Here is a 275,883-nt window from a genome sequence, read left to right on the forward strand (position 1 = left end):
GCTCCCACACCAGTGAAGGGGGAGCTGGAGCCGGGCACAGCAGCCGTTTTGGTGACGTTGGTATCTGTTTTCTGCAGGTCAGGCCAAACCCAAAGCTGTTTGGCACAGGAGGAGCAGTGCCTGGGGAGCAACCCCCACCAGTGCCCACACACCAGAGCTGAAGCCAAGGTGCCTAAGGTGGATCTGATTCAACCAGAGAATCTGGATCATGAAGAAGTGTGAGTAGAGGGCTGGGGTGAGTGTGTGCTGTCCAGCTCAGCACACATCTGCTCATGGTGACCAGCTGGTGACATCCAGTCCAAAGGATCTTTCCCTCCCAGCCTGCTCCCACTCAGCCATCACTGCCTATAGCCCTGTTTCTCCCAAACACTCTTCTACTTTGCAACAGTTTGCAGCTTAGACTGCAAAATGGTTGGTGCATTTTTCATCCCAGAACTTGTCCAGTTCCTCTTTGTTAACCACAACATCCTGAAGCCATGACTTCTGCAGCTCAGCTACAGGCTGCAGTGAGAACCATGCCCCCTGTCTTCATCCCGAACCTGGGCTTCCTAAGACCCACAATGGTGCTTACTCCAAAACAGGGTCTAGAAACTGTCTCTTCTTCCTTATACAGACTGATGTCCTCAGTCTGGCAGTAGTGCCCTTCAAACAGTCCCTCTGGCAATGGTTTCATAAACCTCCTGCTCCTCAGGACCCCAGCACAGATCCAGGCACTGCTGTGAGCAACAGAGAGGGGTTTACAGGCACCTTTCACCAGAGAACCACGGATTCATTGGTTCTTGGCACTATCTTGAACCTACCCCCAAAGCCTGGGAGGTCATCTCTAGTCTCTGGGGTGCAGGAACAGGAAGTGTCACCCTGACAAGCAAGGCTGAGGAGCAGCAGGCTGAGGAGGAGGAGGTGAAAAAGCCAAATTCCCAGCAGATACTCCTCAACATGTTCTCCAAGAAATCTTAACACAGCTCCACAGCAAGAAAAAAGGTCCAGTCCCCATAGATAGAGTTGCTTGAAATTGTAAATGGCAAAAGATATACCAATAGCCTTCAGCACAGCCACCTGCCTTCTCAAATGGAAACCCAAGCATGTCTCCTGTGAGGAACTGCTGAGGGATCTGGGCCTGTTTACCTTGGAGAAAAGAAGGCTCACGGGAGACCTTCTCACTCTCTACAACTACCTGAAAGGAAGCTGTAGCAAGGTGGGGGTTGGTCTCTTCCCCCTAGTGACAAGCAGTAGAACAAGAGGAAATGGATTAAAGTTGCACCAGGGGAGGTTCAGGCTGGATCTGAGGAGGAATTTCTTTCCTGAAAGGGTTGTCAGGTATTGGAAGGGTTCAGCACAGGGCCACAAAGATGATGGAGTGGAGCATCTCCCTTATAATGAAAGGCTGAAGGAGTTGGGGCTCTTGAGCTTGGAGGAGGCTGAGGGGTGACCTCATTCATGGTTCCAAATTTACAGGCTCTTCTCAATGATGGCCAATGACAGGACAAGGCACAATGGGTATGAACTGGAACAGAAGAGGTTCCAAAGAAACACAAGGAAGAATTTCTTCCCTGTTGAGGTGAGGGAGCACTGGCAGGGGCTGCCCAGATGGGCTGTGGAGTCTCCTTCTCTAGAGACATTCCAACCCAGCTGGATGAGTCCCTGTGTGCCCTGCTCTAGGTGGTGCTGCTCTGGCAGGGGGGTTGTACTGGGTGAGCTTTTGAGATCTTTTCCAGCCCTTGAGATTCTGTGATGTAATTCTCCAGCCAACTTCTACACAAAAACTTTTCTTGCTCCACAAAAGCTTTAAAAGCTGAGATCAAGTCCCCCTGCATCTTACAGACACAGCAACCTCACAACTCGAGCATGAAGTGACAAATGTTTTATTACACAGTTAGTAAAAGGCACTTTGTTTTTCCTCTTAAAATATTTGCAGGGCCACAGTTCCCTGCTGTAGGTTCACCTGCTTTTAAAGTGCTCCATGAGAGTTGTGAAAAGCCTGGCCCTTTGCAGCAGAAGTGCTGCCAAACGGCTCGTTCCACAAAAGGCATGGCCAAAAAGCAGTGGGAAAACACACAAAGAGTTGTGCAGGTGAGTAAAGCAGAGGAGAAGAGGGCCTTGGTACAGATGCTGCTGGTTTAGGATCACACAGGTGCCCTCCGAATCGTGCAGAAAGCACATGGAGAAGGCAAAGGCCCTTCTCTTCAACACATTTTGGGATGGATCCTGCAGCGTGGCTCACGTGCTCTGCTTCATGAGTACCAGTAAGTATTTCTTTATTCCTCATTATTTTGGTGTGGTATTCAGTAGGAAACAGGAGCCTTTTAACAAGGCAAAAGGATTTGGGGAGATTTCCTTGCCCACCACCAATAAAGAGCAATTGTCAGGGCTGAAAGCTGCAGCTTCCTCGAGGAGGTGACAGGTCTCTACAAAGGCCTCACTGACAAAACGCCAGCTGAGGAAAAGAAACGAGCTCACAGGGGTCTGCTGATGGGAGAGGTTTTGGATAAGTCACTTTGGTACCTTTAAACAGGGAAAACAGCCCCAAGTACCTTCTCCCAGAAGAGGAGGTTGAGTGCTTTTGAAGTACTATCCCTTCCTCCAACAAAGCACCAGGCCCCAGTGAACATCTCAAGTTCAGTACCTTCCTGGTGCTTTTTTTATTGTCTTTATTGTTTCAAGGAGGCACTTCTTTCATGTTTTTGGGCCAAGGAAAAGAGTCAGAAGCAGCAGTTCATCCCTGTTGTGGGACTGACAGACTCTTGAGCTTTCTCCTCAAAGTCCTGAAAAACTCTTCCCTCCTGCCACAGATCCCCTGATGCCCCCCAGCAAACAAATCCCAGGAGGGTGGGAGCACCCAAAAATCTGCACTGGCATCTTTAGAGCTTTTTTTAAAAAAAACATTAAAATCCTCTAGCTACAACTCTCTAACTACAAAAAAAGTAGTTGTGTGATTTTTGGGAGGGAGTAGATGAGATGGTGAACAACCTGCAGCCACAGAAGCAGCAGGCAGCACAGCTGGTGATCACCAAACTCTGCCTAGAGCTAGAGACATGTGCCAGCAGTGACTGATGGGGCTCCTCCTGTCCCCAAAAGCTGCCCGAAGCCAGGTAAAACTGAGGATATTTATTTGGGTATGAGGATATTATCTTTGAAAACCTTACAGCCCCATCCCCTGACATTCCAGGCTGATCCCTGGGCTTAGCAGGGAAATTGTGGGCTGCAGTTTTAAATGGGACCTTCAAGGTACTGGGTATGAACTCCCTGCAGTGTGCAGAATTGAGCTTATTTGTGTCTCAGCCTCTGTTCACCATATTCCTATTCCCAGGTACTGGGAAAGGTGAGGACTACATCCACCTTCCTAGCTATGCTCTAAAAATAGAGCCTAAAGATCAAAGACATCCAACAATCCCGTGAGGGACTGAGTCTACTCAATGCTGGCTCTGCGTGAAATGTTCCTCTTAAAGCATAATCCCACTTTCTCTGGCTGAAGGAGGGGGGGAAATGAGGTTGATCCTCGTGAAAGCTGGTTAGATGAGGCTCTTTCCTGACCCTCAGCTTCATCCCCAGGGTGTCAGTGCCACACGGGGCCACCTCTTGCCACTCATGAGCACAAGGCAGAGTGACCTGATGCACCTGAGCATCCAGCACCAGGGAAAAGGAGCAGCAGAGATGACCCAAGGTCCCAACAGCAGAACCAGAGACACCAAGTAAGGCACATTGAATCCAAGGTGCCTGGGGAAGGTTGCTGTGCAGGCCTCGGGCATCTTTTCAAGCTGAGATGAGGAGAGCCAACTAAATCAGCTCCACTTTTACGGGACATCTGGAAAACCTCACTGTGCTGCACAGAGGGTTGTCCATCAGGACACATTTCATAGAATCATTTTGGTTGTAAAAGCCCTATAAGCTCCTGGAGTCCAAACCCTCCCAAGCCCATGCACCTCAGCTATGCCTCTTCTGAATATCTCCAGGGATGGAGACTCCACCACCTCCCTGGGCAGCCTAGGACACTGCTTAATAACCCTCATGGTGAAAAAAGTTCTTCCTAAAGAACCATGATTCTATGAATTTCTCTGGGACTAAACTAGGAAGACGTGGAGAATCCCCTTTTTTTGACTGAAAGGATCATTCCCTGAGCCTGGCCTCTCTGTGGCCGTAAGAGCAGAAGGCTACAGGCAAGAAGATGGCTGGGAAATAGGGAGGGGAACAGATCCAAACCCAACAGCATCATACAACCAAGGCCTCTTCCAGCAAAACCTTCTGGAAAGAGCTTTAACAATGCCCTTACCATCCCCCCACCACTGCTCTGCAGCCTTCAATCACCTTGGCCAAATTCCTGCTAGGAAGAGAAATCAGCCAGGCCAAGGGATGCTCGTGGCACCCCATCCTCTCCAGCACTACTTCTGCAGTCGGGCATACACCAGAAAGGCTACAGCAGAAATCACAGCAATGCCCACAGCTGGGATGATGTATGGCAGGGATGGTCCCTTGCTGTCCCCTGAGGGGACTTTGGCCTTAGAAGAGCTGGTGGCAGTGCCACCTTCAAAAACTGGGGGGGTTCCCAGGGGACCATCTCCATCTTGGAGGTCACTGCCTGCCTCGAGCTGAGTGCTGGGGTAATGGGCCACATAGACCTCATGGGTGCCCAGGGAGGTGCTTTCTCCAGCTGCCTCCTCTTCCCCAGAGTCTGTGTGAGCTGCTGGAGCCAGAAACCCTGAAGAGACCCTGGGGAGCGCTCCTCCTGAGCATGAGCTGTCTGTGCTCACCAGGAGTGGGTCGCTGCAGAAGGTGAAGCTGTCAGACAGCCCAAACGAAGGGCCATTGGGCCCCTGAGAGCTCAGGCATCTGCTGGCTGCCTCTGGGCTCTCCACAGCCGTGGGGATGAGGACAGCTGCCTTGCTGAGCTCCACATCCTTCTCCTCGTTACTCCCCGATGCCCAGACGCTCGTGGCAGAGCTCACCCGCGATGCCATCCTCGTGGAGGTGCCTTCAGAGCTTCCTGCAACCCTCGGGAGAGGCTCTGCCGAGGCCGGGACAACCTTTGGGAGACAATGTGGGGAGCACCCCTGCAGCACACTTCAGAGCTCAACCATCACAGCTCTAGCCACTATGCAAGGCTGGGTCACAGGTAACTCCCAGGGCTGAGGGAGTGAGCGGGGCAGAGAGCTCTTGGGGCTCCAGGGAGACTTTGGGATTTGGGAGAGATACAGGGAGACAAACAGCAAGGAGAAGGGTGGGAAGAGGCATTGGGAAGCCAGGAGTCTAACTAGCAAGTCAAGGGGGGCAAATAAGGAGTCAAAGCCTGACAAACCTTGGCTTCTTTCTCCCCCAATCCAAAATACTGCATGATATAAACACAGTGGGGAAAAGAAAAGCCCTCAATAAAACGTCACCAGCTCAAAATCTTACACTGCAGCAGAAAATCTCCCAACCAGGGCAAATTCACCAGGACCTGAGTGAAATGCAAGTGGCAAGAGGAAAGGTCACCTACCTTCTCCTTCATCAGCACAGAGGGGATGCTGCTGGCTGTCTTCCCCACAGGCAGTTTACTTTCTTGTTTAGGAGGCTTCAAGGTGTCACAGGACAGGGAAGCATCTCTGGCCACAAGGGTACTGACTGAGCTGCTTGTTTCCAGACAAGGGTCTGTCAGGGAGAAAACAAAACATATTGTGTTCATCAGGAAACCTAAAAGGAGAGGTTTGCCCTTCCTGAAGGATGCTGCAATGGGATACTCCCAGTGGCACTGGGAGCTGCCCATGGGGGCCCTGGCTCTGCCATGGCAGCAGAGCTCTCCTGGTGAGTGCAGGTAAACCAGAGGGGCACCAGCCAAACCAATGCCCCTGATCTGTTCCTCTGAGAGCAGGGTGGCCCCAGGCTGCTGAAGTGGGGGTGCAGAGACATTCAACCACAGCACTTTACATGGGAAATTCTCCATCCTCCCCCTTCAACCCTCCTCCCCATCAGCATGGAACTGCTAGGAAGGAAACTCACCTCCATCTCTGTGCTCTGGCAGCATCCCCACCTGCTTCTGCTCCACATCAAACTGCTGCTGGATGAGGAGGGGGCTGCGCACATCCACGAAGCTCCCCGTGGGCTCACGGGCAGGCACAGACGGGTTTTGTGGCAGTGAGGCTGGGGGCTGCGGCCCCCTGCTGCAAACAGTCTCCTCCAGCCTCGGGGGTGCCTCAGTGGAGAGGTAGAAGTTCTCCTCAGGCTGGTTCCTGGGCTGCTCAGGGCGACAAGCAGCACCCACAGCCCTGGGTTGAAGGCAGCCGCCCAGGCCCAAGCCCGGCGCGCCGCGGTGCAGGTGGTTGCGGTTCCCGAAGCACCCGTTGTCCACGCACACCGGGTGCTGCTGGCGGCTCAGCCAGGCCGGGCCCTGCTCGGGGGGAGTGGCCGGTGGCACCACCACGCTGCCAGCCCCAGGAGCCCTCATGGTGGGGTGAGAGAGATGCCCCTCTCCGCTGTGCCTGTCACTCACTTCAGCGCGAACCATGCTCCCAGGCAGAGGTGACTGGAGACTCTCTTGCTCCGGGAAGCTTTTGGGGAGCTGGAAAGAAGGGACCTGTGTCAAATCGCCAGGGTGAGGGGTTCTGGAACCTCCAGGGTGCCCCAAACCCTGACTCAGTGACCTCCTGGCAATGAGGTCTCTCCTCAGCACCCACCTCACAGGGCATCTGCCCGGGATCAGAGAGCTCAGGGCAGACCCTGCACTCCCATCTCGAGGGGAAGCAGGAGCCTGCTTGGGATGTCCTTGCAAGAGCCCAGCCCCACCACACGCCCCCCACAGGCCCTTCGTGTCCCTGCTCACCGATTCCTGCACCGGGGCCCGAGCATCCAGCTGTGTGCTGGGCGGGAGAGACGGCGGGTGGGCGGGCACGGCACAGCGCGGCTGCTCAGGCACCGCAGCACTCGCAGGAGCGGGGCTCAGTCCCGGGCACGGCGGCTGGGCGCCCACGGACACGGCGGGACGGGTACTGCTGGCTGCTGGAGAGAGGGAGGCAGGGGCACCTGGAAGAGCCAAAGCAGTTTGGCAGGGGGCACATCGGGGGGAAAGATGAGGAGGAAGGATATGAGTCTGAGGCCCTGGCAACCTCTTGCATGTCCCTGCTCTGTCTCCATCTTGGCCAAGCCAGCAGCACTGTAACTCACCTGTCACCCCTCCAGGTGAGTTAGAGTGCTGCTGGCTTGGCCAAGATCACCTTCAAACCAAGACCCTGCCATCCTCAGGCTCATCAGGTGCTGGAGCATGTCTGGCAATAGGCACCAGAGCTAGGGAAGGGTCTGGAGCACAAGTGTGATGAGGAGAGACTAAGAGCCCTGGGGGAATTCAGCCTCTGGAAACACAGGCTGAGGGGAGACATGAGCACTCTGTAACTCCCTGACAGGAGGCTGCAGTGAAATGGGGGTTGGTCTCTTCTCCCCAGTGACAGGACAAAAGGAAAAAGGTTCAAGTTACACCAGGGATGGTTCAGATTGCAGCTCAGGAAAAACTTTTTTCCTGAGAGAGTTGTCAGTCCCTGTACCAGGCTGCCCAGGGAGGTGGGGAGAGTCCCCAGCCCCGGAGCTGAGGTGGTGGTTGTGGAGACTCCTTGGAGGTCTTCAAGACCCGCCTGGACACATTCCTGTACAACCCGCTCTAGGTGAGCCTGCTTCTGCAGAGAGGGTGGACTAGATGATCTCTAAAGGTCCCTTCCAACCCCTACCATTCTGGGATTCTGTGAGGGCCACGGGTTAGTGGTGGGCTTGGCAGTGTGAGGGAAAGACTTGCATTCCAGGGGCTTAAAGCTCTTTTCCAACTGAAATGGTTCTATGACTATGATCACCAAGGTAAGGGACATCCCTGCAGACAGTCAGACAACCCCAGGTCCCTGGGAAGCTGGGGCAGGGAGAGAGGTGGACACAAGAGACATGGTTTGCATCCCTATCTCCATCAGAGACCCCCCGAGCAGCACCCAGGGATGCCAAGGCTACGTACGGATTTGCCAGGAGTCATACACGTGCTGCAGCTCCTCAGCCAGTTGTCCTGCATTGTTCTGCTGCAGCGCCTTGATGAGATCCAGCACCCAGCCGTCCCGGCACCTCAGGTGCTGGTAAAACCTATAGATGGTGGCCTGGCTGCCCCGCATTTCCTCCCGGGCATGAAGCTCGTCCTAAACAAAACAGATAGATCTATGCGAGGGTCTGGCTTAGAGGTAAGGCAGCTATACATTGCTTCAGCTCCCTGGTGAGGACAGAAGCTGGCAGGGCTGAGGAAAGGACGTTACCCTGTCGGCATCGGTCAGGCAGCTCAGGGAATCAGCCAATGATGCCACACGGATGTTGCTGAAAGTCCTCAGGTTTTTCAGAATGTAGTCGTACACTTTGTCTTCGGCAAAGCCCATCCTGGCTCAGCGCCTGCTGAGAGAGAGGTGTAAGGCGAGCAGAGGGCTGCCATAACGTTCCAGTTCCCTATAAGAGCTTGGGAGCTCCAACGGAACCAAGCACAGACCCGATGGCCACAGTCATGGGCACAAGGGGAAATCCCGGGTGGAAATCGTGCACCATAAAACCACTGCGGTTAAAGTTCAGCTCTCAGCTCCGCTTTCATAAACCCAACTCCCTCCGGCCATCGCCCAGCCGGGATCTGTTCCCCAGGCGGCGATGGTTTGTGCAGGCCTCGCCAGGCGAAGGGGGCTATAGCTGGATGCTGCTTGAGGCCTCGGGCGACGCGGCTGCTCGCCGATGGAAAAGGATGTCGGAGGACAACTCTGAAAGCCACTTCTCCCGGAGAAACCGGGCGAGCGGCGGCAAAGACCCTGCCCGCTCCGCCTCGGCCCGGCCCGGCCCGCCCCACAGCTCGGCCTTCCTGCTCCCGGGGGAGCGGCAGGAGGCTTGCCGATAAACCCGAGAGCCACTCGCGCCCAGCCGCGACGGGCCGGTCGGGGCCGGGAACGTGACGCGGGCCCCAGGCGGGTCGGGGTGGGGGCCGAGGCCGGTGCCGGTGCCGCTGCGCGTACCTGAGCCGCCGCCGCCGCGCGCGCTGATGCACGCTCCGAGCCCGCCCTCCCCGCGTGTCGCCGCCGCTGATTGGCTGCCGCTCGCTGCTCTGCGCGCTCCGAGCCCGCCCACCGCGCACGTCGCCGCCGCTGATTGGGCCCGTGGCGGTGACTGACAGGCGCCGTGAGGCGAAGGACGGCGGGCACGGCCGGGGAGGGAGGGAAGTTCCCGCCTCCTCCTCGGCGGGACCGGATCCCGGCGGCGGGGCGGGGCCGAGCGCGGCCGCCCCTCCCACCCTCCGCCATGGCGGCGGAACGGCACGGCCGCTCCCCCCACTCCCCCCACTCCCCAGCCCCGCGCCGGCAGGGGGCAGCACCGCACCGGGAACCTTCCCCCCGGCACCTGGCGGCGGGATCCCGCGGAGCCCCCGCCCCTCGGAGCGAGGCCCCGCCCCCGGCCCCGCCTCGGCCCTGTCAGCGGCGCGCGCCCTGCATGGAGCCGCACCATGGCGGCGGCGGGAGCGGGAGCGGGCGGGCGGCTGCGCGGGCGCCGCTGAGGGCCGGCAGCCCCGCGGCGGGGTGCTGAGGGGCGGCGGTGCCTTCCCCACCCCCCTCTCCTTCCCCTCCCCTCCCCTGACCCCCCGTCCCCGACCCCTCGTCCCCCCCTTCCCCGCCCCTCCGCCCCGCGCCTTCCTCCGGCGCGGCGTCCATGGTCGCGGCCGGCCGCCGCGGCCTCGCACCGGAGCCGTTGGGCGGCGGCGAGCGCCGGCGAGGGAGCGGGAAGAGGAGCGGGCCCGGCCCGGCGCCGCCCGCTGCGCCGCAGGTGAGGGCCGCCCCGCGGGGGGGGTTGTTATGGAGACCGGGGAGCGGGGGGAGGCCGGGCGGGGCCTCTGCGGGCGGCTCCCACGCGTGTCCGCGGCCTCGGTGTGGGGCCCGGCTCGGGCCGCCGTGCGGTCGCGCCTCCCCGCGCCCCGCCGTGAGTTTCATTATGCTTCTCTAAAAAACGATAATAATAGAGTGAGTCGTGGATCGGGCACGTGAACTTCAACACGTGGGGCTGGGTTGGCCCACGGCCTCCTCCCTCCCGGCACGGCGGAGGGGAGCTTCGTGCTGGGGACCCACGCTCCGCGGACAGACCCCGGGATCGCCAGCCACCCCCATCACCCCCCCTTCGCCGCGGCTCGCCTCTCCCTGCCGCGGGACCGCCCCACCGTGAGTGAGCAGCGCACCGGCCGCGCTCGGCCTGACCCACGGCCGCCTCGGCCTGCGCCGGGGACGGACGGCTTCTTGTTGGGAAAGCCCTGGAGGCTTGTGGCCTGGCTCCCGCCCTGTGCGGTCCCACGGGGAGATGCTCCAAGCTGGAGCCTTGGAGGGAAAGTCTGTCCTCGCCGCGAGGTCCGAGGGATGTGCCCCTTCCTCGCCCGTGTCCCTCTGCATCCCAAATGGGAACGCTCAGGGTTCTGCCACGCTCGAGTAGACGCGTCCTTCCTCCTCGGCCAGTGCTTTACTTATTTCTGATCTTGGATGTCATCAGGGGTGGAAAATGTGACAGGAAGGAAGGGAGGCTTTTTTTCCCTCCTGCTAAATATGGGCTGACATTAAAATCCAAATAGTGTCGTGAAAGGAATCCCAACCCCTGTTTGTTGGAGGAGGGAAAAACGAGGTTTTCTGGCTTTTCTGCTGTGAGGTTCCAGCTGGGAAGTTTCGCAAGGAGTGGCGGGGTCCTTGCCGGAGAGCCTCAGGAATTTACTTTGCTCCTTTGCAGGACTCTCTCCGCAGCCTGTTACGCTAAAAATATTAGTCATCCCTTTTCTCTGCCCACCCGGGGCTGGGGGGGAGCTTGCTGTCAGCACCACGCAGGATGCTTTGGAAACGTTTAGGGATATTTCCTCCCCTCTGCAAAGACTTCTAGAAGCAAAAAGGGTGTGGGTAAATAAAAGTGCAGCTCCAGGAGGAGTTTTTCGTCTTTATTTGAATTGCTGTTGCTGCAGCAGTCGGTGGCAGGAGAGGAGGTGGCCGCAGCCGATGCAGGGAGCTGCCGGCTTTGCGGGGAGGGTTTGTGTCCCTGTCAGGAATCAGATGCAAACTCATGCTGTTATTCCCGCTGTGAGGTTGGGAAACCGGCTGGATGAGGAGGAACCGGGACCCCAGGGATGGTCCCGGTTCTGCCAGCTCCCGCCATGGCTTCAGCTGTGACTGAGATCAGGATGCTTTGTGTGGACCACGGTTTTGCTGGCACTTGAGGTGCTGTGTGAGAGAGACTTGGCGTCTGTTCTGGGCAGAAAATGGGCACTGCCACCTTCCCCCCTCCACCTTCCCCTTCCATCCCTATTGGAGAGCTTTTTGAGGAGTTGTCTGTGAGAAGCTCCAGGACAAAAGCCTGATTTTTACAAAAACAGTTTGTTGAAGCAGTGAGGGGATACTGGGAGGTGCTAAAAATAGCTGTTGCCCGTTTCCAGGGGCACTGCTGTCCTGGCGTTGGTGTGGCTGCATTGTTTCCCAGCTAATAGGATCCACAGCTCTGCTCTTCAGAAATGTCACTCTCAAATAACTGATGCTTTTGTGCAAATCCATGCTATTGGTCCCAGTCCAACATCAACATCCTTGTGGAAGAGCAGTTTGAATTCCCCTCTCTCCCCGTCTCCTCCCGCTGCCGACCTACATCTGTTCTCCTCCGGCTCAGGGTGTTTGTGGCGGATCCTGATCCAGCGGGAAGGGCACAGGCTGTGTCACCTCAGTCTGCCCTGAGAGCTGTGGGTAAGGCCATGCTGAGCCACGCTCAGGGGCTGTGGGATGCCTCCAAACCCTGGGGGAGTGTGGGGTGGGTTATTTTGGGTAGAACAGAGCGCCCATAGGGTGAGGAGCAGACGCAGGAGGTGCCGACTGGTCCTTTGGTCTCGGTGTTCTGTGAGGAGGAGCTGAGAGCCCTCACTGCTGCTTTCTGCTCTCATTCACAAATTGTGTTTTCCTCTTGAAATAAACCAAATCCCTGGGTTTTCCTGTTGGAGTGGAAGTGGTTTGAATGCAAGCAGGTCTATGAGCATCTCCAAAGCCTGCAGACAGGAAGAAACGCTAGAGTGAAGAGGTAGGAAATGTCCCCGGTTATAGCAGCGGGCTGGCTGATTCATCTCCTTGCTCTTAACTCTTTCCCTCCGGCTTTTAGGGGGAGCCTGGTGGGTTGCTTCCAGGCTCCAAGGCCGAGGAGAACATTGCCAGCTCTCTCCTAGCTGGATCACAAAGCTCTGCTGGGTTGTTTTTGTGGTTTGGGGTGGAAAAGGAATGGGCTGCTGGGGGTGTGCGGTTATCCGAACAGGATAACCAGAACGTTGGCAGCCACACGGGGAAGGATTAATATTTAATATATAGGGTCTGAACCATTGTGCTTAATCATTATCTGAAAGGCTTAGGAAGAGATTTACCAATAAGCAAGTGATTCCCCAACTGGCCAGAGTGATTTCTTACATCTGCCTGGTCCTGGCCATCACTAGAGGCTGGCCTGATCCCGTTTTCCTGACATCTTTTGGGAGCAGATAGAGTGGCTTTCACCACAAGTCCTTTATTCTCACCAAACTCCCCAAATACACTGAAAACCCTTTTTCCCTGATACAACTGATGTGACTGTACTGTAAGCCTGGCAGTGCTGGAAACACGTGTGTAGCCAATGCTCGTGGGAAACGTGTCTTAGGCTCAGTGGAGGCCATCAGTGTCACCCAGCTTCCCAGCCACGAGGCCAGAGCTGGCTCAGTCATACTTTTCTCTACCTGATTTCTTCAAGAGACCTTGAAATTCACCCGTGGGGCTCTGGAAACCCTTGTGAGAGTGACGCTCCTTCCCATGTTGACCCCCAGGGTTGTGGCTTTTTGCAGTGTGTTTTGTTGTACCATTGCTCTGAGGCTGGGATGCAGCGCAGGGGAGGTGCAGGTGTCACTGTGACTCTGCTGGGATTACCAGGGTTTGACTAAATTTCAGGGTTGTGTCTCCATTGTGGGAAATCCTGCTTTAGGCTGTTGTGGGATGTGTGACTGTGTCCCCTTCCTCTGCCTGCTCTGAGTCTAAGCCTGTGTAACTGAAAGCATCAGCCATGGCTATCAAGTCAGCTCTCACTGTGGTTATACGTGTGGTACCTTGGCGTTTATGATGTCTTCAGTTTTGATGGTGGAAGTCCAAACAACTGGGAGTTGGGTTTTGGCATGTTGGTCATGGAGGAAATCTTGGTGGCTCTTGTAACACACATGGAGATTAGAAACCTTTTAAAGAATGGAGTGAGGACTGGGTTTTTTTCCCAACACACACGTGGGAGAACACCCTTTTCATTCCATGTGCAAACAGATCGCTTGCTGAGGCAGCAGCAAGTCCTCTTTATCCCAGAGTAATTTGTTGTCCTAATTCCTTTCTGTTAAAGCAACTCCATTTTGCATGGGATAATTAGTACTAATTTAGACCTGGGATGGAAAACAAGAGTTCTCTGACTTCAGAAGAGTAGACAAGAGCATAACCTCTGCTTCTCCTTGTGAGTCAGGCCGTGCTGTGCTGTCCCTCCTCCAAAGCAAAATTAAAACCTGTACCTGAGACCAGACATCCCAGGTTGGCAGGAGGGAGCAAGACAGTAGATGTCACCAATTTTAAGCCTTCTGCTATTGCAGGGAGCCCAAGACATCTGTGGTGAGGGGGAACAGACCACCACCTCCTTCCTTCTTGGCTAACGCTGAGGAACAAGTAAACAAAAATGTTCCCACCGTGCTGATGTGAAAAGCTGCTTCTGAGCCAATCAGGCACGTTGGTGTATTCCTGCTGCCCCAGCCAAGTACTTGAGACCTTTTTATTGCTGTAACAAGGACTTCCACATCCTGCTCCACAGCCTAACTTGAGCTGTTGCTATTTTCTGGTCCTTCCGGGAAGACATCCCTGTTCTCCCTTCCCTTGCATAGCAAAGGGAAGCCAGCCAAATTCCTTCCCTCCTCCAAATCCCTGCCTGTTTGAAGAAGGGGAGGTGTAGCCATCCTCTCTGACTTCCCCAGCATTTACCTGAGAAGCATGAGATGAATTCTGGGAGGAAGGTGCCACAGGCAGGATCACCCCTTGCCCATCTCACAGCCTGTCCCAGTGCTGCCAGGTTCATCCTTCCTACTGGCCTTGTCTTTGTTTCCCAGAGTGCTGCATGAATGTCTGTGCAGGATGAGCCCTGGAGGCAGTGGAAATGGGAGATGTCTAGCCTGGAAACCCCAGCTGACTCTGTGAGGTGGACTCCCAGGTGTCTGGATACCTGACCACTGGAAGCTTCAGCTGATGCCTGCAGGGTTAGATGGGGTTAAGACCTGTATTCCCAACTTGGGGGTCCATAAGGCCATTTGACCCTCCAAGCCAGATGAATGTAAGAGGCTCATCACAGAGGTGCTGCAGCAGCAGCATACCAGGCTTAAAACCAGAGTTTGGCGTGTTGGAGCTTGTAGGTTTTGTGTATCTGAGTTAAGTAATAGGTGACAGGAAACCTTGGTTCAGGTATGAGCAGTGAATCAATCAGCAGTGGATTGCTCTGGGATTGAACCAGGCCTGTCTGCCTTCCCTTATCATGCCTCATGTTGTGAAACAACCCCTCTGAGTGAGGATTGTTCTGATAAGCTAAAACCCAGAGATTTAGTGTAGCTCACTTTGGTCTCCATTCCACCAGCAGTGACCTTGCTGCGGGGCTGCAGAGAGCAGCAGACATTTCTGGTTTAACAGCTGAAGAAGATTGGATGTTTCCCTGGCTCTGTGCTCAGATGCTCTCCTCCAAAGAGCTGAATCTTCTGACCAGAGGGCAACTTGTGGAGGGTTTCCTCAAAAGGTACCCAACCTTCCTCACTTGTCTTCTGTGCATCTAGTGTGTCACCATCTGTGTCTGTTGGTTTTAGTGTAGGTCTGGTGTGCTCTTTAACTTTGGTTCATCAGGTGATGGGAAGAGCAGGGATCAGAGATGATGTGAATCATCTGGGCCCCTCACTGCCAGAGGGACACTGAGGGGCTGCAGCGTGGCCAGAGCCAGGCACAGAGCTGGGGAAGGGGCTGGAGCACAAGGGGCTGGGGAGGGGCTGAGGGAATGGGGGTGTTGAGCCTGGAGAAGAGGAGGCTGAGGGGACACAGGAGCACTCTCTGACACTCCCTGACAGGAGGCTGCAGGGAGGTGGGGATCGGTCTCTGCTCCCAAGTAACAAGTGACAAGAAACAAGAAAATGGTCTCAAGTTGCCCCAGGGGAGGTTGAGGTTGGAGCTGGGGCAGAACTGTTTCCCTGAGAGGGGTGTCAGCCCCTGTGCCAGGCTGCCCAGGGAGCTGGGGGAGTGCCCAGCCCTGAAGGCATCCCAAAGCTGTGGAGCTGAGGTGCTGAGGACCCTGGGTTAGTGCTGGGCTGGGCAGGGTGAGAAGAGGGCTTGGACTAAATGATCTTAAAGGTCTTTTTCAACTGTAATGACTCTGTGATTCTGTGAATGGAATGGACTAGGCAGCTCTGGGGCTTTTCTGGAGTGTTGATGCTCGTGTGAATGCTGATAATAACTACAACAAAGCAGTTGAACCATAGAGGTGAACTTGCAAAGCAAGAAGCAAACCCTCCTTTAATCCCCGGGGTCGTGTGGGGTCCATTCTTGCTTGCAACCCTGTGTTTTCAGAATTGGTGTCTTAGTTCATGCTCCAAGGATTTCAAACGTTTCATTCACAATCTGCAGCTGGCTTAGGGCTGGCATTACTGATTTCTGTTAGTAAATTACGTCATGGTAGGAGTCAGAGAGTGTTCTGCAGCCAGGAAATCTGCTCCTGGATTCAATGTGCATTCCAACCAGCTCGACATCCTGCGTGCTCTCAGTTGGACATCTCTTCCTTCGCCCTTTGAAGTAGCTGTCTTGACCTTGGGAGCTTTCAGATGAGCACTGAAAGGATAGTCTGATCTCAGGAGTGGTCTTGATAAATCTGAGGAAGGTTTTCTGTTTCCTTTTTCTTTAATATAAAGGGAGCAGCTGCCTTGGCCTGGAGGTCAGTCACAGTGGAGGAAAAGATTGGCCATAGCTGTGCTTGCTCCATCCACAGAGGACTCCGCTATGCCCTGTCCTGGAGAAATGAGGAGAAACAGAGATGGAAGAAGGGACCTTCCTAGGCAGCAAAATTGGTGGAAGAAAAGCCAGGAAGGCAACTTGGCTCTGACTGCTGGTAGCAAGGTGGCCTGAGAGACACAACTAAGCCCGAGGGCAGAAGGGACGTGTAGTGCAGTCATGGTGCCGTCAGAGATCTCTAGACGGCAGAAACCTTCAAGTAAATAAATCTCAGTGAGTAAGAGGAGAAATATGAAGAACAGAATTTTCTCCTTTTTTTTTGCTTAAAGAAAAAGGAGGCATTTTAGTGGTTTATGAAGCTTCCAGCAGCACTTGGGGAAAGGGCAGGCTCTGCTCCCAGGCGCCGTGTGTACAGAACAGGGATATCCTGGCTCTCGACCTGAAGGTTTGGAGGTACCATAAATTTTTCTGATGGCAGTGTGTGTGGCAGGGCAGCATGCAAAACTTTCCTGCTGCTTTACAACTGGAATCCTACTTTTTTATCATGCCAGCAGATAATTATCTCAGAAGTGAAACTCATATGGGTATGTTTGAGAGAGCTTGAGCTATTCACGTGTGTTTTCCGGCGTTGCTTAACACGTGGTGTATCTCAGAGCCTCTGGATTTCACTTTCACTGGCTGCTCTTGTGTATGAAAGCTCAGCAGTAGAACTGTAGGCCTGTTCTCAACTCTGTATGCACATATTTAGTTGGTCTGGAGGTATGGACTAACTCTTCCTTTGTTTCTCTGCATCCCTGGTTCAGAAGGGCAGAGCCCGATGCCATCCACACCAGGCCTGAGTGATGAATTAGAGATGAACAGAGATGAGTTAGAAATGAATAATAAATTGGAAAGCATGGATAATCCTCCTGGTTTTCTCTCAAGGAGATGTTAAACCTATTTGGCTCCAGACAGAGAGATGTTTGTAATCCCAGTCGCCGTGTAGCATTTGCATTCTCATTCCGGTGGCAGGGTGGGAATGCCAGGTGGGGTCTTCAGTCAGCTCAATCCCAGCAGCTTGATTTGAGATAATCAGCTAGCAGGGAGACTGTGACTGGGATTAGAAAGGTTAAATCATTTTCTCTCTCTGTCTAGTACATGACAAAGAGATGGGAAGAGCATTTTCACAGCCAGCGTGGGTTTTACTTTGCGGTTCTGCGAGTGAGGCTTTACCACTTTTTGGTTCTGCTTTACTCAGCCTTTCAAAATCTTTCTACAGGGTGGTGGCCTCCAACAGCTTAGTTTGTGGATCCCTACTTTTAACCCTTTGAGAAATGAGTGTCTGGATCTTGCTGCAGAATGGGTGGATTTGCATTTCAGCCCTCTGCCGGGCTTGGACAATCTGCACGGGTTGGCAAGCTCATGTGGAGCAGGCTGCAGACATTGCCCCTGGGGCTATGGGAGGATCCCTTAAACAGAAAAAATATTCAGCCAACTCATCTCTCCTCTTTTCTGTACCTGGCTTGATCTGCAGTGATTGTGTATGAGTTATTTTTTTACTCCAGTAGGTAGCTGGAGGTGAAATCTGGGGTGCAGCAGTGCCTGGTCTGGGGCTGCCCTTCAGCTTCACTGTGCTGAGCAGGCAGGTCTGGCTTCCCAACATCCAAACAAATAAGATGCACAAAAGAAGTACTGTTATGAAGGGAAACTGAGGTGTGGGATAGCTGATGTAGAAAGGCAGCTTTGGAAGGGTTAAGATGAATCAGTGCTGTCTTGGGAGATGAGTGACTTAAATGTACAATCATCCTATCTCATATTTTAACATGGTTGAAGGAGACATGGGATGAACAGCTTGCAGGCTTGTCTGTCTTATCTAAGAACATCATCTCCTCCTGATTCTGTCCTCTGACATGTAGAGGAAAAGCAGCCCTCCCACTTCCTCCTCACCTGAGGCTCCAAAGAGGCTTGACAAACCCACTGGCTGTTGGAACATTTTCCCCTTGGGTCCACCAGCATGTTAAAATGGCTGGAGGGTCACTGAAGTGTCTCCATCCCTCAATTGGTATCAAGAGGATCCCTCTCACATCCCACAGTCAGGGCTACAGGGGAAATCATGATGACAGAGGTGTAAAAACAGTGCTGCATTTTGTTCAGTGTGTACCTGTTCACAAAGGTGATGGATCTCTTGATCCCCTCAAGAGAGACAAGTAGAGCTGTGAGTATCTTATCCCTCACATGACAGAGGGTTTACTCTTTGCCTTCCATGAAATCTGTTGAGCTGAGTTCAATGCCTGTGCAGAAGTAGTTGTCTCTTTTTTTTCCCTGGGATGCAGCACATTCTGGAGGGGGGTGTTTGGGTTTATGTAACTTCCCATATGTTGCCCTCTTTGTGTAAAAAATGGAAGATAAATTGTGAAATGCAAGGAGCTGCTTTAAAAGGATGTACCCTCAGCTGGATCTCAGCCTGTTTGTGGCAAGAAAAAAGGAAGCCAAAGAGCCCTCTGTCCTCCTTTTCTCTCTAATTCAGCTGAGTGAGCAGCGTGGGATGGAGGGTCTGATGCTGCCCCATTGCCCAGCCCTGTGATGCTCCTCTAGGAAGAAGGCATGGTGAGCTGTCAGCAGGCTCGAGGTCAGGCACGTGCTGGTAGGAAGGATGTTGGTTTCTCCATGGAGAGAGCAGCCCTAGCATCATTCCCTGCAAGCCTTCCTCCCCTTTCCCAATGCTGCTTCATTCCCTATGGTGCACCTCTGCCTGGCAGAGAGGTTGGTGGCTTTGGTGGAACCTTAAGTCATTGTTAGTTCAACCAGTTGGCTGGACCTGATCTTGCAAGGTGGTGCTTGGTCTCTGTTCCCATGTAGATCAAAGGGGTTTGAGGACACTCAGTGTCTTACAGGAGAGGGTCCTTTGGTTCCTATGGGGCACAAGCCTGGCAGCTAGGAGGAGATTCATAGCTCTTGTTCAGAGCAAACTTAAGGAAGCTGTTGACCCATCCACCGGGCTGCTTTCTGCTCAGCGTGCTTGAAAATGTCAGTCACAAGTGTAAGAGCAATCACAGGCAGCTGTGATGCAGCTAGAGTTTGCAGCCTGCCTCTGCTGAATGATCTGAAAACATCCACTTCCATTCCCTCTCCAGCCCTCCTAGGGCAGAGCAAGGAACCTCAGCCCTCACCAACCCTCCTTTTGACCTTTAAGATTGAGAAACTGAATTTTTACTCTGAAAACTGTGATGACATGAGTGGTGAATGGGGGAAGTCTGTGCACAAGTGCATGGGGGAGGTGGAAAGTCCTGAGGTGGGGGGGAAAGTGCTTCAGAGCTGAGCCATGCAGGGCTGATGATGGTTAGGTGGAAACTTCAGCCAAGGTTCCTGGGCAGCAAAGCAGCCTCAGTGGTGACGGGAAAGCTGAGCTCCTCTGCATCGCAGCCCAGGAACTGACCTATTCAGTGAGGTTTTCTGAAGTTACTGCAAGATCATGACTGTTTTTAGGGAGCCAAGAGCTTTGCAATTGCACAATACTTGCTCAGCTGCTTTTGTATGGATTATTTGGAATGATTTTCTTTTTGCAGGCTGGATTTAGAGTTGCTGACATGGGATCTTTGTAGATTTGTGTGTTTAGCTGCTGTGGAAAGATGTGGTGTGGCAAGAAGCAGTGCAAACCTCTCCTGCAAGGGGAGAGGACTGGCTGCTGAGGTCCCAGTGAGGTGGAGCCTTTCTTGGTGATCCTGGCTTCACTGAAGGTGACCAATCCCTGGACATGGTATCAGCCTTTAGACTAAAAACCCAACCCTGTAGTTTAATCTGTTTAAGCTGGCATTGCTCCCCAGAAAGAGTTCCTGCCTGTTCCTGCCCTGATCCAAGCCACCTGGTACAGAGTCACAGAATCTTAAGGGCTGGAAGGTACCTCAAAAGCTCACCCAGTGCAACCCCCCTGCCAGAGCAGCACCACCTAGAGCAGGGCACACAGGGACTCATCCAGCTGGGCTGGAATGTCTCCAGAGAAGGAGACTCCACAGCCCATCTGGGCAGCCCCTGCCAGTGCTCCCTCACCTCAACAGTTTGGCTCAGTTTGGGGCAGATCTTTAAAATGAGGTACTGTGGTGTTTAAGAAATCCTCCTCTCATGGGACTGTGGGTGCAGCTCCTCGTGCAGCTATCAGCACAGGGTGCTGTGGTGTGCACATGGGGATTTCAGGTAGGGCTGCTCACTGCCCCACTGGCCACGAAACACAATGCAGATGGAAGGGAATTGGGGTTCCTGGAGCCCTGCCTGCTGAAATGCCACCTGCTTGGTGTCAGAGGAGGTATTGCTGGCCAGTTGAGATGGTCTCTTTGTACTTGGTGTTGGATTTTTCTCCCTCTGATGCTTCATTAAGGTGATGAGTGATTAAGTGCTGAAGGCCACGGGCAGCAGGCAGCTTGCAGGGAGACCTGGGCCTCGGAAAGGTTGCCTCAGGATTGCTCTGTGTAGTGGGTTTGTGTGGGCAGGTTCTGGTAGTGGGAGGCTACAGGGGTGGCTTCTTTAAACAAAGAGCCGCTGGAAGCTTCCCCTGTAGATGGACCCACCACTGACCAAGGCCTGGCCAATTAGTGATGGAGGGAACGCCTCTGGGATTGACAGATTGGAGAAGGAGTTGCTGGGCAGATGCTGAACTGCAGCAACAACAGGGAGTGAGAATGTGAGAACATCTCTGCAGACAGTGGAGAAGGAGGGGGAGGAGATGCCTGAGCACCAGAGGAGAGATTCCCCTGTGACCTGTGTTGCAGCCCATGGTGAGGCAGCTGTGCTCCTGCAGCCCAGGGAGGCCCCAGGGAGCAGAGACCCACTCACAGCCCATGCAGGAGCCCACGCTGGAGCGGGTGATGCCTGAAGGAGGCTGTGACTCTGTGGGAAGCTCATCCTGGAGCAAGCTCTGGCAGGGCCTGAGAACCTGTGGGGAGAGAGGAGCCCAGGCCAGAGCAGGTTTGCTGTCAGGACTTGTGACCCCATGGGCGACCCACACTGGAGCAGTTAATTCCTGAAGGACTGTTTCCCCCATGGATAAGACCCACATCGGGGCAGTTTGTGAAGAACTGGAGTCTGTGGGAAGGACCCACACTAGAGCAGTTTGTGGAGGACTGTCTCCCCTGGGAGGGACCCCACGCTGTAGCAATGGGAAGTGTGAGGAACCAGCAGCAGAGCCCATCTGTGATGGACTGACCATAACCTCCAATCCCCGTCCCCCTGTGCCACTGTGGTGGAGGAGGTAGAAACTTGGGAAGAAGGGAGGAATGGGGGAGAATGTTTTAAGATTCAGTTTTTATTTCTGATTTCCTTACTCTGTTTTGGTTTATTATTAATAAATCAAACCCTTTTCTCCCCAAGTTGAGTCTGTTTTGCCGGTGACACCATTTGCTGAGTGACCTCCCTGTCCTGATCTCCACTCACAAACCTCTTGTTACATTTCTCTCTCCCCTGTCCAGTTTAGGAGGGAGAGTAACAGAACGACTTGGTGGGCACCTGGCACCCAGCCAGGGCTAAACCACCACACACACTCTGCCACACTCATTGTAGCTGGGAACAGTCCTGTCCTACAGTCCTGTGTCACCCAGACAGCTGTGGCACCATGTGCAGTGTCCCCTCTCTGTCACCAGCATACAGGCAGGATCCTGACCCTGCCTGCAACAGATCCTGAGCCCAGGGGTAGGAAGAGGACCTGTCACTTCCACCTTTTGCCTCTTACAGTAATCATTACAGATCCTTTAAAGCATTGCTTGAGCTTTGTCTCAGTGACAGGACTGGTCTGGTGGTGCAGGGCCTTTGCAGGAGGATTAGTTTGCTGTTTAGGTGACAGATTGCAGCTCAGCTACTTTGGGATGCTTTGGCTTGACTCTGGGTGAAGTTGACCTCCTGACATTCAGAGCTCAGTCCTTTGTGTATGGTTTGAGACCAGAGTTGTGCAGCAGAAAAAGTTAAAGCATCCTTTCAATTCTGACCCCTCTGCAGCCTCAGACCTTCCTGCCTCTCTCTCCCTGCATCTGCAGCATGGCAAAGCCTCTGGGACAGAGGAGATGGGCTTCAGACTGTGGCAGTGAGAGAGACTGTCTCTCCTGTCCCTTGTTCCAGAGGACTTGCTGCAATTTGCCTCTGGGTTCCAAATTGTACCAGCCTGGTGGGACAGTTTTGTGTGAGGAGAAGGATGTGTTTCTCCCAAAATCTTCTGAGAGGTGCCACTGGCAACCCCTTCCCAGCAGCAGATGGGAACAGACGCTGAGCTGTGCTCCTGGGTTTGCTTTCACCTGTGATCTTTCATCATGCCTTTCTGTGTGGCATGATGGAGAAATGGAGAAGAATTGTTTTTTTAAAGACAGAAGTGCCAAACTTGGGTGTAGGGCTAAAGGCTTGTGCCAAGGGCTGAGCAGATGCACCATGAGCAGCAGGGTCATAGGCTTCCCTGCTACTGCCCTCCAGAGGTGCTGCAGCCTCTGATCTGGGGAGAATCAAAGTTCAGCCACTGGGTTCATTCAGTTTGGGTGGGTTTTTCAGAGGCTTTTGGAGAGCTAAAACTGCATCAAGGTTTGGGAGGCAGCGTGGCCTCTGGCATCTGCTGTAGCATGAACCCAGTGTTCGCACCTGGGCTGTCAACTTCCATCTTTGATGGGCCAGCCCTTGGAGGACAGTGGCTTTTGTCAAAGGCTTGGAGCTATTTTATGGCCCTCTTGAATGGAGCTCCTCCAGTGACTCTGTTGTAGCCCTTCAATGTGCTTCAGCCAGTTGTCAAGCATCTGTGACTACCTCAGTTTATCTATGGTCACTTGATGTGCAGTAACAAATGACCTCATCAAACTATAGCATTGGGTGTTACACTGCAATCATTGGTTTCTGTTGCTGATGGGTTTATATCATGTATTTGTGGAAGCTGGGACTTAATTTTACTTTGAAGTAGCAAAAACGTGGAATAAAATGCTCCAAAGCTTTCAGAGCATTTGAACTGCATTCTCCCTTCAGTCTTCAGTCCCATCCTGGATCCAGCCCGGAATACCAGCCCTGAGCAGTGCCTGGGGAAGCAATGGCCTGGGGGAAAGAAGCTGAATACAAATGCAGTGCTTCAATCTTACTAATAAGAGCCACTTGAATTGACTTCTGAGTGCAAGTGTGGTCCATTCTGCTCTGGAGCTAAATTCATGGCTTGTTTCTTGGATGGGCTTCTCCTTCCCTCCTGTCCTCTGGCTGCCAGACCCTCCCTTCCCCACCGTGCCCTGGCACACAGCATCACAGCTTCTTGAGCTCCAGGGCTGCAGATGTGCCAGCTGGACACACTTGAGCTTGTACAGGTATAAATTTTGGAAGCAACAACAAAATGATGACTTCAGAAAAGCCTTGTTGCTGTTGAATGTTCTCTTTGCTCGGAGCCCAACGCTGCTCAACAGGCACCTCAGGAGCTTGGCTCGTTTCAGCCCTGGTGTAGTGTTTGGCTTTGTGCAGGAGGTCTCTCAGGTTTTGCTGCAGTTCTTCCCACAGCCCTCCTTGCTCCTCTGATGGGCTCAGTCTGGAGCAGTCCCTCTGGGTGGGTTCACACCAAAATCTTACTGCAGATCCCTCCTGCAGCACAGGAGTGAGACACCGAGAAGCCCTTTTTGTCCGTTTTCATCTCCCTGCTGTGAGCTGTTCTTGGATCCTTCCTTTCCATCTCCATGGCCAAGAGTCAAAAGATGATCTTGGAATAAGGTGCTTGCAGACAGAAAGTTTGGCAGTGCCTTTTTTTCCCCCATCCTCCTTTGCTTTTAGAAACCTCTTCCATAAATTGTCTCCGTTGACAAAATCACGCTTATATCAAGCACTTGCCCACTTAACTCTTCCACTTGGAGCTTTTCTTTCCTCTGGGCAGTGTTGTTTCATAGCAGCTTCCAGCTCAAAGATGCCTATTTGTTAAGTCTTTCCTGGCTTCAGATTGAACCTCTTTAATATTCCTGTCTTCTGTGAGCTCTCTGCCATGAACTCGCCTTCACTCACCATCCTGCTCCCATTTATCTATGCCTCTCTCGCTCAGATGTTTTGTACCCTGGGGTATTCCTGTTGTGTCCCACCGGGCTGCCTGCTGTCCCCAGGGAAAAGGGGACAGGTGGGAAATGAAGGGAGGAGTTGGTGCTTGTTCCATGCTTGTTGAGAAGTGCCAGCTTTTGAAGTACCCTCAGCCCTGAAGTCTCTGCATGGAGAATAGATATGATGTATCTAATGATGCTGACTGCTTCCCACTCCAGATCCCAGCTGCCTGGTCCAAAAGGGATGTATTCCCTCCTCAGTGGGGCTCATTCAGCTCACTTTAGGTACTGGGCAGCTGAAAAAGCAACACTTTTGCTTTTACCTAGCAGAAAACATCTTACAGAGGATTCATTATTAATAACAAGCTGCTAAACCTTGTCATCTTTGATAGCCAGGCGTGTGCTATTAGCCAAACTCAGGGGTCCTATAACCTCCCTTTAACCTCCTAGTTCACAATTCATATTTGCACCTAAGATTCCCACTTGCAGCTTAATAACTGGGGGTCAAGCCCTTTTCATCAATTAGGTGTTTGCTGGGGCTCAGGCACAGCAGCATTGGCTCATTAGTCAGTGCTGGATTGAGCAGGGAGGGCTGTGGCCCCGGCCTCAGAAAGGAGTTAAGGTGTGAAGAGCTGATGGGTTGTTATATGGCAGAGGTGAGCTGATGGGTTGTTATATGGCAGAGGTGAGCTGATGGAAGATGGAGGTAGTGTTGCTTTGGAGAGTTTCTTTTTCTGTTCCCTCCTTTCTGCATGTTTTGCACCACATCTGATGGTTGGCGCAGGGAGCTCAGCTTGCTTACCTTGGTGTAAAACCACTCTCCCCAGCATGGCACCCTGTCCTAGCTGAGGTTTTGGGAATGCCTGGTGGGGGGTGTGGAGGAGAAGGGATCTCCTGCCTGGTTCCCAGCTAGGAGGACCCTGAGTAACTCACTGCAGAACTTCTCCTGTCTCCAGGCAGTGCCTCGACCGCCTGAAATGAAAATGTGGAAAGCAGATGTGACCTGATGATACTATCTTGTTTAACTATCTATATCCAGATGTTTCTAGCTTGTAGTGCTAATTTCCACTTGCAGTTATCCAAGAGCTAAAGCCAAGATGCTCACTGCCCTTGTGTCTGGGAAGAGGAGTCAGACCAACCTTAGCACAAGTCCTGTGCTGCATTACTTTGCTCAATCCTACATCTCTTGCATCCAGGTAGAGCAAGGCTGTCCATACCCAGCCTGCACCTAAAAACCTCCTTCCTGTAGTGAAGATTCTTCTTCATTACCTGAATGAGAAGATAGAAAAGCAAGAGGAATAAGCTTATTTTGAAGGTAATGCTTGTTTCAGGGTGTCTTTTTTTTTGAAGGCAGCATGAATGGCTTTCTCTAAAAGACTGCACATGCCTGCCTTGAATTTCATTGGCACGTGACCACTGAGAGCACTGAAGGACTTATCTGAATTTTTCTAACTCCTTTTGAAAAGCAAGCTGTTCTTTCAGCCCCTCTGCAGAATCTGTGTGACAGGAGATGCTGTACTCAGGCTGCAGCCATAATTGCTTTTGTAATGTGAAAGGCAGAACAGAGTCTCAAATTCTCCTCCTTGACTGGCTCTGTGGGGACTTAAGGTAGTTAAAAAAAACCTCCAAAACCAACAAACTCAACCATTGCTTTTGACATTTGAAATTGGTCTGGGCAAAACATTAGGAAACAACATACTCTAGGGGACAGGATGATCTAATACATCTGACTTTAAAGGAACATGCTCCCGTGGAAACTTGTTTCTGTGCCTATTCCAAAGCACTGGCTCCAGCTCTGAGATCCCTGTACCCCCTGAACCCTCTCAGCATAGTCAGCAAGTTCCAGTTGAACTTCTGCCCTTTATTTTGTGCATGTTCACTCCCTTCTAAGTAACTGGTTCCTTGTCAAAAGAAAGGCTTCCAGGATGCTACTGGGAACATGTTGTCTGTTCCTGGAGAAAAACTGCTTATTTTTAAGTATTTTGCCTGAGAACTTGACTATTCTAATGCAGCTGAGGCTTCCTGTGTTGGTTGACCTTGTTGGGATGAAGTTCCAGCCACCCACTGGAACGCATTTAGCAGCACTGGCTGCATTTAGCTTTGAGAGAAACCTGGAGAACCCACCTGGGCCATAGGATTTCTCTATCACTGCTTTGTTGTTCCTTTGACAGCTGCCATGTGTGACAGTCCTCAATGCAGCAACCCTGATTTACAGACAGAAGCTCTCCTCTCTTTGATGCTGTTGAACTTTGAGGGGTATGGAGTGGAGATGGGAGCTGGGCCAGAGTGAACCACAGCACTTGAGTGTCCCCAGTGCTGTGGCAGGTCACGGCTGGAGCTCAGTGGCTTGGGCTGGAGGTGCTTCTGAGATGGTAAATCCTCCCCAGCCCTTCCTCTAGCAAACTGCAGGTCATATTGTGGAATGGTTTGGGCTGGAAAGGACCTTAAAGCTCATCTGGTTCCAACCCCCTGCCATGGGCAGGGACACCTTCCACCAGCCCAGGTTGCCCCAAGCCCCATCCAACCTGCCCTTGGACGCTTCCAGGGATGGGGCAGCCACAGCCTCTCTGGGGAACCTGTGCCAGGGCCTCACCACCCTCACAGGGAAGAACTTCCTGACATCTCATCTCAGTCTCCGCTCTGTCAGTCTGGAGCCATCACCCTGTGTCCTGTCACTCCAGGCCCTTGGACAAAGTCCCTCTCCAGCTTTCTTGTCAGCCCCCATAGGGACTGGAGGCTGCTCTAAGGTCTCCCCGGAGCCTTCTCCAGGCTGAACAACTGCAGATCAGACCTTTATGAAACCAGCTCATTAGTGTGAGGACAGTGAAAGGGCCTTGGCATCCCAGTTACTCAAGGTTTTCCTTTGGTAAAGGTCTGGTGTTCCTTGTTTGGCTGCCTGGAATGCCAGGCTCGTTTCTTTCTTGGATGTAATCAGAGGTGTGACATGGGCTTTCCCAATAGGATGTTGCTTATTCAATCCTTTTCCTCTTGCTGCATAAAAAATATAATAGACTCTCTTTTCAGGGTTTGATTCTCGCTGGTTTGTGCAGGAGCACAAACAGCCACTCTGAGCAAGAGGAAACACAGGAGATGCTTGTCTGGCCTGGCCTCGATGGAGCATTGGTGCAGTTAAAGCACCAGCACTACAGGCACTGCGGAGGCCCTGGCATGACTGTAGGAACAGCTCTCGCCTCCATCCTGCTGCCTGTTACAAAGTGCCTGTTTCCAGTGTGCTGAACTGCAGAGAAGAGGAAAAAGCCCTCTGTGAGGTTGCCTTGGTTTGAGAGGGGCAAGTTTCCTACTCCTTGTGCTCTCTGCCAGCTGTCCCCAGCTGCTGAGTCTCAAAACTTGTTGGAGATTTAAAACCTTAGGAGAAATCCTCTTAAAAAGCAGAAATGGGATACAACCAGTTTCTCCCTCTTCCCCTTTCTCCTGGAGGAGCAGGAATGGTACTTTCTTTCAAGACCTGCTACTTTTCAGAACTCAAAAGCGTTTTTCATGGCACACTGTCTGAAATCCCTCCATTCTGCTGGCTGCACCTCCTACTGACCTCTTCTCCAGCTCATTTTAAGTTGCAGAGGTAATTTTGTCAGGGTGCCACAGATCCTTGACGTGCTTCTGCATCTCCCACGTCCTGTCCTTGGCTCTGCTGCTGACTCACGGAGCGATGGAGATGCTCCCCTCACTTTTGTTACTTGCCTTTTCCTGCCTTTGAAGCTTTTAGGGCCAGGGTGTGTGTTTGCAAGAGTGTCTGGATATTTCCCACTGTTAGGACTCTATGTGTGTTCTCTGCTTATTGTTTCCAGAAGGAGGACCAGAAACATGCAGAGATCAAGACTTTGTCTGAACCTGAGCTTTTAGTATCATTACCTACTGACCTTAGGGAGCTATACCTTGTCACTCCACAAATAAATCAGCATTCACCCTGTACAACTTCCTGCAAGTTGATTGCAAAGTCTCTTTGAGTGCAACAGAATAAAAGGTGTTTGTTGTTACGTGGTTAAGGCTCGTAACAGGTAGGTAAGTACCTATCTGAAGGCCATGGGGCACTGCTGACTATGAAATTACAGCAAACTCACACCAAACTCTTGTGTTTAGCCCTTGGGATATAGCCCTGGTGTCTCAGGACCCTCCTTTGCATACTGGGCACTCGTGTTTTCCATTGTTTGTCCCTTCCTCCTAAGAGAAGGACACAGGGATGCATGATAGCGCCGTAGGAGAGTGTGTGTGCCCGGGTGCTGAGGCACATCTTTGGCTTGTCAGCACGTGGGAATATCTGTATGGAAACTGGCATTTATGGAGATGGGAACCATCCTGACTGAAGGCAAAGCAGATGGGATGCACAGACTGAACCAGCCCGTCGAGTTTATGCTTTATTAATTAGACGTGTTATCGGAGTCATCTGTATTTTCTTTCCTTTTCTCTTTCCAAACCAGTTCTTCTGCTTCTTTGGCCACAGAGGTACTAATGAGGAGTGCAGTTTGAATCTTGAAGGCTTGTGTGGCAATGCTTGTTTGTCATGGTCTCTATTTAAGCTATAAAAACTTTGGGGTGAGAACTCAGCAGAGCTTTGTGAGCTGTGGGTATCACAGTTTTGAGTCAGTGGTACTCTCCTGGTAGCACTTCCTCCCTCTGTTTGTAAAGATTGCCACCCCAGGTGTTAAGCTATGCTGCTGTAGGATGCTTAAAAACATACATGGATCAAAAAGGTGACAGGATAAAGTCATGGAAGGAAAAGGCAAAGATCCCTGGGCAGAACCAGTCCACTCTGGAGACTGGGAAGCATTTTGGGGAGAAAATGGTACATGCTGGTGGGGGTCTGACCTTGCTTCCTAGACCTGCTGCTCATTGCTGTGGAGGCATCAAATTAAAGGCAGCCTAGATGAGGACTGTGGTGCTCATTTGGACAGCCTCAGCCTGTAACTGGGCACACTCATTCCACATTTTACTGAAGGAGTACAAAACCTTTTGCAGATTAAAGAACTCAGGTGGGAGCAGGGAACAGATTTCTCTTTGGATCTCTGTCTCTCAGCAGGTTGGTATCTCCACCCTCAATGGTAGTGCCCTTGAAGTGGGTTATAAAACCTTTCAAGTGTGGTGTGCCCACATGGGATGTGGGGGAGGAGGAACCCTGTAAAGCCCACCTGTGCCTGGGTGTGCAGACACATGGGGCTGTTCTACAGATGCTGTTTGGGGAGGTAAAGAGGAGGTCTGTGTATTTGCTTTATGTCTAATGCCCTTCCAGGGAAAATACTCATCAGTGGAATGAGCCACAGGATCGGCCCTGCAAATGGCTGTTAGCCATTGGCTTGTCAGCTGCCTTGGATATTGCCCAGATCCCTTCCCTTACAGCAGGGCAAGATGATGACCATGTCCAGGCTCTTCCTTTGCACATACACACATCATATGTTATCCTCAAAGACCTTTTCCCAGGCGTGGCATGCCTTTGTGCATGCACAGCATCTGCCCTCTTATTAGGATGCTGGTGTCTTAAATCAGCAAGTTAATTGGGTCCCTCAGTGCAGGGATATTTCCTCCTTCTGCATCTTTCTAAAGCTCCGTGTCCACCTCGGGTACTTCACTGCTGAAGAAGATAGGTGATGCTCAGCTGTCTGCCCTGCCTGAAGCCTGCAGAGGTTAAATCACAGATAAGCCTTTGGGATTGCTTTCAGACTTGGGGAAGGGGGGGATTTCCACACTTGAGGGGTCATTTTAATTGTGGCATGTTTGTTGTGCTTAGTGTAAGCCCAGCAGGAGATTGCTGCTGGAGCCTGATTGCTGTGCATCTCATCCATCCATCCTGGAGCTGTGGGGCTGGCAGAGCTCTCGGCTGCTTCATTTCCAGTTGAGGATGAAACCTCTGTGAGTCTTGTGCTTCCTCCTCAGCTTGTGTCAAACTTGAATGATTTTGTAACACAGTTTTGTAGGCTGATTCCTCCTCCTGAAAGCAAGCAGCCCTGTTGCTAGGGGAGGAGGGAAAAAAAAACCCAGCCCACCTCAGGAATACTAATCTGCAGCCATCCAACACTGTAGATAACATTGAGTCACTGCTGAAAGCCTCAAAGCAAAACAGATGTTCAGTTTCTAGTGACTAAGTATTAAAGGTACCAGATGAGCAAAGTTGGAGCTAAAGCATTTAATTTGTGGTTGGCAACTGAGACAAAGCATGAGCAAACAAGGTGCAAGGCCAAAACAAGCCTCTTGTCTGTCTTAGAATCTCCTGCATGTTTTCATTGAAACTCTTTTTCTCTGGCTTTTTTACCGTCTTTTGCCAGTAGGTCTTTCTATCTTGACTCATTCTCACTCTAATTGTCACCTGTAGTTCTGGGTGGGAAGGCAGTTATTTGGCAAGGCATGAAACCAGTGAGTAGGCTTTTGTTGCTGCCTCTGTCATGTCACTGTGTCACAAGTCACTTCTCTGGGAGCATCTTGTGTCTGTGCAGTTGGAGATAATTATGCTTGTTCTCAAAAGGAAGGAAGGTGGACTTAGTGGTGCATCTGCTTAGCCTTACTTTAGAGTTCATGAATGAGTAGAAAGCTTTGAATCTGAGTGTGACTGTCATACAGCTTTTGGGTCAGGGATGAGTTTTGAAGACCAATGTTCTTAAATAAGATATAAATAACTAAAATGGGCTCAGAAGTGTGATCCCAGCAAGCTGGGCTCTCTGAGCAGCCAACACTGGAAGCTCCTTGAGATGCTTCTGGTCTAAGTGTTAGGTTGCCATGCAATGTTAGATTGCCTAATGTTAGATTGTTGGCAAGAAACCTGCAGAGCACTGTCTGGCTCTTAACAAAGTGCTGTGTGGCCCTCCTTGTCACTCAAACCTGAGACCCCATGCAGAGGAGCTTATGATTTATCAGTGAAGCTTCAAAGGGAAGGAATTGTGTCCTGGTCCTCCTTCTCAGCAGCACGTGCAGTGTGTGTGGTTCCTCCAGTCCAACAGCTGTCTGATGTAAAACACGTTAAAACTCCTCAGGAAGAGGACCATGGGCAGCACTTCCCTCCCAGATAAGTCCATTGATCACTACACTATGTGCTTTCTGGTGTAGTGACTTGCATATTTGGCATCATAGAGTCATCAGGGAAGGATGGAAGAGGCCATGTGCTGACAAGGCTACTCTCTGTGGTACCTGGGAAGTGGATTTGTGCTGCTGAGCCCCAGTGGGAGCTGAAGCCAGGGCTCATTCCCGTTAGTCTTACAGGATTTAGCTTTTCCTAGTGGCAAGTTCTAGATGGTTTCTCTGAAGAAAAAGGCTTTTCATATCTCTCCTGGAGTTCCTTCCCTTTGTAGGCTTTCTCAGGAGCCGCAATGCCAAGCACTTAACCTTCCATCCCACTTCAGGGAAGAGGGGCAGACATCAAATCCTGTTGGCGCCTTATTTCACTTAATTCTCACATTTAGTTCTTCTTGATTGGGCTTTTAGAGGGCCTCTGCCAAAATCAAAATAATGACTGTGATGATGGAAGCAATCAGAGAGACCATCAGATTCCCAGTCTGTGAGCAGCAGAGGAAAGGAGTGGGCTGGGTTTGATCTGATCTCCTGGGACACACTGTGCTCCAAGTGTTAATTTTGTCCTCAGCTTCTCTGCCCACGAGTAATCCACTTGTGCTGGAGGTAAATGGCAGCTTCTTGCAGTGAGGGCAGGCATCACTACTGCAGAAAATGATGTGTATTTATCATCTATCTAGATGATGCTCTCTGTGCCTTATTTGTTGTTCACCTAAACTAAATTCTTTGGGGATGGTATTGCCTGTATGATACCAGGTTTCTTGGTCATCTACAAGTATTTTCTTCCTTGCATGTGCTGTTTCCCCGTGATTTCCAACACTGCAATAATCAAGCAGTATGCCAGACTGAGTAGATAAATGTGAGTTTCTCCAGCTTCTCTGAGCCAAAACTATAAGTACAGGTGGGAGATGTAGCAGCTCATTCTGGAGTCCATTTCTAGGCTCTGTTGGATGAGAAAATGATCAGCAGTGATCAGCATGGGATCACCAAGGGCAGGTCCTGCTTGGCCAGCTTGAGGAACTTCTGTGATGAAGTGACTGGTGTGGTAGATGAAGGGAGAGCAGTAGGCATTGTCTACTGGACTTTGGAAAGGCCTTAGACCTTAGCTCCCATAAGATCCTTGTAGAGGAGCTGTTGATGTATGGACTGGATGAGCAGACAGAGACGAGTTGAAAACTGGCTGGAGGTCTGAAGGTCTGCTGGGAGCCCAGTGACTAGCAGTGTACCTCAGGGGTCAACACTGGCTCCAGTCCTGTTTAACGTCTTCACTAACCATCTGGGAGATGGGGGTGAGTGAACTTGCAGCAAGTTTGCTGGTGACACCAAACTGGGAGGAGTGGTTGATATGCCAGGGGTCGTGCTGCCATCCAGAGGGACCTCACCAGGCTGCAGAAATGGGCCAACAGCAACCTCATGAAGTTCAACACAGGGAAGTGCATCTGGAGCTCTGGGTCTGGTGCTGGACCCTCAGTACACAGCAGAGACACAGGCAGACTGGAGAGAGCCCAGTGATGGGATTGGAGCACCTCAGCTATGGGGAAAGGCTGAGATAAGAGCTGGGGCTGCTCAGCCTGGGGAAGAGAAGGCTCAGGGGGTGTCATCAGTGTCTAGAAATACCTGAGGGGAGGATGCCAAGAGGACAGAGCCAGACTGGAGCCAGGCTCCTTCCAGTGATTCCAATGACAGGACAAAGAGCAATGGGCACAGACTGAGACACATGAACATCAGGAACAGGAACATCCTCTGAATGTCAGGAAACACCTTTTGAATGTGAGGGTGATGGAACACTGACATAGGTGGCCCAGGGAGGCTGTGGAGTCTCCATCTTTGGGGATCTTCAAAAGCCATCTGGACATTGTCCAGGACAACCAGCTCTAGGCGGCCCTTCCTCAGCAGGGGATGGACCAGATGATGTCCTCCAGAGGTGTCTTCTAACCCCAACTGCTGTGTGATTCTGCAATGAGGAGGTTGAAGTCCTCAGGAGATAAGAGACTGGGCTGAGCTAAAATTTGGAGTGGCCTAGCTCTTGAGTCCTATAGCACTATACAGTCCCATCCTGTGTGCTGGACACAGTTCTGTGTACATGTGAAATCCCTCAATGACTCTTCCCTTGCTCTTTTGCATTAATTTGGATCTTTATGCTGTGTATTTTCTTTTGCTGGCTTCCTCCTTTCACCTCTCCAGATGTCTCCTCAGAGCAAACTTCCGTGAGTCTCATTGTTCTGCTTGTTTTCATTCTCTTTCTTGGGTAAATGGCTTATTTTTTTCTAAGGGTGGTTTCCTAGAGCTCTGTGAAATGCTCTTTCCCTGCTGTGGTATTAATTGCAAAAGAAAAGAGAGGGAGTCCTAATTCAGGTGCATTTCTTCCTTTATCTCTTTATCTTCTAAAAAGTGACTAAAGCCACAAACAAACACTGCTAATTTCTTGCTACCATCTGTGAATGCAGGACCAAGCTGTTTCACAGTTGCATTTTTAGTGCTTACTTGATGCATTGAGAAGAAAGAAAAACCTCTTTGCATTAGCAGCAATAACCTATCTCCCACAAATTGTAGTCTGTGCTCACATCTACCACTAAAACCCAAAACAAACAAAGATTCGTGCAAAGACAGGATGTGTTTTGGGTGTAATTGCCGGGAGGTCTTTGCTTTCACGAGTTTTGGGTTCACCCAGCCAGGCAGGCGAGCGGTGCTGCGGTTCGCTTGGGTGGATTTATTACGAGCCTCTCGCTGGGCTCTAATTTGATGTTTCTTGGCAGCTCTGTGAGTTTTAAAACATCCTCTGCAAGAGTCTCCTGGCCACACTGCATAAAAACATCCCACACGGGGAGAGGGAAGGGGCTGGTGTGCAGCAGCACGAGTGTGCTCGCCCTGGTGACAGCCCTGCCTCCAGACTCCTTTAGTTTGGCCTTGAGCCTCCCTTCTCCTAATCCTGCCCTGATCCCTTACCTTCTGCGTGGATCCAAGTTGGAAGACCCTCTCCATTGACCAAATCAAACTGGGAAGCAAGTCTCTCCCATCATCTGAGCCAAGAGATGTTGGTATTGGTGGAGTCAGTTGGCCTTGGCTATATCAAAACACCTCACCAGTACCAGGGCCCGATTTTGGGTCTACCTTGGAGGCTGAACCTTGAATACAGTCCAAGTCTGGTTCCAGAAACCTGTGTGTTGAATAAATACCTGGATGGTGCCACAGTACAACCCCATGTTTGAATTCAAGTCTCCCTGTGAGGTCCTCACATCTTTTTCTGGTGTGTTTATCTCTCGTTGGTGTGAGTTTACAAAACCATAATTGGGCTGTGATTTAGCATCAGGTCTTTAGGGAAGCTTGTTACAGTGATGGATAATTGCGTAATAAAAATGTAACTGCTTAGCTTTAATGTGTCAAAACGGCTCATTTACAACAGCATATCAGAGAGACGAGGGTCCAGAAGATAAGTAAGGCTTGCATGGGGAGGGAATATTGAGTAATGCACCCAGAGGTGTAATTGGAGGGGAGAAGTCTCTTCCATTTCAGATCAGAGGAAGTGGTTTATCTGTCTGGAAACTTGTTTTTCTCCCTCGTGTCAGTTGGTCTGGCAGAAGGCAGCACTTGCCTGGGGAGATGCATGTGAAAAAATCAGCTCCTTCTGCAGGTTGTGTGATATATAAACTGCTGAAGTATTGACTCTCTTTCCATATTTCATTAAAAATAAAGCTTCTCTCCGAGAAGCCTGAGCATTTCTGGTCTCCTAGAACACTTCATGAAGCATGTGGGCATTTTTCCCCTGTACCCTAGTTTGTTAGTAAATGATACTTCTCTCAACTCCTGCATATTCTCTGCTGCCTATGTGTAATATTCCTATTAGAAATAACTGCTTTGTCGAATCCTAGAGGCACCTGCATTATCTATATCACATGGAAGCTGAGGTCTGACAGGTTGTTGCATAGTTCTGCCCTTCTGGGAGCATGGAATTGTAATGGGAAAACATATATGTCCCTATACCTACCCCTCTTTGCCTATAGATAACCCCCTATAGCAAACCTCCCTGTCTCGCCTGGGTACAGAGCAGCCATGTACATCTCCTCTCATCCCACAGGAGGTCAGGGAAGTGGCAGACAGACATACAAAGGATTATTACATTTGATCAGGCTCTGAAACGGGCTGTAGATAAAGCCTTTGGTGTTTACCAGGCCATTAAACATTTATTAGCCTCTATCTCAGTGTTGGTAGTACTGTAAGTCACATCTGTGATTGAGGTGGAGTGGGGTCAGCCTCTTGCACCCATGTTTGTCAATGGAGAAGCCAGGTTGGGGGAAGCATCTGCCCACATGCCTTGGAGAGAAGGGGCGGATGAGCCAGCAGCCCAGAGCTGATCTTCATCACAAGGAAATCTTAGGAAGTGGGAGAATTTAAACAACAATGAAAAGAGATTAGGGCCAGAGCGAGGAGTTGATTTATCCCTGCCCTTCCTAACAAAAATACTTAATGCCCTCGGATCAGAATGGCTTTTGGATCAGGGTTTCATTAGGTTGCAGGAGGGTTCATGCCTCTCCCACTGCCCCAGATACCCCCACAGCCACACATGCCACACATTTTCACTTGTTGTCATCTCCATCCTCAGACTTTTCTTTCCCTTTCACCCCCTTCCTGAGCATTAGTAGGGAGAGAAGTGTAGCCTCAGGGCTGAGCCTTGGCTGGGAGGGTCTTCGCTGCAGCACCTGCTCCAGTGATAGGGTTTTTGAAAGCAGGGATGAGAAAGGATTACTCTGTACTGCTGGAAGGCCACAGCCCGGCGCTTCAGACCAGAGGCGATCCCTCTGAAGTCAATGAGATTGTGAAGCGTGTAAATTAGTATGGAATTTGGCTTTTTCCTGGCAAAGTGGGGGATATTTGTTATACTTGCATATAAATTACTTCTAATAAGACTCTATCGACATGACTGATCCTTCTGATCGTGCCATCACTCCTTGCAGTCCCACAGCTGCTCTTGCCATCCTCTCATTTTAAATATCAAAGGAAAACAAAACCCTAAAGCACTTGCTGGGAGATATCTGTGGTTGGTGCCAGGCTGCGAAGCGTTGCTGAGGGTGGCTGAGGCTGGAGCGTGTCCTCGTGCACTCGGGACCCGCCGTGTGAACAGGGAAAGGGGACGGTCTGGTTTCACACTCCCTCATTTGGAGTCTCTGCTGTGTTCCTGATGCTCCATGTAGATGTTGTCAGGCAGAGGGATAATTAGAGGAAGCCTGTTTGGCTACAAAGCTGGACTGGGAATCCACGTGGCTGTGAGCAAGGCTGGGTTATTTGTTTGGGAATGCAAAGAGGTGGAGTGGGCATCCAGGGAGCACTGTGCAGAGGGAGAAGATGCCCTGCTACAGCCTCGTCCCTGTGTCCACAGAATAGATTTCCTTTCTACAACAATGAAATAAATTAATCATCCCATTTATCAAAGGCAAACGTAAAAGCTGTCATTGCAACATTTTGAGTTGGAGCGGGGATATTGGTGCTCTGCAGCCCGGCAGTCTCCTTCAGCCACACCAGGATGCTTCAGGGCAAACCTGGGAGCTGCTGTGGGAGCTCTTGGGTATAGGTTCTGCTGCTGGCTGTGCTGCCTGGATGCTGAGGGTGGTTTGGGTGCTGTGCACAACAGCTTAGTCTGTAGCTGAGAGGGCTTTAATGCTCTAATGAATCCAGTTCTGGACTCCCCAGCTCAAGAAGGACAGGGACCTGCTGGAGACAGGCCAGTGCAGGGCTAACAAGATGGTGAGGGGACTGGAGCATCTGTGTGAGGAGGAAAGGCTGTGGGACCTGGGGCTATTCAGCCTGGAGAAGGCTGAGGGGGAGCCTCAGCAATACTTATAAATCCCTAACGGTGGGGTGTCAAGAAGATGGGGCCAGTGTTTTTCTGTGGTGGCCAGTGCCAGGACAAGGGGTAACGGGCACAAGCTGGAACACAGGCAGTGCCCCTGGCACAGGAGGAGCAAGTCCTTTGGTGCTGAGGGGAGGGAGCCCTGGCCCAGGCTGCCCAGGGAGGGTGTGGAGGCTCCTTCTCAGGAGGTTTCCAAACCCTCCTGGACACGTTCCTGTGCCCCCTGAGCCAGGGGAACCTGCTTTAGCAGGGGCTGGGGCTGGGGCTGGATCAGCTCTGCAGAGCCCTTCCAACTTCCACCATTCTGGGACTCTGTGATTAGAATATAGAGCATCAGCCTTCCACTTGCTACAGTTGAGGAGGCTGTTGAATGTTGCCAAGATGTTCCATCAGCACAGGTGGTTTGAGATGTGCCTTACCTGATGGAAACCCCTCTTGCCTGCTTATGCATTGTGCAGCATGTGGAAAGTGGGATTTACCTTGGTTGAAAAGCATAGATTGTATTTGGACTGGAAGGAATCCTACAGGAAGTAACTGAGAAACTGTCCATATAGAACTGAATAGCTGAGAAAATAACCATGTCCCATTTAAGCTCCTTGCCAAGGGAACATTTCACTTGTCTCTCCCCCAACTTGATGAAATAGTTGTTGTTTTCCTCCCCTCCTCATGAACATACCCACAGCTCCAGAAGAGCCACCTATTCACTCATGTAGATGGTGTAACTGATACATGCCTAATTCCACCTTGGAGCCATTGTCATCAGTGGAGCATAGCTTTGAAGACACCTTCCCCTGTGTCAGGCCTCCAGGAGGGTTTGTGCAGTGGGAAGGTCTGTTTTCTTTTGCCACTGATGCTGGCTCACCTAACAAGTGCTCTGCTCTTGCCCATGAAGCTTGCCCTCTCTAGACAAGAGAAAATAAAGTTGTTTTTAAGGCAACAGTCTAGATTTGGACATAAAATCTGACACAAATTAAGATCTTCTCAGCTTCAGGCCAAGTGAGGTATATTCTTTATTGACCTCTCTGCAAAACAGAATCATTTAAGACTAATTGTTTTGTAGTTCAAAAAACTATACTAACTGTATTAGCAGCCTATGTAGTCTTGGGTTACTCCTTAAATGGCCTGAGCTGTGGTCTGCAGTCTTCCTCTTGACTGTCTCCATGCCTTCTTCAGACTGCTATGCTTGTACTGCTTTGATAAACTCACTTCATATGGAGACTCCAGTAGTGGCTGGGATCATCTTAGTGCTGTGGAACAATCTCAAAGTCATCCACTCCAAAACTGAAGCAGCTGGGGCAATCCCAAGGGCTGTTTGCTCAATATGGCTGCTCCATGTGAAACGACGCGCTCGCTTTGGCACAAGCCTTGAACTGGGTGTTTCTGGTTTTTACAGGGAGCATCAAGGATAATTGTCAGCCTTACTAAGGATTGATTCTGTCCTGCCCGTCGTCGTCTGCTTGGATAGGAAAGAAAAAGTGGTGTTGGGGAGGTGAAACGTTGAAGGAACGTCCCTTTTCAAGGTACAGTAAAAACATTCATGAGATGTTTTGGAGGTGAAGCTAATGCTGCTGTAGCCTGAGCAAGAAAACAGCAGCCTTGGGAAGTGCTGAGTGTGCAGCTTTCTCATGGATTCACATCTTTCACTCTTACAACATCCACATGGTGAAACCTGTGCTCCAACATTCCCCTGTTTGATCATCTTCAGCGTGGTGGTCTCAGACTGAGAGATTGCCTTTGTTTCAATGCAAACTGTCACAAATCCAGTGTTTGCTTTCCATTTACTCTTATTTATTCTCTTTTTTTACTTGAATCTTTCCTTTCTGGAAGTTTTCATTTGTGCTGTGAGGCATACAGAGTTTGGGTACCAATATTTGTGCTGTTTTGAAGGGGCCTTTTCTTAAGGCTTTTTCCTCTTGCTTATACAAAGCAGTATTAGACTGAAATACTGCCCTCTGCTAGTACCTTGGCACAGAAGGGCACATAATCCTGGTATGGGTGGTTTATTAAGGAGGAGGAAAGGAAGGTCATGGAGTAAGAAGGAAGATTGTGGAGTAAAAAGGAAATGTTACTGAGGATGTTGGTGGATTAAAAACCCAACACCCACCTGGGAGTTCGTGGGCAGTTGCTCTGGTCGAAGTTCTTCCCATGGTCTGACTTGAGGAAAGGATTGAGGAATGCTTTTAGGAAACAAAACACCACATTAAGATCTTCCTGTAAGATTTCTTGTTGAGTATTTCAAAGGGCTCATTCCAACTCCCATGGATTTGAGGCTGGGGTGGTGTTGCTAGAGTAGCAAATTGAGATGCGCTTGTGAAACCTGGCGGGTTTTATAAACGAGCTCTTCTGTTAAAGCATTGCACAGATTCACCCTGTCTGAAGATGAGAAGTTTGTGGATGTGGTTTGATATTTCCTTAGAGCTTGCACGTAGGGTCCTGCTGACACTGTGTGCTTCACAAACTTGACCGATTTATGGTTTCACATAAAAATTCTTTGAACGTGGTGCGATGCTCCTGTGCCAAACAGAACTTTGATGGGTGACTAAATGCTTCTCTTTGAATCTGTGTGAGATTTAGCAACGAGTTTCACATCTGGTAGTGTGTGTGTACTTAACTGAATGTCATGTTGTGTTTTGCTACATGTATTTTTTTTTTAGTCAGCTTGGCTCACTTTTTGATTTGGGGAGAACTCCCTATTCAGGTCAACAGCTGAAGTAATCCTTCGAATTTACTTGAGAAGTGGCTAACTGTCCTCAAAGCAGCAGCTTTGTCTTTGGTGCATGCTTTCTTTATAGCTCATCCAAGAAAAGGATTAAGTTCAATGACAGTAGTCAGAGATACAGAAGAAATTTACTTATAATGCACACTGTAAAAGTTAATAGCCTAAACTGCATTTATTATTCCATTTTTGCCTGTATAAGAAAAACCTTTTTATTAGAGAGACTGAATAGATTCAAGTATCTGCCAAAATAACACAGGTCCTACTGTAACCCAGTGAATATTTAGGACAAAGATACTACCTGCACTTAGGGGGTACAGTCCTCAAAAAAAGTGCTGGCTGATTTGACTGGCCAGCATCTACAGTCTGAACAGAACTGCTTGTGTGAGAGTAGTTTGTGTTGTATGATGAAGCCAGATCTGGATGTGACTCTGTTGGCTGGAGTGAAATAGAATCACATAAGCACAGAATGGTGGTTGGAAGGGACCTTTAGAGATCATCCAGTCCAACCCCCCTGCCAAAGCCGGTCCCACTTGGATCAAGAATGCAATAGTCTAACAGCACTTCACTTCCACATCAAAATCCTTTTGGAATAAAGCAGCAAGGTCCACAGCTAAAGTCATGGGACTTCTTCTGCTGTTTCAGGCAGCGTGGGCTACCTGATGCAGAGGGGTGCACTGACATGCTGGAGATGTCCAACCTACTGTGAGCCTCTTCACTCTTGTGGGCTACTGGAAGGGTGTTTTGGACTGAGTGTTTTTTTCTGTCTAAAGCTGAGGTTATGTAGTAGCCAATGTGAACTGGAAGGGCTGGAACACCCTTTTCTGAGTTCCTTTTTAAAATGTTTCATTATACATCACTTAATTCATGTCACAGCTCCAAAGCATTCAGATTTGTGGGAAGGAACTTGATTCATGTCACAGCTCCAAAGCATTCAGTTTTGTGGGAGCATTCAGCATTCAAGTTATGTGGGAGGGAACTAAGGCATGAAGTCTGTCTTTCACTGGTCACATTCACCTATCACCACTTACTGTCCTCTTTTTTAAATCAGCCATTTCAGCAACATCACACATTGATTTGAGCTCAGACTTAGCATGGGGTATAATGCTGTCAGACCAGGGGGCTGGAGTTTGCAGAATTTGAGTAAGAAGGCTTCAAAGTTTAGATGAGAAACCTTGATTACCTCCTAAAAGGTTCTGCATGGATAATTGGAAACCTTGGGATTGCAGACATTGTAATGCTCCCAAGTCTGGTAGCACCTCTGAGTTAGGGGTTACACTGATCTCAAATCAAAACTGGCTGAACTGAAAACACTACTTTCCTAGGGGAGGGAAAGGAAGGTGTAAGGTAGAAACAGACTCACTAGCAAACACTTGCCACCTCTCCTGGAGAACACGAGTGGGAATCGTAGCATCACAGAGGATTTGGGTTGGAAGGGACCTTCAAAAGTCATGTAGTCCACCCCCTTGCAGTGAGCAGGGACATCTTCAACTAGAACAGGTTGTTCAGAGCCCTGTCCAACCTGACCTAGAATCCTCCCTTTCATAGCCAGGGATGATTGCACTGGCTCATTACTCCCTGTTCTCCCAGGGCTTTGGTGTCTGTCCCAGCTTACCCTACTGGATTGGACACTTTCACTGAGCCACGGTTGGCTCAGCCCAGGCTTTTCCACCATAATTATTTTCATCATCCCAACAGGTTTACAGATGGGTAGGGGGGAAATGTCTCAGATGACATACAAAGCTTACAGTGAGAACAAGGGCAGGCTCATCTCCCTGAGCCTTAGGCTACCAGACTTGCCTCAGGCAAGCCTTAGGCTTGCGTAAACAGTTGTGTTTAGAGAAATGGGGGCATGGTTTGAAAAGGCCATGCTGTTTCAGTGCTCTGCTGGCAGGAAAGGATGTGGCATGGGGGTGGGCTTTCAAGGTCAGCAGAGGAGCTTCCACATGCAGCAGCCCTGCTCCCAGCAGCAGGTCAGAGCTGAGCCGTTGGGGTGGCTGCCAAGAGACGTTTCTTGGAAACTCTTCCTCGTGGGGTGCGAACGGCAGGACAGGAGGTCTTGAACTGAACTCAAGATGATAGATTTTGGCCAGGCTGCACGTTTGGATGCCTTGTTCTTGGCCTTTCTCTCTTGGGTGTATAGGTGAAACCCTGCCTTGGCTGCCTCAGAAACTTCCATCTGACTTTGCAGCAAGTTGAATTTTCCACTGCATAGGAAAGGTTTTTGGGAATGAAACAACTCTGGTTTTTTGGCTGGAATTCTCCAGCTCATTGACTACACTTGGTTTATTTTTCTCAATCAAACTAGTGCTGAATCTACCCTATAGGGTCATTAAAATTTCTTCCCTGTTGAGGTGAGGGAGCACTGGAAAGGGCTGCCCAGATGGGCTGTGGAGTCTCCTCTGGAGACATTCCAACCCACCTGTTTGTTCCTGTGTGACCTACTCTAGGTAGTCTTGCTCTGGCAGGGGGATTGCACTGGATGAGCTTTCCAGGTCCCTCCCAACCCTGGAGATTCTGTAATATGTAACCTCTGACTAGATCCAGCACTGAAGTAGGAATCCATAAGCACTGCTGCAGTGTGACACTGATCATTATTATTCACCTTTAACTTCCACCAAAGTACTCAGTTCCCTGACACGTAGAGATTTAGAGGCTCTCCATGACAAGACATGGGGAGAGGAGGGGGAGCTCACTCGCTGGATTGTTGGTGGCAGTGCTGGGATAAAGGCTGGGCTCAATCGTCTTAAAGGTCTTTCCAAACCTCACCAATTCTGTGACACTGTGATTTCATCCCTGGAAGGCAAGTTATGTGCTCACATCTTGGGGCATATGATCACACAGACAGAGCAACGTTTGGATATTTGGTTTCTGCCGAGGAACTTGAGAAGAATAAATGGAAAGTGGAGGGAGCTGTGGATGCAGCCTGGAGTGTCAATTAAGTCTTTAGCCTGGGTCAGACTTTCCTCAGTCTTTTTTCTGTATAGGTTGCCCATCACTTTCTCTTAATCCTTCTGTTTTGCAGGAAACTTTACAATTCATGAGGAGAAGAGACAAAAAAAATTCTCTTCCTTACTGCAAGGGCCAGGTCAGCATCTGGTTTTTTTTTTACATCCCTGTGAGAGCAATTTGTCAGAAAACATTGGGAGAAGCAGAGAGCTGAACCTAGCAGAGAGCTGGACCTTGCAGAGAGCTGGACCTAGCAAAGCCAAGCTGAGCTCGAGTGTTTCCTTGGCTTGAGCTCATCCATATCTGCAAAGTATGTTGGGAGCAGAAATCTTTTTATGCCTATACAGGATAAGAAGGAGAATTTTCTAAAAAGTTAGGCTTCCTCTCTAAGTTTTGTTCCTGAGAAAAGCAGATACACTGGTTAGTTGGTAACTCCAGGCAAGTGTGTGCACGCAGCAGTGTGCAGACCCGCCTGAGCGTACACAGAGTGCTTTCCCAAATAGCCCAGAACCTGAGAAAATGGAGATAAAATCAAAAGACAATTGAAGTTAATTATGCTTTGAAGGCAACTGGAGATTGGTCCAAATCTTGTGAGGTTCCTGAGGCCTCCCTGTGTGATTTGGGGCTGAGTGTGGGAGGCAGGTTTGGTTGCTGTGGTCATTCTTCTCAGTTGTGACTGTCACCTACTGCTGGTGTCCGATGATGGCCACCTTTGTGGTGTGGATGACACACAGGTCAACACCGAGTCTTCTCACTGCAGATTCTTCTCTCTGTCACTTGGCTGTGTGCTGTGTATCCTTTCATGGTGAACGAAGCCTACCCTTGCTCTTCAAACTGCAGAGCACAAATTTGGATTCAATGTAAGTTTTGGCTTAGATTAAAACCCAACAAAATAAGCGTTTCAACATGTGACTGAACTTTGTTGTTCTTCTGCCACCCACTTACATTCCCTTTTCATTTCATCTTCACCAAAACCTGGCTTGTATTTTGGGATTTGTGCAATGGAGAGGTTGCTAGACTGACTTTGAACTTAATGAACTTCTCCAAAGAGTCATACAAAAAGCACTACATTCCAAGAGGTTTTGGATGTCTCTGATTTACAAAGGAATTGGGATGTGACCAACTTTTAGAAATGCCAGGCATGGACACTCAGGTATTTAGAGGTGACCTAGTGTGGAGTAACTGAATTAGAACTCCATCTTGATGGTTGAATGTCTTACTTCCTATGATGTGAGCTTGAGAAACAAAATCCTGCACTTAGGCCACAACAACCCCATGCAGTGCCACAGGCTTAGGGATGTGTGGCTGGAAAGCTGTCCAGTGGAAAAGGACCTGGAGTGATAATCAACAGCAGCCGAACAGGAGCCAGCAGCGTGCCGAAGGGGGCAAGAAGGCCAAGGGCAGCCTGGCTGGGCTCAGCAGTGGGGTGGCAGCAGGAGCAGGGCAGGGATTGTCCCCTGTGCTGGGCCCTGGGGAGGCTGCAGCTCCAGGGCTGTGTCAGTGCTGGGCCCCTCACTCACTGCCACAGGGACACTGAGGGGCTGCAGCGTGGCCAGAGCCGGGCACAGAGCTGGGGAAGGGGCTGGAGCACAAGGGGCTGGGGAGGGGCTGAGGGAATGGGGGTGTTGAGCCTGGAGAAGATGCAGCTTAGGGCAGACAGGAGCACTCTCTGACACTCCCTGACAGGAGGCTGCAGGGAGCTGGGGTCAGTCTCTCCAGCAGGACAGAATAAGTGACAGGACAAGAGCAAAGGGGCTGAAGTTGCCCCAGGGGAGGTTGAGATTGGAGCTGAGGCAGAACTGTTTCCCTGAGAGAGTTGTCACCCCTGTTCCAGGCTGCCCAGGGAGGTGGAAGAGTGCCCAGCCCTGGAGGGATCCCAAAGCCATGGTGCTGAGGTGCTGAGAGCCATGGGGCAGTATTGGGCTTGGGCAGGGTGAGGGCAGGGCTGAGACTCCAGGACCTTTAAAGGCCTTTTCCAACTAAAATGATTCCAGGATTCAAAGAGCCTTTCTTTCACTCCAGAAGAACCAAAGTCTTTAGGGCTCTAGCAGTGGAAGACCACAAAATATACAAAGGTGTATGAGACAAAGTTTCTTGACATGGCTTTCTGTGCTTGTGTGTCCAGTAACTTCAGAAGTTTGCCTGACCTAACCTTTGGGTTTATAAACACGGTATAACCAATACCATCAAACCCCTTACTACATGATATTGTGCTGCACAGATTTTGGTATGTTCATGGGATTATTTGTTCAGAATTGTGTCTCACCAAGAGAAGCACGTGATGTTATTAAAAAGATAACACATACTTGGTTTTATCCCCTTAATATGGAAGATCTTTCTTCAAAGAATCCCAAATAAAACAAGACTGTGCCTCATGGCGAGTATTAAGGGAAAAATAGTAATTAAAAAGAAAGTGTGTGGAATGGTCTTTCCCTCTGGCATCTTCACTCAGGTTCTGCAGTCAGTAATTCAAAGGAGGTTTTGTGGAAAGAAAGCAGCGAGATGCAGGAGTAGATATGACTTCCCCAAGGGTGAGAACTTCTAGAACTGGGACCGAAACATTAATCTCTTTAATTCCAGCTCAACACTTCACTGTGAAATCATTATTCTGTTTGATTAATCTGCACAAGGCCTCTAAAGCCATAATGCTACATATGCATTGAAGAATCTTGCTGCAGGTCCTCATTTGAGTATCTGGGAGCCTTTTGCTTGAACTTTGTATGTAAGGAAGTGTGCCTTAGCCTTGATTGGTCTTATACTCTGGATCTGATTTATTACTGGTGCTCATTTTCAATAGGGATAAAGAGTTCTTAGTGCAAAAATCAGCTGAAATGCCGATATTTGATAGGTATGGGTATAACAAAAGCCATGACAGTGTCGTTCATAGGTTTCATATAATGAGGAGTAAAGCATTGTGTTCTTAAGAGAGAGCAGCAACAGGACACAGCCTGCATTTATCAGCCTCTCCAGCCCAAATAACCTTTTGAACCACAGAGCGATTTCAGCCACATTTGAGAAACCTGAAATCTAGCAAGTCCTGTGAAAACTGAGCAGTGGGGAGATGGAGTGCAGAGATCATAATGCTTACCAGGCTTGTTGGGAAGTGTGAATTTGCTTCTTTGGTAATCCGTATGTGATTTGTAGGATGACGGCAGCTCCTTGGCTGAGGTCGTGGTATTACCAAAGCCCCACGTGTGCCATTGGGCAGTCATTTCTCTCCTCTGCTGCGTTAACCCCGACTGTAGGTATGGATGACTTCATCTCTCTTCACTCAGAGGCACGTGCTGCCTCTTTTGCAGGCATTCCCAGATTTACCAGCAGCACCTCACACATCTACACCTTAGTGTAACACCCCCCAAATGCCCAGAGACCCGCAAGCATCTCATGCATCACATTACAAACTGTGAAATTGAGGATTCAGCCTCACTTTGATGTTTTGATGCTGTAAGCAGTAGAACTAATGTAGCTCAGCATGCTAATGAGGGAGGTATTTATTGTTAAGTGCTGAGCCTTTAGAGAATGGCTGATGTTCAGCTTCAGCCTTGAAACCTTTCTGGGAGGGTGGGTTTTCCTCTCCGGCTGAGCCTTTCGAGGCCTTCAGCAAACAACCAGCTAAAGCACAACTAGCAGTCACAGGAGACAAAGCCCAACTTGATGACTTTTAGGGAAATGACTCAGAAAATGAAATCCCCTGTATAATTTATAAAAGACCTTGAGTAAGGAAGGAGGAGGGATTGATGTGGAAATGATCTTTCTAGGGAGCAAGTGAAAATGAAACCAAGAAGAGACCTAAGCCAGCAGGTTACCACAGGGGTAAAAGTGAGATGCTGACAGCTTATGGTGTTGGCTGGGGGCGTCCAAAATGTTGGTATTTTCCATTTTGGAGAACCCATTTCTTCAGCACTGTCTGTTTGGAGCAGTGTCATCTTTTAATTTCAATTTGAAAATATTGGTATAAGGGAAAGCATCACTTTTTACCTTCTCCATTCTCAGTAGAAAAGCATTTAGAGCTAAAACCTGGTATTGGTGTTCCCTGGAAACACTGAATGGAGAAAGCTGCCTTGAGATGAAAGACTACTTTATAAAGACAGCACTGCAAAGGCCAGTGGGTTTATCAGGTACATCACTGGGAGGTATCATTTAGACCCCTCAGATTTGTAATGTGGGCAGTTTTAAGTTCTCTATCTAGAAAGGGAATCTGGAGAGAATTTGTTTGCAAAGATGGAAGGAGGGGAAGAGGAAGGAGGGGAAGATGCCTTGGACAGAGGACTCTCCAAGAGAGTGTGGTGGTTGCTGTGAATTTGAGTCATTTTACACCAGCCCATGGAGACTGTCCATGTTGAAAGTGGCAAAGCTCTGAATTATGTGTGATGCAATAGCTCAATTAATGAAAACTGAAATGCCCTTCTCAACATCCATCCCCTCGACTTGGATGGAGGGCCTCCAAGAGTGGAGATGGTTTTAGTTTAGACACCCTTACCTGTGAAACATACATCAACAATCCCAAACACACCAATTCTGCTCTAATTGCTTGACATCTCCACATCTAGCTTTCATATCTCTGGGATGATCTTCATTTGTTTCCACTGAGAACATGAAATTCCTGCTGAACCGCACGGTGCAGAACTCGGAGCAGCACCTTGATGGCATTGATTGGGAACCCTGAGAGTTTTAAGATCCTGATGGGAAATTACAGCAAACAAGGGCTGTTGGCAACCAACTTCCAAATCTAAATCCTCCATGGGCACAATACACTACAGTTACAGCAGCTTTCCCAGGTCAGGAAACAAATGCTGTGAGTGCTGTATTCCTGTGTGTGATATTTATGACACACAATGTTATCTTTGTGATTGTTACGTATGCTTTTATGTACTGCAGTTAGGGTGGGGCTGAGGTTAATGGTAAAGTTAATCCTTTTCGTGTTCTTAATTTAGCCTCTGAATGCTGTCGTTCAGGAGGGAGTGAGGAACAGAAATTATTCATGCTATTGTACTGCTGTCACATCTGTCCTGTAGGGAGATGGCTACAGCACAGCCTAAACCATCCCAGATCACCCAAGTCTTGGATTTACCTGCTGGAAGGCCTATTCACTTAAGCTTTGGTCTTTTCCTCTGCTCAGCCACATGGGAAAGTTCTGAGTGTTGAGTCTCCTTCTCTGGGGACATTCTAAACCCATCTGGACAAGTTTCTGTGTGACCTACTCTAGGTGGTCCTGCTCTGGCAGAGGGGTTGCACTTGATGAGCTTTCAAGGTCCCTTCCAGCCCTCGAGATTCTGTGGTTCTGTGAGGGTCTTAATGGATGGACTTGCTCTGAAATCAAACCTTGTGCTTGGAGCTGTCTGCATAGACTTCAGCTGAGGGAGAGACACGAGTTAAGATATACTTGTTCAGACAAGCTCACCTCGGACACAGTGGCTTTAATTCACTTTAAATATGTTTTCAGAGTTGTATTCTGGAAATGCAGTGGAAACTAGTGTGGGTGTGTGGTTGCAGGGCTTTTTTCTTCCCCACTAACTGCCATGGGTTGGGATGTGTCTTGGCTTTCACAGATGTTGTACAAATGACCAAACTCAAAACATCAAAACATAACCAAAAGCATTAAAAAGCACCACAACACCCAACTCCATTCTGAGTAATGCTTGAGGGGTACAGCTCAATGAAAACTGACAAAAAACAATAGAGGAGACTGGCTTTATTTAATTCTGCAGTGTCTAGTGAGAGTAGCAGAAGGTGGGGAGAGTTACTGCTGTCTCCGGGCTCAGGTCCAGCTGCTGGGGGTGGATCTCATGGGACCACTCTACTACTGCAGCCTCTGTTGGAGAGGTTAAAATGCTGAGGTCCTTCGCTTCCTAATGGGTTGAAATGAGTCTTTTCTTGCACCAATTTAAAGTTTAAAATCTATTAAGTTCCAGTTTCTCTTCTTAAAACCCAAAATGTTGCAGCTGCCTGTGGGCAGTTACAGAAGGAACACACACACAACTGTTCTGCTGAGGGGCAAACTCCTTTTTGGTTTTATTGTAATGATGTGCTCAGTTCACAAATAAAAAGTTCTTTGCTAAAGACCATTTGGTTTTGCTGCAGCCAGACCGAAGAGGCTGCACTCAGGAAGCATCAGAGGGCTGGCTTAATTTTATAAGGGGGGAAAAAAAAACCTCTCAGCCTTCTGTGAGTGCTCTTCGTGTTGCATTTCCTCAACTCAGGACTCCAAGTCTTTCACAAAACTGAGACTCATCCCATGGGGCCACAGCCATCCTGGGGTGGTGGATTGAATGACTTAAGTATCTTTTTTTGGGACTGATTTGTGACTAGCTTTAATTTATTGCCTCCTCTGTAAGCCACAGATATGTTTGTTATTTGCAATTACATGGTAAGGGGAAAAAAAAGAAAGAAAGGAGCTTTGTTTGGATTTTTAAGTCATTCTTTCTCTTTGCCTTGGTGTTTGAGCAATAAAATCCTTTCCACAGAATCACAGGATCCCAGACTGGTGGGGGTTGGGAGGGCTCTGCAGAGCTGCTCCAGCCCCAGCCCCTGCTAAAGCAGCTTCCCCTGGCTCAGGGGGCACAGGAACGTGTCCAGGTGGGGTTGGAAACCTCCTGAGAAGGAGCCTCCACACCCTCCCTGGGCAGCCTGGGCCAGGGCTCCCTCCCCTCAGCACCAAAGGACTTTCTCCTCCTGTGCCAGGGGCGCTGCCTCTGTTCCAGCTTTTGCCCATTACCCCTTGTCCTGGCACTGAACACAACAGAAAATTTGTCTCCCCATCCTAGAATCACAGAATCAAAGAATGTTGGGGTTGGAAGAGACCTTTAGAGCTCATCCAGTCCAACCCCCCTGCAGAAGCAGAGCCACCTAGATCAGGTCACACAGGAACGTGTCCAGGTGGGTCTTGAAGAGCTCCAAGGAAGGAGCCTCCACACCCTCCCTGGGCAGCCTGTGCCAGGGCTCCCTCACCTCACAGTAAAATAGTTCTTTCTTATGTTTAAGTGGAACTTTTTGTGTTCCAGCTTCATCCCATCACCCCTTGTCCTGTTGCTGGCTACTATAGAAAAAAGGGATGTCCCAACCTCCTGACACCCACCCTTTAGATATTTATAAATGTTAATAAGATCCCCCCTCAGTCTCCTCCAGACTGAACAGCCCCAGGTCCCGCAGCCTTTCCTCGTATGAAAGATGTTCCAGTCCCCTCAGCATCTTGTTGGCCCTGTTCTGGACTCTCTCCAGCACTTCCCAAATTTGTCCTTTTTTAAATACTTGTAAGTGTTGATGAGATCCCCCCCCAACCTTCTCTTTTAGGAAGCTTGTGGAGAGAGCTGGGTTTAAACAGCTTCTCAACAGGACGCATGATGGGCAGCTGTGGTACAAGCCCAAGAAAAGATAAGAACAAAGGGTTTATGCCTTCATTGAGACAGGTTAGTGCAACATTCACCCCAGTGCATTTTGTACCTTGGCTATTTTAAAACTGTAGCCTTCGTGGTTTTTAACCCTAGAAACCCTTCTATCTTAAACTACCTGCAGGAGATGAACTTCAGTTTCTCTTTCAAAAAAGGTCTCTCCATGGTGGGCATCCCATGGTCTAATGATGGTCAGATACCTCCACTCAGCTTTTTCTACCACAACTTTACACTGTTTGCTCTGTCATTTTCCTGCATGTTTAACAGTTTCTCTCTTTTACTTAATTGAATCTGACAGCTTAATTTTATGTTTTCACAGTGAGGAGGAAACTTGTGGTCCAAATCCAGAGATTAGTGATAAAACAGCTTCAACAAATATATATAGCAAGTGATCTTTTGTTTGGTTTCTAATCTGTCAATCTCAGAAAAGCAGAAAGCTGTGTATTACCTGTGTGGTTTGCCTGAATGGATGAAATGTTTATGAAAGGTTGTTCAATGTCCAAAGAAGGTGCAGCCCAAAAGCTCTGTTCTCTACTGTCCAGAGAAGGCCATGAAGATGATCAGAAGGCTGGATCTCTGCCCTGAGGAAAGGCTGAGAGTTGGATTTGTTCAGCCTGGAGAAGACTCCAGGTAGACATTATTGATGCCTTTCAATACTTAAAGGAGGTTTATAATAAAGGTGAGAACAGAGTTTTGAGTAGTACTTGCAGTGGTAAGACAAGAGGCATTGGTTTTAAACTAACAGAGAGGAGATTCAGGCTAGATAAAAGGATGAGAATGGTGAGGCACTGACACAGGTTGCCCAGAGAGGTGATGGATGCCTCTGGAAGCATTCAAGGTCAGGTCGGACAAGGCTCTGAACAACCTGATCTAGTTGAAGATATCTCTGCTCACTGCAGGGGATTGGACTAAATGAGCTTTGAAGGTCCCTTCCAACCCAAACCATCCTGTAATCCTGTGATTGTGATGGAATTCTGTTCTGAAGATCCCAGCTATGAAGCACAGCTTCCAGGCAGTGCTGATTTCAGGAAGGTCTGCTGTCTGGATTTCAGACTGTGGCAGAGAAGGCGCCTAATCCAATGGTGTAGTGGAGTCATCAGCTCAGTGCATGTGGCAACTAGACTTGAAAAAAATGTGGAAAAAAATGGGATTGTTCATTAATATTTTAATACTTTTTGAAAATGTAGCCCAGTGATTGCTTTCCTATAATTACTTTGTGCCTGTCTGAAAATAACATATGCCAACGTGAACCCCAGTGGCGATGGGGAAGGATTGAGTGGGAGAAAATGAAGCTTTCTCTTGATCACTATTGCATCAACTCAATAATAATATTTTGATTAGGAGAAGTGTCTCACTGTGCCCTCAAAGAGGCACAAGCTTCCTTGTGTTTTCTCTGTCGTCTAGAGTTGTTTGAGGAAGGCTGAATACCGTGTGGCTTAAAAAGACCAAACTACTTCATGAGAAATGGAACATCTTTTAAAAGCTATGTCATCTAATTTAAATCCTATTTATTTCTCCAGCCTGAGTGTCTGGAAGGCAGCAGGGAGCTCTTCACTATGAAGTGATACTGCTGCCTGTAGGCTTTTCTGGCGACCTGTCATATAGGAGAGGACAACTTGTGAGCAGAGTCAAATGTTCTCTTAAGTCCCTTGAGTCAAAGGGTTATCAACACTGAAGGTCAAGATGGTCTTGGGGCTGCAGCCACAGCTGCTGCTGCTTCTGTTTCCATTTCTCCTGGGCATGGAGATGATGTGACTCCTGTCACAGAATCACAGTGTAGTTTGTGTGGGAAAGGACCTTCAGAGATATCTAGTCATCTGCCATGGGCAGCAACACATTCCACCAGCCTATATTGCTCCAAGCCCCATCCAGCCTGCCCTTGGACACTTCCAGGGATGGGGCAGCCACAGCCTCTCTGGGCAACCTGTGCCAGGGCCTCACCACCCTCACAGGGAAGAACTTCTTCCTGACATCTCATCTCAGTCTCCCCTCTCAGTCTGGAGCCATCACCCGTTGTCCTGTCTCTCCAGGCTCTTGTACAAAGTCCCTCTCCAGCTTTTTTGTCAGCCCCTTTAGGGACTGGAGGCTGCTCTAAGGTCTCCCCAGAGCCTTCTCCAGTAAGGAAAGTAAAGGAAAGCAGTTTTTTTCCCTGAGTTTTCCCCCCTGGGATGTGAGTTGTGCAGAAGTATTCAAGGGCAGCCTGTTCAGGGCTCTGCCAACCATCTCAGTGCCCTGCTGCTACAGTCCGTGCCTTCAGGGCTGTGTCTCGCCTGTGCTCTCGTACCAGTGAGTGCCTCAGCACCCAGCCCTTCAGACAGCATGAGGCCCCATGGAATTAATTTCCTCTTTTTTTAAGGAGGAGACTAGTCATTTTTTTAAAAATGCCATTGTTTTGACGTCTAGGCACAATTCTTGGCCTTGGGGACAGACTTGAGTTATTAAACTGGGCCCAGGCTGCCTTCCCCCACACCACTCCTCAGTGAGGCCTAAACCCACCACAGTAATGGAGGTGCAATAGGTGCGAGCTGCAGGGTGCAGGTCCTTTGTACCTCTCAGCCCTTCCCTGACCACACTTCCCCACACTCCCTGCCTGCTGCAGAGCTGCCTTCTGCTGCTGAATGCCTTTCCCTTCATCCTTCCATCCCACAGCTGAGAGAGCAATGGTACCTAACGGGTACAGCACAGCAGGTTGTGGCACCGTGCCACCAGCCCTGCCAGTGACCTCAGGGAAGTTCCTCTCCCTGCTGCTGCCATTTAAACTTGAGAGTAAAAGACTGTATCTTAAAAAAAGAAAGTTCTGAAGGTGCTGCTTGCCTGTAGCAGTCTTTGTCCTAGGTGGTGATCTGACATCTATCTGTACTCTTCATGCCCTTCTCATCCTCTGAAATCTGAAGGCTTTAGTGCAGAGGACTGCAACACGTGGGGCTTTCCAGTTGTTATGCAGTTAATCGTCAGACTATGGCTAAAGCAAAAGAGCAACCCTTTGCTTAGAAAATGGGTGGAAAAGAGATCAACTTTTGCATAAATCAAGAGATTTATGCAGCAGCATGGTGGTGTTGTCACTGGAAAAAGGGGACCTCAAAAATAATGGAATGGGAACAAGAGTTGTAAGCAGCATAGGGCTGTGGTTTTTAAAACAAAACCAGCCTTTGCTGGGGTTTTTTTTGATGTTAGAGAAAATTGTGGGGGCAGAAGTAGTGCACCTCTACCAGGAAAGCTTCTAATAGGTTTCACCAAGTATTTTCATGATGAACTGAGATTGGTAGGGGGAGATGAAATGATCCAGCTCTCAGAATGGCCAGAGGTTTCGTTGTGAAAGATGGTAAACTGGATTTCTGGGCTTTGAGGGAGCAGCTCAGGGGAAGTTATCAGGAAACCAATGTGATAAGTCCAGGATTTACTTCTAGGATGTTTGCTGAGGGTAAACAGACCCGAAAAGCTGTGAGTGCTGATGCTAGATGAGGTGCAAACATCCACCAACTGGTTACAAAAAAACCCATCCAAACCCTCAGCACTTAAACTAGTTCTGCAGGCAGAAGAGCTGAGGATGCCAAAACTAGGAGGAGCTTTTATACCTGGGTGATGAAAAGCTGTTTCCTGAGTCAGAGGCTGGAAGGATGGATCTGTAGGTTAGAGTAACACGGGCACTCTGGCTTCTTCCCCATTGCTGACCCCCTTCCCTTTTCACTGGGCAATATTTATTATTTCACTTGGGTTATAACTTCCTCGTCAGCTCACGGGGGTGTGGGGAGGGGAAGGAAATGCCACTTGCTTTGCAGGCCTTTTCAAAGGTCTGCTGATGAAAGCTTGGCTGTGAGAGTTAGGTGTTACCAGAGACAGTAGAAATAACGAGCTTCAGAGAAAGCTGGTGCAGGTACGGCAGGTGAAGTAACCTGAAACCTGGCAGTGGGGTGCGGCAGAGGAAGATTGCAACCCAGCCAGTTTTGCTTTGTAACACACACACACCGTGGAAAAGGGCCTGTTGCTTTTCAGTAACTTTTTTCGTTTCATTTTGTTTGGGTTTATGTGTAAAGTCGGTGGCTTTCAGGCGCTCCCAAGCTCTTGCTCCTGCCTGTGGGGAGTTAAAGGTAGCTGTGCTTTGTTTAAACCCTGTTTCCCTTCACACAGTTGCAATCAGGCAGGAAACGTGTTTCTTGTCTGCTGAGCCAGCCTGGTTCTCTCGACAGCAACAGCTCCCTCTTTGCTTTCTCCCCTGGTCCTGCTGGGAAGGTCTCCAGCTCTGCTTCACCCCCTTGTTTCTCTATTAAATCCCTCTGGAGCAATATTGAGCCAAAGCTTTCAACCACTTGTCCTCACCTGGTTTTGCACGATGCTTCTTGTACTTTTTCTGCCTCAGAAAGCAATCAAGCACCCTTGCCTGCTTCTTTTCATGTCGTTGTACAAAATGTGGCTGTCACACCCACCGGCTTCCTTTTAGGTTTTGCCCAGCTCTGGGCTCCGGGCACCTTGAATAAAACATTTCTGCTGGGCTGTGGCAGCAGCAGGCTTTCCTATTGGCATGACCAGACTCTCAATGTGACATTCAGAGCTGTAAAACACTCCCTGACAATAGCTGGTGTTGTTCAAAGAGTGGCATAAATAATCAAGGGGATGGGTTTTTCCTTCTTTTTCTTTGCAAGAAGAATAACATCTTGCCAGGCTGGCTGAGGAGGCAACAGGCTGTTTGCTTGCACAGCTCCAGGGGGGAAGCATGGAGGGGAATCTCAGGAACGGGGTGCCATCAAAAGGAAGGACTTGAGGTTGTTCTCTGGAAAGTTATCATCACTGAGGCACTGGGATGGCTCTTAGAATCACAGAATCATTTTGGATGGAAAAGGCCTTGAAGCTCCTGGAGTCCAAGGCCTCCCCTCACACTGCCAAGCTCAGCACTAACCCATGGTCCTCAGCTATGTGTCTTTTAAATATCTCCAGGGATGATGCCTCCACCACCTCCCTGGGCAGCCTGTGCCAGTGCCTAATAACCATCTCAGTGAAAAAGTTCTTCCTAATGTCCAATCTAAACCTCCCCTTTAAGTGTTGGGACCTCAGTTCCCCTGTCTACTCATTTTACAGAGAATAAAGGGATTCCCTCAGCCAGATTTGTGTGTGCTGGTAGCACGACACGCTGACTTTATGGCAGAAGCTTTCATTGCTGATGGGAGAGCAGACTCATAGAGTGGTTCAAGTGGTTAGATGAGGCCTTGGGAAGCCTCCAGTCCAACCTCCTGCTCCGAGCAGGGTCAGCTGTGAGGCTGGAACAGGCCTCTCAGGGCTTTATCCTGTTGGGTCTTGAAAACCTCCGGGGATGGAGATTGCCAAACCTCTCTGGGCAACCTGCTTGACTGGCCTCATGGTGGAAAAACTTCTCCCTACATCTCTTGTTTCATCATCTGCCTACTGTCTCATGTCCTACCATGTGGTCCTGTGAAGAGCCTGGCTCTCTCTTCTCCCCAGCCTCCTTGGAGATGCTGGAAAGCTGCTAAGCCTCCTTTCTCACCTACTGCTGAGTGTTCCAGAGAGAAAAAGAGACAAGTATGAGTGTATTTATGCAGCTACCACATACCTCAAGTTTTGCCTTGTCCTTCCACGTGCACCTGGATCCATCCACCTCCACTATGTTCAAAGATCAAAAGCGGGGAGGGAGAGCTTTTCTGTCTTCATTTAATCTTTGACTTTCTCAACTTATTCTAAATTAGAATTAAAAACTGTTGAAGAAACCACCAAAAATCTGGATCAGCAATTCAGTGAAATCTGGTCCCAGGTCACGAGCCCACATGTCTGGTGACTCGTCTCTTCTGAAACTTCAGCAGAAAATATGTTGGGGTGGGTTTTTTTTGCTTCCAAACTTAACATTCCTTGCTGTCAATACACTTAATAGATGATGGCATGCTGGCATTGTTTTGTTGATTAGGCAGATTTTCAGTGCTGTCACCTGTATATGAGGCAGAGCAACTTCTGATCTCATCCTCTTCAACAGGAGTTTTCCATTCATTCTCATCATTCCTTCAACATTCAAGAGTGCTGGCCCTCGAGTAGCTGCTTTCTTGGTAATTTCTCTGACATTATGGAAAGAAAGCACTGCAATAAATGTATTTTGGACAGTGAATATGCAGAAGAAAAAGCTTTGGTGCATCCTTTAGACTGAAGCTGACTCCAACCTCATCCATCAAAACTGTGTCTTTGTAAGAACTGATTTAAATGGGGCTGTTTTTTAAAAATATGGTCTAAAACTCTGCTTAAACTACAGGGGGATGTGTAAAGAGAAGTGGTAGTTGTGGCTGTGCTCAGAGTCTGCTTTGCACGTGCCGTGGGTAGGAATGAGCCCTGGCAGTTTTGTCTCCGGGCTGGATTAGGCACAGTTGCCACTGGTAACCGCAGGGCCCGACTCAGTGAGGATCCACCGTCCTCGGGGCCACTTTCCTCACCAAAAGCACTGCAGAGGCTTGGGGATGGCCAGGACATGCCCTGGGGTCAGGCTACAGTTGGCATCTTCCCAATTGACCCATACAGTATCCCTTAATGTCCCTGAGTGGATTTTCAGATGCTTAATGCTCCCTTCACCTCCAGTGGCACTGAGGAGGCTTTTCCTTCTGAGATTTGCTTTCGGTTGAAATGTTCAGACCTTTGTTTGTTTGTTTGTTTTTTAAAGGCCTCTTTTTTAGACCTCTTTTTTAGCAAAGCTGTGGTTTGGTTTTTGCTGCTTACACAGGCAGTTGTCAGTCCTGCAGCAAGTGATGGTGGGGTTGTTTTGAAATGTAAAACAAAAGGGGCTCGTGGTTGGTGTGTGCTGCTTTCTGCTGTCACAGGGGAGGGGAGCAGCAGCCTTGTTCTCAACCCATTCCTGCTTTTGCCTTCCCATGAGTCCATTGAACTGCCTCCTGTCAATTAACAATGCTTTTAAAACAAACACACAGGACAAAGCTGTAAAATCCATCCTGTGTCAGCTCTGGAGCGGTGACTGCACAGCTCAGGTGGGTGATGTATGGCCAGACCCATGTGCAGACAGTTTTACACGTTCTCCCCCTCTGCTCTGTCCTGCTGAGGCCTCATCTGGAGTCCCGTGTCCAGTTCTGGGCTCCCCAGTTCAAAAGAGACAGGCAACTGCTGGAGAGAGGCCAGTGCAGGGACAGCAAGATGCTGAGGGGACTGGAAAATCTCTGTGAGGAGGAAAGGCTGCAGGATCTGAAGCCTGGAGGAGAGAAGGCTGAGAGGGGACCTCACCAATGCTGACAAGTACCTAACTGGTGGGTGTCACAAGGTTGGAGCAGCACTTGTTTTCTGTTGTATCCAGTGACAGGACAAGGGGTGATGGGAAAAAGCTGGAACACAAGAATTTCCACTTAAACATAAGGAAAAACTCTTTCAGTGTGAGGTGAGGGAGCCCTGGCCCAGGCTGCCCAGGGAGGGTGTGAAGGCTTCTCAGGAGGTTTCCAAACCCACCTGGACACGTTCCTATGCCCCCTGAGCCAGGGGAACCTGCTGTAGCACAGGGTTGATCTGAATGATCTCTGGAGGACTCTTCCAACCCCCACCGCTCTGGGATTCTATGATTTTTGCTTGGGTGAGATGTGACAGTAGATGTAGCAAAATGAAAATGCTGGTGTCAGAGCGGGTGGTTGAGGCAGAGGCAGCAAAGGGCAGGATGGCTTCAAGTGCCCTGTGTCCCTGCTCTCTGATCTGTAGCAGAGCTCAGGTTATTGTCCTGATGAAAATAATCCAAATGTGGGAGCTCCTGAATCCCATACATGCTTTCTAGACTAAATCTGATAAAACCAGCTTTAAACTGCAGCCTTACTTAGTGGAGAAGGGACATGGTGGTGTGTAAGTCCCCTCAGAAGCAGTAACCAGGAGCTCTTGGTGTACAGTTTGTTTCAGTGTTAACCTGGTTGCACAGCTGAAGCACAGAGGATGCCTTTCGCTGCAAGGGAAGATCTCCCTTCCTGGGGCTGACCTGTCTGTTGCAGACTAAGCAAAATGCACTCAGGTTTTATTTCACCCTGGCAGCATGTTTAAAAATAAGGCTGGCAAAAGCAGTGGGCTTGAGAAAAGAAAAAGGAGCAGTGGCAATTATTGGAAGTGTCAGAGCAGCACGGGGGAAATGCAAGGACATGGAAATATGAAGAGCTTGGTTTTGGGCAGCAACACATTTCAGAGAAGGCTCAGTGAACTGAAAACATCTGTATGAAAATGAGCCATTTGGCATCAGCCCTCGAAGGTGAGCTCAGCTCCTCAGAAGGGGCCACTTGGACACGAAACGCATGGCCAAGCTCCCGTCTGCATGTTGACTCCCCAGATAAGGCTGACCTCAGAGCCTGAAAGTACTGCCTGGAAGGGAAGAGTGAAGCACTCAACAAATGAATCCTTTGATTGGTTGTATGCACCACCAAACTGCTTGGTTTTAGTGTTTTGCTTAGATATTTGCTCCTGTTTCTTTGTCATCGAGTGCCATGTTTGAGTGGAACCACCTTGCATTGCATCAGGCAGTTCTGCCAGGCACCAGGCTTGTCTTCTCTGTTGCCAGTGAAATCCTCAGCCCTTCCAGAGCTCTGACCTTTGGTTTATGCCTCTGTATACCTGGAATTACTCCTCAAGCCGTGTTGTGCAACAGGGAGCATGATTCCACGTGTGTTTTGTAAAAGCAGGAGAGGATTTCAGGTGCTATGTTGGAAAATCAAAGCCCAGGTTGGGGGAACTTGTGGTCTGACAAGCCAGTTGGACCAGCTCAGCTTTCCCTGCAATTTAAATATACTCTCCCAGAATGTGAATCCTGCCAGTCTCCAGAACTACATTTTAACTCTTTAGGGGTGTGCAGGGTTTCCAAGCCACCATCACTCTCCTGTTTGAATCATACAACCTTAGAGGGAAAAAACCAGCTTGGAACGTGTGTGTGTGCCTCACCTTCTCATTCCTCTAGAAAGGTTTGTCCCAAACCAGCTCAAGATCCTTTCTTCCCCACTTGGCTTCTCAGAGCTTCCCCATCCTGTGTGGAAGTGGGGATCTCCCTCTGAGCACAGTTTTTACCTTGCTTCAGCTCCTCTGCATCTTTGAGGTTGGCTGTATGATATCTGTAACATCTTGGCGCTTGAATCCTGTTTTCTTGTTCTCAGTTTTTGCTGGCACTCGTGTGCTTGAAAGTGCAGCAGTTTCCTAAGTAAATTCAACCAAAACAAACAGCATGTGTAGAGGGAGCTTCCAGTTTATTGCATGTATCAATGACATTGGAGAAACAGTTATTCACATCAGGGAAAAGGTCCTTGAAAATCATTATCTTGTTTATTAGAAGGAAACCATGAGAAACCATCTGCTAATGCTTCAAGTATTGGAGAAGGAGAAAGGATTGTCTCAGTTCTGTTTTGTTATGGTATTGTGGGAACACAAACGTGTTTAGTCCCAGCTGGTGCTGCTGCAGAACCTGTAGCCTGGAAGTGCTGGAAGCTTTGCTGTTGATTTACACGGATGTAGACTCAAACCCTGTGTGTGCACTCACTCCTAGATGATTGTTTCTGCAGGAAAAGCCTCCTTTGAATAGACAAGGTTTGAGATGGTGAGGAAAACAGGGATGGATTAAAGTAAAACACTTTGGGTTTGTTAATGCTGCAGGGCAGTAGTGGAATAGAAAAAGCAAATGAATCTTCTTTTTCCCAGGAGACTGTTTGACCTGGAGCACATTCCTCCCTGGGAGGTGGTGGATGGATTTCTGGGTTTTTCCTTAGCCCAGGATTTTTGGAGGAGCAGCTGTGTATCTCAAGAGTTAGATTTGGATATCTCATTGTAGCCTGTCTTGTTAATGGCTGTTGCAGCTGATGCTCCTGATAGACTGGACCCATCAACACAAAGAGTCTTCTGGCAACTTGTAAATTTGCCTGCACTGGGGTTTCAGAGGTTAAAACTTAAAACACAGTTTAAACTTAAAACACAGTGGTCAGAGAGGACTTCCAGAGAACAAAATGATTTATTTTACTGCTAGAGCAGGGTCTCCACAAAAGAAACAAACCAGAGACCTCTGAAGAAAACCGAGCCCTCTTGCATTCAGTCGTCTGAAGACTGCAGGAGATCACTGTGATGGATTAAAGTGAAGCCCCACAGCTGCACACAACATCTGGCTCCACAGCTCCGTCAAAGATTTGCTGCCCATGACTTTTGGCTCCACTTTCCATCTCCAATATATCCAAAGGTTAGAAAATTCCCATGGTGAGACTCCTCTTGCAGTGTTGCAGGGATCCTGCTACTGGCGTGGAATCATAGAATCAATTTAGTTGGAAAAGCCCTTGAAGCTCCTGCAGTCCCAGCCCTGCCCTCACCCTGCCCAGCCCAGCACTACCCCAGGGCCCTCAGCACCATGGCTTTGGGATCCCTCCAGGGCTGGGACTCCCGCAGCTCCCTGGGCAGCCTGGCACAGGGGCTGACACCCCTCTCAGGGAAACAGTTCTGCCCCAGCTCCAATCTAAACCTCCCCTGGGGCAACTTGAGCACATTTCCTCTTCTCTTGTCGTTCATTACTTCAGAGAAGAGATTAATCCCCAGCTCACTGCAGCCTCCTGTGAGGGAGTGTCAGAGAGGGCTCCTGTCTCCCCTCAGGCTCCTCTTCTCCAGGCTGAACACCCCCATTCCCTCAGCCCCTCCCCAGCACCCTTGTGCTCCAGCCCCTTCCCCAGCTCCACTGCCACACAATGAGGAGTCTCACAGGCTTTGTCCTGCCATCCACTGGATCCCTCCAACAAGAACATCAAAAACTCTTGCAGAAAAAAAAAGAATAGGTCCTGAATCTTCGACTGTTTGAGAGAATTTGAGAGGTACAGACCAGGAGATGGCTTCTTCAGGTCTGTATCTCCAGAAATTTGCCTCTTTCTGTAATAATACCCTTAATGAGATGCTTAATGCTTCCCAAGCTGGTGCACAGCAAGATTTCTGCTGTAATTCTGATCCTTAGGTCCTCTGAGCCCCATGGACTTCAGTGGTGGTTGGGAGCTGTGTGCATGTCAAAGCTCTGAATCTCACCTAACCTAAGAGCTACAACAGAGCCAACATTTTTCTTTGATGCAATATGCTGAGCAATCCACAAGAAAGAAGAGCCTGGTTTTGCAGCCTGCAGAGGGTTGGGCCCTTGTCTTTATGGAGCTACTGCTGAGACAACCCCATCTCATATCTCTGTGTGTGTGTGTGTGTGTTGTTTCAAGCCATTTCTAAGTAACTATAAGCAAAAAAACCCCAATGCTGATGGTTGCTTGTTCTATATCAAATTGAGTGGATTTATTCCCAAACTTTGTTTTGACAATGAATCTAAAACTCTGAGCCTGACAGTCAAGCCTGGAGCTGAAACACTTCCCTGAATGTCCTGAAGTGATGCAGTGCCTCTGCCAGAAGTGAAAACCCATATTCCTTTGGTCCCTGTTGCTGTGGCTTAATGTTTTTTTCCTCCCATGTTCAGCTTTCACTGTTGTTAAAAGCTTTATTCTGCACTGCTGTTGCCTGCTGAGGGTTTGATGTTCAACTGGACCAGGACCAGGTCAGGGTGCTGCAGAGGGGTGTAATAGGGTGTCCTCATCAGCACTGATAAAACACCTTTCAATGCAAACAACTGGCCCTTGGAACAGGGCCAAGGCTGTTGCATTAGACCTGAGCCCAACAAAAAAAGGTGCTGGGGAATCCAGGTGTTGATGACAGCCATAAAGGAGCACTTGCTTTTTGAGCAGCATGACTTGCTGTAGCTCTGAACTTGTGACCTGGAGAAGAGCCCAATATCCCAACTACAACAATGTTGTATCTACATCTGAAGCTCTGCAATCCACCTGTGTGGAGAAGAGCACATCCCATCACTGTCTGATCCCATAGCTGTTCTTAGAAAGCTGCTTGGAGCTTGTTTCTTGGGCTTCTTCCTGAAGAATTGCTCCGTGTCCCTGTCCTGGCTCCACCACCTTTGTCCATGGAAATCACAGCTGAAACCACAGCCAGACTCCATCACACAAGGTGCATCTGCATGGATCTGCCTTACAAACAGCTTCTGGTTGCCTTCAAACACATAAAGCTCTGCCTGGTGACTCAGTAGTCTTTGGGCTGGAGTTTGGTGAGAAGATGGGTAGAAAAACCTAACGTGTGGGTTATGAATCTGAAACCTCTCATGGCAGGAACAAGGAGGTTTGTTCTCAGTAGTAGTGTTCATGGTTCTGCCACACCATCTGCCCATGACAACTCCTGTCCCCACTGAGCTCCTTGCCTTTCCTGAGCTGCACCTAACAAATCTGGGCTGTGCAGAGGATGATGGAGTCGCCCCCTTCCCCCTTCAGAAATACTTTTCTTCATTAAGGAAGTCAAAAGAGGAAGAGGAATAAAAAAGTTGCAAATGTTTGGCTGGGTTAGAAATGAGCCGTCAGCCACTGGGCTGTGGGTTGCCCTGCACACGATGTGTTCAGCAGCTCTAAGACTGACCTGCCCTCCCCAGATGTGTTCAGGTAGGCTCACTGCTTGTTTACCTGTCTATTTAGATCCATATCGACCCATATGCCAATATTTGACTATCAAATCTTGGCTGGTGAACGCCTCTCACAGACAGCCGTGCATCCATCCTGGGCTCTGTGGCCACCTCTACGTGCCTGGCTTTCTGTGTTTCCCCATGTACATCACTGCAGCTTGGAAAAAAATCATCCACTATTCTTCAGGAATAGTGAGACCTCAATTTTCTAAGCACTAGGAGAAGATTGCTGGGTGCTCCTGGCCACGTGCTAGGGCTCGGGCATCAGCCCTGCAGCCCACCCATGGGAGCAGAGCCAGAAGGTGGGCTGGAGAATGCAAGGCAATGATTTCTACACACAGATACCAAGATGCTGAAGTGACTGGAGCATGTAATGAGAAAAGGCTGTGAGCCACGGGGCTGTTCAGCCTGGAGGACACTGAGAGAGGCCCTTATCAATGCTGGTAACTCCCTGCTGGGTGTTGAAAGGACAGGACCAGTATCTGTTGTGTGGTGGCCAGTGACAGGGCAAGGGGTAACGGGCACACAAAATGTTCCACTAGCACAGGAGGAGAAAGTCCTTTGGTGCTGAGGGGAGGGAGCCCTGGCCCAGGCTGCCCAGGGAGGGTGTGGAGGCTCCTTCTCAGGAGGTTTCCAACCCCACCTGGACACGTTCCTGTGCCCCCTGAGCCAGGGGAAGCTGCTGTAGCTGGAGCAGCTCTGCGGGGCCCTTCCAACCCCCACCATGACATGGTGAGGAAAGAAAGGCAGAAAGACTTACCAAGGGAAATGGTCTTGTCACACAGAGTGTGTTTTTCTGTATTTGTTTCCCTGAGCTCATTCAGGGTGCCTCAGTGGGTTTTGAAGATTGGAACCCCTGTGTTTTACCTCTGGGTGTGTCGTTGCTGTGTGTGGACACTCTTATCAGGTATGTCCTGCTGAGCCAAACCATTCAAACATACCCCTTCCACACGAGTTTGTGGATTAATCACACAATTAGTGTGACTACAGGAAAACAGGCTAGCTTTTTAATCTTTGCTGAATTGTTTTGAGGGCTGGAAATCCCAGGATGGTTGAGTGCAGATGAGTGGGGGTTGGAAGCATTAGTCAATGGATCAATGGAAGCACCAAAATTCAGGTGACTGCGTATGTGACTCACATTTCAGTTGGAAAAGACCTTTAAGATTATTGAGTCCAACTGTAAAATGAGTTGCCTTAGAAGCACAGGGAAGTTTTACCTTGTGAAAGCTGCTGGTTTGTTCAGTTGCCAGGGAAGCAGGCGGATGCTTTCTTCGCTCACCGTTGCTCCTTTAGCTGTGACATGCTTTTTGCTGGGATGAAAGGAGAAGCATCGGCAGGCAGAACAGCAGGAACCACCAGCCTTGGTTGCTGCCGTGCCTGCCTGCTTGGGACTGCCAGCACAGGAAACAGGCAGGGAGAGTAAATAGGCTGGATTGCTAGAATTCTTCTTTGACAAGAAGGGAGATAACAATTGGATGCTGTCCCGTTTTCAGGAGAGGAATTGTTTGTCCGAGAGAGGCCAAGCAGCACCTCGTGCTACGAGCTCAGCTTTGCACCTCCTGGCCCCTCCTTGTGCTCCCATCAGAAGCAATTCAACTGCCACTGAAGGAAACAAAACCAAGATGGGTTTATGCTTTAAGAGGAAACTAACCAGTGAAGAATAACTATTGAACTTGCTTTTGTGAATGTTGCTCTGTTCCTGTCATACAGCAGAAACTGTTCCAACCAATGGTATAGCCGCCTTATATTTTGGCTTAGTTGCCATCCAAAACTGATCTTCTGGTAACAGACTTAAACTAATACTCACCAAAGCTGCTGCTGTGCTTTGCAAGGTATTGGATGTTCAGAGGGGGTTGGGAATTACCAGGCACTAAGGTGCTGCTGCTGGCTTGTGCCAGGATCCGTATTGCTTCCTAGGGAGAGAGAGATGAGTTTGCTTTCACTGCTCCATTACTATGTGGAGGTTCTGTTTAAAGAAAGGGGGGGGGAAACCACCACCCAGCCACTTGTGCTCGAGGGTAGATGAAGAAGGAAGCAGCTGGGAGGGTTTTTTGCTTTATGCCTTGCTAGTTCCTTTGGCCTTGCAGCTGGAGCAGCTCAGTTTTGCTCCCCGTTCTTGCTGTGCGTGGAGCATTCCCCACTTCCCATGTGTCCCTGCCCTTTTTTCACCCTTTCACCCTCATTTTCCCTTTCCTGCAATAACTCATTTTTATCCCTGCTTCCTTTGCCTTGGGTTGAGCTTGAGGTGCTCTCTGTGCCTGATTGTAAACAGGGTTTGTGCCTTTGATCCTTGATCCTCCGGGTACCTCCGCAGGAGTCTGTAATATTAGCCCAGGAGGCCTGTGGGGCATGGCTTGTCCCCATGCTGCAGCCTGGCAGCTTCTGGGTGCTGCTGGAGAAACCATCTCTTGATATTTATAAGGTCAAAGCAGACATGTGGGAACACTGAGGTCGAAGGCATTCAAAACCTTTCACCTGGACATCAGTTCCTGGGCTGGTTTGATATTTAAGCATCATTATTCCCTGAAAGTGGATGATTTTTACTTGGTGCCATACAGAGTGTGTTGTGTTTGCTCTCACCTGTGGTGTAGTGAGTGTTCCCATCTGGTTTGCCCAAAGTTTATTTTTTTTAATGCTTTTAGCAGTGAGTTAGCACTTGGTGTGCTTCTGCTGTGTGTTTTGTAGCCAGGCAAAGTGCCAGCACGTCTGTTGGAGGAAAGAATCTTGGCTGGATCCTGGAGAATAAACTGAGCTCGAGTTCCCACTGAAGGGAAAGAGCTCAAGTCCCACAGGTAGGATTTTTCATTGTAATGATCCTGTTTGGCAGCTAAATTAGTGACTAGTTTTGGTAGGAAAATTGAATGGCTTCAGGAGCATCCCCTGGTACCCATAAGGTGGAGGGAGGTGTGGTGCCACACCAGACCCACCACAACTCCTGATGCTGGAGCTGAGCATCGTCGGCAGCACCACGACACCGTCACCGACCACAGCCCCACAGAGCCTGTCCAGGCCTCAGGCTGCAGGATAACTGTACAGTACCTAAAAAACCTCCTTGTGTATGTACAAGACCCTGAAGGTCAGCCACATGGATGTGTGAAGGTAGGACCTACTCGTGTGTGACTGCTTAGCCAAGTCTCAAAAAGGAGAAGCTGCCCCTTTGCAGTTTATTTGTTCCTTTGTTATCCCTGAATTGGTAACATATAGGCTTGTTTTGTTTCTTTTAAGGCAAGGATCCTCAGGGATACTGGATGGTACATCCCCAATCCTGACAAGCATCCCAACCCCTCCTGCACTTCAGGTTGGCATCACAGAATCAGAGTCCCAGGGTGATGCAGGTTGTAAGGGCCCTCTGGAGATCCCAACCCCCTGCTAAAGCAGGTTCCCCTCAATCAGGGGACACAGGAACATGTCCAGGAGGGTTTGCAAACCTACCAAGAAGGAACCTCCACACCCTCCCTGGGCATCCTGGGCCAAGGCTCCCTCACTAGAAGGAGTAAAGTACAGTGGCTCTGTTTTTTTGCAGGGACAACTTGTTTCTTCACATTAGGTTTGATAACAAAAGGTGCAGCAGATCTGAGTCACCTGCTTTTTATTTGTCTTACATACATCTGGGTGTTTGCACTGGAGTGGTTTATTTTTCAAGCAGCCCCTCTCTGCTCCCATCTATAAATCATACATCATGGTGGAGGTTAGGATGCAGTGTTTAGGAAGGAGCATTATTTAGCTTGGTATAGAGGAAGCTGAGAGGAAACGTGATCCCTCTCTACAACTACCTGACAGATTCTAGTGAGGTGGGGATTGGTCTCCTCTCCCCACTTAGGACAAGAGGAAATGGACTCAAGTTGCACCGGGAGGAGGAACTGAGGCAGAACTTTTTCCCTGAGAGGGGTGTCAGCCCCTGTGCCAGGCTGCCCAGGGAGGTGAGGGAGTCCCCATCCCTGGAGGGATCCCAAAGCCATGGAGCTGAGGTGCTGAGGGCCATGGGGTAGTGCTGGGCTGGGCAGGGTGAGGGAAGAACTGGGACTCCAGGAGCTTAAAGACCTTTCTTAACTAAAATGATTCTGTGACTGTATGGTTTTTTGGGAGTGGGATTATAGCTTAGAAAAGGGACCATCATTTCCCAGCAGGTCTCCTCACCCCTTCTCCTCCATTATTTAGGCTTGTTTTGGGGTGGTGGGTGGCCATTCCTGCCACAGTGCAATGCTGCCACGGCACCGGCCTCCTCAGCTGCAGCAACTCACTCCCAGTGCTGTCCCAGAGGATTGTGGCAGATTGCAAACACACTCAGCACAATCATACCATCCCAATTAGCATAATGATGCTGCCTAATTTATGTGCAAATTGCCCTCATTTCTGTGTGTTGATACATATGATTACATCAAGCACAGGTAGAACGGGGTTTGGTCTCAACCTGAAACCACAGAGCTGCGTCCCCCCCAAATCGTGTGAAAGGTCCACTATTTGTTCTCTGGGTCATTAAAAAACAGAGCTCTATGACTTCAATAAGGAGCATTGTGTAGTTTTGCCCCCACAGCTCTGGCAACATGAAGGGGTGAGGGGCAGGAACAATCTCACAGCAGGAGGCAAGGGAATAAAAGATTCCTTTACTGAGATTTGCATGGATTAAAGGCAGCTTTAATTTGCCTTGATAGTCTTGGCTTTCAGGTGGATTACATGGGTGGCAGGATTTGGGGCTGTCTAGCCAGCTAATACCTGCCTTACTCTTAATTATTTGCATGTGAGACGGATGGAGAGCCATCATCTATAAGAGATGGATATGTCTTACAGGGCATATAAGTGATGTAACTACAGGCCACCTTCACCAACCCCACATCTTGACCATTTCTATGTGTGGCATTCCAATTCTACACCATTAACATTCTCAATTGACAACTTTTCTCAGTGATGGCCAATGATAGGACAAGGGGCAACGAGGACAAGCTGGAACACAAGAGGTTCCAAAGAAACACAAGGCCAAACTTGTTCCCTGTAGAGGTGAGGGAGCACTGGCAGGGGCTGCCCAGATGGGCTGTGGAGGCTCCTTCCCTGGAGACATTCCAACCCAGCTGGATGAGTCCCTGTGTGCCCTGCTCTAGGTGGTGCTGCTCTGGCAGGGGGGTTGCACTGGATGAGCTTTCCAGGTCCCTTCCAGCCCCTGAGCTTCTGTGATGCTGTGACAAACCCACTGATGATGTCTGAAGTCCCACCTAGTGCAGCCTTTCCCAAAGCACTCTCAGCAGGGTTCTTCCCAAACAGACATCTTAGCTTGTGAGCTTGTATTCCTTGGCTTTATAAAAGATAATGGTGTTGGGCCATAAAATTGGTCCATAGAGAGCAGGATGATCCAGCACAGAAATGTGCAGCTTGAGGGACGTTTTGGATATCACTTTGCCCACCAAAATACTGATTCCCATGACTTTGGTTTGCCCATTTGCTGCAGACAGTGGCACAACTTCTCTGTAGAGGTTTAGCAGCTTAATGCAATGGGTTTTAATGCAAGGCACCAGGCTGCAAATTGGGTTTGGGCTCTCCTGCCAGCATGGTCACTGAACTTCTGCTTGAGATTTTCTGGGAGAGGAGAAACACCAAGAAATTGCACCTTTCTTATGGTCCCCTCCAGCTTTTTGCAAGTGCTGTTTGCAGATGTAATTGCATTTTCAAGGAGGGAACATCCTCAGGCCTGTATAACTCGTGATAGGGCTCTGACCACAGTGGAGGTGTCAGGACACTGCTAAAGTAGTAGAAGCTATTCACTCCCAAGCATGTAACTCACTATTTTCCTGTCAGTTGGTGGGAAGCCAGCAGGAGAGCTGTGGTTTTGAGGTTCCTAAGCTCTGTGAGATAAGGTGCCTCTGTTATTTGCTGAGCATGGTTGAACTCTCTGCTGCCATTAACTTGTGCTCTGCCATCCCTTGGACCTGTCCATCTCCTGGGGATGAAGCCTGTGGGTGAGCTTGCAAGGACACAGCTCTTAATCTTCCACTTGTTGCTTTGAAAGCCAGACAAACACAACCCATTCACTTGACATCTTACCAATAAGCACAAGACAGACCTCCTTCTGCAACTTGCCTGCAAGGTTTGCCAAGGAGTCTTTCAGCACAGCTCCATAAGACACCTGGCTGCTGAGTCCAAGGATCTCTTTTATAACTAAAGCTCTTTTTAAATCATCTTTATGTGACAGCATTAGAAACACCTAAATCGTGTCACTGTTGGCCTGGACACCTTCCTATGTGTCCTGCTCTAGGTGACCCTGCTTCTGCAGAGGGGTTGGACTAGATGATCTCTAAAGGTCCCTTCCAACCCCTACCATTCTGTGATTCCCAAAGCTGCTGGACTTGGAAAACTGTTTTGGCTGTGTAGAACAGAAGCTCCTTCCTAGAGGCAGCACATCTTTCCTTACTGTTGGTTTCATCCAAACATCTCAACTAAGACATACAAATAAAGATTACAGGTCGCAATCCTGCTGTTCCTGAGGCCAATTGGTTGCAGCCACAGCTTTCTGCAGTCACCTGGCTGCACTGCATCCTCAGGACACCACATTTTTGGAGGGTTACCTGGCAAGGGGATGATATTGCTGACATTGAGTCACAGTGGGATCAGGGCACAGTAGATGGGTAGAAAGGTTTGTGTGTAGTCAGGGCTGAATAAGCCAAATGTGGGACATGCCACCTCCTTCCAGTTCTGCCGTACGTTTCCTCTTTGGCAATCATGTTTCCTCTACTCCCAGGCCGTGTGGCTGGTTTCTAAGAACAGATGTGGATGTAAGATATTCTCATCAGTATGTGTAACATGTTTCTACTCTTACATACTCGAGCGACTCCAGTACATGTCTGCACCACACTCCTTGCCTGTCAAACGAACGAGCCTTGTGAGTCACTGCAAGTCATGCATCAAGAATTACTCTTCTTCTGTTACTGATCTGTTTTTACAGCCACCTGAAGACACAGCCTGCTCGAAAACCCATTCAAACATGTTGCATTGCCTTTATAAGCTCCTTTGTTTTCATTCTGCCTTCGTATTACCTTGTTTTCATTACCTCCCAGTGCATGCTCTTCCTTCAGCAAGATGTTGTCCTTGTCTTGCAAGGAGCCGTGAGCATACGCTGCGTGTGTCTTGCTACATGCTTTGTGAAAACTCAGCTGCATTGCTGATTCCCTTTTAACTCTCAGATGTTGCAAATAATGGCAGGCAAGGGAAGGCCTTTGTTCCATCAAGGCCTTCTGAAGCTGGAGGTGAATGCAAAGTCTTCCAACCTTTCTTGCCCTTAGCACTGTCCAAGGCTGCATTTTGAATGTGACAGCTTTGTGCATGAAGGAATGAAATGACCATGAAAATACTGACAACACAACACAACAACTCCCTGATCTGGTCCTAGAAAACCTTGGCTTGTACCAGCACTGGGGAGGCTGCAGCTCCAGGGCTGTGTCAGTGCTGGGCCCCTCACTCACTGCCACAGGGACACTGAGGGGCTGCAGCGTGGCCAGAGCCGGGCACAGAGCTGGGGAAGGGGCTGGAGCACAAGGGGCTGGGGAGGGGCTGAGGGAATGGGGGTGTTGAGCCTGGAGAAGAGGAGCCTGAGGGGACACAGCAGCACTCTCTGACACTCCCTCACAGGAGGCTGCAGGGAGCTGGGGGTCAGTCTCTGCTCCCAAGTAACAGGACATGAGGAAACAGCCTCAAGTTGCCTCAGGGGAGGTTGAGATTGTAGCTGAGGCAGAACTGTTTCCCTGAGAGGGGTGTCACCCCTGTGCCAGGCTGCCCAGGGAGCTGGGGGAGTGCCCAGCTCTGGAGGGATCCCAAAGCCATGGAGCTGAGGTGCTGAGGGCTGTGGGTTAGTGCTGGCCCTGGCAGTGTGAGGGGAGGGTTTAGACTCAGGAGCTTAACGGACTTTTCCGACCAAAATGACTCTATGAAAATTGACCCCCATGTTTAAACAGTAGCTCACTGAAGGATGGAAGTACCTCATCCCCATTGCACAGGGAGGAGAGGAGAGGTTGAAGGCTGCACTGAGTTCCTGCAGCCCCCAGACCCCTCTGCCCTGGGACCGGTGCTGGGAGCAGTGGATCATAAGAAAATGGAAATGGTGTGGGGGGACCAGTGAGTTGGGCACATCCGTGTGGTGCTCACTTAGAGCCAGAGACAAGAGAAAGCAGATGCCTCAGCCATTCTCCAGTTGCCTTTAAAGAGAAATAATGGTAAGGTAACCTCTTCCTCCTCCCTGCCAGACCCAATGTCTTTTTAATCTGCTCTCTCTCAACTTCTTTCAAAATGGAAGTTGCTGGTTGCTGGTGGTCTGCTCGGGTTAAGCAGCCACTCTGGCAGACTTCAGAGCAGATCTCCAAGTCTCAATGCTTTGAAGCTCTTGGTTCTATCACACTTGACTAAATCAGACTTTGTCTTCTCTGTGGATGTTAAAAACCAGCCTTGTGAGCCCATCTGATTGAAGTGCTGAGGCTTGTCTAATTGAACATGTGCTCGAGTCAACACTCGAGTAGGATGAAAAGCAGCGAGGAGATCACCCAGGGCTTATGTCTGAGCTCTGCAGCTACTTGGCACCAACAGAGCAGATGGCTGGGTCACATCCTGCCCAAGGCTGGGGAGAAAAGATGGAGATAGGAAAAAAAAATATTCATTTGGTTAAATATATTCAACCCTAAATCTAGAAGTGCCTCAGGTCTCCAATTTCATACTTTCTAGCATCAGCCCAGAAAATGGGATTAGAGAGAGGAGGAGTTGGCTCTGCAAATGTCTGCAAGGAGCCTGCTGCTGCCTCAGAGCTGATATAGGTAAAGAGTATTTTAGGCAAGAGGATGGAGATGGAGAAGGTGGGAGTGAGTCTTCATGAGTAAACACTGAGGCCCTGCAGTGTGGCTTTGTGATGGAGTGAGGAACTCACGTCCCAGAGCTGGTGAGGAGGGAGACTGATTTGTGCAGGCAGCTGAAAACATGACTGCAGGTCACCTGAACCACAGGGCCAAGCATCAGCTCCTTCCCTTTTGGACTGAAATTGATCCTACAACCAGAGGCTGTATCCAGAGAGGTGTGGGCTTGGGGAAATCTGCTGGTGGCTGCCTCCCTGGTACCCGGCCATCAGAAGTCCCCGTGACCACCATGGGGCTTTCTGGCTCCTTCTCTTGGGCTGGGAATAAATGAACATACACAGAACTGCTTTTTCAAATGCCCCAACTGCACGTGTCTGGGTGAATACACACTCATAGGAGCCCAAGGTGAACATTGTGCCTTCAGGACAGTAACAATTATCTACTAATTCTGGCCGTGGACCCTCCTAAATTTTACCTTACCCAAAACATTGGAGTCTCCTCATGTGTAACTGCTGCTACTGACCTGTCTGCCCAAAAGCACTTGTAAGCCTGGAAAGTCTCATTATTTTGCCTTCTGTATTTGCAAGTTGTTTTCCTTTTTCATGCTTGAGCAAAAATGCCAAAGCTGCCCTTTGCATGTAGGTGAACTGAAGCAGAATCACCCTGCTGGCAGGAGGAAGGATGCTCCTTTCCAAAGATGTTGCTAAGCTTTCTCTCAATCTCCAAAGATGTGGCTGGTTCTAAAAGCATTCTCATTTGTTCATTTGCAGGGGGCACCACTGGAAGAACCTTTATGGGCTCCTAATGACATGCAGGTGGATGATTTGCTTGCGATAATTAAGGTAGGAAGAAGTGTTGTTGTTACTTTCAGCATCTTGGTGTTTGTCCTTGAAATAAACTCGCGCCTCCCCATCCTCGCTCTATTTTAGGCTTCAGGACACAACAGTGACAGTATGGAGAAGCACATAGCCAAGGCACTGACTTGTGCTGAAGTGTTTAAACACACAGAGGAGGCAAATCTTATTTAAGAACTACCTGGGAACATAACTAAGTGGAAAAAAATGTGGCTTCCTCTGCTGAAGGATAATAAGGTGTCTGTTGGTGCCGAGTTGGGAACCAAGGGGCATGACTGAGAGCACTCAGCACAGGGATGTTTTTGTTCTGTTGAAATGGAGTGGTTGAGTTGGAAAAAAAAAAAAGAAAAGAAAAAAGAAGAAACCACCCTAAAAATATACTTATTTGTTTGTTTTCATCATCTTGAGCTTCTGTGGAAAGCTGGTCCCTCTCCAAACACGGCCAGAGAGCACTCGGTTCTGATTAATGAAACGGAGGAAAATCCCTCATGTTCAAAGCAGTGGACTGTTGGGCAAACTTGGCAAGGAAAATACAAATGTGAGCAAAGTTAAATGTATTTACAAGTAGATTTGAGAATACTTTGACATCTGGATTGCTGTCTTGCTGGGTCATTTCTGCCGTGGCTGTTGCGCTTGGAAGCATCACCAGGGTGGTGTGATGGTCACTGCTCTTTGCCTGTTTGTGAAGTAAGAAAGAGGGTGTTCATCTTGGTCACTATATAGACTTGAAAATGTGAGTCAGCCTTTCTCTTTGCAGTCAGAAAACCTCAAAAAGTCATCTTGACTCAGTGAAGAGGAAAACAAATGCATTTCCAGGCTTTGCTCCACACACTCATTCAATTCCATTTAGAAGTAGGCAGCAGAACTGTCCGTGAGTTCCTACCAAAGTATCAAACCTCCTCCATCCACAGCTACCCAAAATACAGCAAAGCTGAACACTCTGCTTTGGAGCCTGCTGAGATGTTTGGTGAGGCCAACATCCTGGCCAGGATTTTGTTCTCTCATTTGTTCAGGCTGTAAGCCTGTAACGTGTTGTGCCTCTCCTGTTTTAACACAAGCTTTGCTTTATGTTGCAGTTGGGGTTTACACTTCTTATTAGCACGGGGGGGGGAATTAGTGGTTTGGTTGCAGTTTGGTGTCTGGTAGTTCACTGAGTGGCTGAGCAGTTGGAGGGAAAGGAGGAAATTCAAGCTGCAACAAGAGCAAATTCTTTTCACACAGGTTTACGGTTCTCAAATGTATTTGTACTTTTGGCTTGCGATAAGATGCACCACTGTGGAATTTGCTTGGAGCGAGGATTTGCATGAATTATTGTTTCTTACAAAATGAACATCTGTGCAAGGCCTCTCCCTCTGCTGCACAGTACCAGAGCACCCACTGGGAGAAGGGTTCATGTGCCTGGACAGAGCAGTTGGCAAAAGCCAAGCACTCAGGGGGAGGAGAGACAGAGGGCTAGAAGTAAAGGCACTGAAATCAAGGGGAAAGCAACTTCTGGGCTGTGTGATGGCATCTGGATGTTGTTTATCTTATGTACTGACTTCTTTCTAGCATCCTCTCATTAAGAAAAACTAAGGACAGTTATACTTGGCCTCTCTGAGAGTTCAGCTTTGTGTTTGGGAGGTATAACATCAATCACAGGAGCTGCTGATGGAAATGAGAGTGAAATAAATCATTACTGATGGCCTCTCGATTCTGCACTTGAAGCGTTTCGTTTGAAGGGTTCCAAGTCATTGTAGAGAGATCTTTCTGTAAATCACTAATTAAGCAAATTAGCTGCAGTGTCATCAGCCTGTCTGCAGAAAGCAAGAAGCCAACATTTAGAAGAAACGTTCAAGCTGCAAACTCCCAATTATCCAGCATCTGGAACATTGTGTCCAGTTCTGGGCGCCTCAGTTGCAGAAGGACAGGGAGCTGCTGGGGAGAGTTCAGTGCAGGGCACAGAGATGCTGGAGTGGAGCATCTGCCTTGTGGTGAAAGGCTGAGGAAGCTGGGGCTCTGGAGCTTGGAGGAGACTGAGGGGTGACCTCATTCATGTTTATAAACACATCAAGGGTGGGTGTGAGGAGGATGGAGCCAGGCTGTGCTCAGGGATGGCCAATGATAGGACAAGGGGCAATGGGGACAAGCTGGAACAGAAGAGGTTCCAGAGCAACATAAGGCAGAATTTGTTCCCTGTTGAGGTGAGGGAGCACTGGCAGGGGCTGCCCAGATGGGCTGTGGAGGCTCCTTCTCTGGAGACATTCCAACCCAGCTGGATGAGTCCCTGTGTGCCCTGCTCTAGGTGGTGCTGCTCTGGCAGGGGGATTGCACTGGATGAGCTTTCCAGGTCCCTTCTAACCCTTGAGACTGTGTGATTCTGTGATTTCAGATTACAATGTCTCACAGGAATAGGTAGAGTGATGAAAGAATCACTTGAAGTTTGGGTGGTTTAAAACCAGGTTTCTTGGAGGAAGCCAAGCTTTTTATTTTACTCAAAATCCTACTCAGATACTAAACCTCTCATCCTCACTTATAACTTGACTAGACCTGCTGGTGTTAAATACTTTGTTTGAATCCTTTTCTTTTCTTTTAGTAGCCACTAGACAAGGTTAAGTGAAATGCTTGGGATGCTCATCTAAAATACTTTGTGTGATGTACTTGTTTTCTCAAAAATGGGCTTTGATAGGAGAAAACAAGGAACCAAATCCCCATGACATAGAGCATCAGGTGCAGGTGTGAGCAGTGAGATGAGTGAGGCACTAGTAGTCCCACAGTTTGTGTGAGTGGTCCTGGGAGGGGAAGAGCACCAGAGAGTCACAGGAGCAAAGTATCTGATGAGATGGAGACATGGCACTGTGTTGAGACATCTGCATCTAAAGGTCCTTGGTTGGGAGGTTGTGGAGGCTCCTTCTCTGGAGGTTTCCAAACCTGCCTGGACATGTTCCTGTACCCCCTGATTGAGAAGAACCTGCTTTAGCAGGGGGTTGGACTAGATGATCTCTAGAGGGCCCTTCCAACCCCCACCATTCTGTGATTCTGTGATTTGAATGTGCAGAACATTACCAGATATGCTGACTAATAACTGCCAGCTGATGCAGATGCTGTTTGGGCTGTGTGTCCAGGCACCAGTGGGGTTTTTGAGTGTGATACGGTTGTGCCTGTGGTTGGAGGTAAGTCCAGGCTTACAGTGAGCTACTCAAAAGGGCAGAAAACCATCCAGGCATGGAGGTGACAGTCATATCATGGAGGTGAACCTGCTTCTGCAGGGGGGTTGGACTAGATGATCTCTAAAGGTCCCTTCCAACCCCCACCATTCTATGATATCAATACCAGTGCAGTGCTGAGCTTCAGAAGGGGAGTCCTAAAGCCACGTGTATTATTTCAACAAAGTCCATCTGAAGCCATTTGCTACCTTGGGACCATCCATATTCTTCCCTGGGCCTTTTCCAGCTGCATTGACCTTTTGGGAGGTGGGAGCCAAGCTGATTCCTGTGCCCTGTGGATTTGCAGAAGAGCCTCACACGTGTGGTTTCCTCCTCTCCTCACGGGTTCCAGCAGCTCGGATCGCTGAGCTGATGTTTTCAGGCTACCCACAATAACTGAAAGATCTTTCCTGCAAGATAAGAGTCAGTAATTGTGGTTGGCTCCTTCCTCTGGTATGTGTTCCCCTAGTAACTTGAAATTGAATTTGTCCTTGGAGTGCTGCTGCTGCTACACTGCTCCATCCCCTCCAGCTGTTCCCTCTCTCTAAGGATTGCTCTTCAAATACATGCAGTGGTGCAGCAGCTTGATCTTCTCACTGAAGATCACTTCTCATGCAGTTGTGAGCGAGAAGTGAAGGAGAAGAGGTGACAGGTCAGGACCCATCCCAGTCCTGCACTGGATCATCCTGGTGGCCTTTGCATTGGGTGGTAAGCAGGCCAAGAAGAGCTTTTTTTCCCCCACTTGGAAGATTTTCTCCTGTAGTTTCAGTCAAAGCCACCAGCTGTACTCCTCAAATCTTTAAAGGTCCCTTTAAAGACAAATGCTGGCATTTGTGCACGTGCAGGCTGACCCTTGGAGTGGTTTTTGGAAACTCTGAGGTTACCCTGAGACCAGAAATCACAAACTACTGGTGCTCCTGAGTCCCAGAGGCACTTCTCTATACCTCTTTCCTATGAAACTTCAAACTCCTCCATGGAATTTCACATCACCAACGTGAGCTGGCCTGGCCTGGCCTGCTGCACCCTAAAAATACCCTGGGATGTGGATGGAGTGTTTCAGCAGCCCTCAGTAGCAAGCACACACCTCCAGCATTGGGCTGTTGAAGCTGGGGGTGTGAGGGAGGTAACTGCTTCCAGAAACCACACCAAGGCAGCATGTCAGGACCTGCAAGCCCTACATGGAGCTGCAGTGTATAAATAAACACATCCACCCTCCACCTTATTGCTGACAACTATCTCCCTGGATAGTAATTTATGGGTTTTGTCAGTAGCTTGTTCTGCAAGCAGGTTTCCTCTTGCAGCTGTTTAGGAAGACTTCATCTTTATGTTGATTAGGTGTAACTATCAGCACCCAGACACCAACTGCTCTGAGGCCTGTGATTTTTATTGAGATTCACTCCTGAAAACCTGATACCAGCAACTGCTGTACCTGAATCAGACAGGAAACTGCACCAAATGGGTGCTGCCCTCAGCCTTTGTTCTGCAGGGTGTAACAACCACAGCTTCAGCTTTCAGGAGGGCTGCAGGCAGCAGCTGCAGCCCAGGTTCAGGTTTTTAATGGTGATTGCTTGCTAAATTGAAGGGCTTCCTCAATACCATGTCTCCATGGAGATCAAGCTGTGGTCATTGCAACTAAACACAGTTACTGGTGATACTGATGGACCTGGATCTATGGAACTGGTTTTTGTTCACGTTGATGGCTTCAAACACATCTTTGCCTGTCTTTGGGCCCAGGAAAGAGTTGTGTTGGTCCACATCTCCTTCAGTGAAACAGATCCTTCAGATAACACATCAGGAGATCTGAATGCCTGTTTTTACAGCTCAAAGTGGATCTTTTCCTGAGCAAGCAGTGCTTACTATCTCCAGACAAACCTGCCCTGGGTGATCAGCATTGTGTAAGAGATGTGAAGATTCAGATCCTCTGAAGGATGGACTGGTGTGAGGTGGCCTTTGTTTTCAATCCCTGCTTTATCAGGGTGTCTTTCCTGCTGATGTTAGATTTCCAGCCTCCTATCCTCACTGTTTTGGGAGTGTGTTAACAAAGAAGATTCCTGCTTTCTGATGAGGGAAAGCAAACAGAAGAGCAGACGAAGGGCTTTCAACAAGCCCAGCTTTGGGTGACAGTGGCCTCCCTGAACAGAGGAAGCTTCCATCAGTTGTGCAGTGTTTAAAACCATGGAGAGACCTGATGGCAGAAATGCCTGGTTAAGACAAGGAGAGGAAATTCATTAGGTGTGCTTTGGGTTTGTTGGTAAAGACATGAGTGCAGCTGCTTTAGTGACGATTTTTTCATGGTGCCAAAGGTAGAGGACATTGAAGCTGGTGGGGACAGAGGAGAACATCTGGTCTCAGCTGACATAAACCTAATCCACACAATTATGGAATTATAACCAATAGTTTCTTGCTCCAAGACCTTGCCTTGTGCTGTAAACCACATCCAGGCTTCAGGAGTACATCCAGTCAGCCACATTGCAGGTCAGCGATGGGATTGGACAGGTCAGTGGTTGCCAACAACATTAGCTTGTCATACCTCCTTTTCCAGAACTCAGTTCTCATGATGTAATTGAAGGATTTTGTGTTCAAATCCTTGAAATTCCCTGCTGAAAGCTAAACCAAATATATCAATGCTATCAGATCTTTCCAAGAGCACAGCATGGAAATCCCCTGTCCTCAGGCTGGCAGCGTCACCTGTATTTTCCTCTCTCCTTCACCAGTGGCTTTAATATTGCTGTTTAATTCTTCTGTGGATCATGCAGTGATTAAAAAGAAAGAGAAAAAATACATATGCATCAGGAATTTAGCAAGTGACACTTGGACCTCTGACAGCTCCAGTGGTTAGATGGATTTATACATGTGGATGATCTCTCTGAGAGGAACTGTTGGTGCTTAGTCAGGGACCTGTTCCCTTTTCACACAGAGTCATTCTAAGGGCATCCAAATATTTGGGTTGGGTTCTTTTTCTTCTTTCAAGTGGATGTACAGGGGAATAATTCATTAATTATTCTCTGGGAGAGCAGACAAGTGCCACGATGCTTTGCCCATGTTGGCCAAAGGTAGGTGCGTTTCATGGGAAGTGATATCTGGCAGCAGGTAAACTGCTGCAGCTGGGGAGAGGCAGAAAAGCTTTTGATGCGTAAATCCTCCAGTTCTGAGAGAAAATGCTTTATCAGTCTCAGCAGCCCAGCCAGTTGCTCTGAGTTTCATCCATATATAACAACCCTTTGAGTGAGAGAGAGGACGGTCAGTACCCGCGGAGCTGAGACGGGAACGCTGGGGAAGGAGGTAACTTATTTCTTGGGGGATGTGAAAGGGTGTTCTGGGGACCAAGGAGGAGGACAGTTTTAGAGGGAAACTAGCTTTTCATAGAATCACAGAATGGTAGGGTTGGAAGGGACCTTTAGAGATCATCCAGTTCAACCCCGTGCAGAAGCAGGGTCACCTAGATCAGGTCACATAGGAACATGCCCAGGCAGGTCTCTAAGACCTCCAAGGAAGGAGCCTCCACACCCTTCCTGGGCAGCCTGAGCCATCACCCTCAGTCTTTGGTTGACCATTGCTCAGTGACAGGGAATTTCATTCCCAAACTTGCTTTTTAAATATGTTTTCTAGATACCCATGAAGGTTGGTGTGTTTTGCTAGATGTATTTTCTTTCTCAGCCATCTTCTGTGGCACCCACAGGGCTTCTGCCCACTGTATAATTGACTCTGGTTTGGTGCAGGAGGAGGGTGGTGTACTGGGTGAAGTGTACAATGCTTAAGGAAATGAATCCTGCAATCAACACAGCTTTGCTGCTGCGTTTTTGGGACAGGGGCCATCTGCAGCTTGGATAGGTTCTGCTTCTGTTTGATGTGGTGCATGTGCCTCAATGAGCGATTCAGCAAGACTGTGAAGCTCTTTGAAGAGCTAGAGGGAGGGAAAAAGCTCTTGAAGGTAAAATGCTCCAAATCTAGGTAGAGTTTATACTGCAATAAAGCTGTGTTTTCCTTCTGCATGGCTCTTTCCTTTCCCCACTGCAAGTTGCCTGAGTGGTACAGCATGCTGGCTTGGCTGCAGATGTTCTGAGCAACCTTAGGTCTTATTCTTACTTACTCTAAGCTTTGAGGAAGCATAAAGTCAAACTGCTGTAAAACTGGAGGAACTGTGTAGGTTATAAATTCAACTAGGTCTTTTTAAAAAAGCACCCTAATTCAAAGATTAAGAACCCCAACATTCATGTGTACAGCTTCCAGTCTCATGCAGGGGATTGGAGAGGTCAACAAGACCACACCACTAAGGAAACCAGGGCCTTAGTTCTTGCAAAAAGCTTTGTGTTTGAGACAAAGTAGCTTTAGGGATTAAGTGTTGCTTTCTCCCCTCAAAATGAGAGCACGTTGTGGCATCTGAACTACCAAGTGAGCTTCTGAGGTGGGGCTGTGACTGAGCAGGAGGGTGTCTGCCAGCTGCATTTGGGATTACTATGTGCAGTGTTCCTCCATGCAGGGAAAAGTCCAGGAGGTGTGAGGGAGGAGGAGAGGGACATGATCCTAGAGATTAGGCAGCAGAAAGATGAGTACCTGTTGATGCTGGGTTGGGCAGGAGACCAGTTGGTCAGAATGCACGTTGTGTTGATAAGTGCCAGAAGAAAGGAGAGATGTGTTCAGAGATGTGTGGGAGAAAGAAGTGATGGGCATGGAGCAGGTGCTTGCCAGAGTACTCAGTGTCTCGCTTCCTTCAGCCCAAAGATGGAAAGACATGGTAAGGCAGATGGTGGGACATCATGAGTAACAAGGATGTGGAGGGAAAGAGTGAAATATGGGCAAAAAGGAAATTATCTGGAAGAGATGGAGCTCAGCCCATCAGTGCTTCCTCAAACCAGGGCAGGAACTCCAGGGATGACCCCTGCACCTGGGGTTCCTCATGAAGGGCCATGTCAGGAGTGGTGGCATTGCCTGGATGGTCTCTTCTGAGTCTGCATCTCCAAATGAACATGCAGCTTGAGCCACCCAGAGAGGACAGGGAGTCTGCTGGTGTGCTTTCCTTCCATTGCTGGAGCAGATGTCCCCTAAAAGACACCAGTTACAGTCAGAAAACCATTCTGAAACTCCAGTTGCAACGGCTCATGGTCTTCAGCTGCAGGGGCACAAACCAGGTGCCTCTGGCTGCCTCGCTGCCTTGTCACCACTGTTTAAATTACTGCTGTTGAAGAAAGGCAGAGCCCTGGTCCTGCAGCACCCTGTGAGTGCTGGGCTGCAAGACAACCTCAACACCCCGCTGCTGCTCTGCCTCTTTCCAGAGCTGTCAGAGGCTCAAGTCTGCTGTCTTGAGAGCTCAGACACAAAATTATGCATAATTAAGGTTTGTTTCCTCAAATGACCGGTCACAGGAAACAAATGTTGAGCTCTTCAGCTGCCAGCCCAGCTCCCACTGTGCCTGGCTTGGCTCAGGTGCCACCAGCAGCATCAAAACCACCCTCAAGTGTTACAGTGGGGATGCTAACAGGTGTCCACGGGCACAAAAGCAAACTGAGAAGCCCCCTGTACCTCTGGTTTGGAAGAAGAGCTTTGCTGGGGGATGCTGCCTCCTCCTTTTGGAGGCTCCTTCCCCAGTTAGGCTGTTTTGCTTTGGAGGCAAATCTGTTATGTCTGTTTACTGAGCCCCAGCCAGAAGCTCAATCCAAACCTATTTAATAGCTGTTTCTTTATTTTGATGTGCTTTGACTAGGGCCTGAAATGTATCATTTGGGAAGATGTGCTAGTGAGATGTTGGATGGCAACACATTTCCTCCTCTGCATTAAGTGCTTTAAAGCATCTGCTCCCTGGTTCAATTTTATCTGCCCTTTAATAAGAAAAGATCTCATCTGCTAGACCCTACTGTTTGCATTCCTCACACAGGTGTTCTAAGGGTTTTCATTGTATTTAATCTGGCTGTTTTCTCTGCTCTTTGAATGGCTGTCAGCTTGCTGAAGGTGATGATTAATCTTTATCAGTTGCTCAGCTGAAAATGCTGATGAAGTGGTAGGATGCAGATCATCAGCAGGGCGCTGAGGATCCCCTTTGGTCCTCATTCTGTGCTGTGAGTGTCCCTGCTTTATAAACATAACCAAAGCAGCCCTGTATATTGAGCATTAGCAGGGGGAGAAGCTCTTGTTCAGTGGTTCACGGTCTTGCTTGTAATGAAATTACTTCATTTTCTTATGCTGTAATCATGATAATTGTAATAAACTTTTGTGAGTCACAGAAGGGATGAAATTACAGAATCACAGGATCACTGAGGTTGAAAAGCCCTTTAAGCTCACCAACTGTTCCCCCAGCTCTGCCAGGGCCACCACTAACCCACGGCCCTCAGCCCCACAGCTACACAATGTTGGAATCCCTCCCAGGAAGGGGACTCACCACGGCCCTGGGCAGCCTGGCACAGGGTTGGGCAGTCCTTTGGGGAAGAAATTGTTCCCAGTCTCCAATCTAAACCTCTCCTGGAGCAACTTGAGGCCGTTTCCTCTTGTCCCGTTGCTTGTAGCTCAGGAGTAGAGGCTGACCACCATCTGACTACAATACCCTGTGAAGGGAGTGTCAGAGAGTGCTCCTGTGTCCCCTCAGCCCCTTCTTCTCCAGGCTGAACACCCCCATTCCCTCAGCCCCTCCCCAGCCCCTTGTGCTCCAGCCCCTTCCCCAGCTCTGTGCCCAGCTCTGGCCACACTGCAGCCCCTCAATATCCTTTTGGAGTGAAAGGGAACTGATTGACTGCTTGTCTTCACCAAGAGCCAGACTTTTCCTTTTAAAACAAAGAGTTCTCTTTAAAACCTGTGCTCTGCCTTTCAGCATCTCCAAGTCAATGACTTCATCCATACACCGATTTTATTAATGGATTAGGAAAGAAAACGAAGCCCTTTCCCTTAGGCATCAAGACTTTCTTTCTGAGCCCCTCCCAAGTGCAAAATATCTCCCTTGGAAGCTAAACAGAAAGCAAAAGTAACCAGGGTGAAAAGCTTTCTGTGGGATAGGAAAACAGACTGGCTTGTGGAAAATGGAAGCCCAGTGTTAGCGCTGTGTTGCAGTGAGAGTGGTGGAGGTGGCTTGGACAGACATCTGCAAACCTGACGTCAGCCTCAGTTCCCCTTTGCTGTGGTTCTGCTTTTCATTGAAAAGCCAGAGTGTTAAAAAGGACTGGGTGAGGAGTTTGGGTAGATCCATGCCCAAATATTGGTGGTTATGGTTTCTTTGTATCAGATTCTGCAATTCAGGTTCTGAATGTGCTTTAAACTGTTCGGTCTTAAACTCACTGGGGTTTTTAACAGTTAGATGTTCTCCTTCCACCCAGCACAACATCATTCATTCTGATGAGAGCACAATAGATCTCCTAGATGGTGAAACCTGACTACTAACACTACTTGTCTGTGTGAGGGTGATGGGGAACCATGGTCACTGGCCACCAGAAACAGAGTCAATGGCTGTGTCTGTCAAACGGGACATGTGTGGGTCAGGACCAGGTGGTAACTGGGAAGTGCAAGGCCCACAGCAACACAACTTTCAGACCCTTCCAGCTGTTGATTTGCCCTGGGCTTTGTTCTTGGAAACAAAAACATGGAGGAATTTTCTGTTACACAATTTTAAAACCGAAAAACCTCGAGGATGGTTTGGTTTTTCCCACTGATGATTGAACATCAGTGTGATAATCAACAGCAGCCGAACAGGAGCCAGCAGCATGCCCAGGGGGGCAAGAAGGCCAAGGGCAGCCTGGCTGGGATCAGCACTGGGGTGGCAGCAGGAGCAGGGCAGGGATTGTCCCCTGTGCTGGGCCCTGGGGAGGCTGCAGCTCCAGGGCTGTGTCAGTGCTGGGCCCCTCACTCACTGCCACAGGGACACTGAGGGGCTGCAGCGTGGCCAGAGCCGGGCACAGAGCTGGGGAAGGGGCTGGAGCACAAGGGGCTGGGGAGGGGCTGAGGGAATGGGGGTGTTGAGCCTGGAGAAGAGGAGCCTGAGGAGACAGGAGCACTCTGTGACAGGAGGCTGCAGTGAGCTGGGGGTCAGTCTCTGCTCCCAAGTAACAGGACATGAGGAAACAGCCTCAAGTTGCCCCAGGGGAGGTTGAGATTGGAGCTGAGGCAGAACTGTTTCCCTGAGAGGGGTGTCAGCCCTGTGCCAGGCTGCCCAGGGAGCTGAGGGAGTGCCCAGCCCTGGAGGGATCCCAAAGCCGTGGAGCTGAGGTGCTGAGGTCCGTGGGGTAGTGCTGGGCTGGGCAGGGTGAGGGCAGGGCTGGGACTGCAGGAGCTTCAAGGGCTTTTTCAACCAAAAGGATTGTATAACTATGAAAATATATCATTTTTAAAGCATTTTTATTGGTGAGTTTTCTGTTACATCTGACACAGTTTTGATGTGACTTGTCCAACTTGTGTTCATGAGAAGGAGCAAAGTCATTTTTCCTCATCAGCCTGCATGGCATTCATCCAACTGCAGCATGTGCTGCAGAAAACAACACTCTGTCTGCCATTTTTTACTCCATATAACTTCAGTAGTTCAAGCTGTTTAAAGAGATTGGCTCAAATCTTCTGCTCAAGGACTGTAAGCTAAATGTTGTTTGTGTTTAAGTTGCTAGTTTGATTTCAGTAGGATAGCATGCACTCTGTTTCTTCCCACTCATCCCCAAGTGCAGTTTGCAGAGGGATATCTGAAGGAAATAACCCACGGAGGGCACCCACAGCAACCCCTGGGAGTGGAACAGGAGCCCACAAGAGCACTGAGCCCACATGTTGTGTAGCAGAGGCTGGGGACCATCAAGAGACTAGGGACTGATTAGATGCTACTTGAAGAAGGTTGTTGGCCAAATAAAGTCTTTGACTGGGCTGTAATCTTCATCTTGTGCAGCGAAACGTTGGGTGCTGCATCTCATGAGCAAAACATACCAGGGATGGTTGGTTTGGGTTTAAATTTGGTGCTCTTGAACCAAAGTGCAGAAGTTTGTAGTGTGGTGAAGAGTGAGGCAATTTCTCCCCTAAAATTAATGTAAGAGGAGAGGGGACTTCTGCAGGGACTGAATTAATACCCATATGGTGCCATTTCCATCACTGTCATCTCCTTCCCTGTGTGGATCAAGATAAGCCAAGAGGGAAGGACAGAAAACTGGAGGAGGGGTTTGGTGACCCTTTCTGAAAGTCACTGTCTCCACTAGCTGAAGATCACAGAATCACTGAATCTCAAGTTCTGGAAGGGACCTGGAAAGCTCATCCAGTGCATCCCCCCTGCCAGAGCAGCACCACCTAGAGCAGGGCACACAGGGACTCATCCAGATGGGTTGGAATGTCTCCAGAGAAGGAGCCTCCACAACCCATCTGGGCAGCCCCTGCCAGTGCTCCCTCACCTCAACAGGGAAGAAATTCTTCCTTGTGTTTCTTTGGAACCTCTTCTGTTCCAGTTTATACCCATTGCCCCTTGTCCTGCCATCATTGAGAAGAGCCTGGTTCCATCCCTGCTCCTCTTGTCTCAGCATCATGCTCACTGACCCTACGAGTATTTCTAGAGGGATTTACAGAGCTGCTGAAGTGATTTAAGTCCTCAGAAGTATTTGAGTAGCCCAGTAAGTATTTATCTGCAATTAAGGTCTTGTAAAAACATTGTGAAACATGAGCCATCATCCGAGTCCTGCTTCCCTTCCTGTCAAACTGACACATCCCAAGCTTTGATCGTCTCTTGTCCCTACAGATTAGACCCATCTCCTTTTCCCTTAGTACAGAGCACCCACAAAGGCATCTGGGACTGTGGACAGGCTGTCACAGCCCCAAACAAGCAGCAGCAAGGCCCATCCCTGCAATTTTCAGGCTCACCAATGCCTTTTGTGAGATACTACCAGCTTTGGTACTTCAAAGAAAGGTGTCAGAAAGCAGAAAAACCGAGCAATTAGGGATGAATGTGCTTGTGGGGATGGGGATGTGCCTCCCCCCTCCTGACTGTGCTGGGAATTAGTGGTTGACTTGAACCCTGCAGTGTAGCTATTTATACCTCCAAGGTTTGAATTATAGCTGTGTAGATTATATCATCCCTTTGTTTAATCCTTTTTCCTTTCTTCTGTCATGCTTTTTGACCTCAGTGATTTTCAAAGCAGTCAGATTCGCTTCCTATGGTCTGCTTGTGATGGTATTTATATCCAGGAAAGGGGAGGAGAAATGAGATGGCTTTTTCTGGACCATTTTCTTTCTCTCCAACACTCCCCCTTACTTATTTCCTCATTGGACAACCCAGTCTTTTTAACCTTTACAGAGGTTTTCATATCATGACCTTCAAAGCCTCCCTTGGGCTTTTCTAGGGGACAGCCTGGGCGAATATTGCACCTTCTGCTTCACTAAAAGCATCGAGGAGAGCTGCTGCCGTTGCACCTGCCTGCTTGTTGGACCTGTGCCTCCCCTTCTTCCCCCCCTCCACCAAGTAATGCGAGGGAGGGTGTTGTTGCTATTGGATTTATTGGCTGTGATTTTGCAAATAAATGCTTTATAATCACTTCCTTGCTGGGCCTTGCAGCCAAGGCTGGGGGACGTGCAGCGAAGGAAGGGCAGGCTGCCTGCTTGTGCTCCGGCTTTCCCTTTGGACATGCATTTCCTCTTTCCAAGAGCTTTCTCGTAGACTTTTACTAAGTGTTTAAGCATTTAGAGTACATATTTATTCTTATAGCTCTCTATAAGTTGTATTTTAAACAGAAAAAAAACCCCACAGTTGGCCCTTGGGGTGGATGTGGATGTGATTTGGATGCTCCTGTACTTCCCGTCCAGGGGAAGCTGTCAAAAAAAGAAAGGGCACAGGAGATGTGGATGTGCTGAGGTCAGCTGAATTGTTTTAAGTATTAGACCATGCTGTACAAAGGGTGGGAAATAAACTTTGCTGCTAATGCAAGCAGATGGTCCTTCTACAGTGTGAGCTTCCCTCCCTTGACTCTCAACAGCCTTCCCAACAGCCTACCTGAACCAGCCTTCCCACCAAATATACTCCCTTTGGCTTTCAGATCCTTGTTGCCCTTGTAGCCAATAAGCCAATGGCATCCTGGGGGCATTGAGGAGAGTGTGGGCAGCAGGGTGAGAGAGGTTGTGCTGCCCCTCTGCTCTGCCAGAGCTGCTGAGGCCTCATCTGGAGTCCTGTGTCCAGTTCTGGGCTCTCCAGCTCCAGAGGGACAGGGAAGTGCTGGAGAGAGGCCAGTGCAGGGACACCAAGATGCTGAGGGGACTTCACAAGCATCTTCCTTGTGAGGAAAGGCTGTGGGAACTGGGGCTGTTAAGTGTGGAGAAGAGAAGACTAAGCAGGGAACCATCAAGACTTGTAAAGGTTGAATGTCAGGAGGATGGGGCCAGTGTTTGTTCTGTGGTTTGTTCTCTTGCCTCCCGTGCCAGGACAAGGGGTAATGGGCACAAACTGGCACACAGACAGTGCCCCTGGCACAGGAGGAGAAACTCCTTTGGTGCTGAGGTGAGGGAGCCCTGGCCCAGGCTGCCCAGGGAGGGTGTGGAGGCTCCTTCTCAGGAGGTTTCCAACCCCAGCTGGACACGTTCCTGTGCCCCTGAGCCAGGGGAAGCTGCTGTAGCAGAGGCTGGGGCTGGGGCTGGAGCAGCTCTGCAGGGCCCTTCCAACCCCAACCAGTCTGGGATTCTGGAATTCTATAGCAAAGTGCTTTTATTTAGTGAAACACTAAAAGGATGTACACACACAGTTAAATGTTTTGAACAAGAAGGAATGAAGACAGCCAGCCAGCAAAACTGCTGAATGTGAGCATAGACCTTTGAAACTTGAAGTTGAGCTGGACATCAGCTACAATGGTATTGGAGGCAGTAGGAACACTTGTGTGATGGGAAGAGCCTTAATTACTTGTAACATTGCCAGGCTGAATGCATAACCTCTAAAAGAGGGACCATTGCTTATTAATATCCAAATGTTAGCATATCAAGTCAAGCCATGCAGCTACACCCAAGAGGACAATTCCAACCATTTGTCATCATCTTTCCCTGTAAGTTCATTTTTTTACATGTTTTCCAGCCTTACCTGGAAATGGATAACTTGTTAAAGTTGATAATGAAGAGAAAGCTGAGAGGTGCAGGCTGAGGAAGTAACAAGCACTAATTGTCATTCACTTTCCTTTCTTGTTTGGATGACTCAGAGGCAGGACCCTGGATCAAAGGGTCATTATTAAAGGATGAGAATTGATGTCATGATAAAGCCCCCATATAACCCTAATCTGAATCAATTAGAATAGCTATTGCCAATAACAGGCCATCAGACAGGTAGCCTGAGTGTACAGTCCTCTACTGAAAGTTGCTGGGGAAGGCACTGGCAGATTGGAGCCAGGTTTTCCAATCAAGGCTTTCTCGGGGACGTTTTCAGTCAAAGCCATCGTGTTTGTGACACCCTTTGCTAGCAGATGCTGCAACCACCAGCCTGATGAATCTCTGGGGGTTCATTTGTCTCTTGCAACTGTTCCAATTTTTGTTACCAAAAAAATAGTTTGGGGTGTTTTTTTGGAGCAGCATTTCAGACCTTGCTCCTTTTTCCAAGCTGCTACCCTCAATTTGCCCAGAAGTCAGCCTTTCTCTTCCTTGGTGTTTCTGTGAAGTGAAAGCTGTTGCCTGCTGCAGAGGAGCCAGTTGTTGGTTAAACCCAGATCCTGCATCTAAAATGGGGTTAGAAATATTCATCAGGCAAAGCTGGTGTTGTAACCTGCATTTTCATACACCTGGGAAGTGTTGCAAGCAATTAGACTGGTCTGATGGGATGGGTCCCTCTCTTCCTTATTCCATCCTTTCTCATTTCTTTCTCTGCCTTCCTTCCCTCCTCCCAAAAAAGAAGGAGAGGAGGCAAGAAAAGCAAAGCAACATGTATGAATAGAGGGGGGGATGTAATTATGAGCAGTGGGACCAATTTAGAAATAGAAGATTTCAGAGACACTCAGGCTTCCTTTGACATGTTGGGCTTTTTTCATAGAGGATAAAAGGAAAATCAACTAATTTATTCCCAAATTGTAATTCCTTTTTGGTATTAATCTGTTTAATTAGTCTAGTTCATAAATGCACATATGCAAGGGAGAGAGGGGAAGTGCAAATTGAAATGAAGACATTTTCAAAAGGAAGGTCTTGATAGAAAAGGCTTCCTGGCAGTGAGATGCTTTAGGCTGCAGGGAGAAATAATATCCCAAGAGATGAGGTGGAAACTCCATCACTTTGCATTTTTGTAAGTGAGAACTGGATGGAGTAATTTGGGAAGTCTCTTGTAGGGAACAGTCTTTGCTGCGTGGTGGGTAGGACAAGATGATCTAATCAATCTCTTCCCCGTCCATATGGCTTTCATTTCCTCCTGCTGAGAGGTGGGGAAGGGGGGTGGACTGGTGAGGAGCCTGGTGGTAGTAGGGATTGGTCATTAGTTAGAAGGTTAATGTTATTCTGGGCTGTGATTCTGCTGCTCCAAAATATTTTACATCCAGAAGGACTTTTTAGCCCCAGTTCTGACTATTTCTAGATGTAGAAGAGTGTGACCATCTTAGTGATTGCTCTGCAGCTTTGAGGCATCTCCCAAAACTCTCCCATGTCAGTAAAGTGTCAGTTCCAGAGCTTAATAACTGAATACTGAGATTGGAATCACTTTTTCTTTGCTTTCACTCCCAAGAAACCCTGTTTCCTATTTACTCCATGGTACAGAGCTCTAAGAATGGGTAAGAATTTGGGGCAGAACATAAGTGGCAAGGAACACTTTATTTCCCCTCTGTTCTGATATTGGTCATCATGTAGGTTGCTGTAGAGAAAACCTTTTGGAGCATGTTAGGATTTGACCTGCTCATAATGCTAAATTCTATGGGCACTGGCTCTTGGCTTGAAGGTCACAACTGGCCTACCACCAGCCACATTTATTTACCAAGGTGATTGCTGTCTCTGTTGATGGGAAGAAAAGCAAAGATATATGGCATAGTGTGAATTTCTGGGGAGGAATGGAGAGGTCTGAGGATGATTTCTTACCTAGGAAGGGTCACTTTGCAGCCAAACTGGAAATGTCATGATGGAGGAGATGGTTATAGGGCCTGGAAGGAGTGAAAGGGTGAGAGAATGCGTTGTCCACAGGCACTCAGAAGACAGATTGAAGTTTGGTGTAGGTTGTTCTCGAGACAGAGGCATTTGGAGCAGGGAAGATGAGGCCTGTAGAGCATTGCATAAAGGAACAATTTTAGCTTGAGTCTGTGGTGTGGTCAAGCAGTAGGAGGCAGGGTTTGGGAATCTCTACAAGGAAACCTTGTAGTTGGTCCCCAGCAGAAGAAAGATGACTCGTTCCATCTCTGAAGAAGATCAGTAGCTCTCTGCAGTTGCTGACTTCACAGTTATATTTGTTCTTGAAAGGTTGGTGCATGTAAACACAGATTACACGTGTCTATTTTTGAGGTCATGTGAATGAAAACATCCATCTTTACTCGATTACAAATATGTAAAGAGTGGGGGTGAGGAGGCTGGAGCCAGGCTGTTCTCAGTGATGGCCAATGATAGGACAAGGGACAATGGGTATAAACTGGAACACAAGAGGTTCCAGAGAAACACAAGGGAAAATTTCTTCCCTGTTGAGGTGAGGGAGCACTGGCAGGGGCTGCCCAGATGGGCTGTGGAGGCTCCTTCTCTGGAGACATTCCAACCCAGCTGGATGAGTCCCTGTGTGCCCTGCTCTAGGTGGTGCTGCTCTGGCAGGGGGGTTGCACTGGATGAGCTTCCCAGGTCCCTTCCAACCCTTAAGATTCTGTAATTCTGTGATTCTGTGCTGCAGGGCTCATATTTCCTCTTCAACTGTGAGAGACTGAACCACAAATGATGGGCATGTCCATCTCTGGTGTCCTCTCCTAAGCAAAAGCCTGCAGAGACCATCCCTGGATCCGTGCTCACGAGCAGGATGTGTTCAGAGCACATCCATCCCCTGACACAAGTGCAAGGTCAGATTTCTGATGGATCTGAGTTTTTTCCTCTCAGAGGAGGAGATGGCTTTTCAGAAGGAAAAGCCCATTCTCCTTGACAGGGATTTTATCCTCCTGACAGCTTTAATTCCTTCTGAATCCTCCCAGTGGTGAGGGACAGCAGAAGCTGGATGCTGCATAAGCTCTGATCCCCTGCCAGTTTTGCATCCCTCATCTCAGCAGTAAGTGTAAATATTCTTCTCCCCTGGTATTTTAAAGGACATTTTCATCTGCCCTGGGAGTAGGAGGAATATTTTTCTGCCACTGTTGTTGATTCAAATTCTGCTCCTTGTTTAAGGTTTATATTGAAAATAACAATAACACCAATAGAAATGCAACTTGGTGTTCTCCTCTTCAATTATCCATTTATTACAATCCAGGAGCTGCAGCTTTGCTACCATTGGAGACCCAAAATGCACATCTAACTGAAGAGCCCATGGAGATCTCATGGGATCTCCCATCTATTTTCTGCGTGAGGAGTGAAGGGTTTTTGCCCACAAAGGGAAAACTATTGGTAAATACCCTGGAGTTTGAAATTTAACAGAAAACAATGCAGCAACTCTCACATTGATGGCTTGAGCAAGCCAGGCAGCTTCGGGTGTGTTTAGCTAGTTCTTAGCAGCAAAGTGGTGATTTCATGACAATTATTTTGGTATCAAAAGTGCAGCACAACAAAGATGAATATTTTTTTCCCCCTGATAACAGTTTTGATCAAGATTTCCTTTTATCTTGTAACTCTGAAATAATTGGCCCTCTCGCTCTTTGCTTTTGTTGTACTCGGGATATTATAAACTTAAACTGCTAATCTTAGACACATCTTGATGCTTATTGTTCCCATTTTTTATTCATACCATGGCCAAGCCTCTGCAGAGAACGGAAATCATCTGTGTCCTGAGACTTTTATGTCTAGACTGGCTGAAGGGCAAGAAAAGGCGGCCGGAGCAATCACCCACCGGCCTCTTCTAAGGTCGTTTTGCCTTCCTCATCCTAAATTCACCACCATAATAGGGAGTGGAAATTGGACAAAAAGCATGAATGTACCTATGTCGAATGAGTGTGAAATCAGAAGCAGCTTTCCAAATCAGTAGGTATATATAATAGCCAATGTGAGCATTTACAGATACAATTGAGTTGCTAAGGCAGGCCTTTCCAATACTGCCTTCTGTAGTCCCATATCGGCTCATTATTCCGCTTCAACGTAACTTAACAATGAGGAGAAGATAAAAGCTTGGCAGCCCCTTTGCTTAGAGGGGTCAATTTATCCCAGCTCTTTGTAGGGCAATGTAATTTTAGGCTTTTACAAGGTGGATAACACCATCCCCACTGCAGGAACACTCAGCACAGCGCTTCCAGAAATAGGTCAGCAGAGGATGGTGTGGCGTGGGGAATGGGGCTGGAAGACAGCCTTGCACCATGGCAATGAGTGTTTATCCCTCAAAGAAAATAACATGGTTCTGGCCTTAAAAAAAAATGTGGGTCAGTTGGACAACTGCTCGTGGCAGCAGCGTGTTTCAGTGAGCTGTGTCTGGGATGGCAGTGATGGAATCACAGAATCTCTACAGTTGGAAAAGATCTTTAAGATCGAGTCCAACCACCAACTTCACACTGCCAGGCACATCACTAAACTAAACCAGGGCCCTCAGCAACTCAGCTCCACAGTTTTGGGATCCCTCCAGGGCTGGACACTCCCCCAGCTCCCTGGGCAGCCTGGCACAGGGCTGACACCCCTCTCAGGGAAACAGTTCTGCCTCAACTCCAACCTCAACCTCCCCTGGGGCAACTTGAGACCATTTCGTTGTTTCTTGTTACTTGGGAGCAGAGACTGACCCCAGCTCACTGCAGCCTCCTGTCAGGGAGTGTCAGAGAGTGCTCCTGGCTCCCCTCAGGCTCCTCTTCTCCAGGCTCAACACCCCCATTCCCTCAGCCCCTCCCCAGCCCCCTTGTGCTCCAGCCCCTTCCCCAGCTCTGTGCCCGGCTCTGGCCACGCTGCAGCCCCTCAGTATCCCTGTGGCAGTGAGTGAGGGGCCCAGCACTGACACAGCCCTGGAGCTGCAGCCTCCCCAGGGGCACAATTCCTGCCCTGCTCCTGCTGCCACCCCAGTGCTGATCCCAGCCAGGCTGCCCGTGGCCTTCTTGCCCCCCTGGGCACGCTGCTGCCTCCTGTTCACCTGCTGGCACCAACCCCCCCAGGCCCTTTCCCTGCAGCAGTTTCCAGCCCCTCTGCCCCAGCCTGGAGCGGGGTCTGGGCTTGGGATGGCCCAAGGGCAGGACCCAGCCCTTGCCCTTGTTCAACCTCATCCCATTGCCCTCAGCCCATGGCTCCAGCCTGGCCAGGGCCCTTCTCAGACCCTTCCTGCCCTCAAGCACATCAACACACCTGCCCAGGTTGATGTCATCAGCGAACTGACAGGGAAGGTTCATGGAGCCTGGGATGAGCACTTTCTTCAGCAGCAGCAAGGAGTGATGTCTGTTTTTCCTCAACAGGAACTTCTTCTGAAATAATATGTAGCAGGTATTTCACCTTCCTGAACATTGTTCTGATAGACTGTGGCCATTTGGCATGGAGTACAAATGAATCATGGTGCTGTTTATTGGCTCCAGCACATCTGGGAGACCTTGGACCTCATCTTTGGAAACACTGTAATCCCCATGACACCAAAAAGAAGGATCTCATTTTTCTTTGATAACTTCTGTATCTTCTGATACTGTGACAAACTACAGCTGTTGGTCTGGTGGAGGACTTGGCTACAATGGTAAAAGACACAGCAATAAAGGGGTGAAGTTCCTCATTCCTCTTCTCCCCACCGACATGCTGCTAATTACTCAGGGAGGAAATAGGAGGACTCTGGAAGGCAGAGCCTTGGCAATCAGATGCCAAGGTAAATATAATCTGGGCCCTGCCTTTAACTGACTCGAGGCCATCATGATTACACGAGGAGTCCTGCTTGGAAGGAGCTGGGATGATACAGCCCCAGGTTAACAGATGCCTTTGAACATCCAGGAGCAAGCGATGCAAAACTCTGGGAGCGTTCTTCTCTCTCTCAGTATACAAGTAAGCAGCAGGCTAGGACCTGTCCTCCCACTGCTGCTAAAGAGCACTTAGGAACAGAGCATTACAAAGTATCTATTAAAAATAAAAAGTCCGCTTCTGTCTGCCTTAGTTTGGATTTTGGTGCAAAACCCACACGGGAGGTGGATGGATGTGTGAGGAGGGCAAGGAGCTGCACTGGGAACCTGTAGTTTTTCTACCACCCAAACCACAGACATTGCTGGTGGCCATGGCATAGCCAAATGCCAGGGATGCTTTTCATTTTGGAGTCTTGCTGGAGAAAAAAAGGCCACTTCTGTTAGTGCTTTTTGCAGGAATGCTGGGGCTCTGCTCAGCAGGAACTTAGCTCCTCGTTGTGGTTGCTTCACTTCCCAAGTAGAGCTGCTTTCATCTAGCACAACCCAAGGACTTCCAGGCTAAGGCTTTAAATCAATTTTTTCCTCTTCCAGTAAAACCTGAGGGTCACTTGAGGATGACCCAGAGCAATGACAGTTGAGCAGAAGCAGAAGGAGAAGCTCACCCTTTTATTTTGTCACCCAACTCTTTCATCAATTCAAATCCTTTTCAGCATCTCCAGTACTGGCACTGAGGTTACACAGCCAGAATCATGGAGTCACAGAATCATCACAGCTGGAAAAGACCTTTAAGACCATTAAGTCTCACTGCTCCCACCCAGGAGTCTCCTTTGATCCCTGCACTGGTTTCCTCAATAAAATGAGTGGAAGGAGACTGAGTAACAACTCCCTTGGGCTGGGAGGGGGAAGGTGAGTACACAGCAAGACACACAAAGAAAGTGATGCTGATGCTGTTGCTCTTGCACGCTGGAAGCAATAGCTGTCTCTGAAACCTAAGCTTCTGCACAGCAAGGAAGGATGTAGGTGATGGTGAAGCCCAAAGGCTGGGACTCCCTCTCTCCTCAGGTTCCCAGCTTGTCACCTGCTTCCAGGCTGGCTTCCTGGCTCCACACCACGGTGACCGAGCAGGTCCTTGAACCATAGGTGTGGTGTGGGTAATACTTTGCTCCAGGGATGCACTCGCTGGGAACAAGAGGCACTGGATTGCCCTCCTCCTGCCTCACTGAGTCCTCTGGCTACTGTAGGGCTTGTGCAATTAAATGCAAGCAGGTTCACTGATGGCATTAAACTGGGAGGACTGGCTGATTCACCAGAGGCTGTGCTGCCAGTTAGTGAGAGCTGGGCAGGCTGAGAGTTGGGCAGAGAGGAACCTCATGAGGTTCAACAAGGACAAATACAGCGTCCAGCACCTGGGGAGGAACAACCCCCTGCACCAGGACAGGCTGGGGGTTGAACTGCTGGAGAGCAGCTCCAGGAGAGAGACCTGGGAGTGCTGGTGGGCAGCAACTAACCATGAGCAGCAACATGCCCTCGTGAGCAAGAAGCCAATGGTAGCCTGGGGGCATCAAGCAGTGTGGGCAGCAGGTGAAGGGTGGTTCTTCTACCCCTCTGCTCTGCCCTACTGAGGCCTCATCTGGAGTCCTGCGTCCAGTTCTGGGCTCCCCAGCTCAAGAGAGACAGAGAACTGCTGGAGAGAGGCCAGTGCAGGGACACCAAGATGATCAGGGGATGGAACATGTGTGTGAGGAGGAAAGGCTGCAGGACCTGGGGCTGTTCAGCCTGAAGAAGAGGGGGCTGAGAAGGACCCATCAAAACTTACAAGTGCCTGAATGGTGAATGTCAGGACGATGAGGCCAGTGTTTGTTGTGTGGTGGCCAGTGCCAAGACAAGGGGTAACGGGCTCAAGCTGGCACACAGGCAGTGCCCCTGGCACAGGAGGAGAAACTCCTTTGGTGCTGAGATGAGGGAGCCCTGGCCCAGGCTGCCCAGGGAGGGTGTGGAGGCTCCTTCTCAGGAGGTTTCCAACCCCATCTGGACACGTTCCTGTGCCCCCTGAGCCAGGGGAACCTGCTTTAGCAGGGGCTGGGGCTGCAGCAGCTCTGCAGGGCCCTTCCAACCCCCACCACTCTGTGATTCTATGAAATGGCCCCATGTGCTCCTGTGTTTGTGTGACTCATCTTGTTACCTGCCAAGCTGTTAACTTCCTGGTTTTGGTGTGCCACATCACAGCTCTTGTAACACCTCAGGTCTTTTGAAATGGAAAAGAAGCAAAAAACATCCTGCATAAAGATGCTGTTGGGCCATTAGGAGCTGGAGGGACCAAGGGACAAGCCAGACATGGTGCTGGGCTGTGAGGAGAGAGCCTTCTCCAGATGGGCTCATCCTGAGCAGTGGGTGCTAGAAAAGCAACATGAAGTTTTTGTGATACAAATTCACAGAATGCCAGAGTGGTTGAGGTGAGAAGAGACATCTGATCCAACCACCCTGCTCAAGCAGAGCCACTCAGAGCCCGTTGCCCAGGTCCAAGGATGGAGACTCATTCCTTGGCTTCTGTCTTTGTGCCCCTCACCACACTGAGACCTAACAGGGAGATGCCAAAGGCACGCTGTGTTTCTGGTCTCTGACTAAATAGGCAAACACTGGCAGCAGAAAGTGTCCAGTTTTATTCCTCTCTGCATTTTGCTGTTGGGGGGGAAGAGAAGGGATCATATGGAGGATGGGCAGGAAGAAATAACTGTGTCTCTGTTTAATAAAACTCCCCTAACTGACAGTTTGTGTTGATTTTTCCCCCTCCAAACACTTAGATGTGATTTGAAAAGCCAGGGCTTAAAAGCACAGCTGTTTAGTCTGACACACAAACACGGCATCTTTCCAGCAAGGGAAAGAGCTTTGTCACTGGTGAGTTCAGAGGAGCCAGTCTGGGATGAGAGGAGATAAAACTGCATCCTTGAAGCTGGGCACCTGAAACTACCCTCCAGGGGAAAAGGTCTTTCCCTTGGTATTAAAGCAGCTTTCAGAGCTTCTTCTGTCCCTCAAAGCATCCTCTGAGGCAGAGGGAAAAGCAGGTGGTGGGGATGTGAACCAGTGAATAGCAGCAGCACCGTGTCTCATCTTGTGAGGTGTCCTTTGTGGGTCTTACCTCCATGCCCAAATAGGTCAGTGTGTTGGATTCATTCTGTCTACACCTAAATCCCATAGGCAGAGGTGTGTTGGGCTGCGGGTCAGAGTGCCAAACCATTTATTTCTAGCTCATTCATTTTAATTTCTAGTGCATGCCAGCAAGGATTACAAGTCACCTCACTGCTCATGCTCCTTGCTTGACTTTTAATAAGTATCTCAGCATCTGCCATTTATAACTGGTTCCTCCAGCTGGTTTAAGAGCATCTCACACCTCAGACACCCTTTTGCTGCAAAAGAAGGCTGCCCCATTTTATCCTGCGCTCTCCCTTTCCAGAGCACATCTTTTCAAACAGTGCAACATCTGCTTCAGAGGCTGAGCTGTGCTCAGTGTCTTCACTGACAGGGTTGGAGCTGGGAGGTGGTCAAAATTGCACTCAGGAGCATGCTGGCAGCTTCTGCAAAGTGGTGGTTGAGATACAGGGGGATTCCTTCAGCAAAGCAACCAGCACAAACTTCAGAGCTAAACCCTTTCTTGTGCTGCTCATGGGATAACTCATTAATTGAGGATGAAGGTGCCACCATGTTTTCCAAAGCCTCCAAATCTGCCTTTCCTCCAGCTCCATGCTCTATGGCAGAGTTGAAGATGGGGAGGACTCAGCTTCCAACTCATAACTGTACAAGCATCTATACATAGTGCCAGGGACATGAAGAGGATAGAAAGGGATCCCATAACATCTGCTTTAAAGCTTTAAAGCTCGTTCAATTCCACCCATAACCCATAGGATGCCTGGAAAGCTGTGAGGAGGAAAGAAGCTGATTTGAGATATTGGAAATGACATCTAGATTACTGACAGTATTTGGAGGTGGTGCTTTTGAGAACAGTGCCTTAACACCAAGCTATCATTAAAGTACAAATGACCAAGAAGGACCCTGTAATCTTGTAACATCCCCCTTGCTTTGTGCATGTATTAGATGTTGCCTCTTCTCCATCTTGAGGACTCTGTTTTCAATCCTTATGGACATCCCAAAATGAAAGCTTCTGCTTTTCTCCCTCATGTTTGGTACATCCCTGTATTTGTTTCTGGCAACGTTGCAGGGGGATCTTCAGCTCAGCACTCCTGCAGCTGTACAAGCACAGGATGGCTTGGAGTGCAGCATCACACACTTAAACCAAACCCATGGATAAATCATCTAGAAATGCTCAGTGTCTGATTTCAGCTCAGAGATGAGTTTGTGTCACTTGAAGGATCAGACTTGATTGAGCTGGATTTGGTTTGGCCTGAGGGGAACAGAGGGGATTTGAACCAGTTTGGCCCCTGGTCTTCAGCAGGCTGTGCTTCATGGAGTCAAAACTGGTGACAGCAAGCTGAGTGGTGCAGGTGATTGACTGGAAAGAAGAGATGTCCTGAAGGACCTTGACAGGCCTGAGAAGTGGGCCCATGTGAATCTCATGCAATTTAACAGGCCAGGTCCTGTACAAGAGTCTGTACAGTCCCTAGTACAAACTGGAGGATGGAGGGATTGAGAGCAGCCCTGCATAGAAGGACTTGGGGGTACTGGTGGATGAAAAATAAGCTGACAATGTGCACTTGCAGCCCAGAAAGCCAATTATACCCTGGGCTGTGTCCCAAGAACAGAAAGTTGAGTGAGGCGAGACCCCCCTGCAGTGCTTCCTCCAGCTCTGGGCACCAACATCAGAGGGACATGGAGCTGTTGGAGTGAGTCCAGAGGGGGCAACAGAGACAATCTGAGGGCTGGAGCCCCTCTGCTGTGGAGACAGGCTGAAAGAGCTGGGGAAGAGCCTGGAGAAGAGAAGGCTCCGGGGAGACCTTAGAGCAGCCTCCAGTCCCTAAAGGGGCCGACAAGAAAGCTGGAGAGGGACTTTGTACATGAGGCTGGAGTGACAGGACAAGGGGTGATGGCTCCAGACTGACAGATGTCAGGAAGAAGTTGTTCCCTGTGAGGGTGCTGAGGCCCTGGCACAGGCTGCCCAGAGAGGCTGTGGCTGCCCCATCCCTGGCAGTGCCCAAGGGCAGGTTAGATGGGGCTTGGAGCAACCTGGGCTGGTGGAAGGTGTCCCTGCCCATGGCAGGGGGTTGGAACCAGATGAGCTTTAAGGTCTGTTCAAACTCAAACAGTGCCTTGATGTTATGAAAATGAGTTTGTTAGGCCAGGCCACCACGCCACCGAATACAGTCCTGGTCTTCAGCAACAGACTTTGTCTTGTCTCTGTGCAGCAACAAGCTGCTACAGAAAGCACTCTGTTGTTGTGTGCAAGCTCCTGTACCATTTAATGCCTGGTTAGAGGAATCTCTTATTTAACAGCGATACTGAAGAGCCTTCTGTGTATTATGCTCCTAGATAGGGTGTGATGGAAATGGGTGTTTATGTAGGAAGCTGCTTTTCAAAGCCTTTTGAAAAGGCTGGGACAGCAAAGACTTTCAAAGATGGGGATGTCTCGGTTGCTATCCATTGCACTGCTGTTGAAATTCAACTGTTTGGCTGGAGTGGAGTGTTCCATCCACCATTCTGCATAGGTTTGAAATGAATTCCATTCATTTTGGTAGCTGTTTGGCCCAAGTGCCTGATACAGGGGACTCTGAGCCTTGTCATAGCCTCTTAATGTTTCTTTGAGTATCACTGAAATCTAAGTGACAGGAGGTGCTATTTAATGCCAGCTCAGGAAGGCCTTGTTTATTGGCAAAAAGAACCCAGAATAGGCCATAAAAACTGAATTCCAGCATTACCTTGACTCAGTTTTCTCTTTCATGCACATCCAGGCTGCTGTCATCAAGGAAACTCTTTGTCCTCTTTGTGTTTGGGGCTTTTTTTTGCACGCAACACAGCCAAGATGCATCTCCCAACCGCTGCTGACGTGCGTGCAAAGCCCTTTCTGGTGCCACTCAAATGAAATCTCTTGAGGGTTTCAGAGAAGTCACTTCCCCCCACAGCTGCCAGCGCTGCAGTGCCCCGTTGTGCCTGTCCACAGCAGCCCCTCCAGGCTTTTGAGTAGTTTTGGGGTTGAGAATTGCTCTGCTGAAGGAGGGGGAAATTATTTGGGACTCTGGTTTGCCATGATGGGAGCTTTACTGCTGTTCTACTGGGGAGAAGAATTCATCTGATCATTTGTTGGCTTTCCAGAAGTTGCCTTTGTAAACTTGTCCTCTTTTCTAGCACCGAGCTGCAGGTCAGGAGGCGATGCTTGGAGATGATGGGATGTGTTTTCCTTTGCTGTGGGGAGGAACTTGAGGCTTCTCCTGGAGCTCCATCTAGAGGGGAGGAAGATGGGTTGGTCATGGAGGCTGTTGGCTTCTGTGTCCCCTTACCCAACCTTCTACCCTGTGGCACCTTGCCAGGGCTGTCAAGCCATAGCTTTTCTTGGCCTCGTGTTCACTCTTGAGCTCAGAGCTGCTTTGCTGCTGGAAACCTCTCTGCAGACACCATGGCCAAACCCAATTCCTTTCCATAGCACCACTGGGGAAGGGCATTTCTCTACTGAAACCCAAAAGCAGATGCTGCTGCCGTGGCTAAGGACACAGAAGCCACATGGTGCTCTGTGGTTGCTTTTGGGGTTGATTTCACAAGAGAAATCGTTGCGGTTTGGGCTGGGGCTTTCCTTCAGAGGAGGTTCCCAACGTCTGTGCCAGCATGGACCTCTTTGCTCTGCCAGAGCTTGCTCCTCCAACTTCATCTTGTCCTGTGTCACATTCCCAGCAGCCATCTGCTGAGCTTGTGAGTGTCTCATCATTGAGACACATCACATCACATCAGTGCTGTCATAACCTCAAGGTATCACCACGGAGGTCCTTGGCCATGCTTCACCTCCTGCAAAGCCCAGGGCTGCAGAGGTTGGGCTTAGGTAGGGGGTTGAACTAGATGATCTTTAAAGGTCCCTTCCAACCCTAAAGACTCTGTGATTCTCTGATTAGGTAGAGCATTTGTCTGCTGCAGACAGCAGCCTGCTCTGGCCACTGGCTCTGTTTTAAAGTCCCCTATGTGATAACTCAGATTTTAAGTGCCATCCTGAAGGGAAAAGCACCACAGGGCTGAGTGTTGGGTTATTTTCCCCTACCCAAGTCCTCGTTCTCCACTCTTTTTTTACAGAGTGGCACCAGGATTCTCAGCTACCCAGCTGCACCCCCCCAAAAAAGCTGATTCAAACCTTAGCAACAGGGTATTTTTGTTTAGACTGTATTTATTCTCCTGTGAGAGTCATTGTTCTCTCCCATGCCTTGACCGTTTCAAAGGCTGATGATAAAAGCCTTTGCTGACAATAATACGGTCGAGTTCAGCCTTTTGTTGGGGAGATTAAAATAGAGAATGAATTGTGAATAACATGGGAGGGCTAAAAGTTAGTCGTCCCAGGCTGTTGTTGAATCACTTAAAGGATAAGAAACTGCATTTTGATTCATTTTCTTTCACAGAACTGCGGAGCGTGAGGTTTTGTGTTGGTATCTGCAGGGGCTTGCACCCACCCTGGTGTTCAAGACTGGGGTTGTTTCAGTTTGCATGATCTTGTGGCAGCAGGGAATAGGTTTGTAGCAGTGATATTGGGTTTAAATTAGGTGTATAACAAAGTATATATAATAGTTGATAGCTTTATGAGATTAGGTTTATAATAAGTTTATATGTGTATATATAATAGGTTTTTAGGATAGGAGAGACATGGCTTCTTGGTGATGGCTCTAAAATCTACAGCAGGGGGTTGGACTAGATGATCTCTAAAGGTCTCTTCTAATTCCTGCCATTCTATGATTCTATGACCTCGATGGACACCCCTCTTGGGTGGGGAAGATGGAAAGGAAGACAGATGGAAGAAGAAAAGCTGGAAATTGGCAATAGAGTCACTGAAGGCAGAGAGTTTGGTCCTTTTTCAGGAGCATAAGCTGATGAGAAGGAGTCTTTGGGACACTCATCTGCTCAAAACGGTGAATGACAAAAAGGATGAGCCCAAAACTGAGGGCCACAAAACCCTTTTCATGCTGAGGGTATTTTGGCTGCTGTGTGGTTACAGGCTCCTTTCTGCCTGGATGTTTCTGTTGCCAGTGAACTTCCCACTCCCATCAGCAGCTGGAAAAGCTTCCCATCTCTCCTCATAGACAGCCTGTCCCCAGCTGCTCTTACCTGCAGTCCCTCTAATTGGCAATAATTTCCCTAATTGCTCACAAAAGCAGATGTTCTTTCTGTGGTCGCGTTGAACCGGCTTATGCTGTACTATATACACGAGCACACAGCATTAAAGGACTAATTCCTGTAAATAAGCCTATTAAAAGGTTAGGAATAATGCCTCCAACTAAACCATCAATGGCAGCTGAATCCCACTGGTTTTATTCAGTTGTTATTTGTAACATGGCAATCCCCATCTGCTCAGGACTGGGACGTCCTCATGCTTGGCCAGTTGCTCTTACGCTGTGGTCAGTGGGGAGGCTGCAGCTCCAGGGCTGTGCTCGGTGCTGGGCCCCTCACTCACTGCCACAGGGACACTGAGGGGCTGCAGCGTGGCCAGAGCCGGGCACAGAGCTGGGGAAGGGGCTGGAGCACAAGGGGCTGGGGAGGGGCTGAGGGAATGGGGGTGTTGAGCCTGGAGAAGAGGAGCCTGAGGGGACACAGCAGCACTCTCTGACACTCCCTCACAGGAGGCTGTGGCTGAGAGCAGGGGAGGGTCAGTCTCTGCTCCTGAGCTACAGAACAAGAGCAGACAGCCTCAAGTTGTGCCAGGAGAGGTTCAGATTGCAGATTGGGAACAATTTATTTCTCCAAAGGGTTGTCCAGCTCTGTGCCAGGCTGCCCAGGGCAGTGGTGGAGCCCCCATCCCGGGAGGGATCCCAAAGCCATTGAGCCGTGGGTTAGTGCTGGCTGTGGCAGTGCTGGTGAGCAGTTGGACTCTGAGCTTCAAGGGCTTTTCCAACCTCAATGATTCTGTGCTTTTGTGATGCCTTAGCATACAAGATCAGTGCTTTACCTTGTTTCCAGCTAATAAATCACTTTTATAGATGCTTAGCACTACACCTAACATGTCCCCAGTATTACTGGTGAATGAGAGAAGTGACCAGTTGATGCAATCATGGGCAAGGAACCTGCACCTTTGAGACTTTGGGTGATGCTGCTAAAGAAAAGAGAAACAACAAATTCCCACTTATTTTCCTGCCTCAAAGCAGGGGGAACAAGTGATTCCCCAATTCTTCAAGGACTTTGCTCTTCACCCTTCATAGGGAAAGGATTATGGACAGCAGTGCAGCACCCATCCTGGGCAGCCTGGGTAAGAGCCTGGGACCAAGTCATCAGCTTAATTGCCAGCGTTAGTGCCTCAAACCAGGAGTTGAAGAAGTGTAATTAGGCAGTGGGAGGGCAATTGCTGGGAGTTCCATCCAGTGGCTGGGGAAGTGTTGCCTTCTGGAAAGCTCCTTGATGCTTTTGGACTGGGCTTTACTGGAAGGTGCTATCAGCTCTTGCTGTGGATGTAAAGTCCCTGTTGCCTGTACCACTGGAAGAGCACAGCCCTGCAGCATTCAGAGCCTTTTCATAAACACAGCTTACTTCTATCCAGTTGTTTCTACTAATTTAAGAAGTAGGGTCTGGGATACTTTCTATAAATTGGGATGGTTGTGTTCTGGTGGGTCACATCAGTCCTGCTTCTAACACCCCCAACAACTGCATCAGAGCTCACAGTGTTGCATTTTAATGCAGATTTTCACCTGCAGCCTGGGTGAGAGCTTCAGTAGCCATTTGCATCGCTTTCTCAATAAGCTGCAGCTTGTTTTCATAATGGCATGTGGCTGGGCAAAAGATACACATCAAACATCCCTGCTACCAGCCAGATGATGGCTGAAGTCTCCAGGTCGCTCTCAGATGTTGCTTCTGTGTTTCCTACTTTGGACTTCTGCATTTTACTTGCCTGGAGCCTCCTTGCTGCTTGCAGGGGAAAGCTCCTCTCCTTCCTTAGATCAAAAGTTTTAACTCAGGCTTCTGAAATCCCAAAAGCTGACACAGAGTATAAAGTCACAACCCAGAAGCTCTGGGTCAGAGCATCACTTCTGGAACCACTTGACTCCTGCCCTTCCCCAGGACAAACCCAAGGCCATGCCTGAGCTCAGGGCTTGGCTTTCACCAGCAATTTGTTTTGCACTGGGGAACTTCAACCTCTGCATCCCCTTCAGAGGTGGTGGCTCCTGGTCCTTGTCAGCAGAGCTGGGTGAAGTCAAGCAGCTGGGCAGTGGCCTGGGATGATGGAGAAATGCAGAGTGTGCCATTGATGTAATGAGTATTGTTAGCTGTTAACACAGTTCTGGTTGCTGGCCCTGCTGCTTTAGCACCGTTTCATCCTCTCAGTCAATTCGCCATCCAGGAGAACGGACAAATGAAGGATGAGCTGACATTTAAAGCAGCATTGCTGTGGGTTTGCAGCTCCAGAAATCCCTGTCAGGCCATATTCCTTTCACTTGGATATACACTCCAGTATCTTATTTGTAGGTTGTGTTGAGTGCTGGTGTCTGGCGGCACAACTGCTCCCAGTCAGACTTTGCAGCTTGAAGCCTTCAGCAGAAGACGTGCCTCAAAATGCTTTTGGCACCCGAACCAAAGTCAGAGAGGAAAACGTTTGCAACTCCAGTTCCCCTTGTTTGCAAACCTCATTTCTAGACCCTTGCAGCCACTCCTAAAACTGGGATTTTGCTTTCTTCCTCTGGCAAACTGTGCACACAAACACAGTCCACGTGAGATTCAGGGGGACGAATCCCTGGCCGGGAGATCGTCATTTGCACGTCGTCCTCGACCCTCTCCTTTCTCCAGTCTAATACATGCAAATATATGTAAAGAGTAAAGACTGCTCCACCGAATCTTGCACATTGCTTTAAAAGAGAAAGAAAACAAGCTTGAATTCACAAGGAATTTGCAAGCTGAATTTTAAGACCCCCCGTACAAAAAGAGCCCGAGAGGAGCTGGCGGCGGTTGCCGCTGCTGACCGAGGCGATGCTTTCTGACGCCTTTCTTTTCCCTGCACTCACAGTCATAATGTCATTAATATGGAGCTTTTTCAGAACTGGAGTGTATCCTAATTAGCAGCCTGATGGAGGGGAGGGGGGGGGATTTTCTAGTTTCATAATCAGTGATCTCGGCTACACCAGAAGTGTTACTGTGGCAACAGGGCTGAACCGAGCAGCGGTGCAGAATTACCGCAGGTAAATTGGTGAGAGGTTTGGGTTTGGGTTTTTTTCTTTTCATGGCTCCACAGCACTTTGTTAGCCCAGGGGCTGCTCCGTGGGACAGGTTGGCTGCTCCCTGCACCCTACAGGTGTCCCAGGCGGATTTCAGGGTAAGCACAACCAGCGATGAAAGCTGCATGAGCGGACGCATGCGTTTGAATTGGAGCTTAGAGTCTGTCATGAGATTTTTCAGGCTGTCATGCGAAATGATCCTTTCCCACACCTTTGTTTTAAGGAGGATACTCTGACCACTCCAGCACTCTAGCTCAGTCTTGACACGGACCTGGGACTTATCTTGGTCCTGAATCAGAAGCTGGGCTGTATTTTTTGTGGGAGTTTGTGGGTTTGGGGTCCTTTTTTTAAACCTTCATTTCTCCTCCCCACTTCCCCGTTCTCTCTCTCTCTCCCTCCAAACAGCATCTTGCTAGGCAGGGGTGTTGTTGTGCTAGATAATTGCCATGCCTCATCCTGACTCCCTGATCAAAAGCAACCAGCCCTTTTCATAGCTGGTATGTGAGCTGGACTCATGTTTTCTTTGCACATGTGGCAAACGATGCTTGGGACAAAGGAGGGGACACTCTAAACTGGAATATTTAAAGAAACAGGTTCTTATATGACTTGACTTTTTAATTACCATTATGAATTCATGATTTTGAATGATGAGTTGAACAGCATCTCTTGTGCTCTGCTTCCCAAAGCCATGTGGTGGCTGCAATGCCCATCCCATGGGGGAAGGCACACAAGGAGACCATGGCTCTGGTCTCACACTAGCCAGGGCGGTTTGTAGGCTCTGGAGTGTCACTTTGGCAGACCTGTTTTAATTACACCAGAAGGAGGTCTCACCTCCCTCTTCCCTTTGCAACACAGCTCCTGCTGCCCCACTGTCCTTTGCCAGCCTGGCCTGCAGCAAAACCCTCCACCCCCAGCGCCTTCCACCTGGTTGAGGCTCAGAGATGGACCTTCATCTTCAACCTCCCTGACCTGGCTTGGCCTTAGCTCACTGCTCTCCTTTTTCTTAGAACTTCATGTTTACATGTCCCACCTTGATGCTCCTTCATGCCATGTCCTTTAGGAAACCCTCTCAAGCTGGTCATCCTTCATTACTACACGTGCAAGAAGTTCTTTGTTCCTTCTCTGTCTCCCTCCACAACTTATCCCCTGTCCTATCCCAGTTTATTCTACAAGAGCAACCTACACGTGCTCCCACGATCAGACACCAGCAGAAAAGGGTGTTTAAGGGCAAATTAAACCCTAATTATAAGAGGTATTGGGGGAATTATTATTAGGAAAACAATTGGGCATATTTGTAGCTCTTCCCCTCCAAGGCACTCAGGCAGCTTCCAGAGGGTGCCTCTGCTCGCTGTGCTGGTGCTGCGGTCAGGAGTGGCTGTCTGTGGCTGTCTGTGCATCCACGATGGTTTCACACATGTTGCTGCTGCCAATGTTGCATGATAGCAGGGAACAGACTAACATCTTCTAAAGATTGCCTCTCTGAGGAAAACTGAGCCTGGTTCAGGCCATCAGTTTTCAGCATCATCCTAACAGTGGTAGCTATTTCTGGATGCCCAGAAAGCCAGGTGGGAGTAGAGTCGGGTTCCCTCCATGCACATATGATGATGTTGCCCTTTGGAAGAGGACTGTGCATTTGTCTGAAGGCCGTGAAAATGGTCAGAGGGATGGAACACCTCTGCTATGGGGAAAGGCTGAGAGAGTTGAGGTTGTCCAGCCTGAGTAGGCTCCAGAAGACTTTAGTCTGGCCTTTTTTACCAGATCTGTAGCAACAGAACAAAGGGCAACTGGTTTGGACTGCAAGAGAGTAGACTGAGGCTGGATGTGAGGAAGAAACAGTTTGCTTTGAGAATGGTGAGGCCCTGGCACAGGTTATCCAGAGAGGCTGTGGCTGCCCCATCCCTGGAAGCATCCAAGGGCAGGTTGGATGAGGCCTGGAGCAACCTGGGCTGGTGGAAGTTGTCCCTGCTCATGGCAGGGGGTTGGATTAAAGGATCTTTGAAGATCCCTTCCAACCCAACCCATGCTATGAGTAAATATGATGGTGCAGTGATGGGTTGAAGGTTGGGCAGGTAGAGAAAGCAGAAGCCCGAGGCCTTCGCTCAGGCTTGGCCTCCTCCTCGTGCGCCGTCCCTCGCCTGGGAGCAGCCTGTTTGTTTAACAGCAAACCCCCAAAAAGAAAGAAAATAGAACTAAGTGGATTTTCAGAAAGAGTGAATGGTTGCTGTGATTCATCTTTTCTGTTGAAGAGTGGAAAAGCAGAGGGTGGGGTGGGGGAATAATGTTCAGTGACACATCAAAGGCCTCGTTTCAGCGTCGGAGACACGTGCAGGGAATTAGTCACTGCATCTTAGTGCAATGTAACTCTTTTCCCTCCTTAAACCCAAGGACTCCTCTCCCTGCCATGGCCAGCTTGCCCAAAGCCATCCCAACGCCGTTCAGAGCCCAAGCAGCTCGTAGCATGGTGTTAACAAAGAGGAGAACCGTGTGTAAGGAGCCCCCTTCGAGATGCTTGGCCCTTGGGTGATCTCTCACAGGGGACCAGGCTTTCCTTTGTAGTGCAGAGCTCCCAGCATCCTGATCCTTGTTTTTACATCCTTTGCATCCCAGCCTAAAGCAAGAGGTTTGGGCTTGGGGGGAAGGGGAACCCGGTGCCAGTGCAATCGTTCTGCCATCGGCCTGAGCCCGCGGGCAGCTCTCCTCTGCTGCGGATCACAGCTCCGGTGAGAGGCTGCAAAGCCACAAATGGGATTGAAAAGCAGCAGGGAGGGGGAGAGGGAACAGCAGGTTTGTTTTGCAGAGTGGCTGAGGCACGCTGATGGCTGGCTGCCACCAAAAAGCAAGCAAAAAAATAGGATCGTTTTCCCCTTTCTTTATGCTCATGCTTGTTCTCATCCTACTGTGAACCGCTTCAAAGACCTAACCCATGCAAACCCCGACCTTGCTCCTTGTTTTGCCTTCTTCCCTGCAACCTCCTCCCCAAAAAAAAAGAAGAAAAGTGAACCATCTTTATTCCTTTTCACTGTGGTCGGGGCCAGCCCGAGGCAATCGGGTGGTCTCGGGTGAGCCACCACATTTTGCCATCCTGCTGCCAGCAGCAGTGGTTTCTGGGGTCCCAGGAAGCTGGGTAGAATTCAGGTCATGTCTCCTGTTGCACACACAAAAAGATTGCCTCATTTTCCAGGAATTAGGAATATGTCAGAGGTGGGGGTAAATCCTGCCTTTGATTGCGGGCGGCTCTATCCGGGTAGGATCTGGGCACTTTCTGCAGCACTAAATACTAATTCTTTGCTTTCTGTGGTCCTGCAGCCAGCCTCTTTCAGCAGAAGCACACACAAGAGCCATTTTTAAGCCACTTATTACTTTATAAAGAGATTATTTCCTCCCTGCCCCCACCATCAATCATGTTGAATAGAACACATCCTACAGCCGAAACCCCGAGCAGGAAGCTCCCGGAGCCGCGTACAGCAGAGTGCAACATACATAACATTGCTGACACCACCTAGCAAGGATTCAGGTTTCCAACCTCGACTTTGGAAGAGGTTTGGAAGGAAGACGTGGTGCTGAGCATCCCAACCCACGGGGCAGCGGTGCCCGAGCAAGCTCCTTTCTCCTCGGCAGAGCCGGCGCCGTGACGTCAGGGTGTTTTTCTGCAGAGCTCGCAGGATGTTGCAGCCGGCCAAGAGCTGTGTTTATGTTGATAACATTACAAGTATTTCCTCTCCGTTTCCGAAACCAGCAGGGAGGGAGCAGAGGGGGAAGGGAGACTCGGGTTTCTCCAGCTTTGGGGTAGTACTCTTGAGGGCTTTTATGTTGAGAAGCGGGTAAGGATGGCCCGCTGGCGTTTGTTTGGACTGCGTTTGGGAACAGGGAGTGTTTAATAGCCAGAGCTGGGAGCTGGGCTGCCACAGCCCTTCTCCTCGCATGGGTAGGGCTCTTTCACTTGCTCCCTGCTCTGGATCTGGTTCTAAGGCGATAAAGCAGCTCTGGCAGCTGATTGCCAGTCAGAGGAGCAGCTCCTGGGATTTTTGTGCCGTGCTCTGTGCAGCGAGCCCTGATGCTCTCCGTTTCTCTCCACATCCACAGTAATAAAGCCATAAAAAACTCAGGACTCACATGGACTGCCTGCATCCAGCTTTCTTCCCAAACACAGGGCAAGGCTTGGGGAAATTAGATATTCTGTCCCCTTGCCAGCCCTTTGCTCCTAATGCAATCTGCTGAAGGATCAATGAACTCACTGAACGTAATATCAAAGGGGTTTTAAAGGCAGGCAGCTGCCTGCCCACTGATGTAATCCCAGGACGCTGGAGCTGCACTGCTGGCTCAGCGAGGGAGGGACTTGCACTGATGGTTGGACTCAATCATCTTCAGAGTCATTTCCCACCTAAATGATTCTGTGGGCAGCCCAAAGGGTTTTTACAGCTGCCCCAGGAATCACCTGTAGCTCTTGTCCATGTATCCACCGTGGGCGTGGAAATTAATCCAAGCTCTTTTATTGCACGTGGGTTACTTCTCTCTAAGGGAGGGCAGGAAGAAGAGGGAATTCACAGCTTTTACTTCTTTCCACCTACCCTGCTTTTGATAAAACATGTTGAGGATGGGGCAGAAGAGCTTCAGAGACCAATGAGACATTGTGGCCTTAGGGAGGGAGCATGGGTCAATTTGGGTGAACCTCTTGGTCCTCTTGAAAAGGCTGCAGGGACCACAGATGGGAGAGGAATGGGATCTCCTGGGGCCCAGTCCCATCTCTGCCGTCTCTTTGCAGAGTGATCACGAATGACTTTGTTCCCCTGCTATTTGAGGTGTGCTGCAAGAGCTGGAGCAGCCTACTCAAAAGATCTTTGAAGCCATGAGGAAAGATTTGGAAGAGGTTCATGTCTATGTGGTTTTCCAGTGATGGGTTAATGATGGGCAGGTGATGAGGAGCCAGTAGGATGTCAGCACGGTGGGGAGACATCCCTGTTAGCACTGGTTTGTCTGGTCCCAGGGCAAACTGCTGCTGCTAGAGCTGGAAGAGCTACATCTTTCCCTTGTTACTGCTTTCTTGTCACGATAGTGATGGGTTCCCAGCAAGGAAAAGGGCTGTAATGGTGAGATCTTGGCACCTTCACCAGCCCCTGACAGCTTTCAGGAGCATTTCAGTGCCACTCTTACCTTTGTTGGAGATTCAAGGTGGGCTCAGGTTCCTTCTGCCTCTGCACACAGGTCCCATGGTGATGAGCACCCTATTCCTGTGGGTTTCTGCAGTGGAGGGGCTCAGGGGATCTGCCTCCTGCTTCCCTTCTCACTGGCAGCACAGTGCTTCCCAGTTGCAGTGTGACATGGAGAGGACATGAGCTCCCTTTCCTACACTGTGGGAGTGGAAAACAACTCTGGCTTAGGACCATCTCAGTCTCAGAGTGCAATTGCTTGTTGAGTGGCCCCAACAAGCAGCAAAAGTTCCTTCCCAACCCTTCCAGTTGTGGGTTTTCTGGACATCTTCCCCTGGCACACAGCCTGGCAGGAGGCATTGCAGGAGCAGCCCCATCTCACCAAGTATAGCAGAAGGACTGAATGAGTTCATATTCATCCAGACAGATATTTGAACCAGTGATGAAACCCTCTAGAAAGTTGGCTGCACTCACCAGCAGGACCCCTTAGAGAAAGCCCTGCCTCGGGGCTGGCCGTGGAGGGAAGCTCTTATCTCTGGAGCTTGGTTTCCTTCTGGTTCAGGGTTTGTCTGACCTTTTGGTCACTGGCTGAGTTTGCTTTTTGCCAGGTTTTCTTTCAGGGGGGGAGGAAAAACATGTAAGTGGGTGGTGCTGGTGGGAGGAACCTCCTGGGGAGGGTGGGGAGGATCTTGTGTTTCTGATACCGTTTCCAGCGTGTTGATGACTTCAGTGTTGTCCTTTTGCCCAGAGTTTGGGATGGGTCTAGATTGAAGCAGATTTAAATAAATACAGCTAGAACAAACAATATGAGATGTATTTAAAAGAGGGAGGCTTAGGCTGCCTATCAGGACTAAAACCCTTTCTTGGCAGCACGGCCAGTTGACTTGGCAGAGAGATCTCACAGCCTTCTCCCAGGAGATGCTAAAGATGCAACAGGACTTGTGACCAAAGCCTTGAGGACAGGAGAGTCATGTAGGGCAGCTGCTGGTGCATGGCACGTAGCAGAGCTGTCTCATAGCCCTTTGTGGGCTCAGAGCAGATGCAAGCTGCTGGCCTGACCTTGGGAGGCCCCAGGGCTGTGTGCTGGCCTGGAGCTTGGCAGCCTTTGGCTCTCTTCTGGCCAGGACGATGACGTCTCCCATCTCGCTGTCGTTTGCCTGAGCCTCTGAATCTGTATCTTTTGGGGAGGAGATAGCAATGCCCATTTCTCAGGAGCTTTTTGAGGTCTGCAGAGGAAAGAACTCACCATAAAAACCTTGTATTTCAAAGGGCTGGAGGAGAAAGCCCTGGGGGAAGCAACTTTACTGATGTCATCGTCCTGTGATTTTGCAGGATATTTAATGGGAAGAGACACACAGTACAAGGAACGTGCAGCCTGTGCTTGCAAATTGTCTTAGATGATTATTTATGGGCATTTGTTTTGTCTGCACGTGCAGGGAATCAGATGGGGTTTGAATCTGATCTGCAGGGGCTTCAGTGAGTGGGAGGGAAGCCGACCTCTCCTTCCCCGCACTGGCTCCAGCTCTGGGGCATTTTGGATGAAGGCCCCTTGCCATGGTCTTCACATGTATTGTGAAAAGTTATTAATTGTTGTGAAAATTATTCACTTCCCTTAATACTAGGTGCTCTTTTTGGTGCTCAGCTTCTCAGCTCGTTCTTCTCTCCCATAGTTCACCCACTCCCTCACCAACCACCTCTGCTGCTCTGCCAGACTGGGCTCTGTGTGTGCTCTCCCTTTGGGGATGTATGAGTGTATCAGTAAATCCTTCCCATCCACATGCAGGGACTCCAGCCACACATTCTCTCCTCCCTTCCAGCTCTTTGAATAATTTGGGGATGATGTTGCACAAGGGTTTAAACAACTGTTCTTTTCTTTCTTCCCCAGGTCAACATGGATTTGTGGTTCTTTGTCCTTTTGCTGGGAAGTGGCCTGATAAGTGTAGGTGCTAACAACGTTACCACAGGTAAACCAGAGCTCCTTGGCTCCTCTCTTTTGTCCCTAAACCATCTTTAGGAGGAAAGGAGGAAGTGCTCACCTGCTTGATGGCTTGCCCCTTCTGCCCTCCACTTCAGGTAGTGTGGGAAAGAGGGTGATGGGCTGTAGGTTATACCTCTAGAAAGATTGGTCACAGAATCACAGGATCTCAGAATGGATCAGGGACCTCTAGAGCTGCCCCAGCCCCTGCTACAGCAGCTTCCCCTGCCTCAGGGGGCACAGGAACGTGTCCAGCTGGGGTTGGAAACCTCCTGAGAAGGAGCCTCCACACCCTCCCTGGGCAGCCTGGGCCAGGGCTCCCTCCCCTCAGCACCAAAGGAGTTTCTCCTCCTGTGCCAGTGGAACTGCCTGTGTTCCAGCTTCTGTCTATCACCCTTTGTCCTATCACTGGGCACCACACAACAAAGACTGGCCCCATCCTCCTGACATTCATCCTTTAGGTATTGGTAAGTGTTGATGAGATTCTCCCTCAATCTCCTCCAGGCTGTACAGCCCCAGATCCTCTTGTACAGGGCTCTCACCTTTGTTCCTCCTCAGTACCATACTAGGTGTGAGTTCCCTGCTTTACAGTTGTTCAGTTTCCCTGCTGCACAGTGCGCTCCCCGTCCTGCACTCACAACTCTTTGGCTGTTCTATCCTTGTAGAGTCACGTGAATCTCCAGCACCTAAACCCTCCAGCATTGCAGAAAGGTATCTCATGGAGTTTCCTCTGTGCTTTCTCCTCTCACAGAGCCACCCACCACAGTGCCCACCTCTCCCAGGAGCTCCACCAAAGCTCCTACAGCACGTCCTGACGACGGGACTACGACCAGCGCAAGCAGCCTCAACATTAGCACTCCAGTGACTGTCACTACCATAGCATCAAACCCCCCCACAACCACAGCCACCAGGACCTCTCCCAACACCACCACCATCACCCTCAATGCCTCCAGCGTGGGCAGCACCGTGCCCCTGGCCCCGGCCACCTCCCTGCTGCCCGGTGTGACGCCGGCTGCCCCTGTCACCGCTCTGCCCCACACAGAAGCCGAGGGCACCGAGAGGAACCTCAGCGCGACAGTCACCACGCAGGAGACCTCTTCTGCTGCCCACAATGGTAGGCATCTCCTTCACTCCTCTTGCCTCTGGCTTTGCTTCTTTTCTTCTTTTGGGTTTGATTTCTCCTAGTGAAGGTTTGAGCTTCGTGACAAGAAGCCAGGACAAGAAGCAGAGTCTTGTTCTGCTTCTGTCACAGATGGATTTCATTGCTTGCTGTGGTTTCCGGACTGTGAAATGGGGCTGGTGCTGCACAGCTCCCAGGTGCTGCCTGATAAGTTGATCCCTAACGGGCCTGTGTAGGCAACAGCAATAAATCACTCTGGGTTGTTGCTCAGCTGCAGAGTTTGGGTCATTCAGAGTGTGCTGCTACATGCTGAAGGATGTTCAGCCTGGAGATGAGGAGGCTGAGGGCAGACAGGAGCACTCTCTGACACTTCCTGACAGGAGGCTGCAGGGAGCTGGGGGTTCATCTCTGCTCCCCTGTAACAACTGTCAGGATAAGAAGAAATGGGCTGAAGTTGTCCCAGGGGAGGCTGAGATTGGAGCTGAGGCAGAACTGTTTCCCTGAGAGGGGTGTCAGCCCCTGTGCCAGGCTGCCCAGGGAGCTGGGGGAGTGCCCAGCCCTGGAGGGATCCCAAAGCCGTGGAGCTGAGGTGCTGAGGGCCGTGGGGTAGTGCTGGGCTGGGCAGGGTGAGGGCAGGGCTGGGACTGCATGATCCTAAAGCCCTTTTCCAGCCCACATGATTCTGTGATTCTATGACTCATTTGCACTTCATAGCCACCATGGGCTCAAAACATGCTTTCTGGCACCGTACAAGCACAAACACAACAAGGCAATCCCTGTCCCAAAGGATGTAGAGCAGAGGTGGCCAACCAGCTCCAGCCCCTGGGAAAGCTGGTAAATTGGCTCATTATCCCCAATTAGCCAAGCTGAAGATAAAGGATGCAGTAGGACACTGCTGGCCCATTGGGTAGGGTGAGCTCTTTACTACACCTGATGGTTGTAAACTGCTTGCAGACACAAGCCACACATGGTTTGATAAACCATCTGAAGGTGCTCCCTCTCCCCTGTGATGAGGGCCAGGAGAAATATGGTGAGACTTTACTGAGCACAGGATTCCATGCACTGGATGTCTCAGCTTTGCATTTGCATCCCATAATGGGGTGGCTGCCCCAGCCCTGGAAGTGTTCAACCTGGGCTAGTGGAAGGTGTCCCTGCTCGTGGCAGAGGGTTGGACTATACATGAGCTTTAACACCCCTTCCAACCCAAACCATTCTGTGATTCTGTGCTTACACTGTCTTCTTTCTTTCCCCATTACTTGGGCCACTTTAGTCTTTGAAAGGTCTAGATTGACAAGGGTTGCCTCTACTGCCATCCTGCTGTCATTCCCCTCTTGGCACATCATAAAAGTGGCCCCTAAGAATGTAGTTTGACTGCTCCATTAGGTTAAGAGCAGCAAAAATCAGGCAAAAAGAGGTTGAGATGACCAGAAATCTTAACTGATGTGTGACTCTTGCCTATTGCTGCATCGTTTGAGACTCAGCTTTGATCCTTCATGCCTTGAGTTCCAGCAGTTCCATAGCAGTGCCTGCTAGAGCTTCTATGAGAGCCTTGGCAGTGCAGGATTTAGTGCAAATCCAGCATGGGTAACTTTCAGAAAAGACTGGAAGGAGGTAATGCTGGAGTTAATGCAGGAAGATGTCAAGTGCACATTCCTTAAGAACAATTTTCTCAAGGGATATTGGGTGTTGGGTATCTAAACCCCTCTTCACATCAGTGAGAGAGAGCTGTGTGCCCCCTTCCTCTGGGCATCTGTGGACAGCACAGCCCAGGAAGCTGTGAGGAAGCAGTGAGGGAGGAAAAGCTCTAACTCATCCTGCACATAAGAAGGGATGTGGCTGAAGGAAGTTTGTGTCCTGCAACCCCTGAACTCATCCAGCTTCCTTCCAAACACAAATCCTCAAGGCACAAATCCAGGCACGGTGCAAGTGTAGAGTATATGTAGCCTTCACATGGGAGTGATGGAGGCAAAAGCCCTAAATACTGCCCAGATCAGGAGTCTGTAGTATCATGTCTGCTAGTGGGGAACTGGATTTAATCATTTTTGTGTCTCTCCTACTGTTTTTCATGAGCTGGGTTCCTGGTTTTGGTGAACTCCCTTGGTGTGTGCTGTGATGTGTTGGCCATTGCACCATCGGGGCCAGATGTGGCTTCTCACTTGCTGTCAGCCCCAAGAACAAATGACCAAACCTGATCTTTTTTTTTTCTCTGCTTCAAGTCATTTGTCAAGGAGCAGAATTAGTTTTAGGGGGCTTGCCTGGGCCATTCATCTTAATGGGAAATTTGAGTATCAGTCGTGGAAGAATTCAGTAGTGCTCAAGAGGGGAGTGAGGGTAGAAGGCAGCACATGAATTCCATGTCAGTTAGTTCATTGCATGAGCTACATGCCATGCCATGGCAGTTCCTGCTTCTCCAAATCTACCAAGATCTTCCTCAAGTCAATGCTGCAGCTCTCCACACAGAGCAGAGGCGTGGGCTGCCCGTGCCAGCAGTGCTGCAGCAGGAGAACTGCTCAGGCCTCTCGTTGGCACCGGTTTCTCCTGGCTTCCTCTAGAGGAGCCATCCAAAACAGTGGGCAGAGGCTTTCCTTGGATGCTCCTCACCCCATCCCTCAGCCCAGCTGCTCCTAATTGAACTCTTGGCTCAGCCACCCTTTTAAAAGGATGCAGGAGTGTTATCTCTTCATGTTTAAGCGTTAATGAATTCCACCACTGCCTTGTGGTTATAGGCTCAAACAGTCTGTGGTATCGATTCAGAGTGGTAGGTTGTGTTTAAACTCAGCTTCAGCTCCCTGCTCTGCTGATAAAAACTTGGGATTTGATCCCCTTTCCATGTTACTAAGCAAAAGCTGAATTCATTTTAGCATCCTGGCTTTGCAGCTGGTGTTTTAAAGGAAAGATTTACAAGAAGCTGATGAGAGTTACTAAATTTGTTGCTGTCTTGGTCTTTGATCCTTCCTGGCTTATTAAAATGTATATTCCTTTGTTGCTAAGAGACTTTTGTTTTCTTTTTCTGCAGGTAACTCTGACAGAAGAGGTAAGAATTTCATATCTCATCTCTCTTTAGTCAAGCCCTCAGCAAAAGCATTTCCAGGGGGGTTCTGCTGTTAGATAACTCTCCTTGTGACACACTTCCCAAACTGCATTTACAAAGCTCTTTACAAGAGCTGCTGACACACTGATACCTTAATTCATGTTAGGCTCTTCTTTCTAAAAAGAAACCAATTTGTCCATGTCCTGTTAAATAGGATGAGTTCCTGCTGAGCTCTCTGCAGCACCATCCCCAGAGCTGGGTGAACAAACTCTTAAGAAGCCATTCAGGAAATTTCCTCCTTTCTTTTTTGGTTATGATTTGTCTTTCTTGGCTGATGACTTACCCTGTTTGATCCAGACTCGTGCTGCAAATGAGGTGAATAATTATGATCCTCCTGAATTGTGCTGGTGAGCAGTAGCACAAATGCATTTCTTCACATAATAGCTCTTAGCTGCAGCTTGCCATCTCTTAGTTCTGAGAAGCAGTGTTGCTACCAGAATATTTGCAATTCCTCATTGCTGAAGCAGTACACAATCCCAACACAGTTTGGGTTGGAAGGGACCTTAAAGCTCATCTCATTTCACCCCCAGCCATAGGGACACCTTGCACCAGCCCAGGTTGCTCCCAGCCCCATCCAGCCTGCCCTTGGACACTTCCAGGGATGGGGCAGCCACAGCCTCTCTGGGCAGCCTGTGCTAGAGCCTCACCACCTTCTTCCTGACATCTCATCTCAGACTCCTCTTTTTCAGTCTGGAGCCATCACCCCTTGTCCTGTCACACCAGGCCCTTGGACAAAGTCCCTCTCCAGCTTTCTGTTGGCCCCTTTAGGGACTGGAGGCTGCTGTAAGGTCTCCCCAGAGCCTTCTCTTCTCCAGGCTGCTTGGTGTGCCAGGCTCACAGCATCCTGCTGATGGTGTAGAGGAAAAGACAGATGCCCTGCAATAGTTCCTATCAGTGCATATTTGCACAGAGGAAGGAAAAGGGACATGAGTCTGAGTGAATTCATTGAAAATAATGATTAAGCCACTGTAGAAATATTCAGGGTAGTTCCTTGGATCTGCCATGGCTCAGGTCTGATTTTACCATCTCTCTGCCATTGTTCATCCCTGCTCCTGGGGGGAATCTGACTTCCTTACGATATTCCTGTTAATATTGCTGACAGTAATGTTAATCCCATACAATAATTAATGTTTTCCAAATCCTGTGACTCAGAGGATTCTTGTAGGGAGAGTGGTCACAATCCTGGCTGCCTGGCACCAGGAAGCAGCACTGGGAGTTAGACTGGGACAGTAAAATGTAGAGGGGCTGCTGTTGCCATTACCTATCGATGCCTGGGTCATGTTGGGGATATGTTGTCTTCCCAATGACTCTAAAGGGACTTATTCTGTCTCTGCAGGTGATTTTCCTCCTGCTTTAATATGGTAGAGTTGCAGTCAGTGCCATCTATTCTGGTGTATTCCAGAAAGCAACCTTTGTGTAAAGAACACAGGAAAGAATTGGTTTGATTTGTTCTTGCACCTCGATGCAGGATGAGTAAGATGTGGCATCAGCTAAGATGGATGATCTTCTGACCTAAGTACATTCTTTCCCAAATTCTACCCTCTAACCACTATAGAATAGATCCCATCACATGTTGAATGTGTCACATCATATATAGAATATATCACATCATGGTGAAAACTGGTGCAGGTTGCAGCAAGAAGCAGCTTCCCACCAAGTTCTGTGGCTTTTCCATTTAAAAGATCTCTGCTGGGTTAAGGGGGCTTTAGACAGCCCTGTGAAACTCCAGCAGATTAAATCCATGTACAAGGACTTCTGCAGGACTAACCAGCACAGAACAAGCTCTGCACCTGGCTCTGATGTATAGGGGACAGCTTTACAGCGTCTCTGCCTACAGCTAGAGACAATCTCAAGCACTAGAAGACAGTTTGCTGGCTCCTCAGAGGTGTTGCAGTCAGAAGTCTCAAGACTTCCAACCCCTACCATTCTATGATTCTGTGACTTAGCTCTTAGGTTTTATTTGCCATATGAGGGCATTGCCTGCAAATCATCACACAAAAATCACCTCTTTTGGTTGGAATAACATTTGTAAACCTCACAACCAGAGGAACAAATGCAGAAGTGTAACCAGAGTGCTCCTTGGAGGCTCAGCAGTCAGAGACACACAGAATAAATCCCACCTAAGAAAATCTGCTGGCTGAAATTGCTGAGACAACGTGGAGCAAGAATGTGCCCTGGCAGGGAAACAAATGGACAGAAGGTGGAAAGGGAGGTCATGCCCTGCAGTCTCAGGAGCTGAGACATGCAGAGCCAGCCCATACAGCTTGAGTGAGCTGATGGAAAATGAAAATACCCCCAGCTGGCATTGCTGGCATCCACATTTAGCTGGAAAAATGCCCTTCAGGGCCATTTTCCTATCTGGTTAGCATTGCTTAGCTTCCAGCCCCATCTAGGTAATTTGTTTGCACCAACCACTGTTTCACTGACCTCTGGGGCAAGTCACAAATAGCTTATTTAAAATGAAATCCATTGTGGGTACCAGAGGATGGGAATGCTTCAGATGTGCCTAAGCTAAGTGTGTTTGCAAGGGCATTGTGAGGTGCCTGCCCTTGAGAAGCCTCTGCGAGGGGATGAACCATGGTGTGAGCCAGGTTAGTCCACATTCGGTGGCTTTGCAGTGCAGAGAGTGCACAATGAGTTATCTTAACATCACCTCCTCTCTGAACTCAGCATTTCCAGGGAGGAAAGAGGTCCCAGCAGGAGCCACCTCATTGCAATGAGCCAGGCAGATGATAAATAGCTCAGTAGCCATGAGCCTCTCCAGCCTGAAGGTGCTCAGAGCCCAGGTGCAGCAGGAGGTGTCACCCTCTTGCCTTGTTTGACAAAGAACTGGAAGCAAAATCATGACAGCTTTGCAGGTGGGATCTCACAAAGGCCACAGTTTTCCTTACCAAACTCACAGACCTGTTTAGAAACTTCTCATCTTGATCTTGACAACTCAGGCAGAAGAGTTTGTGGATGCTCAGGTGACAGAGCAGGAGTGCCTGAGATGTGTGATGCTCACTCAGGTGCTGTGTCTGTCTTCACTGTCAGGCTGGAGAGATATCACCTGACTCAATACCACTACCACTATGATTATTATTCCTTTGCAGGCAGAAATTGTAGAGCTCTTCCCTGCTAAATGATGGTGCTGGATGGTTTTTCCCTGTTGATAACCACACCTTTCTGTTCCTATTGCAGATGAGACTCCAATTATAGCTGTGATGGTGGCCCTGTCTTCCCTTCTAGTCATAGTATTTATTATTATAGTGCTGTACATGTTAAGGTAAGAGATGCTTTAATGCTGACTTTCCTTTCTGACAGAACTTAATGACTGAATGTACAGGAATAAGCCTTTTGTGCTGTCTCCTAAGCTAAAGGCTGACACAGTCCTTTAAAAAGAAACCTGTGTGGATAATGAACATTATGTTTGGTGTTACCTAGTAAATGATGCTTATTCCTTTCTCTGGAAAGCTGATCTTCCTGTGGGTAATGCCTGTGCTGCTACTGACAGAGTCATATTTAGTAGGGCAGATTAAACTGGAGTCCTGTCAGTGCAGTTAAAAAGCAGATAAGGTGTCCTGGCATGGCTGAAGGTGTTGGGCTGAGTAATCCAGGGAAGCTGGACACAGCACTCAAGCCAGAAAGCCCTTTGCTTGTATAACCAGGTGTGTTACTCCTTGATCCCCATCCAGCATCCAGAGCCAAGCTCTGCCTTGGATACCAAACCTGTGTGCCATGCCTGTGCACCTTCCTCTGCGAGGTAGCAAATGGCTGGAGCCCATGAGGAGTGTGTGATGATGCTGGACCTGGAGCTATAACAGCAAAGCCTCCTTAGCTCTGCTTTTCAAAAGCCCAAACAGATGGCCTTCTCAAAATGTAGCATTGCCAGCTCCTGAGTGCATATCTGCTCAGTTAACACAGGGTGTTTATTCACCTGCAGAAAACTCCTTCATTTACTCCCCATCCTGGTGATTAAAGAAGTAAAAAAAAAAAGAGAAAGAAAACCCAATTTCCTTCACAGTGGAAAAATCCCCTTTGTGTCCTGGCTCTGGGCCTGCCCTCACACCACTGAACCTGATGAGTTTTGCCTTGGGAGTTCAGCAGCAGCAGAGTTTTAAGTCCTCCCCACCTGGCTTCCAGCCCTTAAAAAAAGGCTTTTCTGTTTGCCCAGTGATTCAGCAAAACCCTAAACTTCAGGCAGCTGGAGTGCAAGCATCTGCTTCAAGTTAAAAGCACATGGAGGAGGGCTTTGCTGTAGGACACAGCAGCCTGGGGTTTGTGGGCTTTGCTGAATCAGCCTGTGGAGCAGGAACTCCTTGGGGTGTCCTCCATAAAATGCAGCCTTAAAGCTTCTCCTCCTGCCTTTCACCTTGCTCTGATCCCCTGCAGCCTTTGCAGATGTGCTCGGTTAAAGTCAATGCCTGGGGGCAGTAGGATGGCCTCGAGCCTCTTGGAGCCACCAGCTACTTCATCAAGCCATGAGAAAGTGCTGAAGGCCCTTCATGGCTGCATCTCTCATCTAGAAGGTCACCTGGGCTATTTGGTGGCTGCCTCCTGATGTTCTCCACTCCTCTGTCTTCTGCAGGTTCAAGAAATACAAGCAAGCAGGGAGTCACTCCAACTCCTTTCGGTTGTCCAACGGCCGGACGGATGATGCAGGTGAGGGGGCCAAAAATGCATCTCACAGAAGGAAGAAGCTTTGTTCAGATCCAAATGGATCAATGCAAACGTTTAGAGTAACAGAGGGATGTTTTAGGGTGTTTTGTTTCCCAGTGGTTGGAATCAGACAGGGTTAGCTAGTGAAATAACCAGCAATGCACCTCAAAGGTCAATCTACTGACCGTGCAGTGCCTTTCCCCCTCCAACACTGCAATAAAACCTGTGCAGCTTGAGAGCATGTAGCCAACATAATACCCAGTGACATCTTTTAGTGGCCAGCTCAAAAAACACTCACCAAATCCTCATTTGGGGAGGTGATTTGCTGGAAATGTGTGTAAAGGAAAAGGAAGATTGTTTTCTGTTTGAGTATCGTCTTGGAAAGGTGTCTGAGGATGATCCTGACTTGTGGTTGTATTCCTTCTGATGGGAATAATGTAAATATTATACACCAGGATATATATAAACACACCAGAATAATGTCAGTATCTGCACCAGATATAAACCACACAGAGCAGGAGACAGACCTCTGCAGAAGTCCAGGAGAGCCTGTGGATTCAGCACTGTCCCAGCCGAGTCCAATGCAGCAACAGCACTGGGGCACTCTGGGCTTTGGTCTCCAACCTCCTGTTATTGGAGGAATCATAGAATCACAGAATCATTTTGGTTGGAAAATACCTTTAAGAGCATTGAGTCCCAGCCCTGCCCTCACCCTGCCCAGCCCAGCACTACCCCACAGCCCTCAGCACCTCAGCTCCATGGCTTTGGGATCCCGCCAGGGCTGGGACTCCCCCAGCTCCCTGGGACAGTGTCTGACAAACCCTCTCAGGGAAAAAGTGGTTTTTTCACTTACATTTGGATTTGTTTCTTGCTCTGAACTTTCTCTCTTTTCCACCAATCTGGCAAACTTTTACAGAGTGACAATGCATTTCCCAGCTTTCATTCCAGTGACAAGGTGTTTGCCTTCAAGTGGCTCATGTTAAAATGGGTGATCACTCCCAACACCAGACTACTCACAGCTCCTCTTTTGACTTTTCCACTTTCTCTTTGACTCAAATAAGAAGCTTTTTGGAGAAAACACATCTTTGGGAAAGAACTAAATATACTTCTAACCTTTTAAATTAGGATGATGTCTGATTAAAACCCAGATCCAACTGTAGACACCAATCTAACATTTTCAAGAGATAGCAGGGAATACATTGGGGTTTATTTCTGTATAAGAGCTACTGGGATCCCCTTAGAAATGCAGAAATGCCATTTTGAAGTCTGTAATGTCTAAACTCTTCTGTCCCCATGCTTGTCTCATTCTCTGGCTTTGAGCCACAGCTGCCCATTGAGGGTCTGAAGCTGGGCATCTCCATCTATGTAGGCACCAGAGTAAGAGCTTGGGGAGGAACCACCATCTCTTAAACTCAGTTCAGATCCTTCAGATCCTCCTCCCACAGGCACCTTCAGAGCAAGTGTTAACCAAAAATCAGCACTTTTTTTGTTACACTGGCAGCTGAGACCTTCCCTACCCATTTTATGTTGCTGTAAATGAAGGTGTGAACTTTATGAACCATTGGTGCTGTTGGTATAACCCTCGTGTGGCCTTTCTTGGCTTCACAAAGGAACCTCAAGCAACAGCTCCCTTGGCTGTGTGCACTTGGAGTTAGGTCATGGTGACGATGCCAGACTTTCCATGTGAGAGAAGATGAAGTCCAAATTCAGAGGGAGATGGTCTTCATCCCTCAGTATTGATGACTTGGTCCTCATTGCCCTGTCCTGCCTCTACAGTCATGCAATGCTTGATCCCAGGCTGTTGGAAGAGTTTCATGTTACAGAATCACAGAACCACTGAGGTTGGAAAATACCTTTAAGGTTCCAAGTCCAACTGTTCCTCCAGCTCTGCCACAGCTGCCACTAACCCACAGCCACCAGCCCCACAGCTCCATGGCTTTGGGGTCCCTCCAGGGATGGGGACTCCACCACTGCCCTGGACAGTCTGTGCCAAGCCTTCACAGTCCTTTGGGGAAAAGGTTCTTCTCAGTCTCTGATCTCAACCTCCCCTGGTGCAACTTGAAGCTGTTTCCTCTTCTCCTGTTGCTTGTAGCTTGGGAGCAGAGACTGACTTCTCCTGGCCACAATCTCCTGTGTCAGAGTGCTGCTGTGTCCCCTCAGACTCCTCTTCTCCAGGCTGAACACCCCCATTCCCTCAGCCCCTCCCCAGCCCCTTGTGCTCCAGCCCCTTCCCCAGCTCTGTGCCCGGCTCTGGCCACGCTGCAGCCCCTCAGTGTCCCTGTGGCAGTGAGTGAGGGGCCCAGCACTGACACAGCCCTGGAGCTGCAGCCTCCCCAGGGCCCAGCACAGGGGACAATCCCTGCCCTGCTCCTGCTGCCACCCCAGTGCTGATCCCAGCCAGGCTGCCCTTGGCCTTCTTGCCCCCCTGGGCACGCTGCTGGCTCCTGTTCAGCACCAACCCCCCCCAGGCCCTTTCCCTGCAGCAGCTTCCATCCCCTCTGCCCCAGCCTGGAGCTGCCTGGCCTTGGTTCTCCTTGTAGTATCCTGTTGCTATGGCAGTGTGATGCCCAACCACGGGGCAAAGACTTTTACATTATCACATCATCCCCACTGTAGGAAGAGCAAAAGGCCAGAGAGGCTGTGGCTGCCCCATCCCTGGCAGTGCCCAAGGGCAGGTTGGATGGGGCTGGGACCAACCTGTGCTTGGTGGATGGTGTCCCTGCCATGGCAGGGGGTTGGAATGAGACGAGCTTTAAGATCCCTTCCAACTCAACCCATGCCAGGAGTCAGTGCACACACGGGGAGGGCGGGAGGTGGCGTGTGCCCGGGTGGGCTGGGGGCCGTGTGACACGCTGCCGTTGCAGAGCCGCAGAGCATGCCGCTGCTCGCCCGCTCGCCCAGCACCAACAGGAAATACCCACCGCTGCCCGTGGACAAGCTGGAGGAGGAGATCAACCGCCGCATGGCCGACGACAACAAGCTCTTTCGGGAGGAGTTCAACGTGAGTGCCCTCGCTCCTCGCCCTCACGTCCCTCAGCCCCGCTCAGCTTGTGGGAGAGTTCCAAGCTGGCCTGGCTTGGTAGAGCAGGGACAGAAGGGCTGTGAGGTGGGAGGGCATGTTGTGCCCTGAGGCTGCTGTGGGGGTGGGCAAGCCACTACCCCTCACATTCCCTGCAGAGAGCGGAGGGTTTCTAGCACAGTGGCACTACAGGGTTACGTTTCTCTGGGTTCAGGAGGTGTCCTGGATGGCTTGGGGTTTTCCAGAGCTTCTCTGCCTGCTGGTTTCTTCCCAAGCTCTCATTCCCTCCTCCCAATCCTCATGGCTTAAATCCACAAATGGCCAAAACAGGAGCTCTGAGCCCATCCATTCCAATGGGCTGTTAACCCTGAAACAGAGCGATGCCAGTTTACAGGACAGCAGTTGGCCTTCAGCAATGAGTAATCACAGAATCATTTTGGTTGGAAAAGACCTTTAAGATCATCTCACCTCACACTGCCAAGCTCATCACTAACCCACCTCCCTCAGCACCTAATAGTTCAGGTGTTGTGCTCATCCCATGATGCTGAAGCATCTCTTCTGACATGGCTCCAAGCTCTCCTTGACGTCACTGAGCTCTGCAGCTTCTTGTGGTGATAAACCTGTCTCACCCTGGCAATACAAAAATAGGCAGAGCAGTACTCAGGTAGGGAACAAAGTTAAACAACAAGCTGGGATATGTAATGTAGGAGCTGCTGAACTACCCAGACTCTTCACCAGCCTATGTAATGAAAGAAAACCCACTGTTGATCTGGTTGCCTGTGCTGCAAGGGTGTCCTCTGCAAATACACAAAGCCTTGAGTCCAAGGTGTCATGTGGCAATATGAGGATGAAGAGAAGATAAAAAAAACAGCCACTGGACTTTCTCCAACTGTTGCACAACTTGATACCCTTCCTGGCCACGCTCCTGTGATGCTGAATAGCACCATGAATGCCCGGGGAGGGGGATTTCTGGGCTTATAAATACCTCATTGGCATCAAGACTTCCGTTGTTGCCTCTGTCCTGTCAGCTGGAGGAAGGGATGGCAGGTCCCTCTGCTGCATTCTCCTCTGTGCTGTTCAAAGAGGCTGTGAAGTAACAGCTCTGGGGAAGCACCTCCTCTGCCTGAGCATGAGGCAGCATGGCAGTGACCTCAGCACCCCTCACCTGCAGCTCCCTGCTGCTCTTGGATGGGGAATACCTCCCTGCAGCTCCCTGCTGCCCTTGCATGGGGAATACCTCCCTGCATGGGTGCTGCTTCCCATCACTGGGTGACCATCGGCATCCCTGTTAGAGGGAAGCTCAGCAGGAGCAGCAGTGAGCTCCTGGGTGACTGGGCCGGTTGGGTTGGTATCAGAGGCTTTGCTGCCACCTCGTGTCCGTGGGGGCCTGAGATTCCAGACTGCACCTTTCAGAAGGGATCTGCTCTCTGTCATCCAGCCCAGGATACTTCACTGGTCACCTTGAGCTGAGTGGGGACAAGCAGAGTTGGTGGGGTGAAGGTGAGGGGTGTGGGTGGTGGGGACACGTCCAAAGGGGCAGGAGGACGAGGGGTTGCTGCAGGTCACCTCTGGCAAAGGGTGACCTCCCTCTGATGGGATCTGGGATATGCCAGTTCTTGCTGTGCCCTGAGTAAGAACCTGATGGAAACCTCACTGTTCTGCCCTTGCAGGCTCTCCCAGCCTGTCCCATACAGGCCACATGTGAAGCTGCTTCCAAGGAGGAGAACAAGGAGAAGAACAGATACGTGAACATTCTGCCCTGTAGGTACCAGAGCCAGTGGGGATGGGGGGACACAGACAATGCTCCTGCCAGGGCTCCCCAGTTCTGCATCTGGGATGGACAGACACATAGCTGAGGACATTTCACCTGCCAGATGGGGGGCTGCATCTGCTTTAGCTTTAGATATGTATGAGGAGGAGCTCCCTGCAGCCATAGAAAGTGAAACAGATGGGAAATGCCCAAGTGACCAGCTCTGTGCAGTGAGCTGCCTCAGGGGCTTCCTCAAATGTGTGCACTCTGCAGAAGAACTTCCTTGGGTGAGGTCTAACACCAATCTGGGCTTAAGCAAGAAGAACTTGGGGGCATAAAGGTGTTTGTGGGATGGGGGGGAGCCAGCAAGCCTGGGCTCTGCTTTCTCTCTATGCCAGACTTGAGCTCTGTGGAAGGAGTGGTTTTTAATGCAGGGGTTTCATTTTCCTCCAGATGATCATTCCAGGGTTCACCTGACTCCTGTTGAAGGGGTTCCTGACTCCGACTACATCAATGCCTCCTTCATCAATGTGAGTTGGGGGGTTTGAAGGGAAAAGCCCAGGGCCAGCAGTATCCTCATCCCACCAGGAACATGGGGCTTTCTTTGGGGGGTGTTTTGGGCTTGGGAGAGGGTGATTAAGAGACTACCTTCTATGTTGACTTCTCTTCAGCACCTCTAGAGCAACAGATTACACCCATAACCTTGGTGTGGCCATGGCAGAGTTCACTGGGCTTCACTCTGCACCTTGCAAGCGTGGCTGGAGGAAGAGGCTGAGAGCTGGAACTCACATCCTAGCTGGAGCTCTACCCTTGCCAAGCTGCTTTGCCACAGTCCCATCTCTTTCCACCTCTGTTTTCCCCACTTGTAAAATGATGAGAAGCACACTTGCACTCCTTAGAGTGCTGCAAAGCCCAAGCCAGATGGTTTGGAAGGGGTTTGGGAAGTATTCCTGCAGGCATTAGGGATTCTAATGGCTGATGAGTGATGTGGCTGCTTAATCTTGAGTATTTCCCAGGGCTGGATGTGAGAAGGGGATGAAAAAGACACCAAGAAACCCAGCTAAAACAGAAGCAGCGTTGCCCTGCTCTGTTCCTAGGAGAAGAGGGCTCCTGTGTGGTTATCACCATACAGCTCAATTAAGTTGGGAGAGTAATGTGAAGAAGACTGTGAGAGAGATGGAGGCACATGAAGAAAAGCAAGACCCAAAAAGAGCTTTTTTCCTTTCCTCATCAATAAATAAACACCCATTAGGAAATGCCCCAAATCTCCTGAGGATCAGTGCTGCTCTCCACAGGGTGCTCTGGATGCCAGGACTGATCCCAGCAGAGGGGCTGTCAGCTGCCACTTCCTTAGTGCCCTGTGCCAACAAGTGGGGTCATTCCCACATGAGCATGGGAAGTGTTGCTGTGGGGAAAGGACCCTTTGCACAAGGGTTTGCCATTATTTCTGCCCTGCTCTCAGTGCTGTTTCTCCCCTGAGAGGCTGCAGCCACTTGTCTGCACAAGGAGGAGTGAGCAACAGGGTGTGTGATGCCTCTGTTAATGGTGTAAATGCACTTCATGACTCTTGCATTAGACAAATGCTCATCTTTCATTTGTTTTCCTTTTCTCTATAGGGGTACCAAGAGAAAAACAAGTTCATTGCTGCACAAGGTAAGTGCTGGATTCTCCCTGTAGGCCTGTCTGGTGGCAGTTGGGCTGAGGTCCTGCTCTGCCAGGCTGTGCCACTCTCACCACAGCACAGGGTCTTGCAGAGCTCCTCTGGCTGAAAGCAGACTTGACTGGTCCACAGTTTCTTCCCAGAATGTTTTTTTCCCAGTCAAAGACTAGTGCTGGATGTGTATGGGAAGGAGAAGCACCCATGTGTGCAACAGTGATTGCTGGAGGGTGTCAGAGCATTTCTGCCCTGAGCCTTGTCCTTCCTCCCTGGCCCACAGCTGCAGGGGAACGTGACCTCTGGCAATACTGACAAAGAGCTGCTGAAGGAAAGTCCCCAGATCTGTTCCTACACAGAGCACCACACTGATGTGGGTTCATTCCTCCTCCTTATTAAACCTCAGCAGACAAGAACATGGGCTTGTGAATTGAAGAGAAGTGTCCCTGTGGTCTTCCCTAGGCAGGACTCTCAGCTCTTGAGAGCAACAACCATCATGAGCCTTCCCAAGCCCAGCTACCCCCAGATCACCAGCTCACATGCACCATCCAGAGCCCTCCAGCTCTCTTGCTTTCCTTGTACCAGTCCAAACACTTCCCTAAAACCCAGATGCCCACTCACAGGGGGGGTTCCTGTCAGCAAAAGGGGGTTACCTGCCCATGGGAGGTGTTTTGCATCTCCCTCCTTGACTTGCAAGTGGCTTAGGACATCACCTAGGAGTCATCCTGGCTCTTGCTGGAGAAGGAAGGCTGGATCAGGTCCATCAGTGGTTCCAGGCTGGGGTAAAGCTTTGGCTCTCCTGTTCTCTTGGCTCAGCCTCAGGCTTGGCAGAGGAGTTCTTGGTTCAATGAGCTCTGTGTCTGGCAGGCAGCACATAACTTCGCTTGTGCCATGTTGAAATGGGATCCCACAGTTAAAGGCCAAGAGCCTGGGGTGGAACTTCTGCAGGCTGTGTGAGACGGCCACAATTTCCCTGGGTGACCTTGGACAAGTCATTCCCATGCTCTGTTTGTCTGATTTCCCCTTCTAGGGCTAAAAATGGAACTCCTGAGCATAAAACAGATCCAAAAAGCCCAGCTATTGTGTGAGAGGCTTGTTCCTTGGGTCAGACACCACCAAAGCATCTCCTGTGCTGACATCTACTGGCAAAAACTGTGTTGCAGCAGCCGTGGTGCTGGGGTTTGGTCCCAATGCTTGAGGAGTTGATGTGATCAACAGTGTTTCTCTTTACCTTCCCTTTAGGACCAAAGGAAGAAACAGTCAATGATTTTTGGAGGATGATTTGGGAGCAAAACACAGCGACAATTGTCATGGTGACCAACCTGAAAGAGAGGAAGGAGGTGGGTGCCAGAACGCTTCATGGGCTGAACCTGGCACGTCTTGGAGCCAGTGGCAGAGCTCAGCTGTGCTATTTTCTCTCCCCACAGTGTAAGTGTGCTCAGTACTGGCCAGATCAGGGCTGCTGGACCTATGGAAACATCCGAGTGTCCGTGGAGGACGTGACTGTGCTGGTGGATTACACCGTGCGCAAGTTCTGCATCCAGCAGGTGCTCCTGTCTCCCATCCCATCCCATCCTATCGCATCCCATCCCATCCCATCCCATCCCATCTGCTCCCATCCCAACCCATCCAATCCCATCCTCTCCCTTCCCATCCCATCCCACAGAATCACTGAACTGTTGAGGTTGGAAAAGCCCTTGAAGCTCCTGGAGTCCAACCATCCCCCCAGCACTGCCACAGCCACCACTGACCCATGGCCCTCAGCCCCTCAGCTCCACAGCTTTGGGATCCCTCCAGAGCTGGGAACCCCCAGCTCCCTGGGCAGCCTGGCACAGGGGCTGACACCCCTCTCAGGGAAACAGTTCTGCCTCAGCTCCAATCTCAACCTCCCCTGGGGCAACTTGAGCCCATTTCCTCTTGTCTTGTCATTCATTACTTGAGAGATCAACCTTCACCTCACTGCAGCCTCCTGTCAGGGAGTGTCAGAGAGGGCTCCTGTGTCCCCTCAGGCTCCTCTTCTCCAGGCTGAACACCCCCATTCCCTCAGCCCCTCCCCAGCCCCTTGTGCTCCAGCCCCTTCCCCAGCTCTGTGCCCGGCTCTGGCCACGCTGCAGCCCCTCAGTGTCTCTGTGGCAGTGAGTGAGGGGCCCAGCACTGAGCATAGCCCTGGAGCTGCAGCCTCCCCAGGGCCCAGCACAGGGGACAATCCCTGGCTACATCATCCTATCCCTTCCATGTCTGCACTGACCATCCAACAGACCCTGGCATGTTCCTTAGCTCCTCTGAAGTGCCACAAGAGCAAAGTTGGAATGTCACGACCCCAGCATCCATTTTTAGCCAGAGCTATTAAGAATTTACCCACCTCAAACACCTGGGAGCCCATTCCCAGCAGGTACCAGCCTGGCTGTACTGAGAGCAGGGACACTGGTGGATGCCAAGGCTGAAATTCCATCCTGTAATACTCCAGCACTTGCTGTTACCAATATTGGTTCCTGCTGCCAGCCAGAGACAGTTAATGCCTGCAAATAATCCCACGTATCCCTCAAGCCAAGACGAAGTCCAGTGCCATGTGCATTGGGTTGGATTCCTTTCCCATCTGTTGCTCCCTTTTCTCATCCTCTGAGCAGATCCTGGGTGCTTTAGTCACTCCATTTGCTTTCTTGCAGCTCTCTGAAGCAGTTGAGGAAGAGCTGGCAATGCAAAACTTGTCTGGACCCTGAGAGGGGTTTTCTCCCTTTGCTCCAATGATGTGGGTGGTTTCCTCCCCTGCCTTTAGTTAGGTGGCATCTCTCACCCCTCCCATGTGGGATATGATGCTGGGCAGTTGCAGTGTCATGCTTTTAGAGACTAATTTAGCCCCAGAACCTGGGACCATACCCTTTCACCTTCTGGATCTTGGTGCTTCTAGAGCTATCCAGCTCAGTCTTGGGGCTGTAGCTCTTTCTTAGCCATTGCTTTGGGGGATAGAAGGGAAAACTGAGTGTTTGTCATTAACCTGAAGACACATTTGCCCTTTCAGGTCGGTGATGTCACGAACAAGAAGCCTCAGCGCCTGGTGACTCAGTTCCACTTCACCAGCTGGCCCGACTTTGGGGTCCCCTTCACCCCCATTGGGATGCTGAAGTTCCTGAAGAAGGTGAAGACATGTAACCCCCAGTATGCAGGAGCAATAGTAGTGCACTGCAGGTAGGTCCTGCTCACAGCTGCCCTCTGCCTCTCCTGGGTGGCTTGGACAGTGTCTCCTCTTGCTATTAAAAGTAGGGGGGGGGTTCAGTTAGGTCTTTTAAAGATAGTTTTACTTCACTTTCTCGTGTTAAACAAGAATGTTCCACATGGGAACAGTCACAGGGTCATAGAATCATTGAATGGTGGGGGTTGGAAGGGCCCTGCAGAGCTGCTGCAGCCCCAGCCCCTGCTAAAGCAGCTTCCCCTGGCTCAGGGGGCACAGGAACGTGTCCAGGTGGGGTTGGAAACCTCCTGAGAAGGAGCCTCCACACCCTCCCTGGGCAGCCTGGGCCAGGGCTCCCTCCCCTCAGCACCAAAGGAGTTGCTCCTCCTGTGCCAGGGGCACTGCCTGTGTTCCAGCCTGTGCCCATTACCCCTTGTCCTGGCAACTGGCCACCACAGAGCAAAGACTGGCTCCATCCTCTCCACACTCAGCCTTTAGGACTTTGCAATAGCTCCAGGGCTGGGCACTCCCCCAGCTCCCTGGGCAGCCTGGCACAGGGGCTGACAAACCCCTCAGGGAAAGAGTTCTGCCTCAGCTCCAACCTCAGCCTCCCCTGGGGCAGCTTGGGCCCATTTCTTCTTGTCCTATCATGCTTTACTTGGGAGAAGAGACCAACCCCCAGTGATGACATTTGCAACCCTCTGAGTCCACCTTTCCAACGTCTTTCTCAGGAGGCAGCTGACAGAGCTTTGTCTTTCTGTAGCATCTTTCTCCTTAAGAGCTGAGTTACCAGCAGAGAAGCAAGGCTTCCCTGTGGTGGAGGTTGCCTGCAAGGAGCAGCAGGCAGCTGGTAGTCAGAGGCAGCCTGTAAGGACTCTGGCTGTGGTGTCTGGCTCTGGTTTTGCTTTGGCTTCCTGCACTCCAGTCACTGCAGATGCTCTGTGCATCGCACTGCCAAACCCAGGGTGTGCTCAGCGCCAGCCTCAGCACTTCTCTCATCTCCAAACCACCTTTGGCTATTTACCTACTGCTGGCAAGCATCTGGCTCCCTCCTTGCCTCCTTCTGAAGGACCCCAGCAGCAGCAGTGCTCCCCTGACCTCTTGTCCCCCTGTGCCCTTGCAGCGCCGGCGTGGGCAGGACGGGCACGTTCATCGTCATCGATGCCATGCTGGACATGATGCACGCCGAGAGGAAGGTGGATGTCTATGGCTTTGTGAGCAGGATCCGTGCCCAGCGCTGCCAGATGGTACAGACAGATGTGAGTGTGCTCCTGCCCTTCCTCTTGGCCTTTGCTCACTGCAGTTAGTGTTGCCTTGGTGCAGTCAGGCCCCAGCCTGCAGCAACGTCCGTGTGAGGGCTGAGCATCAGCCCTTGTTTCAGAAGGATGTTGCACTGAGTGAGCCTTCTGCTGGGTCCTGCTCCTTTAAATCCCCTTCAGAGAATCACAGAGTCACTGAGGTTGCAAAAGACCTTTAAGCTCATGGAGTCCAACCATTCCCCCAGCACTGCCAGGGTCACCACTAACCCCTGGCCCTCAGCCACAGCTCCATGGCTTTGGGATCCCACCAGGGATGGGGACTCTCCCACCTCCCTGGGCAGCCTGGCACAGGGCTTGACAGCCCTTTGGAGGAAGAAATTCTTCCCCATCTCCAACCTAAACCTCCCCTGGCACAACATGAGACTGTTTCCTCTTGTCCTGTCACTTGCAGTTTGAGAGCAGAGACTGACCACCTCCCTGCTCACAACCTCCTGTCAGGGGGTTGCAGAGTGAGGGCTCCCCTCAGCCTCCTTTTCCCCAGACTTGGGCAATGTTTTATCTCATATCACTTTTGTCTGACATTGTGTCAGCTTTGTCTGGCTTATTTGCTGTAGCAACTAAGGTCCCAGCCCCTGCAGAGCAGGGGAAAGGTTGTTACCCACCTCTCTGGGCTCTCAGAAGGTGTCATGTGCCCAGGGAGCACGAGTGGGCAGTGGGGTTGGGCATGGGATGCCCTCACTGAGCATGAAGCAGAGGCTGATGGCTTCTCCCTGTGACCCTTGCAGATGCAGTATGTGTTTATATACCAAGCACTCCTGGAGCACTATCTCTATGGTGACACAGAGCTGGAGGTGACTTCTTTAGAAATCCACCTGCAAAAGATCTACAACAAAGTGCCAGGGACCAGCAGCAATGGGCTGGAAGAGGAGTTCAAGGTGAGGGTGGTTCTTGTCCTGGTGGGTTGTGCTTGTCTTGTGCTGAGAGACCACCATGCCCTTGGCTGGTGTTGGGCAGCTCTGAGAGCTGTCCCTGCTTTCATTCCTTCCCTTGCAGAAGCTCACTTCAATCAAAATTCAGAATGACAAGATGAGAACAGGCAACTTGCCAGCAAACATGAAGAAGAACAGAGTGCTTCAGATAATTCCATGTAAGCCTTGTTGGTGTGTCTGAGGAAAGCTCATGGGTGGGTGAGGGGACTCTGGAGTGGTTGTGGGGACAGGAGGCAGGCTGGAAAAATGGGCCAACAGCAGCCTCATGAAGTTCAACACAGGGAAGTGCAAAGTGCTGCCCCTGGGGAGGAACAACCTCAGGCACCAGCGTGTGCTGGGGCCACTCAGCTGGAAAGCAGCTTGGCAGGGAAGGACCTGGGGGGCTGGTGGACACTGGGCACCAAGCTGAGCCTGAGGTGGCAGCTGCCAGAGAGGGCCAGTGGTGCCCTGGGCTGCATTAGCCACAGCATGGCCAGCAGGATGAGGGAGGGGATCCTTCCCCTCTGCTCAGCACTGCAGGCTTCACCTGGAGCTCTGGGTCTGGTGCTGGACCCTCAGTACACAGCAGAGACACAGGCAGACTGGAGAGAGCCCAGTGATGGGATTGGAGCACCTCAGCTCTGGGGAAAGGCTGAGATAAGAGCTGGGGCTGCTCAGCCTGGGGAAGAGAAGGCTCAGGGGTGTCATCAGTGTCTAGAAGTACCTGAGGGGAGGATGCCAAGAGGATAGAGCCAGACTGGAGCCAGGCTCCTTCCAGTGATTCCAATGACAGGACAAAGAGCAATGGGCACAGACTGAGACACATGAACATCAGGAACAGGAACATCCTCTGAATGTCAGGAAACACCTTTTGACTGTGAGGGTGATGGAGCTCAGGGAGGTTGTGGAGTCTCCGTCCTTGGAGAGCTTCAAAAGCCATCTGCAGTGCTGTGGGCACAAATGTCTCTGTGTCTTGGGATCCCAGAGGTGGGAAGGAGCCTGTGTGGTTGCTGTGGTGCAGCCCCTCAAGGGAGAAAGGAGCCTCTGTCTTGAGCAGATCCTACTCATGAAGCCCTCAGCATGTCCCTCCCCAAACCAGGGCATGGCACGAAGCAGAACCGAGTCTCCTCATCCCACTCGGGTGCTGTAAGCTGAGGACTCCCCATACCTCTGTCCTCTCACCCAGGCCTTGGGGACTTCTCAGCAGAAGGCCACACATGGTTATCAAGGAGGTGTTCCCCAAAACTCAGGTCATTTCCCTTGTGTTTCAGATGAGTTCAACCGAGTAATCATTCCAGTGAAGAGAGGCGAAGAGAACACGGACTACGTGAACGCCTCCTTCATTGATGTGAGTCTCCTGGCCTCTTCTTGCCATCTCCTCCCAACAGAAACCCAAGGGAGAGCTGCAAACCCAACTCTTCCCTCATCTCACACTGCTTCCTATGGAAAGGGTTTGTCCCAAACCCTCCTCTGGATGGGGCTAGATTCTTTCTCCAAGAAGCCCTTGTGTACATACAGAACCACAGAATGGATGAGGTTGGAAATGAGCTTTAAGGTGCCTGAATCCAGCTCTTCCCCCTGCACTGCCACAGCCACCACTGACCCATGGCCCTCAGCCCCACAGCTACAGGGCTTTGGGATCCCTCCAGGGATGGAGACTCCACCACAGCTCTGGATGGTTTCTTTGTGATGGGAGAGGAGAGCTGGAGCATGAGCACAGCCTGGTCTCCCTTCAGCAATCCCATGATGACTTTGGAGGAGCAGCTGCACTTAGCCATGGAAATGATTGCTGTGCAGCACGGTCCATTTGGTCAGAAAACATCCTCTAGATTAGGTAATGAATGGAGCAAGGTACAGATCCCCAAACCCTTGAGAAAAAAACAGGTCAATCCCATTCCACCTCTCTGGGTGAGGGCAGAGGGGAGGCAGAGAGGTTAAGTGCTGTCCTTGCTCTGAGAGGGAGGGAAGTGATTGCAACTCCTTTGCTCATGAGCAATCCTGTTGACTTAATGAAGTCAACAGCACCTTAACAGAGCTGGGGAAGGGGCTGGAGCACAAGGGTGCTGGGGCGGAGCTGAGGGAATGGGGATGTTGAGCCTGGAGAAGAGGAGGCTGAGGGGACACAGCAGCACTCTCTGACACTCCCTCACAGGAGGCTGCAGTCTGGGGGTCAGTCTCTGCTCCCAAGCAACAGGACAAGAGGAAATGGGCTGAAGTTCACCCTTGGGAAGTTGAGATTGGAGCTGAGGCAGAACTGTTTCCCTGAGAGGGGTGTCAGCCCTGTGCCAGGCTGCCCAGGGAGCTGGGGGAGTGCCCAGCCCTGGAGGGATCCCAAAGCCCTGGAGCTGAGGTGCTGAGGGCCATGGGGTAGTGCTGGGCTGGGCAGGGTGAGGGCAGGGCTGGGACTGCAGCAGCTCCAAGAGCTTTTCCAACCAAAATGATTCAGTGATTCTATGACTTCAGGGGGACATCTCCCATGTCTTTGGGCAGTGGTCCCAGCACTCCCTCAGTGACAGAGCCCTGCTCTCCTCTGTCCCAGCTTCTCTTTTCATCTCCTAATGGCAGGGTTTGTTTATTCCCCTCCCAAGGACAATTACTGCCATAGGTTGAGCCAGTAAACCCACCACATTCCCAGCTACAACATCCCAAATTAACTGTTGCCACAAATCTCCTTTGCTGGCTCTGCTGGGGCTGCTCTGGCTGCAGCAGCATCTGACAGAGCACAGACAGGAGCAGCCTCCTTCTGCTTGGAGATCTGGGAGTTTAAAAGTCACAGAGGCCATTTTTTGTGGAGGATTCAATTTCCTGCCTCTGCTGAACTCTGCTGAAGTGACAAGCTCTGAATGACAAAGCATCTTCAGTCACAGTCTGCAGTGAGGCCACAGGGGAACGTCACAGGGAGTCTGGAAACACTTGAGGGTTGATGGAAGAGCCAGACTCACCCAGACTGGTTTTCATAGATCATGGAATGGTTTGGGTTGGAAGGGATCTTTAAAGATCATCTCATTCCATCTAGTTTTGCTTATTTCTTCCCCAAAAATCATCCTTCCTTCCAGCAAAAATCATAGCTGAGGTACCTGGAGCTTGGGCAGGGCTCTGCTCGTACTTGGAGCTTGGGCAGGGCTCTGCTCCACACTGAGACTTTCCAACGTGGCTGAGGAGAGCAGGAGCCCCAAATCTTTCTTCACCAAGTGGACAAGGCCACCTGTGTGGGTGGGATGTGATCCTCCTCCAGCTGCAGTTCTCCAAAAACAAAGGTCTTGCCACAGTCAAGCACTGGCTGATGGCAGCTCAGCTCCTGCAGCTCCGTGCCTGGGCACAGACCCTCTGTCAGGGCAGGTTTCTCTGCCCAGGCTGTGCTGATTCAGTCTTGGTGCTCCTAAAACTCAAGAGAGCACGGTCACCCATGTCTAGGAGCTTTCCTGCCACTGCTGGCAGCCCCCAGGCTCCCCACTCACCCTCTTCCCACACGCAGGGTTATCGCCAGAAAGACTCCTACATCGCCAGCCAAGGGCCGCTGCAGCACACCATCGAGGACTTCTGGAGGATGATCTGGGAGTGGAAGTCCTGCTCCATAGTGATGCTAACAGAGCTGGAGGAGAGAGGCCAGGTAAGGGCCTGGGGGAAGCTGCCTTTAACCAGCCAGAGAAACCTGTGCCACCCCTTAAAGTCTCGCCAGGGCCCCGGCAGTGTCAGTGCCACACACATCGGGTGGTGTTTCACCCTTTCTCTGGCAGGAGGCAGGTGTCAGCCTCTGGTTCTAATTCTGATGCAAAGAACCCAGTTGTTTGTAGAACCAGGGTGGGGAGATGTTCCATAAATCAGCTCCAGACCCTCAGTTCTCAAAGCACCTTTGGGTGCAGCAGGCAGCTCCTCTCCAAAGCCAGCCCCTGCAATCCCACCTGGGTTTGGGCAGCTGCCAGCCACAGGAGAACAATCCTTCTGTTCAAGCCCATGGGAAGAAATATACAGGCTCCTCACTCTGTCTCATGCTGTGATGCTTTCTCAGGAGAAGTGTGCCCAGTACTGGCCATCTGATGGCTCTGTGTCCTATGGAGACATCACTGTGGAGCTGAAAAAAGAGGAGGAGTGTGAGAGCTATACGGTGCGGGACCTGCTGGTAACCAACACCAGGGTAAGTCTGGCCTTCTCCCTGCCCTGGGCACTCTTGGCTCTGGCTGTCCTCAGCCCTCACTGATGAGTTATGGTGCTTTGCAATTCCCCTCCCAAGTGTTGAACCTTCCCTCTGGCATCTTCAGCTCCATCCTCATCCCAGAGTAACATCCATCTCATTGCTCCCTGCATGCACCTCCCACCCCTGAGGGCTCCTGTCCTGCTGCCATCCAGCAGCCCTCTTCCTCCTTCTTCTGGTCTCTGTGCCCACCATTCCCTCCCACTGCCCATTTCCCAAAGCCCTGAGCTGGTGGGTTTCTGGGTTCATGGGTCTCCCACCAACTCACTGAGCTCCAGCTGTTCTCTTCCACCAGGAAAACAAGAGCCGGCAGATCCGGCAGTTTCATTTCCACGGATGGCCAGAGGTTGGGATCCCTGGGGATGGGAAGGGGATGATCAACATCATTGCAGCTGTGCAGAAGCAGCAGCAGCAGTCTGGCAACCACCCAATCACTGTGCACTGCAGGTAATGTCTGGGGCAGCAGGAGCAGGGCAGGGATTGTCCCCTGTGCTGGGCCCTGGGGAGGCTGCAGCTCCAGGGCTGTGCTCAGTGCTGGGCCCCTCACTCACTGCCACAGGGACACTGAGGGGCTGCAGAGCTGGGGAAGGGGCTGGAGCACAAGGGGCTGGGGAGGGGCTGAGGGAATGGGGGTGTTCAGCCTGGAGGAGGCTGAGGGCAGACAGGAGCACTCTCTGACTCTCCTGACAGGAGGCTGCAGGGAGCTGGGTCAGTCTCTACTCCTAAGTGACGGGACAAGAGAAAATGGGCTGAAGTTGCCCCAGGGGAGGTTGAGATTGGAGCTGAGGCAGAACTGTTTCCCTGAGAGGGGTGTCACCCCTGTGCCAGGCTGCCCAGGGAGCTGGGGGAGTGCCCAGCCCTGGAGGGATCCCAAAACCCTGGAGCTGAGGTGCTGAGGCCATGGGGTAGTGCTGGGCTGGGCAGGAGGAGGGCAGGGGTTGCACTCAAGGATCCCAAAGCCCTTTTCTAACTCAGATGGCTCTGTGATTGCCTCTGGGAGATGGCCAGAGCTCCCTCAGACGTTTTGGGCTCAGCAGGAGCAGCCTGGGCAGATGTGGTACAGCCTTTTCCTCCTTGGCTAAGTCTCCAGTCTCTGCAGAGCGTGTCCTGCCTCAGCTGGGAGTGGGACTGTTGGCTCCTCCAGCTCTCCAGTGATTCCTCTGTGGATTGATTGTCCCTGTCAGGCCAAATGGTTTCCTTTAGCTTCTTGGTTTCTCTTTGGCAGTGCTGGAGCAGGAAGAACAGGCACCTTCTGTGCACTGAGCACTGTCCTGGAGAGGGTGAAGGCTGAAGGGATCCTCGACGTCTTTCAGACAGTGAAGAGTTTAAGACTACAGAGGCCACATATGGTGCAGACACTGGTAAGTGCAGCTCAGCAGGGTCCAGGCTCCTTCTGCCAGCCCAGACCTTGGCCAGAGTGGGCTGGGGACTCAGGGATGAGCAAAAACTCCCTCAGGTGAAGGTTTTCTCTCTCCATGAAAGAGGAAGGGTCAGGAGGTATCTCCCCTTTCTCCTATTAAGGCAGGTGGAGTAGTGGAGCTTGGCTGGCTGAAGGCATCAAGCTCCTTTTGAGCACTGACACGAGTTGTAGGAGCCTCCCTGGAGACATCCTCAGCCACAGGCCACTCATTTATGGGCTTTAGGAGCCTGGAAAGCTTTCCTGAGTGGCTGTGACAGGGGCTTGGGCATGCATTGGGGCAGGGAGGGGAGGAGCAGGCAGCACTAGGAGAGGTCTTGCAAGAGGGTATAGCAAAGATACTGAGGGCCTTTAAAAAGGTCTTTTGGGGTGGAAACAGGAGCTCAGAGAGGATGGGAAAGGGAGGAGGGTGGGCAGCCCAGGTTTTGGGCACCCAAAGTTGGTGAGAGCCCCCTCACAAGTGGGAATCCAGTTCCTGCCCTCACTCAGGAACACCTAACCACTCTCAGCCCCACTTTCTACAGCCAATAAAGCATCAAATCCTACCTGGAGGTGTGAATTTTCTCAGCCTAACCCCGTGCTCTCCCCCCAATCCCCCAGGAACAGTACGAATTCTGCTACAAGGTGGTGCAGGAATACATCGACGCCTTCTCAGACTACGCCAACTTCAAGTGAAGAACACAAACCCCAGCCCCCTTCCCCCCACAAAAGACCACCCACCCCTGAAACAAATGACAGAAGAGTTGCCTTCTTTAATATTTTGTAATATTCTGTTTGTTAATATACCCCCCTTTCCCCCTCCCCCCAAGAAAACAACAACTATGTGTATATATCTTAACTGTTTTAGAGGTTGGTACCATAAGCTTCATATTAGCTGGAGATTTTATATGTAGCAAAGTGTTAGTGCACATACTGTTGGCTCCTTTTTGGTTTTATCTCTTTTATTTTTTCCAATGTTTTATTGGGGAATTAAATAGCTTTGATGTTTGGATGAATACTGTCACACCATCTCTCTCCTGGAGAGCCCATACAGGCTGTTCTTTTGCTTGTAAGTCCTTTTTTGAGAGGAGGGGGGGGGTTGTTTTGTTTTTCCCTTGAGGGAATAAAAGCCTTTTGTAAAAAGAAAAGAAAAAGGACAAAAAAAAACCAAGCCAAACCCAACAACAAAAGGATGAAAAGAAATCCTGGCTGTCACCTGTCAAACCAAACCAAACCCAGCCCCACGAGCACAAGGTTTGGCCTGAACCTGCAGGGAAATGGTTTCACTTGGGTTCTTTTTCCTGCTGGTCAGCTCTTGAAAAGGAACAAAACAAGGTGAAGAAAAAAAAGCAAACCAAAAGCAAGCTGCTCATTGTGTGTGTGTGTGTCCTCACTTCTGTGTCAAAGGCAGTTTCCTCCCACGTGCTGCTGGTTTGGGAGCTCCAAGGGTCTGCTTCATGTGTAACAGCAGCAAAAGAGATGTTTTGGAGCTGTCTCCAACTGATAATGTGCTGCAGGGTTTTGCATCCATCTCTTGGACAAGGAGGCTTCCAGGCCTAGGGGCTGGAGAAGCTGTCACATGGGTTCTTGTGGCATCTTGAGACATTGCAGAACCCCAGAGTGGTTGGGTTGGGAGGGATCTTAAAGCTCATGTGGTTCCAACCCCCTGCCATGGGCAGGGACACCTTGCACCAGCCCAGGTTGCTCCAAGCCCCATCCAACCTGCCCTTGGACACTGCCAGGGATGGGGCAGCCACAGCCTCTCTGGGCAGCCTGTGCCAGGGCCTCACCACCCTCACAGGGAACAACTTCTGACATCTCATCTCAGTCTCCCCTCTGTCAGTCTGGAGCCATCACCCCTTGTCCTGTCACTCCAGGTCCTTGGACAAAGTCCCTCTCTGGCCCCTTTAGGGACTGGAGGCTGCTCTGAGGTCTCCCCAGAGCCTTCTCCAGGCTGAACAACCACAGTATGAATCACAGAATCATGGCATGCTTTGGGTTGGGAGATACCTTCAAAGACCATCTAGTCTACCTTCCAGCAGCCCAGGCTGCTCCCAGCCCCATCCAACCTGCCCTTGGACACTGCCAGGGATGGGGCAGCCACAGCCTCTCTGGGCAGCCTGGGCCAGGGCCTCACCACCCTCATCACAAAGGATTTCTCCCTTATATCCAGTCTCAACCTGCCCTTTTGGAGTCTAAAACCTCAAGAAGGTCTCCAAATGGTCACTGCTAAAACCCCTGTAGCATTCTTAAGCTGAGAGAGACCCTTCTCCAGCCTGAGGGATGCTCTTGCCACCCTCCACACAACTTTAGATGGCTTTTCCCTCTCTTTCTTTCTTCCCACCATGGAGATCCCTTGGGATTTTCAGAGAATGAGGCCATAAAGAGCTACTTTTTATCACTCCCCTCCCAGGAGAAGACAGAATCCAGGGAACCCCTGAAGCTGGAGATGGGCCAGAGCACAAGAGGAGTCCAAAGGGTTGAGGAATGTCCTGAGGACCAGAGGTGCAGCACTTCTGGGTTAAAAACAAACCCAAACAGGTTGATTTGAATCAAGTTTTGCTACAAAGAGGTGTCTGCTGGACACCTCCCTTGTTCCTCCTGCAGGAGGGACCAGGACATGGTTAACTGGTGGCTTCAACTGGGAGAACTGGTTTCATCCCAAGGATTGGGATGGTGGGACTTGGGGACAGTGACATCCCTGCCCAGGCAGGGGAAAATTTGGGGGACATGGGGTTGAGATGCTGGCGATCGTGGGAAGAGCCACCCCATGAGATGGAGAATGGAGGTTTCCAGCAGAGCTTTTCCATCCAGCTGGGATTTCCCAGGGGAGTGATGGCTCAGAGGGGACACACAGGAAAAATAGACACACACCACCCAAAACAGCCCCCCAAAAACAGCCTCACTGCTGCTGCCATCACTGGGGACCCCCTCACGAGCCCCAGTATCATCACTTACAATAAACACCAACTCCTGCATTTGAGGGCTTCAGCCAAAGCTCCAAATCATCCTCAGAAACTAAGTACTGACCCCAAAAGAAACAGGGACCCTCCCGGGGTGGGGGCCACACACCCACCCACCACAGATGCTGCACAAGGAGCCTCCCGAGACCCCAGGGGCAGAGTTTTGGGGTCCAAGGACCTGCCCCGAGCTTTTTGCTGCAGCAGAGCCGAATGCAAATAGAGCCATGAGGAGCTGCCCGAGCTCATTCTGGGCTGGATGCTGCCCAAATCCCACCCCTGAGCCGGGCAGGGGGCAAGGGGAGGGCTTTGGGCTGCGTGCCCCCGTGGGTGCTCATCCCTCACCTCCCATCCCCAAACCACCCCAAAGGGCACCCATAGGTGCTCATCCCACACCTCCCATCCCCAAACCACCCCAAAGAGCGCCCATAGGTGCTCATCCCTCACCTCCCCATCCCCAAACCACCCCAAAGGGCACCCATAGGTGCTCATCCCTCACCTCCCATCCCCAAACCACCCCAAAGAGCGCCCATAGGTGCTCATCCCTCACCTCCCATCCCCAAACCACCCCAAAGAGCCCCTGTGGGTGCTCATCCCTCACCTCCCATCCCAAACCCACCCCAAAGAGCACCCATGGGTGCTCATCCCTCACCTCCCATCCCCAAACCACCCCAAAGAGCCCCTGTGGGTGCTCATCCCTCACCTCCACATCCCCAAACCACCCCAAAGAGCGCCCATAGGTGCTCATCCCTCACCTCCCCGTCCCCAAACCACCCCAAAGAGCACCCATAGGTGCTCATTGCTCACCTCCCATCCCCAAACCACCCCAAAGAGCACCCATAGGTGCTCATCCCTCACCTCCCATCCCCAAACCCACCCCAAAGAGCCCCTGTGGGTGCTCATCCCTCACCTCCCATCCCAAACCCACCCCAAAGAGCACCCATGGGTGCTCATCCCTCACCTCCCATCCCAAACCCCCCCCAAAGAGCCCCTGTGGGTGCTCATCCCTCACCTCCCCGTCCCCAAACCACCCCAAAGGGCACCCATAGGTGCTCATCCCTCACCTCCCATCCCCAAACCACCCCAAAGAGCACCCATAGGTGCTCATCCCTCACCTCCCATCCCCAAACCACCCCAAAGAGCACCCATAGGTGCTCATCCCTCACCTCCCATCCCAAACCCACCCCAAAGAGCACCCATGGGTGCTCATCCCTCACCTCCCATCCCAAACCCCCCCCAAAGAGCCCCTGTGGGTGCTCATCCCTCACCTCCCCGTCCCCAAACCACCCCAAAGAGCACCCATAGGTGCTCATCCCTCACCTCCCATCCCCAAACCACCCCAAAGAGCACCCATAGGTGCTCATCCCTCACCTCCCATCCCCAAACCACCCCAAAGAGCACCCATAGGTGCTCATCCCTCACCTCCCATCCCAAACCCACCCCAAAGAGCCCCTGTGGGTGCTCATCCCTCACCTCCCATCCCCAAACCACCCCAAAGAGCACCCATAGGTGCTCATCCCTCACCTCCCCGTCCCCAAACCACCCCAAAGAGCACCCATAGGTGCTCATCCCTCACCTCCCCGTCCCCAAACCACCCCAAAGAGCACCCATAGGTGCTCATCCCTCACCTCCCCATCCCTTACCCCACAGCCCCCGTGAGTGCCCGCTGGGTTGGGTGCCAGTGGGACAGGTCCCTGTCTCCCCCCACAGCCCTCGCACTCCCCCAGCCAGCCTGCAGGTAGGACCCGCATCCCCACCCCCCATCAGACACTCCCCAGGTCATTATCACCCCCCGGCCATAATCACCCCAAAGGTGATGCCCCCCCTCCCTCCCCAAATTGTACCCCCCGGGTTATCCCTCCCTGAATGATCCCCTTCCCCAGATTATCCCACCCCTCCGCTTATCTCCCTCCTCCAGAAGTGATACAGCCCCCCCAGGTGACTCCCCACAGCACTACACCCCCACTCCCATTTGTGTGTGCCTGTCCCACGGGTGTCAGAGTCCTGGGGGATGTCATGTCCCACGGGATGCTGGATCCCACCCGGGTCCGTGTCCCTCACCATGTGTGCACGTCCCACGCGTGTCCGTGTCCCAGGGACAGTGATCTTCTCTCGGAGAGTGCCTGTATCCCGTGCCGCGTGTCCATGCCCCACGCGTGTCCGTGTCCCGGGGACGGTGCCAGTGCACCACGTGTGTCCATGTCCTGGGGACGGTGCCAGTGCACCACGTGTGTCCATGTCCTGGGGATGGTGCCAGTGTCCCACGCGTGTCCGTGTCCCTGGTACGGTGCCAGTGCCCCACGCGTGTCCCTGTCCCGGCTATGGTGTCCGTGTCCCAGGGATGGTGCCAGTGCCCCACGCGTGTCCATGTCCCGGGGATGGTGTCTGTGTCCCGGGGACTGTGCCAGTGCCCCACGCGTGTCCGTGTCCCGGGGATGGTGTCCGTGTCCCAGGAATGGTCCCAGTGCCCCACGCGTGTCCGTGTCCCTGGTACGGTGCCAGTGCCCCACGCATGTCCATGTCCCGGGGATGGTGTCTGTATCCTGGGGATGGTGCCAGTGTCCCACGCGTGTCCGTGTCCCGGGGATGGTCCCAGTGCCCCACGCGTGTTCGTGTCCCGGGTATGGTGTCCGTGTCCCAGGGATGCTGCCAGTGCCCCACGCGTGTCCGTGTCCCTGGTACGGTGCTAGTGCCCCACGCGTGTCCGTGTCCCGGGGATGGTGTCTGTATCCCGGGGATGGTGACAGTGCCCCACGCGTGTCCGTGTCCCGGGGAGGGTGTCCGTGTCCCGGGGATTGTGCCAAGACCCCACGCGTGTCCGTCTCCCGGGGATGGTGTCCATGTCCCGGGGATGGTGTCCATGTCCCGGGGACTGTGCCAGTGCCCCACGCGTGTCCGTGTCCCGGGGATGGTGTCTGTATCCCGGGGATGGTGACAGTGCCCCACGTGTGTCCGTGTCCCGGGGAGGGTGCCCGTGCCTGTCCCCGCGCCCCGCAGGCTCCGTCCCGCACTACATTTCCCGCCGTGCCGCGCTGCCCCCGCCCCGTTCCGCCCCGTTCCCGTTGCCGCCCCGTTCCCGTTGCCGCCCCGTTGCCGCCCCGTTGCCGCGGGGCCATGTTGCGGGCGCTGAGGCCGGTGCTGGGCCCGGCGCTGGGTTCCGCCGCCGCCCCGGGGCGCGTCGGGCTCGTCCCGGCGCGGGGCCGCAAGACGCGGCACGACCCCCCCGCCAAGTCCAAGGCGGATCGGCTGAAGCTGCCGCCGCCCGTCGACCCCGAGGAGCTGCTGGTGGTGACGGAGCGGTACCGCCTGCACCGCCTCGTGCTGCGCGCCCTGCGGTACCCGCGCGGACGGCGGGGGCGGCTGGGGGCTGCTGCGGGGCTGGGGGCTGCTTGGGGGACAGGGGGCTGCTGCGGGGCTGGGGGCTGCTGCGGGACTAGGGGCTGCTGCGGGACAGGGGGCTGCTGGGGCAGCTGGGGGACAGGGGGCTGCTGCGGGCTGCTGCGGGGCTGGGGGACAGGGGGCTGCTGCGGGACTGGGGGCTGCTGGGGGACTGGGGGCTGCTGCGGGACTGGGGGCTGCTGCGGGACTGGGGGCTGCTGCGGGACAGGGGGCTGCTGCGGGCTGTTGGGGGACTGGGGGCTGCTGGGGGACTGGGGGCTGCTGCGGGACTGGGGGCTGCTGGGGGCTGCTGCGGGACTGGGGGCTGCTGGGGGCTGCTGGGGGACTGGGGGCTGCTGGGGGACTGGGGGCTGCTGGGGGCTGCTGGGGGACTGGGGGCTGCTGGGGGACAGGGGGCTGCTGCGGGACAGGGGACTGGGGGCTGCTGGGGGCTGCTGGGGGCTGCTGCGGGACAGGGGGCTGCTGCGGGGCTGGGGGCTGCTGGGGGTTGCTGCGGGGCTGGGGGCTGCTGCGGGGCTGGGGGCTGCTGGGGGCTGCTGCGGGACAGGGGGCTGCTGCGGGACAGGGGGCTGCTGCGGGGCTGGGGGCTGCTGGGGGTTGCTGCGGGGCTGGAGGCTGCTGGGGGCTGTTGGAGGACAGGGGGCTGCTGCGGGGCTGGCGCTGCTGGGGGCTGCTGTGGGCTGCTGCGGGCCTGGGGGACAGGGGCTGCTGGGGGGCTGGGGGCTGCTGTGGCTGGGGGCTGCTGGGGGACTGGGGCTGCTGGGGGACAGGGGGCTGCTGTGGCTGGGGCAGCGGGCTACTGGGGCTGCTGGGGGACAGAGGGCTGCTGGGGGACTGGGGCTGCTGGGGCAATGGGCTGCTGGGGGACTGGGAGCTACTGGAGCTGGGGCAGTGGGCTGCTGGGGGACTGGGGGCTGCTGGGGGGCAGGGATTGGGGCAATTGACTGCTGGAGGGGCTGGAGCAACAGGTTGCTTTAGGGGCAGGGGCTGGGGGCTGCTGGGGGACGAGGGCTGGGGGCTGCTGGGGGACTGGGGCTACTGGGGACTTGGGGGCTTCTGAGCAGGGACTGAGGCAATGGGGGGCTGGGGCAATGGGCTGCTGGGGGCCTGGGGCAACGAGCTGCTAAGGGCTGGGGCAATGGGGGGCTGGGGCAACGGGCTGCTAAGGGCTGGGGCAATGGGGGGCTGGGGCAGCGAGCTGCTGGGGAGCTGGGGCAACAGGCTGCTAAGAGCTGGGGCAATGGGGGGCTGGGGCAATGGGCTGCTGGGGAGCTGGGGCAACAGGCTGCTAAGAGCTGGGGCAATGGGGGGCTGGGGCAACAGACTGCTAAGGGCTGGGGCAATGGGGGGCTGGGGCAATGGGCTGCTGGGGGGCTGGGGCAACAGGCTGCTGTGGGCTTACTGTGGGACAGGAGAGCATTGGGCTTGTGGCTCTTTGGGGTGGGGGTTGAGGTAGAGGGGCTGGTTGTGGGGCAGGGGAGGGTTGGGTTTGGGACTATGTGGGGCTGCTGCAGTTTGGAGGTGTGTTGCAGGGGGCTGCTTGTGGGGCAGGGGGCTGGTTGTGGGGCAGGCTGTGGCAGGGACTCAGTGCCCCATCCCTGCAGGGCTGACTTCAAGCTGGAGGTGCTGCAGAGGAAGCGAGAGGCGCAGCAGGCCCAGGAGGACTCGGCAGCGCTGAGCCAGGAGCATCAGCTGCTGATGGCCTGGAACGCCCAGGAGAACGCCCGGCAGCGGGCGCGCAGGTCAGCGGCAAGCACGGCTCTGCGGGGCTGGCAGCGGGGAGACAGCCCAGAGCAGGGGCTGAGCAGGCCCACGGGCAGCCTGGGGCAGATCCTGGGGGCAGAGCCAGCAGCGGTGGCGTCTGTGTGAGGAGCAAAGGCTGCGGGACCTGGGGCTGCTCAGCCTGGATGGGAGAAGGCTGAGGGAGACCTCAGCAACACTTAACCCCCAAAGGGTGGGTGTCAGGAGGATGGGGCTGGTGGTTGTTGTGTGGTGGCCAGTGGCAGGACAAGGGGTAACGGGCACAAGCTGCAACACAGGCAGTGCCCCTGGCACAGGAGGAGAAACTCCTTTGGTGCTGAGGGAAGGGAGCCCTGGCCCAGGCTGCCCAGGGAGGGTGTGGAGGCTCCTTCTAGGAGGTTTCCAACCCCACCTGGAGACATCCCTGTGCCCCCTGAGCCAGGGGAACCTGCTTTAGCAGGGGCTGGAGCAGCTCTGCAGGGCTCCCCAAAGCCCTGGGTGTTTCATTTCCCTTCCCATGTGGCAGAGAGGAAAGAATCAGGAAAGAAGAGGAAGAGGAGAAGAGGCGCAAGGAGGAGGCAGCAGCCAGCATGGCGCAGAAGCTAGAGGCATTGCTGAAGGAGAAGGAGAAGGAGGTTCTGCAGCTGCAGGTGAGAGCAGATGGTGCCTGGGAAGTTATTTTCCTGCTGGGAGCTGGAACTGGAGCGTTGGTGCCTCACAGGGTGCTGGTGGGACAGAGCCTGAGTGAAAACAGGCTGAAATCACCCTGAGGGAGCCGCTGGTGTTTGTCCTGAGCTCATGGCAGCACCCGTGGCTCTGGGGGATGCTGAGCCACTGAGCTGTGTTCTGAGGCAGGATTGTCCTTCCTCCCTTCCTTCAGGAGGAAGCCCAGACCTTCATCACCCCCGAGAACCTGGAGGAGAGGATCGAGGAGTGCCTGAACAACCCCCGCAACCACAACTTCGCCATCGACAGGGACGGGCGCGTCGTCAGGCGCACAGTGCTGTCCTAGGGCTCTGCCCACAGCCCTGCCACGGCCCCTTCCTTCCCCTTGGCACCCATAAAGCCCTCCTGGAATCCTTGGAGGAGGCCAAGGGGTCTGGCTCTGTGTGTTCTGAAGGGTTAATGGTGCGGGGAGGAGGCTGAGGGGGAAATGAGGGGGGTTTGCTGCCTCTGCAGGGGCTTTGGAGGCTGGAGGGCTCTGCAGGAGAGGCTGATCCCACCTCTTGCTGGGTTGGGGTAGGGGGCAGCTGTGCCCAGGGGTCCTGCTGTGGGCAGAGGGACCCCTCCAGCCCCATTTATCCCACCTCTGGAGGCTGAAGCAGTGGAGTTTCTCTGTGTCCCCTGCAGGGAAACTGTCAGAGGGAGCTGCCCCGGCACCAGCCCCAGACCCTTCCACCTCCCTCTCCCCAGCCACAGCAATCCAACTTAAACTCACCCTTTTTAGCTGTGTTTCCCTAAAACTGCCATTTTTCATAGAATCACAGAACCATTTGAGTTAGGAAGAGCTTTAGGATCAAGTGCAACCCCTGCCCAGCCCAGCACTACCCCATGGCCCTCAGCACCTCAGCTCCATGGCTTTGGGATCCCTCCAGGACTGGGCACTGCCCCAGCTCCCTGGGCAGCCTGGCACAGGGCTGACACCCCTCTCAGGGAAACAGTTCTGCCTCAGCTCCAATGTAAGCCTCTCCTTGTCCTGTCATTCATTACTGGGAGCAGAGACCAACCCCCAGCTCCCTGCAGCCTCCTGTCACAGAGCGCTCCTGTCTGCCCTCAGCCTCCTCTTCTCCAGGCTCAACACCCCCATTCCCTCAGCCCCTCCCCAGCACCCTTGTGCTCCAGCCCCTTCCCCAGCTTCTTTCTCCCCACTCTGCACCTGCCAGATGCACAGAAATCCACAGACTGCTCCATTCTCTGTACAAGTTTTATTTCTGATGGAGATGGTCTCTTAAGTGTTGAATCACAGAGCTCAGCTGGTCCCTCGTGGGTCTGGCACCAGGCTGGTGCAGCTGCATACATGGGGGTCCCTGTGGGCTCTTCTCTCCCAGCTGCTCTAAGCAAAGGGCATGTCCTGGTCACAGGAGGAGTCGAGCACACAGCCCTCTGTGTGGGAAAGGAGAGGGGAGAGCAGGGGGTGAGATGAACCCCCCCAGCACTGTTTAAGAGATGCATTTGAAATGGTCACAAAGTGGTGGGGGCTGGAAGGGCCCTGCAGAGCTGCTCCAACCCCTGCTAAAGCAGCTTCCCCTGGCTCAGGGGGCACAGGAACGTGTCCAGGTGGGGTTGGAAACCTCCTGAGAAGGAGCCTCCACACCCTCCCTGGGCAGCCTGGGCCAGGGCTCCCTCCCCTCAGCACCAAAGGACTTGCTCCTCCTGTGCCAGGGGCACTGCCTGCGTGCCAGCCTGTGCCTGTTACCCCTTGTCCTGCCACTGGCTACCACACAACAAACACTGGCCACCCACCCTTTAAGGATTGATAAGTGTTGATGAGATGCCCTCTCATCCTTCTCTTCTCCAGGCTGAACAGCCCCAGGTCCTGCAGCCTTTCCTCCTCACACAGATGCTCCATCCCCTCAGCATCTTGGTGTCCCTGCACTGGCCTCTCTCCAGCACTTCCCTGTCCCTCTGGAGCTGGTGTTGGCTCTGCCCCCAAGATCTGCCCCAGGCTCTCTGTGGGTTTGCTCAGCCCCTGAATTTGGGTCCTTTCCCCCTTCCCCAAGCCCCCACAGCCCCTTCCTGCCTTCCCCAGGGTGGGATCCAGGGCAGCCCAGGCTGAGCAGGAGGTGGTGGTTCAGAGAGCTGGGATGCAGCAAGTCCCTTGGGCACCATCCCCTCTCCCTGAGCTCAAACTCCCCGGGGGGAAGGTGTGGAGGGGGGTCCGTGCTGCCCTCACCGGTGCTGCAGCAGATGCCAGGGGCGGCGCAGGAGCCACTGCTGCCACAGGGCCTGTGGGCTGGCTGGCAGGGGGTGGGCAGCAGGTTCTCCTCCTGGCACCGCAGGCTCTCGGCTGTGCCCAGGTAACAGCCCAGCTCTTCTCCACAGCAGATGTTGGGGCCGAAGCAGCGGCCCTTGTTCCTGGGGCCGCAGGGCATGCACTGCTCAGGGGGGAAAAGGGAGGAAGGGGAGTGATTGGGGGAAGGCTGTGGGCAGGCAGAGCCTTTCCCAGCCCCGGGGGAGGTGGGAGGAAGGAGAAGGGAAGGGGGTGAGGAGCTTCTCCTACCTTCCTGATGTCCATGTCCAGCACGGCGCGTTTGCCCCCGATGGGGCAGTTCTGGATGTAGCAGGCGGAGGAGAGGGCCAGCAGCCCCAGGAGGCAGAGAGCCAGAGCTTTGGCAGGCATGGCTACAGGCTCAGGGATCTGCTCACCTCCTTTGCCCACCACTGGCCAGGGCACCTATTTATACAGAGGCAGCTGCTGCTTAGCGATGCCGCTGCCGGCGTCACCCGCCGCCCTTAAGAGCCTCAAGGCATTGCTGCCCACAGCACGGGCCTCTGCTAATCGCCACAGGTCGAGGACGTGAGGTCAAGGCCAAGCTGGTGGTTTTGCTCTTCGGTGATGACTCCACACAGGAGCTGGGGGAAGGTGCAGAGACAGTTGGAGGCTTGGATCCGTTCTCGTGTGGCATGGGCTGGGGAGGGAGGAGGGATGTGTCCTGCTGGGACCGGGGTGAGCAGGGGCTTGGGGTATCCTTTGGCTTTTGGTTCTTTCTAGCTGGGGGAAACCAAACCTGTCTCTTCCTCCAGGAGCATCTGAGGTGGGAAATGGGGAGTTTGGGTCCTTCCCACCCCTCTCTGCTCAGCCCTGGCTGTGTCCTGCTGCGGATGGTGCTGAGGCTGAGCCTGTCTCACTGCCTGGAAACACCAAACCTCATTGGCAACAGCCCAAACCCCCAAATTTCCCCCCAGCTGCAATGCCCTGGGCCATGTCATCAGCAAGTGAAGGTCCCTGTGGAAAAAACAGCGCTGAATCACAGAATCACAGCTTCATTTTGGTTGGAAAAGCCCTTGAAGCTGCTGCAGTCCCAGCCCTGCCCTCACCCTGCCCAGCCCAGCACTACCCCACGGCCCTCAGCACCTCAGCCCCACGGCTTTGGGATCCCTCCAGGGCTGGGCACTGCCCCAGCTCCCTGGGGAGCCTGGCACAGGGGCTGACACCCCTCTCAGTTCTGCCTCAGCTCCAATCTCAATCTCCCCTGGGGCAGCTTCAGCCCATCTCTTCATGTCCTCACTCGTTACTGGGGAGCAGAGCCCGACCCAGCTCACTGCAGCCTCCTGTCAGGGTGTTGCAGGGAGTTCTCAGGAGATGCCCTTGGCCTTCTTGCCACCCTGGGCATGCTGCTGGCTCCTGTTCAGTCGTTGGCACCAACCCCCCCAGGCCCTTTCCCTGCAGCAGTTTCCAGCCCCTCTGCCCCAGCCTGGTGCGGGGTCTGGGCTTGGGGTGTCCCAAGGGCAGCACCCAGCCCTTGCCCTTGTTCAACCTCATCCCATTGCCCTCAGCCCATGGCTCCAGCCTGGCCAGGGCCCTCTGCAGACCCTCCGTGCCCTCAAGCACATCAGTTTCACGTCCTCAGCAAACCGAGAGCTTGCCAGGGCTGCAGCCGCCGGGCCGGGTCCTGCCCCCGCCGCCCCGCGCTTTCCTTACGGCCATTAAGAGCTTCCCCCGTGGCACAAATCCCAGCTCTGCCGACAGCTCTTACGTCCGTGGAGCCGCTGCCCCGCTGTCCCCCACTGCCGCCTCTTTAATTGGGAGCCGTGACCTGTTCCCGTGCGCTCCGTCTCGCTCCGGGGCCGGTCACCGGGGGCAGACGGGTCCCGACCCCGCCGAGCCGCGCTGCCGGGCAACGGCTCCGGGACGGGGCTCAGCGGCATCCCGGGGGAAAGGGCGGGGACAACAGTCACCCCACAGCCCCTCCGGTCGGTTTTGGGGTGCCCGGACCCCAATGGATGTGAAAAACCACCCCAAATATCACGTCCTGGTGCCGAGGCTCCCCGCAGCCCGGGGCGTCCCGCACCATCCTCCCGCGCTGGACACCCACCCCCGCCGCTGTTGCCCCTTTCCCAATGATTTGGGGGTGATTTTAGGTCCCCCTACACCCCCCTCGGGGCCGGGATAAGGTGCTGGTGGCGGGGTCTGGCGCTGGGTCCATCCCACTCCCCGCTTGGTGTGCGGGAGCTGACGTGCGGGAGCTCCACCTCCCCGCAGCCGCCACCTCCCCCGGGGACTTTATAAAGGCCGAGCTGTCCCCCGCCCCGGGGCCACATCCCAGCGCGGAGCAGGGACCTCTGCAGGGTAAGAGAGACGGGAGAGAGTCGGGGTGACAGTGCCCAGAACCTGGGGGTGACGGTGGCAGAAGCGGAGGGGCCGGATCCTGCCCGTCGGTGCGTGGAGGAGACCCGTTGGGTGAGGGACGGCTGTGACCCCGGGGGTGGTGTGAGGTTCTGAACCCAAACCTTTCGCTTTAGGGGGCTGGTTTTGCCTTCCACGTGATGATGTTTCAGCGCCCGGGGCTCGGAGCTGCCTGTCGTGCTGGTTCCTGAAGGCAACGCGGCCCCGAATCTGCCCCACAGAGGGGTCTGGGCCAAGAGGTGACACGGTGGTGGCAGATCCCCGCCGTCCCCGGTCCCCCCGGAGCAGGGACACGGCGCTGGATGAGTCCCCGCACGGCAGCTCTGCAAGGACGGGGCCAAATCCTGCACCCGGCTTAGCAGAAGCGCTGCAATGGGAGCTGGACCACGCGGGGCTGGATGGGGGTTTGGGGAAGGGCAGGATGAGACCCCTCCATCACCGAGCTCCAACGGGTCCCCTGGAACCCCTCACTCCCCATCCCCAGCGCCCAGGATGAAGCCACCAAAGTGCACGAGGACTTTTATTGGGTGTCATATGTACAAAGCCGAGGTGGGGGCTCAGGGTGGGGGTCGGGGGGACGCCCAGCGCCCCGGCTCAGAGCAGGGGGTGCTTGCCCTGCTGCTGCTGTCGGTTGGCCAAGTGCATCAGCTTGAGCAGCAGGTCCCCAGCGGAGCCCTCCAGCACTGTCAGGTTCTTGTCGGCTGCCTCTGGAGCGCCCTCGCTGCCCTCCTCCAGACAGCTCGCGTCCATCGAGCAGGTTTCTCCAACAGAAAGCAAAAAAACCCCGTCGGAATGGGTTATTTAGTTGAGGGAAGGGGTTGGTTTTCATATGGGGAAGGAGCTGGAGGTGCCTGCATAGATCCTGCTCCAGCTTTGTCCCTCCTGTGGGCTGGGGAATGGGGCTGGGCTGGGTGTTACCTCATGAGAGGCTGGGGAAGGAGCTCTGAGCCCAAACCTTGTCATGGGATGCTTTGAGCTGGAAGAAATCTTAAAGCTCACGCTATTCCAACCCCCTGCAACCAGCCCAGGTTGCTCCAAGCCCCATCCAACCTGCCCTTGAACACTGCCAGGGATGAGGCAGCCACAGCCTCTCTGGGCAGCCTGTGCCAGGGCCTCAGCACCCTCACAGGGAACAACTTCTTCCTGACATCTCATCTCAGTCTTCCCTCTCAATCTGGAGCCATCACCCCTTGTCCTGTCTCTCCAGCCTCATGTACAAAGTCCCTCTCCAGCTTTCATTGTCCACCCCTTTAGGGACTGGAGGCTGCTCTAAGGTCTCCCCAGAGCCTTCTCTTCTCCAGGCTCTTCCCCAGCTCTCTCAGCCTGTCTCCACAGCAGAGGGGCTCCAGCCCTCTGATCATCTCTGTTGCCTCCTCTGGGCTTCCTCCAACAGCTCCATGTCCCTGTGCCCAGAGCTGGAGGCAGCACTGCAGGGGGGTCTCACCAGAGCAGAGCAGAGGGTGAGAGTCCCCTCCCTGCACCCGCTGCTCACTGTTCTTTGGGCACAGCCCAGGGGGTAATTGGCTTTCTGGGCAGCATGTACACCCTCACAGTAAAGAAAAAACCTCTTCCTTAGATCGAGTCCGAAACCAGCTATCCCCAAATTATCCCCAAACGAGGCAGTGCCTCAGTTTCCCCTTTAGGAAGACGAGAGCGGCCGCGGTGCCGCCACGGTCCCGAGCCACCCCAAGCCGGGTGACAGCCCCCTCGCTCCCCGCTCATCCCCCGGTGCTCACCGGCGGTGCAGCAGATGCCGGGGGCTGCGCAGCGGGCGCCGGAGCCGCAGGGCTGCCCGCCCGCCTGGCACGGCGAGGGCAGATAATCCTCCTCTGCGCAGCGCCGGGTCTCCGCCGTGCCCAGCAAACAGCCCAGCTCTGCCCCGCAGCAGATGCCGGGCCCGAAGCAGTTGCCTCTGTTCCCGGGGCCGCAGGGCATGCACTGAGGGGGGAAGGAGCCCCTTCAATCCCTCCCCAAAATAAGGGGGGGGGGTACACCCTCCTCGCTCTCCCTTATACCCAAAAGCAACTCGTCCCTTGCCCTTTGCCTCGGAGGTGACCCGTCTCCTCCCCATCACCTCCCACAGCCTCGTGCCGCAGCACTGGCTCCGCTTTGGGGGGATCCCCACTGCCCCCCGTGTTGTCCTTCCTGTCGGTGCCTCTCCCCTCCAGGCTGGGTCCCGTCGCTGAGGTGACAGCAGCATTTCGGGGACCTCATTCCTCTGCCACCTCCCCACTGCCTGCCCTCGGCCATGTGTCCCCCCCCCTCCCCCAAAACCGGGCTGCACCCGCTGCTCGGGGGAGCGCGGCAAGGTCGGGATGCTCACGAGGGACCCTCTCCCCCCTAAAATACCCCCCTCCAGAGCCCCCCGTACCTGCCGGAGGGCCGTGTCGGCCAGAGCCCGCTTCCCACCCCGGGGGCAGTTCTGGATGTAGCAGGCGGAGGAGAGGGCGAGGAGGCAGAGGAAGGAGAGGGGCAGCGAAGGCTCAGCCATGGCGGGGGTGTCTGCAGCCGTCCCACGCGTGTCCCGGGAAGCTCACTGCTCCTCTGTCCCGAGCTGCACCACCCGCTATTTATGCTGCCGTCGCCCCTTCCCCGGGGAAGAGGAGGAGGAGGAGGAGGAGGAGGAAGGGGGCTGGCTTGGGGGTTTTTTTTGCTGTTGTGTTTCTGTGTTGTTTCCTCTCCCTGCCACCCCCCGTCGCTTATTTTTTCCTTCCCAAATCGCAGCCAAGCGAATCTGTAATTGAGGTGATTCAGTGCGGGAGCGGCAGCGGCAGCGCCCGGGGCTGCTCGACCCTCTCCCCGTCCCGAGCCGGGGATGCTCCGAGGGGACGGGCCACGCCAGGGATGGGATGGGTCACCCCAGGGATGGGATGGGTCACCCCAGGAATGATCCGGGCACCGGGATGGGTGCTGGTCACCCCAGAGATGGTGCAGGCACCGGGATGGGTGCTGGTTACCTCAGGGATGGTGCAGGCACTGGGATGGGTGCTGGTCACCCCAGGAATGGTCCTGGCACCAGGATGGGTGCTGGTCACCCCAGGGATGGTGCAGGCACCGGGATGGGTGCTGGTCACCCCAGGGATGGTCCAGGGACCGGGATGGGTGCTGGTTACCTCAGGGATAGTGCAGGCACTGGGATGGGTGCTGGTCACCCCAGGAATGGTCCAGGCACCAGGATGGGTGCTGGTCACCGCAGGGATGGTGCAGTCACTGGGATGGGTGCTGGTCACCTCAGGGATGGTCCAGGCACCAGGATGGGTGCTCATCACCCCAGGGATGGTCCAGGGACCGGGATGGGTGCTGGTTACCTCAGGGATAGTGCAGGCACTGGGATGGGTGCTGGTTACCCCAGGGATGATCCAGGGACCGAGATGGGTGCTGGTCACCCCAGAGATGGTGCAGGCACCGGGATGGGTGCTGGTTACCTCAGGGATGGTGCAGGCACTGGGATGGGTGCTGGTCACCCCAGGAATGGTCCTGGCACCAGGATGGGTTCTGGTCACCCCAGGGATGGTGCAGGCACCGGGATGGGTGCTGGTCACCCCAGGGATGGTGCAGGCACCGGGATGGGTGCTGGTCACCCCAGGGATGATCCAGGGACCGGGATGGGTGCTGGTCACCCCAGAGATGGTGCAGGCACCGGGATGGGTGCTGGTTACCTCAGGGATGGTGCAGGCACTGGGATGGGTGCTGGTCACCCCAGGAATGGTCCTGGCACCAGGATGGGTTCTGGTCACCCCAGGGATGGTGCAGGCACCGGGATGGGTGCTGGTCACCCCAGGGATGGTGCAGGCACCGGGATGGGTTCTGGTCACCCCAGGGATGGTGCAGGCACCGGGATGGGTGCTGGTCACCCCAGGGATGGTGCAGGCACCGGAATGGGTGCTGGTCACCCCAGGGATGATCCAGGGACCGGGATGGGTGCTGGTTACCTCAGGGATAGTGCAGGCACTGGGATGGGTGCTGGTTACCCCAGGGATGATCCAGGGACCGGGATGGGTGCTGGTCACCCCAGGAATGGTCCAGGCACCAGGATGGGTGCTGGTCACCGCAGGGATGGTGCAGTCACTGGAATGGGTGCTGGTCACCCCAGGGATGGTGCAGACACTGGGATGGGTGCTGGTCACCTCAGGGATGGTCCAGGCACCAGGATGGGTGCTCATCACCCCAGGGATGGTCCAGGCACCAGGATGGGTGCTGGTCACCCCAGGGATGGTGCAGGCACCGGGATGGGTGCTGGTCACCCCAGGGATAGCACATCCAGGAGAGAGGGGTACCCTCTCAGAAGGTGCTGGTTCGGAAGGGATGTGTTTGGGAGGGGAATGTGTTTGGAAGGGGTGTGTTTGGGAGGGGTGTGTTTGGGAGGGATGTTTGTTTGGGGAAGGATGCTCACTCAGAAGCTGCTGTTTTGGGGAGGGATGGGGATTGGGGAGTGATGCTCCTTCAGAACATGCTGCTTCAAAGGGAGTGGTTGGATTTAGGGATTCTGTTTTGGGAGGGATGCAGGTTTGGCAAGGGATGCCCCTCCAGAAGGCGCTGGTTTGAGAGGGAGGTGTTTAGGGAGCGATGGGTGTTTGGGGAGGGATCCTCACTCACTCAGAAGCTGCTGTTTTGGAGGAGAGATGCTGGTTTGGGAGGAATGTGGATTTGGGGAGGGATGTTGGTTTGGAGGATGCTGGGCTGGGAGGGATGTGGGTTGGGGGAGGGATGTGGGTTTGGAGAAAGGTGCTGGCTTAGAAGATGATGCTCTGGGAGGGAGGCAAGTTTGAGAAGGATGCAACTTCGGGGAAAGATGCAGGTTTGGGGAGGGATGTGTGTTTAGGGAGGGATGCTCACTCACAAGTTGCTGTTTTGGGAGGGATGCTGGTTTGGGGAGCAGTGCTGGTTTGGGAGGAATGTGGATTTTGGGAGGGATGCTGGTTTGGAGGATGCTGGGCTGAGAGGGATGCAGGTTTGGGGAGGGCTACTCTTTCAGAAGACACTGGTCCATAGGGGATGGATGGTTTGGAGTGATTCTATTTTAGGGAAAAGGGCTGTTTGGGGAGGGGTGTGGTTTTGGGGAAAGGTGCTGATTTAGAAGGTGCTGGTCTGGGAGGGATGCAGGTTTGGGGAGGGATGCAGATCTGGGGAGGGATGCAGATCTGGGGAGGGATGAAGATTTGGGGAGGGATGCAGATTTGGGGAGGGATGCAGATTTGAGGAGGGATGCAGGTTTGGGGAGGGACACAGGTTTAGGGAGGGATGCTGTTTTAGAAGGTGCTGGTCTGGGTGAGATGCAGGTTTGGGGAGGGATGCTCCTTCAGAAGACGCTGGTTTGGGGAGGGCTGTTGCTTTGGAGAATGCTGGTGTGGGAGAGGATGCTGGAGAGGAGCAATGGGGTCAGCGCTGGGGCTGGGAGAACTCCGGCGTGCACAAAGACACCCCTAAACCAAGGGCTGGGCTCCAGGCGGGGTGGAGAACAGGACCCTGCCTCAACTCGGCCACGAGCACCCGCCCCTTCCACCTCCTCCACCAAACAAGGGCCAGAGGAACCGGCGGCAGAGGGAGAGAGGAAAAGGGCAGAAAAAGCTGCCTCTGGGGCTGTCACTGACTTTGGCACTCGGCGGCTCCCACCCGCGCTGAGACCCGACACCCTCGTGTCACCCGTGGGCTGCCAGAGACCTCAGTGTGGGCCAAGCGCTGGCGATTCACCCCCTCCCCCTACACCGGAGTGAAATCCCTCCCCATCAGCTGTGAATGCTCCTGAACAGCCCCAGCTTCCCCTTCCAGCAGCGCCGAGGGCCACGTGAAATGCATCTCAGAGGGGAATCGGGTACCTGAGGAGCCTCCCAAAAGCCCTGGGCATGAGGAGGGACTCAGCTTGGGCTGGGCAAAGGAGTGGGAGCTGCCACTCGTGTCCTGGGCTGGGTTTCTGTCCTTCAAAACCCCCTCGGATCTCATCTTTGTCAAAGAAACCCTACAAGAAATCAGCCTGGGGATCGCTGAGTGCGGGGTTCAGGTTTCACCCACCCTTATAAGCATCTCTCCCTCAGCATCCTTCTCTCTTACCCTCAGCATCCTTCTCTCTTACCCTCAGCATCCTTCTCTCTTACCCTCTTTAGCCTCCCTCCCTCCCTCCCTCCCGTTTTCCTGTGGGTCGGGGTTGGAGGAGGGGGACGGTGGGCTCTCGGGGCTAGGGGAGGAGGTTGCAGCTCTGCTCGAGCATCCCGAGGGAACCACTGCTCCCCGGCGAAACCCAGAGGGATGTTGGAGGGGGATGAGCCCCAGAACATCGCTTCACCACCCTGGGGAAACTGAGGCAGGCAGAGGGGACGGCAACGGCTGCTTTGGGACGATGCTGGGGGTTCCCTGTCTCCTGTGATGGGAATTTGGAGGGATGGGCGGTGCAGTTCTGGGTTTTTTGGGGGGGATTGAGTGAAATGGATAAAACCAGCGGTGTGCAGGTAACCGCAGCCCCTGACTCAGCTCTCGCTGGGACTGAGAGAGCGGCAAGTTCCTCACTTCACCCTTTTCTCTCCCACAGGAGCTGGCTGAATCACCCACGTGGGGCCGTTTTAACGCCCAGCACTGTCAGCCCCGTTCCGAAGCCATCCCTTCGCAGCAGGGACCCGAAGCCACTTGCGTAGCAGGACGCAAAAACATCCCCCCATTCGGCTTGGAAAACTTTTTCTTCCCTTTCAAAGGAGCCCCAAATGTCAGCTGTAAATTGGGTGTTAACGCGCTCGGGCTCCGTCCCTTCATTACTGTACCGTGCCGTGACATTAGGCTGGGGAACGAGCTGCATCCAAATGACTCTGTGTCTGGAATGATAACGGGGGAATATGAGATTAAAATGTAATTATGCTCTTTAAAGTCAAGGAAGGTTAATAAAATGGTGTGGGTTTTTTTTTCCCCCGAGTTGCAGAGGCTCCGAGGCAGCGACGCAGAATCACTTACGGGAATCAAAGGGAGGCTGAAGGGAGGGGGAGGCGGGGGAGGAGGAATAAAGGGGTAGGAAACACAAGGAGGGAGGGCTGGCGGATGGAAATGTTGGGGTGGTGTAGGGGGAGTGATCCCAGGGGGGTCTGGGAGGCTGTGCAGCATCCTGGCTGGTGCCTGAGGGGATGCTTGGGGCTCCCAACCCACATCCAGCTGCCTCTTGATGCTTTGGGGTGGCTGAGGTCTGTGCTCTGATCACCCCTAAAATCAGCCATGGAGGTGCCTTCTCTGCATCTCCCAGGGCAGTGCAGCTCAGCTCCTATTGACAAGGCAGGTGGGTGTCACAATGTTCATCAGCCCCCTGGTTGTCCCAAAGCACTGCCACAGGATGGGGAAAGGGCTGAACCCCCAAACCCACCCCTCAGCCCTCCTGCTCAGCCAAAATACAGCCCTGGATGTCAGCAAAGGGGCTGCCTGAGAGGCTCAGCCAAGGCCTCAGCCAAGCTGCTGCTCCCCTTCCCAAATGGCTGGTTTTATGTTGGGAAAGATCCTGGATGGATGGTGGGAAATGGGGTGTCTGCTGTGGCTGTGGGGTGATCCACACATGGGAGAGCAAAGAGTGATTCTGGGACTGGCTCATTGCCCAGAGACTGAGCTGCCAGCCAGTGAGAGCTGGGCAAGGTGAGAGTTGGGCACAGAGGAACCTGTTGAGGTTCAACAAGGACAAGGGCAGAGTCCTGCAGGTGGGGAGGAACAACCCCTGCAGCAGCACAGGCTGGGGGTGACCTGCTGGAGAGCAGCTCCAGGAGAGGGACCTGGCAGTGCTGGGTGAGAATCAACTGCCCATGAGCAGCAACGTGGGCTCGTGGGCAAGAAGCCAATGGCAGCCTGGGGGCATTGAGGAGAGTGTGGGCAGCAGGGCCAGGGAGGTTGTGCTGCCCCTCTGCTCTGCCAGAGCTGCTGAGGCCTCATCTGGAGTCCTGTGTCCAGTTCTGGGCTCCCCAGCTCCAGAGGGACAGGGAAGTGCTGGAGAGAGGCCAGTGCAGGTACACCAAGGTGCTGAGGGGATGAAACGTGTGTGAGGAGGAAAGGCTGCAGCCCTGGGGCTGTTCAGCCTGGAGAAGACTGAGGGAGGATCTCATCAGGGCTTGTAAGTATCTAAAGGGTGGGTGTTGAGAAGGATGGGACCAGTCTTCATCCTGAAGTGCCCAGTTGCAGGAAAAGGGGTAATGGGCACAAAATGGAACACAGCCAGTTCCCCTGGCACAGGAGGAGAAACTCCTTTGGTGCTGAGGTGAGGGAGCCCTGGCCCAGGCTGCCCAGGGAGGGTGTGGAGGCTCCTTCTCAGGAGGTTTCCAACCCCACCTGGACATGTTCCTGTGCTCCCTGAGCCAAGGGAAGCTGCTTTAGCAGGGGCTGGGGCTGGAGCAGCTCTGCAGGGCCCTTCCAGCCCTCATCATTCCATGATTCCATGGTCCCCCACATGCAGCCCCCCCCAGGCTCCACTCCTGGCTTGAAAGCACTGTCTGAGCACAGAGAAGCTGATTTCTCTCCCCACTCTCTGACTGCAATTGCACCTTTGCATGTGGTCAGAGCAAACCCCTTATTTCCATATCCCCCCCCTCCCCTTCATTAACAGTGGGAGCTTCATTAGCTTCTGAGAGGAGCTTCTGGAGGGAGGCTGGAGGGAGGCCGGAGGTCGCGATGCTCCACCGCAGCCGCTGAGGTCGAGGTGACAACGTTTAATCAGATTAAACCAGGGCACCCTGTGGAAAATGGGAAGATTTTCAGCAATTTGTGTGTTTTCCTGCTTTTACTGTGGCCAGAGGGGGGTGGAGAAGAGGAAGAGAAACCTCTTAAGCAGATTGTTCGTGCCCTGGGGAGGTGGAGTAGGTCAGGCTGGACATGGAGCTCTCCCTCCTCCTCTTCTGCCTGGGCTCACGCTCCCCAATCGGCCCCATCTTGGTGACAGAGTCCCTGTCACAGCCCACGAGCTCGCTGTTGATGGAGGGGTTAAAGACAGAGGCTGCTGGGGAGTGGGGTCCTGCACCCCACACTGAGCACAGCACCTGCTTTGTTATTGGTGTCAGCTCCTCTGCTTCCCTTTGCTGCTCCTTCCAAGAAGGTTTTGCTGCCTCAGTTGCTTCCTCCATCCAAATCCACCCTGCTGGGATGCTGGCCTCACACTGGGAGGGCACTCACTGAGGATGGGGAGGACTCACAGCCAGTGGGAAATCTCAGCCCTTCACTCTCACTATCAGCAAGAGAGGCCAATGGGCTGGAAACCAAAGGGGTGAAGGGGGAGGAGACGGGTGGATGAAGGCTTTGAGAAAACTGATGAAGGCTGGCGATGAGCCAGGCTCTGAGCAGGGGGTGGATCAGGTGCCACCTCATCCCCTCCTGCAGTGGCAAGAAGCCAATGGCAGCCTGGGGGCATCGAGGAGAGTGTGGGCAGCAGGGCCAGGGAGGTTGTGCTGCCCCTCTGCTCTGCCAGAGCTGCTGAGGCCTCATCTGGAGTCCTGTGTCCAGTTCTGGGCCCCCCAGCTCCAGAGGGACAGGGAAGTGCTGGAGAGAGGCCAGTGCAGGGACACCAAGATGCTGAGGGGATGGAACATCTTCCTGATGAGGAAAGGCTGTGGGACCTGGGGCTGTTGAGGCTGGAGAAGGATGAGGGACGGACCCATAAAGACTTATACAGGGTCAATATCAGGAGGCTGGGGCCAGTGTTTTTCTGTGGTGGCCAGTGGCAGGACAAGGGGTAATGGGCACAAGCTGCAACACAGGCAGTGCCCCTGGCACAGGAGGAGAAACTCCTTTGGTGCTGAGGGGAGGGAGCCCTGGCCCAGGCTGCCCAGGGAGGGTGTGGAGGCTCCTTCTCAGGAGGTTTCCAACCCCAGCTGGACACGTTCCTGTGCCCCCTGAGCCAGGGGAAGCTGCTTTAGCAGGGGCTGGGGCTGGAGCAGCTCTGCAGGGCCCTTCCAGCCCCCTCCATCGGGATTCTGTGGTGTTTGGTGTTCCGTCAGCAAAGCCAACACTGAAGTGGCAGCAGTGTGGGGCTGACAGAGGTGTCCCCTCTGCTGTCACCTCTACTGTGGCACCTCCAGGATGTGCAGACATCTGCTTCTCTCCTGGCTTCTCCCTCAAGCCCAGAGCTCTGGGGGTTCAGGGGCCCAGGCTCAGCCCTGTGTGCTCTCCCTGTCCTGTGCCCTCACACGCAGGGGTCTGCAGGCCCCTTTGTGTCCACTTGCTCTTCTCACCCTGTCTTTATACCCCCAGCAAAGAGCCTCACCCCGGGGCATGGTGAAGACGCACAAGGAGATCAATGAGGCCACAGGAGCTTTCAACACCAATTTATTAAGGCTTAAACGTCTACGAGCCGCCGGCGGTCCGCGGGCCACGGCCCCAGGGGGGCGGTCGCTGCACCGCGATGGCTTTTGTACAGGAGCCGGGGCGGGAGGAGCCATCTCCCACCTCCCCTCAGGACTCGCCGTGCTCAGCAGGAGGATGTGGCACAGGAGGAGGAGGAGGGCAGAGGTGTCAGCCACAAGGACCCGCCTGCTCCCGCCCCTCAGCCACCGAACGACTCCAAGGCGCGGCCGCCGGGCCGCAGCGCGGGCCGAGGGGCTGCGGGTCGCTGTGAATACACGTTCCCTGCTCAAGAAGCTATGGCTTTGGTCATCCCCGGCACCGCCAACCCCCCACCCCCAGCTCTGTAAGCACAAGTCCCTGCAAAGCTCTCCCGAGGCCTTCCTCTCCCTCCTCATGGATCCGGACAGGGAAGGCTCCTTTGTCTTCGTCCCCATCCTCGTCGTCCCGGTGGGCTGGGGCAGGAGGGGGGTCAGAAGTGAACCCTCCTGATGTCGTGCGTGGCAGCCGGCCTCTTGCAGCTCCCACACGGGACGGAGCCTGCGGCCTTCTGCTTCTCGGCCAAGCAGCCGCGGCACAGGAGGTGGCCACAGGGCAGCTGGTACATGGGCTCGGCTTTGAAGTAGCACGAGAAGGTTTTGCCACAGGAACCACATCCCAGGCTCTGGCTGCTCCTGCCGTGCTCTGCAAAGGGTCACAGAATCGTTTGGGGTTGGAAAAGCCCTTGAAGCTGCTGCAGTCCCAGCCCTGCCCTCACCCTGCCCAGCCCAGCACTACCCCATGGCCCTCAGCACCTCAGCTCCACGGCTTTGGGATCCCTCCAGGGCTGGGCACTGCCCCAGCTCCCTGGGCAGCCTGGCACAGGGGTGACACCCCTCTCAGGGAAACAGTTCTGCCTCAGCTCCAGCCTCAACCTTCCCTGGGGCAACTTCAGCCCATCTCTTCATGTCCTGTCACTCGGCAGCAGAGCCCGACCCCAGCTCACTGCAGCCTCCTGTCAGGGAGTGTCACAGAGTGCTCCTGTCTCCCCTCAGCCTCCTCTTCTCCAGGCTCAACACCCCCATTCCCTCAGCCCTCCCCAGCCCCTTGTGCTCCAGCCCCTTCCCCAGCTCTGTGCCCGGCTCTGGCCACGCTGCAGCCCCTCAGTGTCCCTGTGGCAGTGAGTGAGGGGCCCAGCACTGACACAGCCCTGGAGCTGCAGCCTCCCCAGGGCCCAGCACAGGGGACAATCCCTGCCCTGCTCCTGCTGCCACCCCAGTGCTGATCCCAGCCAGGCTGCCCTTGGCCTTCTTGCCCCCCTGGGCCTGCTGCTGGCTCCTGTTCAGCCGTTGGCACCACCCCCCCCAGGCCCTTTCCCTGCAACAGTTTCCAGCCCCTCTGCCCCAGCCTGGAGTGGGGTCTGGGGTTGGGGTGGCCCCAGGGCAGGTCTCAGGAGACAGAAGTGGCTGGGTTGTGGAGGGAGTGACCAGCCCATGCTGTGCCATCCCTTCCACACCCAATGCTGCCCCTGGGCTGTGCTGCAGGCTCCAGGCACAGCTGTAGGCAATTGGGATCACAGCCCATTTCTCTGCCTCTACATAAGGGACGGGAAAGGCCTCAGTCCTGAGGCAGTGTTCAGAAGGTGTTGGATCATGTCACCACCAGGTTTCTAACTGAGGTAAGAGCTTTTTCCACTTGTGCTGAGGTTCAGATGGTCTCCCTTTAGCCTTTCCAAGGGGTGGGTCAGGCAGCAGTGCCCTGGGAGCTGTGGCTATCACTCTGCATTCCTGGCACACACCACCTACCCAGGGCCACTCACTCAGCTCCTCAACAGCAGCAATTTTCAAGGGGACAGGAAAAAGCTTAATAGCTTCATGTCACTGTGAAACAGCAAAAGCTATTGAGAGAGAGAGGGAAAGAGACAGCTCCTGGGAGCTGCAGCCCCTTCTCAGGCTCACTTGGTCCCACTGAACCCTCTTCTCTGCCTTGAGCAGGAGATTCTTGCTCTGGAGAAGAAGAGCAAGGAAGCCCTTCAAACATCAGCCTGGGGAGGGACATATGGAGGTTGGATGCTTCCCTGCACCCCAGAGAAATGATTCTGTGAATGCTCAGAGAGCTGGCTGAGAAGGTCTAGCTGGCAGGTGGGGTGAAAATGAGCCTCTGTGGGCTTAGACCTGGGGGATTTGTGACATGTACTGGTGGTTGGGCTGTGGTGTTGGTACCATTACCTCTTCCTACACCACACTCATCCCCAGGTTGCTCAGTGCCACGTTTCAGCCCAGACTGCAGAGCTGTGGGAGAAGCCAAAGCCTAGCTGTGAGGCGAGCTGGGGGTTTGGAGTAGCCCAGGGCATGCTGAGCTGGGCCATGGGCACACCATGGGGCTGGACCCTGCTCTGACTGTGGGCACAGACCCGAGCCTTCGTGTGCTGGGGGTCAGCAAGTGCCAACTTGCCTCACCTGCTGCCCTGCTTTCAGCTGGGACAGAGTTAATTTTCTTCCCAGGAGCTGCTCCAGGGCTGTATTTTGGGTTTATGCTGAAGAGAATGTGGATAACAGAGGGGTTTGGTTCTTGTTGAGCAGTGCTGCACAGCTGGTGTGGGCACAACTGGGAGTGAGCATGGCCAGGAGAGCTGGCCCCAGCTAGCCAAGGGCTACTCCATACCACAGGAGCAGACAGTGGGGGGCTGGCTGGGGGGCAGGTCACTGCTTGGGCAGCAGTCAGTGGGGGTAGAGCAACTGCACTGGGCAGCACTTGTCTCACCTTGGGTTTTGTTGATCTTAATTACCATTATCATACTTTATTCTCCCACTGTGGTTCTGTTTTAGTTACTACACTTGCTCTTACCCTGAGTTTTGACTCTCTGTCCCCAGCCCCTGGCAGCTGTGGGGAGGGCAGTGAGTGAGGGGCTGTGTTGCCCTGAGCTGGAACCATGACATTGTGAGAATAAACCAGTCAAACTGCTGACACAGATAAACAAGCAGTAGTTGGGGATGAAGTAAAGCTTGGAGAGAGACTGAAGAGGCAGAGGCAGGTGCCGAGCACCAGCACAATGCTCCTGGTAACCCCCTCCCAGTCCCCCTCCCACTCCCTGGGGCAGGCAGAGCTGCCTGGTGCTTACCTAGGATGGTGCCTGGGCTCCAGGAGCTGCTGCAGCCTCCCTCCCCCTGTGCCTGGAGCTGGCTCTTCATCAGCTTGGCTGTGAAGGAGGGCATGGAGCTGAGTGCAGAGGTCAGGGCAGTGTCCAAGCTCTCTGACAGCTTCTGTTCGTGAGAGACGGGATCTGCCAAAAGAGAAGCACGAGCTCGGGGAACAGCGTGGGGCAGAGACAGCTCTGGGACAGCACTTGGGAGCTCAGCACCCTGCTGCTTGTTATCTTGAGGGGGCTCTTTTCCCCTCTGACAGGATGGGGATGCAGCACCTCACAGAACTGTGTGGGGCTGGAAAAGCCCTCGAAACTCCTGCAGTCCCAGCCCTGCCCTCACCCTGCCCAGCCCAGCACTAACCCCACGGCCCTCAGCACCTCAGCTCCACGGCTTTGGGATCCCTCCAGGGCTGGGCACTCCCCCAGCTCCCTGGGCAGCCTGGCACAGGGGCTGACATCCCTCTCAGGGAAAGAGTTCTGCCTCAGCTCCAATCTCAACCTCCCCTGGGGCAACTTGAGGCTGTTTCCTCATGTCCTGTCACTCGTTACTGGGGAGCAGAGACTGACCCTCAGCTCACTGCAGCCTCCTTGTCAGGGAGTGTCAGAGAGTGCTCCTGTCTCCCTCAGGCTCCTCTTCTCCAGGCTCAACACCCCCATTCCCTCAGCCCCTCCCCAGCCCCTTGTGCTCCAGCCCCTTCCCCAGCTCTGTGCCCGGCTCTGGCCACGCTGCAGCCCCTCAGTGTCCCTGTGGCAGTGAGTGAGGGGCCCAGCACTGACACAGCCCTGGAGCTGCAGCCTCCCCAGGGCCCAGCACAGGGGACAATCCCTGCCCTGGGCCTGCTGCCACCCCAGTGCTGATCCCAGCCAGGGTGCCCTTGGCCTTCTTGCCCCCCTGGGCATGCTGCTGGCTCCTGTTCAGCACCAACCACCCCAGGCCCTTTCCCTGCAGCAGTTTCCAGCCCCTCTGCCCCAGCCTGGAGCTGCCTGGGGTTGGGGTGGCCCAAGGGCAGGACCCAGCCCTTGCCCTTGTTCAGTCTCATGCCATTGCCCTCAGCCCATGGCTCCAGCCTGGCCAGGGCTCTCTGCAGACCCTTCCTGCCCTCATCTCCTTCATGTCCTAAAGATGGCAAGTCCTACAGAGTAGTGTCAGGCACTTGTGTCACGTCCCAGTGTCAGGTCTGAAAACGGGCAACACCTCAAACCATCCAGAACCCCCTTTCAGCCCCTCAGGACATGTGCCACATCCCAATGCTTCCTGCACCTGACTATGAACATTTAAGCCACTAACAAAATCTGAGGGGCTTCATTTTTTCCTGCCTGTGCCATTTCTGAGGCAAAGGAGTGAGCCCAAGGCGTGGGGTTGGCCCATCCCTGCAGCACCCGCGGCGTTCATTAAGGCTCCGCGTGAGGAGAATGTCGTCTGCATCACTAATTCCCTTCACTCCATCTCCCCATGGAAGACCTTTGAATTAGCGCTGCCCATGTGCTACAGCAATCAAGGCTGATGACATCCCCAAGCCCTGTGCTTTGATTTATGTATGGGCACAGCTCCTCAGGGAGCTCCGGGACCCTTCCAGGTCCCCACCGTGCTCGGGGCACATCCCCGGTGGGTGCTGTCATGTGCCTCTGCCAGGAACATAACTCATGATTCCTCCTGAAGCATGGAATGAGCTCCAGAGAGAGCAGAGCAGGGCTCTGCAGGCTGGCTACTCCCTCCTCTTTCTGCTACCACCAAACATCACTTATTTTCAACCAAGGCTGTAAAGAATCTGTTTAGCAATCAAGCTACCACCTAACTAAGGCTTTTCTGTCCCTCAAAACATTTTGGGGGGCAGTTTTGGGAGGAAGGTGAAGGGGATTGCAGGCACCAGCAGGTATGAAGAGAAGGCAGAGGGTGTGGGCTACCTCCTAGCATGTTCCAGACCATTGATCAGAGAACACAACTTGGCTTATGAGCCTAGAGACAGCCCTTCTGTGAGCAGAAGATGCCCATGCATGGGGGTTCACATTGTCACAGTGACACAGCTGCTCTCCTCAGCTTCTTCTGTGCAGGAGGTGGCTCAAGGTGTCTCTCTCCTACAGAACCAGTGTTGTTGAGGTTGGAAAAGCCCTTCAAGCTCCTCAAGTGCAACTGCTCCCGCAGCACTGCTGTGGCCACCACTAACCCATGGCCCTCAGCCACAGCTCTGGGATCGCTCCAGGGTTGGAGACTCCACCACTGTCCTGGGCAGCCTGGCACAGGGCTTGACAACCCTTTTGGGGAAGAAATTGTTCCCTATCTCCAATCTAAACCTCCTCAAGTGCAACCTGAGGCCATTTCCTCTTATCCTGTCATTTGTTCCTTGGCCACAACCTCCTGTCAGGGATTTGCAGCGAGCCTCTCAGCTTCCATTCATTACCACCTAAAGCAGTGACTCAGTTTAACTGAGAGCAGAGCACAGCCCCAGGTGTTGCTGTGTGCAGCACAGATCCAGCCACACAGCAGCTGTGCTGCCAGCAGCTTTCAGCAAAGTCCTGTGCCAACAAGGGAGAAAGCAAATGTGGCACAGAAGATGTGGCTGTGGGTGACAGAGCTAAAGTGGGGGTCAAGAAGAGAGCTGGCCTGGGAGCCACACTCCTCAGCATGGCCTGGAGGCTGGGGGTACTACTCATTAGAGCATAAACCACAAACCAGCAAACAGATTTTGGGGAGAGAGGTGTGGTACTTAAACCACAGATCCCCGTTGCTTTCTGCAGAGGCTCCTGCCCACCCTGGCACCCAAGTGCTGCTGGGCCCACAAAGGGCACCACAGGTCCCGGGGCTGGGGCTTAGCTGGGTGAAACCAGCAGCTTTTCAGGGAATTTCACAGAGTCACAGACTGATGGGGGCTGGAAGGGCCCTGCAGAGCTGCCCCAGCCCCTGCTACAGCAGGTTCCCCTGGCTCAGGGGGCACAGGAACGTGTCCAGGGGGGGTTGGAAACCTCCTGAGAAGGAGCCTCCACACCCTCCCTGGGCAGCCTGGGCCAGGGCTCCCTCACCTCAGCACCAAAGGACTTTCTCCTCCTGGGCCAGTGGAACTGCCTGTGTTCCAGCTTCTGTCTATTACTCCTAGTCCTGTCACTGAAGACAACAGAAAAAGTGCCACCCCACTCTCTTGACAAACACCTTTTAAATACTTGTGTTAATGAGATTCCCCCTGAGCTCAGGCTTCTCTTCTCCAGGCTGAACAGCCCCAGGTCCTGCAGCCTTTCCTCCTCACACACATGTTCCATCCCCTCAGCATCTTGGTGGCCCTGCACTGGCCTCTCTCCAGCAGGTCCTTGTTTGCCTCAGGGCTGCAGTGTTTTTCTGCTTGCTTCCAGATTGCTAAGAAAGGCAGGGAGAGGGAACCAGAGCCCATTTCCTCCCCCTCAAGACAGTCATATCCTTCCTCTAACTTCTCTACCTGATTTTCTGCTTTAACTGCAAACCCTGTGTGAGCCTCTCCCAGCCTGTGCTGTCTCCAGTTCCCTTGTTGCTGCACATTCCAAGCCCTGAGGCTCCCCAGGCTCAGCCTCTGCCACAGCAGGAGGAAGGCAGGAACCACTGTGTCCCTGTGCAGGATTAGTGCCCCACTCCTGCATTCCTCCCCAGCTCACACCTCCTGGTAAGCTCCACAGCAGCCAGCACTCTTTGTGCCATCACCACTGCACCACCAGACATGTTTTTGTTGTGCTGCTGCATGTTTTTCTCCTGGTCTGGGATAATAAATCCCAGAGAAACTTCAAACCAGCAAGCTGAGAGAAAAAAACAGTGGCTGGAAAGCAAGGAGAAAGGGAATAGCACTCAAAATGGACCTGAGCAAAGCAGGGCTGTGAGACAGAGACACACAGGGAGATCAGGAAGCTTAGAGAGGAGAAAAAGAGGAAGAGAACAGGAGGAAACAGCATCTGGGAAGGCAAGGATGTGCTGAGGAGAGGGGAGGTGGATGAGGAGGCGACCTGACCCCCACCACATCGATCAACAGCGAAACACAACGGCCTTAAAGCTCTCTAGAGCTGGGGTGGGGGATCTATCCTGGAGCCTCCTGCCTGGAAAAGCTGGTGAGACACTGAAGGAAAAGGAGTGACTGAGGGAGCCCTGGTACCTGTGGAACAGTCCATGTGGATCAACAGGGAGTCAGTGTCAGGTTTCATTTTTTTAGCACTGTTCTCTGAGGTAGAAGCGACAAGTGAGTTTGTAGAAGAGAAATAGGGTGGCTGCGGGGAGCTCTGATCCATACAGTCCACTTTCCTTTTGAGGGAGGCCATGGCAATGGAAGAAGGCAGGAGAGTGTGGGAGGCGTGGGCCCTCCCCAGCAGGTTGGTGCCAGGGATGCTGTGCTGCAGCAGGAAATGATCTATCCTGGCCTTGAGCGTGGGGTGAGGCAGGGGCTGGGAGTGCTGGCCGAAGGCCACCCCGGTGAAGGGGTCGCTGGGGACCCTGCCCCAACACGCCTCGCTCCGGTTGCATTTCTCCAAGGTGGTCTGGTCAATGACCTTCCCAGAGGGCAGCAGCATAGGGAAAGTCATGATCTCCAGAGTGATGGGGTCCAGGAACTCCTCGGGGATGTCCTGCACCACGTCCACCAGCTTGTGGAGCGTCTGCCGCTCGCTCTCGTTGGCGCCCAAGGGGACGCAGTCGCTCTCCATCGGCGTCCAGGCCTCTGCCTTCAGGCCGCTCGCCTCCTGGGACGAGAGCTGCGAGGCCACCTGAAACACCCCCTCGATGACGTCCTGAGGGCAGGATTTGGCAGGCTGGCCCCACACCTCCAGCCGTTTGATGCCGGGCAGCCCGCCCCCGGCCACGTGGGTGATGCAGATCTTTAAGTGGGACACGTTGCTGAGCGAGGAGGGCCCTTTGTTCCAAAGATCTTGAGATGCAGAGCCTGGGTAGGAGAGGACGTTTTCCATCTGCTGGAAGGGCGGCCTGGGCTTGAAGCCTCTGTGGCCAAATGTCACTTTGCTTTGATTTTTTAAGACAGCTTTGCCCACCAGTGTGAAAGTGTCTTTGTCAGACACGGGCTGCCCAGGCACACCTGAGAACTGACCCTCAGGGCTCTGCCAAGAGCTTTTATTGCACGAGGTAGAGGTGTAAAGTTCGAGCCCAGAGAAGGTTTGATACCCCCCAGCTGAGATGTCAATGTTGATCCTGCAGATCTCGATGTTGAAGGGGAAAGAGATGGTGACGTGGACGGGAGGTTTGATGAAGTACTCGCTGCGGAAGCCGCGGTTCCTCCTGGCCAGGTCTTCAGAGATCAGATTCTCCACTTCGTAGCCATCAGCAGAGATCTGTGGTTTTGGAGGGGGGAGAAAACTGGGTTTAATCTGAAGCCTCAAGGTGAAACTGATTTCACAAGTAAGTGAAGTGGACTCACAAGGTGCCATGAGGCTGACACGGGAGGTAGGTGCTGCAGCCATGTGTGGAGCTGACTGAACTGCCCCAGAGGGTGCACAACTGCACTCTGGGGTTTGGCTCAGTGAACTAAACCATTTGGCTGGGAGCAGAGTGTGAGGGAGACTGGGGTCTTCTCTTTCAGCAGCAGCTTATCCTGCCCTGTGGAAACCTTGAAAGAGCAGTTACAGAATCCCACAGAAACCTCAGGAGGACGGCGAGCCAACTGCCTTCTGCCCCAGGATCCATCCCAGAGGGAGATCTGCCTGACACCCCAGAAGATGCAATCCCACCCCCTGGCCTATAGACCCACCCCTGTGGCATCTAAAAAGTTTGCAGCATTTGCTAAATGATCAAGTAACAGCCAGGAATATCTGTTTATTCCACCTCCAGTCTGCTGATGACACCTCAGCAGCATTGGCTGGAGCAGGGGGGTGTCACACCTGAGCTGGTGGTTTTACAGCACAAGGCTCCCAAATCTGAGGCTGATTTGAGGTGTGGGTTGGTGGGGAGACTGCTAAAAAAAGGCTTTGAATTAAAACTGAGTCAGTTTCTAAGAGATTCTGATGATGCTGAGTGGAAACTGAGGCAAAGTGTCTGCAGCAAACGTTGTCATGGGCTGTGTATTGTACTGAGGGAAGGGAAAGCTGTGATATTGCAGGGCAAAGGCACCTCAAGTCACAGCACACACACCTGTAGGCACATAGCACTGGCTCGCTACAAGATCCTGCAAAATTGGGGCTTCTTCCCCTCAATAAGTAGAGTGTGACCCATGACAACAGTCACAGGAGGTCACACAGTGTCCTAACTCTACCTGGCAGGCACTGACCAAACCACAGTTTGAAAGGTAACTTGTGGGAAGTCTCTCACTGTTGATTTTCCAAAGCACTGAACCTTCAGCCCCACTTCACCTTCACCCAGGCATGGGTTCCCTTAGTGCTTGCACATCAGTGACTCTCTCAAGACAAAGCAGGAGGAGAGATTCCCAACATCACAAAACCTCCTTGCTGGGAATAGACAGGAGACTGGGGAGCTTGGAAGAGAAAGGTATGAGGCAAACCACCCAAATCACAACCCTCTCCCACCACTGCAAAACCATTTGAATGCACAGAACCGCTTTGAGCTCTGCAGAGTGAGGAGCCCACACCTTCCTTAGGCTGAGACTGCAGCTGTCCTCAGTGCTTCAGCTGCCAGGGGATGTACACAGACTCCCAGGTTCCAATCCCCCTCTGAACCAGCCAGCACACACAAAATGAGGGCACTTTTGCTGTGACTTGCCTTTGCTTTGTTTTCTCAGGGTGGCCTGGCATAGCCAGTCTTCCAGAAACACTCCCAACTCTCCCAGAGGAGCAGCAAACACACCCTCCCCAGCCCCAACCAGCCCAGAGTACCCACTTCCACCTCCCCCAAGTTGTTATTTTACCTTGTTGCAGTGAATTCTTGGCTTGAACTGTGGGAGACAGACGTTTATTACCATCTTGGCAGCTGGAGAGAGCTCAATTGCCGAGCATCAGATGCAGCTTGTAAAAGAAAAGGCGAAGGAAGAAAGTGAACATCGTTGGAGCAGCGAGAAGGATCTCGTGTTGTGAGGGGTGTCACACATAGAAATGTTTCTTGAGGGCTTTGTGTGGAAGTGAAGAGGAGAGACAAATATTGCTAACTGGTATTTAATAGCTCCAAGGCAGCAGAGGGCATTTAACAGCTCTGATTTAATGATCTGTGCTCTGAACAGTGACCCAGCTGATCCTTCTGCCAGCTCAAGCCAAGGCACCTTGTTCCCAAATGTGACTCAAGTGGCTTCCATCAAATGCCTTTTAAGACTGAAATTCTCTGTGGGGTGAAGAGTTTTAACCTTGTATTAACCTTAGTTTTAAAGTCCATTGCCTTGGGCAACCTTGCAGATGAGGAAAAGCCTCAAGAAGAGGCAGCCCTTTGATGATTTCCAAGGGAAGCTGTTAGTGCAGCCCAAATGAAATTAGCCCTTTAGGGGCATGTTTGCCTGGCTGCTGAAATGCAGAGCGTTACTGAGCTTCCTTTGCCTCCCCCCAGGCTCTGCATGGGATGGAGCTGAAAGGAGAAAAGTGGTATCTCAGGTACAAACCCCTCAGAGAAACACCAAGGGGACAGAAGCCAAGCAGAGGGTGGAGGCTCCAGGCCAGCCTGGGAAACTCCCAAGAGATGCAGCAGGCCATAGGAACACTTCTTCTAGTCCCAGATGTGGTCAGGAGCAACTCCTGGCCCTCAACACAGTTGACACAAACCAACACTCCTCCAGCACAGCTTTCTGGGCTTCCTGAGCCCATGAGGTTTCCAGTCCAGGGCTGCCAGTGAGCAACTGTTCAAACAGGCTCTTGAACTGCTCTGTCCTGCTTTAGGGCTGGGGGTTAGTGCTGGGCTTGGCAGTGTGAGGGGTTGGGCTCCAGGAGCTTAAAGGACTCTTCCAAGCACAATGATTCCCTGACTCTGACTTTTTGGCAGCCACATCTTGTGGGAGCAAGCCTTTCACTACAGGCTGTGACACATAGCTCCTCTTCCTGCTTCATTTTGAGCCTGTCCCTCAGTGCTGGTATTACCCACATCAATTCTCCTCGCTTCCTTTCTTGGAATGACTCAGGATTCACCCTCTGTTCCGTTTCTCCTCACATCTCTTTCCTGGGCTGAACACTTCTTTTCTGATCTGACCAGACTGGTGTGTTTTCTACCACACTTAATCTGTCACAATTAGCTCAGGTTAATTACAAACAGTCTATTCTCTCCCTGATCTTGCTTTCAGTTGAGTCAGAGCAGGACTGTGCCTGAAATATGACTATGGGACTTTCATCACTGTGTAGATACAGGTACATCCTCAGGATTTTTTTCTCCTACCTCTTTGTGACCCTGCCAGACTTAAACAACTCAGGCTAATGGCTGCAGGTTCCATATCTCAGTAAGGAAATGCATTGTTCCCCATGCCCAAGTCACTCCCTTCTTCTACAAAGCTCTGCTACACTCTTGCTTCACAAGTTGGTTACTGAGTCACTTTTCCTGGCTGTGGTTTGGCTTTTTTCCCTCCTCCCATAGAAATGCAGCTCAAAGGACAGACAGTGGGGATAAAAGGAGAGAGGCAATGAGAAACTGCAGGGAGGTTTGGACTAAGGTTCTGTGTAAAGAAGGAAAGTGAGAACTGGCTGGATGCACAGTAATAGGAAAAGAAGGGGGTTGGATGAAGCCAGGGAGGAGCCTGGGATTCAATGACTATAAAGTGCCACCAGGATGTCACCCAAGTGTCCACCTTCCCTGAGGTGAACAAGGATCTTTGGGCTGAGGTGGTGAAACACAGACCTGAAGGACTCTGCTCTGTGCTTTTTGATGCCAGCAGGATCCTTAGTGCCCTTGAACAAGTCATTTACAACCAGGTTTTCTGGAGCTGCCTCCTGGAAATGTCCCTCCTCCCTGAGACAAGCACCACCTGAATGCTGAGGAAGGCGCATCTGCTTTAGCAAGAGGTTGGGCTGGATGAGCTCTAGAGGTCCTTCCCAAACCCCACCATGCTACAAGAAGAGGAGGAACTCTGTCCTCAGAGTGCAGGCATCAGACACTGGGCCACATCCCAAGCAAGAGAATAACCCAGTGAGCCCTGTGACGGAGGGTGAAACCAGCAGCTTCACTCCTCACAACCAGAGTTTGCCCAGGACCTGGCAGGTGAATCACCTCCAGGTGGATTTTTCAGCCCTGCTCAGGGGCAGATGTTGCCAATAGGAGGGAAATCTACTCTGCCAGGCATTGCTGAGAGCTGGGCATGAAATGAATGTCTCAGGGTGGGAGCAACCCAACCCTCAGCCCCAGCTGCCACCTCACCAGCTCTCACGTCACCCTGCTGGTGCACAAGCTCTTACAGGAGAACCTCAGATGGTGCCCAGCAGCTCCAGCTCGATGGAGATGGCAACAGTAAAGAATTGCCCCCAGCTCAGCTTCAGGCCTGAAAGTCATCCCAATTCACTCCCAGCTATCGCTGCTCTGCTCTCCCACAGCCACCAAATCCATTCACCTTCATTTAAGGCGGGGGGAAGAAAAAAAGCAATCACTGAGCAAAATGAAGAGGGCAGTAGCTTTTATTTGTCATGGGAGCATTTGAGGATCAAAGTATAAAAGGATGGGACAGATGCCTGTCAGCAGAGCAGGATGAGCTAAACACAGCGAGGCAGCCTGAGCACACAGAGCACCAGCCAAAAAACCCTGAACCAACGCTGGGAAAGCACTTCAATCAGCAACCAGAGAGATGCACGTGGGAGCAAAGGCCTGCAGCAGGCTAAGCAGCCTGGCTAAGCAGGGCTGGGTCCAACACTTTGTACTGGAGGTAGCTGAGCTTCTCCAGGCGCGTGCGTTTGAGCAGAGGGAACCACTCCCAGAAGGGCAGCTCCAGCACCACGTAGCCCAGGCGCCGCAGCTGCCGCCGCTTCAGGCGGTGCAGCCCCAGCAGGCGCTTGGAGCAGTAGCAGAAGTGGTTTCTGTTGGACACCTGGATGGCCACTTTCAAGCCCTGGGGCTGAAGAGATGGGGAGGCTTTAAGGCAGAGCCCACCTGAAAGCAGAGCACGATCCCTTGCTTCTCCTCCTCTCTCCTGACTGTGAGTCCTGGCTTCATTTTCCCCTTCCAGGGCAGACGGGCTGTCACACCTGCCTCTGATCAGCTGAGCCATTAAGTCATCCGTTAGACTAACTCCCATGTCTTCCAGTTTCTTCTCTGCACCAAAATCTTTCAAGTTGAAAGGGATGGGACGGCCATCCGGGCCCAGGTGGACCTCCAGATCACTCGACCTGGTGTGAGGCAGGATCATGTGGTTTCTCACATACTCAGGGCCACCCAGCACGCTCTGCAGAAGGGAAGTGGCTTCCACAATTTCGGGCCTGACGTAGATTTCTTGCTCTGCAAAATTCAGAGCCATCTCTGTCATCTCTTGATAAAGGTGAGGGGGAAGGAGGTTGCCTTGGTAGCTTGGGCACTCGATTTCCACACTCTTACTCAGGGTGAACAGGTCCTTTTGGAGCTCGTATTTACTCTTTCTTGTCTTCTGGACAAACTCATCCCCAAAGGCATAGTCTATGAGCTCCTCTGGGAAGCGTTCCACAAAGGCCAAGCCAAGCAGACCAGTGAGGAGATGTTCTGGGAACTTCCTGAACTCATGGAGTTTCCTACACATTTGTTCTATCAGGCTGGAGTAAAACTCTTCCTCGTTTGGAGGTTCATAGTCCAGGCAGCCAAAGGACCACAAGAGCTTGGCAGCATCTTTGCTTCGGCAGTAAGTGGCCTTAGAAGGCAAAGCCTTGGCGACGGCAGCCAAAATGCCTTCGTCAAAGTAGTGGAGAGATGAACAGGTGAGAGTGATGTGCATGATGCCCTGGGTGTTGGTGGTGGGAACCCGAGGGGGAATGACCCTCCCCAGCTCCCTGAGGAGGGGCAAGTGATCCATGCGGGCGTAGCGCAGCATTTTCAGCACGTTCACCAGAGCGTAAGTGCTCATGTTTCCCATCTGCACCGACACCCTGTCAGCGATTTTCCTCATGACGTGGTCAGAGATGCCACTGAGGGATTTGAAGAGCCCTAAGCAGATGGCACCCAGCTCCTCCAAGGTGAAGGAATCCAAGTGCTTCAAAATCATGTTCTCCACCTTCTGCGTCAAGTCGCGCGGCGACCTCCGGCCTTCGCCTATGATGTAGACGAGCTGAACGAAGCGGGGCAGGGTGAGCTCTTGCCAGTGCCTGTTGGCATAGCTGAACAAGATGCCGAGGAAGGAGGGCACGCTGCGCTCCAGGTAGCGCCAGCAGTCAGCCACCAGCAGCAGCTGCTCCAGCTGCATGTCCCAGGCCCGCCGGCAGAACTCCCTGTCGCAGGCGTCCAGCAGAGGGTGGGCTGCAGGAAGGCCCAAGCGCACACACGCCTTCAAAAGGGCCACCAGATCCCCTGTGCCCAGGGCTGCCAGGCTCTGGGCAGCACAGACACAGAGGGTGTGAAACTCAGGTTGGAATGCCAAGGCTGAGTGGTGTTCTGCTGGCAAACGACTCAGCTTGAGGAAGTAATCCGTGATGGCTGCTGGGCTCAGGTTGGTCCTGCCTATGGCCACTGCCTGTAGAATCCCATCCCTTTCCTCCAAGGGAAGGGGCTCGATGGGCTCCGACTTGTCATAGCTGAGAGCCCTGTACTCGGGCCTCCCCTGCTGAAACACCCGAGGGTCCTCCTTGGAGTCATGCTTTTCTCTTTCTTCCTCCTCTGCCTCCTCCTTGGTTTGTGCTGCAGGGAGTTTGGGTTTGGGATGGGCCTTTCTGGGGGAAGGGTGCAGAGCTCGAGAAGAGGCGGTGCCCAACGAGAGCTGAACCGCTGCGGCACTGGTCAAACCATCGCCCGGAGCCTGGCTGCTGCTGCTCCTCCCAGCTCTGCTCCTGGCGTAGGCAGAGGGATTATAGGGCACTCTGTAGTCCACTGGCTTCAGCAGCTGGATTGTGGCTGCAGGCTCATCACCAGCCTTGGCTCTTTCTGGGTTCTCTTCCTTCTTCTGCTCACTCGTGCTGCTCCTGCTCTCGGCCTCGCGCCTGGCTGTGGTCGAAAACGCAGTCGCCCTGCTCAGCCTGGGAAATCTTCTGCATATTAGCACTGTAGCCATGGGTCACAATTTACTGGGGTCAGAATTGCTTCCAGGTACTGAAAAAAGGGCAGATGAAGAATGAGTGGCTTCCAGCTAACACGAGGCACTCTCTCATTTAAGCCTTTACGCTACCCAAGGTGCGGTGACGCCGGGGTCTGCGCCCGACGTGCCCCGAGCTCAAGGTGTGTGGCACTCAGGCATCACAAGCTACAAGTAACCCAGCAGACAGTATGGGAGTTAAGAGAAAAAACAAAACCACAACCCAAAATCATAGAATCATAGAATGGTAGGGGTTGGAAGGGACTTTTAGAGATCAGCTTGGAGAGGTTCGGGGTGTTCAGAGACGTTCTACTTCGGTCACCGTGGTCTAAAACACCAACCACCACCCCAGAGGCTGCTGAAATATTCAGGGTGCAACGCTGTGCTTTGAGTCTAGAGACAGTATGTGGAGGCTGTGAGTAAAAGCAGAGCACAGAGTAAGAACTGGCCCAGAACCCACAGATGGAGATGGGTGGGAAGGAGAAACGAGGCCCCAGAAGTGAAGTGGGGGAAGAACAAGGGAGAAGTAACACACAACATTCCCAGCTGCTACATCCTGAGTTGAGAACCAGAGGAAAGAGAGTTTTAGCTTCAGATTTGGAAGTGTTTCTCATAGTTACAGGGTACAGAAGGCTGAAAAAAATGCCAGGTGCCTTCCCAACTCCTGCCTAAACCAGCTGCAGCACAGAGGGTGAGGATGAGAAATCTGTCAGGAGTTAAGCTGTGTGCTGCCAGCCCCCAGGAGCTGCCAAACCAGCCTGTTTACCACCATTCAGCTGCTGAGCCCAAGTGCTCAGTGCTAAGTGTAGCACACCCTGATCCCTCTCAGTCCCAAACATGCATCAGATCAGGCTTTCAGATCCCTCTTGCTCTCTCTACCACGGGGCACTGTGCAATCAGGAAAGCTGCAGCCTGGCAGGGATGGTGATAGGCATCAGTTTCTGCACTCCCCACAGGGCAAAGAAATCCTTTAGGGCATCCCTCTGAGCTCTGCTTCCCACCAAGTGCCACACCAAGATGTTGAACCAGTGCAGGCAAAGGCAGTTTTGCTGCAGCAAAATGGATGCCTTGAGGGAGGAAGAGGTGGGATGAAGAGGCTTTGGGGGTACCTGAGCAGAGAGGGCTGCAGAGGGATGGGGGCTCACACACAGCTCTGGCTGAACAGGAGCTGCACTCTGAGTGTCTCAGCAGCAGATGATTTATTCCTGAAGCAGCAGCTCCTCTCAGGGAAGGGCGAGATGGGAAGAAGAGGTTGGGGAGAGTCCAAGTGAGGGTCTTTATTCCCCCTTGGTACCAGCTGCAGGGCTCTCTCTGTGCACCCTGAACTCTCCCACAGCAGAGACGCAGGCAAACCAGCCCTGTTTGTGACCCAGGTATGAGCAGCCTGCTGCTCTCTACAGAGCTCATGAGAGATCAGCCCCAGGGCAACGTCCAGGGCCTCAATTCAGCCCTCTGGGATCAACTCTGTCAACTCACACTGAGGCAGACGAGGAGATCTCCCATCCTTTGCTCCATGGGCAGAGCTTGGTGGGTGGGGAGAAGCCGTGGGAGCAGTAACCCACTCAGCTGCCCCAGCAGGAGGGCTGAAAAAAGCAACCCAGGGGACTCCTGGGGTAATAAAGAGGGAGGGCAAGCTGAAATGAGGATTTCTGGAGACAGCCATTCAAGGAGGACGGTACAACAAAGAGAACAAAGTGTGTTTAAGATGATTAGTAAATGGCTGACAAATATTGAGAGACACTCACTAGGTGCTGAGCTTGCCAAGCACCTTATTGTGGATCCCATGGCAGCTCCCAGTGCAGATCAGGCCCTGCCTCACAGACCTCAGGCAGCTGCAAGGCCAAAACTGCCTCTTTCCAGTGGCAGAAGTCAAACTGTGACAGGCTGGAGAGACTCTGCCCCTTCCCTACCACTGATTGTCTTGTGAGTGGGGAAAAGGACAAGCTCCCTCAGAACCTGAAGAGGAAAACCTGAGCCAAGAGCTGTGAGGCTGTGGCACAGCCCAGGCCTGAAACTCAGGCAAGCAGGACCTGGATTTCAAAGCTCTCCCAGTTAGCAGAGAGAAATGACAGATGAGAAAATACCCTGTCTGGCTCTACTGGCTGTGATGTTCAGCCTGAACTGGTCACAAAGGGCAGGAATCTCCTTTGTGTGGCTGGAAAGAGGCAGTGAGCAAAGTTCAGATCTGTACCAGAGCACCTCATCCCCTCCAGCATCCTGTCTGGCTTCTAGCACCTCACAGGGCTTGGCCTGGAGGACACTCAGAGGGGCTGGTTCAAGCTGTAAAAATGATCTCAGACAAGAGGAGGCCCATGCAATTTGGGCTCTTTGAGAGCCTGCTTTGTCTGACTCTGTTTTGCACATCTCCTGAGGCCAGCACTACCGAGAGCCAGGCCACTTATGTCCAACAACCTCTGCCTGACATTGAGAAGTGACACCACCTATGACACCAGCACTCTGCCATCACCAGAAACAGCCTTCTCAGCAACGACAGCCCCACTTGGAAGACAGAGAAGCAAAGTCCCACGCTGCTAAGACCACGATCCACACAGTTCAGCATCAAGCTTGGACACATCTGGGAAGCTACTCAGTAAAAAGAGGACTTCTCTCTTTTCATAGACTGGTAGAGGTTGGAAGGGACCTCTAGAGCTCATCCAGCCCAATCCCCTGCTAGAGCAGGTTCCCCTCGATCAGGGGACACAGGAACATGTCCAAGTGGGTTTTGAAAAGCTCCAGACAAGATTTTGCTCCAAAATCCAGCAAAAAGTGAGAAGCAAATGAGAAGAGCGTGTGCAGGGGAGCGAGGTCTGCATGTGAAGAGGCTTCAGGCACCCCTGAAAGAAGCAGGCTGGGTCCAAAAGGCTTTTTGCCCTTGTCTTTCACCCACTCTCAGCCTCAATCTTTGAAGTTTGTACAGCATTTCTTTTCCAACTCAACCTACACCTATGCTCGACTTTCCTCTCTCATGCTACCCTGAGCGATCTTCCTCCTCTCACTGCACTTCTCCTCGCTGCACAGCCAAAGTCCTGCCCACCTCTGGGCAAATCCCTCCAGAAACTTCACTTCCAACTCCAAAACACCAGTCAGGAAGTGAGTTTTGGAGCTGGGCCTTGTGAGGCTGCAAATGCACTTTGCAGATGTGATGGAAACATCTTTGTGTGTGTGTGTGTGACACTTAAAAGCTGAGTTCTTGGCTAAGAACTGTTTGCTGCACAACAGGGAAAAAAACAACCTTCCTGGAGAGATGCCACCTGCCTCAGGGGAAGGAGATGGAGCTTCTCTGGGGAAGGAGATGGAGCTGCCCCCTCTCTGGGAAGGAGATGGAGCTGCCCCCTGCAATGGTGCCTGTGCTTCTGCCCCCTTGGAAACACTCAAACGGGCTGGAGAACCCTCACGGGCTCCACGCAGCAGCCCCATGCCCTGCTCCATCCCTGAGGGGCAGACGACACCTCCTCGGGACGTCTGAGGAACAGCAGCTCCCAGCAGCGAAGCGTTGGGGGTAAATCAGTTTCTTAAGTCCAGGAGCCCTCAGCGAACACCCCGCGCTCGGGCCGAAAAGAACAACAGAAAAGGAATGTTCCCCACCCCGAGCCGCCCCTTTCTCTGCTGGGTTGTGCTTTCCTTCGCCTCCCGTTGAAGCCGCCGCCGGCAGAAGGGCTCGGGCATGACCGGGGACACTACCAAGGGCATTACCGGGGGTATCAGCGGGGGCGTCCCTCCGGCTGCAGCTCACCCGTGTCCCAGCCGCACGCCCGCGGGGAAGCGCGGGGGGCTCGGCGCATGTGCGTGTCCGTGTCCGTTCCACAGCCGCCCCGGGCCCGCCGAGGGGGCAGCGCGGGGACGGGACGGGATTTGAGGGGGAGAAGGGGGGAAGTGGCGGCCCGCGAAGCCGCTGGCACTCACCGCGGCCCGGCCCCGCCGCCGGCTCCGGCCCCGCCGCCCGCTCGGCCCCGCCGCCGCTGCCGGTCACCTGACGTGACGCGGTTCCGGGCGGACGGGAGCGGGAGCGGTGGCGTCACGGCATCGCTGCGCTGGAAACGGGCTTCGTGGAGCCCCAGCCCTGCCCTCACCCTGCCCGGCCCAGCGCCAACCCCTCAGCACCACGCCTCGGGGATCCCTCCATGCTGGGCACTCCCCCAGCTCCCTGGGCAGCCTGGCACAGGGCTGACACCCCTCTCAGGGAAACAGCTCTGCCTCAGCTCCAGCCTCAACCTCCCCTGGGGCAACTTGAGGCTGTTTCCTCTCATCACCGTTACTTGGGAGCAGAGCCCAACCCCCAGCTCCTGTCAGGGAGTTGCAAAGAATGCTCTTGTGTCCCCTCAGGTTCCTCTTCCCCAGGATGAACACCCTCATCCCCTGCCCAGCCCCTTGTGCTCCAGCCCCTTCCCCAGCTCTGTGCCCGGCTCTGGCCACGCTGCAGCCCCTCAGTGTCCCTGTGGCAGTGAGTGAGGGGCCCAGCACTGACACAGCCCTGGAGCTGCAGCCTCCCCAGGGCCCAGCACAGGGGACAATCCCTGCCCTGCTCCTGCTGCCACCCCAGTGCTGATCCCAGCCAGGCTGCCCTTGGCCTTCTTGCCCCCCTGGGCACGCTGCTGGTTCCTGCTCAGCACCAACCCCCCCAGGCCCTTTCCCTGCAGCCGTTTCCAGCCCCTCTGCCCCAGCCTGGAGCGGGGCCGCAGGGCAGGGCTCACCTTTGCAGATCAGCATCACACAGAGCTGAACAAGCCGCGCTGACCGGCCGCGTTAACCCCTTCCCCGCCGCCCGGCCGCTGCCGTCACGCACCCGCACCGCGCTCCCCTCTGCGGCCGGCAGGGGGCGCCAGCGCCGCGCCCCTCCCGCTCCGCTGCCACGTGACACGGGAGAGGGCCACGTGACGGCGCGGCCGTGGCCATGGCGGCTCAGGGCTGTGGGGCTCTCTGAGGGGAGGTTGTGCCGGTTGGGCACTGCAGCCCTGGCCCAGGCTGCTCGGGAGGTCACGTTCCTCTGCCCCCCGATCGAGGGGAACTTGCTTGAGCAGAGGCTTGTGCTGGAGCAGCTCTAGAGGTCCCATCCCACCCCCATTACTGTGATTTCATGGCCAGGCAGTGTCCCATGGAGACATGGACACACACATCGACCCACTGTGCTGGCAAATCCTGCCTCTTCCCCACCACACCAGGCTGCTCTGGGACAGGAGCTATGAGGAACGTGCTGCTCTGTCCAAGTTAAAGCCTTCCCTGCACTTCCCCAGCCTTCCCAACCCCCCCGTGGCTCTGTCTGCTTCTCCCACCCCCGACACAATCACACAAACCCACACAGTCAGATTTTTAAAACGAGGCCTTTCTCCATTTTATTTTGCCCAATAAAAACCCTTCACAGTCAGGTAGAGATAGAAGAGTGAGAGATACGTATACATATAGATCTCCATATCTATTTATATATATATATATACATACCTCTGTACAGATCTATATATATATTCACGGTAGAAAATCCCAAAGGCAGTAGCTCTTCACATCTTGATAACCCAATGGAAAACAGACAACAGACTAGCAGTAGGTTGGGAAGGGTGATGTAGTCTTCACTAGACTTTCCAACTACACTTGTTGCTGTACAAAAAGAAATCCCAGAACGCTGCGTTTTTATCCCTTTTCCAACCTCTTTGTCTTTACAGACACCGACCAGAGGCAAAGCCAACACGGCAAAGGTGTTTGGAAGTGACTGGTGGACAGGAGGGACACCTATCTTTATGGAGTTCTTGTTTTAAATATATATTTTTAAAAGTATATATATATATATAATTTTAATGGATTTCTCTTTTTAACACATTGTTTTTGTTCCAAAAGTCTCATTAAACTCAGTTTGGAGAAACCAGCAACAGTCAAACGCAGGAACGAAACAGTGACGGAGTCGAGTTCAGAACACTTCTGGTTTGAATTCACAGTCAGAGCAGAGAGAGACTGAGGCATCAAGAAACAAACAAGAAAGGGGAAAGAAAAGCACAAGGCTGGGGTTGAATTTACAGTCGGGGTAGGCCCGAAATGTTGGGCCAAAGGGTCCTACACATAGACACAAGCCTGCGGCTCACCCGGCGGTGGAGAGCTCTGCCTGCTCTTCCCCGGGGCTTTTATTGCTGGTGAAATCAGACAGCAGGCTTTCTCAGGGCCCAACCTGATGTTCTCCCATCGGGGAGCTGGGTTTTCGGGAGCAGGAGGAGGGGGGAAACACCGATTGATCTGCTGGAGAAGAGACGCAGACGACGGGTGACTTGAAGCGACGTGCATCGATCCCGGCTGGGGAAAGCCTCACGAAGCGTACTGCCCGGTGCAAGGCAAAGGCCAAGAGGGGTTCCTCTCGGCTCACAGCATTTACCAGGTCCGAGTGAGTGCAAACAAAGACACCTTGGAGGAGCTCCAGCCCTGGGCTGAGCTCTGCTGGGACACGGCTGCCTGGAAAGGGACTGCATAGACACACTGGTCGGTTGTGCAGCATTAGTTTGTGTTGCACCGGTGGTGCAGCTCTGCCCCAGCACGTTTGGCTCCCTTCAGTCTCTGGAAGGGAAGCCATGTGCCACCCATGGGAGAAAGGGGACCTTCTCCTCTGAGACAGGACAGCCTGGCTCTCAGGAAGTGCAGAGCTGGCCCTGTGATCTCCCACTGGGATCTGGCTGTCACCGGACACTCCGGGAGATCCAGCAGATCCCACATGGGTGAGTTAGTGGAGAAAACCTGCTGCAGCAACCCAGGAACAGTTCAGAAGGGGATGGACCACACCTCCTGGGGACCCAGACTAGTGGCCTGCTGGATACAGGCAGTTTTGGGCTCTCTGGACAAATGGAGACTACCAAGATGGATTATTTGGAGACAGACTGAGCCTTGCATCCCTTTCCAAAGCAGAAGAGCCCAGAGCTGGAGCAGTGAAGGTATTCAAGGGAACATTGGCTTGCCTGCAGGTATCAGAGTTGGGAATAGCCCCTTTTAAATCTCTCTAGAAAAGAAACCTATTGCTTTGTGACAGAAAGCAGAGGCTTTCTGCCTGAGAAAAAAGATCTGTAAAAGAGCCATGAAAACACAACCCTGCGTGTCAGAGGTTGTCCCGTGCTCCAGACCTGACACAATCCCCTTCATTGGGTGAACCAGGGAGGAAGCTTAGCCTGAAAATGCAGAAGCTTATTTCTGGAACATCCTCTTGGGAAGGATGTGATCCCAGCCCCTCGATACACTGGGGGCTGGGAGACATGGGTGCTGCGTGCCCCTCAGACCAGGGGTGCTCATACACCCCTCACACCCCTGTCTTTCTGGAAAGTGGAAGGACAGGGAAGCCCCAGAGCTGTCTGAGTGTGGTGTTGGGATGGTGTGAGGCCCCATGCAATGATCTCAAGTGACTGCAAGCCATGGGGATGTCCTTCAGCAAGAAGCAGGAGGGCTCTTGGAGGTAAAGCAGGGCTGATCTAGCTGTCATGAGAATGATGGAGAGGTGAGGATCAGTAGTCTAGGAAGCTCCTCTGAGGGCAGGGTTGGGACATGCCAGTCTCAGTGGGAGCTTTGGGCTTCAGCTCCAGCATGGTTAGACTTATCTGGGAGAGTACTGGGAGAGGCACTGGCTGCTCCTGGGGCAACAGGGATGATGATGAGCTAAAAGGAGGCAGGAGAGTCTGGTGAGCTGAGGAGTAGCAGGGCACAGGCAGCGTGATGAGCACATCTTGAGCAAGGGATCCTGTTGAAAAGTAACTGTAAAGCAACTTTCAAGGCTTAGGCTGGAAGGTTGGGTTAAAATGACACCAAGCTGTGGCTGCACATCAGCAGGCTTTCATGGCCTTGGCAGCAATGGAGTGGAGAAGGCTTAGCACAGCTGGGCAGCAGGGGCATGTGCCCCAGGTCCAGCCTCACCTGAGCACCCATCCACAGGAGCACTGGGTGTGCAGGAGCTCAGATCTCCCACTGGCCCAGGGGAAAGACCTCCCTCTCCTCCTGGAGCCAGGCTCAGGAGCTTTGATGGAGCTAAGCTGGGCAGAGATGCCTTCAGAACCCCAAGCAAGACAAGCAAAGACTACAGTGCCTTCACCTCAGGAGAGGGTTCCCCTGCTAAGGAGGGTGCTGAGGATGCCCTGGGGTGAGCTGGGGAGAGGGCACCAAGGGAACAGCCAGCAGGAGCACCGGCTTTCAGGGTACACATTTTCCTGGCCACGTCACCCTGAGCCAGAACAAGCCCTTGTCTGGACCCTGCAGCAACATCTGCTGCTAAACTAGAGAAGACAAGTGTAATGGCTGGCTTGGCATGCATCCTCTCTTCTCTCCAGGAGGAATTGCATCCATCCTTGCCTCCTGGAGCTAGTTGGCATGACCATGGAGCATACTGCTGTAACAAACTGGAGGCAACCAGCTCACCCAGGATCTCTGTTCTGCTCTGTCCTGTCTAGCAAAGGAAAGGCCCTTTATGGACCTGCCAAACATTCCCAGGGGCCACACAGTGAAATCCAAGCCCTTTCCTGTCCCCTTCCAGCTCTCATTCCCCTTTTCCAGCCCACAGCAGCCTTGTCCCTCCCCGGGAAAGCTGTGAGGCAGCTCCAATCACACAGTCCAGCGCCCTCTGGAGATCTTTGGTCATGTTACTCGTCTGCTCAGTCTTGAGCAAGCTATAAAGTGCCACTGCAAGGGGGCAGGAGTGGTGTGGGTTGGTCCTTCCCATGGACAGAGCTCAGGGGCAGCAGGGCTCACGGGAGGCACTGCTGTCTGCCAGGAATTTGGATGTGAGAGAATTAACCAGGGCCTTGGGATGACAGCCAAGCATCAGAGGAGGACAGTGACAGCAGACTGCTCTGTGGGAGCCCATCCCAAGCCTATTGCCTTCCTGGGAGGTGCTGAGCACCCCCCATTTCCACTGCAGCCAGTAAAAGCTCAGAGGGTGCTGAGCACCCTCCATATAGTGCTCAGCACTCAAACACAACATCAGCTGCTACTGTCACCAAGATGGAAGCCACAGAGCTTTCTTGTCTCTTCATTTAATCATTGTATAGACAGAGCTGGGCTGTTATTTACACCCAAGCACATTTGTCTCCATATAAGGTAGCAGCAGAAGAGCAACCATTTGATTCCCATCTTGAGTGTGATCTCCCTCCAGCCACAGCAGGATGGGTGCAGCCAGCTGGACACAGTGGCAGAAGCTCAGTGGGACTTGTGTGAAACACAACAACGTTGAACAGTTGTAGCATTCCTCCTCAGGGTGAGACAGGAGTGCTGGCTGCAGGAGGGGAACTAGCTCAGCTGGGTCTCAGCAGTTTACAGCAACCAACCTCAAAGTGATGGTGGAGCAAAGCAACCCTACTCACAGCAAATGGTAAGAGGAGTTGCTTAGGCCTTCCCTGGCACCAGGATAACTTGCTTAGCCCCGATCCTCCTGGATGGAAATGGCTGGAGCTGATCTCAGCCCTCTGTTTGCTCCTATAATGCCCACGTGGATATGCCTGGAGCGTGACTCGGTTGCCTGCACGTGGATGATGTGCTCCAGGTCTTCCCATCACTGGTCTGACTCTCCCATAAGTCTTGGGTCATAATGGCCAGCTCCGTGTATCAGATATCCCAGAGCATCTCTAATGTTTGTGGACCCCACATGTGGGCAACTGACCCGAGACCTTTGTGATTGCAGCTTTTGCTGTTGGCCAGTGACAAGTTTGAGGTGACTTCTTGTTTCAGGAGAGGCACTAACCACGTGCAAGACTGGGAGGGGAGTTACATGTGAATCAGGAGGTCATGCTGAATCCTGTCAGCTCCAGAGCTGGCTGAGCAGCTGGTGGAGGGGAGGGGATAGATGGGTTATGGCCAAGCAGCAACTCTGTGTTGAGCTGCACGGGACAGAAAGCTTTTATCAGCCCTGCCTGAGCCTCTGAGAGATGAGATGTCAGCCTCCATGGCCATCCCCAGAATGTGTCATCAACATGCCAGCCTGGCACCCATTGGCCAAAACTCCAGGGCCTCAACACAGAGCTAGCTTGTGATGGGAGACCTCATCCAGGCAGCGGGTAAAAGTGTTAGGGTCTGGAAAGAGCCAGGTGAGCTCCCCTCTGGGCCACATCTGAGTGCAAAGAAGAAGAACCCAGGTGTCCTCCCATCAGTTTGCTCAGTCTCTGTTGAGGATGTGATGGGGAGCAGTGCATCTGGTTGTGGGGAGCATCCCTGAGGAACAAGAACCCTCTGTGGTGGTTTGGCTTGTCAAAAACACCTGCATTTGATGTCACTGTAGCATAGGGGGTGGTTTCTGCAGGACAGCTGAGTGCTTAGAGGATGCTGGGTGAAGGCCAAGGGAGGGAAAAGCCTCAGCAGCAGCACAGTGTCCTAATGGGTGTCTGCCAAGGCTCTCTGCCATCCAGGGAATGGCCACAGTCGAGGTTGCTCAGATCTGGATCCAAACTCTAGATTCAGTGAAGAAGGTGGTGAAAGGACTGTACCTTTTCTCCTCTTTGGTGAAAAATCTCTCCTTGCTGCTCCTGCTCCATCCCAAGCTGCTCTCCACTCCCTGAGAGATGCACTGTGAGGCTGTTGAGTCCCTGGGCAGTCCAGCACCCTGCAGCATGTGCCTACAGCTGGGTCCATCAAGGCACGCTCCTTCCTGGCTCCACTGCAAAAAAGAGATCTAGGAAGAAAGTGATGGAGCCATCCTGGTGTGCTGAGGGCTTGGCTGGCTGCTGCTGACTGGATCCAGGTGTGTGAGGAGACAAGCCAAGCCCTTGCTTCTGCCTGTGGGTTATCAGGGAGCTGTGCTGAGCAGGTGTCCCCCAGGGTGATGCATGAAGTGTTTGACGCGGCAGGGGATTGCAGTGTTGATCTCAACAGCACATCCTTGAAACTCAATCACTCTAGGGGTTCTTGAACCACCAACTGAAACCCTGCTTTCTGTGATGCTTGGTGGGAAACCAGCCTCAGCATTAGTGAGGTCAGGAAGAGCAAAAGGTGGAAATGACCCTCCAGGTTATGGGACCCATCTTGTGGTGAGGGAACTTGCTGCTGGCTTTGCTTTTGCTGTGGTGGCCTCAAAAACAGCACAAGACCCTCTGAGTCTGAGTCTCTTGCCATTTCTTTATGCTTTGCCCTTTTTCCCTAAGGGCTGCAGAGCCCTTCACAAGCACAGATGCCTCACAACTCCTTTGGGAAGGAAGACAATGTGGGTTTAGCTAACGTGGAAAGAGAAGCACAGAAAGCTGAGATGAAACAAGACACCAGCTCTCCAGCTCTGACCTGGTGGGATGTTTGACTCCATCTCCAAGGCCCATTGTGTGAAATGGAGGAAGCTCTAGGATTCACCTGACCAAGTCTATGTTTGCATGTGCTTGTCTCCCTTGGCATGGCAAAGCTTGCTGCTGGGTGGCACTGGAAGGCAGCTCAGCTGCACTCCTTCCTGCAGGATTTGTGGTAGGGCTCTTCTCCACACCCTTCAGGGGTCAGATCTGACCTAATCCTCCTTTCTGTGGCTTATTCTGGGAGAGGGGCTTAGCCTGAGTTGCCCTGGTGTTTTCCAAACTGATGGGTTGGGTGTTCCTCCAGCTAGAAAGGCAGAAGTGCTGGGAAAACACAGGTATGGTTAACTGGGATCTTGTAAAGCTCTGGTCTCTTCTCACATCCTCATTTCCTATGGCTCCAGGGATTGTTGCCAGCTCCTGCCCAGGAATACTGCCTGTTGACCTTGGCTGGAGGTTGCTGGGACTAACTGAAGTCTCTTCTCTCCTGATCAGCCTCTTTGCTCAGTCTGGAGCTCACCATAACAACGTTTATTCCCAACTTGAAGGTCAGACCTAGTAACGGAGAGGGGGAGCTTTTGGGGAAGGGAAAATGAAAGGGCTTTTGTTGGAAAGGTCTTCAGCCCTTCAGCATCCTTGATATGCACATGAAATGATCTGGCCAAACTCTCCCTGGAGTGACCTCACAGACATTCCAAGACATCCTGGTCTTAACTGCAGCTTGATTCCAGCTGCTCCCTAGGACAAAGAGCTGAAATTGCCACTTGCATTGATCCTTCAGCCACTGCCCAGTCTGTGCAAACTCCACTTTGCAATGTTTTTGTTTTGTCTTTACAGTGAAACATGGTTAAAAAAGTGTCCATGAAAGGGAGAACCAAGCCCACTTTCCCCACCTTTTCAAGCTGAATGTTGTTTCCAAGCTGAATGACTTTGATTCCTGCACCATTCTCAGTGCCTATAGGATTTGGTGGTTGTTCTACCAAGGCATAAGCACTTGTATGATCTAAAGCACTTCCCTTTCTCAGGACTGCTTTCAGAGTTAGTAGATTAGTATTTTCTTAAGCTAAGCCTGCATTATGTGTGTCCCTGGGATATGTGATGCCACATGGGATGGCTATGGGTGCTGTCTGAAAGGGCTGCACTGAAGGCTAATGCTTGCCCCACTGCAGTCTGGCAGTGATGCTGATGTGTGCTCACTGCAGCTCCTGAGTGAGGCTCAGATGCCATTTTTTAAGTAGTCCCTGGACCCAGAGAGTGCACCAAAGCATCACTTTGTTTGGGAATGGAGTAGCACAGTTGTCCACTGTTGGGGCAGATTGCTAAAGCTTCGGTTTGCATAAACATCCCACAGGTTTGGAGGCTTCCCCAAACCTTGGTTCCATGGGCTTTGGGAAGTAAGAGGACTCTTAGGAAAGGAAACTAGCTTGGATTTCCAAGTTCTCTTTTTCTTGCTGTAGCCAGCTTGGCTGTATGGTAAGAACAGGGGGACCAAGGCAGAGGTGGGAGGGTGTTTCTGCTCTGCTGGGCTGCAGCAGAGGAGTGGAACTGCAGAAGGAAACCACAGCGAAATGAAAACACAGCATGTATTAAGCTCTGCTCCAAAGAGGCTCCTGCTGGGTGATCATTCCTTGTTGGTTTGTGTTACCAGGGCAGGCTCATCCTGCTCCTCTGAGGATATCCTAACCTCTTGCAACCACGGTAGCCTGGCAAGAGGGAGTCATCTGGTAGAGATATGTCTGGTTTCACTGAAATCAGTGGCCAGCCTCCCACTGACTTCACTCAGACCACCGTCTAGACAGGATGCTCCATGCAGAACAGTGAGTTTGCTCATGATCATGGAGCTTTGCTCCATTAGCCAATGTGGCTAAAAATGCTCTGAAGAAGGAACCAAAAACCTGCCACTTTGAACCGTTTTGCTGCACTCAGATGCTCATAAACCCAAAGGAACCCCAAGCCAACCCTCCAAAACAACCAACCAAAGAGGGATGAATTGCAGGAGAAGGGGGGCGGCAGCTTCTACCACAGTAACAGTCATGGCAGATTACAAAAGAGACAAGTTGACCCTCACCAGCTGTACTGGGAGAAAAAAAAACAACCCAAAAGAGATGTTGCATTATGGATAGCAACCCAACTCACATCCACAGTTGATTTACCTACAGAGCACAGAGTGAGGGTGACAGAGCGCAGCAGGAGCAGGCCCACGCCGCTGAAGATCGCTGCCTGGAGCGGGTTGTACATGCACAGCGAGGGAAAGGTGATGTTGTGTCGCCTTGGTCCCACCTCAGATCTCTGTAGACTCGATCCTCTCGAGCCTGGAAGGAGTCCATGGTTTTTTCTCCTCGCTGTGCGGAGGGCTGGTGGCCTTTGTGTTCATCTCGTTCACCTTGTGCTCCAGGAGCTGGTTCTTCTGGTACATCTCCACGTAGTTCAGTTGCAGCTGCTTCTGGTACTTGATGACTTTCTCCTTCTCCTCTTGCCACGTCCTCCGCTCCTCCTCGAAGTCCATCACCTGCTGCTCCCGCTGCTGCCTCTCCAGCTTCAGCTCCATCTGCAGCCTCTCCAGCTCCTTGCGCAGCGCGTGGACGCCGTCCTCGCTCTGCCGCTGCATCTTGGCTTCGTCGCTCTCGCAGGCCAGCGGGTCCCGCAGCTTCTCCCCAACGTCCCCACCAAAAGGTCCTGGAGGTCCCATGCTGGCAAGTGTCCGCTTCAGGCTGGAGACCTCCAGCTCACAGTGGTTCAGTTTTTCCCTCAGCACCTGCACCTCGCTCATCTTCCGCTGCAGCTCGCTCTCGCAGATCTCCAGGTTGACGCTCTTGGAGCTGTAGGAGTCCTTCAGGGTCAGGATCTGCTCCTCCTTCTCCCGGAGGAAGTTCTTGCCTTCCTTGAGCTGTGACCGCAGCCCCACGATCTCGTTCAGCTTCTGGGAGACGTCTGCTTGGGAGTCCTTCAGCTGCTGCTTGAGCAGGGAGATCTCACCTGCCTTCTGGCACACCTGTGAGGAGAGCAAACGTGAGGCAGGGGGAAGGCAGTGAGGAGCCACCACCACTGAGTACCACCAGTACTCATCTGGAGTCCTGTGTCCAGTTCGGGGCTCCCCAGCTCCAGAGGGACAGGGAAGTGCTGGAGAGAGGCCAGTGCAGGGACACCAAGATGCTGAGGGGACTGGAGCACCTTCCTCATGAGGAAAGGCTGTGGGACCTGGGGCTGTTTAGTCTGGAGAAGAGGAGACTGAGGGGGGATCTCATTAATAGCTACAAATATCTCACTGGTGGGTGTCAGGAGGTTGGGGCAGCACTTTTTTTCTATTATAGCCATTGACAGGACAAGGGGTGATGGAAAGAAGCTGCAACACAAAAAGTTCCATTTAAATATAAGGAAAAACTATTGGATTGTAAGTGTGAGGGAGCCCTGGCCCAGGCTGCACAGGGAGGTTGTGGAGCTCCTTCTATGGAGGTTTCAAAACCTGCTTGGACATGTTCCTGTGTGACCTGATCTAGGTGGGACCTGCGTCTGCAGGGGCTTGGACTGGATGACCTCTAAAGGTCCCTTCCAACCCCTACCATTCTGTGACCAAACAGCTAAGCTGAGTGCAGTGATGCTCACCAGTCGTGGGCTGACACTGATGCTTCTCTCCTTGCATGCATCTTACCTAACCACAAGCATGTGGTGCTTGACCCCAAACCCTCTGCTCTCAGCAGGAGTTTTCCTACTGACCTCAACGGCATCTGGACCTTGAACAAGCCAGAGGCAGAAACATCTCAGACCCAGAGACCATCCCAGAGACTCCCCAAGTACTGGGAGTTGAGGACAGGTTGCAGAGACAGTAGTTATTACTTGTCCTATAGTGCTTTACTTCCCAAAGACTTCCAAAGAACCCAGTTGACTAAATGTTAAGTCTTCACTTCACTGGGGACAGTGCAGGGAGCTAATTAATTCTTTTGGGGCAGGGCACAAAGAGTGACAGCCCCTCAGCCAAAGATCAAGGAGAGAGCTGCAACCCACCCTTGCTGAAATGTCACTACCACACTCTGTCCTTGGGCACTGGAAGTTCAGGTTTCATCTTGACTGGCTCAGATCTCACCCATGTGGTAGGGGACAGAAGCCCAGTGGAAATGCTCCTGCTGCAGTGAGATTTTGCATTCCATAGGTGTCCCTGGTTCAACAGGACACCTCTCTGCACTCCTGTAGTCCACCAAAGCTGCATCAATAGTTGTGGGTTTTGGAAGTGAACCATAAAAATGGCCAAACCCTCTTTTTTTCCCCATGAACTCTGCACTGGCAGGTGTGATCTGTCTACTGTGGATGGTTGCAGAGACAAGCAGTCCCCACCTATACTGGTGCTGAGTCTGGGCATGTACTTTGTGTATGTTTGAAGCAGGATAACAGGACTCTGCCTTCTCAATGGATACTATGTGTTAAAATGATTTTAACTGAACCTGCAAGTGCAAGGAGCACATAAAGAAAAAATGCCAGCATGCAACTGGAAAGGGGTAGATTTAGACTGGATGTCAGGAAGAAGATCTTCCCTGTGAGGGTGGTGAGGCCTTGGCACAGGCTGCCCAGAGAGGCTGTGGCTGCCCCAGCCCTGGCAGTGCCCAAGGGCAGGTTGGATGGGGCTTGGAGCAGCCTGGGCTGGTGGATGGTGTCCCTGCCCATGGCAGGGGGTTGGAACCACATGAGCTTTAAGATCTCTTCCAACCCCAAACATTCTGTGATTCTATGACCAAGGAGCCATCAGTGATCAGAGAAGAGAGGCATAATTAAAAATAGACTGGTAGCCACCTCTGGACCAGAATGTCCCATCATCCTGTGGCTCCCCTCTCTTGTCACATGTGAAATACTTGGCCTTTCCTCCCTCCTGCAGTGTCTGCAAGTTCCTTTGCTGCCCAGCTCCAGTTGGGTCAGTGCTCCTCAGGCAAACTCCTTGCCTTCATTACAACCTTCACCTTTCTCTCAGGCTATAGAGAACTTGCCTGATGCATCATGTTGAGCAAGACCTCGAAGCTCAGCTGTTGGATCAGACCAGTACTCACTGTGAGTCACTGGAGAGCTCAGAGACTTACCCAGTCACTGGAACTGACAAACCATGGTGGTTCCCCACGCAGACCTCACTCTGTTGAGTCCCCACATCCACATCAGCACTTTGCTGCAGATGCAGAACTGTGTCATGCTGGGTTAGCTGTAGTTAGAGTGATGTAGTTACTGCCTAGCTAAAATCTGCCCAATTTACTGAAAGTGCTCTCCTTGGGCTAGCTCTTCCCAAAAGGCAGAGAGATACATGATGGAGAACTGCTTGGATAGGAATCAATTTACACACTAAAATGCCTACATTCAGGCCTCCACTTGGGTGCTGTGGAGATGTAAGAAATACAATCCATGGAGCCTGGAGAGCAAGTCAGCAAGTGTAGGTGGCTACGTATTTTAGGTGTCTTGATCCACTAATCCTTCTCTTTACATGGATGTCACCCAATTAGCTGTTCCAGACACAACTGTAGCAGTGAAGCAAATAAGCAAAAGCCCATCTGCAGGTGCAAAATCAGGGAACTTTCCAGGCCTACCTCGTTGGAAGAAACAAAAGACCTGGTCAGAGCTGCTGGTGAAAAGGGGGCACCATGTGGGACAAGGCAGCCTGCTTGTTCTGGGATGTGACTTGCAGACATTTTACAGCAAGCCTCTAAGAAGCTCTGCTGAACATCTGCAAATAGCACATTTCAGAGCCTAATTAATCCCAGCTTCATTGACTTCCCATCAGGATTAGCAGAATAGGGTCTTCTTGATTCTAGAGCTACGTGTTGCCTCTGCACTCTTAATACATCTCAAGTTTCCAGCCAATCCATGGAAGGATTAAAATTCTTCACATGATCAAGCTGAAAATAAACCCCCTTAATGTTAGTCCTGGCTATACAAACAGGCTTGGAGAAAATGTTCTAAAAATAGAAACAGTGGGGGGAAAAAAAACCCAACAGAGATTTAAGTAGGAAGAGGAATTTGCCTTTCAGCCTTTTGAGATGGACTTTTGAGCAGCTGAAAGCTGGGTTACAATGGAAAGCAGGTAGGCTTGGCTCTTGGGGTTGTTCTCACCTTCCTTGGTGTCTTGAGGGAGGAAAGGAAGGAAGCCAGCTGTTTGAGCAGCAGTTTCAAGGTTTGCCCACAGGCAGGTGGGGCAAGAATTTAATTAAAGTAGACTTAAACTCATTTTTGCTAAGGCACAAATACCTGTGTGGGAAGGAAGGCTGAAAGTGGGTTCCAGTGTCACACCTGGGAGTGGGAAGCCAAATGGTTAATTGGTACAGGGGGTGTGCACCAAAAATTGCACTTGCTTTAGTTCAAAACTCCAGGCTTGAGGCAGATGAAGAGGTGACTGAAGTGTCACCTGCTACCTGGAGGCCACCAACCCTCAGCCATTGTCTGTGAGGTCCACTTAGGGCGAAGGGGAAGCTTTTGGGGCTGTCGGAGCCCTCAGTGAAAACCTCACTCAAGATCTGTGACAAGGCTCTTACCTCCCACTTGGTCTCTTCAATCTTTGGGAGAAATTCAGCCTGTTCCTTCTTGAAAGCCACAAACTTCTTCTCCAGCTCCTCTCGTTGCTGGAGCAGTTGTCCCATATCATCTTGGAGTTTTTTTTTCTCTTGCTGGAGCTTGAAGATTTGGAGCTGCAAGGCCTGCTGAGCCCGCTGTGCCTTTTTGGAGACCTGCTGCAATTTGTTGGCATAGTTTTGCCTCAGATCCTCCATTTCCCTCTCCCAGATCTTCTGCTTCTCCTCAAACACTTGAAAGATGGCAGCCTCGCTTTTGTCCAAGTTCCTTCTCATCTGGAGAACCTCCTGCTCCTTTTCCCACAGCCGATCTTCAAGGTCTTGGATGATATCATCCGTGGAAGGCGAGTGGAAAGGCATGCTTTCATTGAGATGGTTGAGTCTGTTGAAGGAAGAGGTGCTCTTGCTCGAAGACCTCCCGCTGTCTGAGGTAGATATCCCGTTGTAGCCCACCATGCTCTTGTCCACGTAGGTGGTGCCGATGCGGTTGATGTGGCTGGTGGAGGCGCTCATGGGGCCCACGTGTTGGCTGTAGCCTGTCCCGTAGGTGGGCAGGCTGGTTAAGGAGTTACGGCCTGAATCTGACAGGCCCCCCACTTGGTTTGTAGTCCTGTTAAGGCTGCTCTTGTCGAGTCCACTTTTGGGTGCGGACGGGCTATTGCTGTTGGCGTGGTTCAAGCTCTTTCTGTTCTCTGTCACTCCGTTGCTCTGCGGCGGGCAGAGGTTCTGCATGGAATGGAAGTTTTTAGGAACTACTGGTTTAAAGGCTGAGGGTCTAACTAAGGGCTCATTGCTCTGCAAAAAGGAAAAAGGACCACGCATCAAACACGGCAGGAAGCTCGGTAACAGCACACACAAGAGACACAGCAGCACAGGATGGGGCTGATGGATGGAGCCAAGGTGTCTTGGGATGGCTCCGGGTTTCTCAGCCTTGCTACAGAATCACATGGAATCACAGGATGTGAAGGGCTGGAAGGGACCTGGAAAGCTCATCCAGTGCAACCCCCCTGCCAGAGCAGCAGCACCTAGAGCAGGGCACACAGGGACTCATCCAGCTGGGTTGGAATGTCTCCAGAGAAGGAGCCTCCACAGCCCATCTGGGCAGCCCCTGCCAGTGCTCCCTCACCTCAACAGGGAGGAATTTTCCCTTGTGTTTCTTTGGAACCTCTTCTGTTGCAGCTTGTCCCTGTTGCCCCTTGTCCTATCATTGGCCATCACTGAGCACAGCCTGGCTCCATCCTCCCCACACCCACCCTCGATGGATTTATAACCATGAATGAGCTCACCCTTCAGTCTCCTCCAAGCTGCAGAGCCCCAGCTCCCTCCAGCCTTTCATCACAAGGGATATGCTCCACTCCCTTCATCTCTGTGGCCCTACTGCAACCCTTTGTGGCCTTACTACAAGCTGGGCTGATTGGGATTTGACTCGAGGGCCATGTCTTAGCAACACTTTCTCTTCCCTTGCCCCAGCTGAAGAAAAAAATAAACCTTGACTCACCCCAAATCTGTGTGGTTTTCCCCTAGAATACTCCTTGGCTCCTCTTAGTGCTCTTTGCAAGAAGTAGGGCTGCCTACCAGACCTGACCAAAACAACTTGGTTCTGGCAGATGACATCCTGAAGGACTTCTAGCATTGAGGGTGCATTGCCCATGTGCTGAGAAATGAACTCAAGGCTTGCACCAGCAGCCACTTTGCCCCAGGAGCATCACACCTCTGTCAGCAGCCATCTCTCCCTTGTGTGGACATCATGTCCTGCTTATGCTTGGGCAGGAGTTGGTGGGGGCTGTGACCCCAGCCATTGCTGGCCCAAGCACAGTGACACCAGGCAAGGGACACGGTGAAGCTGCTCTTCATTTGAGCATTTGTGTTTTCTGCAGGCCTAAGCAATGCTGGGAGGAGAATGGGCCACAGATTTTAAAGCCTTGCACATTCCTCACCTTGTGAATGCACCTAAAGGAACAAAATGTTCCTCAAAATGGGATTGAATCTCTCCTACTGTAGGTTGAGTGAAAATTGACCCAGAGGAAGCTGCTTTGTATTGGCACAGATGTTTTGAAAACACCTTCCAGGAGAAACAGAATGAAGCCTGGTGAGCAGGCAAGACTGAAGACCAAAAACCTGGTGTCTGGCATGTCAGACTGAGGTGGATTTACAGAGGCTGTTGGATTAACAGCCTGGGAGACTGGATTATGAGAGCCTCTGGAGCAGAGCAGCAGGCTCTAGGGCTGTGCTCCTCCAGGCTTGGGAGGTTTTGCTCCTCAGAGCCAGGATGAGCTGTGAGGACTGGGCTTGGATGAGTGATAATGCTTACAGGGCTAGTTCTCGAGCCTCCTCAATTTGGCCCTCACAATGGGCACTGGGATTTTGAACAGATGCTCATGGCTGTGGTCAAGCAACAGTGGGCTGTTGGAGATTGCCTATAAATGGCACAAAGTGTAAGAGAGGGACTAGGACACTGGACTTACTGAAGTAAGAGATGACTCCATGTCCCTCCCCATCAGCTGGAGAGGTGGGCACAGCATCTTGGCTATGTTAGGATAGCCAGAGGCTTAAATGAGCCTGGAAACTTATCTGTGGAAGACTCCTTATCATGCTCTTGGGTTCCTCAGGAACCAACATTCCCCTTTGCTCAGCCCCCTGAATGTCACAGAATGACAGAATCTCAAGGGCTGTAAGGGACCTGGAAAGCTCATCCAGTGCAACCCCCCTGCCAGAGCAGCACCACCTAGAGCAGGGCACACAGGGACTCATCCAGCTGGGTTGGAATGTCTGCAGAGAAGGAGCCTCCACAGCCCATCTGGGCAGCCCCTGCCAGTGCTCCCTCACCTCAACAGGGAACAACTTTGTCCTTGTGTTGCTTTGGAACCATTTCTGTCCTATCACTGGCCATCACTGAGCACAGCCTGGCTCCATCCTCCTCACACCCACCCTTGATGGATTTGTAACATGAATGAGGTCACCCCTCAGTCTCCTCCAAGCTGCAGAGCCCCAGCTCCCTCAGCCTTTCATCACAAGGCAGATGCTCCACTCCATCATCTCTGTGCCCTGCCCTGAACTCTCTCCAGCAGCTCCCTGTGCATCTGGAACTGAGGGACCCAGAACTGGACACACTATTCCACATGTTAGTTAGTTCTCAGGAACTAACATTCCCCTTTGCTCATCCCCCTGAACATCACAGCAATCCTCTTCTCTATACCCAAACCCCATGCCATCTACACAGTAAAAACCACCCTGGCAGCATTGCACCATTGCCCAAGGCTTCAGTGTGCAGAGTCCCCAGGAGGTGGGGACGCTCACCTGGTCTAGTTTGCCGGAGACTGGCAGTATCTTTGGTGGGTTACCGGGCTCTCGGTACTGGGGAGGCGGCGGCACGTTCTTCTCGCTGCTGCTGGTCACGTTGCCGCAGATGTCCACCTTCACCTTCTCGCTCTTGCGCAGCTCACCGTTGATGTAGAGGGAATTGGAGACCTTCTCTGACTTGTAGGTCTTCTCCTCGCCGGAGTAGCGCGTGGGGAGGTCCCTCGTGGGGTACCCGTTGCGAGAGCCCTCCGGCTGCCGGCCGCTGCTCTGCGTGCGGGTCCCCACGCTCTTCATGGCAAACTCCTGGTCGTTGGCCACTCCGCTGCCCACGCTGCCCATGGTGCTCTGGGAGATGGGCTGGGATGGCCCAGGAGAGAAACTGGGGAGGTTCTCTGGGCTGGGGTAGGCCGGGTCAATGAGAATGGGCAGTGTCTCTAGCATGGCCATGGCAGCACAGAGGTGAGGTGGAGGCACAGGTCAGTGGCACTGGGAGAAAGAGGAAAAGGCTGTTAAAGAGAGGGCTTTGATGGGGTTACTTTGGTTGGAAAAGCCCTTGGAGCTGCTGCAGTCCCAGCCCTGCCCTCACCCTGCCCAGCCCAGCACTACCCCAGGGCCCTCAGCACCTCAGCTCCATGGCTTTGGGATCCCTCCATGGTGGGCACTCCCCCAGCTCCCTGGGCAGCCTGGCACAGGGGTGACACCCCTCTCAGGGAAACAGTTCTGCCTCAGCTCCAATCTCAACCTGCCCTGGGGCAACTTCAGCCCATTTGCTCCTGTCCTGTTACTCCTTACTTGGGAGCAGAGCCTGACCCCCAGCTCCCTGCAGCCTCCTGTGAGGGAGTGTCAGAGTGCTCCTGTCTCCCCTCAGGCTCCTCTTCTCCAGGCTCAACACCCCCATTCCCTCAGCCCCTCCCCAGCCCCCTTGTGCTCCAGCCCCTTCCCCAGCTCTGTGCCCGGCTCTGGCCACGCTGCAGCCCCTCAGTGTCCCTGTGGCAGTGAGTGAGGGGCCCAGCACTGACACAGCCCTGGAGCTGCAGCCTCCCCAGGGCCCAGCACAGGGGACAATCCCTGCCCTGGGCCTGCTGCCACCCCAGTGCTGATCCCAGCCAGGCTGCCCTTGGCCTTCTTGCCCCCCTGGGCATGCTTCTGGCTCCTATTCAGCTGCTGGCACCAACCCCCCCAGGCCCTTTCCCTCCATCAGCTTCCCAGCCCCTCTTTCCCAGCCTGGAGCAGGGCCTGGCCTTGGGGTGGCCCAAGGGCAGGACTCAGCTTTGCAGATCAGCATCACACAGATGTACAAGTCTCTGAGCTGGGGGATGCAAAGACAGAAGAAGTCACGCCTCAGTGTGTGGTGTGGAGAATCTGATGGGGGTGTCCTCTCTGTGACTCCCAGCCTCCTTGGAGGGGAGCATTTGTGTTTTGGGGGAATTCTCCAAACACTGGTGGTTGCATTGGTGCTGAATTTATTTTCAGCAGCAGAGCTACTGGTGCTAAGACAAGTTTCAAATTCTTCTTAACTTCTTAAAGGGCCTTTTGGAAATCCCTTCTGAAAGTCCCAGCTGAAAATCAAACTGTTTCTGCACTCTTAGACTCAACAGTACTGGTTCTGATCTGCACTGCCCCACTCTCCCCCACCCCCCTGAGGGTGTCCCAGCATGGACTGGGACTAAGGACAAACAAACCAAGGTGCATTTACTTCTCTCAACAGATTAGTCAGAGAAACCCATGGGTTGTCCCTGGTTGGTGTACCCATAAAACAGGAGTTTGGGGGAAGCTGCTCCACGTTGAGCTGAGCTGGAGCAGAAGGTGGAGATCTTGCAGAGAGATGCCCATCCACCCTGCTGAGATGTTAACTCCATCCTCTGCAATGGAATCACCTCCACAAAGGTGAAATACCTTACTAAAGGATATCAAAAGGCTCACAACGTGGGGTTTTTGGTTGCCTCATTGACTAATGTTGAATTTGAACCCATATGAGCTAAGGGAGCTTATTACCTGAGGGACAGGGAGAAGATGTATTGCAAAGTCTGGGTGGTTGTGATGAATCCTGAGGTCTCTCTACTTGAGGACTCAAGTGAGTCACTGTTACACGAGTGTCCAGGCCCCTGGGGAGGTTCAAATATCCTCCCAGTGCTGCTCCAGAAAGGCTCAGGGTTCCCTGGAGTGCTGCCTCATATCTGCCACGCTCTGCAGATGGCTCTGATACCTTCAGACTGGACACAGCTGAGCCAAGCCTGGAGGAGCAGGGTCAGTGGCATGTGGACAGCTTGTGTCCACCCAACCCTACTGAGTTCCTTGGCTCCTATGGGCCAGAAAGGAAGCCTTTATTTTTGTCCCAGGAGCCCTCAGCTCCAGGTTTCCCAGAATAAACCATCCTGGCAAGAATGGACCTAAAGCAGGATTAAGGGGTAGTGAGAGGGGCAGGTTTCCTCCTGGATAAAAGAAGCTGAGGGGGCTCAGGCAGGACCAGGAGGCAGCAGAGAAGGAGAGAATACTCATTTCAGTGGGTTTTCCCCCTCTTCTTGGGGTAGGGATGTTAAATCAGCTCTCCCCAAGTAAAGCAGGAGAGCTGTGTTTATTTCCCTGGAGAGCCAGCTAAGGGCTAGAGCTCAGCTCTGATGGGGTGTCTCATGGGGTCTTGGTATTTGCACTGATAATGGAATGGGAAAAAAGGAAATGAAAGAGGTTAAAGCAGGGTCTGTGCTGTTTGACTTGGCTTTTATTAAACTGCATTTCTAGGGCCTCCTCCCTTTATCCAGCATCCTGATCTTTTCATAGCAAGCTGCACTGTCTGAAATGTGGCCCAAAGTGTCATGGGGCTGGTGGAAAGACATGGCCAACCTCTGTGCCAGAGGGAGAGGACACAGAGGTGGCACTTACAGGGAGCTGGCACAGCTCCTCTTGGGCAGAGAAGGCTATGGAGGTGGGCAGAGGGGGAAAAAGTGGTTGAAGGAGCTCTGGTGAAAGCCACCATCCCAGCTGAACTCCTGCTGAGGCCTGAAGGAGCTTCTGTGGTCTGAGACACACCAGATGTGCCCAGTGATGGACAGAGGAGAAGGCAGCTGTGAGGCAGAGCAGGATGTGCCTGATGGTGTAACCTTCTCCATCCCCTTGCAGATCACTCCAGGAGGGTCCCCAGGGATCTTGCCCCACTGAGCCACCAGCAATATGAAGCCATGAGCTTTGGGTGAGCATTCTGCAGGTGCTGCTAATGACCTTCCTGCACCTTTGTCCTCCCACAGACACTTCTCTGTGTCTAAAGACCAAATAGCACATGAATGTCACATGATGAATGTCATCAAAACATATAAGTTATGGAATCCCAGTGCTGGGGGCTGGAAGGGCCCTGCAGAGCTGCTCCAGCCCAATCCCCTGCTAAAGCAGCTTCCCCTGGCTCAGGGGGCACAGGGACGTGTCCAGGTGGGGTTGGAAACCTCCTGAGAAGAAGCCTCCACACCTTCCCTGGGCAGCCTGGGCCAGGGCTCCCTCCCCTCAGCACCAAAGGAGTTTCTCCTCATGTGCCAGTGTTGTTATGTTCCAGCTTTTGTCCATTACCCCTTGTCCTGTCACAGGACAGCACAGAACAAAGTGTCACCCCATCCTCCTGACATCCACCCTTTAGGTACTGATAAATACTGATGATGTCCCCCTCGGTCTTCTCTATTCCAGGCTCACCAGCCCCAGGTCTCACAGCCTTTCCTCATAAGATGTTCCAGTCCCTTCAGCATCCTGGTAGCTCCAACATTGATCAGAGTTAATAAAACCTCCCCCAGCAGAGAGAAGTGTCTGGGGCTGCTCGTGCATCTGGTGTGTGACATTTGGACTTGTGTCTCTCCAACACACAGAGCAAGATTCAGAGACACATGAGCCCACTGCACCCTAAAGGTACTTTCCAAAGGAAGACAGTTCATGTGTACAGGATGCCCAGGGATTAACCTTGGTGCCTGCTGGGCACTTGGCTGGGCTACAGGGCAATGAGTAGTGATGGAGAACACCCATCTGAAGGCACTTTCAACCCACAGTGCCTTTGGACTTTGTTAGTCAAGGGAAGACTTTTTGTTCTGCTAATTCAGGAACAACCTGCTGAATTTTCAGTGACTTTGGGATCTTTTATAGGCTGTATCTTTATGGGGCACTGGGGACCAGGGGAGAGGGATGTGCTGGAAGGTCTCAGCTCCACACCAACCTCCACACAGTGCTCCCCAGCCTCTCTCAGCCAGTGGAGGAGAGATCCAGGTTACCTTTTCCTTGCTGGGTAAATTCCACAGTGCTGTTTGCACATTTACATTGTCTCTCTGAGGCCAGGATGAGATCACTGGAAAGTCTGATCCTCCCAGAGAAAAAAACCCCAAGCCCTACACAACAAGAAACAGGGAAGACAAATGTCCTCAGCCTGGTGAGAGCCTGGGCAGAGCTGTGGCTGTGCCCTCCATGACACCTTGGAGATAGGTGCCTGTGGCATGTCCATCTGTGGTCTTCACCATCAGTGTGTCACAACCTTTCTCTGCCCTTGGGGACCTCTTGGCTCTCAGGTGGTAGTTTCCACACCAAGGAGTCTTCTGCTTAGGGCCATGTCCCAAGCCCGCTGGGATGTCGAGCTGACATTCCCATTCAGTGCCAACAACCCCAAACCAGAGGGGATTCAGCTGCCTTTCAGGACATGGGATCAAAGCTGCACCACAGGGGCAGACTCTGAAAAATGGACCTTTTTTCCCCTCCCTTTTAACTGGGAATCCCCCAAGAAAACAGTCTGGAAAAGCAAGGCTGTTAGCTTGCTGTAAACTTGATAAACACATTACATTACAAACACACAGCACCAATCTGTTATTAAGGAGGTTCCACAAGTGCCAGCAGATCCCTGACAGTACAGCTTTGTTTGCCAAAAAGGGCCATTTTTCCCCCACCTCCCAGAACAACAGCTTTTGTATCTTCTGGCCAGCTCCAGTTCCCAGTCAGCTTTTACCTTGGTCATGCCTCAGGTAACTGAAATCAAACCCAGAGCACAGGCAGGGAAGGAATGATGCTGCCACGCTCCAGTGCAGCACTGGAGGGTTGGTTTTTCTCCTTCCAGGTTTGCAGGAATGCATGATTAAAATCTTCCCCAGGACATTCCTCCTGCTTAAATCTCGTAACTGCCTCCCTCCCACGGGAACATGAAGCGAAACTGGGTTTATGGGAGATTCCCAGTGAGAGAAAGGAAGCTGGGCATGAGCACAGGGAGCCTGAGGACAGCTGAATGGATCACCTTTACCTGCACTTCACCCCAAAGTCCATCCTTTACAAGCAAAGAGGGATCACCTCCAAGCATGGCTGGGCCTGCAAGAGAACCCTGAGCTATGGCAGAGGGGCCAAAATGACCCCGTGGAAGGAGTGGGGAGGCTCCAGACAGGCAGAAAACAAAAGCAGGAGTTTTAAGCAACCTGCCAGCCACTGCTTTTTCCAGATGTTTTGTCTTTCCAGGTGTTACATCTCATCTGCAGTGGTGAAAAAGCACTAGGACCACCTTACTCTTTATCCTCAATAGGCTTTCAAGAAGATAATGGGTCCATCCAATCTCCTGAGGACTAGCTCTACCCAAATCACTGAGTGACATCCATCTCTACATCCATCCATCCATCCCAGCTCCATCCCACCTCCTGAGGAGGATTAGCTCTACTCCAATTGCTCTGACATCCATCTGTCCATCCATCCCAGCTCCATCCCACCTCCTGAGGAGGATTAGCTCTACTCCAATTGCTCTGACATCCATCTGTCCATCCATCCCAGCTCCATCCCATCTCCTGAGGAGGACTAGCTCTACCCAAATCACTGAGTGACATTCATCTCTCCATCCATCCATCCCAGTTCCATCCCACCTTGTGAAGAGGATTAGCTCTACTCCAATTGCTCTGCTATCCATCCATCCATCCATCCATCCATCCATCCATCCCAGCTCCATCCCACCTCCTGAGGAGGACTATCTCTACTCCAATTGCTCTGACATCCATCTGTCCATCCATCCCAGCTCCATCCCACCTCCTGAGGAGGATAGCTCTACCCAAATTGCTCTGAGTGACATCCATCTGTCCATCCATCCCAGCAGCCACTGTCTCCAACACTCAGCTCTGCCCTCACCCCAGTTCTCCAGAGCCCTGTGTTTCCATCAGGAACCCAAGTGAAGGGACTTTCTGCAGACACAAAGGAGGAAAAGAGAACTGTTCCAGAACAAACACTGAGCTAATTTCCCATTTCCCAGCATTGCTGTGTTAAATAAAACTGAGAAGGGTTTCTTTGTCTGCCTGGATCGATTCAAAGCACTCTTCCTGGTAGACATTTCCACACCAGCACCTTACCTAGGCAAGGTTCCCTGTCTCATTGCTACACAGCAGGACTCCACACAACACTGCAGCTCCCCACCACCTCCTGACCTCCCCATCCCATCCAGCCACGGTGGCTCCTTGGCCTTTCCCCTCAACAGCCCTGCCTTGGAGACAGCAATATTTCTATGCCTGATGCAGAAAATCTGGGGTGAAACCTCTTATTTCCCCAGCTGTGGTGGGTAAGCTCTTCATGGCCACCTCTTGCCTGCAGCCCCAGGGAGTCTTGTAAACAGAATAATCCATAAACCAACTGCATCTTCACACTTGCTTTACCCAAATGAGTTAGCTAATGCCTTCCAGTTAGGCAGAAGAAAAATTGCTTCCAGATAAAGCAGCTGAATGGTTAACTAAGCCTAGATTATGAAGGCCTGGCTCTGTTTCTGCCTGAGTAGGTTAATTGTTAACACTCTAGTAACAAAGGCCTTTGGGAGACATACCTAGGCACTGTGCCATGTGAGAAGGGAATCAATCACTGGGCAAAACAGCCCCAAAGCAAAGCAATGCCTTGGCACAGGCAGCACCTCAGGCATGTGGTGCTGGCAGGACAGGCAGCAAAGGCATCTGAAGGTCAAACATTGCACCCCCTGCCAACTGCAGTGAGAGGTGTGCTCCTGCCTTTCCATGCTCAGGGTTGTTTGTGTCTGCTCTAATGAGTGTGCAATTATTGACACAATGCAAACATCATTTTTGGGGGGTGTGTGGGGGGGTGAGGATCTACACCTGCTCTGTGGTCAGGGCTCTGGTGACTCTCCAGTTTGCTGGCAGGAGGTTGGTGTGGCCGGAGGGAAAGTGTCCTGGAGTGCTGGAGCAGGTTGGAAACGGTGTGAAAAACAGGTGAAAAGGAATCTGTTGTGATTGTTTCAGCTTCTTAAAGACATGGAGAGGGAAAAGAAGGGTGAGCAGTGAAAAATCAGCTCTAGGGAGCAAAAGCACCATCACAGAGAGAAGCATTAACCAACCCTGGAGAGAAAACACCAGTGAGACCCAGGGCTTGCAATCACACTCTGAGTGTGGAAGCTGTTTGGGTCTGGGTCTCAGCAAAGCTGCTGGCACCTCAGAGGTTGTTGCTCACCCTGAGGCAGCTCCAGCAGCGATGGTGAGATGGGAACCCACCTCCTGCTCCCTGCCTGGGCTGGGCAGGGTGGGCATGGGCACAGGGGAAGCTGCTGCACCTCTTGCAACTTCTTTCCCCTCTTCCTGACATGCTGGCTTGGTGGCTGCCAGGTTTTGCTCTACTGCTGAAACATGACATGAAAGCACTTGGACCTGTGTGTGAAAACATGCAAATCTGGGGCCTTTGGACCACAAGCTTTATCCACAACCAGTTCCAAACAAACAATTCCTGCTTTTCCCTAGGACACAGACCTTCCCTGATGAAGAGGGAAGCTCTTCCCACTACTGGGGCCAGAAAGGGAATATGGAAAGGCAGGTTAGAAGGTCAGGGAGTGCTAAAATCTTGTAGCCACCTTCAGATAGCTCCTTGGCCATGGTGTTGGTGCATATCTGCACATCCTGCAGCCATCTGTGCAAAGGCTTTATGATTCCTGCTGGCCTACAAAGAGATGGGCAAGCCCTTGGTGCAAGGGCAGACTCCAAACCCTAGCAGGACATGAGCCAGTGTCTCCTGAGGCTCAGCTGAGCTGTGCTTCGAGCCTCAGCCCCTTTTGCACTGTGAGGTAAATTGTTCATATGGTTCTGTATCTTTCTTGGCAGATTTTGATACAGGATCATAGAATAGAATCACACAATTGTTTGGTTAGAAAAGGCCTTGAAGCTCCTGCAGTCTCAGCCCTCCCCTCACCCTGCCCAACCCTGTACTACCCCCTCAGCACCTCAGCTCCACGGCTTTGGGATCCCTCCAGGGCTGGGCACTCCCCCAGCTCCCTGGGCAGCCTGGCACAGGGGTGACACCCCTCTCAGGGAAACAGTTCTGCCTCAGCTCCAACCTCAACCTCCCCTGGGGCAACCTGAGGCTGTTTCCTTTTGCCACTTGTAGCTTTGAGAGCAATGACCTACCCCCTCCTGGCCACAACCTCCAGCTTCCAGATAGTTCCCTGAGGACTCAGCCAGGACCCCAGGGCCACGAGCAAGACAGAGGAACAGAGATCTTGGGCAGGAGCAAATCACTACAGAGGGGTTTGGGAGACCTTGTCAAGGACCAGCTCCCAACTGCAACCTCTGAAGGGACCTTGGTAGCTCTGCCCCTGAGAGCTGGGTGTGTAGTAGCAAGGAAGGCATGAATTCAGAAAGCAACACCAAAGCCACCCCAGCTGCCTTCTCCTGGGAGTAACCCCCATGGATCCTAAGGCTACTTCCTCTGCCATCCACATGCAACTGCTGGAATCCACCCTGAAGCACTGTGCTACAATCCCAGCCTGGAAGCCCGGCCAAGGATCAGTTTGGGAAGATGGGCAAGACCACCCTGCCCCTCTCTGACTCATGCTTCCCAATGACACCTCCAGCAGCTGAGAGTGCTGGATGTTCCACACAGTATCCCACAGCATCCTCTGGATAACTGGGCTCAGTTAAAAGCCACCAGCCCCTCCAGTACATGGCTGTTTTGGAGCCATGAGGACTATGATTTGCTTTTCTCTCCTGCAAAGGCAGCAGCAGGTGTGGGGGGACAGGATTGGGTCCCCATTTTGGGGTCTGTGCTTTCTTGGGCTGCTGTGGGAAATGAAAGCAAGTGGCTCAGAAACATTTCCTTTCCCTTTCTGTCTGCTAATAAGATAATTACAGCCTTTTGTATTCTGGGAAACTACTTTCTCATTATGGGGCCCGAATCAGCTATTTACATAATAAGCCTGAAACAAAAGAGAGGAGATGAAAAGCCCCAGAGCTTGTGCTGCTGCTGAGGGAGAGCCCATGGGATGAGGCTTTCTTCAGCCCCAGGGTCTCTCTGCTGAGGGCTGGGGCATGTGGCATCACTTGGTCCAGGATGTGCCCAAGCTGGGAGGGTCCCCAGACTCCCCAGATCCAGCCCAGTGTGCTCCCCTAAACCCACCCATTGTGATTGCTGTTGCTGAAGGATTTGGGAGAGGTGTATTGAGACCCCCTCAAGCCATGTCAGCTCTGTCCTGATGTGGTCAGCATGTGTGGCTCAAGTGGGACAAGTTCCACCACCCAAGGTTAGGTTGGGTGCCAAGCTGGTGGTCCCATGTCACATCTCCCATGTCCCAGTGTCCCCTTGCTCCCAGCTGGGGCTGAGGGACTTGCTGGCTACCAGCCTGTCCCATCCCTTGGCCCATGTCCTTGTTCCTTGGCTCACTTTCTGGCCAAGGGATGAGGTGAGTATCAGCCTGTCCCATCCCACATCCCATGTCCCATTTCCTCATCCCCACCAGCTGGCCAAGGGACACTTTGGGTACCAACCCGTCTCATCTCACACCTCATATCCCAGTTCCCTATTCCCTGAGGTATCCAAGGGGCACTGGGTACTAACCTGTCCCATTCTACATCCCATGTCCCATTTCCCTGTCCTCCCAGCTGGACAAGAGACAGTTTGGGTCCCATTTCCCATTACATATCCCATTTCCCTGTCTTGCCATCTGGACAAGGGACAGTTTGGGTCCCATTTCCCATTCCATATCCCATTTCCCTGTCCTCCCAGCTGGACAAGAGACAATTTGGGTCCCACCCCACTTCTCATGTCCCATTTGCCTGTCCCCCCAGCTGGCCAGGGGACACATTGGGTACCAACCTGTCCCATCACACCTCCCAGTTCCCTGTCCCCACAGCTGGCTAGGGGACACTGGGTACCAAACTGTCCCCATCCCACATGCCAGTGCCCTGTCCCCCCAGCTGACCAAGGGACACTCTGTGTACCAAAGTGTCCCAGCCAGCCTGCCAACCCGCCACCTCCCTTCCTCAATAAAGGCCCCATTGTTCTCCCCCACAAAGCCTGAATAGTGCAGCCTGCTCCACCTTCCCTGGCTAATCCTCCTGCTTTGCTATCAGTTTTCCTCCTTGGTCAGTCTCTGTGTTGAAGGGACACGCTCCACTGCCACCCCTCCCCATCCCTGTCCCCCAGGAAGGGGCAGGAGGGGGAAGCACAGCAAAGCAGAGCTGAAACTGCCACTGCAGAGCACATGGCTTTGGCTCTGTGCCCTCCTGTTTGTCCTCCTCCCCTCTCTGCTCCCTGGGAGTGCTCCTGGAATGGATACTTTTTCCTATATGTGCTAGTGAGGATGATGAAGAGCACCAGAAGCTTGTGCTGGGTCCACACTTGTGGCTGCTCTCAGAGCCCTGGGTTTGGATCCAGGCTGGCATCCTCCAGGATGCACTCAAGGGCAGAGAGGAGGGATTTCCCTTTGCATGATCTAGGTGACCCTGCTTCTGCAGGGGGGTTGGACTGGATGATCTCTAAAGGTCCCTTCCAACCCCTACCATTCTGTGATTCTATGGTACATCTGTCCTCATTGTCCCAAGGAGCAGCCAGTGCCAGCAGAACAGGAGGGTTTCAAGCTCAGCCCAAACTGCCAACTCAAATCCTATGTGTCCCTCAAGAAGAGTTTGGACATGGTTCCATCTGTGCCCACTTATCCCTGTGGCTGCCCACAGGAGATGCCCAGCACAGCCTGGGGGCTGCTCATTGTCCCCAGTGACGTCTCCATGGCACCAGCTTTAGTGGCACAAGGAAAAGTCCCTGAATTCACTTGGTACAAAGGGGTTTGATGGAGGGGCCTCAGCACTGACTGTGGGGCTGAGGCTCTGGGATGCTCCATGCTGCAGCCTAGACCACTTGAAATCATGGAATCATAGAATTGTTTCACTTGGAAAAGGGCTTGAAGCTGCTGCAGTCCCAGCCCTGCCCAGCCCAGCACTACCCCATGGCCCTCAGCACCTCAGCCCCACGGGATCCCTCCATGGTGGGCACTCCCCCAGCTCCCTGGGCAGCCTGGCACAGGGCTGACACCCCTCTCAGGGAAACAGTTCTGCCCCAGCTCCAACCTCAGCCCCCCCTGGGGCAACTTGAGCCCATCTCCTCTTCTCCTGTCATTCATTACTGCAGAGAAGCCATCCCAGCCCTCAGTTTCCCCTTATTAAGGGGCTGCCTCCTGGGCAAGGTGTCTGGAGCTGAGGGGCTGCTGCCTGACGTGGGTTATTGCAGCAGGGGGTACTGGGGAGCTCCTGGACCATTGCAGCATGTGAGCACAGTGCTGCTGTCCCCTGTAAGGCTCCAGTGAGGAGCTACACCCCACGCCTGGCACCCCAATATCTGCCTGAGCATCCTCACGTGGCCCCACATCCCAAATCTGAGGGATCCCCATGTGGTTTCCAGCCAATAGCCCCTGAATGCCTCGGGGTGGGAACAAGAGGATCCCCCGCTCTTCTCACCCCCGTCCCCCGCATGACTCGCCCCCGCACCCGCAGCTTGGTGCCCGGCGGCCGTCCCCTGCCCGGCTCTGCCGGCTCCACACCTCGGTGCCAGCGGGAAGGACGAGCTGGGACTCTCGGCCGGTTCCCCCCCAGCCCCCTCCCCGCCTGGGGTTTATCGTTAGCCGGCCCCGAGGCATTCCAAGGGCACCGAGTCACAGCGGGAAGGGTTCGCTCCTCCCCGGCCCCGCCGCCGGCCTCGGGGCTGCTCAGCTGGCCGCTTACCCCAAAACACATCGGGGTGCCAGCTGGAACCGGGGTGGGTTTATAGGGGAGGAAACAGCAGCTTTCATCACCCTCAACAACTCAGCTCCGACCCCCCCGGTGCGAACGCAGAGGGTCCGTCATCCCCCCCCCCCCCCAAACCCCCCCTACATCAGCTCCCACCAGCTCAGCCCCACATTAATCCACCGAAACCCCTTCCTTCCCCTGCCTGGCCCCTTTCTAGCCTCAAACAAAGACACCCAGCGACGGAGGGAAGGAGGAGAAGGGGAAAGACTCCCCGCAAGAGCTGTCACCCACCGGGGCTTCCCCGCGGAGCATCCTCCGGCTCCTTCCCCGCGCGTCCCGAGCTTCAGCATCTCCCCGCTTGCTCACCACGAGGGGGGAAAAACCCACCCCAACAACACCTTCGGAGAACAACCTGCTGCTGGGCTGCACTTTGCTCCGTGTGATTGGCCACGGCTGGCCCACGCCTGCGGGATCTTAACCCTTTGTGCCCATCGGGACTGAGACGAGCAAACGGGGAGCTCGGGGCTCGGCGGCTGGGTTTGTGCTCCAGTGGGGGGTTTTGGGGGGTCTCAAGGCTTGGTTTCCCTTCAAATGGGAGTTTTGGGGTGTGACAGCTTGACACAAATAGAGATTTTGGGGGTGTGGAGCTTTGGTTTTGCTCAAATTGGGACTTGGGGTCAGGCAGCTTGTTTTTACTGAAGTGGGGCTTTGGGGGTGTGGCAGCTTGGTTTTCACTCAAGTAGGGGTTTGTGGGGGGTCTGATACATGGGAGTTTTTATCAGTGAGGATTTTTTTTGCTCTGACAGCTTGCTTTTGCTCTAATAGGGATTTGGGGGTGAAATGGCTTGTTTTTGCTCAAATAGGGGTTTGGGGGTTCAGTGGCTTGGTTTTGCTCAAATAGGGGTTTGGGGGTTCAGTGGCTTGTTTTTGCTCAAATAGGGGTTTGGGGGTTCAATGGCTTGGTTTTGCTCAAATAGGGGTTTGGGGGTTCAGTGGCTTGGTTTTGCTCAAATAGGGGTCTGGAGTCCAATGGCTTGGTTTTGCTCAAATAGGGGTTTGGGGGTTCAGTGGCTTGGTTTTGCTCCAATAGGGATTTGGGGGTTCAATGGCTTGGTTTTGCTCAAATAGGGGTTTGGGGGTTCAATGGCTTGGTTTTGCTCCAATAGGGGTTTGGGGGTTCAATGGCTTGGTTTTGCTCAAATAGGGGTTTGGGGGTTCAATGGCTTGGTTTTGCTCAAATAGGGGTCTGGAGTCCAATGGCTTGGTTTTGCTCAAATAGGGATTTGGGGGTTCAATGGCTTGGTTTTGCTCAAATAGGGGTTTGGGGGTTCAATGGCTTGGTTTTGCTCAAATAGGGGTCTGGAGTCCAATGGCTTGGTTTTGCTCCAATAGGGGTTTGGGGGTTTAATGGTTTGGTTTTGCTCAAATAGGGGTTTGGGGGTTCAATGGCTTGGTTTTGCTCAAATAGGGGTCTGGAGTCCAATGGCTTGGTTTTGCTCAAATAGGGATTTGGGGGTTCAATGGCTTGGTTTTGCTCAAATAGGGGTTTGGGGGTTCAATGGTTTGGTTTTGCTCAAATAGGGGTCTGGAGTCCAATGGCTTGGTTTTGCTCCAATAGGGGTTTGGGGGTTTAATGGTTTGGTTTTGCTCAAATAGGGGTTTGGGGGTTCAATGGCTTGGTTTTGCTCCAATAGGGGTTTGGGGGTTCAATGGCTTGGTTTTGCTCAAATAGGGGTTTGGGGGTTTAATGGTTTGGTTTTGCTCAAATAGGGGTTTGGGGGTTCAATGGCTTGGTTTTGCTCAAATAGGGAGTTTGGGAGCTCACAGCTTGGCTTTTGTCTAATGAGGGTTTTGGGATCTAATGGCTTGTTTTCACTCAAAGAGTTATTTTGGGGTCTTCCCAGCATGGAACCCCTCTACCTCAACTTTCCCACCCCAATGGGGATGCAGCTGTGTGGGTGCCTCGAGAGCCCCTTCGCTGGACAGAGAGGGACAGAGGACACAAATCCAGGCCAGTAACTTTGAAACAGCCTCAGCTTTGCTTTTTAGAGTTGTTTGGTTTAAGTGATGTTCTAATCAATTTAATTGACATCCTGGCAGGGATCAGCACTGGGGTGGCAGCAGGCCCAGGGCAGGGATTGTCCCCTGTGCTGGGCCCTGGGGAGGCTGCAGCTCCAGGGCTGTGTCAGTGCTGGGCCCCTCACTCACTGCCACAGGGACACTGAGGGGCTGCAGCGTGGCCAGAGCCGGGCACAGAGCTGGGGAAGGGGCTGGAGCACAAGAGGGCTGGGGAGGGGCTGAGGGAATGGGGGTGTTCAGCCTGGAGAAGAGGAGCCTGAGGGACACAGCAGCACTCAGACACTCCCTCACAGGAGGCTGCAGTGAGCTGGGGTCAGTCTCTGCTCCCCAGTAACGAGTGACAGGACATGAGGAAACAGCCTCAAGTTGCCCCAGGGGAGGTTGAGATTGTAGCTGAGGCAGAACTGTTTCCCTGAGAGGGGTGTCACCCCTGTGCCAGGCTGCACAGGGAGCTGGGGGAGTGCCCAGCATGGAGGGATCCCAAAGCCGTGGAGCTGAGATGCTGAGGGGTCAGTGCAGGATCAGGACAGGGCTGGGACTGCAGCAGCTTCAAGTCTTTTTCCAACCCAAATGTTTTTATGATGCTAAATCTTTATGTGCCATCACTGACCCATCTCAACCCCAAACTCCCTGATAAAGCCAGGCACACAATGCACAGTAACAGCCAGAAAGGTGAAGAGGGGTTTGGTCCTGCTATAGCTCATCAACAGGTTTCTGCTCAGATAAAATGAGAGGGGACAGTCCTTTTCTCCCCTGGTTATTGCAGAGGAAGAAGTGAGCTTTAAACAGTCCACCTGTCCTCCCAAACTTTGGCACTTTCCAGCTGGTTCCAGCCTGTTTGTACAAACAGGATGATGCCCAGCAGCCCAGAAGCCAGACCTGGATGGTGCCCTCCTTCCATTGCCATCCAAATGAATAAATCATGATGGAATGCTGGAAATTCCAGGATAACCAGTGCTCTCAGGCCATAAACTTTAGAGCCCTCCATGTTTCAGAGCAGAGCCCTGGTGATACAGCATGGTCCAGAGTTCCTTCTCCCCCCTCCCTGGCTGCTGGTGCTGCAACCAACCTTCCCACCAGGGTCCTTCTATTGGGTTATTTGTAGTGGTGAAAGGATTGGCAGGAGGGAAATCAAGCTACACAAAGCTGCCTCTAATTCAGACTCATTTGCTGAAGTGAGTTTGCTCTTGGCAGGGTGTGTGTGCCAGAGGAGGTGGCCGGTGTCAGCATCACACACGAGGCTGGGTGCAGCAAGGGCACTGCAGTAGCAATCATGCTAACAGCCATCGAATATGGGCTGCACATGCATTGAAATCATGGCAAAATGCACCTCTGGGGTGCAGGGGGAAGGTATCAATTATACCCAAATGGATTCCTGCAGAGATTCAAGCTCTTTAGTTTTGCCCTTTGGCTTCAGAAGCAAAGACTTCCCAGAAACGAGCTGGTTTTGACGTTGCTACAGGTGATGGCCAGAGGCAGCATGTGTGGCACACACCTGGGGAAGAGCCACAGGTATAACAAGGCCTTTCCATCCTAGGGACTGCTCTTGCAATAACCAGAGCTGACCCAGGAGCTTCATCATAGAATCACAGAATGGTGGGGTTGGAAGGGATCTTTAGAGCTCATCCAGTCCAACTCTCCTGCAGAAGCAGGGTCACCTAGAGCAGGTCACACAGGAACGTGTCCAGGTGGGTCTTGAAGAGCTCCAAGGAAGGAGCCTCCACACCCTCCCTGGGCAGCCTGTGCCAGGGCTCCCTCACTCAAACACTGAAACAGGTTTTTCTTGTGTTTCAATGGAACTTTTTGTGTTCCAGCTTCATCCCATCACCCCATGTCCTGTTACTATCTACTATAGAAAAGAGGGATGTCCCAACTTCCTGCCACCCATCCTTTAGATGTTTATAAATGTTAATGAGATGCCCCCTCAGTCTCCTCTTCTCCAGCCCGAACAGCCCCAGGTCCCACAGCCTTTCCTCATCAGGAAGATGCTCCAGTCCCCTCAGCATCTTGGTGTCCCTGCACTGGCCTCTCTCCAGCACTTCCCTGTCCCTCTGGAGCTGGGGAGCCCAGAACTGGACACAGGACTCCAGATGAGGCCTCAGCAGGGCAGAGCAGAGAGGGAGAAGAACCTCCCTTGACCTGCTGCCCACACTCTCCTCAATGCCCCCAGTCTGCCATTGGCTTCTTGCCCACGAGCCCACGTTTCTGGCTCATGTTTAGCTCATTATCAATTAGGACTCCCAGGTCCCTCTCCTGGAGCTGCTCTCCAGCAGGTCACCCCCAGCCTGTGCTGCTGCAGGGGGTTGTTCCTCCCCAGCTGCAGGACTCTGCCCTTGTCCTTGGTGAACCTCAGCAGGTTCCTCTGTGCCCAACTCTGCAGCCGGTCGAGATCCCGCTGAATGGCAGCTCAGCCTCTGGGGAATCAGCCAGTGCTCCCAGTTTGGTGCCAGCAGGGAACTTGCTGAGGGTCCCTCTGTGCCCTCATCCAGGTGGTTGATGAAGATGTTGACCCAGACTGGCCCCAGAACCCATCCCTGTGGAACTCCACTGGCCACAGGCCTCCAACTCGACTCTGTGCCATTGCTCAGCACCCTCTGGGCTCTGTCATTCAGCAGCTCTCCATCCACCTCACTGCCCACTCATCCCAGCAACACTGCCTCAGCTTTCTGATGAGGGTGTTGTGGGAGACAGTGTCCAAAGCCTTGCTGAAGGCAAGGCAGATGCCATCTGCTGCTCTCCCCTCATCCAGCCAGCTGGTTGGTCACTCATAGAAGGCATCAGGTTGGTCACACAGGATTTCCCCTTGGTGAAGCCATGTTGACTCCCCCTGATAACCATTTCTCCTTCCTATGTTCAGTGATAACATTCAGGATGAGTTGTTCCATCACCTTTCCAGGGATGGAGCTGAGGCTGACTGGCCTGGAGTGTCCTGGGTCATCCTTCCTGCCCTTTGTGCAGCCTGCAGTGCCATTGGCCTTGCTGCAGCCCTCAGGCACCTCTCCTGTCCTCCAGGATTGTTCAAAAATGATGGAGAGAGGCTTAGCAACCACATCAGCAGCTCCCTCAGCACTGTAGGATGCATCCCATCAGGACCCATTGACTTATGAGCCTTAAGCTTGGCCAACAAGTCTTTAACCTCTTCCTCTTCCACCCAGGGCAACTCCTCTGCTGTCCTGGCCATCAGGACATCCATCCCAGCAGTGGGATTTGGTGAAGCTGCCCAAGCAAAGGAGCCCTTGGCTTGCAGGGTGTGGAGCTGCAGCATACCCAGACTCTGCACATCTTGCAGGAGACAGGCAGTTTCCCGACATTACAGCTGGTTAAGGCTGTGCTCATTCTCCCTTTGGGAGCTGTGTTCTGTCTTAGCACTTCTCACAGACGAATAAATCCTGATGGAAGAGGCTTTGGAGGATGCTGGGAACTCCAGGATAACCTGTGCTCCCTGTGCTTTTGGGCAAGTCATAAACTTCTGAACCTTGAAGTCTCATTTCTAATCCAGGTCTCCAGCTGCTGAGTCATAAAGCTCTCTCCCCACCAACCTCACCTCTACCAAAGCTCCTTCCACTACCTCTGAGAGCCAGCAGAGACCCCCAGGTTCACAGCCAGCATTCCATTGTGCACTTCCAGCTGTATCCAGGCCATTCTGCTTCCCTGTCCCCACTGGACAGAACTGCCAAGACTTGGGCTTTGGGGCATCTCTGCCCTCTTTGAGGGTATTTATCTACCTCTGTGCTGCCCTTTTTGGGCAGCCACAATCAGGCTGTCCACCCAGACCCAATCACCCAGGGTACCTGCAGGCCCTCACCATGGCAGGCTCTGGCTGAAGGTCAGATGGCTGATGATGGGTTCTTAATTGCCATTTCAATTAGTCAAGTTCTTTGTTAGCAACACAACTTGCAAGAGGCTTTCTCTCCAAGATACATTTGGCTGCAGGACTCATCCCAGGGGGACCTTGGGGAGCTAATGGGGAGAGGGGTATCCATCAGAGCATCTCTGACAGCAGGGCTTTGATGCCTTTTTGGTGGCACAGGTAGCTCCTGTCTCACCTCTGCCCAGACTGCTCTTTTCCATGCAGCACCCTGAGAGGGGTCAAAAGTTGCCAAGATGCTCAGCTCAGTCTGTGAAGCTGCTGCTATGCTGGGGTCAGCCAGGAGCAGAGCTGATGAAACTCCAGAGGAGGAGCCTCCACAGCCCATCTGGGCAGCCCCTGCCAGTGCTCCCTCACCTCAACAGGGAACAAGTTTGTGCTTGTGTTTCTTTGGAACCTCTTCTGTTGCAGCTTGTGCCCGTTGCCCCTTGTCCTATCATTGGCCATCACTGAGCACAGCCTGGCTCCAGCCTCCTGGCATTGCCCCTTTGGGGGAAATCTGGAGCCTTGAGTTGTGTGGAGCCAGGACAAACCAGGCAATGGGAGGGGACAGTGACTTGGCCATGCCAGAAAATTCAACCTCACTGGTAGGAAAGCTGATGAAACCCCCAGCAGGCTGCAGAACCTGAGCAAGCTCTGTGTCTGAACTCCCAGGAAGGAAAATGTGATTTGACTACCCAGTGTTTGTGATAAGGAAGAAGCTGCTGAGTGCTTCAGTGATGCAAAAGCCTTCTCTGTACCTGGAGGCTCACCTTGCACAGGGAGATGCCACCATTGCACTGGCCTGGAAGTGAAAAGGTTGACAGAGGTTGTTCCTGCTTGTTAAGTGGAATGATTTGAGCTTGTGTGAAGTCCTTTCATACCCACAAAGAGCTGTGGATGGGAGAGGTCCTTCTCCAGGCTGCTCCCAGCGACTGCTGAGGGTTCCTGAGGCTGGGTTGGTATTGCAAAGCTGGGTTGATGCCAACTGCAGCAATGAGGGACACTTTCTATCTCCAGTCCACCATAACATCTGCCCACTCAGTTTGAACAAGCCAAAAGACCTTGGTTTATGTCATCCAGAGAGATTGTTTCCTCTTCTGGCAAAAACCTCCCTGCTGGTATAAGTTGTCTGCTCCCCTATCACCACAGAGCAGACAAAGCCACGACCTGCTGCATCATCCAGCCCTGCCCATAAATCAGAGGAAGCTCCTACACCTCCAGCTGTGGCTGCTGAGAGCCCCAAGTGTGTGCTGGGCTGTTCCAGCTTGGCCATGCCATGTAGGTCAGGTCTGAGCTGCATGGGGAGGGAAGATGTCATGCTCCATAAAAGATTATCCTAAGCATCTGGCACTTCTGTGTCTGCTCATTGTAACTGTAGGAATGTCTGTTTAAATGACCACTTTCCTTCCTGCAGCCAGTGAGAGGGATGAGAGAGTTTTGTTCACCAGCCCCTCAAAGCACACAGTGAGGAGGGAGCCTGTTTCTCTCACAGGAGCTTGAACCACATTAATGCTGGCCAAGCAGAGCTGTCCTTTGTCCCTACTGTCCCTTCATGCCTTGGCTGAACAACCCCAGGAGAGGCAGTGATGGTGGCCAATACTCCTTGAAAAGCACTACCAAGTTTCCCCAATTCATTTCTAGACTGCAGAAGCTTGCTTAAACATCCTTGGGTGGTTATCCAGAGCAAAGGATGCAAACCTTCCCTTCACAGTCCCAAGGCAGCAGGCAAGGTCTGGGGAAAACCAGATTGGAGCAAGAAGAAATTGCAATCAGGAGGGGCAGATTTCCACTGAGATCATCAGATCTGTTTGAAAGTGCCATTTCTATCCACGTTGGGAGTCAGGGATCCAGCCCCCTTGGCTCAGGGTGGAAGGGGTTTCTTCAGCATTACAAAGGAGGGATGTTAGGCCAGATCCTCAGCAGGTGTAAGCTGTGTGTATGCATGATTCCCCATCCTCTCCATCCTGGCCAACCTCTCCTCTGGACAAGGCCAGGTGACTCGATGGCTTCAGCAAAAGCTGTGACTCCTCAAGCTTTGGGGAAAGGGAGCTTCTGGAGGGGCAGTGGGAGATGAAGCAGGAAGGCTGCAGCATGTCTGTGGTGGAGCCAGGCTGTTCTCAGTGATGGCCAATGACAGGACAAGGGGCAATGGGTACAAGCCTCTCTGTGCAGGATCCAAGGTCTGCACTCCCTTTCCAGTCCAGAAGGACCCAGCTGGCACAGTCCACAGACCACAGGGAGGGATGTGGCTGACTGAAGGTGGGTGTAGGCTGAAATGCCATCTAAAACCACGGCCAGCTGATGGCCCCAGGCTCCAGTGGGAGCTCACAGTTTACAATAAGTGACCTGAGTCCAAGAAACACATCCCCCAGCTGCTGCCTTCCCCATGGCTTCCTTGTCCTCATAGAAACATGAGTATTCCCTGCCCTGAACACAAACTCCTTGGTGGCTGCTGGCACTGGACCATGCCTGGAAACGAATTTCCCCAGTGCTTCTGTCTCTCCCTGCTCTCACCTCCTTCTCTTCAAACTCTGTGTGGCCATTTCCCCTGTTCTCAGCTCTCTAAACTCTGCCTGAGGTTGCTTTCCCACTGAAGGACTCATGCCTGCTTCATCTCCAGGCTTGTCCTCCTCAAGCCATGCACTATCTCAGATGCTAAGTGGAGAAAATGAGGAGAGGTCTTCTAGGCCTGACTTTGCAACCTCAGCTGATGGCAGGATGGCCCAGAAGGAGGAATCCCCTCTCCTTATCATGGATTAGTCCTAAAACACATCAAGAAAGGACCCAGGTTTGGTTGGACAAGAGGGACAGGAGAAGGTTGGAGGAGAGTAGGGTCAGGAGAGTGTGCAGCCAGAATGTGTGCTGCAGGTGATGCCTCCAGGATATTTACCAACCTTTTCTCCTGACTATTTGCAGTCAAGGCAGGGTTTACTGGTCATGTCAGGGGACTGTGTCTTCTTTGTCCAGCACAGGTGGAGGAAGCCTGTGTCCTGGTGGCACCACGTCTCTGGCTTCTGTTGCCTGGCCAGCCACAGGAGAAGGGAATGGGACACAACTGGAAGCAGCAAAACTGAGAAAACCTCAGAAAGGACCCACAGGCAAAACATCTTCCTGGTTTGGAAGGATTTTAGGCTGGAGACTTGTGCTCACACTGTGATTTCACCCTGGCAGAAGGGACTTTGTGGGTCACCTGGCAGATGTTCGTGCAGCCAGGAGCAACCTTGGGATTGACTGAAGTGTTTGTGTCCCACCAAGTCTCCATCCTTGCCTTGACAAACCAATTTTCTTCTGTGGTTCACTCAGAGCCTTGGCATCCCCAGCCCCTTGCTGGGGAGGGGGCAGTGGCTGTCCATGCAGGTGCTTCTCCAGCATGGAGCAGATGGCTGCCCAGCATCTGCTGACGTCCAAGCCACACTAGATGCCAGAGCTGGGGGGAGACCTGGCTCCAACGTCACTCCCTTTCCAGTCCATCAGGCAGAAAGGTGGACAAGGGCCTTTTCCCAGCCTCAACAAAGCCAACAGAGCAGATGCAAAGCCATTAACTCCTTCTGCTCCATCACTGAGGAGGTGGGTGGGGAAACCCAGGAACGATCTTCCACAAAGCTGCCCTCCTGCACACTGTCCAGCTGGCCAACTGACCTCACTCCTCCACCTTCTGCGTGAGCCATGGAGCAGTTAGGGTGAAAAACATAAAAGAAAGAGCTGAGGGGAGAGTAGGGGATGGGCCAGAGAGGGAACATTTCCATAAGTGCATAACAAAAGCTGCTTACATAAGGGCATCCTGCATCACCCACCGACAGCATCTCGGTGAGATCAGTACATCTGCACCACACAGCTCAAGAAAACACCATCACATTAGCTTCCAGCTCCTATAATTAGCTCTTGCAAGATGTGTGCCAGGGGTTGGATCATTTCAGGTACATTGGCTAGAGGGTGAGACACAGGTAGATGGGATTGTTCTGGGATTTGCTCCTGCAGCAGCGAGGTGTGTAATCATAACTACCTGAAGGTGAGTGCAAAGAGCAAATGACCTCCAGATGACTCTTTGAGACCCCTTACTCTTCCATGATGGGAATTATTCCCCCTGACAGTGATGATTTTATAGAGCCTTAAATACAAACCTACTTTTCCAGGCATTTCTTTCCCAGGCTGGAGATTTCTTGTTCTCCACAAACCCCACTCCCTCCACATCCCCTTTCTCTGTGTCCTTTGCAGCCCTTTTGTATATGTGATGGGATGTTGTGACCAGAAGCCTTGCAAGAGTACAGCAAGGCCAGGGAGAAGCTCCTAAATACTGGCTTTAAGTAGACTTGTAGCACATGTTAGGTAGGGATGAAAATCACTTGGTAGCAGTGCTGGCTCTGGAGTTGGCAAAGGGTGAGGTTGGACATTCCTGGCTGCTCTCTGCTCCATGAAGTCCCAGCAAGACAACTCTCCTGCCACTCATGGGGACATTTAGCTCTGTCCACAGAAACCATCCATCCCTCTGGCCTCTTCATCCTCACTTAGAGACATCCTGACCATAACCTGGTGTTGCCTTTCCTCCTGGGCTCTATTTGGTGCATTTAGGCTTGCTTGAGTTGTGGTTGTGGGGTTGGGAGGGAGATATGGAGAAGTGGGTGAAGTTCCCTTCAGTTTGCAGCCCATGTCCATACAGCTCAGTGCTCATCCTCTCCTTACTGAGCATGGAGCCCACACCAGTCCTTCAGAACATCCTCCTTCCTCAGTTCCAGCAGCTCTGCACATGATGCTCACCTCACCACCTTCCACTAAGCAAATAACCAACACACCCTGGATCTCCCCAGGGATCCACCTGGCATCCACCCAGCCCCCAACTGCATGAGGAGAAGACCTTGGGGACTCAGCCTCACACCTCCACCCCAGCTCCCACTGCTGTGCTTTGTTCCATCCACCCAACCCAGATCAGCCCAGCAGCGATAGTCTAAAGCCAGGCAAAGGCTCCTGAGGCTTTGTGCTGCTGTGGGACAAAGATGTGCAAAGGGAGAAGGCTGAACCACCACAGAGATGTGCAAAGGGAAAAGGCTGAACCACCATAGAGATGTGCAAAGGGAGAAGGCTGAACCACCACAGAGATGTGCAAAGGGAGAAGGCTGAACCACCACAAAGATGTGCAAAGGGAAAAGGCTGAACCACCATAGAGATGTGCAAAGGGAAAAGGCTGAACCACCACAGAGATGTGCAAAGGGAGAAGGCTCAACCACCACAGAGATGTGCAAAGGGAGAAGGCTGAACCACCACAGAGATGTGCAAAGGGAGAAGGCTCAACCACCACAGAGATGTGCAAAGGGAGAAGGCTGAACCACAACAGAGATGTGCAAAGGGAGAAGGCTGAACCACCACAGAGATGTGCAAAAGGAGAAGAAGGCAGAAGGTCTCAGCACTCCTCTGTACTTTGTTTCAGCCCTACCTTTTGCTCAGGGCAGCAGGATGCCTCAGACATGCACATGAAATGAGAAACACTTGTGAAACAAGCTCCAGAGGAGCTTGGCACACGTTACAAGCTTCGACTTCAGCTATTTGGGGCACAATTCATCCCAGCACAGCATCCTTGTTCATTTGTCTGGGCTGTCAAGGGCTGCCACAGGATCTGCCTGTACAAACACCAGAAGGGTTCTCAGCCTCTTTCCCCTGGAGGTTCCTAAATGAATCTGTGCTGATGAATTGCTCAGACACCCCTGGGAAGCTTGACAAGAGCATCAGTGGCTTTGGGGCAGTGCTTTAGATAGCTTACAGTTGGGAGCAAGACCACAGCCATGGGGAAATGCCACACAGATGTTGATCTCTGTCACCTTTTCAGAGTGGAAAGGAGGAGCATTTAGCTCAAAACCATCAAGGGGCAGGTAAAGGAAGAAATCCCTTCCTCATGTGGTGGTAGGTGACCTGGGGAGCTCCCTGCTGTGGGATGCAGTTGATGCTCAGGGGGTACCTGGATTTAAGGGGAAACTTGACAAGCTCATGGGCCAGAAATCCATCATGGGGCAATGCAAAATGCACACAAGTCAAATGTGGGGGTGTGTTGAGGGAATATAAGACAAATGACTCTTTGTTACCTATCCTTCCCTGTGGTTTGTATTGATTTCCCTGCACCACTAAGTGCATCCACCACGTGCCAGGGGGCAGCAAGAGCTGGGAAAACTGTGGCACAACTCAAAGGATCATAATCCAGAGGGTCTTGTGTGCATCATGCTGAAAAAGAACCCCCAACCCAAAAAGCACCTGGATATTTTGCTCCACCAAAATGTGATCAAATAAACTCAGGCAGGCAGATAAACTGCCAGGGCTGTGTTGACTTCCAGAGAGGGGGATGCCAAGAGCTGCAGGATCTGTTGGCTCACCAGCACAAAACCTGGGAGTGACAGCAGGCAGGGAGGGCAGTGCAGGTGTCCCAGCCTAGAGGACATGGTCAGCTGAGCATGTTACACTGGGCCATGAGCAGAGAGCCACAGAACCACAGAACTGTTCGGTTGGAAAAGCCCTTGAAGCTGCTGCAGTCCCAGCCCTGCCCTCATCCTGCTCAGCTCAGCACTGACCCCCTCAGCACCTCAGCTCCATGGCTTTGGGATCCCTCCAGGGCTGGGCACTCCCCCAGCTCCCTGGGCAGCCTGGCACAGGGCTGACACCCCTCTCAGGGAAACAGTTCTGCCCCAGCTCCAACCTCAACCTCCCCTGGGGCAACTTGAGCCCATTTGCTCTTGTCCTGTCCTTCATTACTGGAGCAAGTAGACCAAACCCCAGCTCCCTGCAGCCTCCTGTCAGGGAGTGTCAGAGAGTGCTCCTGTGTCCCCTCAGGCTCCTCTTCTCCAGGCTCAACACCCCCATTCCCTCAGCCCCTCCCCAGCCCCTTGTGCTCCAGCCCCTTCCCCAGCTCTGTGCCCGGCTCTGGCCACGCTGCAGCCCCTCAGTGTCCCTGTGGCAGTGAGTGAGGGGCCCAGCACTGAGCACAGCCCTGGAGGTGATTCCAGGTGGCCCCTAGTCCCAGGAGAAGTGGAAGCTCTGGAGAAGCTCTCCATGACTTGGTGAGGAGCTTTTTAACTTGATACATGTGCATTTCTCGTGGGAGCATCACTGTGGTGCAGACAGACCCCCCCCAAGCACTTGAAGAAGCAGACAGCCAGAACCTGGACCCATGTCCTCACAAGCATGCAGGTGTGGCAGGAGATGGCACTGAGAGGGATTGGGACACGTGTTGGCATCCCAGCAGAGGTGAGCTTGAAAGGAGGGTGGGCTGAACACCTAGGGTCTCTTTTGGGGGTTTCCTACACATGCAGGTGCCCTTTTCCACAGCAATTAGATGCCCAGCAGAAAGTAGCTGGTTCTGCTTTGAAATCCCCCTCCAGCTCACAGTCCTCCCCCACCTTTTTCTAAGTGCCAGAGCTTTCACCCCACATGGGAATAGCTCAAAGGCCCTTTCTCAAAGCACCTCAATGCTTCCAGCTAAAGAGCAGATATGCAGAAACAGCACAACCTCAGGTAGTTTGAAGATGCTGGGAGCAAGAATCTGTCCAGCTGAGACCATGGCCAGGGTCAACACAGGCTCTGAAAGCCATCAGGTGACCCCAGGAGCCCACACAACTGTGGGGTCCTGCTGACCAGAGAGGTTTTGACTGCATGAGATGGGGTAGAGGAGGGCCCTGTGTTGTGTTTGATGATGTTTAAGCCAGCTGTAAACAGCTTTGGTGCCACTCCATCCCCTCTCCTTGCAGGAGCCCATCCAAACTTTCCCACCCAGAGTTGTCCCCTCTCCAGCACTCAGATCCCCACAGTCCTAACCCAGCCTGCCCAGAGCTTTGTGGCTTCTTCACTGGGGCCCATTCTCAGCAAGAGGAAGGTGCAGGAGGGTGTGCTCCCATGTCCTACCCTGCCAGGGCCAGCTGCAGTAGAGACACACAAGCCACAGCTGCACCTGGGGTTAAAGGAAGGATTGTCATTGGTATTTTGGGAGCCACTTCCTTCCCCTCCCCTCAGAATAGCTTTTTGTCTTTGGGTTTGTTTTCTTTCTGGCATTGAAAAGCTCTGACCCTGTGTTTTGAATGGACTCAAGCACATTGAATGCCTCCTGGGATGTGGCTGTTTGGAGGAAGAGAAGGAGGAGGGAATTGCATTGTGTCCAACCTTGCAAACCTTTGTTGAGGAAAAGCATTGCCTTCTGCTGCTCCCTGCCTGGCTCTGAGGAGTCCTGTGTCCTCACCCAGCTCCTCCCTTAGATCCAAGGAGCCATCCACCCCCAGGAATGCCACTCACGTCTTTGCAAAGCCCTTCAGCAACAGCTCCACCAGCAAAACTCCTCCACAGAGGTAAAAATGGGGGAATCCCTACCCAGATCCAACACAGTCCCTTTATGAGCTGCCAGGGTTGATTCAAGCCTCTGCTGCAGCAAACACAGGTCATCATGAAGTCCCAGAGTGCCCCTCGTGCTGCTGAGACCTCATGAAGGGTTCAGCTGCTTCTTGCATGTTTGGAGACTCAACTGCATCAGTTCTGGCACTGACTGATGGTGTTATGTGTGCTCCAGTCCTGATCATGATGTTTATTCAGCCAGTGGATGCCCAGCTAATAATGTCACCCTCTTATAAGAAAGAATAAAGGCTCTGGCTGACAACCTGGCTTTTTGGCAGCACTGGCAGAGAGTCCAGGCAGTCTTGGAGACCCCACTTTCAATGAGATTGTCTTTTCTCCACACAAAGTAGAGAAGAATCATAGGATCATAGAATGGTGGGGTTGGAAGGGACCTTTAGAGCTCATCCAGTCCAACCCCTCTGCAGAAGCAGGGTCACCTAGGTCAGATCACATAGGAAAACCAGCACTGGTTACCAGAACAAGAGCTTGGTGGCATTCTGGCTCAAGGAAGTGATGACATTTACTCTGCAATGAAGTAAGCCCTTTCCCAAGCCTTGGCCATATCAGATCTGAGTGTTCTCAGACAACAGGGAGGAAGCAACTTGGGATTTGCATTGGAACAAGGGAGCTGCAGCAGCAGCAGCCTTTCCCTGTCCCCAGGCTGGACATCAGCAAACTGCTAATGACAACAGAGAAAAGGCAGAAGCAGCTCAATCATTTCTCTTCTGGCTGATGTTCTCAGATTGCACAGGGCCAACAAAGTGCTTTCTAGTTCATTAGCAACCCAGGAAGACACTAAATGGCATGGCCTAGGGATAAACATTGTGAAACAGGGGGCTCAGATGGATTGGCTCCCAAGAGTTCCCTAGAAGCAGGGTGAGGAGAAGTGTGTCCTGCTGCTCATCCTCTCTGAGAAGCCCTAGGATTTCTCCCTGAGCCTAGAAGAACTGGGGAGATGATGATTAGTAGGGTAATATTGAAGAAAAGGGGGAAGAAGAAGAGCTGGAGTGATGCAGCAGAGAGTGCTGCAGGGCTGGAGGGATGGAGCGTGGGAAGCTGCCCATATAAATAGATGGCTTATGCAAAGCAGGACTTTGCAGATTGCTTCAACTTCATTTGGAGCAGGTTGTGTTGGGTGACCCAGGCAGCTTCACAGATGGGAACATGCATGTGAGGTGCAGAGGTTGAGAGTGACAGGGTTATCTGGTTGAAGAGTGAGTGTGGTTTGTTATGAAAGTGTATGGGATCATGGAATCATTTGGGTTGGAAAAGGGCTTTAGGATCCTGGAGTCCAAGCTCTCCCTTCACCCAGCCCAGCACTGACCCACAGCCCTCAGCACCTCAGCTCCACGGCTTTGGGATCCCTCCAGGGCTGGGCACTCCCCCAGCTCCCTGGGCAGCCTGGCACAGGGGCTGACACCCCTCTCAGGGAAACAGTTCTGCCTCAGCTCCAACCTCAACCTCCCCTGGGGCAGCTTGAGCCCCTCTCCTCTTGTCCTGTCACTCATTACTTGGGAGCAGAGAGGGACCCCCAGCTCACTGCAGCCTCCTCACTGCAGCCTCCTGTCAGAGTTGCTCCCTGTGCAACTGGTGCTTAGAGCCAAAAAAAAAGGACTAGGATGAGTAAAAACTCAGTGATCATTCCCCATATATCCCCTGCCACAAGGCTTTTCAGGGCTACCCCATGCCTGAGGTTGCTTTTGGACCCTCCAAATGATGCCATCAGAAAGCTCTCACTGCATCACACTACCTGGTCCCTCTTCACCCAATCTAAAGGCATTTTGTCCTCCTTGGCAGTGAATCTTGCAAGAGAATTCTGCCCTCTGAGAAAAGCTGCTTCCCTTGGCTTCCCCTTAGCCCAATATTTGAATGATCTCCAGCTGCATCTCGAGGGAGAGGGGAGAGTTGCATCCACTCATCACTTCATGCTGCAAACAGGCACTTTAATCCATTTTAACCTCTATTTCTAGTTTGAATATGCTCAGAGTTTTGGTGCTTTCAGGCACTCTGGGAATTAAAAAGTCATTGTACCAGGTGATGGTTCCCCTCTTGTAACTCCTCTGCTTCACTCCAGGTCACAGGGATAGCTGTAAGAGGTGGCCCTGGAGCAGAAGTTATCTTCCCACCTCGGCCACTCTCAAGCCCCAAGGAGACAGAATCCCCCAAGGTAATTCATGCCAATTACTGCAATCAGCTAATTAGCAAACAAGATCGATTCAAATGAAGTTACTGTGTCAACAGCTATTATGCAAGCTTGTCCCTGCTGGAATGAAGCCATCCTGGGAGGGTTTGTGAGAGCTGGCCTGATCAAAAGCCCTCCTGGATGGGAAATGGGGAGAGTTAAAGGAGGTGCCTTGGGTAGGAGGGAAACTAAGGGCAAAAACCCCATTGCTGAGGCAAGATAAGGAGAGATAAGGCATCAAGAATGGAAAGAGATTCAGGGAATGGCTTGGAAGCATGAAAGGGATGACAGAAAGGGATGATTCCCAGCAGCCACACAGCTTGGGCTCAGAAGTCAGCTCCTCACCCAGGAACCCCAAAGTGGGGGGGAGTTTCTCTCCTTCCAAGCAATCCCCTCCAGATGAGAAGAAACAGCCTCAAGCTGCCCCAGGGGAGGTTGAGGTTGGAGCTGAGGCAGAACTGTTTCCCTGAGAGGGGTGTCACCCCTGTGCCAGGCTGCCCAGGGAGCTGGGGCAGTGCCCAGCCCTGGAGGGATCCCAAAGCCGTGGAGCTGAGGTGCTGAGGGGTGTGGGTCAGTGCTGGGCTTGGGCAGGGTGAGGGCAGGGCTGGGACTGCAGCAGCTTCAAGGGCTTTTCCAACCAATATGATTCCATGAAACAGCCTGGGAAGGGCTCTGTAACCCTTCCCCCAGCCACAGGAATGGTGCAGGCAGAGGCCTGCAGGAGACAACCCTCATCCACATCTCAACCCACACCAGCACCAGCTCTGCAACTAAAACTGATGGTCCTTTTTGGAAGGGAATTGCCAGCTTAGGCTAGCTTGGGATGCAAGCACTTCCCAATGGGAATCAGAGCCAACCCTGCTCCATTTCTGCCTGCAGGCATCTCCTTTGGGAAAGGCAAGCCTGGAGCTGGATGAGGCTGCCAGGGTGGGATGTGTGGCTCTGGGACCAGCTCCAAACCCAAGCCAGAGGAGGATGTAAAGCCTTTAGAGGCATCAGCTAATCCTCCCCTAAGCCCACTGTGGTGGATTCAGAGAGTGTTTTTGTCACTCACCCCCAGGATCAAGATCCTTGGAGGATAAGTGTCCAGAGCAAATGGATTCTTTCCCACAGAAGGGCATGAAAACTGGCTCCAGGGAAGGTGTGGAGGCTCCTCAGGAGGTTTCCAACCCCACCTGGACACATTCCTGTGCCCCCTGAGCCAGGGGAACCTGCTTTAGCAGAGGCTGGGGCTGGAGCAGCTCTGCAGGACCCTTCCAACCCCCACCATGCTGGGGGGCTGTGACTTCTCTGCTCATTCTCATGGTGGGAACTACTGCAGGCAAAGCCATTAACATGCTGCTTCTGCTTTGAGGCTCGAGGAGGGGAAAAGACATCAACAGATTGATGGGGAAGTTCATGAAAGGAGAAACAATGAAGTTTTCCACCTTCAGGGAATAACCTCAGGGTGGTGGATGCAGCAGGCAAGGCAGTGCTGAGAGAGCTGTGTGGGCTGTGTGGGCATTCACAGCATGGGGAGAGCTCAGGGAGAGCTTGCCTGATTTGTAGGGCTTGTGTTTAAAACAAACAGATCCCTTTTCCAGCCTGAAACCTCACACTCCAGACAGGGGGAAATGTATTTAACCGAGAAACACCAACCATTAATCACCTCTGGAGCCTGAGGCTTTGCACAGCCTTTGGCTGAGGGACCTTTTCCCAAACCCATGCATCCACCTCCCAGGACATGCTGGCTCCTGTGCTGCTCCCCAGTGCTCACACAGCACCTTCCAGCCCCAGGGGAACAATCCCTCCTTTCTTTGCAGCTCTCAGGGTGCTGCTGCTGGAGTGTTTGTCGTCCCGGCGGGCGCCTGCCCTGGATTGTTTGCTTAGGGATTTTGTAAAAGAAATATTATGATTAAGAGCTAATTTGGGCCCCTGAAAGAGTGGAGGGGAAGTGAAAGGCCTGGGTTGGCACTGAGGAATGTCAACATGCCATGGGTGGGGGTTGGCAGGTCCCAGAGGAGTCGATGTGGTGTCGTGGATGGGATGAGTTTTGCTCAGGCTCTGCTGGAAAAGCAACTGAGATGTTGCCTGTGGGGAGGGTTACTCACCCCAAACACACAGTCACAGAATCTCAAGGGCTGGAAGGAAGCTCCAAAGCTCATCCAGTTCAACCCCCCTGCCAGAGCAGGACCATAGCTCATAGCTGTGGTCAAGCAAGAGTGGACTGTTGGAGATTGCCTATAGCATAGCATCATGGGATCACAGAACCACTGAATGGTGGGGCTGGAAGGGACCTATAGAGATCATCCAGTCCAACCCCCCCGCAGAAGCCTGCTCTGCTCCAGAGGCTCTCATCATCCATATAAATGGCACAAAGTGTAAGAAAGGGACTAGGACACTGGACTTACTGAAGTAAGAGATGACTCCATGTCCCTCCCCATCAGCTGGAGAGGTGGGCACAGCATCTTGGCTATGTGAGGATAGCCAGAGGCTTAAATGAGCCTGGAAACTTATCTGTGGAAGACTCCTTATCATGCTCTTGGGTTCCTCAGGAACTAACATTCCCCTTTGCTCAGCCCCCTGAATGTCACAGAATCACAGCATCTCAAGGGCTGGAAGGGACCTGGAAAGCTCATCCAGTGCAACCCCCCTGCCAGAGCAGCAGCACCTAGAGCAGGGCACACAGGGACTCATCCAGCTGGGTTGGAATGTCTCCAGAGAAGGAGCCTCCACAGCCCATCTGGGCAGCCCCTGCCAGTGCTCCCTCACCTCAACAGGGAACAACTTTGTCCTTGTGTTGCTTTGGAACCTCTTCTGTTGCAGCTTGTGCCTGTTGCCCCTTGTCCTATCATTGGCCATCCCTGAGCACAGCCTGGCTCCAGCCTCCTCACACCCATCCTTGATGCATTTGTAACATGAATGAGCTCAGCCCTCAGTCTCCTCTTCTCCAAGCTGCAGAGCCCCAGCTCCCTCAGCCTTTCATCACAAGGCAGATGCTCCACTCCAGCATCTCTGTGCCCTGCACTGAACTCTCTCCAGCAGCTCCCTGTGCATCTGGAACTGAGGGGCCCAGAACTGGACACAATATCCCAGATGTGGGCTCACGAGGGCAGAGCAGAGGGGGAGGAGAACCTCTCTGACCCACTGCCCACAGCCCTTCTCATCCAGCCCAGGATGCCATTCACTTCTCTAGCCACCATATTTTAAAACCTGATCTTGTTCCCAGTCAGTACAATCCCTTACCCTGAGCTTGGAGGGGCTGCCATCCATCCTAGCAGAGGGAAACTGAGGTCTGCAGGGTTCAGGAATAGGCTAAGGACCACACAAAATGCCAGCAGCAGAGCACAAAACAGAGAACAACCTTTCCTCTGGGGACTCTACACCACTAAACCCACTCCTGGCTGTTGGGAACTGCTCTGATCCCCACAGAGATCAAACCCTGGAGGTCTGCAAATGCACGTGTGGCTGCATCCCAGACTGGAAACCCCCATCAGAGAGGAATTGCTCAGCAGCCTGTGGGTTGGAGAGAGGAAAAGAGCAAACTCCTGCTGTGCAATGGCTGGCCAGGGCCCAGCTCAGCAGCAGTGATTTATTATTCACATTACAGGAGGAGCTGGAAGCTGCAGAGAACATCAGGGTCTCCCTGGGACGGGCACCAGAGCTGTGCTTTATGGGCTCTACTCAGCTTCCTCCTGGAGATGGGCATTTAAGCCCTTGCTGAGCTGAAACGAGGTGGAGCTGTGGCTGCTCCTAGAGGCCTGTAGAGAAATGTATTTGAGGAGGGAGAATTGAAGGCCAGGGTAGGTCTTGGTTTTGCCCAGAGCCTCCCTACCCAGCAAGAGCAGGGTGCCTGGGAGAATAGAGCTGGGGAGCTGCTCTGTGCAGTGCAGGGAGCTCTTGGGGTGCAGCTTTGTCCATCTCAGCCCAGCATCCCTGATGGCTTCTGGGATGTTTTCACCCTCTCCTTTCTACCCTGAGCCTTTCTGAGCCCCTCTCAGGAGTCATCCCAGCTGCCTCTCATTCCAGGGACAGCTTTGCACCCCACAGCTTGGAGCAATGACCCTGGGTGGATAACAGCAGGGTCTGGCCAAAACAAACAGCAATATGGCCCTGTTCCCCATCCCCTTGTAACTCCTTGCACTGCTGGAGGCAGAAGATCCCTCTGCAGGGAAATGTCTGAGGTGGGATGGGCAGTCCTCCCCTCCCACAGGTCTCAGGTGGGATGGCTTTGCTGTAACTCCAAGTGCTTGCCAAGGGCAGAGCTGGGGATGTCATGAAGGAAACGATCCATGGGGAGTGGAATGAGCTTGTACTAGATCAATGGATATAATTAGAAAGCAGGAACAAGGAGATGAGCTCTGGTGCACAAGAGCTGCTCTGGTTTTACCAGCTCCTGCAGCTGGGCTAATAAAATCTCTGACCTCCCTTTGTCTGCAGGGCACTGAGCTCAAGGAGGAGCTCCCATCCTTGAGTACTTCCAAGGCCCTTCATCCAGTCATGGAATCATAGAATCACAGAGTGGTGGGGTTGGAAGGGATCTTTAGAGATGATCCAGTCCAACCCCCCTGCAGGAGCAGGGTCACCTAGATCAGGTCACACAGGAACGTGTCCAGGTGGGTTGTGAAGAGCTCCAAGGAAGGAGCCTCCACACCCTCCCTGGGCAGCCTGGGCCAGGGCTCTTCTTGCTTCTCTAACCCTCACCCAGTTGGCTTTGCCTATCAGTTTCATGCCTAAGTTGTCTCTCTTCATGTTTTGCTTCAGGCAAGAAGCCCAAAATGCCCCCCAAAATGACCACTCCCTCGGAAAACACCCCAGCCATGCTCTCTGGTGAGGCTGGGGAGCAGGTGGTGGATTTGCTGGGAACATCTCCACCAAATCCCAACCACACAAGCCAGAGCTTTGCCATGGAAGGAGAGGAAGGAGACATCTCTGCTCAGTTGTGATGTCTCCTTCTCAGGAGGTTTCCAATCCCACCTGGACACGTTCCTGTGCCCCCTGAGCCAGGGGAACCTGCTTTAGCAGCTGGAGCAGCTCTGCAGGACCCTTCCAACCCCCACCATGACATGGTTCTATGATCTGCAAACCCACTTTGTCTCCTCTGGCAGCACCTCCTCCCCTAATAACCCCCCAAAACTTGCAGACTGGCACCACAGCAAGAACTTAGAAGGATTTAGGCCAGGGAAACCCTGGTCAGGGTAGACCACTGGATTGATGGGATATAGACTACTGGTTTGGAGGAGAAGAGGTCCAGTGTACCCTGCTGCTTGGCCTCAGGGCTGGAGGGAAGGAAACAGAGAACCTCTCAGTGATAGAGTCTCCAACAAGGTATCTTGGAAGCCTGAGCCTACAGAGAAGCGTGGTCCTGTAGGCACAGAGGAGAGGCACATTGAGGCAGGATGAAACCCAACCAAGTGCACTGGCCTTGCTCTCACCTCCCCTGCTCAATAAACACCCCTGTGCCATCCTCCTGCCTGATTTATCCCTGGCAGACATGGACCCATCAGGCATCACCCTGCTTGTGTTTCCCCCTGGCATTCGCTGGGTAACCTCTTCTCTTCTCTTGGCCTGTCTTCACAGCTCTATTTCTCTGGACACAAAGACAGAAACTGCTTCTCCCAGGTTGGTTTTTCCTGGCTGGGATCATTGTTATTACTGCTGCTGGGCTTCCAGAGGAAAACAAGTCTTTGGGCCACATACCAAGGGATTTGGTGCATTCGTCACCCACAGCCCCACATCTATTTACTTGAAAGTGCCTCTTGTTGTGTTACTTGGCAACTTCCAAGCCTGTGTGTTTCTCCAGCTGATAAATATTTGTGAGGTTGGTGGTGTGAAGAGTGGGCTGTGTTAATAATCTGATGATCTTTCTCCTGAGTTTCCTGCAAAGTGAACATTCTCTGTTACATCTGTCTAAACCTGAGGCATCTCGCTGGCCCATCACTGGGATTTGGCCCCAGCTGAGGGATGACCTCAGTCATGGTTACAAATCATCAAGGGTGGGTGTGAGGAGGATGGAGCCAGGCTGTGCTCAGTGATGGCCAATGATAGGACAAGGGGTAATGGGTATAAGCTGGAACACAAGAGGTTCCAAAGCAACACAAGGACAAAGTTGTTCCCTGTTGAGGTGAGGGAGCACTGGCAGGGGCTGCCCAGATGGGCTGTGGAGGCTCCTTCTCTGGAGACATTCCAACCCAGCTGGATGAGTCCCTGTGTGCCCTGCTCTAGGTGGTGCTGCTCTGGCAGGGGGGTTGCACTGGATGAGCTTTGCAGCTCCCTTCCAACCCTTGAGATTCTGTGAGATGCTGTGATTCTTACCCCCAGGGAAGGAGAACCCTCTCCTGGCTGTGTTCTCCCTGCCTGGTCCCTCCCCTATCCTGAGACCACCCCTCTCAGAAGACCTGTCCTGTCCTTCTCACTCATCCCCCCACCAAGATGTGTTCCTGCAGGAACAGTGGGAAAAGGCAAAAGCCCAACCCCTGGCTTCCACAAAATGAGGGAAGTCAGCATGGTCCTTTCCCTCCACCATGAGAAGAGGGGAGAGATGAGTTTTGGGTGCATGTTGCTCCCTGCCTGGGACCCTTCCCCATCTGATTGCAGGGTCTCAGATCAGCACCACCTCACAGCTCACCTCCAGCTCCTGCTCCCACCACATCCTGCACAAGGACACTCAGGCTGTGGAAAGCACAACTGAAGAAGGAATCCAGCCCACTGAAGGAGGAATGTGTGGTGTAGAAAGGCTTTGCCTGTGGAGGGGAGGTGTGGCTGAGCAGGAGGGGCTGGGGGGGTCCTGTCCCCTCCTCTGGGCTGTGGGACAGGGATGTCTGGGCTCCTGCCTCCATTTCACTTTCAGATCCCTCAAATAATAACCGTGTTTGCCAGCTCCTGTGACAGGAATGACTAATGGGGAAAGATCCTCAGCGAAGGGAAACAAGAAATCTCCTGCTTTCACCCTTTGTGTGCTGGATTTCTCTGCCAGCCCCGGGGCATGGCTGGGCTTCCCTCTCTGTGCTCCCTTCCCTTGCATGAAAAAGCGGGTTTTAAGCCCTACAACAACTCCAGTAACACCCTTTTTAACCCTTAAACTTCCCCGGCGGGACCTGACTCCCTTCAGAAACTTCTTGCAGCCCGGTTTACCCAGGCTCCTGCTCCACAGCGAGTTCTCAAGCTGCGAGTGCCTCTGACCGCTGATGCAACGTGGTTTGCACGGGGCATTTGGAAATCACCCTCCCCATTGCCCCTTTCCCTTTCCTCCTCCGGGGAGGGGTGGGGGAACAAGAGATAACCTCCTGGTGCCCACGCCATGGTGATGCTTCTGTGATGGATGCTGCAGCCATGGGGCTGATGGAGGTTGGGGTTCTCCCTTGAGGGTAAATCCCACATATCTGTTGGACTTTCACCTGCTTTTTCCCCTCCTCTTTTTGGATCTGGGCGCTGGGAAGGGGGAGGTGTCGGTCCCTCAGGACATCAGCCTGGTGACCCAGCAAAAGAAGAGCTCAAGGAGGAGGGAATCTCATCCCTGTAGGCAGCCTATGCATCCCGCAGCCGCCCGCACGGCTCGTTAAATGCCCATCCCCACAGCAGGGGGAGATCTCAGCTCCCCCTCTCCCCTCTGCCCCGTTGCCATTGCGAGGTTCCATCCCGAAAGCAGCAGATGGGATGGGAGCGGGGATGGGGGGAGGTTGGGGTGAGGGGAATCCCCCCCATGCTCTGCCGTTTCCACGCCTGTTCTCAGACCCGTTCGCCTCTCAACCTTTGCAGAGCAGAAATTCCCCAGGCAGCCTGAACTCGGATGACAGCATCACATGCTATATATAGCCACGGCACATCGGCGCTGCGAGCACGGCCACACATCAACACCCTGCGCAGACAGGGGCCGGGCGAGCCGAGCGCATGGGCTGGAGGAGCCTCCTGGCCCCGGGGGCTTTGGATCATCCTCCCCCCCCTCCCCTCTAAACGCCAGTAGCTCCCCCGAGGGCTCAGCTGCTGCCCTAAGCCGCTGTTTGGAGATGAAGGATGTGCTGGAGGGTGTTGGAAGCAGAGCACTGAAGGGCTAAGGGAGTTGCCAAAGGTTGTCTCCTCGAGCGAGTGGCACCCCCTGACTGGAACTGCACCCCCTGACACGTAGCTTGAATTAGAGAAGCTGTTGACATCACTCCTCTCGTGTACTGTGATGTGGGGCAGAAATGCCAGCACAGCCCCATTACAGCATCTGCCCACCCTCCCTGCCCCTGCTCCACGTCTCCCTGCAGCCCCCCTGCCTGCTCCTCTCCCTGCCCTGACCCTCTGCCATGGTGCATGGGGCTGCACAGGGCTATATGGGGCTGTGTGGGGGCTGCACAGGGCTATATGGGGCTGCACGGGGCTGCACGGGGCTGTGTGGGGCTGCATGGAGCTGTGTGGGGCTGCAAGGGGCTGTGTGGGTGCTGCAAGGGGCTGTGTGGGTGCTGCATGAGGCAGAATGGAGCTGCATGGAGCTGTGTGGGGCTGCATGAGGCAGAATGGAGCTGTGTGGGGCTGTGTGGGGCTGCAAGGGGCTGTGTGGGGCTGCATGAGGCAGAATGGAGCTGCATGGAGCAATGTAGGGCTGCATGGAGCTGTGTGGGGCTGCATGGAGCTGTGTGGGGCTGCATGGAGCTGTGTGGGGCTGCATGGAGCTGTGTGGGGCTGCATGGAGCTGTGTGGGTGCTGCATGGAGCTGTGTGGGTGCTGCATGGAGCTGTGTGGGTGCTGCATGGAGCTGTGTGGGTGCTGCATGGAGCAGCGTGGGGCTGCATGAGGCTGAATGGAGCAGCAAGGGGTTGTGTGGGGCTGCATGACGCTGAATGGAGTGGCATGGAGCTGTGTGGGGCTGCACAGGGCTGTGTGGGGCTGAGTGGGGTGCAGAACTGAGGGAAGAGGATGCCAACGTGCCCTGTGCCTGGCTCAGCTGGCAGGCTTTGCCCTCCCTCCCCAGCTTCCTACGCCTGTGGGGATGAGGCAGGGGATGGATGCTCAGGAGGCTGTGGAGCATCCAGCAGCTCTGCTCTGAAGCAGAGGGACGGGCCAGCCTGAAGGGGGGAGCCGTTGGCAGCCACAGGTCCTCGGGCTCTGCCCTGGGCTCTGAGAGGATGAGGTGGCACAGGGGGTCCCTGCCCTCCCCTCGGGGCACACCCGCATGCCCGGATGGGGCTGTGCTGCAGTGCAGCAGCTCCCGCTCTCTCCCGGGGAGCTGGCAGAGGGGCTGCCAGCCTCCATCCACCCTCCCTTCAGCTCTGCCACCCTCCCGGGCTGCAGGCGAGCAGGAGGAGCCGTGGGGAAGAGCAGCAACTCGTCCTGCGTGGGGACGGAGCCCGCGGGGAGCAGGGGACAGGGGGCTTTGCACCCACAGCCCTGCCAGCCTGCACCCACAGCTCGGCGGCTGCGATGGCTGAGAGGGGCAACACACCATGCCCACATCCCAGCCGAGCCGGGGAAGCTTCGGTGCCTCCTTGGGTGAAGTCCCAAGAGGGGTGCCCCATGTCGTGACGTTCCCCCCTCAACGTCTCCCCTCTCTCTCTCCCTCTTTCGCCCCCTCCCCGGCGCTGCTGGGTGAGGGCCACCCAACACCGAGCAGATGACATAATTCCCAGCAACTGCACGTTAATCACCCGGCCGCCAGCAGCCTCCTCTGCTCGGATCCAACCCCCCATCCCCAGGCACCGCTCCCCTCCCTGACATCACACTGCCAAAGGAACACAGCAATAAAGAAGCTGAGGAAGGGGAGGGGGGTGGGAATAAGCTCCTGCTGGGCAAACAGGTCTATGTCCCCCCGCTCAGCCCTCCCTTACCCGCCTTGCACTCTATTTTTGGGTGCTGTCACATCCAAACGGCCCCGCGGGGCCAAATCCAGGCAGCTGCGACTTTAGGCACAAACAAGCCTCCCTCCCCTCCATCACACCAGAAATCGGCGCTGGCAACCCATCCTCCACCCTCACCTCCCCCTCCCCAAAATCTTCCCCTCCCCCAAATTCGAGCTGGGTGGGTGGTTCGAGCGAGCCAAGCTCCAGCATCAGGTTCCCCCCACCCTCTCCTCCTCTCCTTTCGCTCTCCGCTTTCACCCCACATCCCCACCCTCAAGTGACCTCTCCTCCTGCTCACCCTTTCCCCAACACACCCCTTCCCCACGTTCTCACCCCCCAGCCCTCCCCAGTAGCTCCCAGCGCATCCCTTACTCTTGGCGGGGACTCGCGGGGCTCCGGCCGCTGCCCGGCGCTGGCCACGGAGCGCGCTGGGAATCCGCCGCCCTTTGGCTGCGTCCGAGGGGTCTCATCTCATTTTGTCGTGTGTCACCAACACAAACACATCCCCCCCGACATCCCCGCACGCACACACACACGCGCTCGCTCCCAGCCACGTTTCCCCCCCCTTCTTGCGGCAAAACGGCGGCCGGCCCCGACCCCACCCCCTGTCAGAGCAGCAGCCTAACAGCGAGGAAAGGGAAGGATGGAGGGAGGATCTGCGAGCCTTTCCCTTTAACTCTTCCCTCGCCGTTCCCCCAGGACAGGGCTCCACCGGGTCAGGTTGTGCCCCTTACCCGGGGGTGATGGGATGCTGCAGGGATCCCCATCCCCTCCTGCCCGCAGGGCTTTTCCCCCAGTGCAGATCATTTCATGTCCCCTCTGCTCCATCCCTCGCAGCTCATCACCCTCTGAGCCCCAAATTCACCCCCTCTCCAACACAGCTGAGCCCTGACATTGCCCCATGCAGTGGGGTAGGGGAGGTGTGGGGCAGCTGAGGCTCACGGTGCTGTTTGGGGGGTCTTGGGGCTGGAAGCAGTGTCTGTCTGCCTGTGTCCACCTTCAGACCATTTGGCCCTTGGTTCCTGGCCATTTCCAGGAGCAGAGCCCAGCCTGAACCCCTGGGATCCTCCAGTGGGGCTGGGAAGGGGAAATTAAGTCAATGTGGGAGGTAAAAACTCCTTTTCTCACCCCACTGAGAGGCCAAAGACAGAGGGGGCAAACTCCCCAATTCAAACAGGTCAGTTAGAAAAGGGATGTGCAAGTGACTTACCTTCTGCCCTGGGAAATGAGAGGTGCCAGAGGGAAAACAAAAAGCTCATGATGCTGTCCCTGGAGTGGAGTCTAAAGCATGGAGGGGTGGGTGGCACATGCCCTGCTCCCAGCCAACCCAAACCCCCTGCAACACACTCCACCAGCTGTGTTCTCCCCTTGGTCCCTTCCACAGCCACTGCTGCCACTTATTTCTGCTGCTTTCCAGTGAAATGGCAGGTGAGGGAACTAATTAGTGCTGCTAATAACATGGGGCTGGCCCTCAGCTGCTCCCACAGAACTGTGAGTAGCTCTGGGCATAAGTTGTTGCTGGCAGAGCTCCAGGGGCTGGGTGGGATCCTCTTTGGATGGAAAGGCCAACTGAGGCCCCTCTGACTTCCTTGTAGTCATCTTTAGGGACCAGGTTTGCAGCCTGGGCTCTGCTGCTGCTCACCAAGCATGGAGAACTGGTTGGTCCTTCTGATCATTAAACCTGATGTGTTGAAGGGAAGGAGCAGAGCTGCTGATGGAGGATGGAGAAGGTCAAGTGAGATGTGTCTGCTGAGGCTGCCCCATCAGCAATGAAGATGTGCCCAGAACCCAGCAGGATCCTCTCACAAGGTCCCATCTGTGCAGGGAGGTGCAGCATCTTTCAGGGGATGTGCAAGGGTACAAGGTGTCTCACACATGAGCTTCCCACACAGCTGCCAGCCTCAGGTGGACCCATCTCTGATCATCACCCACCACACACTGCAGCACTGAGCAGCAATGCTCAGACAGATGCACCCCAGGAGAGATCATAGAATCAGAGAACTGGTGGGAGTGGGAAGGGCCCTGCAGAGCTGCTGCAGCCCCAGCCCCTGCTACAGCAGCTTCCCCTGGCTCAGGGGGCACAGGAACGTGTCCAGGTGGGGTTGGAAACCTCCTGAGAAGGAGCCTCCACACCCTCCCTGGGCAGCCTGGGCCAGGGCTCCCTCCCCTCAGCACCAAAGGACTTTCTCCTTGGGTTTAAGTGGAACCGTTTGTGTTTCTGCTTCTGTCCATTCGTTTGTCCTGTAGTTGGCCACCACAGAAAAAAAGACTGGCCCCATCCTCCTGACATCCACCTTTTAGATACTTGTAAGTGTTGCTGAGATCCCCCCTCAGCCTTCTCTTCTCCAGGCTGAACAGCCCCAGGTCTCACAGTCTTTCCTCCTCACACACATGTTCCATCCCCTCAGCATCTTGGTGGCCCTGCACTGGCCTCTCTCCAGCAGCTCCCTGTCCCTCTTCAGCTGGGGAGCCCAGAACTGGAAGCAGATGAGCTCCAGTTGCCCTCTCCAACCCTCCAAAGGGCACTGGGGTGCTCCTGGACACCCTGAAGGGTTGGGAGGGGATGAAGAGGGAATCTACAGGTGTCCCCTCAGCCAGTGATGTGATGTGCCCAGGCTGAGACAGGGTCAGTTTTGCAGCTGAAGACGATGTTCTGATGATGTTGCAGCTGCACCAGCTCAGCCCAGCATCCCATCCCCAGCATGGGACCCCACAGGACCAGCTCTATGTGGACACCCAAGGAAAGAAAAACCAGGACAACATTTCCCCCTAACTCTCACCAAGCATTTTTAGTTCAGGGGGTTTCCAGAGGGTGAGCAGCCTACAGAGACAGGCAGAGCAGGAGCCCCATGGAAGTGCCCTTGATGACCAGAGCAGCAGCACTTCCCAGCTGCCCTTCCCCTTTTGGCACCGAGTCCCTCCTCCCTGCAAGGTATTGCATCCTGCAGCCTGGGTTGAAGCCCAGAGGTTGGAAGAGGCTTCCCATGGCTGTGGTTGATGCAGCACTCTCTTCCTCTCCCCCTCCAGTTGCTGAGTGTGTCCATAACACACTTCTCCTGGGTGTAGCACTGGGCCAGCGGCGTTTTCTGCTCTTCTATGCCGCTCTTAATCCCTTCCCAAGAAATGCTCTGAGATACCATCATTTTCCACTCCAGGGCAGCACAAGTGCTGTCTCCAGAGGACATTGCCCTTGCCTCTGCTCCTTGTCCACATCCTGGCCCTGGTAACACCTCGAGTGGCCTTTGTTTGCCCATGTTTGCAGAGCGTTCCGTGCCTCTCGGCTCCACCATCACGCTCCAGCCGCCGGTTTGCAGCGAGTCCCAGGGAGAAGGTGCCAACTTTAACATATGCCTGAACAGTTCTTTTCAGACATATACAAACTGGAACAATGCCTCGCTGAGAATATGCTTGTTGATGCAATTTGCCAACTGTGGTTGCAGATCTGCTCTTTTCAGCAAGTACCAACTATTTGTAGACCTTGGCACAAAACCTCGGGGAGCTGGGCACTGATGGGGGTCTCTGGAGGTTTGTCTCCAGCCATGGAGGGACTGGCAGGGGAGACAGCCTAGGGATGAGTGAAGATCTCCATGAGCATCATAAGTAATGTTCAGAGCAAATGCTTTGCCTCCAGGAACCTCAGTCACTTCTCCCTTTGCTTTAGGAGGAAGGCAGTGCTGGGCAGTCACTCTGCTTTCTTTAGCACACTCATGTTGTGTAGCAGGACTTTGCTCAGCTCTTGGGTTCAAACATCCTCCAGTGCTTCCTCCATTGATGCTGCTCATCAGAAGTGTTCCTGTGCCCCCTGACTGAGAGGAACCTGCTTTAGCAGGGGTTTAGGCTGGAGCAGCTCTGCAGGGCCCTTCCAACCCCCACCATTCAGGTAGGACAGCACTGGGATGTGATTCTAGTGCAACTGGACCTAAGGCATAGAGCTGAGGTGTGTCTGCTCCACCATGTCCTTGCAAACAAGCCATGCCTCTCTCTAAACTCCCTCCCATGCATTTGCAGACACACCATGGCAATGTTTGAGGGAAGGGTTGGAAGGTGCCAGCACGGTGGGGTTGAGCAGGAGGGTCAGTGTCTGAACTGCCTGTTCTCAGTGGAGGACTGCCAAAGGCATATGTGTTTAAGACAGCAAATAATCAAGAGACCATTGTTCCTAGCAACCTCAGTGGAAATATTTGTGTGTGTGTGTGTGTGTGTATGTGCTGGCATCCAGTTTGGCAATGGTTACTCAGCACAAGTGGGCGGCCTGTCCCTTTCTCTCAGCTGGAGTCTCCTCCTCCTCACAAGGACCCAGAAGAGGGATAAAACTGGAGCAGATGGTTTGGGGGTGCTCTGAAATACCAATGCCAAGGACTGTCTCATCACCACAGAGCTTTGTGGCATGCTGAACATGCTCAAGACCAAAGAGGTCTTGCTAATGAAGTGGGCTCTGAGCAGTGAGGTGGAGGCTGGTGTCTCCAGTAACGAGTGACAGGACATGAGGAGATGGGCTCAAGTTCCCCCAGGTCAGGCTGAGATTGGAGCTGATGCAGAACTGTCTCCCTGAGAGGGGTGTCACCCCTGTGCCAGGCTGCCCAGGGAGCTGGGGGAGTGCCCAGCCCTGGAGGGATCCCAAAGCCTTGGAGCTGAGGTGCTGAGGGCCATGGGGTAGTGCTGGGCTGGGCAGGGTGAGGACAGAGCTGGGACTGCTGGAGCTACAAGCTCTTTCCCAACCCAAATGATTCTGGTCTATAACTCTTGGAGACAGTGATGGCTTCAGCTTTCAGTTGGCTTTTGGGGAGAAGGAGTAGAAATGCAGATCTTTGGGGCAGTGTGAGAAGGATGAGGTTCTGTGTCAAACCTCCCCTCCCCAAGCCCAAGGGAATTTGGAGCAGCTGGACCCTGAGAGCAGCCACACTGCTTTTGCTAGGAACAGGTCTCAAAGCATTCTGCAGGTGGGAATCCAAGGATGCAAACCCAGAGAGCTGCCCAAGACAGGAGTTCTCCAGATTATCACCTCTCTGAGTGCCACACAAGACCTGCCACAGTCCTTCAGTGCAGAAGCTCCCATTGAGAGCTTTGCTGCTGCTCTCATCCCTGCAGAAGTGAATGGAGAAGCTTGTCCTGACCTCCATCCCCCTCCACAGCTCCAGGCATCTCATCTTCTCTGAAGCAACACACTGCTGCTAGAATCAGCTGAGATGAAACCCAGCTGGCTCCTACACACCTTGGGAGCTCAGGCAGGGTTGCTTCCCACACAGTGTCTTTCACCCAAATTAAACAGCTCTCAGCTGAGCTCTGCCATCCATCACACAGCTTTCTACATCCTCGGGTTCATGGGGAGCAGGGGAAAGAGTGGGGACCTTTTGTTTTTGTGTGAGTGTGTTGCAAGGGGCAGCAGTCAAGGAGGCTCCAGGGGCACCCTGGAAATCAGGCTGAAATCAGTGGGAGGCTGATGGTGGTTGAGATCCAGGGCTGTTTTCAGGCTGCCTGTTGCAGTGTTCAGTATTCAAGGGGGGAAGGATGGCTGGAGAGTACCTGCTCCCCAAAGCTGTGTCTTTCAAGGAGGCATCACTGGGGTTGCACAGTAAAAACAGACCTTGATGCAGCATCAAAGAACAGCTGATGTGACAAGGGATTTGCTGCCAGGGATTGAGCTGCATTAAGGCACCCAGCTTCAGCTGAGTGGATGCACTCAGACAGCAGTGTCTGGTTGCCATTCAGCTGACCATACCTTGGTGTCTACATCAAGGTGAGCAGCTCCCTGAGCTGTGTTGGTTGGCTCAGCTGCCTATGCCCACACCCAGGGAACCTGAGGCACCTTCACAGAGCAGGGAAACACGGTGTAGGGTCTCTGTTGGCATCACCCATGCTGGTGATCCTTGGTGGAAGCCAAATACTGTCTGTTTTCTCTTGCAACTAAGATATCAACCCATACAAGTCGGTGGTTTGTGCCCATATTCCCACCTGGACTTTCACCTTTAAACCACTGCACAGAGAACTGGTTTCTGGGGTAATTTTAAGCAGCTTTTCACTGCATCTCTGGGTGGTAAATGAAGATCTTTCAGCTCTGCCTTGTAGCTCTCCCTTGAAGGGGTAGCCTTGGCCAGCAGATCCTCCAGCCTCTCGCTGCCTCCTTGCTGCAGAGCAGCCTGGGGGAATGACCTTAGACTCAGATTGCATTAAGAAAGGTCCTTGTTAAACAAGGCTGCTCTCAGAGCCAGAGTTTACAGGCAGCCCAGGCAACTGCCTTGGGCTTCTTCCAGCCCTCCAGGGAGAAGCACAGTCCCCAGAAATCAATAACTGAGCTCTTTTGAATGTCATCAGGACTTTGGCCTGATCTAAGCCACTCTCTTGCAGTGATTTCACTCTGCTGGGAGTAAACAAGGGTCCTTAAATGACAACCTTGTATTCAAGCAGCCTGAAGAGGCCCAGCCCTGACCCTCTGTCCCATCCCAAGGGAATGGCTTGCTTCATGCTGGCTGGCCATGCCTGTGCCCCTTCCTTCTGGCCATGGGACTGGCCAGCTCTCCCCCACACAGAGCCAGGCAAGAGAAGCCAGAGCACATTTTGACTGAGCATAGCTCTGCTTTCCAAAGTGGAAACACCACTCTCAGGCTTCATGGAAGCAGGGAGGGTCAATCCTTCCTTTTTACACAAAGCTCAGCTCCCCAGACTCATTTCACCTTTAGATACTCTCCCTTATTCTCTTCAAAGCCAGGATTTCTCTCCTGACTGCATCATCCCAAAGGCTCCATACTCAACAGGCACACCACCAAACACCCCAGCCCCTTCCCCTCCCTGCCTTTTCCCCTCTCCAAAACATCCAGAACAGCAAACACAGGCTGCTTTTATACGAACTCCTCTCCCTGCAGATCTTGGTTCCTCTACACCTCTGGATTACAAGTGGCAGGCTTCCCCCAAGCTGAGTTGAAGGGACTTGTTCCCCTGCCTCATCCCCATCCTGCATCTCTCCTGAGGATGCCAGGAAACAGCCACTCTCCCAGCACTTTGGGGAGTCCCCTGCTATAATCCCTCCTGCCAGCTCAGCTCACCCTGAGCCATGTAAAACCCACCAAGGGTCCTTTCTGATGCTGGAGAACCACATGGTCAAAGCTAAGCCTGCTTCTCGCCGTGGACAGGACATGGGTTTTGAGCCCAGTTTAACAGAGAAGATGCCTGATGCCCATTCACATGTGGCTGTGTGCATTCTGCTTTGTGAGGGAGGATAGCTGAGGGCTCTACATCCCTCCAAGGGTCAATCCTGCATCCTGCTTATGACATACAAACACAGAGTCATTACAGTTGGAAAAGTCCTTTCAGATCGAGTCCAACCCCTCCCCTCACATTGCCAAGCCCAGCACTAACCCATATCCCTCAGCACTTCATCTGTGTGTCTTCTGAACATCTCCATGGATGGTGACTCCACCAGCTCCCAGGGCAGCCTGTTCCTTGCACAACCCTCTTAGTGAAAAAGTTCTTCCTAATGTCCCATTTAACCTTCTCTGGTGCAACTTGAGCCTGTTTCCTCATGTCCTCTCAGTCATTAGTGGTGAGAAGAGACTGACCTCCACCTCACTACAACTCCCCTTCAGGCAGCTGTACAGAGGGCTCATGTCTCCCCTCAGCCTCCTCTTCTCCAGGCTAAAGAGTGCCCATGGTCCTAAGGGAACAAAGCAAAACTGAAGGAAGTTCAGGAAACCACCATGTGAGAAACCTGATTCATGGCCAGAGATGTAAAGAGATGTAAGAGGTTGGTCAGGCTTGTGCTAGAGGGGGTTAAGAGCTGGCTGATTGGGTTGACATGATCTGAGAGGAGACATGAGCACCCTCTACAACTACCTGGAAGGAAGCTGTAGTGAGGAGGGTGTTGGTCTGTGTTCTCCAGAAGCAAGTGATAGGACAAGAGGAGATGGGCTCAAGTTGCCCCAGGAGAGGTTGAGATTGGAGCTGAGGCAGAACTGTTTCCCTGAGAGGGGTGTCACCCCTGTGCCAGGCTGCCCAGGGAGCTGGGGGAGTGCCCAGCCCTGGAGGGATCCCAAAGCCATGGAGCTGAGGTGCTGAGGGGTCAGTGCTGGGCTGGGCAGGGTGAGGGGAGAGCTGGGACTCCAGGAGCTTCAAGGGCTTTTCCAACCCAAATGATTCTGTGATTCATCTGCACTGTGGAGACCTTTCAGGGGGCTGGTGGCTCGTCAGGGCAGCTGGGAAAGGCGCAGTGAGAGGCAGCGATGGGAAGATGTAGCTGCCTCAATTCCCAAGTTCACCCCTTTTTCAACAGTGAGGGTGTTTAACCAGCTGGACAACTTACAATTGGATCCTCTCCCAGTCTTTAAGCTGAGCCCATCTGTGTTTTTAAGTACTAAGTTTAACCCCAGAAGCGACGATCTAGACAGCAAACAAGAAACGAAGCTGTTAGTCACATTCTGAAAGGGCTGGGAGCAGGTGCACCCCTTGGAAAACAAAATGGACCTAGGAACCCCTGAGAAACAAACTCCAGCATGCTGTAAAACAAGGTTGTGCTGTGCCCAGCGTGGTGCAGCAACTGCTGAAGGTCATGGGCACTGTATAAATAGAAAGAAGGTTTCGCTGTGGCATGTCCATGAGGAGCCGTTGCTCTTGGGTCTGCCATCTGGGATGGGGTGAGCAGCCTGCAGCTCCTACTGCAGCACAGAAAAACACATCCTTGTCCTTGCAAGGAGGGGAAGATGATACTGGGGAGGGTTGGGGGGGGAGGTTAGTGATGAGGTTGCTTCTAATATTACCATTTCTCAAGAAAAAAACAGACGTGTGATGGTGACCTTTGGGATGCAAAATGGGGATCGAATCACACACCCAAGCAGAGAGAAAGGAGGTTTTCACCCAGAGAGAGGTTTCTCTCTGCTGGAAAGTGGCTCAGGATGACTGTGCTTCTCATTGGGGTATCTCAGTGTTCTTCAGCAGAGGTGAGAGTCCTTCATGTGCTGGTAGGACTTGATGCTGGTGTGTGACAACGTGCTATCAAAGATCTTCCCTGGGGATGACCAAAACATTGCTTCATGCAGCTTCTGTGTGTCATCCATCAGCTCCCTGCACCCAGCTATTTCCCTGCCTCATGTCCATGGGTGGTGAAGCCTTCAGAGTGCTTGGTCCACACCACAGCAACAGCTTTGGGAGGTCAACTGCAACAACCAGTAACAACCACTCCAGCAGCAACACATGGGTGTCTGGGGAGAAGGGGAAGATGGAGAGCCATGGGGGAAGCAACACTGAGGTCATTTAGCAGAACCAGAGAGTGTGAGAGGCTGAGATGCAGGAGCTTGATCCAAGGAACCTGGCTGCACAGTCAGTGGAGGTCTTTGCTGGTGCAGTACTGCAATTACTGCTCCTGAGGTCGATGTAGCCATGAAGAGAGGACGAGACCTTCACCTTCAGTGCTTGGCATGAGGGTGAACCTGCTTCTGCAGGAGGGTTGGACTGGATGGTCTCTTCCAACTCCTACCACTCTATGATGCTATGAGGGTTACACATGCTGTTTACTTAGGGAAAGCAATTAGAGAAGGACAGAGTCTAGACATCATTGCTGGACAGGAGCCAAAGAGTCTCTCAGCTCCATTTGTATGGGGTCCCAGTTCATCTAAGGAGGGAATCTGCTTCAGCAATGCAAGGAACAATGTCACATCCTGACCCATGATGGACTGAACCCCCAGCAAGGCCCAGGACTGGGTTAGGGACCAGACAGCTCTGTGTGTTTGGTGAGGACCTTGTCTTTGGAGTCATGGGAGCAAGGTCTCTTCTCACCATGAATCTGGCTCAGGAGCAGCACCCTGCCCCCTGACACATCCCTTGTACAAGGTTGTCTGCAACCTCTTTGAGCAGGAAAATGTGGGTAACTCCCCAAGCTGTCATTACTTACTGCTGCTGTCTGGAAGGAACTTGCTGATCTGGGTGGGCATGATGAGGAAGAACTAGAGGTGAGGGGAGCCTGAGCCATGGTGGGGTAACCAGGAGCTTCAGCAGCATAGGATGGACTCCAGCTGGGTCTTGCTTCTCCTGCTTCAATACAGACTTTCTGGGTCCATCTGTTGTCTGTCCCTAGGACTATTTTTTCCCAGGTGATGAGGATGGGGTCTGAAAGCCTCAGGAAGCATCAAAGCACCTGGAGGTGTCCTATTGGAAACCCCCAGGAACCAAAAGAGGAAGGTGCCTTCTCTGCAGCGTGGAGGGAGGGACTGATTCTTCCCCTCCTTGAAGGACAACTCAATACGTGGCCTTCCAAGCACAGAGGGAAAAATCTTTGCTCTCCTGCTATGGTTGCTGATGTGGTATTGGATTGTGAGATGGGTCACACCTATTGATCCCATCAGGCTAAAAAAGAAACAACCCATAAATAACTCCTGACATCCCCAGCAGTGCCAGAAATCCCAAACAAAGGGCTGCTGCTGCTATTCCTCTGCCCCTCTCCTCTGGAAAATGCTTGGGACAGGTTTGGTTTAACCCAGATGACTGAGGCTCCACTCAGTGTTTTTGCAGGTGTTTTCTTAGTTATCTCCTTCCTTAATCCAAGCCTCCCTGGAAGAGCATCACCAGCCACGTTGGAATGGGGCATCTCTCCTGAGCCCTGTGCTGTTCCCACGCCTGCTCTCGCTCACACTCAATCCAGCATGTGGGCAGATGGTTAAGACAAGAAGGCAAAGATGCCTGTCCTCCTGTCCTTTCACTGAAGTCAGGCATTTCTTGTGCTGAACCTGACCTCTGAACTCATGAAATGGCATGATTTTGGCAAAAAGCAGTGTAATACATACAATGCTGGGGGAAAACATCTTTGGATTGTGCTTTTTCCAGGGAATTCAGTCCCAGGGTGGAGAAGCAAAGCACTGCAGAGCACCAGGGATCCATCCAGAAGCTTCTGCCAGGACACAGCAATGCAAAGGGTCAAGAGGCTGTGAGAGATGCTGTGGCCAGCAGCAGAACACACTGTGCTGGGGGTGCAAACTGCAGAAAGGGGGGGCAGATGGGCTCTTCTCAATGATGGTAGAGCCAGGCTGCTCTCAGTGATGGCCAATGATAGGACAAGGGGCAATGGGGACAAGCTGGAACAGAAGAGGTTCCAAAGAAACACAAGGAGAAACTTGTTCCCTGTTGAGGTGAGGGAGCGCTGGCAGGGGCTGCCCAGATGGGCTGTGGAGGCTCCTTCTCTGGAGACATTCCAACCCAGCTGGATGAGTCCCTGTGTGCCCTGCTCTAGGTGCTGCTGCTCTGGCAGGGGGGTTGCACTGGATGAGCTTTCCAGCTCCCTTCCAGCCCTTCACATTCTGTGACTCTGTGATTCTGAGACAGACACGTGGCTCAGCCTGCCACCCAGCCTAGCTTGCTGCTGGCCAGGGCATGAAGAGAAGCAGACAATCCCCTCCACAAAGCCCTCACTGATGCTTTGCTGGATCCCAAGTGCTGTTTGTGGACTGAGCACAGCGAGGGACACGTGAGGAGCGACAGCCCCGTGCCTCTCCTTCCCCTTGCCTCTCCTCCCCACTGTCTCTCTTCTCCTCCCTCCCCCTTTTTCTTTACAAGCTGAAAAAAACCCCAGAACGTTCCCCACATAATGATGATTCAGCCAACAGCTCAAGTCAAGCATGAGAGATTTCACTTTCGAGCTGGGGTCAGGCAGTAAATTGCTTTACTGCCACTGGCACAGAGGTCACTGAGCTCAGAGGCTCTTGCAAAGGAGGTGCCCCCAGAATCACCCCACTCCTCAGATCTACCTTCTCTGCCTCAGGTTGTTGGGAGGCTGGAGTGCCCTGGCTGCAAGGAAAACAGGCTTTGAGAGCAGCACCATGCTTGTAAGTAGGGCATCTCCTCCTTTATAAAGGGCCGTGGCAACATGTTTGCTTGATCCACCTGTGTGGCCGAGGGCTCTGCAACGGGCACACTGGGTCCTGGTTCCTTCCAGGGAGTGGGGCTGGTGCTGAGAAAGCTCCAGGAGACAGCCAGGCCCTGATATGAACTCATGAAAGAGACCCATCCCGTTGCAGAGAGATGGAGAGTCAGCCAGGAAGGTTTATTTAGAGAAACAACCGTGGGCTGTCTGCCCACATCAGGCTTTTAGCTGATAATCTGCACGTGCCTGATTTGGGGGTGGCTGGGGGAAGGAGTCCACTATTATAAGCCTTACAGCATCTCTGCTCAATGCTGATGAAGGCTGTGGATGGCCTGATCCATCAGGATCCCAGCTCTGCTCTCACCTTTTGTGACCTCAGCCAAACCAGAGACAACCCCGTGGAGGGTCACTGATGGCAAATCCCCATCCCCTCAATTCCTGAGGAAGGATTAAGCCAAGACTGCAAATGTGCCCAGAAATCCACCCATGTCCTGAGCACCCTGTGCTAGAGCAGGCAGGGAAAAGGTGGCAACAGGCTGTGCTAAAGGGAAGGGTGGTCTGGAAAGGGTGGAGATGTGCAGACTCACCCACCCCTGAGCAGGGAGCAGTCTGAATCATCAGCAGTGCTGATTTAGGAGCTGAACCTATTCTCTTTATGCTTCCCATTCCTCCAGAGCTGGCCAGCACCTGACAGCAATGGGAGTCAGTGTGGCATCATCTATCTCTTTCCTTCTCTATTTCTGCCTCTGAGAAGCACTCCCTGCTCTGGGGAAGGCTCTGTCTGCACTAATTAAGGTGGATAGATCTCCTGAAGCAAAGGGCAGCTTCCCAGCTCCTTAACACAGGGGAAGACTCAGCAAAGGGCATCTCTTGTTTGCCTTGAAGGAGGATGCAGAGCAAACAGTGCTGGCTGTCCCAAGGGGTTGTGCTGCTGTGGGCTTCCAGGCATTCAAATGTAACGATGGAGATGTGGCCACTGTGCTCAGAGCTTCTGGGGTCCCAGTCTGGGGGGTCAGCCACATCAGTTTGCACTGCAGCAACAGAGAAGCTGTGGTGCAAATAGGGAATGAGACTCTTGGTCCTCATTAGTGCAGGGCATGGCACCCTCCTCTGTTTGCTCTGTCTCATTGGAGCTCAAGTCTCCTTTAGCACCCCACTTTGCTGCATCTCCTCTGAGCATCCCATGGGTGCCTGCTGAGGGCTGGGGCAGGGAGGGGTGAGATGTGAAAGCTGAGTGGCCACCAGGAGCTAACATGTGCCCAAAGATGTGCTGGAGCAGGAGTGTGGGTGCAGGAGCCCACCTGTGCAGCATAACCTTTGACACAGCTCAGAAGGTGATGGCTGTTCCTTGCCCCTGTTCACCCCTCACCCATGCAGACACTTGGCACCTGCAAAGCTCATCCCAGCTCATGCAGGGAGTCCTGCTGTCAGAGGGATGGGGCAGCTCTGGTGCTGTGACTTCATTGTGGCTGTGGGAGCTGCTCCTCTTTCCTTCTCCCAGCCTTGCAGCTCTAGGAGCTGGAGGAGGGATGCTGGAGGATTACCCAGCAAGAAACCCTGACAATACATTCACTCCAAGGGCTAGTTACTTGCTACAACCTCTTCTTCATCTAAGACTAGAGAAGTGTTTCTCACCCCAAGTTTAAATCAGCCATGGGACAGGCAGGGCTGGTGCTGCTTGGTCATTCCTACTGCCAGCCCCTTGGCCCCACAGGCAGCAGCACTCCTGAAAAGCCTCACTGAGCAGAGCCTTGCAGCCTCTCCTGAGGGTCACCAAGGGCAAGGGCAGAGTCCTGCAGCTGGGGAGGAACAACCCCCTGCAGCAGCACAGGCTGGGGGTGACCTGCTGGAGAGCAGCTCCAGGAGAGAGACCTGGCAGTGCTGGGGGAGAATCAACTGCCCATGAGCAGCAACGTGGGCTCGTGGGCAAGAAGCCAATGGCAGCCTGGGGGCATTGAGGAGAGTGTGGGCAGCAGGGCCAGGGAGGTTGTGCTGCCCCTCTGCTCTGCCAGAGCTGCTGAGGCCTCATCTGGAGCCCTGTGTCCAGTTCTGGGCTCCCCAGCTCCAGAGGGACAGGGAAGTGCTGGAGAGAGGCCAGTGCAGGGACACCAAGATGCTGAGGGGATGGAAGATGTGTGTGAGGAGGAAAGGCTGTGAGACCTGGAGCTGTTGAGCCTGGAGAAGGCTGAGGGGGCATCTCATCAGGGCTTGTAAGTATCTAAAAGGCAGGTGTCAGGAGGATGAGACCAGTCTTCATTTTGAGATGCCCAGTGGCACGACAAGGGGCAACGGGCACAAGCTGGAACACAGGCAGTGCCCCTGGCACAGGAGGAGAAACTCCTTTGGTGCTGAGGTGAGGGAGTCCTGGCCCAGGCTGCCCAGGGAGGGTGTGGAGGCTCCTTCTCAGGAGGTTTCCAACCCCAGCTGGACACGTTCCTGTGCCCCCTGAGTGAGGGGAACCTGCTGTAGCAGGGGCTGGGGCTGGAGCAGCTCCCTTCCCACCCCCATGTCTGAGATCCTGTGATTCTGTGATGTGCTCTGTGTGAACCTCCACCTGGGATGCAAAGGGAGGAGATCAGGGTCATTAGTGCAAAGAGCAATGAGGCCAGAGGGTTTTCATGCTGCAGCATCTTAATCAAATGGGTTTCCTGAGCTCCCCATCCCCCTCCCTGTGCCCACCAACCCATTCAAGCTCTGTCAAGGGCACCCAGCTAATGGCTCTCCTGGCCCAGCACTCTGCACTCTGCATCCCCAATGAGCTGCTCACATCTCTTTAATTAAATGTCAAGATATGCAGGTGGGGTTGGTTTTTTTAAGAGCCCTGTGCTCAGAAAGACTCATGGAGAGCTCAATTACTGTGTGCTGAGGAGGTGAGGGGGGAGCTTGGGGTAGGAAAATTGCTGAGCAAACAGGGATCAGTGGCCACACAGGATCAGGATCTGGCTGTGCCCAGACCTGTGCTTCACTTCCCTCCTCACCACAGCACGAAGCAAACCCAGCTCTGAGCCCCTTCGTGCTGTTGAGCCCTTAAATGAGCCTGGAAAGCAGCACAATTCAAACTGATAAATGCTTACAGCCCAGCTGCATCTGGTGGAAATACTTTGGGTTGTTTCTTTGTAAAGATCTACCCTGGACACCTCCATGCTTGAGGTGAAGCTCTGGCATCTCCAAAGCCAGAGCTGGGGCATCACCCCCAGGGGTAGCCAGCCCCATCCTGCATCAGCATGGGCTGTCCTGAAGGACCACAACTGCTTTCATGCAGCAAAGGGCTGCCTGGCACTACCCTTCAGAGGTTTGGGTAGTCCCTATTAGCATTTGTTGCTTCTTTGAGTCCTCTGAAGTCTCCTCCTTCCTCTGCACTTCCCCACTGAAGATGTCCTGGAAAAGACGTGGTGACCGATGTGGAGAGGTGCCAGATGCGCTTTCAGGCCAGATGGAGGGCTGGGTGCCAAGTGCTGGCACTCCCAAAGGAGGCCTTGGGATGTGTCTGTACAATTTGTCCTCCCAAGGAGGCCTGGAGGTGAAGCAGGAGAGGAGGCAGCAGTGTGGGAAGCAGCAGGCAGGATGGAGGCTGGAGCAGGTCACATTCATCACATCCATCTTCCCATGGTGGAGCTGGGGAAGGGGCTGGAGCACAAGGGTGCTGGGGAGGGGCTGAGGGAATGGGGGTGTTCAGCCTGGAGGAGCCTGAGGGCAGACAGCAGCACTCTGACATTCTGACAGGAGGCTGCAGTGAGCTGGGGTCAGTCTCTGCTCCCAGGTAACAGGACAAGAGGAAAGGGGCTGAAGTTGCCCCAGGGGAGGTTGAGGTTGGAGCTGAGGCAGAACTGTTTCCCTGAGAGGGGTGTCAGCCCTGTGCCAGGCTGCCCAGGGAGCTGGGGGAGTGCCCAGCCCTGGAGGGATCCCAAAGCCATGGAGCTGAGGTGCTCAGGGGTAGTGCTGGGCTGGGCAGGGTGAGGGCAGGGCTGGGGCTCCATGATCCCAAAGCCCTTTTCCAACCCACATGACTCTGGGATTCTGTATTCCAGTGCCAAGTGGATGCACACAGCTCCTGTCCCAGCCCATCACCTTGGGTCAGCTTCACCTGCTCTCTGGCTCACTGCTTCAGCCTCAGACCTGGCCACAGCCAGTGCTGCCCCTGGGAAAAGCCTTTTGATCCTCTTGATAAACTTCCAAACCTCACTCTAAATCTTGCAGTGGTGACAGTGGGATTTTGGTGTTGCCCTGGTAGGATGGGATGTGTTTGTGTCAGCTTCTGGGGCAGCCCACAGCACAAGCCAGCTTGGAAGATATAGAACAGAACTATGATTTGTCCTGGAAAGCACTTAGCAGGGTTTGTCAGATGGCAGAACAGACAGCTCTAAACTCCCCTCCCCCTCCCCAGGCTGCACTGGGGAGCTGACACACTCCTGCACACAGCTGAGGTGAGGTGATGCCCACCAGATCCCACCCTGTGCACCCCAGTGGGAGATCCTGGACCATCTGTGGTATCCAGCAATGGGTGCAGCATCCATATGAGATCACAGCACTTCCCACCCTCCCTCACAGCCCTCTGCAACACACAGTGGCTTTTCTGGCTTGGAGGCTGTAAGGAAGTGATGCAGGAGGAAGGAGAACAGAGGAGTGGTTGGTCTCTGCTCTGAGAGAAGGAGAGAGGTGTCTCTCTGGACAGAAGACTCATGGCACAGAGAAAAGGAGACTGGAGAGAAGCACATCCAAGCTTTGGTGAAAGCCTTCTCAACATCCAAGCTGCTTGGGAGGGATGCCAGAAGGACCCTGGACTCCCAGCACTGAGGTGTTGATCTCACTGCAGTGGAGAGCCCTGAGCTCCCCCAGCTCAGACTCACCCTCCTGGGATGCTCAGCCACTCCTGGCCTTGCTCAAGCTGCTCCTCAGTGTGTTTTGGGGGCCTTGGCTCTCTGGGAGGCATCACAGTACCATTCCTCTGGTGGGATCTCATTATGTGATGAGCTGAACATCTGGATTAAAATAGATCAAATAGTCACTAAATCCTAAATAAGCCTGAGAGCTCAGCAGCAGCCATATGCTTCCAACTGACAAGCTCAAAACAACCTCTCCTTGCCATTAGCTCACACTGTATGCAGTGTTTTATCCTCCTCCAGCTCCTGTCTGACAGCAAATCTTCCTCCTCTTCCCCCTCAGCCCTCCCTGCCCTGGCCATCCTCTGAACCAGCAGCCTCAGGCTCTCCTTTGGCAGAGATGTCTGAGGGCACATGTGAGGTCTGAGCTCTGTGAAAGAGGAGAGGGCTGGCCACTTACCCCACTGTGCACAAGATGTGGTGACAGTAATTAAAGGAATACTACTAATTATAATCAAAGAGTGATGAAAACAAAGGACCTTGGCTTGGGCTCAAAGATCATCAACATGATAAATACCAGTGTTTTGTTGCCTGTGTCCATTTGGGGCCAGAAGCAGGTGAAGGTTCAGTGGGCTCCAAGAGCAACTTTTCTTGGCTGGAGAATATGGAGGGTGGGATGGATCTTTTAGGACTCTTTGGGACAAGAGGAGATGGGCTGAAGTTGCCCCAGGGGAGGTTGAGGCTGGAGCTGAGGCAGAACTGTTTCCCTGAGAGGGGTGTCACCCCTGTGCCAGGCTGCCCAGGGAGCTGGGGGAGTGCCCAGCCCTGGAGGGATCCCAAAGCCCTGGAGCTGAGGTGCTGAGGCCATGGGGTAGTGCTGGGCTGGGCAGGGTGAGGAGAGAGGTTGAACTTGATCTTAAAGGTCTTTCCCAACCCACATGATTCTGTGACTCAAGGGCATGTGAGATAGAGGAGGCAGGACCTGCAGAGATGCTGCTCTTCCCTCAGCATCACACAGGTCTCTGCATTGGCTCTGTAGCATGCCCAGGCTGCTCCATGCAGGACACAACAACCTGTGCCCAGGGAGGCTGGCTCTACTTGGCCCTGCTGCTTGCTGCCAGCACCACCCCAGGGAGGACTCAGGGATATCACCTCTTTTCAACACTGCTTTTACAACTTGGTAGCACAGAGACTGAGGTATGGCCATTGCCTCCAGGTCACAAGCCTTATTCAGCCTCACAAGACAAGGGCTGAGTTCTTGTGAGGTCTTGCTGGACTTGGCTTGGCTGGAGCTTGTTTTAGCTGTAGCAGGGTGTTGCCCAATGGTGAGTTGAGTGTTGCTGACTGTGACAGCCCATCTGCCCAGTGCCAGGACAAGCATCAGGCTTTAGCTGAGACCTGCAGCTGTGTGGTTTCACCCTGAAAACATTCCACCAGTCAGTAAAGGGCTACAACAAAACAAGGGGTTGTTCTCCAGCCAAATATGCCAATGGGCAGTGCCAGCAGCAGGCTGCTTCATCATAGAGCCACAGAAACAATTGGCTTGGAAAAGGGCTTTAGGAGGAGTCCCAGCCCTGCCCTCACCCTGCCCAGCCCAGCACTACCCCAGGGCCCTCAGCACCTCAGCTCCATGGCTTTGGGGTCCCTCCAGGGCTGGGCACTGCCCCAGGTCCCTGGGCAGCCTGGCACAGGGGCTGACACCCCTCTCAGGGAAACAGTTCTGCCTCAGCTCCAGCCTCAACCTCCCCTGGAGCAACCTGAGCCCATTTCTCCTTGTCCTGTTACTTGGGAGCAGAGACTGACCCCAGCTCACTGCAGCCTCCTGTCAGGGAGTGTCAGAGAGTGATTCTGTCTCCCCTCAGCCTCCTCTTCTCCAGGCTAAAATGGGGTGTGAAAATAGCACCAGTGACCCCCAGCACCAACCAGGGCAACACTCCCACCATCAGCACCTCTGGCTGCTGACTCCTCAATGAGGACTCTGCAGAGGGGTGAGCACAGCTCCAGAGATGGTCAGAAGCCTCTGTCCAACCATCACAATGCCATTATTAATGGGAGTTAGCAGTAATTGGATGGTTTGGAGGTTACATGTTGGTCTCATTGCCATGAGGCTAACGAGAGTGGTTTGCTTTCTTGTGGTTTGATGGGTAATGAGACTAAAGCTGAGCTCCCTGCTCTGTGCACAAGGTCTGATCCCTTTCTGCCTGCTGCTGCACTATAACACCTCAAAGATGAGCATCTGGAAATGCCATTGGCTGCTGTGCATGGAACAGGCAGGACAGCCCATGACCTAGAGTGGCTGGAGAAATCCTCTCTCCTCTCCTCTGCCTCCTTCCCCTTCCCAGGGCTTGCTTTGAGGGACAGGAGAATGGTGCTGGATCAAACCATGTACTAATGAATAGTGAGATCAAATGGGAGCATGGAGGTGTCCCCTTCCACCATCCATGGGCAGGGTGACCCCAGGACATGACTGAAGGTGAAGGTTGCACAAGGAAGCCTGGTACACAGGGGCCAAATCCTGCTGGGGGAAGCCTGAGGGCCAAATCTGGGCATGGTGATGCCTCTTAGAGGGAAGGACCAGATATTCCCTGCTGGGACACACAGCCTGAAGGAACCAGCTGTCCATTTGCACAGACATCTCCCCAGCCTCCTCCACCTTCTCTTTCTTTCTGTAGTTGCAGGAAAGGGGTTTTGTTTGGCTGGGGAAGGGGCTGGCTGTGCTGTGCCAGTGTGGGATCCACACACATTCCTTTCCCCTCCTGGTGAGATCTCATCATTCTGCAGCCTGATCTCCCAGTTTCAGAGGGGAAACGAGGGGGTAGGAGAGGAAATGACATACCCCAGGAGGAAAAGTGCTAGCCAAGGAGCCCCCCAAGGCTTTGTTTCAGCTGGTAAACACCTCTAACCTCCCCCTGCTGGACCAGCCTTTCCTCTTGTATCCTGGGAAAGGTCTGAATGTGGGGCCGGGCGCAGGGCTGGAGGAAGGAGCAGGGCGGTGGGGGAAGGGATGCTGTCCCGCCCTGCCCCTCCCACCTCCCGTCCTGCCTGCTGTGCCCGATCCCTTCGCGGCTCAGGGTGTTGCTGATGGGCAGCATCTCCATGCCCAAGCCCATCCCCATGCCCATTCCCATTCTCATCCCCATTCCCTTTCCCATTCCCATGCTCGTTCTCATCCCCATGCCCATGCTCATGCCCATGCCCATCCCCATCCCCATCCCCATGCCCAGTCCCATCTCCATCCCCATGCCCAGTCCCATCTCCATCCCCATTCTCATCCCCATTCCCTTTCCCATTCCCATGCTCATTCTCATCCCCATGCCCATGCTCATCCCCATGCCCATCCCCATCCTCATCCTCAAGCCCATGTCCATGCCCATCCCCATCCCCATGCCCATGCCCATCCCCATCCCCATGCCCATCCCCATGACCATTCCCATTCTCATTCCCTTTCCCATTCCTATCCCCAACCCCACGCCCACCCCCATCCCCATCCCCATGCCCAGCCCCATCCCCATGCCCATGCCCATCCCCATCCTCATCACCATGCCCATTCCTATGCCCATTCCCTTTCCCATGCAGATGCCCATCCCCATCCCCATGCCCATCCCCATGCCCATGCCCATGCCCATGCCCATCCCCATGCCCACCCCCATGCCCATCCCCATGCCCATCCCCATGCCCATGCCCATCCCCATGCCCATCCCCATGCCCATCCCCATGCCCATGCCCATGCCCATGCCCATCCCCATCCCCATGCCCACCCCCATGCCCATTCCTGTGCCCACCCCCATGCCTGTCCCCATCCCCATGCCCACTCCCCTGCCCATGCCCATGCCTGTCCCCACCTCCATGCCCATGCCCATGCCCATGCCCATGCCCAGCCTCCTCCTGCCATCGTGCCGGGGCTGAGCCGGCATTGCTGTGGGAGCCGTTCCCACGGTGCCCATCAGCTCCCTGCTCGCCGCCTCCAGCCTGGGCTCAGGCTGCTTGAGGGGTCCTGGAGCTCTGGTGGGAGGGTGTGATGGGGGAAGTGGTGAATGGGACCTACTGTGGCAGGGACAGAAACAAGCCTCTGGCCACTTTGCTGGGGAAGAATCATCCCTGGGACGTGGTTGGGAGGTGGTGGGGGGCAGGAGCACTGCTGGGACAGGGACTCTCCTGCCTTGCAGAGCTGAGTGATGGACTCAGGGAAACAGACCCAGTAGCTGAGGGTCAAAGGTGCCTGTTGAGCCTGCATTCACCTCCTTATGGCTCAGTGTAAGCAAGGCTGTCCCTTTTCCATCCCCAGCCCCTCTTCCTCCATTGCCAGTCTTCCCTTCCCCATCACCAGCCCCTCTTTCTCCTATAGCACCATTTTCTCCATCCCCAGCCTCTCCTTCTCCATCCTCAGCCTCCTCTTCTCCATGCCTAGCCTTGCTTTCTCCATCCCCAGCTTCTCCTTCTCCATCCTCAGCCTCCTCTTCTCCATGCCTAGCCTTGCTTTCTCCATCCCCAGCCTCTCCTTCTCCATCCTCAGCCTCCTCTTCTCCATGCCTAGCCTTGCTTTCTCCATCTCCAGCCTCTTCTTCTTCATCCCCAGCCTCTTCTTCTCCTCCATCCCTAGTATTTCCTTCATCCCCAGCCTTCCTTTCTCCATAGCCAGTCTCCAGGTCCCCTCTGCTCACTCTGTGCTTGGGAAAAGCTCTCACACTCTGTGCTGCCATGGGCTTGACTTGGCTCCATAAACCCATCCCCACAGGCTCCTGAGCTCTGTGCTATGGGGCTTCTCTCAGCAGCCTCCTTCTGCTTTGAAGCCTGAAGCCAGGAGGGGACAGAGGGAACATGTTCAGGGCAGGGGGAACCTGAAAACACCATCTGCAGAAAAGAGAGAGCTGATCTCTCACCCCCAGATCAAGGAGACACAGGGCAAGGGACGTGACCTAGTTTGAGACAGCAGCATTTGATATCTCCCCTGCAAGGCAAGGCAGCCCAGCTTCCTCTCCATCCTGCTTCCCAGCCAAGCAGCCAGGCCAGGCTGGCCCACTGCCTTCCTGGGGCTTAAGAGTTCATTGGGATGAGATGGAGGGGAAAATGTGACTGTGCAGCCTCATCAGGAGCCCAGATGTGCTGCTGACTCATCCCCTCGTTGTGTAAAGCCCAGAGCAGGAGCTGTGCAGGGAAACAGCTGGTGCCTGCTTGTTGGGCACTGGCATGGGGGCTGCTTGGAGAGCCCACCCTCCATGCCAGGGAGGAGAGAGGAATATCCACTGCTCAGAACCATAGAACCATGGAATCATTTTGGTTGGAAAAGCCCTTGAAGCTGCTGCAGTCCCAGCCCTGCCCTCACCCTGCCCAGCCCAGCACTGACCCACAGCCCTCAGCACCTCAGCTCCACGGCTTTGGGATCCCTCCAGGGCTGGGCACTCCCCCAGCTCCCTGGGCAGCCTGGCACAGGGGTGACACCCCTCTCAGGGAAACAGTTCTGCCTCAGCTCCAATCTCAACCTCCCCTGGGGCAGCTTGAGCCCATCTCCTCTTGTCCTGTCACTTGGGAGCAGAGACTGACCCCAGCTCCCTGCAGCCTCCTGTCAGGCCTGGCATTGCCCTGTTACAAAGGCAGAGCAGAGTTTTGCCAGCCTGGTTTCATCCAGTGGCCCTCACCATGGGACAAATCTCTATGGGATGCTTCATACACTTGTCCATGTAATGGTGTGGATATAATCTGATTATTCCTTCCTAGATGTTTAGCATCACAAAGGGGAAAAGCTGCCTCCCAGCTGAGCCCATGGAGCCACAGCTCTGAGACTGGTCTGGGGGAGGAAGGGTCAGAAACTGGGGCTGGAGAGGCTGCAGCACAGTTGAGAACATAACAGAGACCTTGTCTTGGATCCTGGCTATCCCCTTGGTTCAGCCCATGCCTTGTCAAATAGGGACACACTGCATATGGAAGAATTTAGGCAGCTCCTGGCACAGTGATTCCAGACATGAGGAGCCTTGGGGGTGTGCAAAGGCTCCCTCTGTTCCTACAAGTCCATCAGGAGGAGGTTGGGGCACTCAGTTTAATTGGCATTGCCTGGAGTAAATAGGTTGGGTCCTTCTGGAGCAGATGCAAAGCCCAGATACTGCTTTTGCCTCAGGCCACATGGAAATGAATTTGCTTTCCAGTAAAGACACGGGCATCAACCAAAAAAAGCCCATGGCAGTGTTGTGCCAGGGCTAAACTTCATCCTGTGGACTGAAGAAGACTCAGCAAGACCCTCCAACTGTCATAGCAAGAGCAACCCATGAGTGAGGGCTGGGCTTTGATCAGGTGAAGGGTTTGGAGGACAACACTGGGCAAAGCAAGAGCAGGGTATGTAATCCTTCACCAGAATAACAGCTGCAGGGTGAGAAGATTTGGGTGCTAGGTGGTAGACAACAGCCACCACCTTGCAGAGGCCTCCAGGATTGCCTCCAGCACCCCCATTTTCACACTCAGCCTGAGCTGCCATCTGCCTCTGTCTGCAAGCCTGAGCTTTTGGGTTTTGCAGGCTGTTTATGAGGAGGAGCAAGTCCTTGGTTAACCCTTTGAGAAGGTCACCTTGTCATCTCATGGGCAGCAGCTCCCAAGTCAGAGTCACCACTCAGGGGAGAAGCCATGCAAATATTGAACCTAAACTTAGCAAGAGGACAAAAACAGGCCCTTCAGCATCAGAGCTGGTGGGTGCACAAGTGGAGAAGGAGGTGCTGGAGCTTGGCACATCCTCCTGGGGCTGCCAGAGGGAAGGACGAAGCTTTTCCTCTTGCAAGGGGAGGGAAGGAAATGGCTCAGTGAATCATCCAGACCCCAGAGTGTGGTGTTTGGCTAAGCTGGGGGTTTAGCACGATTCTAAGCAGCTTTAGGGGCAGTGAAGGCGGGGGGAGGACACACAAAAAGTCAGGGAAGGAAAAACAAACAGTGTCAGTGGTTATATAAGAGATCAGAGAGGCACCAAAGCCTCAGCACTGCACTGCCACCATAAGGAATGGCTGGTCTGCTGGTTCACCCTGATCACACCTCACTGGGGATCTGGGGAGAAGATCTGGAGGGGGGGAGTGAAAGAAGCTTCTGTTGGAGGGATGGCAGAGGAGGGTTGGGATGGAGCTGCAAAAGTAGGAGTGGCTGGAGGGTGAACACAAGACTTCTCTGGCCCCTCTCTCAGCAGAGCTGAGGTAGGGATGGAGTGAAGGACCAAGTGACACTGGTGTAGGCAGCTTCAGGCAGAAAAGGGAGTTGCTCCATGTCACATGTACAGATGAACCAGAGAATTATTGCTGCAGGGTGCTGCAAATACAGACAGCTGCTGGATGTAGGGAGGGCATTGCTTCACCTTGGATTGACTTTTTGCTTCTTTCCTCTTCCCTGCCCTCAGAGGAAGGACAAGGACACAGTGTGAGATGTGGGCTGGATGGTTCAGAGGATGGATGATCTCTAGACCATCAGTTTGCCACAGTTTGTCCACTCTGGTGTGGACCACAGAGGGCATGTGGTCACATATTTAGCTGCTGTATTGAGCTTTGAGCCCTTTTTTGGGGTAAAGTTCCCCCAAGATCTTCCCCACTTCAGTGTCCAGGGGAGCTGCACACCTGGGTGATCCTCCCCAGCTCCTCTTGGACAAGAGTTATGTTATCCATGGAGCTGCTGGGTCAGGAGGAGGAACAGGGAGACAACTCTGGGAGAGAATCATAGAATGGTAGGGACTGGGAGGGATCTCTAGAGCTGCTGCAGCCCCAGCCCCTGCTAAAGCAGCTTCCCCTGGCACAGGGGGCACAGGAACGTGTCCAGCTGCGGTTGGAAACCTCCTGAGAAGGAGCCTCCACACCCTCCCTGGGCAGCCTGGGCCAGGGCTCCCTCCCCTCAGCACCAAAGGACTTTCTCCTCCTGTGCCAGGGGCACTGCCTGTGTTCCAGATTGTGCCTGTTAGCCCTGTCCTGGCACTGGAGGCAAGAGAACAAACCACAGAACAAACACTGGCCCCATCCTCCTGACACCCACCCTTTAGGGATTTATCAGCATTGATAAGATCCCCCCTCAGTCTCCTCTTCTCCAGGCTGAACAGCCCCAGGTCCCACAGCCTTTCTTCATAAGGAAGATGCTGCAGCCCCCTGATCATCTTGGTGTCCCTGCACTGGCCTCTCTCCAGCACTTCCCTGTCCCTCTGGAGCTGGGCAGCCCAGAACTGGACACAGGACTCCAGATGAGGCCTCAGCAGCTCTGGCAGAGCAGAGGGGCAGCACAACCTCCCTGGCCCTGCTGCCCACACTCTCCTCAATGCCCCCAGGCTGCCATTGGCTTCTTGCCCACGAGGGCACATTGCTGGCTCATGAGAAGGCAGGCTCAAGGTCATCCCAGAGCCATTGCAGGACTTGGGGCAGCACTGTCCCTCCTGGTGCCACCCAGGAAGCACCAAGTCCTCCAAGGCTGGGGAGATGCAGCAGGTCAACCCCAGCACATCACAGCAGATCCCGACACAACATGCACAACGTCCAGTGCAGGGAGACAGAACAACATGTGCTGCAGCCTCCCTCTTGCAGAGACCCACTCCAAGGAGTTCATCCTCAGCCTGCCCTCTCTGCTTGCTGCTTGTTTTCCAGCCTTCAGTTGAAAAGATTAATTCCTCTGGCTGGAAAGTTTGTGCAAGGCTCAGCCGTGGCTGTTGCATCATCCCTCTGTTTGGTTTGGCCAGCAAAGCAGAGCAGCAATAAGCACCCCAGACTTCACTCGGATCCTTTGCCTTGCAGTGACATCCAGAAATAGAAGCAGGTTGGAGAGAAGTGGGGAGATCTGCATGGAAACCCAGCTGGACCTGAAAACATCTCTGGCTGTGTCGTGCTGGGTCCATCCCTGGGCTGCAAGTGCTGCCTCTCATTTGGAGAGTGGTTAATCATAGAGAGAGGTGAGAAATAAGAGCTGAGATATGTTTTCTTTTGCCCTCTGGCCCAGGAATCTTCCTTCCTCAAAGGGAAACACAGGATCCCATGACTTCAGGAGGTTTGGCATCAAGAAATTAAGCAGCTAGCACCTTGTGTAGGAAATGGAGAGCAGAGACATGGTCAGCAGAGCCTTTAGGCCCACGGGGACAGAAAGCCAACTACAATGTTTTAGATGGAAGAGGTTACTTTCATTTCTCCCTCAGGGCCCTCTCAGCACAGGGAAGGTCTCTGCCCCAGGCCAGTGTAAGCATTTGCCAGGCCATGAGGTGTTCTGCTCAGTGCCTCTGTTTCCCCTGCTCTGCAGTAAGGCAGAGATATGAAAGGTCTTCAGAAAGAGCTTGGATGGAAAGTGATGGAGTTTGCTCCACAAGAAGCAGCAAAAGAAATCCTTAGGAGGAAATACTTGCTTTCAGTGTGGAGTTTCAGCTTGTCCTTCAAACAGAGCCAAAAAAGCCTCCTGCAGACAAGGCCATGAAGAATGATTTCCACTTCTCCAGCTAAACAGGAAAGTTTGTGTCCTGAAGTTCTGTAAGGCAGATGGCATCTGCTTCCAGGAGCCATCCAACCATGCCCAGGAGGGCAGGGAGAGCCTTGGTTGACCAGGAACCAGCAGAACAAACTGTCCCTTAACAGTGGGACAAACATAACCATGAGACAATAATCCCTTAACGATGCCAACAGACCTGCTTGGCTAATGATGTTCTCCAGGTGGCCACTTTGCCTTCAGTGGCTGCTCCTGGTGTGTTGTACAGTGCTTTCAAACTTCTACCCTTTGCTCACATGAACATCCTTCTCATGGAGAAGCCACAAACTCCTGATTGAGCTGCCCTTTCCCATCCAAGGTGCACTATCCCTCAGGGAAAAAATGGGATGATACTACCAGAAACCCACTTTTGGTTCAGCATCAGCTTCAGCTCAGTTGAAAAGGGTGGATCTCTGCCTCTGCAGTGTCCCAGCTCACTTCAAGACATCCAGATTTGCTCCATTTCCAAGCTACCAGCTGCTTTGGACTTTCTTGTGAAATCTGGTTTCATTCTTCATCCCTTTTTGCTGCTTTATTACCAGATCCCAGTTTCATGGGGAGGTTTCTCATGACCTTCTGGATGCTCCCATGCATGTTCTTGGCCTCAGTGCCTGCTGGGGATGAGTCAAATGCCTCCTGATTTTGTCTCCTGGATGGAGGAAGGATCAGGAGTGGGAATCAGGTGCTGCTTGGTGGAACACAGACCTATCCTCCAAAAACCAGCACCTCAGAGGAGTGAGTCAGGTAGTGGCAACCAGGTCTTGGATAGATGAGATGAGAGAGAAGGTCCAGGCAGCCAGGCTGAGGAGCAGATGCTCCTGTGCTGGTTTCATCCTTCCCAGAGCCTGTTGAGGAGGGGTTTTATTAATGCTAAGAGCAGCTTGGCTGCATGTGTGTGGAGCTGGCACCCATCTGCTAACACCTGGCCTCGGATGAAATCATCGTCCTGCCTTGGGGGGGTTGGGGGGAGGCTGATTCACTTTGTCACGAGTCCTAATTGGACCCAACATGCTGTTTGATTAGTGCTTGTGTTTGGGAGAAAACACTGGCTGCTTAGTGAGTGTGGTGAAACAGTGGAGGGAGGCAGAGGAAAGCCCCCATCCCTCCTTGCCAGCAGGGCCAAACCCACCCTGGATGGTGTGTCTGAACCTGGGTGGCACCAGCTGTGGATCATCACATCTGCTGGGTCATCTGACACTTCTGGCTTCATTTCATAGAATCAGAATTGTTTGCTTGGGAAAGGGCTTTAGGATCATGCAGTCCCAGCCCTGCCCTCACCCTGCCCAGCCCAGCACTACCCCATGGCCCTCAGCACCTCAGCTCCACGGCTTTGGGATCCCTCCAGGGCTGGGCACTCCCCCAGCTCCCTGGGCAGCCTGGCACAGGGCTGACACCCCTCTCAGGGAAACAGTTCTGCCTCAGCTCCAATCTCAACCTCCCCTGGGACAAGTTGAGGCTGTTTCCTCTTCTCCAGCAGTTTCCAGCCCCTCTGCCTTGTGCCTTTGATGGGGAACCTCATTCATCTCCTTTTCTTCCCATCCCATCCCATCCCATCCCATCCCATCCCATCCCATCCCATCCCATCCCATCCCATCCCATCCCATCCCCACTGCAGCCAGGAAGGTTTCAAGGAGCTCATTTTTCCATGCCCTGGGTGCTGCTGGACACTGCTTCCCTGCCCCAAACCAAACAGTGACATTTCCAGGGTGTGTTTAACTGGCTGAAGATAGTGTTTTGGTTTGGGGTATTTTTAGCCTAGTTCCCCAAGGAAAGCATGTTCTGCTCTCCATGGCACTGCTGCTTGGCCATAGCTGGGGCTGGGTGCCCTGGGCACAGCCTTTGCCTGGACTCTTGACTGGGCATGAAGGAGAAAAGCAGAGGCAATGAGTGATGGGTGATTGATCCTGGTGAGGGTAAGGGGGTGGGTTTTATATGATTTAATGTGAGGCTTCCCTGCAATACTGGGCAGGAGTTGCAGCTGCCTCTGTTCATTCATATCCCCCCTGGCTTCCAAAGTGTGCAGATGTGAACAAACCCATCTCAAGAAGGCACATAGCTGAGGTGCTGAGGGCCATGGTCAGTGCTGGGCTGGGCAGGGGGAGGGCTGGGACTGCAGCAGCTTCAAGGGCTTTAACAACCAAAATGATTTGATGATGGGCAGAGAGGATGGGGCAGCATGTTTTTCTGTTGCCTCCAGTGCCAGGACAAGGGGTAACAGGCACAAGCTGGGACACAGGCAGTGCCCCTGGCACAGGAGGAGAAAGTCCTTTGGTGCTGAGGGGAGGGAGCCCTGGCCCAGGCTGCCCAGGGAGGGTGTGGAGGCTCCTGCTCAGGAGGTTTCCAACCCCACCTGGACACATCCCTGTGCCCCCTGAGTGAGGGGAACCTGCTGTAGCAGGGGCTGGGGCTGCAGCAGCTCTGCAGGGCCCTTCCAGCCCCCAGCACTCTGGGATTCTAGGCCAGTGGTTTCCATGGCAACCAGCTGAGGTGTGAGGGTGCAGGCCTGCAGCTGGGCATGGCTCCCGGGGCAGGGGCCTGAGCCAGGGCTGCTGTGCTGCCTCACATCCCAGTCTCTGGTGTCTGAAAGCTCCCCTGGCAGACGTCAGTGTGGGCTGGGAAGGGCCTTCCCCAGGCTGTTTGGTTTGGGTGAGCTCACGGCTCTGCACACACAAGGCAGCGGGGCTGGCAGGCCGGAGCGGGGGATGTGCCAACCCTGTCCTTCACCCTGGGAACAGCCCTTTGTCTCCCAAGGACCTGCTGGGACCACGTGTCCCTTTCCCCAGCGTCACCTCCAGGAGCCTCCAGCTCCCACTGGGAATGTGGATCTTAATAGACTGCCTGAATCTGGGCCAAAACTGAGCTGCTAACAAAGCCAGACGCTCTCCCGGGGAGGTGGAGAGGGAGGGACAGCAAAGCAGAGACAATGTCAGGCTGCAGCACAGCCTTTGTTTCACATGCACCTGGTTTCTTCTGAGCTCCTCCTCTTTCCCCCTTGGCCTCCCTTGGCCCTGTCACCTTCCCCTCTTGTCCTGCTGCCAGAGATGCTGAAGGATCCCTCCTCTACCTGAGGAACTTAGGCTCTGTGGTGGCACAGGTCACTCCCATCCTGACAGGTCATCATTTCTTCAGGGTCCCTGTCCTCTGTAAGTTAAAGAACAAAGTTTCTGTTTAAAGCTGTTGGCAGAGGAAAGGGCCATGAGAGCCCAGCTGCAGCTACTCCACTCAGGGTTGCTTTTTCCCTCCTATCAGGTGTATATGCATCTTATCAATGTGTTACCTTCAGAGTTGGAACACAGGGATCTGGTTCCCAGTGTGAAGCCTTGCAGAAGAAAAACTCCTCCTGCTCCCTTCTTATGGCTCAGATGCCATCGAGCTCAAGATCTGATGTTCCCTGGTGAGCTGCAGAGAAGTCTGCCTATGGGCTGTGAGAGTGAAAGGACTCCTTGTGGGAGTGAAGACCTCTGGAGAAGGTTCATCTGCCCCTGTTGCATGTTTCTGCTGTGTCCAAGATCATTGCCTGGATTAGACCATGTTCTGGCCTTGAAAGGAAGAGGTCTCCAAGGTTCTCTTTGGTCTGTAGGGCTGGGGTTATCTCTTGAGTGGGTTTCAAGAGCAAGATCTTGTTCCTTGGAAGTAGCAGAGCTGAGCTGAACATCGTTCTTGCAGCTCTTCAAGGCTTAGAAACGAAGCTCAGCCACTACCTTACGCTGCTTTGGACAGGAGGCTGGACTCTGCTTTTCCTGGTATAAGCAACCTTCTAGAAGAGGAAATCAGTGTACTTTGCAAACACTCCTGCTGTCTGTATAAGCAGTTGACTTGTATTCTAGCTTTATTCTATTTATATTTACCCAAAATATCTCGGTATGCTGGTGAGTGGCAGCTCTCTAGGATGACTGCATATGTGAATAAACTTCTGCTTGCTCTGAATCCCTTCTGCCAGTCAGGCAAATAATGACAGCAGGGAAAATCAGGGAAGAGAAAAAGAACAAAGGCATGCAGCATCTCTGGGGAATGACCAAACAGGGCAAGAGACCTGACCTATGCCAAGGGCCTGCTGAGACGAGACGTGCTCCTGTGGTCGGAAAGTCATGTGGGAACTGCTGTCAGTTCTTAGCTCACCCCTGCTCCAAGACAGAGGATGATAACACAATGTTTTCCAGTGGGTCTCGTGGGTGATGAGGACCAGTTTTCCAAAGTGCTGTGTTTGGCAGGCATCAAACCCCCATTTCAGCTCAGCTCTGGGCTCCTGTTCCCTCCCTGAGCTTTGCTGGAGGAGCACAAGTCTCCAGCTCAGCCATGCCCATGGCCTCTCTGGCCTTGATCTGATGGGTTTAACTCACAGCTTGGCCTTGGACCTGCCTCATCAGCACCAACTTCCCTGATGACCCACTCTAGGTGGTCCTGCTCTGGCAGGGGGGTTGGAGTGGATGATCTCTTGAGGTCCCTTCCAACCCTTAAGTCTGTGATGTGGCTGAACATGACTCACCTGTGGGCCTTTCCTGCTTGCCCTGCCCAGGTCCTGTGCAGCTGGGCACCAACTGGTGAGGTCCCTGCTCTGCAAAGCCCCTGCCATCTCTGTGCCATCCCATTTGTCTCCTAGATCTCCAGCCCTTGGGGATGCAGCCTGGGACTGCACAGGGCACGTGCTGTTGAGCTGATAAAAGCTGCAGCCCATCAGAGCTGTTAAAAGGATGGAGTGAAATAAGGCAGAATATGCCCATTGCTTCCAAAGGAAATGGGGGTGTGATCCTTAGGGACAAGAAACCTAAAGCTATAAAAGAGCAGGAGCCATCTGGCAGATACTTAATGACTCAAATGGCCCAGTGATGGTTGTTTTTCTATAGAGATATATCTGCTGTGTCAGTCCATAGCTGGGACTTGACACCACAGCAGTTCATCAGCCAGAGTCAGGGCTGGAACAACAACAAGAAGAGGTTTTGCTGTGTCAGGTTCCAGCAGGGTGATACCAGCATGGTCAGCACCTCTCCTGGGAGCTATGGAGAAGGATCCAGCAACTAAAGAGCAGCTCTGGGACAGGACCAGCTTCACTCCTGCTCCCTGCTGCAAGGAGAGGGATGAACCTGCTGGGCTCCCCGGCACCAGAGAGACAGGGAACTGCTGGGAAGAGGCCAGTGCAGGGCTACCAGGATGATCAGGGGAGTGGAGCATCTGTGTGAGGAGGAAAGGCTGCAGGACCTGGGGCTGTTCAGCCTGGAGAAGGATGAGGGGGGAGCTCAGCAACACTTAAAAGTATCTGAAAGGTGGATATCAGGAGGATGGGGTGATGCTTTGCTCTGTGGTGGCAACAGACATAAGCTGGAACACAAAAAGTTCCACTTAAACACAAGAAAAAGCTCCTTTGGTGCTGAGGTGAGGGAGCCCTGGCCCAGGCTGCCCAAGGAGGGCGTGGAGGCTCCTTCTCAGGAGGTTTCCAAACTCTGAGACACATTCCTGTGCCCCCTGAGCCAGAGGAACCTGCTTTAGCAGGGGCTGGAGCAGCTCTGCAGGGCCCTTCCAGCCCCCACCATTTGGGGATTCTGTGAGAGGGATGAACCATCTCCAGGGCTCAGTTTATGACCTACAAACAGCATGGAGACCAAGCTGCTGTTGCTGCCTTGTCCTCAGCAGTGCTCAGGGGGCTGGTGTTTGAGAAGTTTTGAAAGGGTCAGATGGAGTGGCCAAGTGTAAGGTATTAAGAGAGCAAAGCCTTGAAACCTTCCTGCAAATCCCTTTGCAAACACCTCCCTTGTCCTCCCTGGCCAACTCCTTTTGCTATGTGCTGACTCTAAGGAACAACAGTGTGTTTGTGACCAAAACCTCCTCTCCTTGGGGCTTTTCAGAGCAGATCTGAGCTGGCTCTGCCATAACTCACCCCTCACGTGAGCAGCAGCAGCCAGAGACAGAGGGACAGGTCCCCAGTGACAGTGTGGTGCCTAATTGCAACGAACTGAGCGTGCAAATCAGCAGCATCAGCCCTAATGGTTTCCCTGCTGTGGGAGGTGGCTTTTGTTAACGTGCACATTAGCGCATGCTAATGAGCTCCCGCTGCTGCTCCTGCCACCGGCACCAAGATGGATTATGCCACACGTGCTAAGCAGCTTAGCTGGGGTGGTGGCACACTGGAAAGCAGGCAGCTTTCTAAAGGGTGAGGGATCAACTGCTTCTGAGCAGCAGGAAAGGATCTAAGGCTCAGGGCCATCTCCCTGCCACTGACTGTTACACTTGGCTGGTGTTGCTGTTAAACATTTTGCTGCCAGTTCTGTCATTGTCCCTGCTGGCCACATCCAGGGGCTGTGCAAGTTTTGCAGACCCTTCTTCTCTCCTGCTAAAACAAGAGAGTAAAAGAAAACTCGAGTCATGGTGTCACCCTGGGTACTTCACCGTGCTGCTGGGCCAGAAGCAGAGGCAGGCAGCCTCTTTCCACCTTTCCCCAGCCCAGGGGAGCTGAGAGCTGGGCTGTTTGCTGGGAAGGAATGGCTTTCCCTAACCTTGTAGTCGCCCTCCAAGCTCTGGGGGATGCTTCACTCCCGTTGCCATGGAATTAGGGCAAGGGGAGGGGGAGCGGGGGGATGCGAGAGCTGCTGCTGCCATCTCCTGGAGGAGACCTGGATCGCCTTGGGGGGTTGGGAAGAGCAGAGGCAGGTGGGGAGATGTTTCAGGCAAGGCTCAGCCCATATCTAGGTCCAGGTATGTTGCTAACACAGCAGAACTCACTTGTTGCTACTTCTTAAGGCCAGAAGCTTGCAGAGCAGAGAGTGATGGCATGGGTTGGGGTGGAAGGGACCTTAAAGCTCATCTGGTTCCAACTCCCATGGGCAGGGACACCTTCCACCAGCCCAGGTTGCTCCCAGCCCCATCCAACCTGCCCTTGGATGCTTCCAGAGATGAGGCAGCCACAGCCTCTCTGGGGAACCTGTGCCAGGGCCTCAGCACCCTCCCAGGGAACAACTTCTTCCTGACATCTCATCTCAGTCTCCCCTCTCAGTCTGGAGCCATCACCACTTGTCCTGTCACTCCAGGCTCTTGTACAAAGCCCCTCTCCAGCTTTCATTGTTGGCCCCTTTAGGGACTGGAGGCTGCTCTAAGGTCTCCCCAGAGCCTTCTCTTCTCCAGGCTGAACACCCCCAGCTCTCTCAGCCTGTCTCCACAGCAGAGGGGCTCCAGCCCTCAGATCATCTCTGTTGCCTCCTCTGGACTCACCCCAATACTCCATGTCCTTCTGATGCCGGTGCCCCAGAGCTGGGCATAACCCAGAATCAATAGACTCTCTGCCAAACAAACCATTAATGATTCAAATGGCTGTGACCAAACCTGCCCAGGTAGCATTTTGGCTCCAGCTTTGTCCCTGCCTAGCTTCACCCCAGGGACATTCAGACATGTCTTCTGCTGGACTGGGCTCTATGGCAGGACTCTGAAGGTGAGGTCAGCTCAGGAACAGAGGATGCCTTGGAGGTGGCTGATCCTGGAAGAGACATCTCTGAACCAGTCAGTCTCATCCCTAATGCACTGATGGAAGTGGCAGCAAGGAAAACCATCCAGTAGTAGAGGGTGATGAGTCAATGAGGCAGATGGGAAGGGAGGGGTGTGAGGTTTCCCTACACACATGGAGGCAACACTGACAATGAATGTGGGATGTGTTTGAAGCTGCAGGTGATTGTTGTTTCTCAGTGTTACCACCAAGAGCTGTCTCTTTCCTGCAGCTTGCAGTTTGCTGTCACCTTTCTTATCAGCAGGCAGCCCACAGAGCTCAGAGAGCCCATCCCTTGCAGGGAGGGTGAGGGGAGACATGGGCCAGGCTGGCAGATAGCAGAGATCCAACGTGGGTCCCACTGCAGGGCCACTGGTAGGGGTCTGGCCTGGAATCCTGTCCTTGACTGTATGAGATAAAGCCTTGACAGGCTGAGAGTTGGGTAGAGAGGAACCTGCTGAGGTTCACCAAGAGCAAGTGCAGAGTCCTGCAGCTGGGGAGGAACAAGCCCCTGCAGCAGCACAGGCTGGGGGTGACCTGCTGGAGAGCAGCTCCAGGAGAGGGACCTGGCAGTGCTGGGGGAGAATCAACTGCCCATGAGCAGCAACGTGGGCTCGTGGGCAAGAAGCCAATGGCAGCCTGGGGGCATTGAGGAGAGTGTGGGCAGCAGGGCCAGGGAGGTTGTGCTGCCCCTCTGCTCTGCCAGAGCTGCTGAGGCCTCATCTGGAGTCCTGTGTCCAGTTCTGGGCTCCCCAGCTCCAGAGGGACAGGGAAGTGCTGGAGAGAGGCCAGTGCAGGGCCACCAAGATGCTGAGGGGACTGGAGCATCTTCCTGATGAGGAAAGGCTGCGGGACCTGGGGCTGTTCAGCCTGAAGGAGACTGAGGGGGGATCTCAGCAACACTTATAAATCCCTAAAGGGCCAGTGCTGAGAGGATGGGGCCAGTGTTTGTTGTGTGGTGGCCAGTGCCAGGACAAGGTGTAACAGGCACAAGCTGGGACACAGGCAGTGCCCCTGGCACAGGAGGAGAAAGTCCTTTGGTGCTGAGGTGAGGGAGCCCTGGCCCAGGCTGCCCAGGGAGGGTGTGGAGGCTCCTTCTCAGGAGGTTTCCAACCCCACCTGGACACGTTCCTGTGCCCCCTGAGCCAGGGGAACCTGCTTTAGCAGGGGCTGGGGCTGCAGCAGCTCTGCAGGGCCCTTCCAGCCCCCACCACAAAGGGATTCTGTGAAAAGGAACCAGAGTTGAAACCTGGGATTGCTGGTGCCAATGGCCCAAATTGTGACAGTGTTAAACGACTTTAAGTGAGGGAATCTGACCCTGGAAAGGTGATCTCAGGAGCTGCTACAGCCCCTTGGGATGTCCTCACCCCACCCTGGGGCTGATTTTGCACTGAAGTGGATGGGAGACCCTTGGATTGTCCCTACTGCCAGCTCAGCTTCAGCAGCACCTCCCGCAGCCCCTTCTGCATTGGCTGCCCCATGGCAGCCTCTCTCTCTGCTCAGTCTCTGAGTCCCACTGCTCCCTCTCTTCCACCCTAATCCTGCCCTCCCCAGGGAGCTCATACAGTGTGAGAAGCTCACACACAACAGCCCAGAGGAGCATCTTCCTTGAAGGAAGAGAAAGAAATCAGTCCCACAACTATTCCCCAGCTCTTATGTGGGAACCTGCCCAAAGGCAGCAGCACAGCCAGGGCTGTGTGTCTTGCCCCATGCAGCACAGCCCTGACTGCACTCCCCACTCCACACTCCCTTGCCAGGCTGAAACGAGGCCATGGCTCTGCTCTCTCCCCTGACCTTAATTTGATGCTGGCAGAAATTTTCCATTCAGACAAACCAGAGCTCTGTGTCCTCTGTGGTGACCCTGCATCCACCTGACCAGGAGATGCTTTAGGAGGAGACACCTCTCCCTCCTACAGCCCATGTCCCATTTGTCTCTGAGCATACAGCCTGACCCACTCTGGGACCATTTTCATCCTGCTTTTAGGTCACCTCAACTAAATCTTGAGCCACTGAAATGGGTTGAAAGGCAGGCCAAAGGGAGTTTTGTGCCTCTCTGCTGTCAGGCTGCATCCCACAGTGCAGGTCTGCATAGGACCTGAAGGATTTGGAGACAACCATGTCAGCTGATGTGTTGAAGGTGCCCAAAGATCAGGTCACAGCTGTAAAAGTCCTGCTGTGTCCATTCTCTGTCCTCCAGGATGGGCAGTCCAGTGTTTAGGCTGCCACCTCTGCATCAACTCTGCCTAAAGAAGCTCCTGAATTCAGTTGGTTCCCTCTTTACATAAGCACAAGAGTCAAGGAGACACTGTCCACCTCAACACCAGCTGGCTGTGCAGCTGAGCTGGATGTCCATGGCCCAGGAAGGAGGGTTTGGGTCCCTCTCAAAGAAGTCTACTGCCACACAGATCCTCCTCCTGGCACAGGTGAGGAACTCTGCTCCTTTCTCTGCTGTGTCTGCAGTAGCTGGGCTGGCATCTCTCACCATTTTCTAGGCATCTCTGGTCTCATTTTCCAGTTGGGAGTGCTGCTCACCTCATCTTACACACCTCCTGGCATTTTCTCTACCCTTCTCTGTCCCTGCAGTGATGTTCTCACCTAAAAGCAAAACAAACATGCTTGGAATTGTCCCAGCTCCTCCTCATCCTCCATTGATGAGTTCCCAAAGCTCTGTCTTCTGCTTCTTAGACTTTAGGGTAATCAAAAGTTGGGGTAAATGAGTTTCACCAGCTGGAAATGGCTGAGTAGGACTTTGGCTGAAGATACTGGAGGTATGAGATGATCCTCAAACCTCCATGGGCTGCCAGGGAGGGTCCTGAAGGGAAAGCCAAATGCAGGATGAACACTGAGATGTTTCTACTGCAGTGTGAGTGCTGCCAGCCAAGACCTGCACGAGACCCCCACCTGCAGCCAGGACAGTTCTGGTCACTTCTAGGACCAATGTGTCCAACATTACACTCCAGTCTCACCACTCTGGTTCACCTGTCCAGCAGCACAGCAAACCCTATGGACTTGGAGAAGACTTGAAGGTTTCTGGGCCAGTTCCTCAGCTAAGCAGCCCTGCTCCTGCTCTTAGGGACTGTTGTCCTTTGCAGCCTCCCCTGTGGATGGGGCAGACCAGGTCAGACCTTCAACAATTCTGGATGCTGTCAGCAGAAGCTTGTTTGTCCTGGTGTTATGTGCAAGCTCAGCACTTTTAAGAACATCAAGCAGCTGCACAGGCACTTTCAGAAGGAGATAAATGACACATGGCGGGTTGTGTGGGGTCAGGAAGGGAAATGCACATCTTGGACTCAAAAGGGAAATGAATTGGGTTACTGGTCAACAAATAAATCTGAAGTAGTTCCTGTATCTCCCCACCAAACTGTAAGGAGAAGCCTTGTGAAGGGGGAAGAGAGCAAAGCTGGAGAGGGCTGCTGTGGGGCTGTGTCTCAGGCCAGCTCAGCATCCTCCAGAAAAGGGCTCCCAAGAAGCCTTTTAGCTCCTGCCACTGTTTCACCTTTCAAAAGGACACGAAGGCCTTGTCCCCAGGGACAGAAAATGTCACATTTCAGGTATGCACAGTGATCACAGAATGCTCCTGTCTTTAGGGCAGGAATCATAGATTCATAGAATCACAGAATGGTGGGGTTGGAAGGGACCTTTAGAGCTCATCCAGTCCAACCCCTCTGCAGAAGCAGGGTCACCTAGATCAGGTCACACAGGAACGTGTCCAGGTGGGTCTTGAAGAGCTCCAAGGAAGGAGCCTCCACACCCTCCCTGGGCAGCCTGTGCCAGGGCTCCCTCACTCAAACACTGAAACAGTTTTATCTTATGTTTAAGTGGAACTTTTTGTGTTCCAGCTTCATCCCATCACCCCTTGTCCTGTTGCTGGCTACTATAGAAAAGAGGGATGTCCCAACCTCCTGATACCCACCCTTTAGATACTTGTAAATGTTAATAAGATCCCCCCTCAGTCTCCTCTTGTCCTTGTTGAACCTCAGCAGGTTCCTCTGTGCCCAACTCTGCAGCCGCTCGAGATCCCGCTGAATGGCAGCTCAGCCTCTGGGGAATCAGCCAGTGCTCCCAGTTTGGTGCCAGCAGGGAACTTGCTGAGGGTCCCTCTGTGCCCTCATCCAGGTGGTTGATGAAGATGTTGACCAAGACTGGCCCCAGAACCCATCCCTGTGGAACTCCACTGGCCACAGGCCTCCAACTCGACTCTGTGCCATTGCTCAGCACCCTCTGGGCTCTGTCATTCAGCAGCTCTCCATCCACCTCACTGCCCACTCATCCCAGCCACACTGCCTCAGCTTTCTGATGAGGATGTTGTGGGAGACAGTGTCCAAAGCCTTGCTGAAGTCAAGGTAGATGCCATCCACTGCTCTTCCCTCATCTCCCCAGCCAGATATGCACTCACAGAAGGCATCAGGTTGGTCAGACAGGATTTCCCCTTGGTGAAGCCATGTTGACTCCCCTGATAACCATCTTTTCCTTCCTATGTTCAGTGATAACATTCAGGATGAGTTGTTCCATCACCTTTCCAGGGATGGAGCTGAGGCTGAAGAGGAAGGGGATTTCCCCCTGCCATGTTTTACGTGACTTTCACTTCTTTTTCACACCAGAGAAGATGAAAAGATTCAAGTCCCATCCCTACAGTGCTTCAGGCACAAAACTTCCCTGGCTATCAGCTGTTCTGTGGGGATCCCTGCATTCAAGCCATGCATCAGCACCAATGGACTTGCCTTAAGGGTTAAAGATAATAATGAAATGGTTAAACCAAACAGATCTGTGTATGCAGAAAATGGCTGTTTGTGTGCAAGGGGAACATTGCAGCTTTGTGAGTCACTGCCCTCTTGTGATACTCAGCATCTTCCTAAAAGGATCAACCAACCAGAGCCCCAACCAACCAGAACTCCAGACTGTGTTCCTGGTATCCAGTTACAGAGAAAACCTGGAAACCCTGAGGCTGATGGGCTCCAAAGCTCATCTCCCAGACAAATCACATGAAAAGTCCTGACATTTATTGCTTTTAGTGTTTCATAACCTGCTTCAGGACACTGAACTGGGGGCAGTGGCTGCCACACCAGAGGCTGTGCTGCCATTCAACCAGCCCTGGGCAGGCTGGAGGCTTGGGCTGAGAGAAACCTCATGAAATTCAACAAGGGCAAGTGTAGTCTTGCATCTGGGGAAAAACAACCCCATGTGCCAGCACAGGCTGGGGAATGAACTGTGAGAGAGTAATGTAGGGGACAGGGAGCTGGGGGTGATGCTGGGCAGCAGGATGGGCCTGAGCCAGCAACGTGCCCTCGTGGAAAAGAAGCCAATGGCATCCTGAGGTGGATGAGAAGGGCTGTGGGCAGTAGGTCAGAGAGGTTCTGCTGCCCCTCTGCTCTGCTCTTGTGAGACAACATCTGGAATATTGTGTCCAGTTCTGGGCCCCTCAGTTCCAGGAGGACAGAGAGAGCTGGAGAGAGTTCAGGGCAGGGACACAGAGATGATGGAGTGGAGCATCTGCCTTGTGAGGAAAGGCTGAAGGAGCTGGGGCTCTGCAGCTTGGAGAAGAGGAGACTGAGGGGTGACCTCATTCATGTTACAAATCCATCAAGGGTGGGTGTGAGGAGGCTGGAGCCAGGCTGTGCTCAGTGATGGCCAATGATAGGACAAGAGGCAATGGGTAAAAGCTGGAACACAAGAGGTTTGTCACAAGAGGGTGACAGAGCCCTGGTCCAGGCTGCCCAGGGAGGGTGTGGAGGCTCCTTCCTTGGAGGTCTTCAAGATCCACCTGGACATGTTCCTGTGTGACCTGATCTAGGTGGGAGCTGCTTCTGCAGGGGGGCTGGACTGGATGATCTCTAAAGGTCCCTTCCAACACACCATTCTGTGATTCTATGATTCTAAAGACACACAAGGATAAACTTGTTCCCTGTTGAGGTGAGGGAGCACTGGCAGGGGCTGCCCAGATGGGCTGTGGAGGCTCCTTCTCTGGAGACATTCCAGCCCAGCTGGATGAGTCCCTGTGTGCCCTGCTCTAGGTGGTGCTGCTCTGGCAGGGGGGTTGCACTGGATGAGCTTTTCAGGTCCTTTCCAGCCCTTAAGAGTCTATGATTTCATTTGCCCACTGAGAAAGAAGCTGGAGTTTTCCTTGCTCAGATCTCACCTTGTTTGGTATGAAGACAAGGTTTTGAATCTAATTTTTTTGGCCTTTGCCTCTGTCTGGAATGGTGAAATTAGGACAAGGTGACTCAAGCTAGTAATTCTTGTTATTGTTATGATCCTTATTCCTTCCATGGACAACCAGAGTACTTGGGAGCTCTTGTCAGGAGAAAACCATGATGACAACTGCTGCATAACATGGGCAAAGTTGAAGAGGAAACAGTGATTTGTGTTTCT

The 275,883-nt window shown here is 52.7% G+C and overlaps 7 protein-coding genes and 1 long non-coding RNA gene across 24 annotated transcripts; 2 read left to right on the top strand and 6 right to left on the bottom strand.

The window, feature by feature from the left end:
- Positions 1-1,846: 1,846 nt before the first annotated feature.
- MAVS (mitochondrial antiviral signaling protein) lies at positions 1,847-9,026 on the bottom strand. Of its 2 annotated transcripts, XM_061993830.1 has the most exons (7): positions 8,979-9,026; positions 8,247-8,376; positions 7,958-8,132; positions 6,791-6,990; positions 5,971-6,529; positions 5,471-5,622; positions 1,847-5,018 (listed from the first exon to the last, which is right to left on the bottom strand). In XM_061993830.1, exons 2-7 carry the CDS (start codon positions 8,361-8,363, stop codon positions 4,377-4,379), a joined length of 1,845 nt encoding a protein of 614 aa, XP_061849814.1. In that variant the 5' UTR covers positions 8,364-8,376; positions 8,979-9,026; the 3' UTR covers positions 1,847-4,376. The 2 variants fall into 2 exon arrangements, with proteins under 2 accessions (XP_061849814.1, XP_061849813.1); XM_061993829.1 differs by lacking the exon at positions 8,979-9,026 and having other exon boundaries at positions 8,247-8,967.
- Positions 9,027-9,455: 429 nt separating this feature from the next.
- PTPRA (protein tyrosine phosphatase receptor type A) lies at positions 9,456-139,119 on the top strand. Of its 4 annotated transcripts, XM_061992087.1 has the most exons (25): positions 9,691-9,780; positions 38,224-38,350; positions 49,786-49,901; positions 71,945-72,016; positions 111,410-111,488; positions 112,251-112,613; positions 115,636-115,653; positions 118,891-118,975; positions 120,278-120,351; positions 123,213-123,349; positions 125,038-125,128; positions 125,571-125,647; positions 126,734-126,770; positions 128,014-128,111; positions 128,199-128,318; positions 129,791-129,957; positions 131,064-131,199; positions 131,985-132,134; positions 132,253-132,346; positions 133,439-133,515; positions 135,643-135,777; positions 136,177-136,302; positions 136,655-136,806; positions 137,585-137,720; positions 138,377-139,119. In XM_061992087.1, the coding sequence occupies exons 3-25, from the start codon at positions 49,833-49,835 to the stop codon at positions 138,449-138,451; spliced, it is 2,568 nt and encodes an 855-aa protein (XP_061848071.1). In that variant the 5' UTR covers positions 9,691-9,780; positions 38,224-38,350; positions 49,786-49,832; the 3' UTR covers positions 138,452-139,119. The 4 variants fall into 4 exon arrangements, with proteins under 4 accessions (XP_061848069.1, XP_061848070.1, XP_061848071.1 ...); XM_061992088.1 differs by lacking the exon at positions 49,786-49,901; XM_061992085.1 differs by lacking the exons at positions 38,224-38,350; positions 49,786-49,901 and having other exon boundaries at positions 9,456-9,780.
- LOC133625097 (uncharacterized) lies at positions 107,732-110,105 on the bottom strand. The gene is made up of 3 exons (XR_009818389.1): positions 109,999-110,105; positions 109,529-109,725; positions 107,732-108,890 (listed from the first exon to the last, which is right to left on the bottom strand). It is a non-coding gene; the product is annotated as an uncharacterized LOC133625097 (long non-coding RNA).
- Positions 139,120-143,816: 4,697 nt separating the features above from the next.
- On the top strand, positions 143,817-146,948 carry MRPS26 (mitochondrial ribosomal protein S26). 2 transcript variants are annotated; one of them, XM_061993381.1, is made up of 4 exons: positions 143,817-144,050; positions 145,719-145,856; positions 146,381-146,504; positions 146,735-146,948. In XM_061993381.1, exons 1-4 carry the CDS (start codon positions 143,830-143,832, stop codon positions 146,864-146,866), a joined length of 615 nt encoding a protein of 204 aa, XP_061849365.1. In that variant the 5' UTR covers positions 143,817-143,829; the 3' UTR covers positions 146,867-146,948. The 2 variants fall into 2 exon arrangements, with proteins under 2 accessions (XP_061849365.1, XP_061849366.1); XM_061993382.1 differs by having other exon boundaries at positions 143,817-144,014.
- A 959-nt stretch (positions 146,949-147,907) lies between these two features.
- Positions 147,908-149,194, bottom strand: LOC133625209 (neurophysin 1-like). Its single transcript, XM_061993866.1, has 3 exons — positions 149,075-149,194; positions 148,748-148,949; positions 147,908-147,957 (listed from the first exon to the last, which is right to left on the bottom strand). Exons 1-3 carry the CDS (start codon positions 149,192-149,194, stop codon positions 147,908-147,910), a joined length of 372 nt encoding a protein of 123 aa, XP_061849850.1.
- A 2,601-nt stretch (positions 149,195-151,795) lies between these two features.
- On the bottom strand, positions 151,796-153,692 carry LOC133625206 (vasotocin-neurophysin VT). The gene is made up of 3 exons (XM_061993845.1): positions 153,573-153,692; positions 152,938-153,139; positions 151,796-151,962 (listed from the first exon to the last, which is right to left on the bottom strand). Exons 1-3 carry the CDS (start codon positions 153,690-153,692, stop codon positions 151,796-151,798), a joined length of 489 nt encoding a protein of 162 aa, XP_061849829.1.
- A 7,762-nt stretch (positions 153,693-161,454) lies between these two features.
- Positions 161,455-181,456, bottom strand: LOC104556969 (RING finger protein 37). 10 transcript variants are annotated; one of them, XM_061992369.1, is made up of 5 exons: positions 181,351-181,456; positions 171,425-171,521; positions 168,716-169,898; positions 164,586-164,747; positions 161,455-162,169 (listed from the first exon to the last, which is right to left on the bottom strand). In XM_061992369.1, exons 2-5 carry the CDS (start codon positions 171,476-171,478, stop codon positions 161,958-161,960), a joined length of 1,611 nt encoding a protein of 536 aa, XP_061848353.1. In that variant the 5' UTR covers positions 171,479-171,521; positions 181,351-181,456; the 3' UTR covers positions 161,455-161,957. The 10 variants fall into 10 exon arrangements, with proteins under 10 accessions (XP_061848353.1, XP_061848354.1, XP_061848355.1 ...); XM_061992370.1 differs by lacking the exon at positions 181,351-181,456 and adding an exon at positions 180,563-180,619; XM_061992371.1 differs by lacking the exon at positions 181,351-181,456 and adding an exon at positions 180,393-180,606.
- A 523-nt stretch (positions 181,457-181,979) lies between these two features.
- On the bottom strand, positions 181,980-236,479 carry LZTS3 (leucine zipper tumor suppressor family member 3). Of its 3 annotated transcripts, none has more exons than XM_061993251.1 (4): positions 236,310-236,479; positions 197,703-198,191; positions 194,370-195,131; positions 181,980-190,861 (listed from the first exon to the last, which is right to left on the bottom strand). In XM_061993251.1, the coding sequence occupies exons 2-4, from the start codon at positions 198,150-198,152 to the stop codon at positions 190,151-190,153; spliced, it is 1,923 nt and encodes a 640-aa protein (XP_061849235.1). In that variant the 5' UTR covers positions 198,153-198,191; positions 236,310-236,479; the 3' UTR covers positions 181,980-190,150. The 3 variants fall into 3 exon arrangements, with proteins under 3 accessions (XP_061849235.1, XP_061849233.1, XP_061849234.1); XM_061993249.1 differs by having other exon boundaries at positions 194,370-195,200; XM_061993250.1 differs by lacking the exon at positions 236,310-236,479 and adding an exon at positions 209,963-210,055 and having other exon boundaries at positions 194,370-195,200.
- Positions 236,480-275,883: the final 39,404 nt, after the last annotated feature.

The sequence above is a fragment of the Colius striatus genome, chromosome 3 (genome assembly GCF_028858725.1).
Source record: "Colius striatus isolate bColStr4 chromosome 3, bColStr4.1.hap1, whole genome shotgun sequence".
NCBI lineage: Eukaryota > Metazoa > Chordata > Aves > Coliiformes > Coliidae > Colius > Colius striatus.

What these genes read in the sequence shown, in the direction of transcription:
- LOC133625209 (XM_061993866.1), bottom strand. Translation starts at nt 149,194, where the DNA reads ATGCCTGCCAAAGCTCTGGCTCTCTGCCTCCTGGGGCTGCTGGCCCTC. An exon ending in TGGACATGGACATCAGGAAG is followed by an intron (nt 148,950 to 149,074) that starts GTAGGAGAAGCT and finishes CCCCCTGAGCAG; the next exon opens with TGCATGCCCTGCGGCCCCAG. An exon ending in TGGCATCTGCTGCAGCACCG is followed by an intron (nt 147,958 to 148,747) that starts GTGAGGGCAGCA and finishes TTTCCCACACAG; the next exon opens with AGGGCTGTGTGCTCGACTCC.
- MRPS26 (XM_061993381.1), top strand. Translation starts at nt 143,830, where the DNA reads ATGTTGCGGGCGCTGAGGCCGGTGCTGGGCCCGGCGCTGGGTTCCGCC. An exon ending in CTCGTGCTGCGCGCCCTGCG is followed by an intron (nt 144,051 to 145,718) that starts GTACCCGCGCGG and finishes CCATCCCTGCAG; the next exon opens with GGCTGACTTCAAGCTGGAGG. An exon ending in GCCCGGCAGCGGGCGCGCAG is followed by an intron (nt 145,857 to 146,380) that starts GTCAGCGGCAAG and finishes CCCATGTGGCAG; the next exon opens with AGAGGAAAGAATCAGGAAAG.
- MAVS (XM_061993830.1), bottom strand. Translation starts at nt 8,363, where the DNA reads ATGGGCTTTGCCGAAGACAAAGTGTACGACTACATTCTGAAAAACCTG. An exon ending in GGGCCCCGGTGCAGGAATCG is followed by an intron (nt 6,530 to 6,790) that starts GTGAGCAGGGAC and finishes CCTTCTTTCCAG; the next exon opens with CTCCCCAAAAGCTTCCCGGA. An exon ending in CTGTGCTGATGAAGGAGAAG is followed by an intron (nt 5,019 to 5,470) that starts GTAGGTGACCTT and finishes TGTCTCCCAAAG; the next exon opens with GTTGTCCCGGCCTCGGCAGA.
- LOC104556969 (XM_061992364.1), bottom strand. Translation starts at nt 176,638, where the DNA reads ATGGCTACAGTGCTAATATGCAGAAGATTTCCCAGGCTGAGCAGGGCG.
- LOC133625206 (XM_061993845.1), bottom strand. Translation starts at nt 153,692, where the DNA reads ATGGCTGAGCCTTCGCTGCCCCTCTCCTTCCTCTGCCTCCTCGCCCTC. An exon ending in CCGACACGGCCCTCCGGCAG is followed by an intron (nt 153,140 to 153,572) that starts GTACGGGGGGCT and finishes TTCCCCCCTCAG; the next exon opens with TGCATGCCCTGCGGCCCCGG. An exon ending in CGGCATCTGCTGCACCGCCG is followed by an intron (nt 151,963 to 152,937) that starts GTGAGCACCGGG and finishes TTTCTGTTGGAG; the next exon opens with AAACCTGCTCGATGGACGCG.
- LZTS3 (XM_061993249.1), bottom strand. Translation starts at nt 198,152, where the DNA reads ATGGCCATGCTAGAGACACTGCCCATTCTCATTGACCCGGCCTACCCC. An exon ending in TCTCCGGCAAACTAGACCAG is followed by an intron (nt 195,201 to 197,702) that starts GTGAGCGTCCCC and finishes TCCTTTTTGCAG; the next exon opens with AGCAATGAGCCCTTAGTTAG. An exon ending in TTGAAGAGACCAAGTGGGAG is followed by an intron (nt 190,862 to 194,369) that starts GTAAGAGCCTTG and finishes CTCTCCTCACAG; the next exon opens with GTGTGCCAGAAGGCAGGTGA.
- PTPRA (XM_061992085.1), top strand. Translation starts at nt 9,667, where the DNA reads ATGGTCGCGGCCGGCCGCCGCGGCCTCGCACCGGAGCCGTTGGGCGGC. An exon ending in ATACGTGAACATTCTGCCCT is followed by an intron (nt 125,129 to 125,570) that starts GTAGGTACCAGA and finishes ATTTTCCTCCAG; the next exon opens with ATGATCATTCCAGGGTTCAC. An exon ending in TGAACGCCTCCTTCATTGAT is followed by an intron (nt 133,516 to 135,642) that starts GTGAGTCTCCTG and finishes TCCCACACGCAG; the next exon opens with GGTTATCGCCAGAAAGACTC.